This window comes from Gopherus evgoodei, chromosome 7 (assembly GCF_007399415.2).
Source record: "Gopherus evgoodei ecotype Sinaloan lineage chromosome 7, rGopEvg1_v1.p, whole genome shotgun sequence".
NCBI lineage: Eukaryota > Metazoa > Chordata > Testudines > Testudinidae > Gopherus > Gopherus evgoodei.
In genome coordinates, this window is record NC_044328.1 from 111,965,644 (window position 1) to 112,232,282 (window position 266,639).

The 266,639-nt window shown below is 43.2% G+C and overlaps 1 protein-coding gene and 1 long non-coding RNA gene across 8 annotated transcripts; one reads left to right on the plus strand and one right to left on the minus strand.

Annotated features, from left to right (window-relative positions):
* The first annotated feature begins 18,588 nt into the window (after positions 1-18,588).
* On the plus strand, positions 18,589-221,455 carry TMCC1 (transmembrane and coiled-coil domain family 1). Of its 7 annotated transcripts, XM_030568961.1 has the most exons (6): positions 18,589-18,661; positions 55,255-55,323; positions 57,400-57,457; positions 203,487-204,412; positions 213,503-213,638; positions 217,180-221,455. In XM_030568961.1, the coding sequence occupies exons 3-6, from the start codon at positions 57,452-57,454 to the stop codon at positions 217,492-217,494; spliced, it is 1,383 nt and encodes a 460-aa protein (XP_030424821.1). In that variant the 5' UTR covers positions 18,589-18,661; positions 55,255-55,323; positions 57,400-57,451; the 3' UTR covers positions 217,495-221,455. The 7 variants fall into 7 exon arrangements, with proteins under 7 accessions (XP_030424821.1, XP_030424820.1, XP_030424817.1 ...); XM_030568960.1 differs by lacking the exon at positions 55,255-55,323; XM_030568957.1 differs by lacking the exons at positions 18,589-18,661; positions 55,255-55,323; positions 57,400-57,457 and adding exons at positions 58,483-58,544; positions 60,594-61,298.
* Positions 47,752-67,690, minus strand: LOC115654566. The gene is made up of 3 exons (XR_004001207.1): positions 67,580-67,690; positions 62,143-62,146; positions 47,752-47,764 (listed from the first exon to the last, which is right to left on the minus strand). It is a non-coding gene; the product is annotated as an uncharacterized LOC115654566 (long non-coding RNA).
* Positions 221,456-266,639: the final 45,184 nt, after the last annotated feature.

A 266,639-nucleotide genomic window follows, 5' to 3' on the forward strand; every position in this document is an offset into this window, starting at 1 on the left:
GCAGCAAAGAATCAAGCCCAGGTGCTCTTAGCACAAAAGACATCTGTCAGAGCAAGTACAAAACTGACCAGGTGATGCCAGGCATCTGTAAGAACTATACTAGTTTTGTTGGGCACTAGTTGACTCTTGATATGTTCTCTGCTTCTTTAAGGTAGCTGAGTCAGAATCTCAGGTGTGAGGGGCTGCATAATAGTAGCACTAGCAATAGTAGTTAATAAACTGTAGCAGTAGGGCCCTATGAGTAAGACACAAATAACTCCTTGAAGTCAATAACACAGTAGGCTGTTCACTCGGTGCCTCAGGGTCCCCATCTGTAAAATGGGGCTAATCATCTTTTCCTCCCTTACGTGCATGCTATGAGCTTTACTTGTTAGGAGATCCTCAGATGGAAAGGGCTACATATTTAGTTAATTATATTAATTACTTTTATTTTATTAATTTTAATGGCAGGGCTGGAGCTCTCACAAGAGACTTTTAAAATAAAAGTGCATTATTTTTCAGCATACTATTGCATTATACCATTATCCAGGAAGTAAAGTGCATCCTTCAGGGTATTACAGGCTATAATTTCATTGAAGGCTTCCTAGGATTTCTGGACCACAAGAGCAAAGCTGCAGCAGTTTAGCCACAGGGGCCAGAAAATCAAATTACAGCTCCTCTAGTACCCAACTGGGGATACTCTGTTGCTCTGATATACCCCAGCTGGGATTAAGTGCTTTTAATACATTAATGCAGAATGAACTGTACATTTTTAAAGGCACTTCAAATCATAGTAGCTTCTCAGAGTCTCGCCAGGCACCAGGACACTTTCCTGGTCCTCTGACATCAAGGTCCGAGCTCAGAGACTATCTGGTAATGGAAGCTGGTTGGTTGTTCCTGCTTCTCAGGTCCTGTTCAACTATCCAAAGCATTAGGAATAACAAAGAGAAGAAGAGCTCAGAAGAAATGTTTTTCTGGAATGGAAGGCAGCTTCTGAATTCAAGAACAAATGGAAGCAAAGGTTGGCAGCATTTGGGGGAAGTCCGTTTGCATAAACCTCGTTGCAAAAGACTTCAACATGGGTAACATGTAGGGTTTCACTTTCTTTGGAGTGCACTGAAGTGCAGTAGTCTTTTGTTGCACATCAGGTGGGTCTAATTCATACTACAGTTTGGGGACAGCACATTGGTAGAGTAGGCATGAGAAGTAAAGTTCAGACCAAAGTTCAGGAGTATTGTCATAGCTAGAGTTTTGATTGAACCGATTATAGCAACAGAGGGCCAGCTACGAAGTCTGGCTCCAGATTTGTGTCTGAGCTTCCCCTAAATATGAGAACTTTCAGTTCTGGCATTTTTCTATCATTCCAGGCATTTACACCAGGCTCATCCATCACCCTGGTATCCAGGGATTATGTGAGCTGCTAAGGAGGCATTCTCAGAAGTCCGAGGCAACCAGTACCCAGGAAAGGACAGTTACAATTGGTGGAATTCTGAGTTATGAGCCAAGAATCCTCCCACTTTATCAGTCTGCTATTTCCCACCACTTTGCTCTGGGCTAGCTCTGGCTTCCGGCTACTCAATAGCTTCTCACTTCAGAATACCAAAAACCTTGCAGTTCTGGCTGTTGTAAACCCACCACTGTCCACTTCCTACCATTGACTTTTGAAAAGTCAGCTTCAAGATTACCCATGTTAACTAGCATTCAGAGATTTCCTGACTGACTAGAGCATTCTATGCTTCCTTTGGCTTTCATCTCTTTTCTTTGCAACCACATAAGTTTTGCTTTTTGATGAAAGAAAACATGATCTCACCACATTACTATGCTCTGGCTTGACTGACACCACCCAGGCCCTTTGTAGTGGCACTTAGTAACTTAGCAGGAGACCATTGCATGTCTCTCTGGATATTAAGCATTGGTGAGAGGATGAAGGAAATAGAATGATGCTTCTTTTAGCTATGTTTTTCCAGTAGAGACGCTCATAGATTACAAAAAGAACAGGAGTACTTATGGCACCTTAGACTAACAATTTATTTGAGCATAAGCTTTTGTGGATTCCCCATGTTTATTTCCCTCTCCCCTCCCCCCAGTTCCTCTCACTTCTTGTCAACTGCTGCAAATGGACCATTTTGATTACTACTGCAAAAAGTTTTTTTCTCTCCTGCTGGTAATAGCTCACCTTAACTAATCACTCTCGTTAGAGCGTGTATGGTAACACCTATTGTTTCATGTTCTCTGTGTGTGTATTTATATCTTCCTACTGTATTTTCCACTGCATGCATCGGATGAAATGGGCTGTAACCCACGAAAGCTTATGTTGAGATAAATTTGTTAGTCTCTAAGGTGCCACAGGTTTCCTGTTCTTTTTGTGGATACAGACTAACACGGCTGCTACTATGAAACCTGTCGTAGATTACAGATTCACTATAGAACTAATGGGCCACATTGACAGAACATTTCTGGAAAGTGTGGTGAATTTGCAGTTCCTACATTTAAAAAAAAAACTTCTTTAGCTTACATACTTCTCGACTGAGTGTCACAGCTCCAGGCAGGTTGGCCCTATTCAAAAAAAACACCACTTAGTGACAAAGCAGGACCCCAGCCTTCTCAGGCTATGCCTGGTGCGTAGACTGTGTCTTCCAGAATCAGTGATTGCAATGGGTACTGGATTCGTTTGCCAGCTTCCATGTTTAATAATCTGCAATTGGTACATAATACAGTAGCCAGGATCCTGAGTTACACTAGGGCAGATCCATCCCATTTTTGGCTCACTTGCATGTGTTACCAGCCAGGCTTTGCATCACTTATAACGTGCTTGTGTTGACTCATTGGCCCCAGTTTGTGCAGAGCCTAGTTACATCTCCAAGATCCGAAACTCAGTCCCCTGAACAAAGCTGGAGTAAATAGGTTTGGTGCAGGTGATCTGTGCAGTGGGAGTGGAAGGATTTGTGTAGAGCTTGTGAAACACCTTGAATGGATGCCTAGACAGGATGAGGCTCCATAAAAATTACAGAGACAGGGAAAATTGGGAAGGGTATGGGTGGGTTCTGTTTGATTCTGGAGGAAGATTTGGAAGAAGTGGAATTGAAACATGCATTTATGATTCCATCCTGTTTCATATGGTATGGGAGATATTTTGCTATGCTGCACCATTGTTACCCTATTGTTTTTTATTAGATGTTGCTCATTAAGAGTCTAGTTCAGGTCCCAGTGAGAGCTTTTCCATGGGACAGTCAATTCTTCAGAGTGAAATCCAATCCCTGGTTTAGTGCTTTACAGTTACATAAAACTGTTCACTGAAATTTTCTATCATTATCCACCAGAGGGAGCCCCTACAGCATGTCCTAACAATCATGTTGAGACTGACTGAGCATTTCAGAATGGTTTAGGGGTTACATAAGGTCCAATAGTATTCAAAGGAAATAAATGCCTCCCCCAATCCCTGCTCCTACTTTCCGGCATGCATGCAAAACTGCATGAAAATCAGATTTAATTTACCATATTTGCAATATGCTCTGGGCGTTCTGGATCATGAACAGAACTAAATACAGCACAGCCTGGTTTTTGTCTTGTTCTGTGGGGTTTTCTGCTTCATCAAGGAGAAGATTCAAAACAAACTGGAATGTTTCCTCTCTGGGCATGTGTTCTCCCCCTGTGCCTGCATAGTAACTCACATCACCATAGAGAGGAATTGCAGTGTAAGTACCAGTCCATCAGACACCAGGATCATCACCTAACTGCAGACTGCCAGCAACTTGCAAACCTCAGCTCCATAAGAAACCGCTCCCCCTGGTTAACAAAATGAACAATCCTGCTAAATGAGGTAGTAGGTGCTACAGAAAAGCACCCATTTCTGTGGGTCTGGCATCTCTCTTCTTGTGGAAGACAGGATGCACAGATATGTATATATACACCAACCTTGTTAAACCATGACTGTCTAACATGTTTTAAAACCCAACTTCCTTTCTCTATGCTGGTACTAAGTTGTGTTGAACAATGCATTAATTAGCTCACTTTCCCCCTGTAAGCAAAGCTCTGCTGAGAGAAGAATTAACCTCTTAGGCAAACCTGCCCTGGTGTCTCAATTGCTCTAAGTGTCCAGCCTGGATCATCTCAGTCGTGGTCTCAACCTTATTAAGCTAGGCGCAAGCTAGGCCACATGAATCACCCTCAGTGCATTTATTCTGGAAACCATTTTGTTAATCATTTCTAATCTTTTCGTCCCCCATAACATGATCTTCCTTGAAGAACAGAAATACATATCTGGTCTCCTTCAGTGAAGCAAGGGGAATAATATCAGGCAAATCTGAGAAGAATGATGGAAGTTACCAGGGAGGGGAAGGAGAAGGAAGCAAGAAAATGTGTCAAGATTGAGCACTTTCCTCTGAGCCTGGGGACTAGTCAGGCTAGCCTCCAGGTTGATTAACGAGGTCAGTTGCATTGTGGTAAGATCACCTGATTGGCCAAAGGGAGGCCTGCTTTTAAGCTCAACAGCTGCAGCCGCTCACTAGCTGCTCAATGCTTCTGCCTGCAGCTGTGATTGCTCTTGTCCCTGCCTTGTTCCTGTCCTGCTGCTCCAGCCTTATGTTCCCTTCCTGGTCCCAGCCTCTGGTTCCTGATTCTTGCAGTGACCCTTGGCTCTGGTTTCCAACTTCAACTCCAAACTTTGGCCCCCAGCTCCAGTTCTTAGCCCCACCCCCTCAGCCCAGTTCTAACCAGGGAGCTGTATTGCCAGCACCTGCCCCTGCCAAAATGTGTAGACTGATTAAATATATCCAACGCCAGGTTTTCACAGTTAGGACTGTGCAGGTTATATAAACAGAGAATCAGTCAGCGCACATAATCACATATTTTTGCACACACATTGGGCACAGGGCACTTGCACATGACAATAAGTCCTTCACAAATCTATGCATGCAACTGCACATGGCTGGCTTTGAAAATCTGGCTCTCAAAGCTTTGACTGGAAACTTTTAGAGCCTTTTAAATAGTGGCTGCAAAAGCTCCAAGGCCCCAATCAACCATCTTGTCTTCAGAGATCAGAGGGAATAGGTTGCTGGAGCTTGGTATTTGCAGGACAGGATTGGAGGGAGCACTGTTTGTATAATTCTACCTATGGAAATCCCTCCTTCCTAAAGCAGGGAGGTCTTGGAAGTGTAGGTAACCATACTTCCTGTTTTGGCCAGGACAGTCCCTTTTTTGAGCCCTGTCCCAGCCGTCCTGACTTTTTTTGATCAAGTTAAGAACAAATGGGACAAATACCCACTTTTGTCAAAAAAAGCAGGGGTGTGGAGGAATGTGCTGGAGGGGAGGGGAGCAAGCGGCGATGCCAGCTCTGCCGGGATGAAGGAGGGGAGGCAGGGCTCAGGCAAACAGTGATGCCAGCAAACAGAGCATAGAAGCTTTTCCTTTACAAGAGCTTATGAAAAGCCACAATAGCGATTTTAGTATTCTCTTGTACCTGCAACTGCTTTAAAAAACCAAACATACCATTATTTTAAAATAAGCCTTAGAGCAACAATAAATCCTAGAAAGTCCATGGCCAGTAGAAACCTTTAAAATAAATGTTATAAATCTAGCCTAAATGTTCAAAATTGTGTAGTGATTATAGGTGCCCCAACTTGAGACTCCAGAGAGGGGCCTGATTTTCAGAAAGGACTAAACACCCACCTTCTGAACCATTAGTAATTATATTTGAGAACTCAGAGGGCAGGTGAGGTCCTAGAAGACTGGAGAAAGCCAAACATAGTACCTATCTTTAAAGGGGAAAAGAAGAACACGGGGAATTATAGACCAGTCAGCTTAACTTTGACACATTGAAAGAGCAAATATGGTGCCCATCTTTAAAAAAGAGAAGAAGGAGAACCTGGGGAACTACAGACCGGTCAGCCTCACCTCAGTCCCTGGAAAAATCATGGAGCAGATCTTCAACGAAACTATTTTTGAAGCACTTGGAGGAGAGGAAGGTGATCAGGAATAGTCAGCATGGATTCCTCAAGGGCAAGTCATGCCTGACCAACCTGATTGCCTTCTATGATGAGATAACTGGCTCTGAGGAGATGGGGAAAGCAGTGGACGTGATATATCCTGACTTTAGCAAAGCTTTTGATATGGTCTCCCATAGTATTTTTGCCAGCAAGTTAAAAAAGTATGGATTGGATGAATGGAGTATAAGGTGGATAGAAAGCTGGCTAGATTGTTGGGCTCAACGGGTAGTGATCAATGGCTTGATGTCTAGTTGCCAGAGCTGGCTCCAGGCACCAGCGAAGGAAGCAGGTGCTTGGGGCAACCAATAGAAAGGGGTGGCAGTCCGTCCGTTGTTGGGGCGGCAAGTCCGGGTCAGTGGCATTTTGGTGACAGCTCAATCGTTCTGCTTCAGTCTTTGGCAGCAATTCGGCAGTGGGCCCTTCACTCCCTGTCTTCCTCTTCGGTAGCACTACAGTGGCAGCTCAATCGGGTTTTTCTTTTCTTTTTCTTCTTTTTTTTTTTCGCCGCTTGGGGCAGCAAAAAAACTGGAGCCGGCCCTGCTACAGTTGGCAGCTGGTATCAAGCAGACTGCCCCAGGAGTCAGTCCGTAGGGCACCAGGAAATTTGGGGCACCACATTTCCTGGTGCCCTGCGTAGCTGCGTGCTGCTCCAGCCCCTGCTCTGCCTCTTCCCCATGGCCCCCTGTCATAAACAGATAGCTAAGGGTTAATGTCTCTTTCACCTGAAACACCTGACCAGAGAACCAATCAGGAAACCGGATTTTTTCAACTTTGGGTGGAGGGAATTGTGTGTCTGGGGTCTTTGTTTTCTCTCTGCCTGCTGTCTCTGAGCTTTGGAGAAGTAGTTCTGCTTTCTAATCTTTTGTTTCTAAGTGTAAGGACAAAGAGATCAGATAGTAAGTTCTATGGTTTTCTTTTCTTTGGTATTTGCATGAATATAAGTGCTGGAGTGCTTTGATTTGTCTTCTTTTTGAATAAGGCTGTTTATTCAATATTCTTTTAAGCAATTGACCCTGTGTTGTATCATCTTAATACAGAGAGCACATTTGTATGTGTTTTTCTTTCTTTTTATATAAAACTTTCTTTTAAGACCTGTTGGAGTTTTTCTTTACTTCAGGGAAATTGAGTCTGTACTCACCAGGGAATCGGTGGGAGGAAGAGATCGGGGAGATCTGTGTGTGTGTTGAATTGGCTAGCCTGATTTTGCATTCCCTCTGGGTGAAGAGGAAAGTACTTTTTGTTCCAGAACTGGGAACAGAGAGGGGAATTCACTCTGTGTAGTTTCACAGAGCTTGTGTCTGGGTATCTCTCCAGGAGTACCTGGAGGGGGGAAGGGAAAAAGGATTATTTCCCTTTGTTGTGAGACTCAAGGGATTTGGGTCTTGGGGTCCCCAGGGAAGGTTCTTCAGGGGGACCAGAGTGCCCCAAAACACTCTAATTTTTTGGGTGGTGGCAGCAAGTACCAGGTCCAAGCTGGTAACTAAGCTTGGAGGTTTTCATGCTAACCCCCATATTTTGGACGCTAAGGTCCAGATCTGGGAATAAGGTTATGATACCCCCACCCCTGCTCCTCCCCGCCTCTTCCTGCCCCTGCTCTGCCCCATCCCCGCCCCCACTCCCCTGAGGACTGCTGCAGGGATCAGGCCTGTACGCACCACGTGGTAAGTTGAGCGACCCGGCCTCAGCCTTCTCCGCTCCCCTGGCTCCCAGCCACACCACCGGTGAGTGCTGAGGGGCAGTTCCCCCTCACCCCCCAAGGCTGGGAGCCAGGGGAGCGGACCAGAGCAGAGTGGGCTGGGGCCGTGGGGCAGTTTCCACCCAGTCCCCCAGCCCTCCCCTGCAGAGGCCTGGGGCCCCACACAGCCTTCCCGCAAGGGGGCTGTGTAGGACACCAAAATGGGTAGTTCAGCCCTGGGTCCTGTTTTGTTCAACATCTTTATTAACAATCTGGATGATGGGATGGACTGCACCCTCAGCAAGTTCGCAGATGACACTAAGCTGGGGAGAGAGGGAGATACACTGTAGGGTAGGGATAGGGTCCAGAGTGACCGTGACAAATTGGAGGATTGGGCCAAAAGAAATCTGATGAGGTTCAACAAGGACAAATGCAGAGTCCTGCACTTAGGACGGAAGAATCCCATGCACTGCTACAGACTGGGGATCGACTGGCTAAGCAGCAGTTCTGAAGAAAAGGACCTGGGGATTACAGTGGATGAGAAGCTGGATATGAGTCAGTAGTGTGCCGTTGTTGCCAAGAAGGCTAACAGCATATTGGGCTGTATTAGCAGGAGCACAGCCAGCAGATTGAGGGAAGTGATTGTTCCCCTCTATTCAGCACTGGTGAGGCCACATCTGGAGTATTGTGTCCAGTTTTGGGCCCCCCACTACAGAAAGGATGTGGACAAATTGGAGACAGTCCAGCAGAAGGCAACAAAAATTATCAGGGGGCTAGAGCACATGATTATGAGGAGAGTCTGAGGGAACTGGCTTGTTTAGTCTGCAGAAGAGAAGAGTGAGGAGGGATTTGATAGCTGCTTTCAACTACCTGAAGGTGGGTTCCAGAGGGGATGGAACTCGACTGTTCTCAGTGGTGGCAGATGACAGAACAAGGAGCAATGGTCTCAAGTTGCAGTGGGGGAGGTCTAGGCTGGATATTAGGAAACACTGTTTCACTAGGTAGGTGGTGAAGCACTGGAATGGGTTACCTAGGGAGATGGTGGAATCTCCTTCCTTAGAGATTTTTAAGGCCTAGCTTGACAAAGCCCTGGCTGGGATGATTTAGTTGGTGTTGGTCCTGCTTTGAGCAGGAGGTTGGACTAGATGACCTCCTGAGGTCTCTTCCAACCCTACTCTTCCATGATTCTATAGTGAAAAAAATTATTAAGCAATCAGTTTGAAAGCCCTTGGAGGATAATAAGGTGATAAGTAAAAACCAACATGGATTTGTCAAGAACAAATCATGCCAAACCAACCTAATTTCTTTCTTTGATAAGGTTACTGGCCTAGTGGATAGGAGCTAAATGTGACATACCTTGATTTTAGTAAGGCTTTTGACACAGTCCAACCTGATATTCTCATAAGCAAACTAGAAAATTGTGGTCCAGATTAATTTACTGTAAGGTGGGTGCATAACTGGTTGAACAAACGTACTCAGAGAATAGTTATTAAGGTTTGCTGTCAAATTGGGAGGGCATATCTAGCGGGGTCCTGCAGGGGTCAGTCCTGTATCTGGTATTAGTCAACATTTTCATTAATCAGAGGGGTAGCCGTGTTAGTCTGGATCTGTAAAAGTAGCAAAGAGTCCTGTGGCACCTTATAGACTAACTGACAAAGGTGCCACAGGACTCTTTGCTGCATTTTCATTAAAATTCAAAACAACCTTGATAAATTGGAGAATTGGTCTGAAATCAACAAAATGAAATTCAATAAAGACAAGTGCAAAATACTACACTTAGGAAGGAAAAATTCAAAGGTACAACTACAACACAGGGAATACCAGAGTAGGTGGTAGAACTATTAAAAATGTCCTGAGGGTTATAGTGGGATCACAAATTGAGTATGTCAACAATGTGATGCAGGTGCAAAAAAAATTAATATTCTGAGGTGTATTAACAGGATTGTCATGTGTAAGGGATGGGAGGTAATTTTCCACTCTACTCAGCACTGGTGAGGCCTCACCTGGAAAGATGGGGACAAACTGGAGAACGTCCAGAGGACTCCACACCTTGCTGAGCAAACAGGAAGGGGATTTTCAAAATTCCCAGATAATTTAAAGGGCGGGTCTGACGGTTGGTCACCTGAGAGCAGGGCAGTAGAGTTCAAAGTGTTGACCAGAGTGACTAGAACAGGAATTGTGGGACACTTTTGGAGGCCAGTCAGAGTGCATTAATAGACCAGGGCGTCCACATTGGCGCCACGGCACTCCAGTCAGGGCACAGCAAGCGTTATGCCTCTTGTGGAAGTGGATTACCGGGAGCACTACAGCCACAGAGTCCGGGAGCTCTTCGTGCCTTGCCAATGTGGACGCAGCATGAGTTAGGGCACCCAGGGCTGCTTAAATGCGCTCTAACTCGGAAGTGTAGCCAAGCCCTTAGGTTAGATATTAGGAAAAAACTTTCTAACTATAAGGATCGTTAGGTACTCAAATAGGTTACCAAGGGACATTGTGAAATCCATATAATTGGAGTTTTTTAAGAACAGATTTGACAAACACCTGTCAGGGATGATTTAGATTTACGTTGTCCTGCCTCAGTATGGGGGGCTGGACTAGATGACCTCCCTAGGTCATTTCCAGCCCTGCATTTCTATGATTCTGTAAACAGAAAGAGAAAGGCCAGCTGTAAAGTTCAGGTCCAGATCAATATGGTTCTGAGTATCCCCAAAGTTTGGGTGCATTTGGATTCTGGAGTTTTGAGCTAATCCATTAGAGGTTCAAAGTTCACATCTGGATCTGACTCCTACTTGCTTGGATCACCCTCTAGTTTAGGGGTGGGCAAACTTTTTAGCTCAAGGGCCACATCTGGGTGTGGAAGCTGTATGAAGGGCCATGAATGTAGGGCTAGGGCAGGGGATTGGAGTCTGGGAGGGAGTGTGGGGTGTGGCAGGATGCTCAGGGCAAGGGATTGGGGTGCAGGAGGCGTGTGGGGTGCAGCAGGGGGTTCAGGGCAGGGGGTTGGGGTGCAGGAGGGGTGGAGGGTGTGGCAGGGGGCTCAGGGCAGAGGGTTGGAGTGCAGGAGGGGGTGCGGAGTTCAGGAGAGGGCTCAGGCCAGGGGGTTGGGGTGTGGGCTCGAACCCGGCACTGCTTACCTCAAGCAACTCTGGGGTGGCAGCAGCGCACAGAATGGCTAAGGCAGGCTCCCTGCCTACCTTAGCCCCATGCTGCTCCCGGAGTGGCCCGCATGTCCAGCAGTGGCTCCTGGGGGTGGGGTGGGGCAGGTGGTTCACTGTGCACTGCCGTCGCCTGCAGGTACCACCCCCGAAGCTCCCACTGGCTGCGGTTCCCTGTTCCTGGCCAATGGGAGCTGCGGGGGAAGTGCTGACAGGCGAGTACAGTGCACGGAGCGCTCTGCCCTCCCACCCCCAAGGCCGCAGGGACGTGGTGCCAGCCGCTTCCAGGAGCGGTGCGGGGCCAGCCTTAGCCCTGCTGTGCCACGGGGCTGGCAAGCCTGCGGGCTGGATTGAAAGCCCGCATGGGCAGGATCCGGCCCGTGGGCTGTAGTTTGCCCTTTCCTGCTCTAGTTCAAACGTCTGTGATTATTGGGTCTATATTTTGAGTCCCTTTTGAAGTTGGCTCATCACTAGCTTATAGTGGAAAAGTCTCAAAAAAAACCTTGGCTCTCATATTATCTAGTCTCTCCAGATTTACCCAATTACCAGGTGTGGTTTTGCCATTAAAGTAAGATTATTGCATGCACATTTCTGAAAATCCTGTTAGTGAACTTCTGATCCCCCTCCTGCTTTTTATACTTTGCTGGCCCATTTTCAGTTAAACCCTGCAGGACGCATTTCTTTTTTTGTAATGGTAAGCTTTGCTGCACAGCACTTTTTGTTCCTGCCATGATAACAAAAGCAGCATTATTATGACTGCTGACATTTTTGCTGGAATGAGAGTGACGGAAGTAAAAAAAAAAATATGCTCAAGTGATCGGCATTGTGTTTGCTAACAAGGCTAACTGTGCTGGTTTATTTTTAATTTTAAAAGAACAGATACTGTCCCCGCCTACACTTGAGCAAATGCTGCTAAGGATGGAATCTATCAAGGGAGGGTGATAATGAAACACATTTTGCCTGACAAGCTTTACATGTGCAATTGTGCATCTAACATTAAAAAAAAATCAAAATGCAACTTCATGCCTAACTTTGTGCATGTATGTAACATATCTGTATAGACAAATTACCAGAACTGTCTATTTATATATGTCCAAATATTGGGTGGGACTTTGGGATAATTGGACGTGTAACCCACATGCTTGCATTGCAGAATTTAGTGGTGTAAATAAGGGAAGAAACAGTGGGAGAAGACACACACATGTATGAACCTCTGAAATGCAACCATCTCTGGGGTGGAAAGTAGTAGCTGTTTAATAGCACACAGCAAAACTATACAACATTCATGGACAAAAAGCGGAATCTAATTGAAACCACAGGGGGATGTACAGAGACCAAATGTACTAACTCAGCTGGATTTAAACCAAGGAACAAAAACTAATGGCCCAGTTCCCAGGGAATCTATATTATTTGCCAGCATCAAGACCTCTCTCTGTCTTTTGCATGAGAAATAAAACAACACCGCAAACAACACGGCACCCCCACGCACAAGGATTGGGCATTGATTCTGCCTTGACTCTGAAGGAAGAGTGCCATCTGCTGAGGCATCCGTATTACTTCCTGCAGCCTCTGTTTTACTTAGACGTCTCCCAGTTAAGTGCTGATGAAGTTCTTCCCCGAGTTTGGGAGATCTGATGAGATCACAGCCCAAGGTGGCGTGGCTGTAAGGATGAGACCAATGTGGGTGCTGGCAGGAGGTTGCTTTGTACCAGATATCTGTGTGTTTTTTCTCCAGGATTTTTCAACATGCTGCTGCCTGCTAAAGGAGTTGGGTGAGGGAGAAGTGGAGAGACTCTGAGGTGCCCAAATACTACTGAGCTAGCAAAGCAAGCTCCAGATTCAATAGGCTATGCTCCATCAGAGCACGCAGTAGGGTCAGTCCCCATCTCTACTGTTCTCTCGATATCCCTTGAAGGGAAGAGAAGGAAGAGGTGAACTGGGGTAAGAAGCCAAAGCGAAGATTTGAGAAGAATATACTGACAGAGACTATTTAAGCACTATTATCTGTTCCAGGTACATCTAAATGCAATCCAGAAGAGACTCCATTCACAGGCTCTGATAAATCCTGTTAGGTGATTTTGTATTTCCTTGGGTTGTACTATGCTGTGTGTATAGTTCTTATTAGGTCTCTTCCATGCAAAGTAAACACTGACTGAGCAGCTAAATAAAATGACTAATTGCCATTCATTAGTTGCCTGCTAAGGCAAAATTCAGGAACATATCTCCTGTATCCTTTATCAGACACACTTCAAAAGCATAGCCAAGAGAACAGACCAGACTTCAACAGGGCAAAGGAATTTCCCAATCCCCTAAGCATTAGTTCTGTTTTGATGAAGTTCTTGGGGCAGGTCTATACTTAAAACCCTGCAGCGGCACTTCAGTGAAGATACTACTACACTGATGGGAAAGCTTCTCCCATTGGCATAGTTAATCCACCTTCCCAAGAGATGGTAGCTATGTCAGCAGGAGAAGCTGTCTATACTGGGGGTCAGACTGGCATAACTGCATCGCTCAGGGGTGTGTGGATTTTTCACACTACCGAGCTATGTAGTTATACCAATGTAAATTTGTAGTGTAGACCTGGCCTTGGTATTTCTGTCAATGAGTCGTAATATAGATGAGTTACAGAGGGACCCAAGCTGGGAAGTCAGGGTCACCATCTTGATTTCAAACCCCTCTACTTCCAAAGTTTGGTAGAGTTCAGATCCCCAGGTTTGTGCAATGGATTTCATCTCAATCTCTGTTGCCGTTTCTGGCAATACAGCTGATGCACGTTGGAGCCTTCAAAACCATATAGTCATGTTATAATTACTTGCTTGAAAGCCTGATTTGTCATTTTTGCATAATAATTAAAACCACAGATGATTTGGGAGCTTTTGCATTTTTAACAGGGTTGTTAGTGATGTTGTTATTCTTATATAAAAAGCCAAACTAATGCCTACCTGGGGTCTGACATCAGTAAGCTATTGAATGGTTCATTTCTTATGAAATGATAAATACAACCAGAACGAAAAATCATATTTGCGTCTCACCACTTATGTTGTTTGTTTACTTCGTATATTCCTCTAGTTTTAGGCAATGAAACTGGACCCAACAGTTTCACTCTCTGGTTCTTATGCACAGACACAGGATCCTAGTGTTTGCAATTTCATTGCCAAAGAGAGATGTTTATAGCCCCATAAATAGTTTAAACAGATGTTTTAAAACATGATTAAAACATTCTTGTTTCTAAATTTGTAAAAACAATAAAGGAAAACAACAGAACAAAAAAAAACCTACCTTTTGTCCGTAAGTTACTTGACATTAGCTCTAGATCAGTGGCTCTCAACCTTTCCAGACTACTGTACCCTGTTAAGGAGTCTAATTTGTCTTGCATACTCCCAAGTTTCACCTCCCTTAAAAACTACTTGCTTACAGAATCAGACATAAAAATATAAAATTGTCACAGCACACTATTTCTTACTTTCTCATTTTTACCGTATAAATATAAATACTGTACTTACATTTCAGTGTATAGTATATAGAATAGTATAAACAAGCCATTATGTGAAATTTTAGTTTGTGCTGACTTCACTACTGCTTTTTAGGCAGCTTTTTGTAAAACTAGGCAAATAGTTAGTTGATGTACACCCTGGAAGACCTCTGCGTACCCCCATGGGTACACATACCCTGGCTGAGAACCACTTCTCTAGATCCTTGAAATCTTCATGCTGTACACAGCAGAGAACCTTAGAGGACTAATCATTTATGAAGAAGCATAAGATGTCCTTTGACTATTGAAACTGGCCACTCCATTTAATGGAGCATTAATGGGGTGCTATTAAAGGGTGAAACACCCACCATATAATTCTGCTTCCACAGCTCAGCAGTGCCATTGTCAATGGTGGTTATTAGCTTTAGCGTGAAAGGATCCTCAGATTTTTTTCTTTACTGCCTTTAGGTTCTTTTAGCATGTCAAGATCCATGTTCTTGCTGGTCCTCCTTTGACTATAAATTCAGCTGGCAGTGCTTAAATTCAAAATGCAGCTCATGCCACTCTCCACACCCTAACATAGCATAATCAGAGTTCTCTTTTTGCCTCCAGCTATACTGGCCTGCTGTGATTTGATGGGGGGAGGGAGGAGGGACAGAGGAAGACGAGTAGAGGGAGGAATATTGGCCAGCGTAGATTAATACATGTGATTTAAGAAGAAATATGAATGTTAACGTCAAAAGAGATGGGTATTATTTTTAATGAGTCATTGTATAAATTTCAGACTTTTCCACCATTACTACATTAATTGCATCAGACAAACACAGATCAAGGCCACTTTTTTCATCAAATCAGCTTCCACACAAAGGGCTACAACTTCTAAAAATACCCTGGCACAGTCACATTGGATAATGTCACAGATCAGCTGAATGTAATCTCTGTTGGGTTCTGATCTGTGGCATTGTCTTGAAACAAATCCACCATGTTGCTTCCGTCTTTTCTAAAAGGTACATTGTTTGATCCGTGTATCCTTCTAATCAGTACACCCTGCTGGTAGGGTCTATTGTACAGCATTAATAATGCTGTTCCCACCGCAGAAGGATCTCACATCACAAGAAGGGGAGTAGAAGCAAAGTATCAGAGCTAAAACAACTAGGGCAAGCTACCATAGGCCAAATTCATTCAGTAGGCCTGATTCTCTATTCCAGCTGAGGTGTACTCAACACAAAAATAAAGACACAGGGATAAGGCAAAGCTAGCACTAAGGTGTAGTCCTCTGGGCTAGGCTGTGTGGGGCCTGCTTGGCCCTGATGGAAATCAGACTACATAATTTATTTGCTCAGGCTCCCCATTTGCCTCCTAAGGACCTTAGGGTTGCTGGCTGCTCTGGTGGCAGCTGTCCCTTCCCCAGCTCCCGGCATTACCACCACTAACCATCCAGCCCTACTGCACACCCTTAGCACACCCATCAGCTTCAGACCTGTGATTAATAGCAGCCATTAACACCTTCCAGCATAACAATATGATCCAGGAAGCAGTAATGCAAGTGACTGGGCTACGTACAAGGATTTTGTGGGTCTTCTGCTTTCCAGCTTGATTAGTGCTTACATTGAGCAGTTACAGCCTTTCAGAAACCCACAAAATAGATGGGTTATGCACTACACCTTTGAGCACACTGTCCATTTACTGGAGAGTACAGTACTTGAAGTTACTTTCTCCTGTATCTGCTACCTCTTATTCTTCCTTCTCTTCCAAATATAACACCGGTCTCATCCAAAAGGAGGCTGTCCAGAGAGCAGATGGTTCACTGTATTTCAGAGACTGCCCTCAGCTGCCTAAATCAAGATTTTCAGCCTGGCTGGATGAGTGCAGCAGAGACAAGAGACAGCTATTGAACTGTTTCAATGTGTGTAGCGCACAGCACTGTATGTTCATTCTTGTAGTCAGGGATGGCTAAAGGTCTTCCAGGACTCCATATATACCCTCCTCCCCAAAGCATAAAAACCATGCTGGTAGGCACTTCGGGTTAACGCTGAAGATCTCATCCCCACCCCGCCCAAAAATAGTGCAGACTAACCCCTGTCACTTCTGGGTTATCTTGAATAAAGATTGAAATCGTATGTGCCTGTGTGTGTTTTCCCTGTTCCTGTCTGTGTCACCCCTCCAGAAAAGCTTCAACTGATTTAACCTTACTTCTGCTAAGGTGCCAGGGAGTATTGGGGTCATCTGCAGCTGCAGGAGTTGATGATGCTCTGGGTAGGGTTGACAAATGTCCAGTTTTCAACCAGAACATCTGGTTGTGATGTTCTGGTTGCGGGGCTGGCAGGCTCCCTACCTGGCTCTGTGCAGCTCCCTGGAAACGACCGGCAAGTTCCTACAGTCTCTTCAGTGGATGGACGGCAAGGGGGGCTCCACAAGCTGCCCGCAACGCCAGCTCCGCAGCTCCCATTGGGAGGTGGTGCCTGTGGGTGAAGGCAGCGCACAGAGCCACCTGGCTTCCCCTGCACCTAGGAGCAGAGGGACATGTTGCCACTTTCAGGGAGCCTACTGAGGTAAGCGCCACCCGGAGCCTGCACCCCTCACCATCTCCCGCCCCAGCCTGGAGCCACTTCCTGTATCCCAAACCCCTCATAGAATCGTAGAAGATTAGGGTTGGAAGAGACCTCAGGAGGTCATCTAGTCCAACCCCCTGCTCAAAGCAGGACCAACACCAACTATATCATCCCAGCCAGGGCTTTGTAAAGCCGGGCCTTAAAAACCCCTAAGGATGGAGATTCCACCATCTCCCTAGGTAATCCATTCCAGTGTTTCAACACACTTCTAGTGAAAGATTTTCTAATATCCAACCTAGACCTCCTCCACTGCAACTTGAGACCATTGCTTCTTTTTCTGTCATCTGCCACCACTGAGAACAGCCTAGGTCCATGCTCTTTGGAATCCCCCTACAGGTAGTTGAAGACTGCTATCAAATCTCCCACTCACTCTTCTGCAGACGTCTCTTCTCTCAGTCTCTCCCCCAGCTCCCTAATAATTTTTGTTGCCCTCCGCTGGACTCTTTCCAATTTGTCCACATCCTTTCCGTAGTGGGGGACCCAAAACTGGATGCAATACTCCAGATGTGGCCTCACCAGTGCCAAATAGAGGGGGATAATCACTTCTCTCAATCTACTGGCAATGCTCCTACTAATGAAGCCCAATATGCTGTTAGCCTTCTTGGCAACAAGGGCACACTGTTGACTCATAACCAGCTTCTCGAACACTGTAATCCCTAGGTCCTTTTCTGCAGAACTGCTGCTTAGCCAGTTGATCCCCAGCCTGTAGCAGTACATGGGATTCTTCCATCCCAAGTGCAGACTCTACACTTGTCTTTGCTGAATCTCATCAGATTTCTTTTGACCCAATCCTCCAATTTGTGTCAGTCACTCCAGACCCTATCCCTACCGTATAGTTTATCTACCTCTCCTTCCAGCTTAGTGTCATCTGCAAACTTGTTGAGGGTGCAATCCATCCCATCATCCAGATCATTAACGAAGATATTGAACAAAACCGGCCGCGGGACCAACCCCTTGGACACTCTGCTTGATACCGGCTGCCAATTAGACATCGAACCATTGAGCACTACTTGCTGAGCCCAATGATCTAGCCAGCTTTCTATCCACCTTATCATCCATTCATCCAATCAATACATTTTTAATTTGCTGGCAGGAATACTGTGGCCCCACAGTATCATCCCTGGCCTTACCACAGAGCCCACACCCGCAGCTGGATCCCTCCCTCCCTCCCACAACATAACTTCCTGCCCGAGCACGGTGAAAATGAGGGAATGAGGGTGAGGAAGAGCGAGTTACAGAGGGTGGGGGGCATGCAGTGAGCAGAGGGCATGGCCTTGGAGAAGGGGCGGGAAAAGGGTGTTTGGTTCTGTGCAATTAGACAGTGGGCAACCTTAGCTCTGGGTTTTCCTGTTGTAGGTTTTAGTCCTTCTGTGTGCAATGGCAAATGATGCCGCAAAACCTTTGACACTTGATCAGTGTGGACACTATGAAATGAATACCCCTCCTCACTCAGTCAGGTAGGGCCAAACTAGCACCCGGCAACTCCCCTAAACCCAAATCTCTGTTTCAGCTAAGGGGAGCGGAGGGGGGGAAAGGGGGGCCGGTTCCCACGAGGGGCGGGGCTTGCGCTGATGTAGGGAGAGGGCTCCGCCCACTACCGAGGGGCGTGTCCTGAGCTGGCTCAGCCCCCTGACATCACTGTGCATGACCTACCTCGTTGCCTGCGTGGTGACGTAGCGCGTTGCCGTGGGGCGGGACGGTTGGTGGGAGCATCGCCGGGAGCTGGGGATGGGGCAGCCGCAGCCAGAGCAGCCGGGGACCGGGTGCCGCTTCCCGCCCCTGAGCCGGTGAGTGGACCCGTCCCGCCTCCAGCTGTAGGGGCTTTGGCTTCACTTGCGGCCCCGGGGCCCTTCCACCTCTCCCGTCCCCCGGGGCCGAGCTCCCCTCCCGTCCCTCTCTGCTCTCCCGGGGCCCTTCCACCCCCCCGAGGCTCCTCTCCGTCCCCCCGCTCCCGCGGGGCCCTTCAACCCCTCCGAGGCCGAGCTCCCCTCCAGCCCCCCCTGCTCCCTCGGGGCCCCTCTCCGTCCCCACCCCTGCTCCCCCGGGGCCCTTTCACTTCTCTGGGGCCCCTCTCCGTCCCCCCTGCTCCTCCGGGGCCCTTCCACCCCCCCGAGGCTCCTCTCCGTCCCCCCTGCTCCCCCGGGGCCCTTTCACTTCTCTGGGGCCCCTCTCCGTCCCCCCTGCTCCTCCGGGGCCCTTCCACCCCCCCGAGGCTCCTCTCCGTCCCCGCTCCCGCGGGGCCCTTCAACCCCTCCGAGGCCGAGCTCCCCTCCAGTCCCCCCCTGCTCCCTCGGGGCCCCTCTCCGTCCCCACCCCTGCTCCCCCGGGGCCTTTCCACTCCTCTGGGGCTCCTCTCCGTCCCCCCTGCTCCTCCGGGGCCCTTCCACCCCCCCGAAGCTCCTCTCCGTCCCCCCGTTCCCGCGGGGCCCTTCAACCCCTCCGAGGCCGAGCTCCCCTCCAGTCCCCCCTGCTCCCTCGGGGCCCCTCTCCGTCCCCACCCCTGCTCCCCCGGGGCCCTTTCACTTCTCTGGGGCTCCTCGCTGTCCCCCCTGCTCCTCCGGGGCCCTTCCACCCCCCCGAGGCTCCTCTCCGTCCCCCCGTTCCCGCGGGGCCCTTCAACCCCTCCGAGGCCGAACTCCCCTCCAGTCCCCCCTGCTCCCTCGGGGCCCCTCTCCATCCCCACCCCTGCTCCCCCGGGGCCCTTCCACCCCCCCCCGAGGCTGCTCTCCGTCCCCCCGTTCCCGCGGGGCCCTTCAACCCCTCCGAGGCCGAGCTCCCCTCCAGTCCCCCCTGCTCCCTCGGGGCCCCTCTCCGTCCCCACCCCTGCTCCTCGGGGCCCTTCCACCCCCCCCCCCCGAGGCTGCTCTCCATCCCCCCGTTCCCGCGGGGCCCTTCAACTCCTCCGAGGCCGAGCTCCCCTCCCGTCCCTCTCTGCTCTCCCGGGGCCCTTCCACCCCCCCGAGGCTCCTCTCCGTCCCCCCGCTCCCGCGGGGCCCTTCAACCCCTCCGAGGCCGAGCTCCCCTCCAGTCCCCCCTGCTCCCTCGGGGCCCCTCTCCGTCCCCACCCCTGCTCCCCCGGGGCCCTTCCACTCCTCTGGGGCTCCTCTCCGTCCACTTCTTTCTCTTTTCGGGGTGTGTGTGGGTCCTTTCCTGGAGGTCTCTAATCCCCTTTTCAGCTGTTTGTGTTCCTAGCCTTCACCCTTGCTTGGCCCTGAGGGTCTCTGGTCTCATTGCCCCAAAATTGTCTGCTCTGGATTGGGGTTGGGGGCAGGGAGTGGGGGAGGAACAAGTCTCCCATCCAGTTGGAGAAAGGGGAGGATGTCTGGGGGGAAAAGTAGTGAGTCAAAGGGAGGAAGCAACCTCTCAGTTTTGGGGAGGGTGTGTGCCCCCTCAGCATTATTAATCAGTTCCTGGAATAGTTTAAAATCGCTGCCTTTTCTCCCTTAAATCTGTTGTTCACGCTGGCTCTTCTAATCCTAGCCCACTGTGTTTCCTGGCACTGGAAACAGCTTCTCTGCTTTTGCTTTCCAGGGTGGAATAACCATAGCAAGAATAGAACGTTTTAAATGAGCAGAGGGAAAAATGGGACTATGCAAGGTTGTTTTGTTGTTGAAACATCAGCTGAGACTGTTTGTATTATCAAATTTCAGCATAAACATGCTGGGCAGCGACTTTCTTGTTTGAGTCATCTCCTTTTTTGGGAGGGGTTGTTTAAAAAAATCTGTGCTTGACACCTTTATGTTTTGGAGCTGTCTTGATTTAGCAATGAACAGAGTGAATAAGGCTGGGGGAGTAGGAGAAGAACTGTGAGTCAGATGCTAGTGTAGGTGCATCTAAGGAAAAGCAAGGGCTCTTTATACTTTGCAGTGCATTATGGATGTGATTCAGAGAGTGGAAGTAACTGATGGGGGCAGAGTTTGTGAGCTCCAGCGGCTCTAGCTAATAGTTGAAAAGTAGTGACTTGTGTGTGTTGAACTGGGCTTTGCTATGCCATGCCTTTTTGAAAGATGCTGTTTAAATCTACAGGAAATTTGAATACTTACTAGGCGTTCAGTGCCAATGATGCTGCTGTGGTATCATCAGATACTGTAGCAGTGACACTTCTGCAATTGCCCAGGTAACATTTTAGTTATTTGGCTCTTTTCCAGCTTCATGACCATTTCTGATTTCACTGCGTTTAGTAAGGGCTAGTCTACAGTGGACAGCGCTTTAATGTGGTTTGTGTAGTCATGGCAGTCTCTCAGCGCTCTTTTAAAAAAAACAACAAAAAACACCTCCACGACTGTGCTCCCAGCGCTGGTGCACTGTCTACACTGGCGCTGAAACTTGCTGTGCTCGAGGATGTTTTTTCACACCTTTGAGCGAGAAAGTTGCAGCCCTGTAAAGTGACAGTCTAGACAACCCCTAATTAAATGCTACTTGCCAGGATGTCCATTCCTCCTCCCCCCCAATTTAACTATATTTTTTGTATAAGAAGTTGACTACTAAATGAAGTCTCACTTAATATATTGGCAGTCATTTAAAAAATGGGCTGTAACTGTTTTAAAAATCATTTTCAGGGAACGGATCAAGCATGAAAGGCAGTTGTTTCAGAACACTGAATGTATAAAGATGTTAGGGTTAGAATAGGCTGTGGACAGCTTTAACTGTTGTGTGTATGCAATAACTCATGTAACACCATAAACACATGATGTATCAAGTGTTTTCTGACAGATATGAAGACAAAGTTCCTGCTTTAGAGAGTTTATGGTTCCATATCCAAAACCAAACATGGGAGTAACAGCTCATATGTAGTAGGTTGAGGTATCATTGGCACTGACGTAGCAAAGGAAGGATTTGAACTTGGGGAGATTTGGAGTAGGAGGAGGCTGCATAGTGGACAGGAAGTAGAAGGCTGTTGCACATATAGAGTGACCGCATGAGTGAAGATGTGAAAACCAGAGTGGAAGCAAATGAAGGGGGAAGCAGAGAAGGTTAGGAGAAATGCAGGAGAGGAGAGTAACACTGTATCAGGAATTGAAATATCTGTTTGTTTTGGTAAGTGTGCTGCACATACAGAAGGTTAAACCAGCCATTTGAACAGAACGTAAGTTTTTAAAAACACATTTGTAGCTCTTTCAGTTTCTAGAACACTCTGAAAGGGAATGACTGTAAGATCTTCCTGAGTCTGCGAACAGATGGTAGTGACCTAATGCTGCCATTGCTGCTTATAGCTCTTTTGGAGCATGTCTACACTTACCTCCGGAGCGGTCAGTCCAGTGCGGGGTCTATTTATCGTGTCTGATTGTGATAAATTGACCGGAGCAGCTCTCCTGTTGACTCTGGTACTGCACTGGAGTGAGAGGCATAGGTGGAGTTGATAGAGGAGTGGCAGCAGTCAACTTACCGCGGTGAAGACACTGCAGTAGGTAGCTCTAAGTACGTAAACTTCAGCTACGCTATTTTTGTAGCTGAAGTTGCGTAAGTTAAACCGAATTTACCCGCCCCCCCCATGTAGACCAGGTCTCAAGCTGCTTTAGAGTGTATTAACAAGGTTCAAAGTGGCATCACAGTTGAGGAGACAGGGAAATTGATACTCATCTCTATCTTACTTTGAGTCAGCTTTGAATAGCAGTAAAGCTACTCATGTGGGAGAGGGACATAAAAGGATGTTAACATAGGTTATTTAATAGAGACCATCCGATCGCACAAAGCTGCGGTAGGGGCATAGAAGTGTCCACTTCTCCTTTGGAAAAGTTACGAGGGTGATGAAGGAGCAAATCAGCAGAAATCTTATACCTTTGCTGTAGCTACCCAACTGATGCTGAGTGATCCTCCTTTTTATTAGTCTAAGGATGGAGTAGAGGCTTCCAGTTTATATGGACACCTACTGACCAGTGGTTGATATGACCTGGTAGGAATCCCAGTGCCTCTTTTTTCTGTGGCATAGCCAAATGTAAATGTTTGTTCTCTTGCTGGGGTGTTTCTGTTGCTCCCCCGGGGTAGTAGGGTTAGTTCCCTAATGGACATCTTTTTATCTATCATACAGTTTTGTTTCTGAGCACCTCCTAATTTAATTACTGTAGTTCACTGAGCTAATATAATCTGAAAGTGACAAATACATGGAAACAGGTGGAAGATGACCCTTTTTGTCACTGGTGCTACCTGACTGTCTAGGCTTAGTGATGAGTCAAACAGGACTCCAAGGCTTCACACTACTTTAATAATAAGTAGGAGTGTAAAGTTTCCTGTTGCAGTGATGGCTGTACATTCTTCCGGCTATATGTTGTATGTTAATTGTAACTCTTTTCAGCTGGAAAAATAGACTCTCTCTCTATATATGTATGACACTCAAACATTAACTCGTTTTTAGCAAGTATGCTAAAGTCATACATATTTCAGTGCTTCATGTTTCAGATCTACAATAGGCATGAGTGAATCTCAGCGAAGTGTAGTACTTAATTGTTGGATCCTAAGTTACAACTTATGTAGGCTGTAGTAGTGCTGAAAATGTGCTGGAAGTTTTTGAAACAGTGGAAAACAAATTCTGAGAGAATTGTTGCACACTATGCAATGCTTTCAAATGGGTTAACTGTACTGCTTTGTCTGTTTCTGAAATTTACATTGTGACTGAGCTTCCTGTTGAAGTGTTCACACTTCAAGTAGTTGAACTTGGTGTTAGTATTTTGCTGTGATTACTTACAGAGATAGTGGTTGTTAGGTAATTCACTGATGAAAATTGAGTTGAAAAGTAAAACTGATCAGCATCCAAAGTTAAAATTCACTACTTAGATTTCTACACTACCTAGAGGTTTCTTCTGATTTCCTAAGGATCTTTTCCTTCTTCCCACTATTTTCTCTGTCTTGAATATACCCCCTCATTTAAGGTCCCATATCCTAGGGGAATTCTGCATGACTGTGCACATACAGAATTCATGTCCCCCGTAGATTTCTTTGCTTCCATGTAGAAAAATGACTTTCTGACAGGGAAGCCACAAGAGCAGTCATTCACCCTTCCCCAGCAGCGCAGGTGCATCATTTCAGGTGCCCAGAGCAGGCAGTGGAGAGGTAAATCACTGTGAGGTGGGGAGCCCTTGGCCGGCGGCTCTTACCCTGTGCCGGGCTTTGCTGCTAATCCCAGCTGAGCTGGTGGTGGGGGAGGATGGGACTTCCATTTCCCCTGCAAGGAGCAGCTGGACTGGGACCAGATTAACTTCCCCTCAAAAACCTCCCCCAGCTGCAAGAAGCTCTGCGTGCGCACACACACACTGCCCCATCACTCCTCAGCTGCGGGAGAAGAGGGGTCACTGTATAGGAAGCTGCTTCCCCGTCCACCCAACATCTGTGCATCTGGACCCCCCCTCACCCAGACCACCCCGCTGAGCCTCAGCCCTTACATCCAGAGCCCCCCTGCATCTGGACCTTCCTGCCAAGCCTCACTCTCCCTGCATCTCGACCCCTGCTGAGCCACTCCACTCTGCATCCGGACCCACACCCCTGCACCCAGACCACTCCCTGTTGAGCCCCCCTCACCCTCTGCATCCAGGACCTCCATGCACCCAGATCCCCCCGCAGAGCCACACCCCCTGCATCTGGACCTCCACCCCTGCACCCAGATTCTCTGCTGAGCTCCCCCAACTTGAACCCTCAACCCACTGAGCCACACCCTGTGCATCCAGAGCCCCACCCTTGCACCCAGACCACCCCCCTGTTCAGCCCCCTGCAATGGAACCTCCACCCGCTCCTGCAACTGGACCACCCCGATGAGCCCTTGAACTCCCACAGCACTGAGTCACAACCAGCCACACCTGGAACCCATCCCACCAAGGCCCACTCTCCAAGTACCCAGATCCCTTGCTTCATGAAACTAATTTTACCCCCATCCTCTAACTTCAACCTTTCCCTTATTCTTTACCACGGTGAAACTTGTTAGAAATGCCTTATTTCACATACCTTTGCAGATTCATGCACATCAGTTAAATGAGTATTTGTTAAAAACCCAAGATTTAGTGGCTGGTAAATCAACTATTAGTTTATAGTTGAAAGTTACTGTAAAAGTTGGCAGCCTGGGAACAGTGATTTACCAACATGATCCAAAATAAGCTGCTGCATCAAGTCTATGATCTAAATGCTAGTATTATTTTTCTTAATACTAAACAAACAGTTTAAAAAAAACTGGACATTGTCTCTGTACAACAAATCTGTTCAACAAAAAATTAAAAATTTTTAATCCTCAGACTTAATCCTCTGGTCAGATAGGTTAAAATGATAGATCAGTAACTTCTACAAAAAGCATACAGCCAAAGTCTTTCCTGCTTTATAAAGATATTTATGATATCACCAAGAAGTACATAACAGCTCTGTTGTATATTCTTAAGTTATTTTCCTTTAACATGCTGCTAGGAGAAATTAAACAAAACACAAGGAGGTACCTAGAGACAAATTTGTAAATTTATGGTTCAAAGCACATAAATTCTTGATTACTTGTGTTATATGGCATCATATGCTGAGTCTCAGATCATATCAATGCTGGGACTGACTTCCATTGTTTACCATTTCACTCAGCACTATGGGCAGTGATTATTTTATCATGTAGTAGGCTATTCCTTAGCATGTATTGAGGCTTTTTATAGTATGATTCTGAGGGATTGTATGGAATGTTTAGATGGCTGCCCAAAAACTGGATCCTTGGTTATCTGGGCGGAATCCTTAGACATGAAGGAGAATGCTTTTAAAACAGTTTTCAGAGTGTTAGCCGTGTTAGTCTATATCAGCAAAAACAACGAGGAGTCCTTGTAGCACCTTTGAGACTAACATTTATTTGGGCATAAGCTTTCGTGAGCTAGCACTCATTTCAAACAGTGCAGGAAGCTTATCAGTATGTCTGCTTAATGGAAATTATACAACTGAATCTCCCCCTTTCAGGATAACTTTACATTGTTTCAGGTAGATTGTAAATTAATTTTCTAAAGGAGATTAATATTTCCAGAGTAAAATATTTCATCCTATATCTGCTAAATCCTGTGGAATATGAACTAGAGCAGTGCTATTTGAGTTGGCACACAGTTCAGTGCCCAAATTGCTTGTTCATAGCTTTGTCAAGCCTCAGTGAAATTGACAAATCTCTGGTCATTTTCATGGCTGCTTTCCAGAACCCTAAGAGCAGCAGTGAAAAATAAGTCTACAGTTTCACTCTGCTGGTGTTTGGCAAAGCTGATCAGAAACAGATACTCAGTCTATTCATAGGGGCAGAGACTCCAAAAATGGAGATGGTGGGAGAAGGATAGGGTAGACACCTCATCAATTAGAAGCCACTGGTGTGGTGAGAGGGTGGGGTAAAAGATAGAATAGTCTTCGAACAGTGGTGTGAAGGGAGGTCTTGAAATTTATCAGACTGGAAAAGATTGAATCCTTGAGCGGAATTGAGGGCAGTATGCTAGTAGGAGTCCAGACAGCTTGGTTGGGGACTAAGGGTTGAGCTTTTCACCAGGGTCTCGGAAGCATGGATGAAAGATGAGACACTTTCTTTCTCCTTCTTGGGCTCTAACAGGTTTCTGGTAAAACTTCCAAATCTGTAAATGGAGGGAGGGAGAGGACATACAAGTTGTTCTTACAGGGAAGTCTGCTCTGATCTTTCACTTATAATTTACTATTTAGGACCAGATTTTTTTTAAAAAAAGGTGCACAAGCAGTTACCACAATTGCATTTGCAAACAGTGTAATTCTGTGTATTTATGCACATGCAATTATGAAAATTTTGGGCCTTGGATTCCTTGCAGCACTTTTTACGTGTCTGTGAAACAAGGTGCTCTGTGCTATGATGACAATACAGTTCGTAATAGTCACAGATTCTTGAGGTTTAAAAAACTTTTTGTTCTTCACCCCCTACTTCGCCATCTCTACATTGTTAGCTCAAAGTGGCTTGCTTGGGTGTTAATTTTAATGGTTCCTTTTCCTGCCTTTGATTTCAAATGTGTTGTTGCTTAAGGCATTGACTCTTATGTCAAAAGCTCAGGGCTTGGCTACACTGGAGAGTTGCAGCACTGATGGTGGGTTTACAGCGCTGCAACTTACTCACCGTCCACACTTGCAAGGCACATACAGTTCTGCATCTCCCTGGCTGCAGCGCTGGCTGTACTGCTCTGCCTGGAGTATAACGATTGCAGCGCTGGTGATGCAGCGCTCCTCTGCCAGTGTGGCCACCAAAAGCGCTGTAATTGGCCTCCAGATGTATTGGGAGGTATCCCAGAATGCCTGTTCAGCCACTCCCAACAGCGCTGCAAATGTGGCCACACTGCAGTGCTGGTAGCTGTCAGTGTGGCCCCACTGCAGCGCTTTCCCTACACAGCTGTACGAAGACAGCTGTAACTTCCAGCTCTGTACAGCTGCAAGTGTAGCCATACCCTCAGTGTTCCAAGTAATAGTGAATTCTTTTTCCTCTGCATCAGACTTTTGTTTGGCTTAGCAGAGCATGAGCATATGTCTGTGAAACAGCAGCAATCAGCTATTAATGATTTTTCTGTTTCTTGCTATGCTTGTTAATTCCATCAGATCTTATTCCTGTGCAAAGAAGCATTTTTGTCAAGGTTTGCTCTGAAACTGACCTACAGTACTAACTACAGCTGTCTACAAATCTAGAAGGCAAATTACACCCACACCTCAGACTGTATCCTATTTCCTATGGACTTTATCTCCAATTTCTTTTTAAAATGAAACTTTTTTTTGAAGATTTTTGGATTATAACTGCGAGCACTTCTATGCAAGAAAAGAAGAGCTAGTGTGGTTATTTGTTGGACGTATGCATGCTTCTTAGCATCATTTATTTAAAAAAAGAAAGAAGACAGCGTAAGTCCTAAATAATGCATGTTTTTTAAAATGGGAAATAAAACAATGGCACTTGGTTACTAGAGATAGGAACTGGTGGTGTTACCTTGCAGTGTAGGCAGTGAAACACAATTTCAGTTGCCCAGGAGTTTGAAAGTAAAGAAGCCCTATAGTAAATTGTTATGTAGCTGAACAGAAAGCAAACTCTTGAAACCTGGGCTCCCCCTTGCTGTAGTTAAGCAATATTTTTATTTGTGTAGTGAAGGAAAATCAAACTGGAAAGAAAATATGCTCTGACAGGTTCTTTTTCCTTCCTTGGGAAAAATAACCCTTGACATGCACTTCTTAAATACACACTGCTAAAATATAAAGAACTTTGTAGAATAAATTGATTGAATATGCACATGTGCACTGATGCATTACTGGCACCAGAATATCAGAATTGCATTATATGTAAGATGACCTCATTTGAACCTACTGTCGGATTCTTCTAAAGGTTCCTTTCAAAAAAGTGAGTTATTTATTTTGTAACTGGTGTCCTTTATCCACACACTTTCACTCCTTTTAAGTAACAGTGATTTAGAATGTTTATAGTGCTCTTAATTTTCAGTGTTTTATTAACATAGCTAATTTCTCGATGCTTCTCTGAGGCAGATGGTGTTTTCCCCATTTTATAGAGAAGACACAGGCATAGAGATGAAAAGTCTTGTCCAAAATCAGAAGATGTCTGTATTAATGGTGACTAGAACTGGGGCATACCTGATTCGTATTCCTTGTGCTAATGCCTTGTCTGCTTGTCAACCATAGAGTCAGAAACAAAATTAAAATACTTTCTATTTCATCCCAAGATCTCAAAAGTTCTTTACAAACATCAGTAATCTTCGCAGCACCCCTTTGAGAGGGAGGTTAAATATTTTCCTCATCTTGCAGAATTCAGCAGTCTCAGAGAAGTAGTAACTTGCCCATGGTCACAAGTCCACCACAGCCAGGACTCGCTATCGTGTGAGCTACAAGACCATCCTCCACATGTAACATAACGGGAATGGGAAAAGAGACTTGATTGTCCCATGAAAATGCCGCAGTGTATGGGGGCTAGAGAGCAGTCAATAGTGTACCTGACTCTTTTTTGCCTTCCAATTCTATTTAGCCGAGTCTTTTTCTTATATTAAGAAAAAAAAGAACCTGAAATATGTTAATTCCATCTGTTAGATTTGTATCTTCAGTCCTTTAGGAATCACTGCATGTACAGTGATACTATCTGAAATGATACCGTCTTTTCTCCTTATGAATCTTTATAAATACTGCCATCTTTTCTCTCCATTTTAGACTTCCATGGTGACATCCACTAGCAGTGACAGGCAGAAAATCTACTTCCACCTCACTATGGTGGAATGTAGCCAAGCAGGTCATTGTTCTAGAAGTGTGTGATGGTTCAGCCTCTTTTATTTGGAGGAGGGGAGGGTGAGAGGAAGAAAAGGAACGGCCTTTTGAAGGTTGGCGTGTAACTGAAATACACAACATGCTACATGACCTAGATCGTTTTTACACTAATTTAATACATATTACGGAGCATAGTTAACATACTGAAATTCAAATAGGGGCAGAGGCAGACTGAAGGCAGGAAATTTTAAAATGCTGTGGGGATTAATTTCTTTAGCATAGCAGCATTGCTTAGAATAGGGGACTGGTAGTCGGTAGGGAGACCTGACGTCTGTTCCCATTTCTGAGAGGTGAGTTTATGTAAGTGTGTAATTTGTGGCAGAAAAGCAAGAACTCATCATTGTGTGCAGATGAACATCGTTTTTAACTAGGAAAATAGCACACAACTATAGTAGTAACCAGACAAGTTTGTTAAAAGAAAGATACTGACATGGTATTAATGACCTGCAGAAATTACATGCATTATGAGCAGATTGCCTTAAAAGTTGGATAGTCTTTTCTAGTTCTTCAAAACTTTCATTCCAGTTATAGGGCACTGAAGTGTGGTGAAATGAGTGACGTATCGACACACTTTATAATCATGTGAATGGGTGTCACAAGAGGATAAACAGTCTGAATGTCTGTTGGCTTATGAAAACACTACTAGGATATAAATCCAACATTCACGGTTATGTGAACTAATTTGATCTTTCATTGTAGTCTATTAGTTTAAGTTTCTTTTCACTAGTTTAGTTGGCCGTGATCATTTTAAGAATACATCAAGAACAGCTGCTCCCATACATAGATTATATGTACAACTGGTGAGAGATTTTTGATCTCCTCTAGGTATGGTGGCTTCGAGTGCCCACAATAAGCATTTTAGACTTTTGGATTAATGGATAACTCCTGTCTGGAGTTACAAAGCACCTTACAAACATTAAGATGCAGCATCTTTGGAAATAGGTAAATATTTGTGTAAAAACAGGAAAAATGAGGGAAGAATGGTTGTGGCTGTCAGAGATTACACAGCAGAGTTAAGGTGGAAATGTGATTAAAACCCTGGTCCTGACTCTCAGATCTTTGTTTTCACAACTAGAGAACACTGTGTCAGACTGGCAGATTGGAGGGAGGAGGGGATATCCTTTTTTTTTTTTTTTTTTCAAAATACAAAGATGGTTTTCTTCCTAAACAACAAGTGCTTCTCTGGGAACATAGTATGTGTATTAAGTCAGTTAGCATGTTTTAGGACTCTTCTAGGGTTAACTGTTGTCTTTGAAAGATAAAATAACTACAGACATGCTAGATGAAGTGTGCATGTTTCAGTGAGGTGAAGATTCTCTCCAATTTTTTTCAGTTGGGTTTGCTGAAGGTACAAGCGCAGGTGCAAACTTTTCATCCAGAGGAAGAGTTCTGGGTGATGGATAGTTTAGTGAATGAGTTGCCACCTCAAATATTTCTCATGTTGATGACCTTTCATCGCTCTTGCCCCTCCTCTCCCTTGCAACCGCTCTGCTTCAGCTGCAGACTGACTTCATATGGGGATGCAAACACTGCATTGACTCTAGGTTAGCTTTGGCCAGTGTGGCTTACTGAAGTTTTACAGATGCTGGGAGAATACAACTGGCTGTGGCCTGTGGACTAGATCTGTACACCCTAGGCTTGTAGAATTTGAGAGGAAATAATCAATGCTCCTCTAAGGGAAGGGCTAGGTGCCAGAGTCTGTCAAATGAGTGGTTGTTAGGCCCTTGATCAAGAATCACCCGCCTAGATAGTGATCTTGCTAACTGTGTCCCTCTCCCAAGTTTCTCTTAGTCCTTATCTACACTGCTACTTTATAGCGCTGTGACTTTCTTGTTCAGGGGTGTGAAAAAGCACCCCCCTGAGCGCTGCAAGTTTCGGCACTGTAAAGTGGCAGTGTAGTCAGTACCCCAGTGCTGGTGGGGTGGTTTTGGTTTTTTTACAGTGCTCTCTCCCAGCCCTGGTGGTGCGAATAATACACAGCCATGTTAAAGCACTGCCATGGCCGCGCTTTAACATTGCTTGTGAAGACATACCCTTAGGATGATATTATTGGGAAGGTCAGGGATAGACTAGCACAATGGCTTTCAGCCTTTCCTTCCATGACCCTGACAGCAGAAACATTTTCAAACCCCGTCCTACCTAGTTGTAAAGAAAGGGAGAATGGCCAAATCACGACCCCCCAAAATGTGCCCAGTCCCATTGGGGATGGTGGATTACCCATGCTCTGGCAATATCTGAAATCCTCAGATTTCCTTCCTACTGTGCATTTCCATGTACAGTTTCAGGCCAGAACTTTATTGGTTTTGTTCATTAGTTTTCTGCTAGTGATGGACAAAGGACAATTGTCCAAACTAACTCTTAGATCAGTTGACAGCCTTCATTGTAGCTGTTTAATTTTCAGGCAGTGGAAGTGTAGACAGGATCGCTCAAGTGATTGTTCTTTGCTTTTTAGAGATACCATAGGCACAGATGTGTAACTCCTAACCCATGTAACTCATGATTTAGGGCTTCCCTTGCATTCCCATTTTCTCCTGGCAATGGCATTCCAGCTTGCTTCAGTGGCCAAAGTATTTTTCTATCTGTACGTAGTATGAGCATTGTGACCACTTCCCTCAAGTTTCAGAGTAGCAGCTGTGTTAGTCTGTATCTGCAAAAAGAACAGCAGTACTTGTGGCACCTTAGAGACTAACAGATGTATTTGAGCATAAGTGTTTGTGGGCTACAACCCACTTCATCAGAATCATAGAATGGAACGTATAGTTAGAAGAGATATACACACATACAGAGAACATGAAAAAGGGGAAGTAGCCAGTTATCCCTGGATTACAGTGGTGCTAAATGGGGCTACACAAGCAAGCTGTGACTATGTCATAGCTCACTGCTTAGCACGGCTGGCAGGAGGGACTCCATTCAAAACATCACACTAAATAGTGTGCTGTTGACATTTGATGTGTAATAGCTTACCAAGGCTCCATAGGCTGCGCTGGTTGCATGTTCACTTCCGGATGCAATTTAAGGTGTTGATCTATAAAGCCCTAGGAGGTGAAAGCTAATTGAGACTACCTTTCTCTGTGCCCTTCTTTGGCAGTTAAGGTCAACAGAGAGACTCTTGCTAATAGGCCTGTGATAGAAATAGCATATATGGGAACACAGACCTGATACAAACTCTATTTTTATTGTAAATAGGTTTTATCTAAAGATAAGCTATTTGATCTAACATCCAGTTCCTAAAAAAAGATGACTACATTATTTTTTTAAGACAATGGTATCTGGTCACATGTTCAAATGTGTTAATTTCGATCGATGAATCTTGAGTGGCTATTAGTTGCCAGGGTCCTTTACATTTTTTTTGGTAGGACTTTGTGCATAACTTTCAATACGCTGGTGACGGTCATCTCAAGACCTTTTCACTCAGAGGGAGGGTTGATAAAAATAGATTTTTTAAATTTAAATTAATAGTTTTTTTAAAAATCAGTTTAAAATATGAAGTTGACAACCTATGCTAAGGCCTAGATTTATAATATTTTTTGTATTAAATTAAAAGGACTGTAAAACTCAGCATCAGCTTAAAGGAACTTGATATCTAAGATTACAAGAGCTGAAGAGTTTTGAACCCCCTGTTGTCTTAGGCCATGTCTGCACTACAGAATTTTGTTGACCTCGCTTATGTCAGCGTAGAGCTACCGCAGTTATTAAATTGTTTGCGTGTGCACACTTGACTACTTGTGTCTGCATCGTGTGTTCTCACCAGGCACACATGTATCAATTTTCCTTGTGGGACTGCTCCTGAAAGCCAGTGACAGTTGATGTAAGCAACTCAGGCTATGTCTAAACTACCATGGTAAGTTGACATGTTATGCAACTCCAGCTACGTGAATAACATATCTGAAGTCGATGTACATTAGGTCGAGTTACCACGGGGTCTACTCCGCGGGGGGGTCGACGGGAGAGTTTTTCCTGTCAACTTGCCTTACTCTTCTCATCGGGGGTAGAATATAGGAGTCGACTGGAGAGCGATCTGCTATCGATTTGGGAGGTCTTCACTAGATCTCTAAATTGACCGCCGGTGGATTGATCTCAGAGCATTGATCTCGACTGTAGTGTAGATGTAGCCTGAGTTTCAACACTGACTTGTTGAACTAATTACATCAACTATGACCCTACAGCAGTGGTTTTCAGCCTGTGGTCCGTGGACCCCTGGCAGTCCACAGACTGATTTTGAAAGCCCTGCATTTGAAAAATTTTAGGGGTCTGCCAATGAAAAAAGTTTGAAAACCACTGCTCTACACCGCTCGTGGAGGTGGCCTTACTAAGTCGGCATACAGAGGCATCTAGGTCAGCGTGAGCCAAATTTAAGTGAAGACACTTGTACAACTAGGTTAATGCAAGGCAGCTTATGTCGACCTAATCGTGTATGGTAGACCTGGCCTTATTTTTCTATTTTTGTCCTTATTAGCTGAGAGGTGTCCCAGCCTTTTTATTCTTTAATTTTAGGGTGTGATGGTGTGAATGAGCACTTGTAAAGTCCACACAGGGAAGGCACCAGAAAATTACCTAAACTTAAATAGCCGGGAGCACAGTCTCATAAAGATAATTAGACTATGTGCTATCTTCTGAACCTGCTGAGAAACTTAAAACAGTCAGCTGTAAACTGCCAAACAGGTTGTCCCAGGAGGAAGTTTGTAACTGGTTCTGAGGTTGTGGTTCTGATATTAGATACTTTTTTATTTCAGTGTTAAAATATTTAACCAGCTCCAAGTTCTGATTTGATTCACTTTGGTAAAATGCTTTAGTTGTTTATAACAAATGGATGGCCACCTCCTTAGATGCTTTCTTTAGAATTTATAAGGATTATTTGTTGTATTATGCTGATAATTAGTCAAATGTAATGTAATTTCAATCCAATATTGATGCTGATTTCATCTTGATTAGGCAGTTGTATTTATTTTTTTTAGTTTAGCATTACAAACAGCCTAGTTTTAGTGATATGTGGTTTTATTTTTGTTTAATAAATTGTTTAAGACAACATTGAGTCACATTTCTTTCAATAAGAATCCTCGAGGACCTGGATATGTATATTAGCTGATCAGCCTACAAGCCTGACCAGTTTCCCCAATTAGTCTTTGATTCTGAAAGGCCTTAGATGTGCGCAGAGTGTTTTCTGTGGGCTGCCCTTAACTTTGGAGCTTGCTTCCCACATGAGTCAGTAGTCTGATTATTGATGCATAGTGAAAGCCTGTCTGTTTACTCAAGCCTTCAAATGAGTTTTGGCAGGTGAGGAAAGTTCTTTAGAGATGGTTCTAGTTATTGGTTTGAGACATTGCTTCTACATTAATCATTCCTGTTGTGGTAGCTGTAAGCTTGGAGTGTCCTTACAGCTAGTTTTTGGCATCATAACACTTACAACTATTTATTATTTGTATTACCATAGTGCAAACTGACTAGTTATAAATGCACCTAGATAGAGATTTATGCAATGGACGAATGACAGGCCCAAAGGAGTATATGTTAGTTCTTTTGTATAATCCTCTTTCAGTCTTTAGTTACTTTTATACAGAGGCCTTAAAAATTCATCTACTTTGTCCTTCTTTCAGGCACAAAATCTACGTGCCTGTCTTTACTTTGCTAAAATCCAAACTATTACTCATTAAAAATGTGCCCAAGTGAGTGGGTAAATAGATTTTTATAAGGGCAAGTAGTAGCTATGGGCTTTTTAAAAAATGCTTATAAAAGGGAATCAGGTGTACCTTTGGGAAAATAGTGAATTTGAACTCATACACTGTCTCTGGCTACATGAGCCGTTGCAACTTCATAGCAAAATGCCTAATCTAGTTATATAGACCTCCTATCTCTTCTTGTTCCACAGGCCATAGAATTGACTGTTTCTAAAGAATGAAGTTCAGTCTTAGCAATCACTGAATACTTTTTTGTAAATGTAATTGATTTGCATTTTGTAGTTCACACCTTGCCACTGAGATTGTCCAACATCCTTTTTTAATAACATCACTATAGACAATAGAAACAAAAGAAATAGAATAGAATTATATGTATGGTGGCAGGGAGAGAGTCTGAGATCCAGGCTTTTTTCTCTATCTAGTAATATTTAATTTACTACCAGTATATCGCTTTGTCTTCAAAATGCTATACAAATTAATTCAGTGTCAATAAAATGATGTAGGAATGTCTCAGTTTCTATAATACTAGTCTGTTTGTAGTAACTTACAGGGTAATTTTCCTTCTAGATTTAAGTGTTTCCAATCTCAAAGTATAGTATTTGGAGATGTAGTCATATCGTATAACACTCTTTCAATTCCACTAGAATCTCTGCAGGATGTTAAACAGCAGCTACTAAAGTTAGACATTTTAAAATCAATAGGTTTAGATAACTTGGATCCAGAAGTTTTTATAAAGACAGTTGTGGAGTGAGCTGTACTGCTAATGTTTGTTTTTCAAAAGAACGTTAAAGTTGTGCCAATATTTAAAAAGGGGAAACTGGATGATGTAGTAAATTATAGGCCTGTCGGTCTGACATAAATTTTGGGCAAGATAATGAAGCGGCTGATACACAACTAATTAATAAAGAATGAAAGCAGGGTAATATAATTAATGCCATTCAACATGGAATTATGGAAAATAGATCCCTGTCAAACTAAATTGATATACTTTTTATGAGATTATAAATAAGGTAATAGTATTGGTGTAATATATTTAGATTTCTGTGAGGATGTGACTTTGGTATCACATGACATCTTGACTGAAAAACTAGGAGGATATAAAATTAACATGACACATTAAATGGATTAAAAGCTGGCTGATAGGACTCACAGTGTAACTGTAAATGGTGAATCATTGAACAGGTGTATTCCTAGTGGAGATCCTGCTGGGATCGGTTCTTAGCCCTTTTCTATTTAACATTTTTATCAGTGACCTGGAAGAAAACAGTCATACCCGATAAAGCTAAAGATGATACAGAATTTGAGGGAGTGGTAAATAATGACGAGGAGAGGTCACTGATTCAGAGAACTAGGGATCACTTACAAAACTGAGCACAAGCAAACAATGTGTTTTTTAATACAAGTAAATATATAAATATAGGAACAAAGGATGTAGGCCATACTAATTGGACGGGGAACTCTATCCTGAAAAGCAGTGACTCTGAAAAAGATTTGGAGGTCATGGTGGATAATCAGCTGAACATGAGCTTTCAGTGTGACATTGTGGCCAAAAAAGCTAATGCAATCCTGGGAAGCATAAATGGGAATCTCAAGTAGGAGCAGAGGTTATTTTACCTCTGTATTTGGCACTGGTGCAGTCACTGGTGTTAAACTGTGTCTAGTTCTGATGCCCACAATTCAAGAAGGATGTTGATAAATGGGAGAGGGTTCAAAGAAGAGCCACGAATAATTAAAAATTATAAGACATTCTTTATAGTGATAGACTTAGCGCTCAATCTGATTAACTTAACAAAGAGAAGGTTAAAGGGAAGCCTTGATCGCAGTCTAGACGTATCTACTTGGGGAACAAATATCTTCTAATAGGCTCTTCAGTCTAGAAGAAGAAAGGTGTAATGTGATCCAAAAGCTGAAAGTTGAAGCTATACAAATTTAAATGGGAAATAAGGCCTGAAATTTTAACAGTTAAATTATTCTAGTGGTTAATAACTCTATCAAAGGTTGTGATGGATTCTCAAGCACACCATTTTTAGAAAAATATCCAGTCTTGACTTAAAGACTAGGAATTATTTTGGGGAAGTTCTGTGTCCGGTGTTACACAGGAGGCAGTCAGACTAGTAGGAGATTATAGTAATCCCTTCTGGCCTTGGAATCTATGAATTTAGTTCTAACCCCACGGGTGTTTTAATACTGGATAAAAAGAATAAAATGCTCCTAAATTGATCATGGAATGTATTTTTAATCACGTTATAGTTATTTTCATATGTCCAGACAGCCGACTGGATTGTCTCTTCTGAATGCTTTTTTCCTTGCTGCTAGCTGAAGAAATAAACCCAAGCGGGAGAGGGCAGACTCACTTATTAGATATTTGTGAACAAGTGACTTGAGGCATCTGCAGCTCTAGTGCCTTCAAACACTTCACAGAGGAAGGAACATAAACTAATACCACTATGTATGGTCCAAGACCTCTGAAAAAAGGAAATTGCTTTCAAGTCTCCTTGTTGTGCCTGCTGAAGTCTTCCACTCAGGGAGTTTAGAGCAGAATGTCGCTGATTCACATTAATGACTAAAGACCCTTTGGGAAATATTGAATTTTGCAAACCATTGAATAATAGAAATCAGATCTCTGAACTGAGGCGCAGGTTCAAGCATACTGTATGGTAGTGTTATCTCTCATGCTGAAATATTATAATGAAAATGAATGTGCCATGGTAAATTACCAGGTCCACAAAGATCATAGAGAAAATAAATGAGACTCTACTGTCAATTATTCCAGGCAGGGGTTTAGTTAGTAGTTTGCAGTTGTATTTGCTGGTCATTTTCCTCCACCTTACCCATACATCCCTACTGCTTACAACATATTTTGCATTTCCCACAGTAGATGTATTATCCAATATATAACCACAATCATATTGTATTAGTTAGCTGGTGAGTTGTTACTGTTCTTTCCTAGAATGTGTGAGGAATCAAACTGTGAGTTAACCATGGCAGATAGCACCAGATACTTACTTCCATGTGGTAATTGCTGATAAACATCAACTTTTTAATGATGACCACTGTGTATATCCGTAGGTTACACATGGTTTGTAGTTAATATGTGCATTCTTCAAAAACACATCAAGACTAGTCATAGGGAAAATTTAGGAAGCATAAACTCTGTTTAAAAAACAAAAAAATCAAACTAAACTATGATAGGCAGATTAAAATACTTAAACCGTAGTCAATTCAGAGGCAGTAGTGTCCTGAACAGGCAGCTGCGCAAAGCCTAGCTTTAGGTTTGCAAATGAAGTATTTGATATAGAAATAAAAAGACTGATCAATGATACATACTGTAATATCAGAGCTACAGGCATATGATGCTCCCTTAAGGAATCTGCTTTGATTCTAGCCAACTTTGGGTTGTAAACCTGAGCCTCTTTTCAGTTTTGGGTGAACTTGGGCTTCATTTAAAACAAATCCATTATCCCTCCCATTGCTTTTTTGGGAAGGTATTTATGGTTTAAACTGTGACCTGAAAGTGCGGCCACACTTTCAGGTCACACTTTTTTATGGTGGCTTTGCATAGAAATATTGGGTGCATGAACACTTGAATCAAAACATTTGCAAACATGTTGTCAGGCTCACCTTGTGCAAATCAAAATGGACAAGTTAAGCACTGTTCCAGTGTGGCTACTCTAACAAGTAAGTGGTCATTCAAAGAGCTAGTGTGTGGATGCATGTGAATTATTCTCAGTAGCCCTGTTTTGTCCAGGAAAATCAATGGCATCACCAGGAGGGGCTATAATTAGACTTGCAGGAAGAGACCATGGGCCAGAGACAACTGATATCACTTATCAGTATGTACTTAACATTCATTTTTGTAGCGTCTGAGCACCATAAACTCAAGATGTGTAGTCATTCATTGCTGTTACAAAACAACCTGTTGGGCTCAATCTACTAGATTGAGGAGTCTCTGACCTCGCAGTGAGTTATTTAAACCTTTCCAAGTGGAGATGCTGAAACCTTGCAAAGAAAGGTGACCTGATAAAGTGTGTGAACCCTGATCCAGATTTAGTACATCAATAACATGCACTTCTGTGTCACCTTCCACCTAAAGACCTCAGATCAGTTTGGAAAAAATTGAATAAACATCAGCAGTGTTGTGATACACGCGAGTATCCCCTTGGTTCAGATGGTGAAGCTCAGAGGTCAGTTGACTTTTCCTGATGCTACACCAATTCTGTGCTGTCATTGGGATAGAACCCATAATGCCAAACTCCTAATTTGTGCTGTAATCCTTATTGCCTCTCCACGTTCCTTGGAAAAGCTTTATGCACGAATAAATCTCTCTACTCCATGAAGCGCTGTATAGACTTCTCAAAGGTGTCTGTGTTGTGCTGCTCTTTCCTGACTTAAACTACTTTTTTGTATGCAGCACTAGTGGGAGGGATTCCTTCTTAGTAAACTTAGTAAAATCAGTGTAAAAAGTCCAACCCAAAATTAAGATCTCTTGAAATTAATTTTAAAAACCTTTTTTTTTTTTTTTTTTTTTGGGACTACACCTATTTTAAATGATACATTCCATCCCCATAATGAGCGAACAAGCTTCCTTGCTTGTTTTATTTGGGAAAATTTCAGTCAGGAAGGAAAGTTTCTTAGGGCTTGTCTACACTGGCACTTTACAGCGCTGCAACTTTCTTGCTTGGTTTTGAAAAAACAGCCCCCGCTGTAAAGTGCCAGTGTAGACAATGCACCTGTGCTGGGAGCCACGCCCCTTGTGGATGTGGTTTTTTTTTAGAGCGCTGGGAGAGCTCTATCCCAGCGCTCTGCTGCGACTACACAATCCATGTGCTTTAATGTAATCAGTGTAGACTAGCCCTAAGAGCAGGGGTTCTCAAACTGGGGGTTGGGACCCCTCGGGATTGTGCAGTTATTACATGAGGGCTCACGAGCTGTCAGCCTCCACCCCAAACCTTGCTTTGCATCCAGCATTTATAATGGTGTTAAACACATAAAAACATTTTTTTAATTTATAAGGAGAGTTGCACTTAAAGGCTTTCCATTTGAAAGGGATCACCAATACAAACGTTTGAGAATCACTGCCTTAGGGTATGGCTACACTTGAAATTTAGCTTTGAAGTGTGAGTGTGGTCAGAGCGCCAGCACTGGGAGAGAGCTCTCCCAGCGCTGCACGTAAACCACATCCCTTACGGGTGTAGCTTGCAGCACTGGGAGCCGCGCTCCCAGTGCTGCGGCACTGATTACACTGAGGCTTTACAGCGCTGTATCTTGCAGCGCTCGGGGGGGGTGTTTTTTCACACCCCTGAGCGTGAAAGTTGCAGCGCTGTAAAGTGCCAGTGTAGCCAAGCCCTAAGGGAGTGGCTGAGGAATTTAAAGTGGGGCATGAATAGCAGTGTTTCAGATTCAAAAGTCAGTAAAGCAGCATAAACCAGACTTCTGTTAGCCAACAGGTCTTGTTTACTTTTTGTTAACCGAATTTGTTTTCCATATTTTGCATCACGTCAGAAGAAATGCAAGTACTTTCAAGGCGGTTTTGCTGCCTGCCAACCGCTTTTCAAACGACAGCTATTTGTGTCTGTCATGGAAGAACTTTAAGGTCTCTGTCAACAGTTGCAGGAGAAGTAACTCTCATTTGGTAGATTCAGAATAATTCCTTTGTATATCTAGCAGGAGAGCCCTTTAGGTGCATATTTCAAAGATAATTCATAAAAGCAGGACCAGCTTAGAAAGTGGAGGGGTAAAATGAGTAATTTGGGTCTGCAGTGGATGTCTTTCCATTCTATGGCTGATTAAGAGTTTTTGGTTCACGTTCAGTCCTATAAGCTGTTTCATGTCAAAATGGAATGGTTCAATTTTTTTACTAAAGCTATGCATCAAAGTTTGTGTACATTTTATACTGACTGTGGTGAAGTCAGCAAGAAAGTTTTATGTTTCTGCTGAGTTGTGTGAAAACTATTCTTGGTCTGAAGTGTCTTCTGTTACTGCCACCATAGGTAAGTCAGCTATTGAGTACTGAAAGATCTAAGTGAATGTTGGACTTGATTCACTGGGGGAGGAATTTATTACTCCAGGCATGGATAGTGTGTGTGGTGGGGTTTTTTATTTGTTTATTTTTTAAATGTAATTTTGTAAATGTGCTTTCCAAAGTGAAGGAATAACAGTACTAGTTTAAATCATGCATCGTGTGTTTGGTGGTATTTGACTCTACGCAATTTCTTCCCTGGCAGACACCGATTTCTGTCATTTGAAAAGCATTAGGCATGCAGCAAAACCATCACCAAAGTGTTTGCATTTCTTCTGACCTGATGCAAAATATGCAAGGCACATTTTTGTTGATGAAAAGTAAACAAGACTTGTTACTTATGGCTCTTATAAAAGTCTGTCTTAATTGTTTTACTGACTTTTGAATCTAAAAAACTTTTATTCATACCCCACTTAAAATCCCTCAGCCATTTTCTGTAAGAAAGCAACTTTCTATAAGTTACACCGGCATACTATACAAGTCTGCCAATGAAACTCACTTTGAGTTTCTCTGATTTTCCTATTCCAGTCCTGGGTATCTTTAGAACTGAAGCAGCTAATTCATTCCAAATCATATACTGCCATTGTCACGTAGCAGATTCATCTAGGGATTAAAATTAGATTCCATCTGCACACTATCATGGGCAGTGCATTTGAGTATTTAACCAACCAATCCCAAAATCTACTTCTATTTTAGTCTGTAGCCTTTTGTCTTCCCGTGGGTAATGCAGTGCAATGCCCTTATTTCCACTATTTGTGCTTCATTTGTTCCTGACATTTGAGTCAGCTTTGACACATTGAAAGTGGCAGCGTTGCCTGGCAGAAAGGCAATGGGGATAAGAGCAGCTTTTCTCTTTGTACTTCTGAAAGGAGATCACCAGAATCCCTGACATGGCCCAAGGATGTTATGTTACTCCAATGCCCGGAGATTCTGCAGTCTATATCATGATCCAGAGGAAAGGAAAAGTTAATAGGAAAAGGAAACAATGGGAGCCCAGCAGATTGCAGCTGCAGAATTTGAGATGCTTGTAAGGAACCGATAAGGTCTGTTCAGGCAAACTTGTAGGTAGAAAGACTATGGAAAGGGAATGGGAAATACAAATTTCTACTGTTTGTGGGGGACAGACCTGAAGAAGGGGTGAGTTTTATCTGCTCACTTTGAATTGTGTGAATGTTTGCTGTCTCAAAGCAGATTTTTCTAATTTCTTCTGTACTGATGTTGGTTTGTAAGCAGGAGGGGAAATACTCTGATAGATATTCACTTTGGGGCTTGTCATAGCAAATAAGGCCTCTTCATCTACTGCAGCAGAGATCTGAGATCTTCTACTCTGACTGTCCTCTCCCTGCTTTGCCCCTTTGCCCTCCCAGCCCCACTCCTCCTCCTGGTGATCAGCTGTGACTTCACAGTGCTAAAGTCTGCTCCTGCCTAATGGAGATCTTGCTATCAGTCATTGAGGAGACAGTTTTTCCTATTATTCTCTATCCTGTTTTTGTTTCTTGCCCTATATATGAAAAGACATCTTAGTTCTTGGGGGAAGCCCTCTGTTCCTGTTTATGCATCCAGAGCCCACTGATGTTTCAGTTTGAATCAGTTCAGGCAACCTCCTCATTGGTTGATGTGAAAATGTTTTTGATATCACCCACTGTGATTTTAGCTCTGTGGGGAGGTTTTTCGCACTTTTGGAATACTTCTCACATTTAGATCTGTGCTTTTACAGAAGTAGGTAAGTATTGCGGTTTTGCAGAGGGGAAACTGAGTTGCAGAAGTCAAGTGAGTTGCCTGAGTTAGTCCTTGCCAGAGCTGGGATTAGAACTTAGCTTTTCGGACTGTGACTGGGAACTACTACTAGACCATACCAACTCTTGTCTGCAGAGATGTTCCTGGCAGATGCCCTGTGTAATAAAGAGTTAAACTCAGAACACATCTTGTATGGGTGGACTTTTTTCTAAACAGAATGGTCTGTAATATCTTCCTGTGAGCTGGCTTTTTTCATTTCATTTATATTTTCAAAAGATTTGGTACCAAAAGTTCTGATGAAAAGTCTTAGTTACACAAATAGTCTCAAGGAAGCAAAGAACAGAGCCACTTTTGAAAGGAAGTGCTGTAACTGGCTTGGCTGTCACCATTGTTTGGTTTTGAGGGAGGAAAGGGGAGAGGAAGTTGTGGTATATTTGAAAGCTAGTCACAAAATAGTGTGAATGTTACAAATGTCCACTGCCAGGTTTGTAGCTGAATCTGTACAGTTGCACAAGGAGGAAGTGAATCTACAGCAGCCTTGCAAGACTCATTGTGGGTAAATATTTCTGATGGACAAACATAAAATATCACTAATTTTCTACTCAATTGTCATGGCAAAAATTAGCAAGTAGAGTTCGTGCCAGGCCAGTGAACTTTTTTCCTTGTCTAGTTGTAAGGCTAATGCACATGCGCTGAATGCATCAAAAGTGTTTACAGCAGGGGTCGGCAACCTTTCAGAAGTAGTGTGCCTAGGCGTTACTGCATGCGGTTCCTCTGTGCCCACCCATTACTTGCTGCGGCCCTCCCCAGGGCCCCCTCACCTCAGCTCACCTCTGCTCCGCCTCCTCCCACAGGCACGCCGCAGCTCCGCTTCTCTTCCCTCCCAGGCTTACTGTGCCAATCAGCTGTTTGGTGTGGCAGGCCTGGGGGGGGAGGAGGGGTGGGGCTGGAGCGTGCTTGTGGGGGGAGGCAGAGGAGACGGAGCAGAGGTGGGCTGAGGCAGGGGGGCCGCAACGGGCGGGGAGGGTGCAGAGGATACTGCTACCTGCTCCAGCTCATCTCCACTATGCCTCCTTCTCCTCCCAGGAGCACGCCACTCAGCTCCGCTTCTCCTCCCTCCCAGGCTTGCCACACCAAACAGCTGATGAGGAAAGTCCTTTGTAGGGAAACAAACATCCAGACATGCCTCATATCAAACCCTGGAAACTAGTTAGAAACAATGCTGCTTTTGAATAAACATTAGGGGCATCCACATGCATTAATAAAGATTCTGTTTTAATTTCTTTATATAAGATTTTCAAAATATATTTTACAAATGTTAACTACGCTACATACTGATGTGAAGTAGGTAGGGCATATATGGAACACTTCAGCCACCTCTGTAGTGGAATGCAGCAGCTATTTAACATCATATATGCTACACAGCAATTTAGAAGAGGAATTTGAATACCTTGAAATTCCATAGGACATGTCAGTAGACTGATTCTGTGAGTTAGTTTGGACAGCACACTGGGATTTCTCATAAAGAACTCTTGAGTGTTTCAGTGACCACAAGTTCACTTTGTTTTACCTTTTTTTTTAAACGTTGAAAGACCTTTAATGTAAACTGGGAAAGCAGTGGGTGTGTTATTCCTTGACTTTAGCAAAGCTTTTGATACGGTCTCCCACAGTATTCTTGCCAGCAAGTTAAAGTAGTATGCGCTGGATGAATGGACTATAAGGTGGATAGAAAACTGGCTAGATCGTCGGGCTCAACAGGTAGTGATCAATGGTTCCATGTCTAGTTGGCAGCCGGTATCAAGTGCAGTGCCCCAAGGGTCAGTCCTGGGGCTGGTTTTGTTCAATATCTTCATTAATGACCTGGAGGATGGCGTGGACTGCACTCTCAACAAGTTTTCAGATGACACTAAGCTGGGAGGAGTGGTAGATATGCTGGAGGGTAGGGATAGGATACAGAGGGACCTAGACAAATAAGAGGATTGGGCCAAAAGAAACCTGATGAGGTTCAAGAAGGACAAGTGCGGAGTCCTGCACTTAGGACGGAAGAATCCCATTCACTGTTACAGACTAGGGACCGAATGGCTAGGCAGCAGTTCTGCAGAAAAGGACTTAGGGGTTACAGTGGACGAGAAGCTGGATATGAGTCAACAGTGTGCCCTTGTTGCCAAGAAGGCTAACGGCATTTTGGGCTGTATAAGAAGGGGCATTGCCAGCAGATCGAGGGATGTGATCATTCCCCTCTATTCGACATTGGTACGGCCTCATCTGGAGTACTGTGTCTGCTTTTGGGCCCCACACTGCAAGAAGGATGTGGAAAAATTGGAAAGAGTCCAGTGGAGGGCAACAAAAATGATTAGGGGACTTGAACACATGACTTAAGAGGAGAGGCTGAGGGAACGGATTGTTTAGTCTGCAGAAGAGAAGAATGAGGGGGGATTTGATAGCTGCTTTCAACTACCTGAAAGGGGGTTCCAAAGAAGATGGATCTAGACTGCTCTCAGAGGTACTAGATGACAGAACAAGGAGTAATGGTCTCAAGCTGCAGTAGGGGAGTGTAACAGGTGCTCTGCCCACCCCTCTTCCTGGGGCCCACTGGCAATCCCAATAAAACACAGAGGCGCCTCTAGTTCTTCAGCACCCGTAGCTTTATTTATACCAGATTCTCCCACCACCAGTGATATACTATATACAACTTGCAGGCCTTACAATATCCTCCTCCGTACAGAATCTGCCCTCAGCCTGGAGACTGACCTTCCCCTGGCCATTCCCCCTTCTTCTGGCTGCCAGCCAGCCTTTATAGCCCTTGAACTCTCAGGCCTGCAGGTGCAGCCAGTTCTAAAGGCCAGGTGCCAGACTTCTCCCCAGCCCCAGTCTGTTTCCCCTGATTGAGGCTGACTGAGCCCTGCTACAGGGAGGTCTAGGTTGGATATTAGTAAAAACTTTTTCACTTGGAGGGTGGTGAAGCACTGGAATGGGTTACCTATGGAGATGGTGGCATCTCCTTCCTTAAATGTTTTTAAGGTCAGGCTTGACTCATAGACTTTCAGGTCAGAAGGGACCATCATGATCGTCTAGTCTCAGCTCCTGCACAATGCAGGCCACAGAATCTCACCCCCACTCCTGTAAAAAAAACAAAAACAAAAACAAAAAAACAAACAAACAAAAAAAAAAAAACCCTAATCTGTGTCTGAGCTATTGGAAGTCCTCAAATCATAGTTTAAAGACTTCAAGGTGCAGAGAATCCTCCAGCAAGTGACCTCTGCCAATCTACCCTGGAGGAAAATTCCTTCCCAACCCCAATATGGTGATCAGCTAAACCCTGAGCAAGTGGGCAAGACTCACCAGCCAGCACCCAGGAAATAATTCTTGACAAAGCCCTGGCTGGGATGATTTAGTTGGGCATTGGTCCTGCTTTGAGCAGGAGGTTGGACTAGATGACTTCCTGAGGTCCCTTCCAACTCTGATATTCTGTGATTCTGTTAATTTAAGGCTTCATGTGCCAGTAATAAATGTTAATGTTTTTTAGAAGGTCTCTCTATAAGTCTGTATATTATATAACCAAACTACTGTTATATGTAAAGTAAATAAGGTTTTCCAAATGTTTCAGAAGCTTTATTTAAAATTAAATTAAAATGCAGATCTTATCAGTTTAGTGTGATCCTTGCTCTTGCTTTTCCTTGCTGAGTTTTCCAATGTCTGGCACGTATTTGGATACTTTAAGCTGCACACAGGTTTCTGAGTGATCAGTTGTTAACTGGCTGGCAGGAGGTCAGCAGCTGGAACCCCAGACTGACAACTGAGGTGAGTGGAGCTGGCAGCTGGTAGGGCTGAGCAGGGCTGAGGCCTGGACCCTGTCAGGCAGGGGGCCTGCGCTGGAACTCCAACCGGAAGCAAGGTGAGTGGGGCTGCGGCGGGGACCCCAGCTGGCAAGGGGCCAGCAGCCGGAACCCCAGAGCAGTGACTGAGCGGCTCAGCCCGCTGCTGCTCTGGTGTTCCGGCCAGCGGCTCCTGGCAGCTGGGTCTCAGCCCGGGGTTCCTTCACCCAGGCCAGCAGCAGGCGCTGAATGGGACCAGTGGCAGGACCCCGACTAGCAAGGGGTCAGCAGCGGGAACCCCAGAGTGGAGGTGGCAGGCTGAGCGGCTAAGCCCACCCCGCTTTGGGGTTTCGGCCGCTGGCTTCTGCCAGCCGGGGTCTCAGCCCGCTGCCAGCCTAGGGTTCCTTCACCCAGGCCAGCAGCGGGCGCTAAGTGGGACCGGTGGCGGGACACCAGCTGGCAAGGGGCCAGCAGTGGGAACCCCAGAGTGGCGGTGTGCTGAGCGTCTCAGCCCGCCCCTTCTCTGGGGTTTTTGGCTGCTGGCTCCTGCCAGTCTTAGCTCGCTACTGACCTGGGGTTCATTCAGGTTGCTGTAGGTTGGGGTTCATTCAGGTTGTTGTAGGTTATCAGCCCCTGGTTTACAGTATTAACAAGGGGCTTGTTCACATCTTGTGTCTTGTAAAATGTGGAAGGTTAAATTTATTTGTACTTAGGGATTTTCATAAAATCCCAGTGGTGCTAAAAAGTGGAGGTAACTATAGTTCCAGTACTGCTCTTGATGCTAGTAAGAGGATCCATGTTGATTCTTCAGGGGTTAAAGGAAACTATGGCTGGACCAGTCCTTTAAAAAACCAAACTACTCAACTGAAGGAATCAGTAACTTGCTCAAGATACAGTATCGTGTAGACTCTTGGAATGCCTGAAATCTTTTATTAGTACTTACTAGTCAACAAGTGTATATACCTTGAAATAATATCTTTTTGACTTTAATCTTGCTTCCCCCCTCTCCGCCCCTCTTTGATTTTGACTTGATTTTCATCACCAGTATTTTAATTGCTAGTGATTTATAGTTGGTATCATTGCATAGCTGTTAGAATGGCTGAAGTCTTGGTTTCTATTTTTAGCTATGCTGTAGATAGTGACCTCTAAAACCAGGTAGGATAGATAGACACATTTTAAAGGCCTGAATATCTTGTTTTTATCTACTGAAACAGGGTGCAAAACACTGCATATAAGGGTTTATCTATGCTTTGAGCTGGGATGAGACATATACTCATGCTAGCTGTGATTGAGTGTAGGTGCTGCAGCTCAAGTGTCAGGATAGGCTAATCACTCCAAATATGTGCGCCTCATCTTGGATGGGCATATGCTCAGGGCAGCTAGCCGCTCCTGGAGTTTGCACTGCTATGGCTACACTCTATTTTATGTGCACTAGTCCAATGAGAGCTTAGTGCAAGTACATTGTCTTGAACTGGGAATCACAACTCAAACGTAATGTAATCATGCCCTTGGTGCGCACACTTTAAGGACCAATCAGATCTTCAGTGCACTGACAGTGGATCAGTGATCAGAAAAACAACTTTGATCACTGGTATTTATGGCTATACTTGATCAGACCAATGGTCCATCTAGCCCAATACGCTGCATTCGGACAGTGACCGGTGCCAGATGCTTCAGAGCGAATGAACAAAACAGGGCAATTATCAAGGGATCCATCCCCTCTCGTCCAGTTCTAGCTTCTGGTAGTCAGATTTAAGGACACCCAGAGCATGGCCACTGATGAACCTATCCTCCACGAAGTTATCTAATTCTCTTTTGAACCCAGTTATACGTTTAACCTTCTCAGCATCCCCTGGCAACAGCTTTCGCAGATTGACTGTGTTGCATGAAGACATATTTCCTTATGTTTGTTTTAAATCTGCTGTCTATTTCATTTGTTGATACCTGGTTCTTGTGTTATGTGATGGGATAAATAACACTTTCTCCACACCACTTAGATTTTTATAGACCTATTTATGGTGCCCAGATGTCCTGTTTTTAAAGGAACAGTCTCATATTTAAGCCCTCCTGCAGGTGTCCTGACTTTTTCTTAAAAACAGGCAAATTGTCCCATATTTTCTCTCTCCTCGCTCCATGACTACTGGCAGGTCCTGCTGCTGGATGGATCTCTGCTCGCCAGCTGCCCACCCACCAGTGGTGACTGGGAGGGTCAAGTGGCCAACATGGGGGGGTGGGCGTGCAGAGCTGGTGATGGGGTGAAGATGCAGCGTATGGGGCCAGCCACTCTTCCTGCTGATCTACCAGTGCAGCCCCTGCTGCATGTCGGCTCTCAGCCAGCATGGCCCCGCCCCGTTTCTGGTGGGGGATGGTTACATGTTGCCTCTGTTGCCAAGCATTGGCATTGGCCCTTTACATTCTCACCCTCTCCCTGCTTTGCCCCTGTGCCCCACCAACCCCGCTACTTCTCTGTATTTCCCCCCAACAGAGTGCGTCCCACTCCCAGTGCTGTGCAGAGAACCAGCCCTGGTCAGAGCTCTCAGCTCACCAACAGCCTGGTCAGCAGTCTCCTTCCTTCCCCCACTGCCTCTGACTGGGCTGCTACCCCAGGAAAGCCCAAGACCCTCTGGTCCAGGGCGCTGGCCAGGAGGAGCCCTGCATGTGCCAAAGCCTCACACAGCACTGGCATTGGGGAAGCCTCTCCGCCCCTCAGCTAAGCTCTGGAGTGGCAGGGGGAAAGCGATTTCCAGCCTGTTCATGCCCCGAACCTCCACAGCAGCCTTTGTTGCTCTTCTCTGTATTTTTTCCAATTCTAACATACATAATTTTCAAATGGGGCAACTGGAATTGCATGCAATATTCAAGGTGTGGACATACCATAGATGTGTATAGTGCCATTATCATGTGTTCTGTCTTATTATCTATCCCTTTCCTAGGGGTTCCTAACATTCTGTAAGCTTTTTTAACAGCCGCTGCACATTGAACAGATGTTATCGGAGAGCTGTCTACGATGATGATATTTGTGTTTAAGATGTACTGTGCACATCTAACCTAATGATAGAATTGCTGTCCTCTATACCAGCAGCATAATGAAAGATACTTTTGTGTGGGAAACCATGGTTTTGAGGCTTTGATGCTATGTGTGGACAAAGATCCTTTTATTCTAGAAATAGTTTCTGAAACATTTCTGAAATAGTACAAGCAGTAAGGTGTCTTTCACTCCTGAACTATTGTGGCCAAAGAGATTGCATAGTAGCTAGTACTCTTCTACTTGCATAGTTTGTTATATTCAACTTTCTCTTCTCATCTATTTGCCTCGAGCTTTGAGCTTATTAGGCCTTATGGCTGTTTGCGCGGCATGTGTTGGTCAGCACTATTTTTAAACTAAAGTTATAGCCAGAAAATACTTATGCAGGTGTTTGCATCGGGTAAGGGTGGTGGTGAAAAATTAGCTAGACTGAGGCACTTTTTGATGAGTCTGTGAACATGTTGCCCCATATAAAGTAGAAGCATGTGAAGAATTAATGGTTACAAGAATAGAGCTGATGAATACATTTCCTGTGTATCAAAGCATAAAATGTTCTGCAGGTGAGCCTTTCTAAATACCATCTGTTAATGGGGGTGGTGGAGGCTTAAGGAGAGGTGGCTTCCTCTCCCCCCTCCCAGAAGGCTGAAGGCATGAAGATGGTTAATACCCTTCCAAATGACTTGAAGAATTGCCCTACCATAACTATAAGCATTCAGCAGATATGTCCAAAGAAAATTAGGGACAGGTCTTGGAAGATTTAGAAATCTAGTCACATGAATATAACGTAGGATTGTGAGCGTTCCAGAACATGGATTGTCTGCCTTATGTTTTTACAGGGCTAAGCACATCATTGAAACAATGTAACTTTATTTCTGGTTTCAGTAAAACCTAGTTATTATGCACTTTGCTAATTTATATACACAAGTGGCAATCTCTCCCAGCTAGATCAATAGCATGGTTATGTAGTCAGATTTTCTATTCCTGTGAAATCAATACTTTCACACAATAAACTAGACTACTTGTATACTATAAATATTCTTCTAATGTAACTTAAAATACATATTGAATTAGCAAAGTATATTTTGTGCTGCTTGTTTTTTATACTTTATTTATAAAATTCAGTACTGTCTCATCATAAATATGGCTTATTAACACAGTGAATGAGATTTTGTGTATATTTATATTGGGTTAAGTGGAAATACTAAATATTTGCTTGGTTACAGAATATTTTATTCAAGTATCTCTAACTTTAGCCTTAACACTCCTTCCTTTATTTGGAGACAGTTGACTTTTCTCATTTTACAGATGGGAAACCCTGAGGTACAGAGGTTGACTTACCCCAGGTCTCTTTGGAAGACTCTGGCATCATTGGTTCAGTCAGTCTTCCGTCTCTTACTCTAGTCACTAGGCAGTGTTCCTGCCAAATCTGTGGCTATCTACACTACTGCTGGATCGACACTCTGGCAGTGGATGCACCAGAGATTGATTTAGCTGATTTAGTGAAGACCCACTAAATTGACTGCAGAGCACTCTCCATTTGACCTCGGTACTCCACCTGGAATGAGAAGAGTAAAGTAAGTCAACGGGAGAGTGTCTCCTTTCAACCCAGTGCAGTGTAGACACCGCAGTAAGTTGACCTAAGCTACGTCGACTCCAGCTACGTTATTCACATAGCTGGAGTTGCGTAACTTAGGTCAACGTACCAGAGTGGTACAGTATAGACATAGCCGGTAACACAGCTCTTTTGTGGTAAGAGAAAAGGGTCTCTATTAATTCATATGCAGCACTTACCTGTTTTTCTTCTTACTATTTTGAATAATTTCAAGAATAAGTTACAAGAATTTAACAGTTTATGATGAAGATTATGGGAAAATAGTCTGGCATACTAAATGCTAATTTCTTCATGTATTCCAATATTTTTTACATTCACAATGTGCAGGTGGTCTGAAAATTATTTTTATTTGGATTTAGATCCCTTTGCTCTGCTTTCTCTTCTCTGTTCCCATTTAAGCTGTGGTTTCTGCTTTCACTATCTTTCACTATCTTGTTACATTGAATCAGGTATATAATGAGGGAAGGAGGGGCCCAGCCCTCTCAGCCCCTGACTGGAGCTGGAAATTTAGCCCAGTTGCTCCTCCATCCTGACAGAGGAGTAGTCAGGTCAAATTTGAGTGGTGCTGAGACTTTGTGTGCTAAGTTGCAATGCCCCTTAGTCATATTTGGACCGGCTGCCCCTCCTCTCAAAATGGAAGAGCAGCTGGACCAAATTTTTAGTAGTATTGCAACCTCATGCACCTGCTTGGCCCCCGCCTTTGCAGTACTTTTGGCACCCATGGGCACCAGGCAACGCCACCTCCCAGGGAAGAACTGGAGCAAGGGAGGACTAGGAACCTCAAGTCCCCAGGAGGATCGCAGAATTGGATCTTGGATTTTGGTTCTTCTGGGGAAGCAGGAAGAGGGTGGGGTTTGGTACTTCCAGAACTACCTGACCTCTAGTAGAGATGGTGCTCTTCAGGCTCATGGACCGCCTCTCTGGATAAGAGGTTGGGCTGGGCTTGGGGTGCAGAGATCATGGCACTAGGTGCAGAGGGGAGAGCTCAGAGCTTCAGTGTGGGGAAAAATGTGGAGCTGGTTGTGGGCAACAGGAAGGGAGTGTCTGGTTCTGAGTGCAGGAGGGGAAAGTGTAAGTCTGGGTACAGAGGCAAGGGGTGGGGTCAAGGAAGTGTGTGGGGCTGGGTGCAGGGGGAGAAAGCTTGCAGATAGGAGCAGTATGGAAGGGACTGCTCTGGGACCGGGATGGCACCTGAGCGTTAAATGGTATGAGCTCTCTACCCAAGCCACTGTGGATTAGTTCTCTTGATTCCTTGGTGCATACTGGCCTCCCCCTCTTTCTGTTTCATCAAATGTAGCCACTCATGAGATTTTTATCCACTTACATGGTATCTAAAAGGAGATTGAGCAATGTACGCCCTTGCTGCAGTCAATTTGTTACCTCTCACACCTGCAGTGGTTTGAGTTTGCTAAAGCTTTCTGCCTCCTTTCCTTTCATTTAATCCTTAATCCATTTTGGCAGCACTCCCTTTCAGTAACCTAATCTCAGGGTATGGCTACACTTGAAACTTCAAAGCGCTGCCGCGGCTCTCCCAGCACTGCATGTACTCCACATCCTCTACGGGTGTAGCTTGCAGCGCTGGGATCCGCGCTCCCACTGAAACTTTATAGTGCTGTATGTTGCAGCACTCAGGGGGGTGTTTTTTTCACACCCCTGAGTGCGAAAGTTGCAGCGCTGTAAAGCGCCAGTGTAGCCATGGCCTCAGGTATAGTGACAAAAGTTTATGTGCAGCCCAGATTGCTTTTGGACCCGGGCTTCCCCTTTGTGTCTCACTTTGGTAATTTAAACACTAGACTTCCAGCAAGTCTTATCTTTCATGAATCAACATGAGGGGTGGCACGTGTCATAGAGACTGTCCTCTGTTCAATATATTCTTTTTTTACTGATTTTTTTCCCCTCTTTTACCTGTCTTCCATTAACTGTCCCTCCTTCTTACATAGGTAGTAATAGTTTTATAATCCTTCTCCCACCCTGCTCAAATCCTCCCCTTTGCCCTTTCCCCATTTTATATAACTCTTCAATCTGGCTGCCTTCAAGTTGTTCTGTTGTAGCACTGTGACCAAATACACCTGTTTTGCCAGGTATGTAGTCATTTCACATTTATTTGTTCACACAGGTCAATTTACCCACAGTTATGCCCATTGCCAACTTCCTCTGAGTGTTCTCCAAACCACAGCCCTTTAGAACATTACACCTGTTCTGGTTTCTCCCAGATCCTCTTTCTGAAAGGATTACCAGTTTTGTACACACCCAAGGTTATGCCTCCTATATTCGTTTGCTGCTTGATTCTGCTTAACAATGAACCTTTTTGTCTTAATCCCTCTTATCAACTGAAGTTGTTTACCAGTGTTCCTATAATACTGTACTTTACCATATGTGCCTATGCCTTCATACTGCCTTCCCAGCCTCATTTTTTAAGCTTTATGCTTTGGTACAGAACCCCTTTTGGGCTAGCTTTTTGGAAATAGACTGGACTTTTTCTTATCCTTCCTTTCATTTCCTAATATTTTCTCTCCCTGGAAGCAACTGAAATACAGTGCACTATCTTCAGCCAGGAGAATGGTGAACTGACTTCATAAAGTTGCTGCCCATGTCCAGCAGTTTGCAGTAGTATCTACTGATTTAGAGTGAATATTTTATAGCATGTTAGAAGCAGAAATAATAATAGTGTCTTGGCTAATTGAGCTTGACTATCACACTATTGAGGGCCCTAATAATATCTAGCAGTTGTAACATATGTAACACTACTTCAAAATATTCTGCAAAAATCAGGCAGATTTTATTTTTTCATGTTGAAAATAAAGGAAATTATCTCTTCTCCCTCTCTTCTCTTTATCCTGTAGTTCTATAGTGGTCTTGCTCTTAAGCTATTGAGTTATTTGGAACCACTTTCAGCTTTTGCTTGCAAGTGTTTGTATTTGTGAGAGAGGAGAAATATATTGGAGTAAAACTTAGCAATGCAGTGATCTAACACAACTAAATCGAAATTTGTTGGACCAAGAAATTTGATCTCTGCAAAATATTTTGCTAATTTAGATCTCAGAAATCTGACTTTTGATATAGTGATGTCATTGAACACTCTTTTAAAAGCAAAGTGAGTAAAGAGTGGAATGTAACTCTTCCTCTCTGCAGCAACATGTTATGTTTTGGAATAATAACTACCAGTAATATTTGATCTGTTACAGAAAGAAAAAATTGCCTCTGATATGCATCTGTCTGTATGTTGCTCAGATTGAACTGGGACAGAGCATCTCCATTTGTACAAACCCCCCCACCCCCAAAAGAAAAAAAAGTAGGCTGAGGTTTTGGTGACTACTCATGAAAGAAACCATCTGTAAGCTGAAGCTTTTTATTAAACCAGTTCCTGTGAAGGTTTTTATTCATGGAAAATACATACATGAGAAAATTATGGTTTTTAATGGAAACTAGGAAATATCACTTTTCCCCTTCTTGACTCTGGTAAGGATAAGGCAAGCAACTGTCATGATATAAATCTCCAAATCAGTCTTTAGGAGCTGTGAAAAGTGGATTCTACAATGTGAAGGCTGTGCACTTTCACTAAGTTGAATCCTAAGGTTCTGTCTCCCCACTGAGTTCTATAATGCCTTAGCATAGCTGTCCAAAGTTTTAATTGCCAAGATCTTTACAGTTCTTATAAATTATGGTTTGACTTTAAAAAAAAACAACAAAAAACAAAAAACATAATGGAAGTTGAACTTCAGTGCAAACAAATAATTTGAAGTTAAAAGTAGTACATGAAAAATATTTAAGAAAGACCATATATTGGAATAGCAGGTCATAATTAATGTTGTTTGGTCAGAACTATGTGGGAAGTATAGACATTACTGTACTTTCAGGCACATCGTATTTACAAAATTAAATTAGTTTCATGACTGAAAAAAATAAGACAACTTTTTTTAAAATGTAATTTGCAGTTCAAGTTTTCAGGCTAAGATTCAGGGAAGGCTGGGTAGCAGTGTTAGATGAACATACTGACTTTTTTAATCTAAAAAATCAGTGAATCTTTCTCTGGAGAAATGTCCTGTACTGCAGGCAAAACATTACGTGTAAGACAATTAGTAACTGAAAAATCTAATGGCAAGAATGTATATTAGAACCACTTCACACTGGGGGCCTAATTCTCCACTCTGGAATACTGGTTTTATGCCAGTGTAATTCCTTTTAAGTCAAGATGTTTGCCCTGAACCATTTTATTTTTGAATTGTTCATATTTGTTCTCATTTTTTTTTTCAGGTTATCATCCTACTTCAGTGATCCTGGCAATTCTTTTCTTAATTGCCTCATTAGCAATGTGAATCTGAGGTGCGATACATTGGTGGAGTACCCCCAATTTTACTACACGTGCTGTGTGTCTTTGCAGCCTTCCACTTAGTGCTAGTGTATTCCTAGAGCTTGCATATTTTCCCCTCTAATTATAACACTTATGGAAAAGTGCATAATGGAGGGCACTGAGTATTGAAATCCTTAGCTGCAGAGTAGGTATAGCATAGGCAGCAGTGGTGCATGTTTCTCCACACTGCCATGGCAAACCTGTCCTGGAAGGGCTACAGGTGAGAAGATAATTCATTCTGAAGATAATTTAATCCTTGACCTCTTTGCCAAGACTGCCAGAAACAGGCTGGTTTTATTGGGATTGTTCATCTGAATTTCCTTCCCATTAGCAATCTAACTGAGGGCACCACTTTCAATTCACATAGGTCTCCAAAGAGCTTTAGGATTAGTAACAGCCTTTGGTAGTTACTGATCATGATTTGAACTAGTGACCTAGAAATGAAGGGACAGATTTTCAAAAGGCCTCAGGTTTGACTTAAATCCCAAAATAAAGTGGCCAGATTTTCAGAAGTGCACTGCATCCTGCCACTCTTGTTCATCTCTAGGTAACTAGTTAAAATGTAGCCCAGATAGGTGGCTACTATATATTTTTAATAATCCTAAAGCTCTTTGGTGACCTACATGAATTGTCGAGTGATGGTTGGTTAGGTTATTTTTTTATTTTATTTTTATTCTTTGGTCAGGTTCCTAATGGACAAGTAACTATACACAAAAAAATTCCACAATGATAAACATTTTTGGTAGCCTTGGAAAAGAAGCCAAGGATTGAATGGGCCATAGAGACTGAATTATCCATTCTCCACCTCATAGGGATGCTTGTGCCCTTGTTCTCAAGGGAGTTGCTGTACGATGATCACTTTCGAAAACCTTGTGTCATGTAGGGGTCTAGATAGAATCTGAGCTCTCTTGAAAATCTGCTCAGAAAAGCAGTGCCAGTTCTCTGAGCCACACAGTCTTCTTTGCAGCGCTGTTTTGGTAGCAAACATACATCCTCACATTGGGCTTGTCATTCTCTTTCACCTGAAAATGGTAAACAGATTATCAGTGTACTCTTTGAATTATTCAGATGTTTTAAATATATGATCCTTTCTTTCTGAAAGGAAAACAAGGCAGGATTGGCTGCTTGAGATGTAGCAAGTTCTGCTAAAGCCAGACCCAAAATCTCTTGCACCCATTCCATTTTAGGGCTGCCATTCAAGGCTCTATTGACAAGTCTTTGTAAAGAGGGCTCAAGCTTCATGGTTTAGGCCTTGTCTGCACTACCACTGTACAGCTGTGACTTTCTCTCTCAGGTGTGAACCTCTCCTCCCCTGAGCGCTGCAAGTTTCCGCGCTGTAAAGTGGCAGTGTAGATAGTGCACCAGCGCTGGGTACCATGCTGATAGCTACTCTCCTCATGGGGTAGTTTTTTTACAGCCCTGTATGCGTCCATCACCGGAAAAGGCGTAGGGGGTGCGGGGAGGAGAATGTAGTTGCTGTAGTGGACTTGAAGATTTCTGTACTGATTCATGGCAAAGCGTTGCCATTGGACTTAACAAAATATCAGTTCAGCCAAGGTGACAGGTGCACAAGCTTCACTGATAAATGAGCTCAAAAGTGGTCTTATTTCACAGGTGCCTACAGTTCTCATTTAATGGCAGGTGAGCCAAAAATAAACACAGAGCAAAGCTGGTTAACCTGTATCCAGGACATTTTAAAAATAAATAGAAGGGGAAGAAAAATGGCTGTAGACCAGTCTGTTCTTGCAGACTCTAGCCTGAAATCCAGCTATACTGTGTACACATATCAAAGACCATAAACTCTGAGAAATAGCAGTCCTTCACGTGAACTTCACAATTAATCTTGTAAGACTTAATTATAACTGAAGTTTAAACTCTCTCTCTTGGGCTACTTTGAAACAGTTTTAGAAAGCTCAACCTATTCCTGGTGCACTTTATCTATCCTTTAAATTTAGTTTTAGAACATGCTCAATTATATCACTTTCACACATGTATACATTTCTCTCTTCTGTCTGAGAGCTAGACTTGATGTCCAATTTCTTTTGCAGCTTCTGTTCAATGGAGGGGTTCCTACCAGTCAGCCATGCGTAAGGACAAGTAATGGAGGCAAGTGCTAAATGTTTTTTTACACTTCTGAGCTATTTTTGCCAACTGCTCTATTTGAGCAGCTTTACTTCCCAAAGCTATTATGAAATAACTGTCCAATTGAATGAATATTTGAACACGTTTTGAGATGTAATAAGGAAGGTGTTGTAAAGTGCTCAATCAAGTCTTTGACAACGGATATGGATTTATTACAAAATTAATTTGATGTGTTCCCACCTTTCTTCTCAAATTAACCAGATTTGCAGACTTTTGAGAGAGATACTGAAAGGGTTTGTACTTAATTTCTTCCCAAAGGGACAATGTGAAGGTTGTTAGGTGAAAAATTTGCCATACTTTAGATAACATCTATATTGTAGATCTTGTCTTAAGTGTTATGGATAGAAATGGGTGATCGCAGCAAACAACACTTGTGAATGTGCAGTCAAATAAAATGCAGAGATTAACCTTGCTGGTATTTACAGTCTCTTTCATTTGTGAGTGTTTGGGAGAGCAAGTTTTAATTTGTTCCTGGAACGTGAAGGCTAGTCACAAGTAAATGGTTGTAAGAACTCTAGTCACGCTTGAAGTGCGTGTCTTAACCATTTTTAAAAGGACTCTTTGCCCAACAGTATGTTCATTAAACAAAAATACAAAGTTAGGCAGATAATTTACAAACAAAAAAAGGGACTTACTTATGTTTGCCACTGAGTAACCAGGAACAAGTCAAGGCATTTTAGTAATCCAGTCATAAATGCACAAGAGAATACTTAGTGACCAGTTTGCAAACAGACTGTGTGCAAACAAGCTTTGTTCATCAAACTTTTTTCAAATATAAAAAGGTTAAAATCATCTATTTGTGGTAAGTTTGTAAACAGAAAAAGGGCTACATTAGTCAGATAAGTGATTTTCACCAAATAATTAATGCATCTCTAGTTACGGGTGTTTCAACTGATCAACAAAGCTACCAGCATAAGCTATTAAATGTGCAATAGCAGGAGACGATAATGTATTATTTAGCAAATAAGTTGGCCATTTTTGTTCTTAATTGCAGTTCAAGAAGGACTGCCTGAATAATGAATTTTGGGAATTCTTAAAGGTAAATATGGAGGTATGGGTCATATGTCAAGTTATACTTCTAGTATGTCAAAGAGTTTTGGGGGCTCTCTTGTTAACCACGAGATTTGTTCACTGAGCCGTTTTGCCTGTTGAATGAAATGGAAAATGTTTCCTAATTTTCCCTCTCCTTCCAAAATTCAGCCTGAATGGAGGCCTAGATTTGGACTGGGCCAGCTGCAGGAGGGTTCCCCCGCGGAGGCTGGGCTGCTGCAGGGGTCACCCGCTGCTGGCTTCAGCAGAGGTTACTAAGCATGCTGAGTTCGTGTGAGCATGCTCAGTATACCCTATGTAGCAAATTCAGTCAGATAGCGGTTTTTCACACTCCAGGGCGGCTGGTCAGCTGCAGGGGCCCCCAATGTCATGGAGGTCACTGGAAGTCATGGATTCTGTGACTTCCGCAACCTCCGTGACTTAATCATAGCTTTAGTCATAAAGACACAGGTCACTTGAGAAGGGTTGTGGTTAAGCAGTTAAAACTAAGCCAGTGGGAGTTGGGGCTCCTATATTTAATTACTAGCTCTGCCACTGAATTACTGTGTGAATTTGGTCAAGTCATTAACCTTTCTGTGCCTCAGTCTACCATTCTGTGTAAAATGGGGTTATAAACTCACCCCCAAAGTTTTTGAGGCCTATGCTTGCAATGTGCTTTGAAATCTTCAGAGGAAAAGTACAACACAAGAAAGTATTTGTTTCCTATTAAATATTGTAATTCATTTTGCCTCTATCTGCTAAGGCATCCAAGAGGACGAGCTTGATGTAGGTCATTTGGTTGGTCTTGCTGTGCTGCCTGCTATAATTGTACCTTGGAATGTCAATTTGACCCATTGTGTTATATTTAAAGTGCACAAAACGGAGGGAGATCTTGGATCATAATCGCTTCTCAATACCACTATGTTAAGATTAAAATGAATGCTCTAATAAATCCTAAACATATGTTGCATTTTTAATAAAACCATTTTTTTTCATGCTGTCTACTGCCAAGATTGAGAGCGGACTTCTGTGATTTGGTGTATGTTTATACAAGCGCAATCAAAATCTTCTCCTTCAACAACCTCCAATTTCTATGCATGTGATCTCATTAACCATGGCAATAATGTAAACCTTCCCATACTTACTCCAGCCCCCATTAAATATTCTGCTTTAATATTAAAAGAGCCTTTGTGCTCCCTTCCTCATTCCCTTGCTGCAGTCCCCCTGCAGTGTGCTACCATCTTGGCACTCAACTGCAGTAGCTGTTGTGTGGGCAACTCCCATCTGAAGCAAGGGGGGAGGTGGACTTGAGACTTGCTGGGAGAAGCTGAACACCTTCTCTTCTCAAATGACTGAGCTAGAAATGTCTGTGCTGCTTCCTTTGCCTGTCTAGTCACTTAGTAATCTGCTTTTAGAAAGGCATATTTTGTTTGCCCAGATACTCTTATAGAGAAAATTATACCAGTTACACCTACGTAGCTTCCCTGTCCCCACTTGAAGGCAAGCTTTAGCATCCAGTTACCAGTAGCCTTGATGGATACTAATAGTAGTGAGCCATTCCACAGTATTTGGAAATAAACAGCTGTGGTTGGTAATGAGCTGTGGACTCATTACTCTGTTTTCCAGTATATCTAAAATATGGTAGGTGTTAGATAGAACAGCTACTACATTTGAAGATCAGATCATTGATAAGGAAAACCATTAATCTTGCAGTGGGGATTAACCTATTATGGCATAACTGATGTAACTATGAATCCCAGTGGCTCAAGTTCTATCAGGTACTGTTCTGGGCTCTATTGCATGCACTCTGTTTTTCACGAGCAGCATTTTTAACTTTTTTTCTCACTTCCCCAGCTCCACCTCCTGTCTTGGACATTTTCTCATTGATAAAGAATGAGCAGTTCTTTCATAGCCTCTGTGTTCTGCATACAGCATAAATGTTTCTAATATAATGGCTGAAGGATGCTTGAATGAGAGAGAGACACTTTAACAGCATGTTTTCTGTATTGATTTTTTTAACCTGCTAGTTTCTGCATGGATGTGTAATATTGGCTCTTTTGTTTAACATTAGATAAGCATGAGACCTCCGTGGCACAACTGCATGTGTAGTCGCTCTTGAAGTAATTGCACACCTAATTGGCTGACAATCTTGGCATTTAAAAATATATATATAAAGACAGGGGACATCTGTATTTATGAGTTGTCAAATATACGTGTTGGGTGTCATCTAATGGAGCCTTCTGGCAGTGAACAGATCTATGATGACCCTGATCCTGGAGGCAAATCCCAAGATCAAGATACCAAAAAACAACATGAATCTGAGCAAAAGTTGTCCAAAATTACTCATAATGCTTTGGAGAACATTAATGTGATTGGCCAAGGCTTGAAGCAACTCTTCCAGCACCAGCGCAGGAGATCCTCAGTGTCTCCACATGATGTGCAACAAACTCAGGCTGATATGGAGCCCGAAATGGATTTGGAAAGCCAAAGCACCTGTACTGAAATTGATGGTGTCTCCACCCACCCCACAGCTCTGAATCGAGTGCTTCAGCAGATCAGAGTGCCGCCTAAGATGAAGAGAGGGACAAGCCTGCATAGCAGGCGGAGCAAGTTGGATGCCCCAAAGGGAAGCCCACAGATCAACAGAAGATCTTCCCAAGATATTCATTCAGGCCGGCCCAGGTCTTCCTCCACCACTGATGCTCCCACTAACCTGTCTGTGCTGGAGATGACTTCTGTTTGTGTAGCTGGTGAGGAGACCGCAGCAGCGGAACGGGTAAGTTACCCAGACTGATCTTTATTTATTATCAGTCTACTTGTAGGCTTTGTTAAACTGTTTTAATTCTGTTTTAACGCAAGTTTTTCTCTTGCCATAGACTAGAGCTACTGTGTAAAATAGCATCTTCACCAGTGGAGCAAGGAGCTTGAAAAGATTCCAATATTAGGTCTTTTCTCAAATAGTGTGTGGCTTATTTTGTGCGCATTTGATCTCCAGAACTGGAGAGCTACACTTAGTGCATTATATTGGTCATGTTGTGTTCCATAATCAAAGAAGAAATGATGGCGACCCCAACAGCTGTTCTGGTTCTACCTCTTGCTGGCATCTGTCGTTCTAGACTGCTACAGCAAATCTTTATTTAGTAAGTTGGGTAACTCTTTAGCCTTCTTTGTATTACAGGAAAATTGGCAGTTTTATTTGTGTGAATGGAACTATGGCTCCATTCAAGTAGACTGTGGATGCTGAGAGCCTATCCCAAAACCTGGGGTTTTTAGTGAACCCAGCATGGGACTGTATTTAAGATGTTTTCACACTGCCATGTGTACTGATTGATTAATCCTGTTTAGAGCAGCCAGGAAGCTGCATTTTAATAATAGCGTCTTACTTTACCTAATCTATGTGGAAAAATGTTTGCAAGTGATGTAGTCTCTGTCTAGTGGTATCTGTTCCAACATGTGCTTGCAAAGCTATTTCAGTTAGTGGATTTATGGGGGTAAGGTTGAGAAAAGTCTGTCTTGCACTCTCTTCTATTCTACATCGATTTACTTGGTACATTTAAAAGTGCTGACTGAGCAAAGCAAAGATTCGTCTTTGCCTGTTAAACGTCCTCCATTTGAAAAACTAGCCTTCGGATTTAACCAAGGCTATTTCCCAGAATATATGTGGTGCTATTAATAAAAAACCTTCATATGTCCAGTGTTGTAACGGTATACTTTTATTCACAGGAGAATAAATGTGGTGATGAAAGAACATGCTGTGCTGTTAAATATATTCTGGTTTTCATGTTCTTTATTAAAGTAACTCTTATAAGAGTATAGCTCAGAACAAATCAGATGCAGAACTGGTGCATTATAGGATTTCATGTTTGTACAATGTTGATAAAATTTTATAATTTTTATCAAGTATAGCTTTTGAAGGATGAGGACCCTTATAAATCCATGTGTTAGGGACAAGATCTTGGGATTAGAACTTATTGTTAAAGATATAAGGAATACCAACCACTGCATTACTACTTGTTTCATCATGCTTTGTCAAAGATGAAAAAATACTCTAATTAGGACCGTATTTTTCAAATACACAAAACTGATTTCCAAGTCTAATTTGTTTTAATATAAACTAGTATAATTAGCCAGATGGAGAATTAGATTTCTTTAAGAGCTTGAAGCCATTTTAGTAAATACAAAACCTCTCAAAAGTTAGTAGTAGTAGAGACTGAGATTCTTAAATTACAGAATGGATACAACAGTAATGGTTGAAAAGTTTGCTCCAGTGATGAGACTAAACCTTGTTTTGGAGAGGCCACCTGAGAAGTGAGAAAGTAGTCCATGAGTTTTCCCTTGAGACTTCCAAGAATGCTAGTAAATGGTACCACTTGTGTTAATTTTTGGATGGTGGTCACTGCTTACATCTGACTGTTATATGGTGGTAGTTGGCAATTGCTACCAGACTTCACAGGGTTTGAACTGTTGACCTATTAGTTTACTTTTAAATGTTCCAAATGACAGAAGTGCAACTACTTTCCTTGGACTATTCCAGAGTCTGATATGTCTTGCTGTCTTCTCTTTCCCTAGTATTTAACCAAAAATTAGCATATGATGATTTGTTTTATATATAGGCAGTAATTATAGTATTAGCTTTAATTACAATTTCATTCTAAGGCAGATTTATCAATAGAATAAAGATCTCACCTGAGATAGGCAGACTGCTTCAATGCCTGGAGCGGTGGTATCTGTGACTTTAATTTCATGACAGAAATTAATCGAATAGCAATAAATAGTAATGTAGAATGTACATCCTTACAAGAGTAGTTGGCTTCATACTTGAACTCTAGCAAAGATAGCACCTTTCTCTGGTTTTAAATGAGTTTACATAGTGGCTCACTTTTTGTCGAGAGAAGGCTCATATTTTGTGTGACTTTAGGGGGAGGTAATAGACATAAGAACTCCTAAGGATCTAATTACCCATAACCCAAAGCTGAAAACTGTAGTAGCACTGTTTGTTGTTCATTAAAGGTTAAGGTGACTGACAGCCTATCACTGGGGCTGAACTTAGATAACCATGACTTTAAACTTACTTATCTGCAGGAGACATTGCTTGTGCCTTAGAGCAGTGGTTCTCAAAGCTGGTCTGCCGCTTGTTCAGGGAAAGCCCCTGGCGGGCTGGTTTGTTTATCTGCCGCGTCTGCAGGTTTGGCTGATCGCAGCTCCCACTGGCCGCGGTTCGCTGCTCCAGGCCAATGGGGGCTGCGGGAAGGGCAGCCAGCACATCCCTCTGCCCGTGCCACTTCTCACAGCCCCCATTGGCCTGGTGCGGCAAGCTGTGGCCAGTGGGAGCCGCAATCAGCTGAACCTGCAGACGTAGCAGGTAAACAAACTGGCCCGGCCCGCCAGGGGCTTTCCCTGAACAAGCGATGGATCGGCTTTGAGAACCACTGCCTTAGAGCATACTTGCTGGGAAACTAATGTGATTGATGTTTTCACTGGAATGGTATGGCATTTGGGCTGAAACTTTCCTTGCTCAGTGTTTGTACCTAATACATAATAGATAGGATACATACCATGGTCACTGAATATTGATTTTGTATATGATTTGTTTGATCCCTAACTGTGCTGTAACCTGCTAACTTTTTTTGCTGCTACTGCTAGAATCAGTACCTAGTGTCCATGGTCTGTATCCTACCTATGTGTATTATGGTATCACTCAAAGTTTCTAATCAGTATCAGCACTGCACTGTGCTGGGTGCTGTCCAGATGTATAGTAAGAGACTGTCCTTGCCCTGAAAAGTTAATCTTCCAAAATACTTTTTGACTAGTAAGATATTGCGTATTTTAGCATGTTTTAAATGTTAACTTTTTCGTGGTTTTCACCCTAGTCTGGGAGCCCCTTTCCAAAACCACCTGGTTTACTGAGAATTCTTTTTCCCCAGTCTGGAATAGTGATTTGCTTGACTTCCACTGACACTGTCAGCTCACTGAGCCTGGTGACTGAAAGTAAGGATGAAAAGTCTCATTTTTATAAGATTTTTTTTTGCTGCTAGATTGTCATCTGCCTAACATGTTCACTCTCCTTTTTGAAGTACTATGATTATGCTGGAATGCTAATCTCTGTCTCTGCTGATTGCTCTGTTAGAAGATTATTATTATCATGGAAATACAGGCATTCCATTTACTAGTTTAGAGTGAGGAATCAATATAAGAATCAAGCCAGGTGTTGTGCTGGGTGTTTTTGTAGGCATGGGCTGCCTGTAGCAGAGAGACAGAACAGACAATGACAATGATACTGTGCAGTATGAACTGTGAGGAGTGTAGATTTTCCAGTTCCCCTGGGGTAGTAAAAAGTTGTCACTGCTACTTTATGTAAGGGAAAAAAAACTATAACTGCTTGGTGACCAGCGAACTATTGCAACAAACCCCACTGTAGTGAGATATGAGTCAGTTCATTCTTTTATGCAATTTAAAATAATATTGGGATTCATGCTTTCACTGTCAAACAGAATGTGAATAATAGAAGAAGGAAGGTTACATTTTTGCCTGTTGTAAAGTTCTCTGATAGTGAGTTATGTTGTGCCACATAAGAGTGTCTCCTGGGTCTAAACAATTCAGAGGCTTCAGTGACCAGGTGCCCCTCTTGTGCCTGGTTCTGGATTTTCTTGGATTGGTGCCATCTGCTTTTTTATATTTGCGTATTGCACCATTTTTCTGTCAAAGTGAGAAGGGTGTTCATTATCCCAATGTCTGAAGATATATAACTGGAGAAATTTTGCACAGGTCTGGGTCATGCTCTGTGGAAGCGTACAGCTTGTATACTTGGTTTTCTCTATCTATTTTGTATTTTACAATCTCTGTGTTATACAGACAGAACTACACAGGATCTTTTCAGGGGGCAAGACAAAGATGCCACATTTATTATGATAATTTGATTTATGACCAATAACTAATATCTTAATCCTTATACACAAACATTATACCTAATACACACACAACATCCATCCATCCATCAGATGTTCTGCAGCTGCTGCATAATTACCAGTCCTGAACATAGTTTGAGTTCATGGCTTGATTTTGCAGCTTGGGTTCGTAGCTTGTGGCAGCTAACTGGCCAGGAAAGCCGGGCACAAGGATGAGCTGGGTCTCTGTTGGCCATGCACCGATGCCCTTCCATGTTGGCAGCAGAATGTTACCCTCCAAAGTCTCCCATCTCACCCATCCTTTTTATAGGCTTTAGGGTATGACTACACTTGAAATTTCAAAGCGCTGCCGCGACAGCGCTGCGGGAGCGCTGCCGCAGCAGCACTTTGAAGTGTGAGTGTAGTCGGAGCACCAGCACTGGCAGAGAGCTCTCCCAGCGCTGCACGTAAACCACATCCCTTACGGGTGTAGCTTGCAGCGCTGGAAGCCGCGCTGCAGCGCTGATTACACTGAGGCTTTACAGCGCTGTATCTTGCAGCGCTCAGGGGGATGTTTTTTCACACCCCTGAGCGTGAAAGTTGCAGCGCTGTAAAGTGCCAGTGTAGCCATGGCCTCAGTTTGAATCCAGAGTCTATAGGTCTTGCTGTGTCACACTGCCTCTGGGTTTGGTGATTGATCACCCGTCAGTTGCAGGTATGACTTTCAGGCTGGGACCTGGCTTTGATCTTCCTTCGATTGTACCTTTTTCTTTTTAGTGTGGACTCTTCTTACTTTGTTAGGGCTCTTGTCTTCATCTTCAGACGGTGGGGTTTGAACTTTATTTCATCAGGACAGGCTGGGGCTGGAGGTTGATTCCATCATCCATACATACCTCAGTCACACATCTAACCTAAACTAATAAGATTACAGCAGGGTTTGCAAAAATGAAGGTTGGAGGAAATTTTTACAAAATGGAGTGAGCGTTTTAAAATGGGGTTTGAATTATAATATGGCAAACAGTGAACAGAAGTGTGACAGTGTACCCCATAAGGCTTTATGGGGGGTGCTTACAAAGGTATATATGATGTAACTGGATTAGAGTTTTGCTACATATGCCATGTAACATGTCTGTGTAAAGGTTATGATCTACTGGTTATGTTCATCCCAGCTGTATGCAGGCACCATTTGTGTGTTCAGAGTTATTAACATTGGCTGTGTAATTGCTTGATTTCTAAGTAGCCTTAGGCCATGGTGTTAGGTAAATAAAGCAAGTCCTCACTCACCTCTCCAGCACCCGAGTTCGTGCGGAGTTGGTATGGGGCACACAATTCTGTCAGAGACCAGACACCAATGCGTTGATCAACGGGCTCACACTATCCTTAGCTCTAAAAGCTTTAGATTAAGTGTGGCCCCTTTATTAGGGGTGAGCATCAATATTTATACACAGAAGTAAACAAAGTGATTAACAAAAGATAATGGTCATGCATAATCAATCAAGATTTTACAGGAAAAGCAAGTTAACAAGTAAATGCATAGAGATAAAGGCTAATGGCTACTTGAGAAAGGGGGTGTCATGAGTAGTTTGCAGGTCAGTGTTTTGTTCAAAAGGGTTCAGGAAGGATTATCCAGAGACAGCCAGTCTGGGTGTGTTTTGGCTCCCCAAAGTTCACCAAAAGTTTAGACCCAACAATGGCTACACTGGCGCTTTACAGCGCTGCAACTTTTGCGCTCAGGGGTGTGAAAAAAACACACCCCTGAGCACTGCAAGATACAGCACTGTAAAGCCTCAGTGTAAACAGCGCTGCAGCGCTGGGAGTGTGTCTCCCAGCGCTGCAAGCTGCACCCATAGAGGATGTGGAGTACATGCAGCGCTGGGAGAGCTCTCTCCTGGCGCTGCAACCACACTTGAAAATTCAAAGCGCTGCCATGTTCAAGTGTAGCCATACCTTCAGTTAGAACATTTGGTCACTTCTTGGGAAAGGAATGTGCTCAATCAGGAAGCATTTAACAGACAAAAGAGCTTGGAAGACTCCAATCCACATAAGAAGTCTACCTGAGGACATTCAAGGTAGCATGTGGGTAATGGCTGCTCCCTGCAAGTCCTGAGTCATGCATGGGCAGGTGACTTGCCCATGTGGTTCCAAATCTCCATTTTGTGACTGGATTCTACACAGGGGGAAGAAGGGGTCTCCATCCACAAGAGAGTCTATTTAAGTCCCTGGAAGACCCCTCCAGGTGGTTTTCAGATGGCTAAAGAAGGAGCCTCTCCACCCCCTCAGGATACTGAAAGGAAACTGAAACAAAGGACAGTGTGCAAGGGGTGTGAGTGATTGCTGGACCCAGGCTAAAAGGAGATTAGCCTGTGAAAGGGAGCATTCTGGAACTGGTGAGGAATTTATCTGTATTTAGTCTAATTAGACATAGATTTGCGCATTTTATTTTCTTTTGCTTGATGACTTACTTTGTTCTGTCTGTTACTACTTGGAACCACTTAAATTCTACTTTCTGTATTTAATAAAATCACTTTTTACTTTTTAATTAACTCAGAGTATGTATTAATACCTGGGGGAGCAAACAGCTGCGCATCTCTCTCTATCAGTGTTATAGAGGGCGAACAATTTATGAGTTTATCCTGCATAAGCTTTATGCCGGGTAAAACGGATTTATTTGGGTTTAGACTCCATTGGGAGTTGGGCATCTGAGTGCTAAAGACAAGCACGCTTCTGTTAGCTGCTTTTAGGTAAACCTGCAGCTTTGGGGCAGGTAATTCAGACCCTGGGTCTTTGTTGGAGCAGACAGGAGTGTCTGGCTCAGCAAAACGGGGTGCTAGAGTCCTGAGCTGGCAGGGAAAACAGGAATAGAAGTAGTCTTGGCACATCGGGTGGCAGCTCCCAAGGTGGTTTCTGTGATCCAACCCGTCACAAGAAGTTACAATATAGACAAGTGTAGTGGATGGCAAACAGTGAACAGAAGTTATATTGATAAAGTGAACAATTAAAAACAATTTCATTCCTCAGTTCTACATCTGTCAAAAGTCCTAGAGGACTTGTCTGAACTATTTCACTGATCATTCACAGAAATCAACTTTTTGTACCTTTGCTGAAAAGGTAACAGTGGAAAGGACAGACAACAGGACTATTACATTATACAGATTGTCATCTCTGATTTGCCCTTTGAGCCCAGGCCACTGATCTATGGCTTTAGATGGAATCTGTGCAACAAGGCGAATTTGAGTAGAAGCTACAGCTTCTCATGTGCATATGTAGAAATAATTTTAAAATCATTAGAATTTAGAAGTGGAAAAGATCCATTAGATCCACCAACCCATCCGTGGCAGTGAAGGATTGTTCCTACAGGACATTCTGTAGTATTTTTTGAGGCCTCTTCCGCTATATTGAATAAAATCTTCAGGAGCAAAACATTATTGGATATTGCTGTTGGTCCTTGGACACATTTACTCCAACTTCCTATTTTGTTTGTGGAATTCAATAGACTTTTTAAGAAACATTCAGATGAGTTAAAATAATGGAAATTAGAGATGGATAATAGTTGTATAAAACACCTGCTCAGTACATACCACAAGTCCCAGCAGATACCACAAGAGCAGTTCAGTTATCATTGTGCTAGTTAGGTTGTAGCTGTGGGTGGCAGAGGCATTTCCTTTCCTTTCTACTTCCCTGACTGCATGGGTGACTGGAGGATATGAGGATTGAAAAGTTTTGGAGAACATGATTGAGTCCCGTCTACACTAGTTCCAGTTAAGTTTGGGATGCAGTTACAACCTGTCTACCCTGATACATTTCCATACTGTTCCATTTTATTGTGTAGATAGCACCATAACCATGTTCTCTAATCAAGGGCCTGTGCAGGTGGAATGCACAGCATCACTAGAATGGTTCATAATTATTTATTTTGTATCATGTCCCTAATTAAAACTTCCAAGGGATGAGATAGCTTTGCAGGCTGAATAGATATTTTTTGAATCTTCAGATTACTTTCTTTCAAAGTGTCATCTAAACCTGTCATTAGACTTCTAGTTTCAAATGCCTTTACAGTTGTCTACAAGTGCATCATCAAAGACAATCAGATAATAAAATGGGAAAATGGCCAATGCACCAGATTACCCGAAACTATGGATTTCAAATGTGTTTGTTCTTAAGACATGTTTTAATTTTGCAGAAATAGCAAGTGAAGAGTGGATTATGGGGAGGAAAATAAACAAATGTAGGTATTGCAGTAACAGTTAATTCTTAGTTATTAATCTTTGATAACAATTTGTATACTAAAGAAACTCCAATCCTTTTTCACCAACCCAATCGAAAAAACTACTGTTGGGCAATACCGATTGAATTTGAGAGGTTTAGCAAATTAAGACTACTGCAGTGTTCTTCTGGACTCATGTAACAGGTCTGTGTTTTGCCACTCTTACTTTATTTGGGATATTTGGGAGCAGGATGCTACTCTGTGAATAAGGGTGACAGAATGTAGCTCTCAGACTCCATTCTGTGTTAAAGTGGCATAGCAGGTTGAAAGTCATGTTTCGTACCCAGTAAAATTATAAGTAACGTGTAAGAGGACTACAGCTGAGAAGTTAATAGGAGAAAAATTCTTATTTTTCAGTTCACTTTGTGCATTTACCAGCCTTTTACATTTTGTCAGTTTCACTGTTTTGCCTGCATAGTCAGCTTCTCCCGAGCTGAAAAGACAGTTAAAATTATGGGAGGCGGGGGGCAGAAAAGGTGCACTTTTTAAAAAGGTACTTTAAAAGGTGATGTATGAGAATCTGCTTTTATTTTAAATTAGTCAGTTTAAAAAAATATTCAAGTTGATATGTGCCTTGAATTTCTCATTTTATGAATGGGTATTTGTGATGGGTTGGACCTCCATTCTGGAGTGCCACCTGATGTACTGGGATTTCACTGAGCCTCTCTTGCTCAATCAGTCAGGGTTCCCGCTCCTGCTGTGCTAAATTAGGCTCTCCGGGCTCTTGCGGCGCACACACAGAGGGCCACATCCCGCTGCAGTCACAGACTGAAGTCAGCTCTGTGTGAGTGGCCTCCCCCAACACTCACATGCACACCCCTTTTGGGAGATAAACCCAGAATAATACTGTCTTGCACTGTATAGAAAAATCTGCACAGCGCAAGCTAGTACAGATCCGCCCTCTTTCTCAGTGTAAAGAGAGATGTGCATGACTTCTTCCCCCCCCAGTTAGAAATTACATAAACTGTTTTTTTAATAAACAAGAAATACATTTGTTTAACTACAGGAGGTGAATTTTAAGTTGTTAAAGGGATAGAAAACAGAACAAAGCAGATTACCTTAGTAAATAAACAAAAGCTGCAGACTGAGCTTCATACACTAGATAGGTAGGGTATAAATTAACAGATTATCACCCTGAGTGATAAACAGGCTGGCAGATTCTTAAGGCACAAATTGCCTTGACTTCCCTAGGTTTTCTTACACAGGCTAAAGATCTTAGCCTGGGACCATCGCTTCTCACAGTTCAGTCTTTGTTCCTCAGGTGTGGTGATGTAGGGAGAGTGAGGACCTCTTGTTGTCATTGTCCCTCTTTTATATCTTCCCCCTACTTGCTGGAAAGCTTTTTTTGCTGTGACCTGGGTCAAACAGTTCCCATTGTATAGCACTATCTCAGAGGTTTCTATTGCACAGTTCGTGGGGTAATCCTTATGCTCGTGTGCATTTTTTCAGTAAGCCACTAACATTGTTTGGCCTCATCCCGCGTAGCACGTTTGATATACAGAGACGTGGTCAATATTCAGAGTTTCAGATACAAAAATGATACATGCATACAAATTGGATAAACACATTTAGTAAATTATAACCTTCCCAATGATATCTTACAAGACCCATCTTGCATAAAATATGTCTGTTATACCATATTCATATCATAACCATATTTCCATAAAGAATATGGGGTGTAATGTTACAGTAACTTAACTTTATAAGTGTCAGCCCTTCCATAGTTTGCACAAATAACATTCTGCTCAAAGACCAAAGAATGTAGATTCATAAATTGTTGGGCTAAAATAAGTGTCTTCAGACTAGTCTTGATGTTTTAAGTTGGAGCGGAAGCCCTGATTGCCTCATCTGTCAACATACCTGGCTGATTAAACCAACTGAAGATACATTGCAACTGGAATTTCCCTATGTACTGTCAAGAAGAGCTCAAAAGACTTTGATTTTTCCGCCCTGCATCCCATCAACTTGGTTTGCAGCTCAGAGCACATGGAAGGAGAGGGATAAAAAAAAACCCAACAAAAAGAACTAGATATCTCTGCTGCTTGGACTCTGTGGAGGCAGTGTTTCTAGGCATAAGCAAAAAATCCCCAGCTGCTTAGAGTGGGTTAGCCCTAAGGGTTAAATAGAACTTGCTGATTATAGAAGCCTATATAACCTTTTTGAAACCTAAGACTGTAACTCATTCCTGTGTTGATTTGCTTGCTTTAACTTTGTAGATAACTCTCTAAATTCCTTTTCCTATGTAGTAAATCTTTATATAGTTTATTATAGGACTGGCTAGTAGCATTGTCTTTGGTGTGAGAATTAAGTTGCAATTGACCTGGGGTAGATGACTGGTTCTTTGGAACAAGGAGTAACCTGAATATTGCTGTGATTTTTGGTGGAAGGGATCATCTATTACAAAGGTATGCTCACCTGGGTGGTGAGATAGTCCCCTTGAGTACGCCAATATGTGTGTGATTCCATGTTAAGGCTATTATAGTGCCTGAAGAGTTTCCACTTGATGATTGGTTGGTAAAGTCTAAGACTAGAACTCACAACCAATTTGGGGTTTGTACCTTGAGGTTGGTACTCCATACTTTTGAGTGGCTGAAGGCAACATTACAGGGGGCAGTTGGCTTCTCACAATCCAGCAGTGGAGATAAGTAGTCTAGGTGAAATGCGGGAAAGATTAAGGGTTATGTAAAGGGAAATATGCATGTAGACATTTTTTTTTTAATCCTTTGCTCTGTGTGTTTTGTACTATTGGGTGAGTAAATAATGCTTTGTTTTGAATAAGCTGTTTTGGAGTTCTGTTAACCACCTTGCTGGTCATAGCTACCCATAGTGACAAGAGGTGTCAAAACAAAGTTGGCCCGTTTGTGTTAACATGGTCGGGAAATGGGGGCTGCAACCCAGAGGTTGTCTGAGAGTCATTGCATAGGATGGTTGCACCCAGAGTGAGGTGCAGGAAGCCAGGTCTGTCACCTATGAGGTGTGCTTGAAGGATTAAAAGGGGTCTAAGAATATGTGGTAATTTTCATTTTATATAAATGTCCATCAGAGTTCTCAAGCAAAATATAAACAGTTTTTGAATTGAAGTCTTATCCCACTACAAAAGCATGTTCCTTCGCTTTCCCTGCCAAAAAGTCACTTCTACACCAGCCAAACTCTCTGCAGAAGGTGGTAAACTCTGTGGTTTCAAAGGCTGCTTCAAGAACTTCAGTTCTTGTTATTCTGGCCAACTTACCATAACCTTAACTAAAAGAGGCAATTCTAAAATGGCAATAAATGGCAAAGTCATTAGTGTTGGTTGGTTTCTTGAATATGTGTTTAGTGACCCTTCTCTTTAGGAGAGCAGACACCCTGCCCTAAGGGTGTGTGATTTTCAATGACAGTCCCCAGTGGCTATCGTGAGAGCCTGGCATGTCACATGCTGAAGCTCTTCCGGTATCTGCGGAACATCAGTGAGACATGCATATGCTTCTATCTACTCTTAGTATCAGGGAGAGAAGACCTGGGCAGAAGAATAAAAGGAATGGAATGCTCTAATCAATCCTCTTCTGTACAGGGGAGAGAAGCAGAAAGTAGGTCACCTCTGTGTAGACCACTTGCAGGATTTTAAATACTTAAATATCACTGTGGTGGGGACACAATGTAAAAACCAAGAGAGGGAAGTCATTAGTATTTAGATGATGGGCAACTCCGTTTGTCCCTCCCCATCTTTCTATAAACTTTCAAATACTGTTAGGGTTAGACGTGAGAATGAATTTACTGATCCCATTTGATTTATTGGTGGATGATTATCCACATCATAAAACAAATCCACCCTTTGACCTAATTTGCCATGGCTGTTGAGAATGGGACCTTGACTTAAAATTACTGTGGGTCAGGACTGTGATTCATTGGCAGAAGATGCCATGGTACCTGTCTGTGCAGTTTCTGGCACTGCACATGGCTCTTTTAATGAACAGTAAACTAGTCCACGGGAATAAAATAGGTAAAGAGCTCTAGGAGGAGCAGCTTCTTTTCTAGACAAATTTTACATGTTACAGGTGAGAAGCCCCACTTGTTTCCCTAGAGCAGATACCAATGCTGTGTTGCAGACTGTCAGGCAGTGGAGATTGGAAGAGTATCCAGGTGCTTCATGCTACCTAAATCCAGAGTTTAAAATATCTCACAAAGGTAGGGTTGAAGGTGATCTCTGTATCCCACAGGACTCTAAAAGGTCTATTACAGTAATGCTATGAAATCTGAATAATTTTACTTTGAGGCCTTACTAGACATATGACCTGCCCTTGAAACTAATCTGCGTGATGGGGTGGGGTTGGGGGAAATAGCTTCTATTCCTTTGGAAGTAAAGCAGAAATGTTGCCCTATTGGTTGAATTTCTAAATGAAAAGCAAAAAAGTTTGCTAAAAACTAACAAGTGAGCAACATGCCTGGGATTTGCATAAATGGCTGTTTGCAGAAATTATGTAGGCATATCGGTTCTGCCTGAAATGAGAATTTTATTGTAATCTGTTCCATAGACTAAGCATTCAGTCTAAAATGTTAAAAAATTACTTAAAGCTGCAATATTTGGCTAATGTTACAGTATAAATATGGTGCATTTAAAAAAACACATAAGTGTACATTTCAAATCATTGATACATGTTTACTAGCAGAGTTCATTGCGTTATGATTCAGTACAAGCACAATAACCTCATTCAGCACATTTCAAATGTGGTGTTTTGCTCTTTTGAAAAACTAATTCAGCATTCAGTCTGCCACGCTGTGGCCATTTAGAAGGATTTTTCTGCAAGAGTCATGCATGATTTGTGTTGCCAAAATTTGGTGCTCACACTTCTTGCTAATATTTATACTGCAGAATTAGTGCAGTGTAATTCAAATGATAGCACTGGGAAGGGGTGAAAAGTGTATTTAATTGAGGAAAAAGTCAGAATTGAAATGAAGCTAAAAATAGTGAACCCAATAAATTCTGCAAGTCTGATTTTTTATGTGCAATTCATATTTTTAACCTTTAGTTTTTCTAACCCTCTTTGTCTAGTCTGACTTGAGACTTTAAAAGCTTTGCATCCGGAATCATGGTTGACTTTGTGTGAAGTACATAGGAAAGTTAAGGAGACATAAGTGATTCTTCTATAATAAGTGGAAGGCAGCGGTTAATGATCAGATTGGGGGCTCAGAGTTGAGACTCATGGGTCCTATTCCAGCCTATGTCAATTGAGTGTACTTTGAATCTTTTAAAATAATTGCAATCCAAATAAAAGATGCTAGGAGTTCTTGAACACTGTAGGTGAAGCTGTTGTGCTACTTTTAATTAAAAAAAAAAAAATCAGTAGCAAATTTCAGATGGAGCGTTTCAAGTGAAAAATACTCAGCAATCTTCTGTGGTTTTGCTTAGCTGACCATGTTAGCCCTTTGTGGCCTAAGCTTTTAAATCATTTTAAAAAAAGTATTAATAATCCTAGAAATAACACTAATAGTGTTTCATTTTCTTGATACTGATGACAGTTGAATGTCAATGTCTGAGGAAAGACTGTAACTTACGTTGTCACTGCTTGTACTTTCTTTAAGGGATAATTGGATGCAAATAGCAAGTGAAGCTGCCATATGGGGCCTGTAATTTAATACTGATGCAATTACATAATTAACAGGAATTTCAGTCAAAAACACTTTGTTTTTTTCCTTCTGGTTTTCCATATTTTCTCCTCAGTTGGGCTGCCAACCACTTTACAGCGGTCATGGGACAATACTTTTTGTTGTCGTTGCTTACAATAGAATGTCTGACATTGTGTAGCTCTTCTATTTCCATCAGGTATGTGACTGCAAGACTTGTTTGTATCAGAGTTATACAGTACTGCTTAGGGTTTGGGGGAGTGGAAGTGTTTTGGTTTGAGTTTTTTTTCTTGCCCAGATCCTTTATGTCCTTAGTGATTTTTTTTTTTCCAAACTAAACACATGTACTCCTTCCAATGGACATAGCCTCTCTGGACTCCACATCTTAGGGTATGGCTACACCACGGCAGCGCTTTGAAGTGTGATTGTGGTCGGAACGCCAGCGCTGGGGGAGAGCTCTCCCAGCGCTGCACGTAAACCACAGCCTCTACGGGTGTAGCTTGCAGCGCTGGGAGCCGCGCTCCCAGCGCTGTGGCACTGATTACACTGAGGCTTTACAGCGCTGTATCTTGCAGCGCTCAGGGGGGTGTTTTTTCACACCCCTGAGCGCAAAAGTTGCAGCGCTGTAAAGTGCCAGTGTAGCCAAGGCCTTAGATACTTTCTTCTAGTCTTCAGAACATTCCCTTTTTCATTTTGGAGGAGTAGTGCTGCTTCCTGTTTTTTGCCAAAGATTCTGTAATCACACCGTAACACGTTGAAATAAGTGGCAATTCACTCCTTTATTTACAGAAGTGCTAATGTTCAGTTAAATATTGCCACAAAGTCCTAATTCTGAGCTGTGAGTTGTAAACATTTTGTTGCACTTGAGCCATGTCTACACTACAAACACAAGTTACATGGGCATAGGGCTGCCTAAATTTGTATGTCACTCGAACGTGTGCACACTTGGCTGCTTGTATCAGTGTTGCACATATTTGCCAGGAGTGTTTGTATATCTGTAGAGTGCTGTGCAACATGGGAAGGTATCCCTGTATGCCTTGCGCTGCTGTCTGTTACAGTGCCTTTTGGGACACTTTTGCAATGTTTTGTGGGCTCATAATGATTCGTCCAGGGATTTCTGAGAGAGAAGGGTCAAGTTCCCAGCATTCGGAGTTCTCATACCAGAATACTGTCCACATCCTCTAATTTTTGTGCCTTTTAAAAACATCCAACAAACCTACACAGTGCTTTTCATTCTCTGACAGAAGTGTGGAGTCCACTGAACTCAGCACTGTTCTCATGAGCATTGTAAATACAGATCTCCAGATAGTACTGCAACAACTGGGATCACAATGAGGAAGATGAGAGTTTGTTGGACATGGGGGGCGGGAAATCCAGCTTGCTGGTAATATTCACAGAGCAGCTGCAGACAATGAAGCACCACTTTTGGGCCTGAGACAAGCACCGATTGGTGTGTCGGTCACATAGTAATCCAGGTTTGGGATGAAGAGTGGTGGCTATAGCACTTTTGGATGCAAAAAACCCATTCCTGCATCAAGCTTGCCCCAGCCCCAGCCCTGCAGTGCATGAACAGCATAATGGGAACTGTTTTGGCAGTGAAGAAGTGAGTTTTGATCATGCTTTGAAAGCTTGCTATACCAGATTGCTACCAGTGGGTGGTAAATAATTTTGAGATTGGAAAATCCACACTGGGGCTCTTGTCAGGCAAGTGTGTAGGGCCATTAATCATCTCACTGCTGGCAGTATGCAAGAAATAGTGGATGGATTTGCAGCAATGGGATTTCTGGATGCATATCCCTATTTTGGCACTAACCCATCTTGCTGCTGAGTACATCAACAGCAAGGGATAGTTTTTCATTGTTATGCCAGTACTAGTGGATCAGTGAGGACACTTTACTGATATCAGTGTGGATTGGACAGGGAAAGGTGCATGATGCTAGCATCTTTAGGAACATGGTTCACCATCCCAGGCCAATGGGGGCGGCGGGAAGCCATGGCCAGCACATCCCTCGCCCGCGCTGCTTTCCGCCGCCCCCATTGGCATGGGACGGTGAACTGCGGCAAGTGGGAGCTGCGGTCGGCTGAACCTGCTGGTGCAGCAAGTAAACAAATTGGCCCGGCCTGACAGGGTGCTTACCCTGGCGAGCTGCGTGCCAGAGGTTGCCGACCCCTGAACTAGAGTATTATTGAAAGCAACAAAATTATCTTGATATTGTGGTACAATGCACAAGATTCTTCTTACTGTACCAATTGAGGCATAACAAGATTCCTTCTCTGTATCTGTACAGTGCTATAATTTTTTAATTTGGGCCAGTGGAGCTTTACAGATTGTATCACAAGGACAGGGGGTTGGACATGCTGAGAAATAAGTCATAAGTTCCCTTCAAGATTTTCTTTGGAGAACTGCTTGTTATCTGCTTCTGATGTGTTTTTTAAGAATGGATGGGAGTTACAAGGGCTAGTTAATGTCAGCTCAACACTTCGAAGATGCAAAACACTAAATGGGGCCCAATTCTTTGTGGAATGGAGACCCTCAACTCCCATTGAGTACTTTGCAGTATAAGGCCCCGTAGGTTCTTAATATTCACTACCTGAAGTATTTTTTTATGGTCTCTGCTGTATTGTTCATTTTTCTGCTCTCTGTTTGCTATTGAAATAGAAGGGTAATATGTCATCACAAAACCACAAATTGCATTTGTTCTAACATCTCCTTTACATAATTTTGCATGTGTAATATTCCTGCTGCATGTTGTCAGGCTCCGTGAAGAAATTGACAAATGAGAGCATCGTAGCATGAAAGATGATATAATAAAGTCTTATGTTGAGATACTTCAGTTGGTTTGTATTTTAATCAGTGTGAATTTAAATACTTTTGCATAAAACTGTCCTCAGTCATCCTGCTGAGCTGAGAACTCAGAATGGTGGTGGCTTAAAAATGATTGGCATGACATACATGTCGCTGTATATGCACAGCTCCTATTAGGGATAGTGAGTGATTGGTGCACTGAAGTCTCTCCATCCCAAAACTACGGTATCCAAGTTCACAATCTGTAGAAACTTCTGTGGGCTCCATGACCAGAAGTATTCATTCTGAACTCTTAGGGCCATGAGGGCAGTGATAGTACCCATTGCACATCCTTCACCTGTGTGGTGCTTATTACCTTAAGGCAAAATTCTCTTCTCGTACACAGTGGCTCTTCATTGATATTCTGCTCTCTCCATACAAGCACAGATTTCCTGTTAGGAGAGTAATATAAATTAAAATCCACCATAGAGATCCAAAAGAGTTTTTTACCCGTGGGACCAGATCCTACAAGGAGCTGAGCAGTTCCTGAGGGCTTGTCTACACTTACATTTTACAGCGCTCTTATTAGCTGGCTATGGGGTGTGAAAATCACCCACCTCAGTGCACCCACCTCAATGCAGCAAGTCTGAGAGCTTAAAAGCACTAGTGTAGACAAGCTCCGCTCTCAGCACTCAGATCTAGTCCCCTTGTGGAGGTGGATTACCAGGAGCAGTGGGAGAGTTCTCTCCCAGTGCTCACACGTGACCACACTTGCACTTCAAAGCGCTGTCGCGGGAGCATTCCCGCAATAATGCTTTGAAGTTTCCGGTGTAGCCATGCCCTAAGATCTCCAGCCTTAGTTCCCATTAAATGAAATGGGAGTGGAAGGTGCCAGCTCCAGGCACTTCATGCAGCAAATGTACTCTCCCTGCCCCCTCCACTCCCCATTGAGTAAAGAGACTTGCCCTAGGTGCTGTTACATTTGCCAAATAGGACTTTCCTGGCAGGTACTGGAGTGGGATGCTTAATATCTGTTTTTTCTCCTCCCAGCATGAGGCTTGTTATCTCTGCCAAGCTGGTAGTGAATAGGAAAAAAGTAATATTTAACACAGTGTAGTTGAACACAAAATATTCTTGAAACTGGCCAGGCTCCTGAGATTTAGTGAGCAATGGACAAGCACTTGGATCACAAAGGAACCAGAAGTGAGGTGAGCAGAGTAAGGGTGGGTTACTTTGGTCAAAGTTTACTTTTTTTTTAACTATTTTTCAGTTAATTTGAAGGAGGGGCTAGAAAAACAGAGGTCAACAACTGTCTCTGGAATGACGAGACTTCTTACAGCAAATGCTAACGTTGGGTGGCTCCATCAGAAAATAGAGGAGAGGATGCTTATCAACTTCTGATAGTAGATTATCTTTTTTTTTTTCTGGTTTTCATTTATTGAGTAGAAATATTAAACAGATGGACATGAGGCCTACGGAAGAAAGAGTCTGTCTTCACAAAAGAAAAGATGACTGCAAAAGAGCAACAGCTGTTTCTTTCTGAATAAGATTCTTCCACCAAATTCTCATCTTTTCATCTTGCACACCAAGCTTCAGTCTTATGAAAAGGTGTTACTGGTGTGAATTCATTCATTCATTCATTCAGGAAGTAAACACTGCAATGGAAAGCATTGTCTGCCTCAGTCTTGGCAGACCAGTTGGTTGAAGCCCTTGGCTGATATCTTCTGGTATTGCTGAGAAGTTAGATTGATGTGAATTCACTGTAACACATTCCTCTGCATGACTGCAGCTACTCACAATTCTTTGGAGTTTTTGAATACACCCTAGCTCTTACACAGCTATTTCAAAACTGTCACTTGGTTGCCTTCCTGGTTAAGGAAGTGTGGGATTTAAACTAATTCTTAACTTTGCAGTGTTGGCAAAAGCCCTGCTCATTCTTCGCAAATTGAAATGTTAAGATTAATGAATATTTTGAAGATTTTTTTGCTTTTGTCAGAAGAGTTGCCATGGATATCTGATACAAATTCTGTAGACAGTATGACTTCAAAGCCTGTCACTGCAAGCAGAGTTTGGAGCGGAGCCCGGAGCTGAAGCGCAAAGCAGCTCCGGAGCAGTGGAGCTGCAGGTTTTTGCCTGGAGCTGGAGCGGAGCCGGAGCACAGCTCCAAAGCCTTGACAGCAAGTGTAGTTCAATGTACTTTCCTGTAGAGAGACCCTGATGTAGCATCTTTCTAAGGTACCATTCATTTCTCTTGCTTTCTGTTGGAATGTTTTTTATTTGGGGACTGTCCTAAAAGTTTTGATGGTCATTTATGTGAATGCTTGAACTAGCTTTGGATTTTTGGTTAGTAACTTCAGATTGAACTTCATTTATGTATCAAGTTTATTTACAGTCTGTGTTTATGTAGTCTTTCCAGAAATGCTCTCATATATGCTTCTAGAGTAGTGACTTTAAAAAAAAAAAAACGGTGCAGTCTCAGTATAATTTTGAGAGCTGGAGGTGAATAGCATAATTTGCCTACAACTTTAAACAAGCTGATTTCTAAAATGATTAGTATTTAACTTGATAAATGATTTAGTGCTCCATTTGACCTAACCTCCCTTTGACTTCCCTGGGAACAGGGCTGGTGCTTCCATTTGATAGCTGCTTTCAACTGCCTGAAAGGGGGTTCCAAAGAGGGTGTATCTAGACTGTTCTCAGTGGTAGCAGAAGACAGAGCAAGGAGCAATGGTCTCAAGTTGCAGTGGGAGAGGTTTAGGTTGGCTATTAGGAAAAACGTTTTCATTAAGAGGATGGTGAAGCACTGGAATGGGTTACCTAGGGAGATGGTGGAATCCCCTTCCTTAGAGGTTTTTAAGGTCAGGCTTGACAAAGCCCTGGGTGGGATGATTTAGTTGGGGATTGGTCCTGCTTTGAGCAGGGGGTTGGACTAGATGACCTCCTGAGGTCCCTTCCAACCCTGATATTCTATTACTCTAATATTACTCTATTTAGGCGACCTAGGCAATCGCCTAGGGTGCCAGGATTATTAGGGGGGCGGCATTTTGCCGGGGGGGCGGCAGGCAGCTCCGGTTGACCTGCCGCAGGTGTACCTGTGGAGGGTCTGCTTGTCCCGCGGCTCTGGTGCACCTGCCGCAGGTCTTCCTGCGGACGGTCCGCTGGTCCCGCGGCTCTGGTGGACTTCCCTCAGGGACACCTGCGGCAGCTCCACTGGAGCTGTGGGACCAGCGGACCCTCCGCAGGAACACTTGCAGCAGCTTCACGGGAGCAGCACGCGGGGCGGCGAAATGGCCATGCACCTAGGGCGCCAAAAACACTGGCGCCAGTCCTGCCTAGGAACACTGCCTTTCTAAGATTGTGAGTAGAAATGTGTATCTAGTATTGCTAAACTGATATTTAGAAAAGTTAGTGTGCACTATTAAATGTCTTAATACCAAACTACTATTTTTCAGGCTTAACCTGAATCTTGAGATAATGGACATGCTTAAGGTCCTTGCATCAAACTTTTGCAAGTTGAGTATCTATCCATCTTTCTGTCTAAAAATTTGTTTGTATATGCGCACACACTGCTTCCTGTATGCGGAATTGAGTTTCATTGAAACCAAAGTACTTGTCAGGGTTATAAGTGTAATGGAAAGAAGGCTTGTGTTCATTTGAAGACTTAAGTAACGTATTGAGAGGGGCAGAAACAAGTAGTTTTGTTTATATCCTCACAACAGTGCAGTATGGAAGCCTTTGATGGATAGACAGGGAGAATTTCAGGACAGTAGCAGGTAACTCTTACTCAAACTAAAGGTGTTAGCGCTTGGATTTATGATTCCAGCAAACCTAAGTAAACAATTGTGCATGTCTTAGCAAAAATCTGACTACCAGACCATGTAACAGTGAGTGTTGTTTTTTCTGAACAATTAAAAAGCCATAAGTTGTTGATGGGATGTAAAAAGATAAGATTGCATTGTGTGAGTCTGACAGTTTATCTTATCTTGATGTCAAATTGCAGCGAATGGCTTAATTGCAGATTTGATAGTCAAGAGCAGGTGGAAGATTGTTTTACAAGCTCAGAAATTAATCTCCCAGTTCCTGAATTGCAGTGAAAAACCATGGCTGTACCAGGCACTTCTGTTCTCTGCCTGAATACTGTAACCTTTGTAAAGCATAAGAGTGGGAGGTATAAAACTCTGAAATTTTGTTTGGCTGCTAATTGTCTGAAATACTGTTTATATGAGGAGAGAATAATGCCTATTAGAATATTTGTGTTTGCAAGACCCTGTTTTTATTTTCACTGTCTCTAACAATAAGTAAATTTCATCTACTCCCATACAGTTGACTCTCTGTATTGCTAAATAATTACTTTGGTATATGGTATCTTTTCATTGCATAAGATCCCAAAGATACAAAAGTCCAGATTTGTTATCCATCTGTAGAAATAAGATCTGCCCATCCTTCAAGAATGTGGCAGTTATTGTCACTAACTGCTTTTTTAATTGAACTTTTCTCCAGTTGAAGGATCGAGTTCTGCAATATAGAAATGTAAATCCTATGGGAGATTTAAAGATCCTTTTTAAACCTTCCCCTACTTGCTGGCAGTGATCTTTCCTTTTGAAACACTGACAACTCTGATCTTCTCCCTTTCTTCCATTCTCCTCATATGTCAATCACTCAAGGTTCCAAGCTGGCACTACACCTCTACCCGGATATAATGGGATCTGATACAACGCAAATTTGGATATAACGTGGTAAAGCAGTGCTCCAGGGGATGGGGCTGCTTTACCTCGTTATATCTGAATCCGTGTTACCGCAAGCAGTTTCTCTGCGCCTGCCCCTTACTTGCTGCAGCCCTCCCCGGGGCGACCCCCCTGCCCCAGCTCACCTCCGCTCCACCTCCTCCCATGAGCGCGCTGCAGCTCCGCTTCTCCTCCCTCCCAGGCTTGCTGCGCCAATCAGCTGTTTGGCACAACAAGCCTGGGAGAGAGCAGAAGCGGAGCTGCGGTGCGGGTGCGCTCGTGGGAGGAGGCAGAGCGGAGGTGAGCTGGGGCACGGGGGCTGCAGCAAGTAAGGGGGGATGTACAGAGGAACCGCTCCCTGCCCCAACTCACCTCCGTGCCAATGCCTCCTCCCACAAGCATGCTGCTCAGCTCCATTTCTCCTCCCTCCCAGGCTTGCCACGCCAATCAACTGATGAGGAAGGTCCTTTGTACGGAAACAAACATCCAGACATGCCTCATATCAAACCCTGGAAACCAGTTAGAAACAATGCTGCTTTTGAATAAACATTAGGGGCATCCACATGCATTAATGAAGATTCTGTTGTAATTTCTTTATATGAGGTTTTCAAAATATATTTTACAAATGTTAACTAAACTACACACAGATGTGAAGTAGATAGGGCATATATGGAACACTTCAGCCACCTGTGTAGTAGAATGCAGCAGCTATTTAACATATGCTTCACAGCAATTTAGAAGAGGAATTTGAATACCTTGAAATTCCATAGGCGATGTCAGTAAACTGATTCTGTGAGTTAGTTTGAACAGCACACTGGGATTTCTCATAAAGAACTCTGAGTGCTTCAGTGACCACAGGTTCTCAGTCTCAGTTTCACCTTTTTTTAAAAGATGAAAAACCCTTAGTGTAAACTGGGAAAGCAGTGGGTGTGTTGTTCCTTGACTTTAGCAAAGCTTTTGATACGGTCTCCCACAGTATTCTTGCCAGCAATTAAAGTAGTATGGGCTGGATGAATGGACTATAAGGTGCATAGAAAACTGGCTAGATTGTCAGGCTCAACAGGTAGTGATCAATGGCTCCATATCTAGTTGGCAGCCAGTATTAAGCGGAGTGCCCCAAGGGTTGGTACTGGGGCCAGTTTTGTTCAATATCTTCATTAATGATTAGGAGGATGGCATGGACTGCACTCTCAGTAAGTTTTCAGATGACACTAAACTGGGAGGAGTGGTAGATACGCTGGAGGGTAGGGATAGGGTGCAGAGGGACCTGACAAATTAGAGGATTGGACCAAAAGAAACCTGATGAGGTTCCGCAAGGACGAGTGCGGAGTCCTGCACTTAGGATGGAAGAATCACACATAGTGCTACAGACTAGGGACCGAATGGCTGGACAGCAGTTCTGCAGAAAAAGACCTAGAGGTTACAGTGGACGAGAAGCTGGATATGAGTCAACAGTGTCCCCTTGTTGCCAAGAAGGCTAACGGCATTTTAGGCTGTATAAGTAGGGGCATTGCCAGCAGATCAAGGGACGTGATCATTCCCCTCTATTCGACATTGGTGCGGCTTCATCTGGAGTACTGTGTCCAGTTTTGGGCCCCACACTACAAGAAGGATGTGGAAAAATGGGAAAGAGTCCAGCGAAGGGCAACAAAATGATTGGGGGCTGGAACGCATGATTTATGAGGAGAGGCTGAGGGAACTGGGATTGTTTAGTCTGCAGAAGAGAAGAGTGAGAGGGGATTTGATAGCTGCTTTCAACTGCCTGAAAGGGGGTTCCAAAGAGGATGGATCTAGACTGTTCTCAGATGACAGAACAAGGAGTAACGGTCTCAAATTGCAGTAGGGGAGGTTTAGATTGGATATTAGGAAAAACTTTTTCAGTAGAAGTGTGGTGAAGCACTGGAATGGTTTACCTAGGGAGTTGGTGGAATCTCCTTCCTCAGAGGTTTTTAAGGTCAGGCTTGACCAAGCCCTGGCTGGGATGATTTAGTTGGAAATTGATCCTGCTTTGAGCAGGGGGTTGGACTAGATGATCTCCTGAGGTCCCTTCCAACCCTTATAGTCTATGATTCCATGATATATAGAGTCTACTGACCCAGCCTCAGCCTACATTACCCTCAGTTTTCACAGAAACAAAACTTTCAGCAAGTCTTATGGCTTCAGGTGGGTAATATTTGACTGCATGCATGTCTGTCTTAATAAACAGAGAGAAGAAATACAGAAAATGAAAGAAGCCGAATGGTTTTCTGAATATATCCGTGAAGAATGAGCAACTCTTTAAAACTGTGTGTGCAAAGATTGGCCCCACAGAGATTTAGATAAGTGGTTCTAAAAATAAAATTGAGGTAATTGGGTAATGTGAAGAGTATTTAATGTTCTGTAAAGCCTCCAACACCAAGAAAATGTGATCAGGCAGGAATTTGCAGAAACTAACTTATCCCATTACCCCAGGCTTGCTGAGTAAGCAATACGACCTTTTTCTAAGTTGAAGCTAGAGTGCATTTGGTTGTAAAAATCTGTTTACAGCAGCAGGACTGATAATACAAGAGATTCCATAACCCATTGTACATGTGTATTAAAGTATTACTGCCATAAGAATTGGATCCCAACGGGCAGTGAAATCACGCTTCTGTTTTTCAGCATGGGTTTAGTTGGCAACAGCTACATGTAAATTATATGGAGAGGTTTGTGGGTTTACAATAAGGAAGAAAAATGCTTCATTAAAATTTGAATTTGTTAGTGCTTAATTCCATTCCAAAGTACTAGAGAGTCAGTTTTGAACTCCTTGACAGGAGGAGCAAATTTTTTTTATTGAATAAGGGCCTGGCAGAGTAACTCAATTAGATTTAACTCCATTAGATCCTTAGCACCATGTATCACATCTAGAATTACTTTACTGAGCTGCAGTAATGACATCTTGGAGGTTGAAAAACACCTGGTGATCAAAGCAATACCCAGTGTAAGGAGAGAAGGATTGATTGCCTGTACCCCTATGCCTCCCTTATTTCTACATTTAATAAGTAATTCACAGTTCTCAGAAAATGTTGTTAAATGTACTGTTTACAAACAATAATTTGTATCATTGTCATCTGTCTTCCATTAGTCTTTATCATTAAGAAACAAAAGCCCTGTTGTCAAAATATCATGGCTGGGAGGGACATGTATGCAATGTATTTGTAACCGTGTTGGTCCCAGGATATTGGAGAGACAAGATAGGTGAGGTAATATCTTCTATTGGACCAACTTCTGTTGGCGAGAGAGATGAGCTTTCGAGCCTCACACAGCTCTTCAGGTCTCTAGCTGGAAAGCTTGTCTTTCTCACCAGCAGAAGTCGGTCGAATAAAAGATATTACATCACTCACCGTGTGTCTCTAATTACTGGGACATGTCAGAATAGGCCTAAAGCTTAGCTTTTATCAAATTTAGGGTTTTATGAAATCTAAGATTGACATATTCAAAATTCCTTTTGTGTTTTTTGTGTTTTATTTGGAGTTGTGTGGAGTTTTTTTTTTTTGTTTGGTTGGTTGGTTGATTAGTTCAGAGCTAATATGTTGGTGCTTGAGAACCAGTGAGTGAAGCAGATTAGCTTTCTGTAAGAAGTTGGCTGATTTAACAAACCATTAACTGGCTCTTTTCTTGGACCAGTTTTTGTGCTTTGGTGGTCATCTTTCCTTACTCAATAACTAACCTGATCTCAATTTTCCAAGTGCTTTTCAGATTACAGCTAATTGTTGCTTTGTGAGAGAGGCTAAAGATAAGTTCAGTAAGGAGTTACTGCTCTTAGGATAGCATTAGTTTTTTGGGAAGATAAATAGATTCAGGGCAATAATGCTGTAGGTTGAAAGCATAACAGTGCAATTTAGGGGCTTTCAATGCGGCAAATTAATGTGTGGTGCATCTTTTCCTCATGTTTGGTATGTTGGTTTTTACATAAATTCCCTTCCCTTCCCTTCTCTACCTCCAAAAATAGAAAGATGCCATATAGTGTAGTTACCCAACGCTTTATAAGGATTTGTACAACACTGTTTATGTAATTATCTGCAAGTATTTAATACAATAAATAATAGTGCCACAGACTGAAAAGAAAAGGTCAGGGTGATCAAGGGAGCATCACTAGGAATAACAGAATAAAATTCAGACAAAGGAAATCCAGACTGAATAGCTGGAGTGGGAGTGCTTACTGACAGTGAGAACTGAAATGGACAAGGCACTAAATATGTACTGTAGGTAACAGTCCTCTATTGGTGAGAAAGTGGATTGAATGACCTAATAGGCCATTTCCATCTCAAACTTCTCTGTAATATAGTACTATGATTTTTAGCTCAGAGCATATGCTATTTGTGGTTATCACTTCCTCCAAAAATGTTGCATGATTGCTCAATTATGAAGCTGAGAACTCAATTTTCTATAGGCAGTGCTGTTAAAACCCAGCCGTACATCCTTAACTGAGGTATTTCGGATCCACAAGAAAGTAAATTGCAGACACACGTAATTGCTGGTAACAAGACAACTTTTTCGGATGTGTGGCATTATGGGCAGTGTTACTTTCACTTCAGAGAACAAAAGACCATCCAAAACCATTCAAGTCAAGAAATTTGCTCAAGAACTAAATTGTACTTAACTATTCAAACTACCTGAAATCTTAATTTCATTTAAGTGAGATTTTCTTCTTGTGGTGTGAACTGTGGTGGCAACAGATACTTCCGTTTCCCATTGTTTCCAGTGGCAGTACTAGTATATTGTAGCTAAGTCACTAACACACAAGCTTCTGCTTTACCATGAAATTTGATCTTCCATATAGTTCTTGGTGAAATGTGCCCACCATCTGATTGTGCGCTACTGCGTGTTTTTATACATATAGTTACTTCTGTAGCACTCATCACAGTCATATCTCAGTGTTTCTGAGGCACAGAAGTTTTGTAATGGTTGCAACCATTATATAGAGAACCCAGCCTGAATTTTGAAAAGCAGATGTACGTTAACACTGTGGTTAAAATACCAGTAGTCACTGGCACCTTGTTGGTGCTAATTTACCCACCATTACTACCCTTGATGGAGATACAACTGTGTGGGGTAGGGTGAGGAAATTCCACAGTTTTTTACCCTAGAAACCTAAGTCGATCGATATTGGGTCAACTTACAGCCACAGTGGTAATTACTGCAGTGATGCATGTCCACACTACCCTCCTTGAATCAGCAGTGCGCGTCCTCTTCAGGAGTGCTTCCACCAACCTAAGAGGGGCAGTGTGGGGCTCTCAGCTCCACGGTCAGTTCCCTGCTGGGAGCCTGGCCACCCCACAAGCTCTCAGGATCCCAGCCATCCTCCCCCCGGGTCCCCGTTCCAGCAGGGGAGGCTGCCTCTGGCTTCTTGGTTCCCCATTCTCCGCCAGGAGTAGGAGGAAGCTGCCTGAGGTTTCTTGCCCCTGGGGGGTGGGGTCCAGTTACCCCAGCTTCTTGATTCATCTGCTGGGAGCCAGGCAGCCTTGTCAATTACCCGTCTGAGCCCTTACATTGGCTGTTGGCTGTCATGTCAATTTAAGTGAGGGGGAGGAGGGATAGCTCAGTGGTTTGAGCATTGGCCTGCTAAACCCAGGGTTGTGAGTTCAGTCCTTGAGGGGGCCACTTAAGGATCTGGGGCAAAAATCAGTACCTGGTCCTGCTAGTGAAGGCAGGGGGCTGGACTCAATGACTTTTCAAGGTCCCTTCCAGTTCTAGGAGATAGGTATATCTCCAATTATTATTTTATGTATTATTTATTTAAATAAGCAGTGTCCGCACACACTGCGTTGCCTTAACTACACCAACGTAAGCCCTACATCTCTTGTAGAGGGGGAGTTATTGTGCTGGTGTAGTAGGGCACTTTAATCTGTGGCAAGGCTATAGTGTAGACACAGACTTTAATTAGATGGACGTGAATTGCCTTAGGTCAATCTAACAGTGTATTGAAGCCTAGTGGTGCTCAACCTTTCCAGACTACTGTTTGCAAGTCGAGTCTGATGTGTCTTGTGTACCCCAAGTTTCACCTCACTTAAAAACATACAAAATCAGACCTAAAAATACAAAAATGTCATAGCACACTATTACTGAAAAATTGCATACTTTCTCACTTTTTACCAAATAATGATAAAATAAATTGAAATATAAATATTGTACTTACATTTCAGTGTAGAGTATACGGAGCAGTATAAACAAATCGTTCTTAGAAATTTTATTTTATACTGACTTCACTAGTGCTTTTTATGTCACCTGTTGTAAAACTAGGCAAATATCTACATGAGCTGATGTACCCCCTGGAAGACCTCAAAGTATCCCTAGGGTACACATACCCCACTGGTTGAGCACCTCTTGTGTAGACGAGGACCAAGTGTAAACATAACATTGCTTCCCAGAGAGCTCAAGGCATGTACATTTGTAGCACAACCATGTGTTTCTTGTATATTGCTTGCAGCTAAGAGCCCTAAATGAAAAAAACAAATAATTTGGATCTAAAATGCAATAGAGAACAAATAATTTACTGGGACTCATGGTAATAGTGTGTATCAGTGTCTGTGCTGATAATGATGGGGCAGTGGGGGATGCTATGTTTAGAGATGAGTAAATTGAGAGATATAGTGATTTGTCTGTCAGTGGCTGGAATAGACCTGGTCTCTTGACTTCGGAAATGTCTACACTGCCCTGTAGTTCAGACTGGGGGGGTGTAAATAGCAGTGTGCACCAGAGGGCTGTGCTGTAACTCCCTCATGTGGATGCTTTGAGCACAAACTTTTAAGGACTGGGATTGCACTAATGCAGTCCTGTTTGAATAGGAGCTTGTTTGCAGTTGCAGCGTTCGCATGGGGGAGTTATAGCATGGCACTTTGGTACATGCTGTAATTCATCCCCCTCACTCCCCTGTAGTTCACAATGCAGGAGATTGTAGACATGCCCCAAGTCTATTAACGTAAATCCTCCCTCCCACCATTGCTAGTGACCTCTTAAAAAGCAAACAGTTCAGCAGCAATATGAAAATTCAGTGTTTGTATCCTGTGAACTGCGTTTTTATACAGTTTTATGTGTCCAGGGCAGACATGTTAAACAAAAAAACCCAACCCCTCTCCCCCCAAAACCATGCCACCTACGACAGAACAAAATACGGTGGGCAGAAAAATCTGAACATCCTAGAGGTGTTCATTTTTGTTTTGTTTGCATTCAGTTTCTAGTAAAGCAAATAAATGTTAATTTGAGGGAGCTGTGCCTATTGGTTAAAATTTGAGATGAAGAGGCAAGAGATCTTCATTTTTATTCTTAGATTTTTAATGTAAATTGGGGGGAAGTCCCTTTGGTACCTTTGTTTAACTGATATGGAACTAACACTACAACACAAAGCAGAAGTAGTGCTAGCTGGAAGGTGACTAGAACAGAAAGATTTTATAAATATTAGTTTTTGCCAGTAAGTAAATTTAATCTCTACAGCAACGACACTGTCAGTTGGATTTCTTTCTTTACTCAAAGTTAAAGTGTCCTGCAGGGTTTTTTAAACAAAATGGGTTTAAAAAAAAATTTTAATTGATGCTTCCAAAATCTGTTTTAAAATCAATTCCATGGCAGCCTTTATTTTGCCAAAAGAGGGAGCTGTAGACCTCTTCTGAAAATTCATGACACTATAAATGGTTCTCTTTACCATCATTCTAAAAATAAGTTGTTTTTAGCTAATTTGATATTCAGAGAGACTACTGTATGCTAAATGGTTATAGTATAAGTTACTTCAAAAATGTTTAGTTATCTCCCTACAGCAGGTATGGAAATTCATGCACATTTTCCAGAAAAACATAAATGACTAGTAATTATAAAAAGGATTTAATTTTAAAATGTTAAAGAAATTTGTGCAATTATGTTTTGAACAGAACAGTTTTCCTAAACAAAATGTAACAGTCTGATTTTAACAAATTTAAAATATACAAATTATTATAACTTTTTTTGTAATGTGTATGAGTCTTATGTTTCATTGAACTACAGAAAAGTAAGTTGTGTGGGTATATATTTGAGTACATTAAGAAATCTCTTATCTTTTTACAGTCTTTCTGCTTCTTACTCAAATAGAAAGTTACTGTAGCTCAAGATTAGCCAGATCTGTCATCCCACCACACCATTTTCTAACCCTTTTTTCCAATAAGACATGGAGCTGTTCATATGCGTGTTTAGAGATAGAGATGACTTCGCTTTCTTACCTAAACTACTTGCTACTCTTATTTTCTAAAGCTAAGAATTACTGCAATTACTGCTTAAAGTAGCTGAAATGTGAGGCCAGTGCCAATGCAAGTTCCCTGCAGGAGGCAGATTAAGACAGAAAATTCAAGTCTCATTAGAAACTGTTGCAACTGTAGTCTAAGGTAAGTTTGTTTTTAAATGACTATATATATATAATATAATCAGTGTATGTGTATATAAAAAGACCAGTGGCAGTTGAACCAAACTATTAATAGAAATATCAAATTTACCTTAAACTACTTTGAAAGCCACTTCCAATGGTTTCTAGCTAGATCTGAACTTTCTCCATCCTAACCTACCTCAGGAAACTAATATAAGGAAAGACAAACAGGAAGCTCCTTTTTTGACAATCTGCTTTAAAAAAAAAAGTGATTTTTACTCTCTTGGATGTATAGAAATTAGAATCTCGTACATTAAATTCCCATTTTCATTTAATGAAATAGTTGAGTGAATTTCTGGCATTGGTGGAGTATTCCTTTAAATTTTTCAACTAGTAGAGTTGCAATGTTCACCCTGAAGAGTACAAATTATGTGTATGGCAGAAAATATATGCTTCTGTTACAAGTCACTGATACATATCTGTAGTGAGTGTTAGAAACCAGGGTCAACATAGCTGAGGGTAGAGCCATAATGGACACTATATGCCTGAATCCTATAAACATATATGGTTTAATTTGTAAAGTTAAATATGTAAGTGTTGGCAAGATTGGAGACTCATTCTCACATGGAATACATTCAGACACTCCATGATGGTGGAGCAACATTTCCTTTGTAAATTCTCCTTTGTAAATTTCCTTAGTAAATTCTCCAATTTTAGGAGAAGGAGAGTGGAGGTTGCATTGTTAAAGAGCTGGATGGTTGTTTCATAGATGGGCTAGTGCACTCTTTGACTCAAATTGAACATTATGCATGACTTATATATAAAGTCTAATGTGGAATCCATAGGAAGGTGTCTTAGTGGGGAAAAGTCTGTGACAAAGGTGAAAGGAGAGACTCGCTTCTTACAGGTGGCAGCACATCTAGCCAAAATATTGCGGCTTGGGGATACTGGTTATTCTCCAGGGAGGCAGCTTGGTGGCTGATAGCTGTAGGTATTTGAGCTGTTTGAGAATGGTTCTTCAGCCAATACAAAAATGTAATCAACTTTTACAAAGTAACCAAAACCAAAACCCCAACCTAATAATCACCTAAAGCATACTAGGTAAGTAATGTGTGGTGCTTCAGGTTGTTGAAGGAACTTGGCCTTGCAGCACCATAAGGTAGTATTATCTGCTACAACCATATATTGTAGTAGGACAGGAGTTCTCAAACTGTGGGTTGGGACCCCAAAGTGGGTTGCTGGTGGTAGCCCTTGGGCACTGTCATAAACAGATAGCTAAGGGTTAATGTCTCTTTCACCTAAAAAAAAGTAACCTGAAGCACCTGACCAGAGGACCAATCAGGAAACCATACTTCTTCTTCGAGTGATTGCTCACATCCATTCCAGTTAGGTGTGCGCGCTCGTCGGAAACTTTTTACCCTAGCAACTCCAGTGGGCCGGCAGGTCGCCCTCTAGAGTGGCGCCGCCATGGCGCTCGATATATACCCCTGCCGGCCCACCTGCTCCTCAGTTCCTTCTTACCGCCGTGTCGGTCGTTGGAACTGTGGAGCGCGGCATTGCTGTCCTCCACGTCCCTAGCTCTCCTTGTTACTACCGTTGTTACTACCGTTGTTAGTTAGTGGTTAAGTATAGTTAGTTAATTAGTTGTAGTGTAAATAATATTGTACATAGTTGTTAGCCGGTCTGGGCTGTAGCCCTTCCCGGCACCTGGTTCGCCGGGCTTTAAGCAATGTGCGGCCTGTAAGAAGCCTATGCCAACCAGCGACCCTAACGACGCGTGTCTAAAGTGCCTGGGGGAATCGCACAGGTCGGACAAGTGCCGCATTTGCAAGGCTTTTAAGCCCAGAACAAAGAAGGAGAGAGACCAGAGACTCAGGACTCTCCTAATGGAAGCGGCACTGGACCCAGCAGCTTCACAGGCCGTGATCTCTACACCGGCACCGGATTGCACCGGCACCGGAAAGACTCCCTGGCACCGACCTTCCCCGGTACCGGGTGCAGAAACAAGACCATCGAAGTCTGCAACTCCAGCCAGGCAGACTCGAATGGAGCGCCCGGCATCGACATCTGCCGCGGCGCTACCGGCACTGTCGACTCCGGGCCCGGTGGGTCCGTCGAGTCCGGTACCGCCGAGCTCCCCCATAAGATCTGGGGTTGAGCTGTTGGTCCCATCTACTCCAGAGACCTTCGCCTCGGCACGGCACCTCATTGTCCTGACTGAGTCAACTCAGCCGCCACCCCCGGTACCTCCGCTGCGGGTAGCGTCCAGGGGCAAGCCCATGATGACGGCGCTGTCTCGGGACTCATGCTCGCGATCAAGGTCCCGACGCCACGGTCGCTCGAGATCCCGCCGCCGCTCGCAGTCCCGGCACCGCTCCCCTCGGCGGTACCGGTCGTACTCGCGGCACCGATCGACCTCCAGACGGTCACGGTCTGGTTCCAGCCGCCGATACCGACACCGTGACTCTAGGAGCCAGTCTCGCCGTCGTTCAGCACACCGGTCGACCTCCCGGCACCGAGCTGGTGGCAGGTCTCGGTCCCGGTCGACCTCCCGGCACCGCGTCGGTGGCAGGTCCCGGTCCTGATCCCAGCACCGAAGCAGCGGCTGGTACCAGTCCAGATCCCGGCACCGAGACAGAACTCGGTCCCGATCCCGGCGCCGGTATGACTCCCGGTACTGATCCCCGGCACCGAGAACATCTTCGGTGCCGGACCGCGGAGACTCTTACCAGCCGCGGTCGGCCCCGTCATGGCCTTCCAGACAGCCGTCGGTGTCATCACAGGCGGACAGCGTATATGCGCTGGGCACCGACAGACAAGCGGCTCTATTCCAGGACCCTCCGCAACAGGACCAGGGTCCGCAGCAGTGGGGGTTTTGGACACCCTGGGCGTACCATCAAGCCCAGGGCCCCCAACAGCTTCCTCCTAGGCCTGCAATGGCGGAGCACAGGGTGCCGGAGGCGTCGTTGTCTCACCCCCCTCCCTCCCCGGATGGAGAGGAAGGATCGAAGCAGCAAGACCCTGGTCTTGCTCCTGAGCCAGAGGCGAGGGCTGAGGCGGACCCCCCGCTGGACACTTTCTTGCCAGGAGTCTCCTCATCCTCCTCCCCTGACGAAGCGGTGGCTGGCACTTCCTCCAATAGCCCTCCTCCGCTAGATCTCAGGGCACATCAGGACCTCCTTAGGCGAGTAGCACAGAATCTGAGCCTGCAAGCCAAGGAGGTCTCTGAGATCGAGGACCCCGTCGTCAGCATCCTCTCCTCCGATGCTCCCACCAGGGTCGCCCTACCCTTCATTAGGACGATCCAGACCAACGCCAATACAATCTGGCAGTCACCGGCCTCCATCCCCCCTACGGCGAGGGGCGTCGAAAGGAAGTACATGGCCCCCTCCAAGGGCTATGAGTACCTCCACGTTCACCCGACACCATGTTCCCTGGTGGTGCAGTCGGTGAACGAGAGGGAGCGTCACGGACAGGAAGCCACAGCCCCCAAATCCAAGGAGGCCAGGCGTATGGACCTCCTCGGCCGCAAGGTCTATTCGGCTGGGGCCCTTCAGCTCAGGGTTTCAAATCAGCAAGCCCTTCTTAGCCGCTACGCTTTTAACTCATGGGTGGCAGCAGACAAGTTTAAAGAGCTGCTGCCACAAGAGGCTCGTCAGGAATTCGCGGCGATTCTTGACGAGGGCAAGAAGGTTGCACGAACCTCGTTACAGGCCTCTTTGGACACTGCAGACTCGGCTGCCCGTACCCTCGCCTCTGGGGTAACGATGCGCCGCATCTCCTGGCTTCAGGTTTCTGGCCTTCCACCGGAGCTCCAATACACCATCCAGGACCTCCCGTTCGAAGGCCAGGGCCTGTTCTCAGAAAAGACAGACCCCAGACTGAAAAGTCTTAAAGACAATTGGGTCATTATGCGCTCCCTCGGGATGCACATGCCGGGGACGCAGTGCAGACCCTTCCGGCCGCAACAACAGCAGCAGCGTCGGCCATACCCCCAGTTCCGCCAGAGGCAGGACCTTAATAGGCGCCGCGGCAGGAATGGAAGGCGTAGACAGTCGGGGAACCAAGGGGGACAGAATCAAAGCTCCTCCAAGCCCCCGCCTGGGCCCAAACCTTCGTTTTGAAGGTGCGCCCGAGGGCGCAGTACCAGTTTCCCCCACGGATCCTTCCCCCCCGTTTTCCAACTGCCTCTCGTTTTTCCTCCAGGCGTAGACCCAAATAACATCCGATCGCTGGGTCTTACGCACGGTGCAGACGGGATACCGTCTGCAGTTTGTATCATTTCCTCCCTCCCGCCCCCCTTCCTCGTCCCTCTTCAGGGACCCCTCTCACGAGCAATTCCTTCGGCAGGAGGTCCAGACGCTCCTCGACAAAGGAGCTATAGAGGCGGTTCCGGAAAACGAGAAAGGCAAGGGGTTTTATTCCCGCTTCTTTCTGATCCCCCAAGGCCAAGGGAGGCCTCAGGCCTATCCTCGACCTGCGAGAGCTCAACAAGTACCTAGCGAAGTTGAAGTTCCGCATGGTATCCCTGGGGACCATTATTCCATCCCTGGATCCGGGAGACTGGTATGCCGCCCTCGACATGCAGGACGCTTATTTTCATATTGCCATATGGCCACACCACAGACGATTCCTTAGATTTGTGGTAGGCTGCCTTCACTACCAATTTGCAGTCCTCCCATTTGGCCTTTCTACGGCTCCGAGAGTATTCACAAAATGCATGGCCGTCGTTGTGGCACATCTTCGGTGCAGTCGTATCCACGTGTTCCCTTACCTAGATGATTGGTTAATTCAGGGCACGTCGGAGCTACAAGTTTACAGCCACGTCCGCAGGATCACCGGCCTGTTTGCTACCTTGGGCCTCATGATCAACGTGGGCAAGTCCACCCTGCTCCCCTCGCAGAGGGTGGAGTTCATTGGGGCCGTCCTGGACTCCACCGTGGCCAGGGCCCTTCTGCCGTTGCCAAGGTTCCAGGCGTTGTCGGCGATCGTTCAGCGCTTGCGGGCAGCCCCCTTGACATCGATACGGACATGCCTAACCCTGTTAGGCCACATGGCAGCATGCACATTTGTGACCGGTTACGCTCGGCTCCGCATGAGGCCCCTCCAGTCGTGGCTCATTGCACGTTACCGGCCGGCAAGGCAACCACTAGACATGCTGATCACAATCCCCCAGGGGGTGTTGGATTCTCTCAGCTGGTGGCTAGACCAGTCCGTAGTGTGTGCGGGGCTCCCATTCCACTCGCCCCAGCCCTCGGCGTCCCTAACGACGGATGCCTCAGATCTCGGCTGGGGGGCCCACCTGGGAACCCTGAGAACACAGGGCCTGTGGTCCCCACAGGAGGTGAAGCTGCACATCAACATGCGGGAGTTGAGAGCGGTCCGCCTTGCTTGTCAAACGTTCTATCACCAGCTTCAGGGCCGTTGTGTCGCGGTATTTACCGACAACACGACGACCATGTACTATATCAACAAGCAGGGCGGCACCAGATCCTCTCCCCTATGTCACGAGGCGATGCGACTCTGGGACTTTTGTATAGCCCACTCCATTCACCTCACGGCTTCCTTCCTCCCCGGAGTGCGGAACACGCTGGCGGACCGCCTGAGCAGATCCTTCCTCTCACACGAGTGGTCCCTTCGCCCGGACGTCGCCCTCTCGATCTTCCAGAGGTGGGGTTGTCCCCGTGTGGACCTCTTTGCGTCCGGGGGGAACAGGAAATGCCAGGCGTTCTGCTCTTTTCAGGGCCGGGAACCCGGGTCTATAGCGGACGCCTTCCTTATTCCGTGGACGACCCACTTGTTCTACGTGTTCCCCCCGTTCCCACTGGTCCACAGGGTCCTTCTGAAGGTGCGCAGGGACAAGGCCCGCGTGATCATGGTAGCCCCAGCGTGGCCCAGACAGCATTGGTACCCCATGTTGCTGGACCTGGCCATAGCCGACCCAGTTCCCCTGCCCCTTCACCCGGACCTGATCACCCAGGAACACGGAACTCTCTGTCACCCGGACCTCCAGTCGCTGCACCTAGCAGCGTGGCTCCTGCGTGGCTGGCCAGTTCTGAGTTGCACTGCTCCACCCCGGTACGGGAGGTACTCTTGGGCAGCAGGAAGCCTTCCACTAGAGCGACATACTCGGCCAAGTGGAAGCGTTTCTCCTGTTGGTGCGTGGAGAAAGGTCTCCGCCCGATGGAAGTTTCGGTGGCCAATATTTTGGACTATATTTGGTCCCTCAAACAACAGGGCCTGGCGATATCGTCCCTGCGGGTCCACCTGGCGGCTATCTCCACCTTTCACCCGGGTGGGGATGGCCGCTCCGTTTTTTCTCACCCGACGGTGACTAGATTCCTGAAGGGGCTGGAACGTCTATACCCCAACGTCCGATTCCCTGCCCCGACCTGGGATCTTAACCTGGTGTTGTCTCGGCTCATGGGGCCCCCCTTCGAGCCGTTAGCTACTTGCTCCCTACTCTATCTTTCTTGGAAGACTGCCTTTCTAGTAGCTATCACCTCAGCTAGACAGGTGTCGGAACTCCGGGCTCTCACGGTAGACCCCCCGTATACAGTCTTCCATAAAGATAAGGTGCAGCTGAGGCCACACCCTGCCTTTCTCCCCAAGGTGGTCTCAGCCTTCCACGTCAACCAAGAGATATTCCTCCCGGTTTTTTTCCCGAAACCTCATTCTTCAGGCAGGGAGCAACAACTCCACTCGCTTGATGTCCGTAGGGCTCTCGCGTTCTATGTGGAGAGGACCAAACCGTTGCGCAAATCCCCCCAGCTTTTCGTGGCAGTAGCGGACCGCATGAAGGGGCTTCCCATTTCCTCGCAGAGGTTATCCTCATGGGTAACATCCTGTATCAGGACCTGCTATGAGCTGGCCCACGTTCCTACGGGCCGTGTGACTGCGCATTCTACCAGGGCGCAGGCGTCGTCGCTGGCTTTCCTCGCCTGTGTGCCCATCCAGGAAATCTGTCAGGCAGCGACCTGGTCATCGGTCCACACCTTTGCTTCCCACTACGCCCTGGTCCAGCAGTCAAGAGAGGACGCAGCCTTCGGATCTGCAGTGCTCCATGCCGCGACTTCTCACTCCGACCCCACCGCCTAGGTATGGCTTGGGATTCACCTAACTGGAATGGATGTGAGCAAGCACTCGAAGAAGAAAAGACGGTTACTCACCTTTGTAACTGTTGTTCTTCGAGATGTGTTGCTCACATCCATTCCACACCCGCCCTCCTTCCCCACTGTCGGAGTAGCCGGCAAGAAGGAACTGAGGAGCGGGTGGGCCGGCAGGGGTATATATCGAGCGCCATGGCGGCGCCACTCTAGGGGGCGACCTGCCGGCCCACTGGAGTTGCTAGGGTAAAAAGTTTCCGACGAGCGTGCACGTGCGGCGCGCACACCTAACTGGAATGGATGTGAGCAACACATCTCGAAGAACAACAGTTACAAAGGTGAGTAACCGTCTTTTTTTCAGATCTGGGTGAAGGGAAGTTTGTGTCTGAGTTCTTTGTCTTCTGCCTGTACTCTCTCGGCTATAAGAAGTGATTTTTTCTGTCTCCTGCCTTTCTAATCTTCTGTTTCCCAGTTGTAAGTACAAAAGATCAGATAGTGATTTATATGTTTTTTTGTATTTACATGTCTATAGTTGCTGGAGTGTTTTGAATTGTATTCTTTTTAAATAAGGCTGTTTATTCATATTCCTTTTAAGCAATTGACCCCGTATTTGTCACCTTAATACAGAGAGACCATTTTTATGTATTTTTCTTTCTTTTTATATAAAGCTTTCTTTTTAAGACCTGTTGGAGTTTTTCTTTAGTGGGCAACTCCAGGGAATTAAGTCTGTGCTCACCAGGGAATTGGTGGGAGGAAGAAGTCAGGGGGAAATCTGTGTGTGTTAGATTTACTAGCCTGACTTTGCATTCCCTCTGGGTGAGGGGGGAAGAGATTAGCTCTCGGTACTTCTGTTTTCCAAGGCTGGAAACGGGGGAGGGTGGAATCCCTCTGTTTAGATTCACGGAGCTTGCTTCTGTGTGTCTCTCCAGGAACACCTGGAGGGGGGAAGGGAAAAGGTTTATTTTCCTTTGTTGTTAGACTCAAGGGATTTGGGTCTTGGGGTCCCCAGGGAAGGTTTGGGGGGACCAGAGTGCCCCAAAACACTCTAATTTTTTGGGTGGTGGCAGCTTTACCAGGTCCAAGCTGGTAACTAAGCTTGGAGGTTTTCATACTAACCCCCATATTTTGGACGCTAAGGTCCAAATCTGGGACTAGGTTATGATAGGCACAAACAAGTGTGAAGCCCAAGCCCCACCACCTAGGGTTAAGGTTACATGCACCCCGCCCAGGGCAGAAGCCCTTGGGCTTCAGCTTTGGACTCCGCCTGGGGCAGCAGAGCTTGGGTAGGCTCGGTCTTTGGTCCCCCCTCCTGGGGTGGTATAGTAATTTTTGTTGCCAGAGGGGGGTCACGATACAATGAAGTTTGAGAACTGCTGTCATAGGATAAAGCTTATTTGCATGCAAAGGCCTTTTCAGGGGCCTCTTTGGGTATGTCTACCTGTGCCAGCTGCCTGGGGCTCTCACAGGGTTCAAGCGTCAGGGTAGTTTCATTGCAGTGTAGACTTGCAAGCCCAGGCTCTGGGACCCTCCTACCTCACAGGATCCTAGAGCCAATGTCTACAAAGCAGTGAAAGAAGCTCCGCAACCAGGTGTCATGGGCTAGCTGGGGTTTTTTCTTTGCTGTATAGAACATTCCCTAAAAGGATCTAGAGATGCAAGTTCTATGCACAATTGGTAGAGGGCCAACTTTCTAATTTGTGAAAACTGGATACTGAGCGCTGGAACCTCCCCCAGCCCCTGCGCCACCTCTTTTTCTCTCCCCACTGTTGCTTGCTGCTCTCTCCGCCTCCCTCCTCTCTCTCTCTGCCAGAGCCATTCCTGAGTGCTCCTCCAGCCTCCAACAGTAGCTGCTGCTTTCCCCACCTCCAGTGGCAGAGGCCGGTTATTGTGGGTAACCAGATTTTCTGGTCAATAACCAGATACCTGGCAACCCTAACAATGGGAATATTTTCTGACATTAACTACGTGTTTTAGATTCCTTTTCTTAATCTGAATGAAATCTCGTATCTTGGTTTACAACTTTATACTTCAGCACAAATGTTCTTAGTAAGATTATCCTAACCACTCCTTGTCACTACAGAGCACGTGGTGCATTTTGCAGGAGTTGTAGCATATTAGTCCTGGTGACCTGGTCAAAACTCTTTTGCTTTGCTATTTACATTCTGCTTCCCTATATTCCTCCTATAGTTTCAACTGACTGGGGCAACCTTCCCTTTTTGACCTAAACAGTTGTGTGGTGGTATAGTGCTAGATTAAACAGCTGCAGTTTTTCACTGCAAAGTGGCTCCATTTAAACAGTGTGAAGTAATTCATACACTATATTAATGGAAGGTATTTAATTAGCTCACACTAATTTCCTCTGTCATCTTATCATTTTTTAGAATTTGATGGTCATTGATTTAAGCTGTGGAAAAAATCTTGCTGTGTGGCTTGTGAGACCTGTAGTATGCTAAAAGATTTATGGTGTGATCATCCTAAACCAGTAATACCAAATGGTGTCTCCTTTTAATTGAAGGTTGTGCTGCAATCAGGATTCTTGTCTTTGTTTCTGCCAGGCTTGATTACACAGCACAGTTTTGCTATTTCTTTCCATTTGGCTGGCTTTGTTGGAAGAGCTCTTAATAAGGCCCTAAATTCTGCTGCAAGGGTTTTAGACCTGTGTAAACTGGAGGGAGGGGAAGAGAGAGCAAGAGCATACCCTCTTGTGTAAACCTTAATTGCCTAGGTTTTGCTAAATATAGCATTGCTTTGAAAGCTTTTTCCACCTATCTAAGATCTATGTCTGGTTCTGGAGCATTGATAGACTGTGAAGTGGGGTTTTTTGTTGGAGTTTTTTTGCCTATTCCCTCCTGGTGAGTCTATTTTCTTTTCCTGCCCCTTTTCTAATTCATTCACTACTGTTACCAAATCTGGGCGCCATGTGCATAGTGAAATAACATTAGTTGTCTTTGACAGAGACATTAACTCCAGTAAAGTGTTTCAGTTCCTATTAGCTAGCTGGTCGTCTCCCCACCCTACCCTTCTGTCACCTTGTGATTTGCCTCCATGGAGCCTGGGGGCATATTTATGGCATGTCCAACTTTCCTGGGTGCAGAAAAGTTAGGGTTCCATTATTTAATCTGTCAAGGTTAGGTAGTAAACTTTGTTTTACAGTGACAAGAGCATGTAATGAGAAGTACATTATTATTTCTTGTGATGGTTTTTGTGTTCTACCATCAAACACTGGAATAATTAATCTTGATCTGTATGAAACAATAGAGAAAAAGTAACTTCTAGCCAGTGCCAGGTTCTCTCCTGCTTGTAGCTATAACAAGGGGATGACTTGCCATTTACAAGTGTAACCAATGACAAATCACAAGTAACCCAGGAAATTTGGGGCTGTGGAGTAAAGAGCTGCCACAGAAAGTCTTGGTTTCATGCTAAAATGTACAGTTGAGTTTAACAATATCTACCAGTTTATAAAAAGGAAGATGAAACTTCATTCCTCCCAGAAGAGAACTCTTGATGTTTTGAGTCACAAAGACAATGTATTTTTAAACCCATTGCTAAGTTTGTTGAAGCTCATCTATGTTCTTAACGTGCATTTTTTTCATACTTTGAGAAATTGAAGACACTTTTAGTGACTTAAGCAAAATACATAACTGGTAGAGACACAAGTAAAATAACTAAAACTTCTTTCCGTATAATGCTGATAAATCAAAAGACCTATCACCCAACTCAGTTTCAATGAGAATGAAGCCAGTGTTTGAGCATTGATTATTCTCACTTTCCTTTCTTCATTCTGTAGAAGGTATGATGTAGGAGTTTGTATATATAAAATGTGTGAAAGTTATGATTTGACATGCATTAGAATGTGTTTGCACCCACCAACATAAATATTTTTAAAATTTTGATTCCGTTTGTAAAACATTTTTTGGGGGGTTGGGGGGGGGGAATGTTTCTTCACAGATGTGTTCTAGACTCTTGTAACAAAAGACCATGTCCTACTAGAAAAGGATTGACTTTTCTAAGTTTTGGGACCATGATGGGAGGGCGCTGGGCAGTGGTGGTGGTGTGCAGGGCGCTGGACAGTAATGGTGGAGGGTCTGTTTGGGTCCAGAGAGTGTTGGGCAGAGGGGCTGCGTGGAATGGCATGGACCTTCCCCCCGAGGGGAGGGGGCATACTGGCAGCACAGGGCTGGGCAGGCCAGTGTGTGTCTGGCGACTGCCAATTTGTAAATGGTGCCCTCGCACTAGGCGGAGTGGGGCTGCCATCTGAGGTTCCAGGCAGCCTCACTGCCCCTGGCCAGCCCTTCAGTCCAGGGACTGATCTCCCCGCACCACACTCCATTGCATGAGGGCCCACATGAGGTTAATCCGGCTCTGCTCTGAACACAGCAGGAACAGACAGGCAGTTTCCTTGCTTAGAGAAATCTAAACCTGCTTTCCAGCCAGTCTTGTGCCCAGAAGAAACATAGTTTCCTCCCAGAGCCACGTTCACCAGTGATTCTCTGGCTTTCTGCTTTTTCCTAGGTTTACTGCTGTTTTTCTCCTTGTTCTGACCCACAGACAGACACACGCAGCCAGTCAGTGCCCAGCCCCTGCATTTGCAATCTGCCCCCAGGAAAACCACTCTTTTTTTTTCTCTGAGTTGGTTTTTGCCCAGGCCTTCCGTGTGCATCCCAGAGCCTAGGACCATGGCTTCTATTGTTTCAGTATTTATTCCATAAAGGAGATTAATTTATTCTTCCATTTAGTTTGAATGAAAGGTGGCTAGCATGCAGTGGTGTTGTAGCCATGTGGGCCCAGGATATTAGAGAGACAAGGTAATCCTGAACATAGCCATTATATTAACTTCATACCCTCATATCTCAATGTCTGTATTTTGACCCATCAACCTTTTACCCCCAATCGGGGATATTGCAGATTATGTATTCCTTATGCCACCCGATCTTAAACTGAATTTTGCACTCCTCAATAATCTACGTTATTGCCTGATAACCAGAAATTTCTGGGCTTAAACTCTATATCATTCACTTCTTTTAAACATCTTTTACTGGACCAACTTCTGCTAGTGAGAGAGACCATCAGCTTTAAGGAACTGTAGTGATAGACTCAAGGAACCCAATCTATTAAGCTTAACAAAGAGAAGGCTAAGGGGTCTTGAGAACAAATATTTGATAATGGGCTCTTCTGTCTAGCAGTTGAAGGCATAAAAAGATCCACTGGTTGGAAGTCGAAGCTCGGCGTGTTCAGACTGGAAATAAGGCATCCATTTTGAACAGTAAGGGTTGTTAATTATTGGAACAATTTACCAAGGGTTGTATTGGATTCTTCATCACTGGTGATTTTTAAATCAAGATTAAATGGGTTTCTAAAATGTGCTCTAGTTCAAACAGGAATTGTTTCTGGGAAGTTCTATGACTGTAAATTATGGGAGGTCATATTAGGTGATCACAGTGGTCCCTTCTTGCCTGGGAATCTATCAGTCTATGAGGTTGTGATTTTCTATAGGTCAGACATGCCTGCTGGCAGCCACCAACACCTTCAAGCACAACAGTGTCATGAGGGAGGTAGCTGCTGTCAGAAGAAACAGCCAGCCAGCTCTTGTCCCATTGAAAGATTCATTAGATTCCAGCCATTGTTATGGTGATACTTACATGATGCTTTAAAACTTGATGACACTGTGCACATATTAACTTACTTCCCAGCACCTCTCTGAAGCCAGGAAAAAACTTCATTTTACAGTGACGAAAGCTGAGGTACAGAGTAGTTAAGTGAGTTGCTCAAGGTCACACAGCAAGTCTGTGGCAGAGCAAAGGAGGAATTTGAGTTCTTGATTCCAGCCAATTAGTACATACATGCTGCCTGCATTTGATAGTTAATGGCCTCTAATCTATGAATCTGAGTAGGTCAGACACTTCTAAAGATCCATTATTGTAGTTTTAACACTTCTTGTCGTATACCTTGACCAAGAAATCTGGACTATGACAAAAATGGTCCACTTAAGGAAAACTGGTTCAATTGCCCTTCCAAAAAGGATTGCACATGCAGAGGCGGGGGGCGGGGGGCAGTTAGCCATTACTGTTCCTTCTTTTGTTGAGATAGGGCTGAACACAGGAAAATATACATGCAAGAGTTAAGAGGGCAGTGACCCTAATGGATGTGCTGCTAGTACACTGTTAAGTTGGCTAATGTGAGACTATCTAACCACACTTTCTTCTCAAGCTTTGTTATTGGTAATCTGTTTCCACGTTTCAGTTGGAAGCTACCAGGTGTATTTCCAGCACAAATAAGAGCTCAATATACTATGGAGAGAGTTTGTCAGAGAAGTGATATTGCATCAAGAATGCTGAAAAGCCTACTGGTCTTAACAGCAATAACTTTGTGGCAATATTCCAAGTAAAGAGAGTAGCTAAAATATATCTATTTCCTGCAATAAGAATTGAATGGAACATACAAGAGCTTTGGAATGTAATCAAACTGCAGATCAAAAAGATCTGAACCCACTGCTAAAGGCAAAATGGTGCATCTATTCTATATGGAATCCAGTGAATGTCTGGTATGTTCCCCAAGAATCTCAGGATTTTCTAGAATTTCAGTTTTCTCATTTACAGGTAATTCCATCACTATGGACCCTTTGCATGACAATTGCAAAATGTAGTAGTAATTGGGTTGCATACTACTTCCTTTTGCTGTAGAAAAGAGAACATTTTGGAAAGGGACCTGGAAGGAATACCTTCTGTAGGTACTGTATTCAGGGAGGGGAGAGGAGAGGGGATGGAGGTTGTTTCCTGCATTCTGAAACATCATGGACTTGCCACTGCTAGAGGCAGGATGCCATTGAGCAGTGGTTTGAACTGGGATGTTGCAGCTGAAATTTAGATGTTGAAGTATGCATAGCATGAATTTTTAAATGTTAATCCTGGATGATAGATTACATAAACACCTGTATTTAATCACTTTACTCAATTTTCCCTTAAAGCACTCTAGGGAGAAGAATGTAATGACCTTCCCATAGCTCTTCCTAGCCCATCCAAGTGCCTTTTTGACTTGATCACACTGTTATTTGATGGCTTTAAGAGACTGGCACTGTAGCCTTACACCCATCTACATTCTTGCATATGACTTTATGCAAGCATATATGGGAATAAAGCATACCTCTCAAGTGTCCCTCATTTTGAGATATGAGGTCATTTGTTTTAGTTCCAGAGTTATCTGTGCCACACATTTGACATCCAGTCAATTTTATTGTTGACAGTTGTTTACATCAGAAATAAAGAATCTTGAAATGGTAGTGTTAGGAGTTACTTCGGCCTTGTTTACATGTCATAAATTATACCTCTACAGTTCCATATGTGGATGCTCTTCTGTTCTTTTTTTTTCTTCAATGTAATGTAAACCCTTTCGTAAGTGACACAAGCTATTCTGATGATTTGAAGTAAGGCACTCTTACTCTACAATAAAAGTATCTATGTGGAGTGTGTGTTGGGGGTGGGGGGTGGCTATAATGCTCTAGCTGTGTTGGTTTAAAGTCACATCTTAAGTTATACAGAGAACTTCCCTGTGTAGAAAGGCCTTATGCTAAAGGAAGAATTCTTGCAGGATTTAAAATGTCCTGTATGAATGTGCCCCTTATTTTGGGGTGGGGGGGTGTTACAGATGGTGTCCCTCATTTGGGTTTTGGCAAGTTGAGAGATATGGAACGTAGTGCCATCATCCATAGACAGTGCTTTGAAGAAAGTGGTGTATTTGTATAAAGTTGTATCTGATTCTTAAGTTCCCAGCAGGAACCATGAGGTTATAGGCCGTTGTTTCTCTGTCCTCCTGCTAGCCTAAATCACAGGTGATAGACGCAGCAGTAGGTGGAGACAGGAGAACACTGGGCATATGCTTATATCACAACCTCTATACGAAGCTTCTGGATTCTACTGAAGTTGCTCCTGACGCCAGCAGTTCGGAGAAGCTTCAATTGGACACTCAGAAGCATCCAGTATATCTTCACCACATAGTTAACTTGGGTTTCTAATTTAATCTTTTTACATTTCTTGCTGAAATTGTCAAGCAGTAAGTGATTCATTGTTTTTCTCTCCCTTTTCAGGGTAAAAGATAATCCAAAATCTTTCATGCTAAGGTAATTTCCATATGGGTGGAAGTTAGATGCCATCTGTGCACCATTGGACTTCAGATATGTGAAATACCAATATATTCAGTCAGGAAAGAGAAGTGTTGTACTTGCTAACCTCATGTAAATTTGAACAGCATTCAGATGGGCCCCCATGATGGTGGTGCAGCAGGTGTTTTTGTGGGTAAGGATGCTGAAAGGCAGTCATGAGTGCTTGTTTAATCTGCCCAGTAGCTCATGCACCTCAAGCAAACTTCATGACCTAGTTCCGAATGCTTGCTTCATGTTCCTTTTGAGCTGAATGAGAGCCTATTAAAGGTTTAAGTTTTATTGGCAAATCAGTATGTGTAGCTGGCACTGAATAACTGCTGCTATTGTGGATGATCGGAGAAAACTAGTTTGAACCTACAGAGGTGTTTCAACAATAAGCTTTGTTTAATTATATTTAGAGTAATGAATCTTTCGTGGTGTTTGGTAGCTTGCTCTTTGCTATCCTACTGCATCATCCAAACTGGTGATATGTCTTTCTTGGGTGACCTGAGATGTACAACATATATACACTGTGAGTTCAAAAATGTGGTGTGAGGAAATGGAAGTAGCCCAGAAGTCTGACAAAATAAATGGGTTACATCTGAGCTCTGATACCTGAGAACTTATATGTTCAAGTGTGTTCTATAGTGAAAATATTTGACTGTATTGTTTGGACAAAACGTTACTGCAACCTGTTTCCAACATCAAAAAAAAAAAATCTTTGAGTAGGTTTTTCAGATTCATCCAGATAGGATTTCTTTTCTTTTTCATTTTGGTAATCACATTTTAAAATTTTGAATTGAAATATCCAACCACCACACCAAAATATCAAAATAGCACTAAAGTAGGTGTATAATATTGGCCAATGATTTTGTAAGTATTGGGGCACGGGGAAGAAAGTAAGGGGTATGCTGTTTCGCATCCCAAACAGAAGGTGTACATGGGGCTCATCTCACCACAGGTAGTGTTTTGAACGCAAGCAGTGCATTTCTTACGCCAGCTTTTTATCATAAAGAGCTGTCAAGCAACACTGAAATAAGACTTTAAGGAAGCATGCACTATCTCTTTCATCTCTGCGAAAAAGACATTGAACTGAATTTCAGTGGAAAGCGAGTGAGGCTGAAAATAAAGCACAGATGTTTTATCTTTTAAAAGAAAGTGACTGTATCATCTGCAGAGATTTTAGTGTTCAGTATCCCTTCACATTACAAGGTACCAGCAGCATGAGTCAGAGAACTATCCATTAGAAATAAGAGCTCAATGCGTAGAAATGTCATTTTATCTCCCAGTGTCATGAATTTTGCCCATTTTCTGTGTTTTGGATTTCTGGTGGTGGTCAAATTTTAACACCTTGTTTTGTTCTATCCTCGTTAGAAATCTGCTCACTGCATTTTTAGCTAGCATGGGTTACCTCAGTCCTGAAGCGAAGGCCCGGTCTATGCTACATGGTTAGGTCGATGTAAGCTGCCTTGTGTTGACCTAATTATAGAAATGTCTTCATTTACATTTGGCTCCTGCCAACCTAAGTGCCTTTCTATGCCAATTTGGTAACACTACCTCCCAAAGTGGCAGAGTCAATCAACATAATTAGGTTGACACAGTGTTGGTGTAGAAACTGCATTGCTTACATAGATTGTTAGTGACTTACACAAGACATTCCACTATGCCCCACATTGACAATACAATCTATACAAGTGCTCCTGGTAAGAATGTGCACCACTGACACAAGGAGGCAAGTGTACACCCACAAGCAATTTAACTGTGGTGGCTGTATGCTGATGTAAGTTAGCTTGACATAATTTCGTAGTGTAGATATGGCCTAAAATTTGCCATTGTTTCCAATGAGGAGACATAGAGAAGATTAAGTGATATGTGCATAATTAATGTGAGTAACTGCATTACCTTATTAATATAACTTTTTTCCCCACTGTTTGCTGTGCTCCCTTGTTGCGATGTCTCATTTAGGTTGCACGCCCTTCATGATAGTGAATGACTATTGTTTGTTTGAAGTAACTAGTGGACATGTGGTCACTGATATAGTCAAAAACTATAAGTATGTATCCACTGACAAAGGTGATCTTAGTACAAGACCAAAAGCCAGGAATCCTTGTTTTCAAATCTTCTAAACTATTTATTGTAGATACAGAAGTATCTACTAATATACTTAAGTATGTTAGTCAGTTCTTCTGCCCATCAAATGTCGCATCTTTTTAGTTGCAATTCACCTTCCATCTAGTTTTATATCTCTTAAATGGAAAATTCTACCCATGTGTCTTTTAAAGCAATCTTTGAATGAATAAATGACAATGCAATATGAGTTTTCCAGTGTGGCTGGTAGTATGAGATGATCTGGATAGAAAGTGATGATATTTTTTTTGTCCATTTCCCCATTGTGCTTCGTGCTGTATGAGCATATAATAAATTACAGTTCCTGCCCCATGAATCTTTGTAGGCAGTTATAACTGTAGCATAACAGTAGGTAATTCATGGGCTAGACCAGGTGTGGGATTAAGAGGATGCTATTAGTAAACCCCTGTGCTTGTCATAGGAAAGATTTTTACCCAATGAATGAAAATGTTGAGATGGCTTGGCTACCTTACTGGTCATCACACTGATCAGCCCACATTGGGTTGTGGCCATGTTTCTAGCTGCCTCACGTGTGCTGTGATCAGTAGCATATGCTGCTTATTTCCAAAGGTTCAGTGCCTTGTGGCTGCCTTCCCTGAAACAACCTATGCGCCAGAAACGTGGGTTTTGTTGTTTTTTTTTAGTTTTTTAACTAGGCATGCAGATTGGCATTGCTCCACTCATGCCCCTTCATGGCTCACTCACCAAATGGTTTAGGGGTATGGGAGTGTATGCACAGCTAGTAGATTGAATAGAAATGAATTTTTAGCCTCCACCTTCATAGGAAGGTGGTTTATGCATCATCTAGAGTAACTCTGATGGGATTAAATCAATAAGGGGTTGAGGAGGAGGAGGGAGTTAAACTGATTAATTGTAGTAACACAGTTTATAACTTCAAGCCCTTTGTTGCCTTCACGATGGTGGTGGTTTGGCTCTCCTGTCACTGTGCTTAAACTGACATGTTTTGTATTAATCTTTCTCCTGGTTGCTAAACCTCCAGAACAAAGCAAACACCACTGGAGTCAGCTCTTAGGTTTGTTTAAGAAGTCAAAGTTGAAGTCACTGCTGTAATATGCATCCCTTCACCTGATATTCATTCCTGAAGGGCTGCCCCTCCCTATGAATAAGAGGAAATCTCTAGCCAGTTGTGTTACACAAAGCCTTGCAGCTGCTGAGCCCAAGGGTGGGAGTGAGTTGCTTCCTCTATCCATAGTAACCCTTTCTTCTCCCTGAGAGAGGTGAGCTGGTAAATTTGTAGGGGGGGGGTTTGTTGAGGAGGAAGCTGTTGCTTTTTGAAGCTGACAGCTCCTCTGTGGGGGTTGGGGGGCGGAATTAATCACTGGGAGAATTTTTTGGCTGCTGGTTAACCTCCTTATCAGCACTTCAGGCAGATGCTTTGCAAACCCCACTCTGCAATAACCAGAGCAGCCACTCAGTCCCTCAAAGGCTCAGGTGGCTCCACAGTAATGCTCAGCTAATGAATCTGGGGAGGGGGTGGTCCATCTGTCTGGACCCCTCACAGCTGACTCACAGGAAGTGCTACAAAAGCTTGGCACAGGGTGAGCAGCTCCAGGCTTCTGCCCCTCCCTCTTTCCCTGCTTGTAGGTTTCACAGGATCTCTTTGAAGAACAATGAAGTGGCTTTAAGTTTTAGGACTGCCAAGAAATTCACTTAGTTGTGTCCCTCTGACAGCTTGGAGGATGTGTTTCTTCTGACAATTATAGGTAGCTGTCAATCTTGCCCTCTTTTTTTCCCACCCCTTTTCCCCTCTTGTGGACTGCTTTGTCTGAAGACAGAGGGTGGCCATGGTTCAGCGCTTTCGCCTCAGGAGGCAGCTATCAAAGGTGGGTTGTATCTGTTGTTGTGATATGCATGACACTTCGTTTCCCTTTCTGATTACAGATCAGTAAAATCTCTGCTTATACAGAGGTGGGTGAGTCTGTGTGGTAGACGCAGCCCCTGCCTTTTGTTCTCTTCTCTTAGACAGACAAAGGTTTTTAAGGCGGACTGTCCATTGGTAGGCACAGGTTTTGTTCCCTTTAGGTTGGAACTGAAGCTGCAGATTTGTGAGAGGCTGCAGCTTCCTCTCAGAACTTGAATTTCTGATGTGTTTGGGGTAGAGGGGGGTGTGGGAAAGAGGGAATCTAATTAAGTTATACCAGCATGTGGAGATACACAAAATTAACATGGTCACTTCGACATGCTTTATGTAGCTTACAGTTTAAGTAGTAGGGGTAGCCAGTCAGAGAGACCACAGAGTGTCCCAGGCATCCACCTGAAAGCTTGTACTCCTCACTTTGAAGTATTAGGCAGGGCTTTCTGACTATAATATTAATTAAGAACAAAGGAGGCGTTAAGAGATTTTGCTGCTTAATAACTATATATGTGTGCCTCTTTGTTTTAAGAAGTGATTCTGGAGGAGTGTGTATTAATCCATGTTTTGTAGATTTGTCATAGAATAAATCCAATGTGTTTAATCTGAAAAAACACTTAAGCCTGCTTCAGGAAAATCAGCCCATGAATAAAATGAGGGTATGCAGTGCCCTTCAGGTAAGTATGCTGGTGCTACAAGCCAGACATAGCAACCCCATTCTTTTCTTTCTAATCATGTAGATTATGCAGACTTGTCTCTGAAAAGAGACATTACCGTAGTTAACCTTGTATTTAAAACATATTTGACATTTGAAGCTCTTTTCTAAAGTGTGTTTAAAGGGTTTTTAACTTAAAAAATGCTGTGATCAGCAGTTAAAATAGGTCAAAACTTGTTCCCTGCAGACGGTATGTTGGGAAAGGCTATGTTGCAATAAACTGTTATTCTTTGTCCCTTGGAGTTCATCAGCATCTATAAAATACTGAACCATGGGCATTCCAAGTGACCACGAAAAGGAGAAACCTATATCTTTTCCCTTTAATTGTTCACATTGTTGTTCCTTGCTAGAAACTGTGCCTTCAGACAAAGTAAATCTTCAAAGGCAGTACACAAATTTAATTCCCCATAAAAGATGACTGTGTGGTTAATAATGAGCCTAGCATTTTAGTTGCCCTAGTGTTACTTGAACCAGTCTGAACTCTGTTATAAAAGCCATTCTGGCTAACTGAGCCAAACAGAGTGAATGGGATCATACTCTTTAAACAGAGTTCAACTTCTAGCCTAGGAGAACTGTTCCTAGGGGTTTTAAACACATCTGGCCCTTTTCACACTGGCCAGCTTACTAGTGTTTTAAACTGAATTAGCCTGAATTGTACCCCACCGGTTTACAAAATGGTTCATGCAATGTTCCTTTAGCCCCAAGTGGGACCTGCTTACTCACATCATCAGCTTGTTAGGTTTGTTTGAAAGCATAGTTACATAAAGGAACAATCAAAATGTATCTCGCACTCTCATGTAGACTGGGACTCAGAGCTGGGTTCTGTTCCTGGTTCTGCCAATGGCCTGCTGGGTTGCCTTGGGCAAGTCACGTATCCTTTTTCTGTGCCTCAGTTTCTCAATCTGCAAGGATAGGGAAGATGATACCCTTTGTAATGCACTTTGAGATCTGCTAAGTGCTTTATAAAAGCTAGGTGTTATTTATTATGAGCAGGCTTGGCAGCGGAATGACTGAAGCTGGAATACATAGATCATATAAAACAATTTTACAATCCCTTCATACTAAGATCTCAAAGCTTTACATGGCAGTTTAACCTTAATGTGTGTAAAGTAGGCAAAGTGATATAGGTATTGACTCACCCATCATTGACAGGCAATCACCTCTTGGATTCAGTGTGACATGTTAAATGGGTGTATAATGATGTCATGAACTCTTAAGGTCAGGAAGTAAAGATAGTGGCTCGTACTGACCCACACATCATGAATGGCAGTGGAGTTTATTCCATAAACTACAAAGTCAAGAGGAGTGCAGTGTTGATCTCGCCATGCGTAGTAGCTACAGCACGAGATTGTTTGTAGCATTCACAGAGGTCCTGACCACAGTGAAATGCTGCTTTTGGGCTCTGGAAAGTGAGTGGGATCACATCATAATGCATGTCTGAGATGATAAGCAGTGGCTGCAGAACTTTTGCATGAGGAAAGCCACATTCATAGGACTGTGTGATGAGCTCACTCCAGCCCTGTCGCTCGGGGACACGAGAATGAGAGCTGCCCTGATATTGGAGAAGCGCATGGCATTTGCACTGTGGAAGCTGGCTACTCCAGACTGCTACTGAACAGTTGCTAACCAATTTGGAGTGTGAAAGTTGGAGTCGTGTTGATGGAAGTGTGCAGAGCCATTAATTGCATCCTTCTCCAAAATACCATGACTCTGGGCAACAGGCATGACATTGTGGATGGCTTTGCACAAATGGGCTTCCCTAACTGCAGAGGGGCAATTGATGGTGTGCATATTCCAATTTTGGCACCAGATTACCTAACCACTGAGTACATTAATAGCAAGGGTATTTCTCAGTGGTTCTCTAGGTTCTTGTGGATCACCATGGGCGTTTCACAGATATTAACGCAGGCTGGTCCAGGAACGTGCATGACACATGCATCTTTCAGATCACTGGCCTGTTCAACAAGCTGCAAGCAGGGACTTTCTTCCCTGACCAGAAGTTCATTGTAGGGGAAGTCAAAATGTCCATTGTGACCCTGGGGGACCCCACCTACCCCTTCACAAATATTATGGAGTGTACAGCACGCAGCTATAAGCATAGGAATATCATTGGCCATGTCCAATTTCCCATACAGGCATCGCCAGCGGGCTTTTAAATGGCCAAATGCACACTCCACAGTCATTCTGCACTTGCTCAGCCTGTTGTTGAACCACTTCTTGCTGCTGTCAAGTTGCCCCATGTATGCCACTCTCGACTGGCACGCAAGCCAACGAAGTATCCACAGCGTCCTTCACAGTGGAGGTAGGGTTGCCACCGAGTATCACATCCAGTTCTTTATAGAACTAGCAGCTCGTGGGCGCAGCACCAGAGAGGCCGTTTGCCTCCCACACCTTGTGGTAGGCATTCCACAGATCCTTCACTTTGACCCTGCACTGCAACGTGTCCCAATCATGGCATTTCTATCATGCATCTAGTAATCTGTCTGTAGGTATCATAATTCCTACAGCTGGAGCACAGCTGTGACTGCACAGCCTCCTCTCCCCAAACGCCGATGAGGTCCAGCAGCTCGGCATTGCTCCAAGCGGGGGATCACCTGGTGCATGGAGCAGGCATGGCCCCCTGGAAAGATGCGCTGAGACCACTGCACGCATCACTGAGCAAACAGGAAGTGGACTTTCAAATTTGCAAAGGAATGTATGGAGTGAAGCTGATAGTTGGTCACCTAAGGGCAGGTGGTAGAGTTCAAACCGATGGCCAGAGATGTGACAACAGGCATTGTGGGACACCTCCCGGAGGCGAATTGCAGCACAGTAATCACCACGGTGTCTACACTGGCAGCGCTGTAGCCCCAGCGCAGAAAACTCTACCCCTCTCAGGTGGTGGTTTTTAGAGCATTGCATCTGGGCGGTTTCTGTGCACTAAGTGGCTTGGCAGTGTGTACACCTTGGGGAGTTACAGCGCTCAAAGCTGCTTTACTGCGCAGAAACTTGCCAGTGTAGACAGAGCCTAAGGTTGACCAACAGCTACTGAAGTAATTCAATCAGCTGTTGGTGTCCACACTACCTCCCCCTCCCCCGTTTCTGCTGGTGGAGTGTGTGTTGTGCTGGGTAGCACTGGTGGCCTGTGATATACAGGAGGTTAGACTAGAAGATGATCTAGTGGTCCCTTCTGGTCTTAAACTCTGACAACTGCAAGCCTGAAATTGGAATCCCTGACGAAAATATGTACTAAGGTGGAGATGATGATTCTTAAAGATCCGGGAATTCTTTTGCCTAGAGGAAAAGGGAAATCACAGTCCTTTTTCAAATTGCCGGGCTTGAACTCTTCACGTCTGTGTCTGCCTGTGACTTGAAGAGTTTGTAGTGAGAAAATAAATCACTCACTCATTTTTCATTAATGGAATAGCCTCACGGTAAGTTAATGGTAGAGTGGCTGCATTCCCCAGGGTTCAGGAGCCAGGGCTCATGTGGCTGTCTCCCATCTGTCAGGGCTATATCATGACAGCAAGCTTTAATGTGATCTCTGTGATTTAAGAAATGCACTTAGTTATACAGAATCCATTTTTAAAATGTTTTGATACTGCTTGGCTTTTAAGATGAATCTGTTCCTGGATGAAGGAGGCTCATTTTTCTAGCAATGTGATTCATTGACAAGCCCCTCCACCCCCACCCACTGAAGCACATTGTAAAAAGCTGGCAGTGCCGTCTGGTCTGGCAAGGCAGAAACTCTGGTAGTATTAATACCTAAGCCATAAATTGCATTTGGGTGAGGTATGATCACAATCAATGTTTTCATGTGTCAAATGGCTGGAAGAGCGATACCTCTGTTTATTTTGACATGCTGGATTGTGTGTTATAGTATCAAACTTGAATATATATATTCCAAATGAAGCAGTATTTGGAAACTGTTTAAAATGTGGGGTTTATATCTCTCTCGCTGAGCTGATATCTAGTGTGATTTAGCTGATGGGGAGGTGGAGGCAAATGTTTTCAAGCTTGCAAATACAGAAACTCCTCACTCAGGGCTTGTCTACATCAGAAAGTTGCAGCGTTGGTGAGGGAGTTACAGCGCTGCAACTTAGGAGGTGTACACATCTGCAGGGCACCACCAGCGCTGCAACTCCCTGTTTGCAGCGCTGGCCGTACTCCCGTTTTGTCTCGGGTGTAGAGGATCCAGCGCTGGTGATCCAGCGCTAGTAATCAAGTATAGACACTTACCAGCGCTTTTCTTGACCTCCGTGGAATAAGCAGGTATCCCAGCATACCTGAGGAAGCCTCTGGTAATCAAACTGGTCTCCTTCCCCAGCTTGCTCTCGCGTTCCCCGAACCCTGAGCAAGCAGGTCTCCTTCCCTGAGGTTTGCTGGGTGGTTCCAGGAACGCGAGAGCAAACTGCGGCGAAGCTGGTCTCCTTTCCCGGTTTGCTCTCTCGTTCCCCGAACCCCCGAGCAAGCAGGTCTCCTTCCCTGCGGTTTGCAGGGTGGTTCGGGGAACGCGAGAGCAAACCGGGAAAGGAGACCAGCTTCGCCGCGGTTTGCTCTCGCGTTCCCCGAACCACCCTGCAAACCGCAGGGAAGGAGACCTGCTTGTTCGGGGAACGCGAGAGCAAACCGGGGAAGGAGACCAGCTTCGCCGCGGTTTGCTCTCGCGTTCCCCGAACCACCCTGCAAACCGCAGGGAAGGAGACCTGCTTGCTCGGGGGTTCGGGGAACGAGAGAGCAAACCGGGAAAGGAGACAAGCTTCGCCGCGGTTTGCTCTCGCGTTCCCCGAACCACCCAGCAAACCTCAGGGAAGGAGACCTGCTTGCTCGGGGGTTCGGGGAACGAGAGAGCAAACCGGGAAAGGAGACCAGCTTCGCCACGGTTTGCTCTCGCGTTCCCCGAACAAGCAGGTCTCCTTCCCTGCGGTTTGCAGGGTGGTTCGGGGAACGCGAGAGCAAACCGCGGCGAAGCTGGTCTCCTTCCCCGGTTTGCTCTCGTGTTCCCCGAACAAGCAGGTCTCCTTCCCTGTGGTTTGCAGGGTGGTTCGGGGAACGCGAGAGCAAACCGCGGCGAAGCTGGTCTCCTTTCCCGGTTTGCTCTCGCGTTCCCCGAACCCCCCTTGAAGCCACCCAACAGCGCTGCAGTGTGGCCACATCTAACACCACTTGCAGCGCTGGTTGCTGTAAGTGTGGCCACTCTACAGCGCTGGCCCTATACAGCTGTACTAATACAGCTGTAACAACCAGCGCTGCAAAATTTTAGATGTAGACATGGCCTTAGAGTCTTCCCACTTAATGTTGTTTCATGGTTACGTTGTTGATCAATTAGGGAACATGCTTGTTTAAAGCTGTTCAGTGCTCCCTTCTGATGTTGTTTGGCAACTGTCTGCTTTGTCCACTGCTTGCAGGAAGAACAGCCCGTTGCAGCTAGCTGGTGGGGGCTTGTAACCTGCTCCCCCTACCAATTACCGTCAGTTTAGCCATTCCTCCCCCACTGCCATGTGCTGCTCCTGCCCTCTGCCTTGGAGCTGCTCCCAGAGATTCCTGTTTGCTGTGCGGGGGTGGGGGGAGTGGAGGGGCTAATGTCAGAGTGTCCCCCTCCCTCCTGCTCCTGCACTCTGTTTACCCCTTCTCCATATAGAACAGAGAGGGGATACCCACGGGGAGAGACACGGAGAGCTTGGGGCTGCAGCTGCTGTCTCAACTTCCTGATTCACTTAAAAAGACAATGTACTTAAGAGTAGGTCTGCTTACTTAAAGGGACAGTGTGCATCTCTCTCTCCCACACACAAGGTGTGTGTCTGTCTGCTATGCTGTCTCCCCTCTCTCGTGTTCGTGCTGCCTTGTGTGAGAGGTTATATTAACAACAATGTGTTAACCCTTGAGGGCTCAACCAAGTGCTAATTCTTCATCTAGCAGCAAGGCATTCTCTGGGAAATATCCCTCCCTCTTCCACACTCTAACTTCACCATCTCAGCCAAGCTTCACAATCATCATAGCTGTGAACAGTATTAAACTGTTTGTTCAAAACATATACTGTGTGTATATCTATATAATACACAGTTTTTTGTTTGGTGGAAAAAATTGCCCTGGAACCTAACACCCCACCACCAACCCCATCCCCATTTACATTAATTCTTATGGGGAAGTTGTATTTGCTTAACATCATTTCACTTAAAGTCGCATTTTTCAGGAACATAACTACAATGTTAAGCGAGGAGTTACTGTATTGTATTTAATCCCTGTTCTGACACTTCTTGATCCTGTCTACATCATGTTAAATAGATCATTAGGAAGAATAGTTTTAACGTGGATGTTTTTTTCAAACATTGCTCCATTCTTTGTCTAAACGGTGGCAAGTAACTGCAGTCCTACATATTGCAGAATGTGGAGAAACTGGACAATCCAGACTAGCTGGAGCTTACTTAGTGATAGCCTGTTGCTATGCTTGCCCCATCTTCGCTAGGGGCAAGGATGGCAAAAAATTTCCCGTCATTTGTCCACTCACATTAAGAATGGTGGAAGCTGTAGTTGAGACAACTCCATCAGTTGCTACCAGCTTTTTCATGTCAGATAACGCTATTAAATTCATTAACACTATCTAATACTGTGTTGTGGACATCAGTTGATGACTGGACAAAACACTGATCTAAACAGTTTTGGCAGGTGGGATACAAATGCTGATGCTCACTCACAATGGTGGAGCTAAAGTAATGTAGTCATGGCTCTTGAGACGGGGAATAACTTCCATTGCATACCCTTGCTCCCAGGAATATCTAGTGTTAGTATCATGTTCAGCTCCTGAAAGGAAAGTAGTAACCCCTCCATCCAATTAAAGGAGCAGGATTGACAAGCTTTGAAAAGTTGAGACAGGACAGAACCCCAACACTATTGGCACAGTCTTGGATGGAATGATGGTGCAGAAATGAAATAGGCCCTGATGAACTCAGAGGAGCACTGCCTCCTCTGCTCCATGATGCAGGTATTTAGCTGTGCCTGGCGAAAATAAGTTTGTATCTAAAGAGAGGTTAGAGGCAGGAATATATCAGTCTCTGCATGTCTCTAAGAAAAACTTTAGATAATCCACAAAAACCCCATTACACATTTACATACCAGCTGGGGGTCTGGTAAATTGTATGCGATGATTCATTGCCAAATAGACTTATGACCTTAATAGATATAAACACATTCCATTTGTAGTCTGTTTTAATATAATGCATTCTTATAGTGATATTTTGCTGCTCATAGTTGTTTACTTTGTAGCATATAATCCTACATTATAAAAGATGCCTGGGGGGGTAGGGTGGATAGCAATAACAATTGGAATTTCCCCTCAACAGTGATCAAAGGAAGTATTAAAAAGGGGTGCTGGAACAGGTTTTTATAGTGGGGGTGCTGAGAGCCATTGAACCAACCTGTAAACCCTATATATTATGGAAACCACTTCAAGCCATTGCGTGCAGCAGCACCCCAAGTTCTAGCACCTTATGATATAACTGGTTTGCCTTTTTCCCCAGTTTGTTTCCAAACTCTGCAGACAGAAAAGATTTTGATCTTAGTTGGCTGTTACGGTTTCTTTTTGCAGGGGTACCTTTTCTTTTTGCGGGGTGGCTGTCCAGGATATATATATATATATAAAATCTCTCTCACACACACACCAGTTTCAGAAAGGATGGGAAAGGATAACAAAACACAATACTTGATCTTTTTTTTTAATGGAACAACTCATGGGGTACAAGGAAGAAAGGACTTGATTAAAATTTGTCTATAGCACTTATCTGACACCCAGTTTTAGTTAGCATTGACCAGTAGCTTGGAGAGGGGGCATGATTAGAATTGTGCGAATCTTCAAAATAATTCTGGTAACAGGTGTGTTTGTGCTTTTGTAAAAGGTGCTTGCTGGTTAGCAGACAAAGCACTTTCCAGAGCTTCAGCTGTGAGAAACGGTGTGGTTCAGGGAAATGGTGGTGGGATCCAGAAACTCTGACCCTCTACATCAGCAATTCAAATATGGCCCAGTTCTTTTTAAAGTTATTGTCTGAAGACTGGTGTTAATTCTTGAAATGCATTGATGGTCTCAGTCTTGTTCCTCATAGATAATGGTCATATCTTACAAACAAATTAAAAAAACCTACCATAATTGATGCCCCTCTAGCAGAGTGGTAAATTTCTGAATCGACTATAAAACCTTAAGTAATCCTTTCACACACACCGCAAAGCTTCTTCCTGCAGGTTATATTTAAGTCTGTTCGCAGGGCATTAGGGCCACTCCTGGACTGTGCCTTTGCCTTTTCTGTCTGTTAAATAGGATTTGTCTCCAGGATTGTCGATGGATGTCATCAGCACTAAATTCACTTACTTATTTTAAGACCAAGAAATATCCAGTATAGGCACTTTTACTGTGCAAATACTGCCATGTCTTGGCCTCAGGTCTCTTAATGCCTTTGGGGTTCTAGGAAAAATGTGCAGTCTGTGAACCTCTCTTTCATCCTCTTTATACATACTTCTGTTCTTAAACACCCAAAGGAAATCTCCAGTTTGTTTTCAGTAAGCAGATTCACCGATATGAACAATCATAAGTAGATTAGCATCCAGTAACTGCTTCTGGGAAAATAATGAATTAAAAAGTTTCCCTTGCGTAACCAAACATAGAATAAGTAATAAGGCAGCACATAAAACTGCCATGCATGTTGACAAACTAAAGGGTATCTTTAAAATGTTAGAAGATCCTCTGCAAATCTTTCTGCCAGATGACTTGAAGATACCATGTACACTGAGGAAGAGGATGTTCTTCTACTGCAAGTAACTACTAGGCTGTAGATTGCAAGGTACGCAACTGTCTGAGAAGACAGTAGCATAGCCCCAGAATTAGAGTTCTCCACAAATCTGCATCATAGAATCTTTCTTTGAATCAGTGTTTGGCTAAAAAGTGAAATTCTTATCCACAGCAATCTCTCTTCTCTGTCCCCTCCCTAAATAAAACCTAAACCTAAAACCTAAAGGAAATAAATCCAACAACGGGCAGACTGTGCACTAGGAGCTGAACTGAAAATCTAATCTGAGTAAGACAACTGTGTGCAATGGCACGCATTCTTCCTGGGTCCTTGCTGGGCCAGAATGTTTCTTGGCAAGTGCTTGTACTCTTCTGATTCATATATAATTTTTTAATTTGATTTGTTGGAATATTAACAGCAGCTATTTTCCTGACCACCAAAGCAGAGTAGCTGTCATTTGTCTCATCAACTTTTTGAAGTTTATAGAACATCTTTTCCATGTGCTGTAATTGTTAGTGACCAGCTATTTAAGTTTAAAACTATACAGCAATGTGTGTGGGGGGAGGGAGCATACACATGTGTCCCATGACAAACACATGAATTTGATGGAGCTCTGTTGGTTAAGTTACCTGAAAGATTACTTTATTCTAGTTTCCATCTTTTCTGTAGTTCCATAGCTTTTCTTTTGTGGTTATAAAAATGATTTCATCTGAACAGCTGGCTTAGCTTTACAATAAGTACAATGTTCAGACAGCACTGATACTTAATTGCTACAAAGCTTCCCCTCTTACCAATTTTAAGAGGGAGAAGCAGTCAGTTTCTGGGCTCCAAATTAAAGTTCCTGTAAATAAAGTTAATGGTAGGATACAGATTTGAAAGTAATCATTTCAGAATAATTTTGTTACCAAGATAATTAAAACAATGGGAGCTCTTGTTACTCTGAGGTAAATAAACTTGCATGCACAGTTTGAGGTAGACATTTCAATCATTTGGGAACTTGTTCTCTAAACTTGGACATTCATTTCACTGCAAGGCACAAACCAAGAAGTTAAACCATTTCTTATGCTAACGTGAAAACTATAGTAATAAAGGCCTTGGCTACACTGGCGCTTTACAGCGCTGCAACTTTCTCCCTCGGGGTGTGAAAAAACACCCCCCTGAGCGCAGCAAGTTACAGCGCTGTAAAGCGCCAGTTTAAACAGTGCCCCAGCGCTGGGAGTGCGGCTCCCAGCACTGTAAGCTAATTCCCATGGGGAGGTGGAGTACCTGCAGCGCTGGGAGAGCTCTCTCCCAGCGCTGGCGTCGCAACCACACTCGCGCTTCAAAGCGCTGCCACGGGAGCACTCCCGCGGCAGTGCTGTACAGCTGCAAATGTAGCCATACCCAAAGTTCCGTACAGTCATTTAAGGCCCAATCTAGAGCCCATTTAAATCAGTGGGAGGCTTTCTGATCATTTCAATGGCCATTGGATCAGGAATTCAGATTACAAACATTTTAGGTGTTTTTGCTATTTATTTGAATTGTGAGGCTTTGTGGATCTATAAAGTTAATGGAGAAATTTGATAAAGAAATGGAGCAAGATTTTAATCATTTGAGGTATTGCTACAAACAATAGCAAGTTTTAAAAAGAGGGAAAAATACATTATCTAAATTCAGTCTGCAGTTTTAAGTACCCTGTGCTGCTGTAATGGGTTAACTGCTAACATTTGAGATTCATAGTAAGGGTCATTAAGAATACAGAAGTGAGAAGTTATAAGGCTCAAGATCTAAAACTTCCCATTAATAAAAAAGCATTCAGTAATAGAAGAAAGTATGCTTCTTCCATATCATCTGCATATGCATTATTTAAATCACAAAAGGCAACCAGGGTTGTAGGAGTGGAAAATTCACAGCTTTTAACGCCTGTGCGGTGGTGGTAACTGTTGTTGAAAACAAAATTTGAAGAACTATCCTGTTTGAAGGTTAAACATGGCAAACCAGTTCTACAGTCAATATTGATTCTCGTGCATAGAAAGACTTGAATACCGATAGAAGAGTGAGGCCCTAAATGGGTTCCTAAAGAAGGGGCTGAAATATTTTTTGAGCCCAGGTTCAATGCCTTCTACAAAATAACAAAACTGCAGACTGCCTGTGTGTGAATATGGGCAGTATACAGATGTGCTGGAACCTACTACTTTTTATGTGGTTATAACTTGAAAAATGCCATTTCACTACACGTTGCTGGCATGTTTCTAAAGATTTTACCTGTTGGTTATGTTTGGGTCCAAAAGCACTTAAGTGATGTCAGCTCTCTCATTTGAAGCTCAATATTAAGGTAGTAATTATGATGCAACATCACATCATTACCCTCCTATAATACCTCTGGTACTTGTTATGGAAGGATTGGGCCATATGCACTTTGTGTACTTGAGTAACTTGTGCCTCTGTTATAGTGATGGAAATCTACTGGGCCACCCAGTCTCTCCCACTGCCAGTGTGGGATGGTTCTCTGCAGTATATCTGCACTTTGACCAGTCAGCAGAAGTGATAAGGCACCCCGGAAAACAACATTCTGTATTTTCATCACCATTGGGTAACTGCTGCTTAATCCTGGGTGATACGATCTCCTTACACACAACCTGTAAAGCACTTTGGAATCCTTCAAGAATGAAAGATGAACATTTAATGTATTGGCTTGTTTTTTTTTTGGCTGGCAAAATAAGGTAACATGAACTGAGCATATAGTGTGAGGAAATAAAAGTGGAAGTTTAATCCTGATTTTAAAAGTCTATTGTGAACTTGTCATCTGCCTTAAGTGTCCATTGTCAGCACATGGTTTAACACACTTAAGCATGTTGACTGTATGGATGGCTGATCACTACAGCTAAAAAATTATTTTTGAAAGAAGAGGAAAAAGGATTTGTAGTGGATATTCATGAAGTTGGATACCAGTGTACAATAGTTATAGAAGGGAACTTCAAAGCAGCTTAATGGCTGAAGTGGTTTATTGTGCCATTGTTTAGATACTGCTGATTTGGAAACAACCATGGGGAGAGACCCTATAGATAATGTGGCAATTTGTAGCTGTTACTGGTTTTTTAATGAAAATTTTCCCCGAGCAACCTCAAAACACTAAAATGTCTCCTCAAATTATAAATGCTTCTCAAAGGCCTAAAAAACAAATGTTTCTTTCTAATTGCAAAGACCCTGTGCTCAGAAGCCTGAATGTGCTTGGTCTCTCTTTTGGTTTTTGCAAAACTTCAGGTGGGAAAATGGTGTTAAATTTTTTTGCTTGCTTAAGTATGCATGCCTGCAAAGTGCACTGAAGCCTACTGCCTACGTCATGGATGTAAAAGAAGCAGGGCCATGTTGGCGGAGAACAGAGAAATCATGGGGAACAAAACCTTCTTTCAGCAGGAATAAATTGTTTTAGCCTGATCACATGGGCTATCACAGCCCAGCTGTGGAACAGTAGAAGCAAAGGAAATGAAAAGCTCCAAGTTGGTAAGGAGGAGGTAGTTCATTTGAGGTTGGATTGCAAAACATGAAATATGAGTCCAGAACTGTTGCCCATTGGTCTTCAGTGTTTGGTCTTAGTGTTCTGGAATGGGACTGAAACTTGCAAGCATTTCTCTTGTTTTAAAATGAGTTTTTCACAGGAATGTGCTTGTTCCAACAGAATTTAGATGATCTTAATGTAAAAAAAAATAGACAAAATCAAGACACGGTCTTCTCCTGTTTTGGATATCAGGTACAGCATTAACCGTAGTCAGGGTGTGGGAGCTTGACATCTCTCAGGATCAGGCTCATTAATATAAGAGAGAATATCTAGCATATAATAAGGGTGTCCTGGGCCCTGGAGAAGTACTCCCTACTGTAGGAAGTACATATTCGTAATCTACAGTTGTAGAATACTGACCTCTTCCAGGAAGGAGAAGCTATTGTAAGTTGAAGTATTTGTGAAATTAACAGCTCTTCTACACAGGTACAAGCTCAGACCTCTGAGTGTGAAGAGTCTGAACAGAAAAACAATTTGTTAGCAGATTTTAAAAATATTTCACTGATAATTTTGTCTGTGCTCTACTCTCCCTTCCGGTTTAAAAATGCAAGTCATGTTTGATATCACTAACCTAGAAGTGGCAACTCAGTTGCTGTGAGGGTGGTGGTGATGGTGTTTGTTGCTTGTTATCTACAGCAATTCAGATTGTGCTGTAGCCTGCCGTATGCATTCATTCTGTCATATAGTGTGTAAAAATGATCCTTCCATGGCAATATAGTACCGCTGAACCGAGAGGCGTGACTAGATGGTATAGTAAAAGCTGGGTCATCTCAAAGTAGCAGGTGAAGCTTATCCAAGCTTTGTAGATAATTGGGTGAGAAGATGTTTTGAGAAGGTGAAGGAGGCTTATCCACCGAACAAAGGAACGTCTTAAAAGCCCGTTTTCATATACTGTTATTTTTAGACATGAGAATTCCCCAGCTCATATTGTCAGTGCCATTCTAGAGAAAATCTAAACCACTTGACTCTCCTTTGCTAAGTGACGGCAGCCCTAGTTAAACAAGTTGCTAATTCTGAAAGAGAGGAGACTGTTCTCAAAATAATCCCTCAATTTCATACTGTCATGTCTCTCTCTAATTGTATGTGCTTCAGATACTATCTGTAGCCAACAAAGACGTATGTTACAGGTTTGAGCAACTGCTGCATCGCTCAACTGAACACTGTTTCAGCCTTTCACATAGCTTTTATCTTACCATACAGACTTGAATTACCAGAACTGATACCAGATGACAAATGAATCTCTTGCAGTGCTTCATAATTTAAGAACTTTTTTTTTAAATAGTTCAAAAAATCATCCTAGCTTTTTAATACTGTAGCGAGGGGGCCCCTCGCTCCTGAGGGACATAGGCCAGAGAAGGTGCGGCCACGGACAGAGGCCCCACCGCCTGTCCCCGCCCCCCGGAAGTCAAGGGGTGGGACTGGAAGTACAAAAGCCCGGGCCCAGCACCCAGTTGACAGGAGGCGGCCAGAGAAGGCAGACGCTGGGGCCTGAGCTCCCGCTGGACCTGGCCTACCCCGCGCCCGGTATCCGGAGAGGTACTGGCCGGACCTCCTCTGGGGTCAGTACCCACAGGAGCCGCCGGAGCTGCCCGACGCTCGACCGGTGGAGGAGTGGTCTGGCCCTCCCGGCACCCGATACTCCGAGGAGTGGACGGGACTGCCTGACACCCGGTACCCCGACGAGTGGCCTGGACCTCCGGACGCCCTGAGGAACCCATGGTCTGGGACCCCCCGGACGATGCTGGCCCAGAGCAGGTACCCAGTGAAGGGGAGGTTGGAAGTGGCCCGGGGGCAGCCGACTTCAATCAGGCTGCAGGCTCACCTGAGCCAACGTCAGTGTGTTTCGGTCAGGATCCCCCACTGACCGCTAGCGGTGCTGACCGCTACTAGGGCCCCGGGCTGGAACGCAGTGGAGTGGGAGGGCCTGCATTCCCCCTGCCACCCCTTCAAGGGTGGCAGACTCTCCCTCCCCTGACCTGTGGAGGCTATAGGCTGTTCCCCTGTGCTCAGCCCCGCTGACGAGGCGTGAGCCTAGACTGTGTGTTGTCCCGCCCTGCCCGAGGGCCTGGGCGTACTTATATACTGTTCCCCTGTGCTCAGCCCCGCTGACGAGGCCTGAGCCTAGACTATGTGTGTTGTCCCGCCCTGCCCGAGGGCCTGGGCGTACTTATATACTGTTCCCCTGTGCTCAGCCCCGCTGACGAGGCCTGAGCCTAGACTATGTGTGTTGCCCCGCCCTGCCTAAGGGCCTGGGCCACTTACTAACTGTTGTGGGTTCACTCCGCCCCGCAGCAAGGGACGGGCCCCAAGTTGACGGAGCGCGGTGGGCCGGCTTGGCTCCCCTCCGCCCGCAAGGAAGATTGAGCCCCGGCGCCGCTCTACTACAATACATTTAAACATTTACTATTTTCAGGATTTGAACAGTAGATACAGCGTTGCTGAAGGACCGTTGAACCATAATCTGCTGAACATGGGCCAACTTTTGCCTTCAGTCACATTACCATTGACTTCATAGCAATTGCATGGGTAGAATTTAGATTTGCCCATTAATCAGTCCAGAGGAAGGTTGGACAGAGAGGTCAGAATTAAGGTTGCAGGATGAGGTTCAAACATCTCAAAATCAGGAAATAAAGAGTTAAGTGTATACTTGACATTCTGGAAGAGTATAAAGTTTGTCATCAACTTTAACTTTGCCATAATAAAGGTTTTGAACAGTGAATATGGAGATCAGGTTCTGTGACAGTCATGGCTGTAAATAGAAGCTTCAGTTTCCAGGACTGTAATTCCAGTGCTTTTCATGAGTCCTAAGATTCAGTTAGGTGGGGTAGGGAAAAAAAAACAAATGACTGGCCATAGACCTCACTTATGGAATATTCCTTTCTGTGCATGTTACTGATATCACCACTATGAAGAGAGAGGCACAATATTTGGGGAAAGTGGCAAGGTTTGGTAATGAAGTGGATGGGTGTGTAAGAGAGAAGAGAATTGCCATAAAATTATGCTAGTCAACCTGGTGCCCAGACATTTGCCCTATTTTTATGTGTGAGAACCTTTGGCTAAGATGCAGTACAAATCCTCTGGAGGAAGGGACCTGAAATCTCCCAATTTTTTGCCTTTATATTGTCTTGCAAGTTTGAGAGACAGTTCTTCCCCGCCGCCCCTGTCAGAGAAAAATAAGACCATCACAAAAATTCGCAACCACAATGCAGCCTCCGGGCTGTCTTGTTAAGAGATGTTAAAGCTCTAGCATTCATTAGCATAGAAATCCAAGGCATTCCTTAGTAAAATTTTCAGATTAGAACAGGATTTTAAAAACTGTGGTGACGTGCAATATATTGCATGTAATAGATCGATACAATAATACCATGCATTTTTCTTCTAAATCTAGATGTAGTAATTATGCAGAATGGAGGAGGGAGACGCAGCTCTAATTTCATATCAGTAACAGAGGGCAACTTTTCTTAAATACCATTTTCTGGCAGAGGTATGTGCAAGCGGTTTGTCACATTGCAATCTGAGATGGAGAACTTACAAAGCTTAATTTGACAGCTTGAAGACTATCTGGAGAGATAACATTTTTATGCAAATAAAACTTCAAGATCAGAGAATAGAATCACTGCACAATTTATCACTTACATACCGACTTTGATGTGAAAAGTGAATCATGAACAGTGGTTATGGGGCAAAGTTGCAAGTGATTGTTTCCCCAAAATCAGCAACAGGTGGCAATGCAAACAAACAGCAGTGGTGGGAAGTGGAACATAGAGGAGGGGGAGCCATCCATTGCATGGAAAGTGGAAATATAGGATTTACAATGACGCATGAGGGCCACAAAGATCACTTTCAGTTCACCCAACTGACTGGGTTTGTTATCTGAATGTCAGATTTGAAACACCTGAACACCCTGGAACAGGTTTGTTTCAGCCCTTCAGTCTTCCAAGATAGATAAACTGAATTTCATGTAAGACTACTGAAAGACTTCATAAACACAGGTCCTATCTGCTGTGGATGGACACTAGAGATCACATGACATTCCCTGCTTCTGCCATCACACTTGTACAGTATCCTGTGGAGTGGTGTTGGACTGGCTGCTTCCCACGACCTCAAGAGTGTTCACACTTCAATGATGTGGTGGTGCTTGTTTGTATATAGTTCCTCAGATGCTTTGGGATTTTTGGGGGGATGTAAGATTCTGTGTAAATATAAAATGATTGTTAAAAACGTTGTAATATCCATTGCCAGGTTGTAAAATCACTGAGTATGTCTTTTAGATTTCCTTTTGACTATTATTTTTACTAGAATTAACAGTAGTGTTGCTTTAGTTAACAAAATAATCACATTCATATCACCTTCCTGGAAAACGTCTATAAAGCAACCAAAGAAATCATTATAGTGTCACTGCTTCTGTGTGTCTTTTTAAAAGTAAAAACAAAAGTGCAGGTGTTACAGAGTAAAGGAGCGCTGTCTAGAATATTTTATGCTAAAATGAGGGTGTGGTAGCATAGAAGAATTAGCACTGGCAATGGCGCTTCAGTGCTCTCTGGGGCCTTAGTTCTGGCATGTGTCTGGTTGTCGCTCAGTTATCCAAGAGGTCCTGTGAGCTGCAGCATACTATGTTCAGACTTTGAGGGAGGGGAAATGAGTGTATAGCTTGAAATTTCCACATAGCATCAACATCCATTTTTAGTTGAAAAAGCTGGATTTCATGGCTGTAGTAGCAACCTTAAGAGAGATCAGGAGCATAAAACTGTCCATTTGGGTGAATATTTAAAAAAAAATCAGTTACATTGTTTTAAGTGCTTGTTTATAAGGTGAATAATAAACCAAAAATACAGAAGCACTTTGTTTGTAGAACATAAAGGTCAAATAATGAATGGCAGCAAGTTGAGGCCAAATTTGCATCTTAAGGAGTGGTCACTAGCAATTCTTGGCTGTTGACTACAACTCTTAGGGACCCTTGCACAAGTACGTGGTTACTTTGGATTGAGTATTCTGTATGTTTCATATCTTGGGCCCTTGAGATTAGTGCTGGTTAATTAAATACTGTTTCCAGTTTGGACTATTGCACATTAATGCATGTTATTGTGTGGGCTCCCTCCGCTTCCCCCTCCTTACACCCCAACAAGCCAAGTTGCTTTCATTGAGTTTTTCCATTAGCACATTCTGATGATTTAGTGAGTTGATAATTAACTTGAAGGTTCATGCTTCAGCAGACAGGCCCATTCCTCATCTCTTTGTCTGAACTAGATTCAAGCAGAATATGTAAACTTGGGGGCCCTGTCCTTGCATCTATTTTGGGTGCATATAGAATATGCACCGAGAGGACAACCCCGGCTATTCTATCAAAGGTTGTATTCTGTTAACAACCAAACTGCTGTGTGAATCTTGAAATTATGTTGCAGTCTTAAAGGGTTAGCGAGACAGCTATGTTCAGTACACAATTTAAGAGAAGAATCTCTCTGTCTAGTTTGACAGTGGGAAATGAAATTGAGTGTCTCATGTTTGTTTCTCTGAGGAAAATCACAATCAAAGGATTTTCAACCCATAATAGAAGACTTAAACTGTATAACAATTGCAATAATCCCTCCTTTCCGTATGAGGGAGTAAGATGTGGCCATACTGTGCCATTTGGCATCTGCTACAGTCTATAAAAAGGCTACAAAAAAGAGAGATTATATATAGTGCATTATGCAGTTCTATTTCCATCATGAACGAAAAAATCAGGTTGTTTTAAGACTTGATTCTAGAGCCTTGTTCTTCGAGTGAAACTAAGAACCGCTGGTTTCGGTTTCTAGACCAGGGTGGGCAAACTACGGCCCACGGGCCGGATCTGGCCCATCAGGGCTTTGGATCTGGCCTGCGGGATTGCCACCCCCATGGTGACTCGGGCCCCACACCACTCCCAGAAGCAGCCGGCATCACCTCCCTGCGGCCCCTGGGGATGGGGTGGGGGGTAGAGGACTCTGTGTGCTGCCCTTGCCTCCGGGTATCTCCCCCACCGCTCCCATTGGCCAGAAACAGGGAACCACAGCCAATGAGAGCTTCGGGAAAGGTACCCACAGGCGAGGGCAGCGCATGGAACTCTCTGCCCCCACCCTGGAGCCTGCACCCCTCCTGCACCCCAACCCCCTGCCCTGAGCCCCCTCGTACTCCGTGCACCCCTCTTCTGCCCCAACTCCTTGTCCTGAGCCCCTTCCTGCACACTGCACACCTTCCCACACCTCTCACTCCCTCCGACACCCCAGGCCCAGCCCTGCATTCATGACCCTGCCTGCAATTTCCCCAGCCAGATGTGGCCCTTGGGCCAAAAAGTTTGCCCACCCCTGTTCTAGGCTCATAAACAATAGAAGGAAAGGAAAGTTAGGATCTAATCATTCAAGACTATTTTAAAAACACTAAATGTTGATTAGATCACTTTAGTGCTCAGTTTACATCTTGACAAGATTTATAGACATATACAGCCCTTGCATCTGAAAATCTGAGAACTGTAATGTTTTTGGAAGTTATGTGGTTTTATGTCTTAAATTTCAACTCTATTCCAGGAAACCTTTTACAACTTGAGTCCAATGCTGAAGAATTTACTTCAGTGTGACCCTCTACATACTAGAATATTTCAGTTTGGAACCCAATTCTTGAAAAAATTTTAGTCCTGGTTTCTCGCTAGATTAGCACCCCCTCATTTGATTGCAAAATGGATTAGCTTCTCTGTTTAGGAGGTGATGGGGGAACAGAGGTCTCTTGCTCTGTTAAATTTAGAGTTCATTCTATGCAGGTATTCCATTTGTGACGCCCTTTGGAATCCATGGGATGTAGTTTACTGTATGGTTTGGTGATTTATTTATTTAAATCTGAGATTTGTGTGACATCCATGACAACAGATTTTCATTCCAGTATTCTTTCAACAATATCATGTCCGTTGAGAGAGAATGTAAGACACTTCTCCCAGGTTTTCTTCAGGGGTAAGAATCTCCTCAAAGTGCCCCCTTTCTCTCCCATTGAAACAAATGAGCTAAAGTGTGGAGGAACAAAGGACTCCATTTGCAAAAGTGCGTGCTATTCGCTGACTTAAGGAATGAGTAACTGAACAGGACTAAAATATCAGCCTAGCCTGAACTAGTTTTACAAAGGAAGAAAACAAGATATAATTGGTATCAACAATTAAAAAAACTAGGTTAAAAATTCTGACACAAAGAAAACAGCATTCCATTTTCCCCTTGTCTGATCGAATCATAGTTTTTAATAATTCATAGCCTGCTCTAGTCAAGTTCCAAGGTAGGTGTTGGTGCTGCACACAGTCAGACCTCAGTTAAGTTACCTGTGATGTGCTCAGTGTGAATAAAAACTGTGCAACTCCAGTTTTTACATGTATTATTGATGCTTACACTAGATTCCAAAAAGACACACCCCTTTGAAAAGCTTGCATAGAGTGCATATATGATCATTTGGGTGAGGGGGAAGAGGGGAAGAGACTTAATTAAAACTAGGGCTATCGATTAATCGCAGTTAACTCACACGATTAACTCAAAATTTAATTGCGATTAATTGCAGTTTTAATCACACTGTTAAACAATAGGATACCAATTGAAATTTATTAAATGTTTTTCTACATTTTCAAATATATACTGATTTCAGTTACAACACAATACAAAGTGTACAGTACTCACTTTATATTACAAATATTTGCACTGTAAAAATTATAAACAGTATTTTTCAGTTCACCTCATACAAGTACTGTAGTGCAATCTCTTTATCGTGAAAGCACAACTTACAAAATGTAGATTTTGTTACATAACTGCACTCAAAAAACAAAACAATGTAAAACTTTAGAGCTTCAGATCCACTCAGTCCTACTTCTTGTTCGGCCAGTTACCAAGAGAAACAAGTTTGTTTACATTTGCAGGCGATAATGCTGCCCTCTTCTTATTTACAATGTCACTTGAAAGTGAGAACAGACATTCGCATGGCACTTTTGTAGCCGGCACTGAAAGGTATTTACGTGCCAGATATGCAAAACATTCATATGCTCCTTCATGCTTTGGCCACCATTCCAGCGGACATGCTTCCATGCTGATAACGCTCATTAAAAAAAAAAAAAATTTGTCACTGAACTCCTTGGGGGAGAATTGTACGTCTCCTGCTGTTTTACCCGCATTCTGCCATTTTTTTTCATGTTATAGCAGTCTTGGGTGATGACCCAGCATATTGTTAGTTTTAAGAACACTTTCACTACAGATTTGACAAAAGGCAGAGAAGGTACCAATGTGGGATTTCTAGAGATAGCTACAGCACTCGACCCAAAACTTAAGAATCTGAAGTGCCTTCCAAAATCTGATTGGGATGAGGTGTGGAGCGTGCTTTCAGAAGTCTTAAAAGAGCAACACTTCGATGGGGAAACTAAAGACCCCAAACCACCAAAAAAGAAAATCAACCTTCTGCTGGTGGCATCTGACTCAGATAATGAAAATAGACATGCGTTGGTCTGCACTGCTTTGGATTGTTATCAAGAACCCATCATCAGCATTGAAGCTGTCCTCTCAAATGGTAGTTGAAGCATGAGGGGACATATGAATCTTTAGCGTATCTGGCACATAACTTCTTGCAACGCTGGCTATAACAGTGCCATGTGAACGCCTATTCTCACTTTCAGGTGACATTGTAAACAAGGGCCTCGCTCCCGGCCCCTGCTGTGGTTCCCAGGGGTGACGTGAACAGGTTCCATTCTGTAAGGAGGTACATGACAGAAAAAGTTTGGGAACCACTGTGCTAAGCAAGCAACAACACGGTTTATTAGCACAACTTCCCTGACCAACACTGACAGAGTTTTCTTGCTGGGGGCAGTATTTACTACTACCCCTCTTTATTTTGATTTATGTATTGCCCAAAACGACTTCCCTTTGCTTGGAAAACTCTTAGTAAAGTCCCTGCCTGGAAATGAACACAGTCTAAATCATGGCTTCCAAATTTAGAAAATCTTGCTCAGTGACATGCACTGAAAAAGAAAACATCATTCTGGGGAACTCTGCTACAATGCAGGTCTTGGGAATGGTTCAAACTCTGGCAGCATAAGTTGGATCAAACCATGCATTAACTTTGGTCCCCAACCATCCTTTTGCCCTCTAAATGTCCACAACTATAGCACACGTCAGGAACCCATAAAATCATGATTAATTCCATCACATGCTGCAGAATTTGTATTTTTAGCCATGTCCAGGGCCAGGGGCGGCTCCAGGCACAAGTGCAGCAAGCGCGTGCCTGGGGCGGCAAGCTGCGGGGGTCAGCCTGCCGGTCGCTGTGAGGACGGCAGGCAGGTGGCTTTTGGTGGCACACCTGTGGGAGGTCTGCCGATCCCACGGCTTTGGCGGTGGGGACACTGATGGTGTGGCACCGGCAGACCTCCCACAGGCATGCCGTCGAATCCACGTGACCAGCGGACCGCCCACAGGCATGCCACTGAAAGCCGCCTGCCTGCCATGCTTGAGGCGGCAAAAAAACATAGAGCCATCCCTGTCTAGGGCTATGTTCTAGCAGATTTCCCTAGTATGACTGTATTGTTTTTTTCTATTGTAGATAGAACTTGAAGCATGGTGGTATCTGTTTAAAAAGCTGCCAGCACTGGTCAGGGAAACTGTACTAGCCACAGATGTATCTGAAATATCTCAGAGGAAGCCTGGCTTCATTGTTAAAGCATCAAACTGAGTTCAGAGACTTGGGTTGCATTCTCAGCTCTGTCATAGTATTTCTGTGTGACCTTGTGCTCCATTTTCCCCCTCTGCAAATAAGAGACTTAGCAAAGGCTTTGTATTCACGGAATTTCAGGTAACTGGTATTTCCAAGAAAAATAATTCAAGGATTTTGTCAAATTATTTGTCCAGTACACATTGGCTGTTAAATTCTCCTGTGTGTTTTTTGTGTGTTCCTTTACTCCGCCCTTGGCAGCGTAACTTCTAAAGCAGCTCAGCCCTCTTGAAGGGAGTATTTGTTAAAGGTCTCTCTTGAACAAATATCTCCTATAGTCCACAGATAAACAAGCAAATCCACTTCAGAACTGCTTCTTGCATAAATGCAGTCAATTTAAGCAGCACACTGCTCTCATGGAAAAGAGGCTGCGCAGAGATGCCCTTTCAGTGCCCAGAGGGAGTTCAGTAAAGTTCCTGTGTAGAACTTTTTCCTTCCTCTGATTTCCCCCTCCCCTTCCCCCTTGAAAGGAAAATAAAGGATGACTTTACACAGTAAAAGATGAGGCCAGTGCACCCAAACAATGACTGCTGCACCCAGTATTATTGCTTCAGGGAAAGGTCTGGTACCATTAGTATGCCTCATTTTATAACCAGCTGGAGTGGTTTTTCTTTTTCCTCTGCTCTGTGTATGAGTCTTGCTTAACCTGAAGCTCCCTGTAATTTGACTTGAAATATCCCATAAAAACCATTGGGAAGTGGGGGTTGAGAGGAATAATGGGATCAAAATCAAATAGCTCTTAAATCAAACCAAGTGCATAATTGTTTTGTCCTTCTTGTTTTATTACTTCTGGGGCGTCGGTGACAGATATTTTCCAGTGAGAATTCGAATTTCTGATCCTTTCTGTTCATCAGTCTTCAATATGACGCCCACACCTTTTACTTTATGTAGGTAAAGTGTTGATAAAATATTAATGAATGTATGTTACACTGCCTCTCCTTCCCCTCAAAGATCTCCATGTCTCTGTCCCTACCCACACCCGTTCTCATATTCCATCCAACCTTCCTTACCACTCTTCTCATCTCTCAACTCTGGATCTTGTTCCATACTATCCCACATGCTTGGAACAGCATTCAACCCAAACCTCCTTCCATCTCCTCGCTTCAGAATTTCCTGAAAACCCACCTACAAATATTCTCTGAAGAATTCAAGTTCTAATGGCCGCACTCCATTTTGTGTGTATTGAAATGGCAAATTCTTTCAGGGTAGGGTCTTTTCATGTGTTGTGGAGCACCATGTATGCTTAGGTGATAGGAGTCATCAATACCAATTCAAATCCTTTAAAAATACCTTCATCACAATCTAATGCAGTGGTCACAATTGAAAATAATGTGGCTCTGTGAATTTTACCCCATTTGTTCTGTGTTCTGGGATACTAAAATGCATGTTGTTGGCTCAAGCCATGGAGAAGATTGACATGCAGGGTATTTCATGTTTAATGTGCGAAACTACTGTGCAGTTGGTTAAGTTTGAAGAAAAGGCTGTCACTGTTACAAATACAATAAATATTTAACATCTTACCACCTTATGACGGCTATCTACTGAGAGTTGGGCTGCTCAGCAGTCTGCATAGAGTCCTTAGTTTGCATAGAACCAGTTGTAATTTGCTTGCGGGCATTAGTGAATAACTTTTTTCTTCAAAAATGAAGCTTATTTGTGTTTGATTTAAAAATGTTGTTGTTTGTTGATAATATTGAATAACCTGAGAGAGCTGAAATGAAGAGTATGGGAGCTGAATCTCTCACACTGGTAGAAATTGGAGCCAGTATTAAGAGTGCCCAACCTAATTAGTGTTTTCTAAATATGGTGCAAAATAATGTAAAAGTGCAAAAGCAATTGCACGTTGTTTTTAATAGCTCTAGTTTGTAATCAGGCACACACTGTGACCCAAATCTTACACACTGCTGAAGAAGCTGTTAGCAAGTAGAGGAGATGTTAATCAGTTTTTCCACCACAGAATTTTGTAATGGAGCCTTGTTAGAACCCTCCAAACCAAGCGGTATTTACCTTTAAATCCTTTTTCATGCCCAAGCACAGAAGCCATGGATTTAGTGTTTAGTTATCATGAGATATGAATGGTTCAGATTGCCTTCTATTTAATATCTTTGTGTCATTCAAGGCTGAAAATTAACATGCAGTTTGGGCTAAGGAGAAGGTAAGGGACTTGCATTGACAGTTGGAGTTCAAACACAGTTCATGTAATGTAATTTTATCTGCAGTTTATTCATAGGTAGATAAGGGGTCACTAAACATGGTCTTTCGCTTTTGCTATATAAACAGTAACACAGGTGTTTTTTTCTGATTAGGGGAGAAGTTAAATGTAACTGGACCTTTTGACTTTATATGTTGCTTACTTGAGTTTTTCTAAACAAAAATCTGCTGTAGTTTGCAGTAGAGGGTCTGACTATGGCTTAATAGGCTAAAATAGAAGGGGTATCGTTTTTCAGAACATTTGTCATTTAAATTGCTTTTTGATTATGCTTTTCTTTAAGCGAGTTTAGAATACATTCTTCCACTGAATTAATCAGCTTCCTAGCCCAGGAATAGTGTTGATGAATATATCCTGAAGTTTCTTGGGGAGATCCCTATTTCCGCCTGTATAAGTTCTTGAGATTTGTTGCTCTATCTTCAGTAAACATGTCTGATGTACAATCTCAAGTAGTGTAGTGGTATGTACGATATCATGTAGAGTTCTTTATTCAACTTGTTGCAGGAAGATGGTTAGAGACACTTCTGTGGTATTTAGGGGATACTTAGTTAGGCTTTTCAAATTTTACATCACCATTAATTGAAAGACAATAGAAAAAGAGAAGAATTGGGACCCAGGATAGTTGTAGAGATCCCACAAAGTGCCTTCCTAAATAGGCCTGGACCTAAGCATTTTGCTGGCTAATTAAAATTCTAGACTGTATCATATTTCTTGTATCTTATTTACAGGGCCATTAGTGGGCATGATATTTTACAGGTGTAGAGGAAGACAAGGTCCCTGAGGATCTTAAAATATTAGACACGTTCCTTAATACAATTGGTGGCTGAAGTAGGGAGGGGAGACAACAGTAACTGATGAGAAAAGAATGCAGCAGATCCTATACAGGATGTCTCCTTTCATTTCTGTATATCTGAAACCTTGTTACTTAGATTAAAGGAGAAGATCTGCTTATGTGCATGAAAGAGTACTTCACAGTGCCAGAGTGGTACTGGGTAGAGAAGGCTCAGTATTGGGAAAATGTTTTTTTCCCTAGAAATTGGTCAACTATAGGCTCTGAATATTTTCTCATTTCTTAAATTTTTGCTAGACTATTTTTGCCCTAGGACTTTCTAAATAAAAGTGCCTTAAATAGTTTAGGTCCTAAACTTAGGAATTGCTACAGTGGATTACACCAGTGGTGTATTTTAGGTCTACAGGAGGTAAACACTTGATGTTTGTTCAGTTTAAATGCCTGTTTAATCCTTTGTGGCCTCGCAGAATGGAACAGACTTCCAGGTGAAGGGTTGGAGCTACTGCCTTAAAAGCAGAGCTGTGTTTTCTGTGAGAAAACTAGAGCAGCTATTGTCAGGACCCAGTTTGGCGTTGCACTCCAGTGATAATCCTGCTATTACAAGTTAATCGTTTTTACAAATAGCTTTCCTTGTGGTGTTTAGTCCTTTGTGTCTGTTTCAAGATTCCTTCAGCCTGCATGAATTTGCACCTGTAAAATAGACTTTTTAACTCCTTAAATTAGCTGTGTGAAACATCTTCATGGAATAAGTCCTATTACTAAGGCTCCATGTTTGTCACGGAGGCCATGGAAGTCATGGATTCCATGACTTCCATGACTTCGGAGCCTGGGCCAGGCACACCAGCCACTGCTGGGACAGTCTCAGGGCCCCCATCCCCCTAGCAGCATGAGGTTGTGGGGGGGGGGCTCGGCTGCAGAGCAGGGGGTTCTGCTTACCTGGGGGAGCTCCCCAGAAGGGTGACAGCAACTCACCTCCCTCAGCTCTTAACTCCACACACTACCTCTGCCTGCAGGCACTGCCACGGCAGCACCCATTGACCACGGTTCCCACCCAATGGGAGCTGCAGAATCAGGGCTTGGGGCAGAACGGAGGCAGCATGTGGAGCTAGGAGCTGGGGTTGCCACGTCCCAGGAGCTGGGTAGGGAGCCTGCCCAAGCCCCACCAGCACCCACAACACCCCCTTGACCATGCCCCCTGCACTCCCAGGGCCACCCTCCTGAGCTGCATTCCCCTCCCCCCCCACACACAAGTTTTAGTCAGGGGTATATAGTTAAGTCATGGACCAGGTCACGGGCCATGAATTTTTGTTTACTGCCTGTGACCTGTCCATGACTCATACTAAAAATACGTGTGACTAAAACGTAGCCTTACCTATTACCACTGTTGCAGCAATAATTCGTAACTTTAGATCCTAAATTAAATGCTGAGAGCTTCTATAATACAATTTTCTTGTCAACAGCACTGAAAACAGCCTTCCTCCATGTTCTGATCCCTGAAGAAATATTGAAGGGGAGGCAAAGTAGAAGGGACACTTAAAATTGTCTCTAACTCCCCAGCACACTGAAGCATATTTTCTACACGGATTGTACAAAGATTTTTTACATTTTGTCACTTTATGTTGTAGCATACCTTCAGAAATTTAGATTGATCTTACCTACGCTCTTCTGCTTAGTTCTTGAGCTCTGCCGTTGTGTTGATGAATAGTTAAATAGTGTCTTAATATTTATTTTTACTTGGAGTGCACTATACTGTTTTGTAGGTACTTTTCATATTCTTCCTCCTATGCATCTCTCCACCCAAAAGAGAAACAAAGACATTTCTAAGCAGAGGAACCCTTTTCAGAATGGCTGTTGGACTTCAAGATGGTGATTTTTTTTAATCCACTCTAAAGATGGTTTAACAGAGTCTTGCACACATTATTTGTCTATATCAAAAATAAAAACCCTGTATCAGTTATCAAGTAAAAAGCAAGAGAGTAGATTATATGCTTTAGCCAGTAAATCTTCATACTGATTTTTTGTTTGGTAGTTTTTTGTTACATTGGTTGTCTTAAAATTTATATTTGTTTCCCAACTGTGGAGCATTTAGATTAGTAAAGAGACTAGATGTTTGTAATTGGTCTGTACATGGTGGATTGAAATCCAGCAATGTTTATAGTAATGACAGGTAAAGGAGTAATTGAAGGAGGGATTACCATATTTTTGAGAGGGTGGACGGTGTGGAATGGTTCACTAACCAGGAAACTAATTTGTAAAACTCTTAAATTAAATGCTAGGCTTGGTGGTGTCCTAAATTTATCTAGTGCCAATCTAGTTTATTCCCAGTTTCCCTTACACATCTTGCTTTCGTGTTTGGTAAATTAAGTCCATATTTTGAAGCCCTAGATGCTTTGAACACACAGCATTCCAAATAGCTGTATTTTATCCCTTTACACATCAAGAGAGTGAAAGATCATAGTTGTAGTGTTATTTTTGTTGACATCTGTGTTTACAGTGAACTTTATCCTAGATCATCTTAGAAGGGGAAAGTTACGTCACGCTGTTCAGACTTTGAAGGGAGGAAAAATTCTGCCTTGAATGCTGAGCTTGTTTTGGCAGTAAAATTTCAGTGTTGAAATCACTCTTGCTTTGAGTTAATAAAGCAGTTTTATTATGTGAAAAATTTTTCAAACTGGCCTCCAATGTTTTTTCCTTTAGGATGAGAACTTGTAAAGGGAGATGCTGCTTCATTTCTGTTGATATAATGTGAAAATTAAAAACTTGATTTTCTGAAAGATTACTAGCTGATAATTTGAAGTCTTAACATTTCTTTTAAATTGTCCTGCAAGTTTTAATTTTAAAAGCTTGGTTTTCTTATAACAAGTATATGTACAAAAAGCAATACCAGTGCATTTTAACAATGCAAAGTCTGAGAGCATTTCCCTCCATCAAAAACAGAAACCCTATCACAAGCAGAGTTTTTACCCCAAAAAGATGGAGGTGGCAGAAACTGCATGAAGTCAACTAAGGATTACACTACTGCTATCAGTTTTACATGTAGGCACTCAGATATTATCGTGATTCATTGCAGTACAAAACACTAAAGTAGACAAAATTCTTCTGTCCCTCATATGAACACTGATTTACTATATTCCACAGAGACCTGACATGCATCATTATCTGAGGGTTTGAATTTGAAACTGAGCTTATACACATCAGCTTTAAGGAACACCTATTAGAAAAAGTACATTTCCATACCTGTTTTTACCTCGCCATATATTATTAAAGATGAACATTTTTAAAATAAATTTACTAATCACTGTTTTCTTCTCCATTTCATGCTGTTTGGACACTGAAAATAAATATCAAGATTTTAGTTTTATTTCTAGTTAGTTTCACGGTCTATAACTCCTAGATTAGTATAGTGGTGTAGTGTTTGCATTGAAAACATTGCAAAGGATGATGAAATCTAGACCAGAAAGTGTTTTCATCAAACTAAAACAATAATCCCCTGTTCTTATATAGTGCTTTTCTTCAGTAGATCTCAAAGCATTTAATATTCTTAAATGTTTGTATTTTTCCTCCTAGGGTGTTGAGGATAAATACATTAATCTTAATACTAGGTTTAGTAATTGTGTATTTTGGGCCTAAATTGTTTTACAGTCTACTCTTCTTCTAAAATTTGTTCCACTTGTTGGGTCATTGTCTCACATTTAGCTTTAACAAGTTGGGCAGTACCGGTATGCCTGGAACAATGTAACACAATAACCCAATCCATAACTGTCAGTTAAAATTGAATTTTATTTTTTCAGTAAAGGATCTAAGGAGACAAAACTTAGGCCTGGTCTACACTACAGATCTTATATGAATATAAGTGTGTTGCTCAGGTCAGGACTGGCCCTAGACCAAATGGTGCCCCAAGCGAGGAGTGTCTTTGGATCCCACACTTCATTTGTTAAACTTTTGAATACCTTACTTTTTATTGCATTTGTAGTCCATTTCATGATTTTGATGCATGATTTGCATGCATGATTTACCCCGTCATATAAGATGCTAAATTTGCATTCTAGGATCTGTAAATCTGTATTTATTCATGCCATATATAGGCAAATAAATTGTTTTTGTTTCCTCTAAGCTTATAGGAACTATTTAAAAATAACTGAAATGTACTAACAAGAGATTGAACTGTGCACCAACATTGGGTGGACCAGTATTAAATAATGCTATGGCAGGTGGCAGCCCCCTAGAATGTTAACCTTAGTCCTTTAGTTCAAAGGGTCGCTTTTCTCACCTTTGCCCTCACAAACTAAAGAACAGCAACAGAGATATCCAAAGACTGGTCAATGACATTTTCAAGCGATAAAATAGCAAGCGATATCAGTTTCTTGTCAGCCATCATCAACTGAAGATATATTTTAATGAGCCTGAGCCTCGAAAAGCTGCACTCACCTCTAGCAACTGTGACCGGCAGCATGAGCAGAATCATCAGAACTATTCATACATTAGAACAGTGTCCTTTAGCTCTGCATCATGAATGAATTGGAGAACTTGGAATGGAGAGTGCTTTCCATGTTGCAAAGTGTGACTGATGTTGTCCAATTCGACATAAAGGTCTTTATCATTGAAGTCCGACTACTCCATGTGTTAGCGTCCAGTGAAGGTCCGTACAGTTGTTCAAGAGTGTCTTCATGTGTGCCGGCAGCTTACTAAGGTCATACAAAAAGAACCCAGGTGTCTTTCGTGGTGCTTAATTTGTCCAGACTTTCCTTTGATGGACACTCGAGCAGTGTCAATGAACAAGTTTAAAAGAGACAAAAACCCTCTTGAATTTTTCTTCCAAGCTTCTAATCACTTCACCTCTGTCCTCATAACCAAACTATCTCAGACAATATTAGGGTGAGCAAAAAGTCTATTCCTCAGTCATAAAAAGTCATCAAATGTTGCATGTTAAGCATGGGTAAAGTAATGGTATTTCTTTTATATTGTTGTGTAGATGAGGGTTTGCTATTTAATGAGATGCTGGAGATATCTCATTAAAATTAATGATATCTTGGCAAAAATTAACATGTCTGTACACTAATGCGAGGAGCCTAGGGAACAAAATGGAGGAACTAGAGCTACTGGTGCAGGAAGTGAAACCAGATATTATAGGGATAACAGAAACGTGGTAGAATAGTAGTCATGACTGGAGTACAGGTATTGAAGGCTATGTGCTGTTTAGGAAAGATAGAAATAAAGGCAAAGGTGGTGGAGTAGGATTGTACATCAATGAGGAGGTTAACTGTAAAGAAGTAAGAAGTGATGGAATGGACAAGACAGAGTCTGTCTGGGCAAAAATCACACTGGGAAAGAGAGTTACTAGAGCCTCCCCTGAGATAGTGCTTGGGGTGTGTTACAGACCGCCAGGATCTGATCTGGATATGGATAGAGACCTCTTTAATGTTTTTAAGGAAGTAAACACTAATGGGAAATGTGTGATCATGGGAGACTTTAACTTCCCAGATATAGACTGGAGTACAAGTGCTAGCAAGAATAGTAGGGCATCCGATTTTTCTGGATGTGATAGCTGATGGATTCGTTCACCAAGTAGATGAAGAACCGACAAGAGGGGATGCCATTTTAGATTTGGTTTTGGTGAGCAGTGAGGACCTCATAGAAGAAATGGTTGTAAGGGACAACCTTGGTTCAAGTGATCATGAGCTAATTCAGTTCAAACTAGATGGAAGGATAAACAAAAATAGATCTGGGACTAGGGTTTTTGATTTCAAAAGGGCTAACTTTAAAGAATTAAGGAAATTAGTTAGGGAAGTGGATTGGACTGAAGAACTTGTGGATCTAAATGCGGAAGAGGCCTGGAATTACTTTAAGTCACAGCTGCAGAAACTATCGGAAGCCTGCATGCCAAGAAAGGGCAAAAAAACCATAGGCAGGAGTTGTAGACCAAGCTGGATGAGCAAGCATCTCAGAGAGGTGATTAAGAAAAAGCAGAAAGCCTACAAGGAGTGGAAGAAGGGTGGGATTAGCAATGAAAGCTATCTTAGTGAGGTCAGAACGTGTAGGGATAAAGTGAGAAGAGCCTTGCAAAGGGAATTAAAACCAATAGTAAAAGGTTCTATAGCCATATAAATAAGAAGAAAAGAAAGAAAGAAAGAAAGAAAGAAGTGAGACCGCTACACACTGAGGATGGAAAGGAGGTTAAGGATAACCTAGGCATGGCCCAATATCGAAATAAGTACTTTGCCTCAGTCTTTAATAAGGCTAATGGGGAGCTTAGGGGTAATGGAAGGATGACAAACGGGAATGAGGATATGAAGGTGGATATTACCACATCTGAGGTAGAAGCCATACTTGAACAGCTTAATGGGACAAAATCAGAGGGCCCGGACAATCTTCATCCGAGAATATTAAAGGAACTGGCGCATGAAATTGCAAGTCCGTTAGCAAGAATTTTTAATGAATCAGTAAACTCAGGGGTTGTACCGTACGACTGGAGAATTGCTAACGTAGTTCCTATCTTTAAGAAAGGGAGAAAGAGTGATCCGAGTAACTATAGGCCTGTTTGACATCTGTAGTATGTAAGGTCTTGGAAAAAATTTTGAAGGAGAAAGTAGTTAAGGACATTGAGGTCAATGGTAATTGGGACAAAGTACAACATGGCTTTACTAAAGGTAGATCGTGCCAAACCAACCTGATCTCCTTCTTTGAGAAGGTGACAGACTATTTAGACAAAGAAAATGCAGTAGACCTAATTTACCTCGATTTCAGTAAGGCATTTGACACGGTTCCACATGCGGAATTATTAGTCAAATTGAAAAAGACGGGGATCAATATGAGAATTGAAAGGTGGATAAGGAACTGGTTAAAGGGGAGACTACAACGGGTCGTACTGAAGGGTGAACTGTCAGGCTGGAAGGAGGTTACTAGTGGAGTTCCTCAAGGATTGGTTCTGGGACCAATCTTATTTAACCTTTTTATTACTGACCTTGGCACAAAAAGCGGGAATGTGCTAATAAAGTTCGCGGATGACACAAAGCTAAGGGGGTATTGCTAACACAGAGAAGGACTGGGATATCATACAGGACGATCTGGACGACCTTGTAAACTGAAGTAATAGTAATAGGATGAAATTTAATAGTGAAAAGTGCAAGGTCATGCACTTAGGGATTAATAATAAGAACTTTAGATATAGATTGGGGACGCATCAGTTGGAAGCAACTGAGGAGGAGAAGGACCTTGGGGTATTGGTAGATCACAGGATGACTATGAGCCACCAATGTGATATGGCCGTTAAAAAAGTTAATGCGGTTTTAGGATGCATCAGGCGAGGTATTTCCAGCAAAGATAAGGAGGTATTAGTACCGTTATATAAGGCGCTGGTGAGACCCCACCTGGAATACTGTGTGCAGTTCTGGTCTCCCATGTTTAAGAAGGATGAATTCAAACTGGAACAGGTTCAAAGACGGGCTACTAGGATGATCCGAGGAATGGAAAACCTGTCATATGAAAGGAGACTCAAAGAGCTTGGCTTGTTTAGTCTAGCCAAAAGAAGGCTGAGGGGGGATATGCTTGCTCTTTATAAATATATTAGAGGGATTAATATTAGGGAGGGAGAGGAATTATTTAAGCTTAGTACCAATGTGATACAAGAACGACTGAGTATAAACTGGACACTAGGAAGTTTAGACTTGAAATTAGACGAAGGTTTCTAACCATTAGAGGAGTGAAGTTCTGGAACAGCCTTCCAAGGGGAGTAGTGGGGGCAAAAGACATATCTGGCTTTAAGATTAAGCTTGATAAATTTGTGGAAGGGATGGTATGATGAGAGAGCCTAATTTTGGCAATTGATCTTTGATGATTAGCAGGTAAATAGGCCCAATGATCTGTGATGGGACGTTAGATGGGGGTGGGATCTGAGTTGCAACAGAGAATTCTTTCCTGGATGCTGGCTGGTGAGTCTTGCCCACATGCTCAGGGTTTAGCTGATCGCCATATTTGGGGTCGGGAAGGAATTTTCCTCCAGGGCAGATTGGCAGAGGCCCTGGAGGTTTTTCGCCTTCCCCTGCAGCGTGAGGCACGGGTCACTTGCTGATGGATTCTCTGCAGCTTGAGGTCTTCAAACCACAATTTGAAGACTTCAATAACTCAGGGATAGGTTAGGGGTTTGTTATAGAACTGGATGGGTAGGGTTCTGTGGCCTGCTTTGTGCAGGGGGTCGGACTAGATTATCACATTGGTCCCTTCTGACCTTAGAATCTATGAATCTGTATCTATGTCCTTTATTTAGGGTTGCCAGGTGTCCGGTTTTTGCCCAGAACTGACCGGGCCTTTAAAAGTCCAGTCAGCAGTGCAGTGGGCCTAAGACAGGCTCCCTGCAGCTCCCTTGGGCTCCTAGACATAGGGTCAGCCAAGGGGCTCCACGCACTGTCCCCGCCCTCAGCGCTGGCTCTGCAGCTCTCATTGGCAGAACCTCAGCCAATGGGAGTGACACCTGCAGACAGGGCCGTGTGCAGAGCCGCCTGGCTGCACCTCCATATATGAGCCAGAGAGGGGACATGCCGCTGCTTCTGAGAGCTGATTGAGGTAAGTGCTGCCCACAGCCTGCACCCCACTCCTTCCCCCAGCCCTGGGTGCCCCCCGCACCAAAACTTCCTCCCACAGTCCGTGCCCCCTCCCACACTTCAACCCCCTACCCCAGCCCGGAGCCCACCCCCACCCCCATCAAGAGCCCTCATCCACTCCCATACCCCAATTGCTTGAGCCAGCCCGGTGAAAATGAGCAAGTGAGAGTGAGGGAAAGCGAGTGATGGAGAGAGGAGGAGTGAGTGGGGGTGGGGCGTTGGAGAAGGGGTGGGGAAAGGGTGTTCGGCTTTGTGCCAGTAGAAAGTTGGCAACCTTACCTCTTAGTCACTGCTTACACTCTTCTAGTCTTAAAACACAAGTCCATTTGGTGGGGAGGGATAGCTCAATGGTTTGAGCATTGGCCTGCTAAATCTAGGGTTGTGAGTTCAATCCTTGAGAGGGCCACTTAGGGATATGGGGCAAAATCAGTACTTGGTCCTGCTAGTGAAGGCAGGGGGCTGGACTCGATGACCTTTCAAGGTCCCTTCCAGTTCTAGGAGATAGGATATCTCCATTAATTTAATTACACAAATAAACAAGGTTCATGATATCACAGCTGGGCTCTCACTTCACTTCATTCTTATATCTCAGTGACTGGCGACACTCCACCTCTTGTATACCTGCAAAGGTGTGGCTGACAACTTTCTAAGAGATGCAAGGAAAATGTAGTTCTCAAAGTCTGGAAGGTTCCACAACATTCTACAAAGGTCCAAAACATTCTGGAAGGGGCTAGTGAAAAATGAATCCACGTAGAGAATACCTGAAATATGTTACTTCAAACATTCCATTTTCCCTTTTGTCGCTAACAACAAAATCAGCACCGCAATCCCAACACCCCCCCACCCCACCCCCAGCCTGGCACGCAGGCAGTCAGTCACCTGCCAGCCCTGGCTTGGGTGTGAAAAATCCACACCCCATAGCAATGTAGTTTTACCAGCTGAGCCCCCTGTGTAGATAATACTAAGTTGGTTGGAGAGCAGCTCCTGCTGATATAGCTACTGGCTCTTGAACAGGTGGATTAACTACGCTGATGGGAGAGCTCTTTCCCATTGGCTTAGAGCATCTTCATTAAAGCGCTACAGTAGCGCAGCTTTATTGGTGCAGCTGTGCTGATGCAGAGTTTTAAGTGTAGACTTGCGCGTAGTCCTCTATCCTCATCTCCCAGGAAAATGTGACTGGCTGTTCTTCTGAAAGTTACCTTTCTTTACTTACTTGCTTACAATGTTTTGGCTTTAATTAATTTTTTTCATTAAGACATTTGCATTCTGGTGTTTTTTTAAGTAGATTAGAGCTTGGATTTTTATAAAATGGACTGAAACAAAGCTTGCTGCACTGATGTTTCCAGATAGGTTCTTTGGAGTTTTAATACACTTTTAACCAAGAGATCTTTTCTAAATAAATTCATTTATTGGGAAGAACGCTATTTTAGTTGATAGTTTGATGTACTTCAGTTTCTTTGTACAAACAGCTTGTTGAAGTCCATATACAGTATATGCCTCATCGTATTGCAGAACTGCAGTTTGATGTATTGGTGAAAGTACAGTTATGGAGATGGAGGGGATAAAGTTCAACATTACATCATGTGTTAAGTGGAGGAAAAGCTTATAGTGGACAGACTAGGTTTGTAAACCTTACCCTCCACCCCCCAGGAAGACGGATTGTTTGATACTGTGTGCTGCATTATCTCTAGTTCAAAAAGTAGTCTCCATACTTATGGAGCTTGGATCAATTTCTTGCTGACAGCTGTATAGTGCTGGATTACCCAAGATATGATACACCCCTGTGGGGGTGGGAGAGCTTTTCTTTCCTTACCAGTACTGGAGTAGTATGCAGATATTCTAAATGGCCTATGTGGTAACTCTCTTACACAGGCTGTTTGGTTTCAGAATAAAGGAAGCCAAGTTCCACCTACTGGCACAATTTGGAAAAATTTAGATTTTTTGTTTGTTTGGTTTTATTTTTGGGGAAACTGGGAGAATCCCAGGTTGAAAAGTACATAAAGAAAATCTCCTGCCACACACAGATAATACCTTGGTGTAGAAATCAAGAGGAGACCTTGAGCCTTAAGCTTTCCTAAAGATGACTTAGCCATTAATACAAAGTACAGCTGATTATGTACTGACTCCTGTGTCATATCATGTTATAAAAGTTAACTCAGGTTGCAGAAGCTCTTTGAACTATCTCAAGTATGAAACAAGCATTTAGTAAGTTAAATGTATAATCACTTCTTGATATCAGGCAGCTTACATTACTGGTATTTTTGATGCGCTATCCTTTTGCTGAGCATGGTGCCTTAAACTGCTTGTTCCAAGCTATTGTGCAATTTCTAGATACAGTCTTTGAATTTTCTGTGTCTTGTCACATTTCACCCTGTGGGTGTTTTTTCATTCTGTTGTACCATTTCTCAGGAGCCACTCCTGTTATTACCTCACTTACACCTAAATTCTTCAGTATCAGATTGTATCAGTTGCATTTGTCAGGATAATGGTACTAGCCAACCTAAAATGTTACTTTTTTTGCTCTTTTTTTTACATTTTGTAATTTAATTTACATTTTGTTAAAGAGAAATTGTTGTAACTAGTTAGTTTTGCTCTTCAACACTTCACAGTTACATGCACCGCTTAACAAATCTTTATTTTCAGTATGTGTTTGGTATTTGGTGTCACTAAAGTTACTCTATATTATCAAAAAACTTAAGGGATACTGTGTGGCATTCGAAATCTTATTGCTGCTGTCTTTTCTAATCTGATGTTAGGTGGTATGAAATTTTCAGTTCCATAAAATCAGTTTCTTCACAATTAATGATGCTATGTAGCCATTAATTCAGTTAAAACAATATAATTGATAAATGCCCATATGATGCTTGAGTGAGCTTGGCATTAGAGCCTACATTACATATAGCGTAATTAAAATCATCCCCAAAGCCAGTAATTTTGAAGTAGACCCATTAACTTCTTTTTTCTTTTTTTTTCTTTTTTTTTTCTTTTTTTTTTTTTTGCTGGATTATGATGGATCAGTTGTTTCTACATGCCTTTCCCAAAGTTGCACTGTGTATTTGCCCTTTGTTGGCTTCTTATTAAATCCTCCTGATTAATTGGTCAACAGAACTCCAACAGTGTCCTGCTGAGCAAGCAGCAAAGAATCCTGTGGCACCTTATAGACTAACAGACATTTTGGAGCATGAGCTTTCGTGGGTGAATACCCACTTCGTCAGATGCATATATCTGTTAGTACATCTGTTAGTCTATAAGGTGCCACAGGATTCTTTGCTGCTTTTACAGATCCAGACTAACACGGCTACCCCTCTGATACCTGCTGAGCAATTTATTTCCTTCTTCTCCTTCACTTCCATGTATTTGGCATCTTCATACAAACTGTTTTGAGTATAGCATTCCTCTGCTGTTTTCTTTTGCAGACCTGTGAAAAAGCGTGTACGTTTTCAGTGCTGTATGCCTTCGTTGTGCTGGAGTTACCTCTGGGAGAGGCAACCCTTTGCTGCTAAAACCTCCCTGGAATACATACTCACATTACTTAGTCTGTTGCCTTGAGTTCGTAAAATACTTTGTGCTTAGTCACCTCATCACCATTCAAGTCATCTGTCTCTGTTCAGTGAAGCTCTGTGTAATATTTATACTATTTGTTTATTATGGTAACTCCTAAAGGCCGCATCTGCTCAGGCCTATCCCGTCTTTACTTTCTGAAGATTTTTGTGCAGGAGTGAATTGTTACTGAAAATGATGAAATTTCAATGAGAGCTGGACACCTAACTCCCTTAAATTCCTCAGTAATGCTACTTGAATAAAGTAGTTGCAGTAAACAGACAGATTATGCATTCCCTTTTTTTATTGTTTTTGTTGTTCGTGAACTAGAAAATCCTTTATAGATAGCTCTGGTGACCTTACTCAGCCCAGAATTTGGATGTAGCTATGCTGAGAATTTAGCATGATCTGAGGTTCAGTTAACTTAGCATTAGTGAGCACTATTTTAAAAAATAAAAATAAGCACCATAATATTTCCCCCCACCAATGTATTTTGAACACTAATCAAGGCCTGTTGAATTCTAAAATCCTATGATTTTCTTTCATACAACTGCATCAACATACTGCAGCAGGAAAGTAAAACAGTGAAAGATCACAAAGATAGCAACCTCCCTCCTCTCTTCTTTCCCCTCCCCCCACCTTCCCCTGGGAACCAGGATGTCTGGCAGCCCTGCACCTAGAGGCTGATCACTGTAGCTGTAGCTTTCTTTTCAGAGCCATTTGTACTGCTGAAAAGCTGAGCTGCGATGTATACTAAATCTTTATTGGTATAGGCTGGTCTTCACTATGAGGTCCCCTCCATTAGCACCAGAGCATGACACCCACCATAAAGCTGTTTGCACAGAGGTAAGGAGGTCAGGACCAAAGGAAGCTAGAGGGAGAAAATTGAGGGAAGCTGCAGTGAAATGCTATGCAATCCAAAACTGCCACGGGAGAGAGATGGTAAGTTGGAACCAGCTTCCCAAACACTTGAAATATCGCACTGAAATAATGCTGACTTGTCTCATATTTATCATTGATTGGTCTACAATTTCCTCAGACCAGCTTGTATTTCCTCTTCTGCAGTGGTGCTTTTGGACTGGATTTCCAACACTACCTTACATCTAAAGTGGGTTTGACATCTTACCATTGCTAGGTTGCTCTTCATTCCTCTGCTGCTAGAATAGGTTGGCTCTCTCTTGTCAGTGTGGTTTTAAACACTAACCCTAATAAATATATTATTTTTTTTAACATAGTTTCTTTTCCAGTTCCCAAGTACTATTAGATCAAGTCATTCCTCTTGAAGGGCAGGATGTAGGACCCCAATAGAGGAAGAATCTGATACTGGGATCAAATACAGTTCTCTTTTAAGAAAATGGTTCCACTTTTATCTCGGATTAACCCTTCCATACTGCTATCATAGAATGAGAGTATTTGAGGGTCCTGATGTCAGACTGGCCTGTTGGTCATCAGCAAGAGATCAGTTATATTTCTAGTCCGACTCCTCTCCCTCCCTCCTTCCTCCCCGACTCTTACACTGAGTGACTGTAGAGGCTCTTTGCCGCGGATACTGTGGTACATAGGGGAATAAACATCTTAGATTATCTGAACTTCAATGCCAAACAAGTTCTTTAATCAGGACTGCAAACTCATATTGTTAATTCATTGCACAATTTACAGATGAAAGTCCTATCTATGCCTAGTGGTGGGAAAATGCCTTGTATGGGAGATCTGATCTTGTAGGAGCTAGTTTGTGTGGCGCCTCAAATAATATTTGGTCAGTATGTGATCATTCTATGAATAAAACTTTTGCTAGGTTTGGGGCCTGGGTTTGAAAAATATTCCTTACAGCAGTGTTTCTCAAACTGGGGTCGCCACTTGTGTAGGGAAAACCCCAGGTGGGCTGGGCCGGTTTGTTTACCTGTCCTGTCCGTAGGTCCAGCCAATCACGGCTCCCACTGGCCATGGTTTGCTGCTCCAGGCCAATGGGACTACTGGAAGTGGCGCGGGCCAAGGGACTTATTGGCCGCTGCTTCCAGCAGCCCCCATTGGCCTGGAGCAGTGAACCACGGCCAGTGGGAGCTGCAGTCAGCCGGACCTGTGGATGGGGCAGGTAAACAAACCGGCCCGGCCTGCCAGGGGCTTTCTCTACACAAGTGGCAACCCCGGTTTGAGAAACACTGCCTTACAGCAAGAAAAAGTTGAAATTCCACTCCAATTATTTTCTGTCATTTATCTGCCAAGTCAGGATTCTGTTTCTCCAGTGATAACATCAGTAACTCCTAAAGCAGAGCAGGGAGTTCAGCTCCCTGCTCTGTTTTAGGTGTCAGTGATGTCAGATGTTTGTTACAAAATTATAAACACAGAACCTTGAACTCAGTTTTTGGCAAACTAATAATCTTTCAGTCCACTTTCAAGTCATTGTGACTTCACTTTAGCATATAGGTAAAGTTTGATAATCATATAAGTCCCTCAGCTTGTCCCTGAGAGTCCTGTTCTGAATTGTTAGGTTGATTATCCAGATAAAAGCAAAGTTTTGTTCTTGTTCAATAGCAATGTAGCAGAAGAAAAAAAGTCAGACCTTTAATGGTTGCTGTGTACTGCCTGCTACATCTTGTGCTTCATCCTCTACTTTTGCTGCAGCTCTTCCTAGTCTCTTTGCTCTATGATAGTTTTTCAGTTATTTAAACATACCTTTAATAAAATAAAAGTAATCACGTTGGTGGCTATCAGTAACAGAAATGAGAGGGGATTAAGGCAACTTTGTGAAAGTGGAAAAACTAATAACTGAAGTCAAAGGGGCTCTTAGTTTGTTTTGGCAATAATTCTACCCTGGCTTTTAAAGGAGCCACCTCAGAATGCAGTGAGTCTGGCATAGCTGCAAGGATTCAGAATCGAGAAAAATGTGTTTCAAAATATGTCCCCACCAAACTGAAAAAGTAGATACATGAGATCTAGATTTCTCTAGAGCAGAGATTTCTATGAATGTACTTTACAGACTGAAGTAGTAGCAAAAGGCATCCTCCCTAGAAGAGTTTGTGTTTGTCATGCTGCCTCTAATATGAATGAGAAGGGAAGTATAATTCCACTATCCACACTGGTGGGGGGTTTTCACAGAAGGAAAATCTACTGGTCCAAATTGCCATGCATGTAATTGCCTCTAGGCCCTGAACTTAGGGTATTGTATGCTTTGGAAATGTGGGTCGATAATTTTTTTTAAGTGTGGTTATACTTTTGGAAATGTTTCTTAAATGATATCATGGAGTTCCATTTTTTCCCCTTAGTGACTTCAGGATCGAATTTGCCAGTTTATAAGTGAAAATGTTTTTCTAACCATTGGCGTGAAAGCTCCCCCTGGGATCTGAAAGTCAAGCTGGATTTTTGATGGCGCACACATTACCAGCAAAGTTCCCTCTAAGCTGTGCTGCAATGTAGCAGGCTATCAAGGGCCGCGCAAGTGGGGAGAGGCGCCTCTCCCCCAGCCCTGGAGCTGCAGCAGCCACGGAGAGGCACCTCTCGCCCCAGCTGCTGTGGCAAGAGAGAGCTGGGGGGAGTCCTCTCTCCCTGTCGCAGCCCCTAGGTAGGCCTGCACCCCAAACCTCTCATCCCCAGCTCCATCCCAGAGGCCACAACCCCAGCTGGAACCCTGACCTTCTGCACCCCAACCCTCTGCCCCTGTCCCTCCTGCACCCCACCTTCATCCCTGGCCCCACCCCAGAGCCCACACCCCCCAGCTGGAATCCTCACCCCCGGCAGACCCAACCCTCTCCCACATGCCAAACCCCTCAGCCACACGTGACAAAATTCATTCCGCACATGGATGTAAAAAATTAGAGGGAACATTGATTACCAGTAATTCTGAAGTTGGAACTTTAATGATTATATGTGAAATAGAATAGAATCCAGCTCCCACATAGATGTACTGGCTTTGCAGTGCTATCAGGATTGAAAACCTGTATGAGTCATAAAGCTATGCCTCAAAATACCCACAGGGAGCGGATTTATTGATCTTTACTACATGAGTACTTTGCTGATCATACTGGCACTTCAAATATTATTAATTCTTTCCATACATCTTCTGTGACTGCACAGTGAACAGTTTAAATACAGGTGAAGCTTAAAGATGTTTAGTAATTCTCACATTCTGATTAGCGACATAAGCTAATAATGAATGGAATTCAAATGAGCTGGTGACCTTTGCTAACTAACCTGTGTGTATCTTTGTCACAGTACTATTGAGGTCATTATACCTCCATGAATTTCCTTTCATTTATTTTAGGTAATTTGTTACAGTAACACGGGAGGTTACAGGGAGGCCCACTACAGTGAAGGGTGAGGCTGGGTGCGCACTGTTTGTTGTTTTTTAATTCCTCATTCTCTCTATCCTTCACAAATGGACTGAAAAAGTGAATTTATGAACACTGGAAGGGAGGGGAAGGGGAGCAAAGAAAAATACATTGTTCTTGGATATAGGTCAAATGGAGCTGCATGTAATAGTACATAGCTGTTTATCTTAGATGCTGAAATGAAAAAAGGAAGGTGGTCGTTGCTATAATATTCCTCATGGAGATAGCCTCCGTTTACATACTGGCCTTTTGAAGCTTGCCCAAAGAGATGAATAGCTGAGAGGGACTGAAAAGGGAAACTTCACACAGTTCTCACAAATTCCACCAGTGATACAGAAGAGAGGGCAGGTCTGAGTTGTCATAAAAGCATTATATTTTATGTATTTCATATTTTAACTTATATAATTATGTATTTACTTTTTTCCCTCTGTTTATCATGATGGGGGAAATCCCATATTGTGTCAAGTACTACCTTGTCATGCTTTCTAGTCACATATTTCATGTTACTAAGGATTAACAGTCAAGAATTTCATCTGCTTCCTTTCTGAGCAAACCTGATTTCTAGATTAAATCACAGCTCTGTTCCAAGGGCTAATTAATTGAAAGATTAAATAGCCTGTTTGTAAACAATGGTGTTGATGTCTTGGCAACCTTGATGATATTTCAGCAGAGGCTTCTTATGCAGCAGAGGCTTCTTTAAGTGGTATAAACCTTTTCTTCCAATTAATGTCATTACTGAATAATTAGCAACCAATGTTTATATTACATTTATAAAAAGACAAGTAAATTATGCTAGATTTTATGCATTATGCCAAAGAAAAGTAGCTTTCAGTTATGTAAGTGGGATCAGTGGATATTTTGATTTGAAACTCTATCTGTCAATGTAGAAATTAGTTCTGTTTTTGACAGCATAAGAAAACCCCTGTGGAATTAGGCACCAGACTAACTTTTGAGAGTGCATTTTCATGCACCACTTATACCTCTCCTGGGTAAGGCTTAAGTGTGTAATTTTTCTTGTGTACTCTTAGTTGTTAAAGTTTATGATTAAGCTTTTCAACTAATCAAAGGAGCCATTTCCATTAATAGTTATGATGAAAACTCTCAAGGAGCAAGTACATATTTTAGACATAATATGTTCTTTGCTTTGAAAAATCAGTTTTTGAGCCAGGGAGAGTTATTAAGGAGTCAGAACAAGGACTGGAAGTCAGGACTCCTGGAGGCCATCCTTTAATATGCCACTGACTAGCACTATGACCTTGTGCAAGTCACAAACTGAATTTATCCCTCTAGAAAGTAGAATACTTTGGATGGAAATCACCATGTCACTCCAGTTACTGTTTTTTAAAGGTGTGTCTACACAGCAACTAAGAGATGTAATTCTGAGCACAAGAGCAAATGCCTAAAAATAGTGGTGTGGCCAGGCTGTGGTGGCTTAGGCTGACCATCCAAGTACAATCCTGTCTGACCACCTGGGTACCTACTTGAGCACTTAGACTGAGCTGCCACCTGTGCAACTGCACTGCTATGCAGGCACTAACTCAAGCAGAACTAGTGCATATATGTCTGTGTGTGCTGGGAATTACACTTCGCAGCTGCTGTGTAGGCATACCCTAAGAAGATTTGGCATATTTTAATCATCCACTGTCTAGACTATGCTCCTGAAGTTGACTGTCATTTTCATGGCAAACACTGATAGATAAATTAGCTGTTCAGAGCTAATCTCCATAGCCAGCAGATTCACTTTAGCTCTAGAACTAGGTCTTTCCTCCATTATGAGATATTGCCTTCTCAGACCCAGACTTGTGAGGCTGGTCATGCAGTCATGGAGCCTTCCTGAGTAGTGCATCCCATGCGAGGTTGTGTGCATATCCCTCAAATCTAATATTCCATTTTCCAAAAGTGTAAATATCCTGGCTTCCCCAATGGAGTTTAAGAAATCCTCTTGTCATGCAAAATGAGTCACTACAGGCATATAACTTTGCAGCACCTTTGCAAAGGACTTTCTTTCAAAGGTTTTGTAACAAGGTTAGGGGAACGTTGAGGCAATATTATGTATAACTTTATTATATTCCCTGTCTTCCTGCACCTCAGCTTAATTCTTTGCTGAAGCACAGACTAGGATTGTGTATTTTTTAAGTTTCCTGAAACCATTACACAAAATTAAACTTCAGGGCTGTTGTATGTAAAGCCATGATAAGTAAGTGTTGTTGATTCTCAGTAGACTTCAAAGGGACTGACACATAGTTTAGTAAATAAACTTTAAATACACACAGAAATTATTGTAAGTAGTATAAAGCATTGTAAATAGTATTTGGAATTCTGTGGCTAACTTTCAACAAAAACTGCTAGGCAGTAAGTCTACTAGTGTTCCTTGTACAGATTTCCCTACTTTTAGCATGCATGTACATATGCATAAACATTTCCCTTTGATCTTAGTTATTTCAGTCTTTATAGAGTGATCATACATAGTGTGTCACCTCAACTCTTAACAGCTTTAGAAGAATGGCAGCATCACAATCCTTTCAAACTCTTCAAAACCCTGTTGGCAAATAAACAGTTGGGATCTCCACAGCTTGCATCATTCCAGCCCTTGAGTTAATAGTTGACTGATCCTACATTGGTGGTGAAACAAATGGACAGCTTCTATCCAAAGTAATGGCCCATCCAGCCCTCACTTCAGACACATTTCTTGGTTTTACATCAGTCAGCCTCTGAGTCCGTAGGGCTGTCTTTAACTTCTGTATTTGAAATCTTACAGCCATCCCTCAAGATGCTCTGAGAGGGTAACTAGGTGTGTCACCTGTCTGGTGGCTTACTTCGAAAACTTGCTGTACAGCTTCAGAAACAGCTACTGAGCAGCATGGCTAGTAACTGCCAAATACTAATTTGCTGTGGTAGTATAACCAGGCTGGTCCCCAGGATATTAGAGAAACAAGGTGGGTGAGGCAATATCTTTTATTGGACCAACTTCTGATGGTGAAAGAGAGAAGCTTGTGAGCTACATGGAGCTCTTCTTCAGATCTAGTTCTGCATGTGTCTGGGCCCTTCTGAGTTACCCTGTCCTGCTCTCTGTATGTGAGCAGAGACACAGTATTTGAACTAATCCTTGTCTCTGCCCCACTGTTTCCTCTCCCTTTCTTTGCGCCAACAAATCAAGTGCTGCAGTACAAAGTCTCGCATGGTTTGCTGTTACGGTGAGCCAAGAAGAAGAGCTGAAGACTTGGGTGTTCCTTATTCAGGAGGCTGTGTTGGCTGATGGATCCTGATTAACCTCTGTGCTCTTGCAGCCCAGCTCCATCACCTAAGGCCTCTTCCGGTTCCAAGTAAGGATCTTTAAAATACGCACAGCAGCAGACTTCAACCCATCTACTGATCCAGGAATCAAAAACTTGCAGATTATATATTTCTACCAAAGAACATAAGGCTTCAGGTCAGTTTTGTTTTCTTGAAGATATAAGAGGACTGTAGATCTGTCAGCAAAGAAGACTAAATATTGTCATATACAGAAATACTCCAGGCTACTAGATCCAACAATCAGATCAAATCATGTATGGGGGGGCGTGGTTTGTAGAGAATGGAATTGAGGGCTGGTTACAATGGGTTGATGTTTATACCAACAGAACATAGGAATGTTTAGTTTAAGGGATATTCACTTGCCCTCTAGTTGTTCTCTGTCCCAAAAGCTTCTGTAGCCACCTGCTCAAACTCTAATCTTCTACAATGTACAGCACTAACTTCTGAGAACAGCTGCATCTTGGGAAAGTCACCACCTTACCAACACAGTCATTAAAACTGAACGGCTCCTCCTGATAGGCAAAGTGGGATGAGAGAAATAGTTACTTTAATTGGGGTGGATAATTAATTTTGTTAGACCATGGACATATACCCATGTAAGCTGTATCAACAGCATTTTTAATTTGCTGTAATTGCTCTTTATAACATGTTTTAAATACCCTTTAGTCATACAGCGATATTTAGAGCTTCCTGATATAAAACCACCAATGTTTACGTTTCCAGATGAGTAGAAATATTAAAACCTAGTCAACTGGGGACCGAGGTGAAAGGCATTTCAGCACATTGTAAAATGAAGAGCCTGCCCTGAAGGACTGGCCACACAGCATCTGGGCACTGAAACAGGATGAGGTTCCCTTCAAAGTTCAGCAACTTCATCTTTGATCATCCTGCAGAGGTTGCTATGGAATAGTGGAAGGTAGTTACCACTCTGACAGAGAAGTGAGGAATGACACCTAAAACTTGTAAAACCCAGAAGGTGAGTAGAAGGTGAGGCAAAAAATCAGGCTTGTGTTTTGACATGGGGAGAACCCATGTGCTTAATATTCCACACCCATGTTTTTTTGAGTCATCAGTTATGTCTGAAGGTTTTCTGATGGTGTTCCTGGGCTTGTCTTCACTGCAATGTTAGTGCAAGTTAGTACATGTCTGTTACTGCACTCACGCCAGCCTAGCTTCAGTGAGAGAGGCCACACTTCAGAACAACACTGGAGTTGCAATGAGAGTATGTCTACACTGCAGTTAGACAGCTGTGGCTGGCCCATGCCAGCTGGCTTGTGCTAAGGGGCTGTTTCATTGTGGTGTAGACTTCCAGGCTCAGGCTAGAGCCTGGGCTCCAAGATCCTGCGAAGTGGGAGCATCCCCAAGCCCAAACATCTTCACCACAATGAAACAGCCCCTTAGCCTGAGCCCTGCAAGCCCCAATCAGCTGTTATAGGCCAGCTACAGGTGCCTGAGGGCTTGTCTACACTGGCATTTTACAGTGCTGCAACTTTCTTGCTATGGGGTGTAAAAACACACCCCTGCATGCAGCAAGTTTCAGCACTGTAAGGCACCAATGTAAACAGTGCCCCAGTGCTGGAGCTACGCCCCTCATTGAGGTGGTATTTGTTAGAGCACTGAGAGAGCTCTTTCCCAGCACTGCGCCACAACCACACAAGGCACGTTAAAGCGCTGCCTCGGCAGTGATTTACTGTTGCTGGTGTAGATTAGCCCCGGCAGCGCTGCGAAGTGTGAATGTAGTCGGAGCGGCAGCGCTGGGAGACAGCTCTCCCAGCGCTGCATGTAAACCACATCCTTTACGGGTGTAGCATGCAGCACTGATTACACTGACGCTTTACAGCGCTGTATCTTGCAGCGCTCAGGGGGGTGTTTTTTCACACCCCTGAGTGCGAAAGTTGCAGCGCTGTGAAGTGTGGGTATAGCCATGGCCTCAATGATTGTATTAGCTGCTGACGAGTTTGTAACTTGAGATGTTGCATTACACCTGCATTACTAACTCGAGCATCAGCATCACTCGAGTTTCAATACCCAACCCCACCACCCTTACCCCGGCCAGTTAGCTCAAGCTTAAAGCTCCACTTAACTTGACCTAGATATTTGTGTGTGGACAGAGTCAAGTCAGGGTTAACACTCAAGTTTTATAGCTCAATCTAACTGTTCTGTGAAGATACTGCCTGTCTTCCAATATTTTTTTCTCTAAATCGGGGCAATAGCTCATGTTACTATTTGGCCAGTATGCTTACCAAATGTGGAAATTTTGATTGGTGGGAATAATTAGCTTGGCATCAGAGTGTACCGTGGAGTGGAGCTCTCCAAACCAGGAACTGAATTTGTGCATTTCAAAAGTTTATTGGAACCACTGCGAAGTAGATAATGGTTACAGGCCCTGAGATGAACAGTATATGACCTATCCACAGAGTTGGTGACATGCTCTTGAATGAGGGAAGTGTATCATGCACTATGTTCTCTTGGCACTGATCCCCACCTCCATCCTTTGATGTCATACATTACTGACAGCCAAGCTGATTAGCAATTAACTGAACACAGGTGCTGTCTTCTGGTACTGTCTGGACAATAAATTAACATGTCTTAAAATAACTTCCTCCTTTAGGGTGGGTCTGCCTTTCGTTGGGGTTATTTTGAAGGTCATTTATCATTAAGCAGCTGATCACGAGCCCCCCAAAATGATTTATAAGTCATTGCCTCACTTTCAACTAATGACCCCCTAAAACACATAAGGCACCCATTAGTCTACTAGTTAAGAGGATACAGTTCTTGTCTAAATCCTTTTCCTCTTGGAAGAGGTCTGTATCCATGTTAGAGCCCTCAGAATCTATTCTGTTCTGTCTTCCTAAGAATTAAGACTGGAAGCCGGTTCCAAGAGCTTGTTGTCGTGGTTTCTAGATTGCCCAGAAGAGGTCATGCAGAAGCACTTGCAGCCTCTGTCCACTTGGGTAGTGAATAAGACTGAGATTATAGCGCAGGGGTAGGCAACCTATGGCACGCGTGTGGAAGATGACACGTGAGCTGATTTTCAGTGGCACTCACACTGCCCGGGTCCTGGCCACCGGTCTGGGGGGCTCTGCATTTTTAATTTATTTTTTAAATGAAGCTTCTTAAACATTTTAAAAACCTTATTTACTTTTACATACAACCTTAGTCTAGTTATATATTAGAGACTTATGGAAAGAGACCTTCTAAAAATGTTAATGTTCTACTGGCACATGAAACCTTAAATTAGAATGAATAATTGAAGACTCGGCACACCACTTCTGAAGGGTTGCCGACCCTTGTTATAGCAGCTTTTCCACACTCAGTGACCCCATTTTCAGCCATTCAAAGCTTTCCATAAATGCTCTGATTAAAAATGGCGAAATATTTTTAGTTCTGGGAGAAGGGGCGATGATGACTTTGTTTGCCAAACTTGTCCACATAATTCACAACTTTCCACACTGTCCTTCACCTTATAGGTGCTTAAATCTACTTGATTACTCATTTCTGCATCTGTTGTTAAAGGGCCTGGGAAGTAAAGAATCTCTCGCTCTTCTTCCCCCCCACCGCCCTGTAGATGGAGAAACTAAGGCAGAAGATAGTTTACCCACATTTCCCAGACAAAATTGATGTAAAATGTGGGGTGAGGATTTAGGAGTTCTGGCTTTCAGTCCTCTGCTCTGATCATTTGACACTACCTATGTTTCAGCAAAACATTTTCTTCCCCATTTATAAAAACACTCTTTCATAGCTGCCCTGATCACTTTCAAGTTGACAAGAAGCACCTTCCCTCTTGCTTTATTAATTTTCAGAGACCAAGAGCCTAACTTCAAATCTCCTCCTGTCTGTGTCAGTGTCTAGAAGTATTTTTAGTGGGCTCAGAAATGTTTGTGATGCGTCCATGTGACGAGGGCAGTTCACTTGTTTGGAGTTGCTGTTGATTTCTAGAATATCCATTCAGGGCTTTTGCCAACATACACAGGGTACTCCTGTTTCATATTACAGTGACACTGCTTTGTCAGGGTAGAATTCAGCCCAGCATGGCTGGAGCCTGTCTCTGCTAACCTCATTCCGTAGTACAGCATGTTCAAGCTAAGGAGAGGCATTTGTGTAGACTGCAAATTCCTTCACTTACTTCAGAACCAGTATGGAAACCTCATTGACTTCTTCTGAAACAGTATGTTTTTTCTTTTCTCCTCAAATGTGGTGATAGAGTTGTAAATATGGCTAGTAAATATGGCTATGAATATCTAGGCTCAGTACTTCTGTCAGGCACAGCTTACAACTTTATTATTGCATGCTAAAATTCTGTATAATGGCTGCTGTTTACTACTACGAAAGAAACAACATTAAATATATATCATGTACTTTCTATTGTGTAACTGAATAACCACATTTCTTCATCTCTTTGGATTTGTGAGGAGAGAGACTTGACACTTGTATATTGCCTTATCTGTTGTTGCCCCAACTCTGAGTATTAAAAATTAGAAAACCAATTGTGCTCCTGATGGACTACTTGTTTTTAAAAGGTTTGTTCAGTTTTACTGTGTGAGTGGCTCTCGTGATGAGAGATGGCTTGTGTGCAAAATTAAAGCTGTTTTGGTTCGATGACTTACTAGAAATAATTTTTAATTCAAAAGGTCCTTGTCTTTTGGCTCCTTCTTAGGGCTGTTCCAGCTATGGTAAGTGACTTTTCTTTCCCCCTTGATAGCTGAGGCGAGACTTTTCTGCAGCAGTACGCAAAAGAGATGCTGAACTTGCATCTCAAGCAGCATAGAATGTTCAGAATTTGACAAAAAATGCAAAGCACAGTTTTGCCTGCCAGTAGGTCCAGAAGAAGCAAATATACTTACTTTAATATTAGGATTGTTTTTTTTAAATAGCATAAAATTTATTCTGATCCTAGTATGTAGACAGTTTATTCACGTAACTCCTTGCTCTTCAAGCCAAGAATCTACCTCTTCTGGCATCCCTCCACCTTTGTCTCCTGGTTTTACAAGCAGTCTTTATGGATGACTTTGAAACCAGGTGTTTGAACAATAAAACAGTGATGCTTCTCTGACTCCTGGCAAGTAATACTGTCTTCTTAAAACTAGGTGAAGATTGTTATTTTTGCAGTAACTACAATTGTGTGTTAATGCTACTGGTAGTGAAAATATGCGATGTTTATTAGTTTGTGGGATCCAAATAAAGATTTTTCCACACAGCGATTTTAAACTTAATTTATTTTCTGTCTTGATGGTTAATGTTTTCAATGTAGGCTTTGTTTGAAACCATTGGGTTTTTTAATGCTCCCTCTTTTGAGTCAGCAATGCTGACACATCTCCATTTGTTCAGAGGTTATAAAAGGTCAGCTTACTGTAGCTGCATCTAGTTTAACATCCAACTACAATTTGTATCAGGAAATATCAGAGGGTGGGGGTGGAGCAGTGGCTGCAAAATAAATGGAGATCCATAGGAATGAAAATGACATACTGTATTGGCCTCTGTGCTCTTGCTCGCAGAGCACAGAGCTGCTTTGTTGGGCCAGAACGTGAAAATAGCCAAAGCATTTAAACTATTTGCTTTTATTTGAATATGCTTTCTTTTCTATTGCTCTGATAAATCACCAGATTAGAATGTTGAGCCATTACAACTCCAAAGGTGACTTGCAAGGAAAGAAATTGGGCTTGTGCACATGTCAGTTTTTATGCTTTATCAAGAAGGCCTGAAATTTTTTAAAAAATAATTGTTTTGGTTTTTTGAATTAGAAATTCAGATGATGTCTAGGCTGGCAGGCTCTGACTGGAGAACTAGTGTGAGAGACTAATGAAAGCTGAGTTGTTTAGAGGGGAAGGACCTTTTAGTCCATCTGCTAAAATCTTTTTGGTGATACCTGTGTAGTTTAGTAAGTCATGTTTTGACTTAAGGAAGTTTTTGTTAAAGATTCAGCACCTTTTATTCCGTTCAGCTGAGATCTCTCAGTAAACAACCTGCAGGCCTACTTATAGTTCTCCCAACATGAAGAAAGATCATCCTTTGCAGTCCTCCTGTTTCTAAAGTTTATAAGAAAAGGGACGGGGTAGCACTTTGCAGGTCACCTTTAAAGGATAGAAAATATTTTTATTGCAGAATTGGGATCTGTGCATTAAGAAAATGTTTATCTTTGGTGTTGCAGTTCTGAGATTTTTATATTAGGTCACTAAGTCTCAGCACCAGGGGCAGCCCTAGACTAGCTGCCAGCAACTGGCACCCTAGGCAAGCCATGGAATCTTGAGGTTAATCTCAAAAAGGATATTAGACCTTAAAATGAGTGAAGTGTCACAGTTAGAGAATTCACATGGCAAGTCAGATTCTCCCAATGGCATGTTGAGCCTGAGATAAACACGTTGCACCAGGTCAAAGAACCTGCTTGCTTCCAAACAGCATCTAGCAGCATCACTGAGAACCAAATTCAGAGAATGTGCACTGCAAGGAACAAAAAATGCCCTATTCCATCATTCTCCTTTGCACACCATTGTCTTTACCCTTCATATTACTCCCATTATCATAGCCTTGGCCATGTAAGTTTTCAACAGATGATGACATTGTTTCAAGCTCTTGTAGAATAATTTCAGTCATAAATGCTCCAGTCAGCATCTTCAGTGGTACAAAACCCAAAAATGTTCCTTTCTGAGCACTTCAGCATTATCTTCATATGCAGATTTTTTCCATATCCACAAAACGAATGACCGCAGTCATTTGTTCAATATGACTCACATCTGGTATACAGCCCAGTATTATTGAAAAATATTTTGCAGAATGGGTAGCTTCTACAAATTTCTTTTTAATGGCATTTGCTAGGATTTGAATCAGTTCATTCTGCATATTTTTTCCTAAGTAACTGTTTCATGATCAGTTATTTTACATCGATGCTCCTTCATGACTGGATCAAATAAAGCTAGGTATTCAACACATTTTTAAAAGTTTCCATTACGTGGAATGCATAGTTTTTCATTTCTGCCATGGAATGCGAAATTTTGCTCACCGAGAACTCTCACTAAAGCAAACAGACGCTCAATATTCTTTTTTCCTTGATCTCTCACACTTTTTTTCATCGATAGTTTTTCCTTTTTTCAATCATAATTCAAGTTCTTTCCAATATTGAAGATATGTTTTTCCAGTCCTTTGAACCATTTTCAGTAAGTGATGTACCAATTGCTTGATTTCTAAACAATTGCATCAAAAGCAAAACAGTGTCCTTTGACACTGAATTTTGGAACCAGTTTCAATGAATTTCTTCCTCATGAATGAATTTCCTCTTGTAATGCTGAGCAGAGAATTTTATTTCCATCCTTAGGGAAGGAAAATTCATGAACGTGTTCGGGTCCATGTTCCACAAGAATTTGCCGCACACTGTCGTCACATCTGGCCCATGAAGCTTGGTCCCCATACTGTAATTTGTTTGTAATTTCCTCATCCTTTCTTCCTTCTACTTCATTTACTTCAATTTCTGCATGTCTCTCTGAAGGTGAATAAATTTTCTCCACTTCCATATCAGTCTGAGGCTGTGAGCTGCCTTCATCTAGAAGTAAGTTTCCAAACTGCTTTTTTTTGAATGTGAGCTACCCTCATCTCAAAGTAATATACCTTCGTCTTGATGTTCCAAACTGCTTCCATGCAGATATGAGCTAACCTCCTCTCCAAGTAAAATTCCTTCTTCTGGATGCTGTGAACTGCTTCCATCTTTATTTGGATTAAAGAGAAGATAGTTCATGAAGGATCCCTGCTGTTTTGCTTGGTCCTTTTCCTTCTCAGCCTTTTGTTTTATGATACTCAGCTTCTGAGAGGTTTTTTTTCCTCTTTCTGCCTTGGGGCATTTGAATATTATGTACTAACTGTACTCCTGACTGCAAGCATTATAGCATTAAGGATGGCTGACACACCACATGGTTGGCGATTTAAACCACGTTGCAGCCATCCCAACACATCTTTTCACTGCTTAAAGGTTCATTGATTAGTAACATACATTCACTTACCTATTAAAACTGATAGTGTTTACACGGAAACACAATGACCTTTTTCGACATTATAACCTGACACCGGTTGTTTGGAAGGTAATCCTCTTCCTCGTGGTTACCTGATTGGAATGTGACATCATCACTTTCATAGTCTATTAAGTGTTAACACTGTTACTCTTTTTTATGGACCTTATTTAGTACATGTCAACCAGTTAGAACAAAAAAAAGTTCATAATTATACAGCCCAATAATAACGCTAAGGTTGAATAATGCTGAAAGATACTCACATTTTGAATTTATAATGCTGAAAGACTTTATTCTGTGGCAGCAAGAAAAACAATTTTCCTCAGTATTCGCTTGATTCTTAACCATCTACCTGTGACGTGTTAAAATGACCGTTTGACATGTATCAACTCATGATATCGCTGCTCTACATGAATTTCCAGCTATGCAACCTTGATGTATATTTGAGTTAGGTGTCACTAGCATTGCAGCTTTTGGCGCTGGTGGATGTGTTTCTTTGTGGCTGAGTTATTGCTTATCAAAATTGCGGAGTGGGTCATCTTGATCCTACGTCGCAAATTGAAAAAATTGCTAAAATATTTATTTTTGTTGTAAATATTTGACATATTAATAAATTCTCAGAAATGTAGAGAAATGAATTATAATTCATATTCCCTTCGTACACGCATGGGAATTGAAATAATGACATTTTCGTTATTTTATTTGTATTTTTTCACCTTTTTTGGTTTTTTAATTTGATTTTTTTCCTTGAATTTGGCTCCCCATTTATCTTGCACCCTAGGCGACTGCCTAGTTTACCTATATGTATGGGCCACCCCTGCTCAGCACAGGACAAGGCCATGTGGTTTATTGCTATCTGCCGTTACAAAACAGGAATTTAGAGCTCCCTTATATTGGTGACACAAGCTATTCACTCTGGGGAGTAGTCTCAATTTGAAGCCATAGTACAGTAACTCCCCACTTAACGTCCTTGCACTTACGTTGTTTCGATCTTACATCCCTGCTCAATTACAGAACATGCTCCATTTGAAGTTGTGCAATGCTTTGCTATAACGTCATTTGGCTGCCTGCTTTGTCCACAGCTGGGAGCCCCCCTATCACCTCCCCTATGCGCGTCCCCCTCCCCGCCATGGCGCCTCCCGCCCGCTGGCAGACCCTGCGGATCAGCATCTCCTCCTCCTGCCTGTGGCAGTCAGCTGGCTTGCAGTGTTCAGGGGGGAGGAGTAAGGACTTGGCGCACAGGCTCCTGCTCCCTCCCCTGTCTCCCGAACCACTGCAAACCAGCTGATTGCCATGGGCAGGAGGGAGGGGGGAGGCTGTGCAGCAAGTCTTCGCTCCTTCCCTCTCCCTCCTGCCCCCTAAACAGGCCAGCTGATTGCTGTGGGCAGGAGGGAGGAGGGTGGAGTGAGGACATGGCATGCAGAGTAAAGGGGGAGGGGGAAAGAAAAGAGAAGTTCAGGGTGGGGGCTTCGGGAAAGGGGTCTAGTGGGGGGACCGAGGGTTGAGCCCCCTTCCTCCCCCCCGCCCTTAGTGCTTGCAGAGTAGGGGAAGCTGCCGCTGCGCAACGTGCTTCTCCTCGCCTACAGCACCTTCAGCCTCCTTGCCTGCCTCATGGTCTCAATTCCCTGGAGTCTAACCCCCCCCATTTACATTCATTCTTATGGGGAAGTTGGATTCGCTTAACATTGTTTCACTTAGTTGCATTTTTCAGGAACATAACTACAATGTTAAGAGAAGTTACTGTCTGTATTCTAATCCTGTGGATCTAGCTGATAACTCCGCCAAATAGTCAATGTGAATGGCAGTCTGGTTTTGAGAGAATGTAATATCCAGTGTGACTCACTATATGCTAGCTCACATTATCCTGTGCTTTTGTTCATGATACCATGAAACACTATGGAGAGATGATCATAAACTAAAATCGGAAGGAAATATTTGAACACCATATTTAAAATGAGAGATGAATTGATTGTTTGTAGGGCAGCAGGGGGAGAAGTTGTTCCAGGGATGTGGAAGCAGCTCTAGTAAGCGCACCCTTCTTGCATGTTTTGGAAAATTGTGGGAAGGGAACTGAACAGAGACCAAAATAGGAGAACCTGTTTGAGGGTGCAGGGAGCGTGTGGCTAACAGATCAAGACATAAAACGCATCCCAGCCTCATGAAGAGTGAAAGATCATTTAGAATGGGATTCAGAGCTAGACAGGAAACAATGACAAGTATTTGGACTCTATGGGTATGTCTACACAGCGAAGAAAAACCTGCAGCTGGTCTATGCCAGCCAAAGGGCTGAGGGGTGGTTTTGTTGCTGTGTAGACTTCCAGGCTCAGGCTGAGACCTGGGCTCTAGGATTCTCCTGCCTGGAAGGCTCCTAGAGCCCAGGTGCTGTCCGAAGCCCAGAAGGCTACGCAGTAATGAAACAGCCCTGCAGCCCAAGCCCCACAATCTTGAGTAGGCTGGCATAGGCCAGCTGTGAGTTTTTCTGGTCTGTGTAGATATACCCTAAAGGTGAGCTGCTGCTTCTATGACCACAGCACTGAAGATACTTTCTAGGGTCAGAACTGGGATGTAGGGCTTGCCTTCACATACAGGCGGCACGGCTGCACTGGTGTATTTGCACTGCCGTAGCACATTAGTGAAGACTCTACTGGGCTAACAGGAGAGCTTCTCTCATCACCATGGTTAACCCATCTCCCGAAGAAGTAGTAGCTTTATAAGACTGTACAATACAAGTCTGTAATGTAGACCTGGCCTTAGAAAATATGGAAGAACTTGAGGGGGAAGTGATGAATGGATGGTAAAGATTTCAGAAGAGGGGTAAGAAGTAGTTCTGGCAATTTTCCGGAGGCAAGATATCAGCAAGAAAGCTGAAGGAGAACAAGGCATTTCATGGTCAAAGATTTCTCCAAAGATTTCTGACCTTGAGAGTGGAGTTGAGAATGGCAGTCAGACCAAAGGATTGTTTACCTAAAGGAACACTTTGTCTCATGAAGCATGCAGGAAGTTGTGGTTATGGTACACTCCAAAGCTCACAAGCAGATGAGGGAACAGAACAGGTAACCAAGGCTGAAACTAGTTTGGAGATATCCCAGAGGGAGATGGTTAAGAGTGAAGCGCCAAGAACAGAACATTCATGCAATTTCATAAGAGAGGGGAAGAGTTAAAGCCTAACCTGGAAATGAGAGGGAAGCATTTGAAGAGGTGGGATTCAAACCAGTTGGAGACCATGAGTTCTTGTTCACTAATCCATAATATTGAAAAGTGTCCTGACATGGAGAGTGAGGAGAGAGAGGCAAAACCTGTCTCCTCCTTTATCAGCATCTTAATTCCACATCATTTTAGCAATCTCTTCTTCGTCACAAATGTGACTGGCTTGCATTTAACTTCATCTACGTTTTGCCGTATGGACCAACAGTTATGTGGGATGAAGGGGGTGTATATTTTAGGGAAAGACTGGTGGAGGCGGAAAGGGTTAAAGAAAAAAGGGAGAAGAAACATCAGGTAATCTGTCGGCCAGTCAACTTTAGAGCCAGTGAGAATGGGATGGAACCTCCTCTGTCAGCAAATTGAGTTTTAACAGATCGCTGGTAACAGCTGATCTTATTGTCCAGTTTTATCAGAGGCTTTTGTCCATGTCACTAGTTAGTCAGGTGCAACTTCATATGCTTCTGGGATAAGACCCTCACTTCATAGTGCCCACTTACACTGCTACGGTGGCACAGCTAGCTGTTCTCCTGTCGGCATAGGTGATCCATCTCCCGGGAAGGGTAGTTGTGTCTGCAGAAGAATTCTTTCACTAGCCTAGCGCTATCTACACCAGAGGTTAGGTTGGCATAGTTACATCTCTTGGGGGGTGTTGATTTTTTTCCATGCCTGCGAGATGTATCTATCCAATGTAAATTCCCAGTGTAGACCAGCCCTGAGTTTAGCAATTATGCCACAGTGGGGATTAATTCAGCAGTGATGTCTTGCAAATTATTCTTAATCTTTTTTTTAAAGAAAAATGTAAAGAGAAATTGCTATGTGCCAGTCATTGACTTTAACAACCTATTCCATAATCCAAACACTGGCATGTAAAGAAATTCTAATCAATGCTTAGCACTGAACACTATCTCTGAAGTTTTGCAACAGCAACAAAATTTTCTGATATTCTCTATGTAATCAGTGTCCTAGTTCATAGTTTACATTCACATGCTTGGTTTTTGTAATCTGAGGTAATAGAGTCTTTCTAGATGATTCATTCATGGCTAATTTACAGCAGATAGTAGATCCTTTTTAGAATGGCATGAAGTTATTAGCAACTAATAATCAAATGTTTAATTACAATGAGCAACTCTGGCAAATGGACTTGGTTAATGTGAAAATTACTTGCTGACATAAAGGTTTCATTAGTCTTTCTGCTAGTAGTATTTTTGTAGAGATTTACTCTGCAGGTACCAACATTATTCTGTATATCTGACAAAATTATCCATTGCTTCAGATTTTCATTTACACGGTGTTTTTAGCCCAGTCCATTGTTGATAAAACAAGTCGTGTGAACATTAACTAGTGCAGCAGAAAAAAATAAACTGTGTACTGATGCTTTGCATGGGAATTCTGGCTCCATAATCTTTGGCAGCGACTTGGAACTCCTTTAGAAATCATGAGACTTTCTGGGAGCGTCTTTTATTTTTACTTTAGTAGAAAATTCTCTAGTTATTACTTACTTTTAAGCAAGTCTGAGTAGTATTCATGAATGTAAGCTACACTGCACACAGCCCAGGAGCTTTAATTGATTGTAGGGTGATTTTTGCTTCTTTGTCTTAGAGAAGAGGTGGTCCACGAGCTCCATTCAGGTGGTCCACGGATAGTTCCCTCTAAGGTGCGCACCTCGCTGGCCACACACAAGAGAATGAAGGGCCACCCACCTAATTAGTGGAGCTGTGCAGGTGTAGCTCCCCTAATAAGGTGCCTGGACCCTGGAGAAGACGCAGATTTAAGGTGAGGTGGTTGCCTTGGGGGGGAATAGGGAGTAGGTGGGAGGGGGCAATGGGCTGAGAAGAGAGGTTAGGGGGAATTTGGGACATGCAGGGCTTAAGTGAGGTTTTTTACCCACGAAAGCTTATGCCCAAATAAAAATGTTAGTCTTTAAGGTGCCAGTGGACTCCTTGTTGTTTTTGTGGATACAGACTAACACGGCTACCTCCTGATACTAAAATGAGAAGGTTACACACTTCATTGCTTCTGCAGGCTGCGCTCATTGTGCACACCATGGGTTTTGTCTCCCTCTCCTTCCCCCGCCTTCTCCATTTCCCCTTCATCTCTTCTACCCCCTCCCCCCCACCCATTATTTCTTTTTTCTGACTTGAAGATAGGCTATTTAGGGATGTCAACATTTTAAAGGCTCTTGGGATGATGGGCAGAGCTGAGCTGGGGGATGTTATGGTGGAAGGTGTTAATGGTTTCATCAGCTGGGTCTTTGCTCTATATGCAGTTACAGACCTGGTTGAAGCTGCTGAGTCTGCTAACCAAAGGCTGGGACTCAGCATGTCTCTCCCTTCTAGTTTTCCTATTTTCAGCAAAATCAATATGATTCAGCAAAATCTATATGATGTCTAGACCAAGTCCCTAAAACTGTGGAGTTGATTGGATGCACTATTCAAACATTATATTACATGCAAAGAAATGTCATCAAGTTGAGTGTAGGGCCTCAATTCACTTGGCCAATTAGCCCACTTATGTAGTGTATGAAGAAACACATTGGAGGAAGCCTATGAGTATAGAGATTACAGTTCATTGATTAGAAATTCCTGGAGTGAACAGTCTCATCTTTTCTATGCAGTGTCTAATCTGAAATGATTAATGGGGCACTTTGTCGTTGAACTGGAGGGATTAATTAGCTATTAAGAAAGTAACAGTATAATGCATACAGAAGGAGGGGAGGGGATCAGACCCCAAATGTTAGATAAGTGACCTGTGATGATTGGCCATTATCCTGGTTAACAATAAAATTCAGTTATATATTGCTACACACCCACAGATTTCCATGCACTTTACAAAAGAGGATTTTATTATTTCCATTTTACAGACGAGTAAACTAAAACACAGGAAGGAGGGAGATGAAGTGATTTCCCAAATTCACAAAGCTAGTTAATTTTAGAGTGGGGAATAAAATCCAGATAATATCCAAAAAGGATAGAGATTTTTATGTTGCCAACAGACAGTTGTAAAAGATAAATGACATAAAAATTATTCATATTGAACTGGGATCTAGAAATTTGATAGTGATTCCATTATGAACTGCAGAATCCAGTTTGGGTATGGGAAGGGAACAAATTTGAACATTGCCTTTTCACGCTGGTCAGTAGAGAGCCATTTAGTCTTTCTTAGGAGATACCAGTTCACTCTGCAGGAGCTGTTTAGCTAGAAGGAAAGGGAAAGAACCCAGAAGGTTCCATGGCAGTTGAAAAGTTGATTGTGGTGACGGTGGACTCAGTCACCAGCAATGCACAGCCCAAGACAAACCCCGAGTACTGGCAGTGGGTATGAGGCCTCAAGTCTGGAGAAATATAAGGTAATTTTGAGATGCCTCTTTCCAGCTAATGAAATTTAGCCCATAAAATTATAGAAAGTGGGTGTATTGTAGGTACCAGCAGTAACGGACCAACCTGTCTGAAGAGAGAACCACTGTCTTCTTAGTATCAGCATTAAGATCATAGGAAAATAAAGGACAGCTATCTGGCTTGAAGGCATATAGCACTAGGCTATGTCTCCAAGGAAATTTCAGAATTATTTTCAGTCGTAACCTTCAGGTAGCTGGGAATTCAGCCCCTTTCTTGAAGCACTACCTTCTCTCCACCTGGCAATTGCTAAACTCTGCAGTTTGTGTTAAAGTAGCAGGCTCCGGAGATAACCAGCAGCAACTCTATAAAGTGGTCATTTTGCGGCCTCTTGCTGGAGTTGCAAATCTCTCTCTGAGAAAGGCATGATTTTAGCTCTATTCATGTTCTCTTGACTTTTTCATTGCTGTGGAGGTAGCAAGTTCAGTGCAGACTTTGAAAGAAGGTGAGCTGGTGGATCCCATTACTGCTGAAGGGGGATTTGGTTATAGTGAAGGAGAAGGGGTTTATCTTGCCAGCCCTCTCCAGGAAGAGAATGATGAGAATGAGACCACCTCTAAAAACACTGGTGGTAGTAGGGATTGCAGGTCACTGAATCCTCCTCCCTCTACCACTTACCCTGATCTTTTGTTGTCTATTTAGGCCTCTTGGGAATGTTTTGAGCAAAAGTTATTGAACAAACAGGCCCATTTCCAGCCCCAAATAGAGCAAGTATCCAAACCTCAGCTGCCTTTCGGTTTGGTATTGAACCCTGAAACTAGACCTGAAAGGTCACAGTGAAAGACTCCTTTGTACTGTAGCCAAATGCCATTCTGCATTATGCCTATATACATTACTTGTATGAAAATACTGTAATTGTGTGTCTGAAACAGAACTTCAGCAGCACTAGTGATGCATCTTCCACGTACTGTGTCGTAATCAGTACCTTCACAACCCCACCTCTGTCTATACTAGAGGAGTTTTTCAAAAATGTCTTGCCTTTGCTAATACTGGTTCAGCTCCACTGGCTATCTGCAACATTGGACATCCCTTATTTAAACTGGCTGCCAGCATTTTGAAGCACCATGGCATAACCAGGGGTGGGCAAACTGGGCCACGTCCCACCCATCAGACATTTTAATCGAACTCCTGCTGGGGAGAGGGGTCTGGGGCTTGCCCAGCACCAGCACTCCTGTCGGGGAGCGGGGTCAGGATCTTGCCCTGTTCCGCGCAGCTCCTGGAAGCAGCAGCATGTTCCCTCTCCAGCTCCTACATGTAGGGGCAGCCAGGGGGCTCTGCAGTCCGCACACTGCCCCCGCCCCAAGCGCCACCCCCTCAGCTTCCATTGCCTGGGAACAGCGGCCAATGGGAGCTGCAGGAGTGGTGCCTGCGGACAAGGCAGCATGCAGAGCCACCCGTCCAGTGCTGCACCTCCGTGTAGGAGCCAGAAGGGGGACATGCTGCTGCTTCTGGGAGCTGCTTGAGGTAAGCGCCACGCAGAGCCTGCATCCCTGACCACCTCCCGTGCCCCAACTCTGATCCTCATCCTGCACACTGGAGCACTCATCCCCAGCCCCACCCCAGAGCCCGCAACCCTGGCCAGAGCCCTCACTGCTTTCCACACCCCAACCCCCAATTTCATGAGCATTCGTGGCCCACCATATAATTTCTATACCCAGGTGTGGTCCTTGGGCCAAAAAATTTGCTCACCCTTGGTATAAACCCTGTTCAGAATATGTCTTAAAACATGATGGTGGTACTCCCAATTTTGCTAACACTGGAAAAGTAGAACTGTTAACAGTGATCAGGAATATTTGAAAAATTCCCTGGTATAGACAGGGCCTAAAATGATCTGCCTCTTTACATACATTTTATTCTCTTAACTTGGTACAGGGAGCCCTCTACTGGCTAATTATAACCATAACCACATTCTGTAGCTTGAAAGTGGGAAGTTGGGTATACCTAAAACATCTGGGACTGGAATTTGTTAATAAAGTATCCTCCTTCACTCCCTTGATATTCAGAATGCTGCACAGTGACTCAAGCTAAACTAATGATTAAAAACACTTTAAAATGCAATAGGAACACCTTGCTAAGATCACACAAACCAGATAAGAAAACCGTTTATGGGAGTCTGTACAGGAAGAAGGGACAGGTTCCATATATGTGAATAATCATAATTATAGTTAAAAAAAAAAGTTGAAGATTAGTGGAAAAGGGGTTTGATATGGAGTTTAATGGGGTGAAGAGACTGGGACAGATGAGTAGGAGAAGCAAACCCATGAAATCCTTAAAAGACAGTTGAAGTTGACTGAATGTCCATCTAGATAAAGTTCAAGGAGACAGTCTCTGATGTAGTGAGAACCCTAGATGTCTGAGCTTAGATTTGAAGGTAAATATTAAATAACGTGCATGTTTAATTTAAAGTTCTCCAGACCAAAACTCCACCATTTGAAAGTCTACGTTATAACTTGATTATTTCTTGCATGCTGTTTCCTAACTCACATATATGCCAATGGGAAGTTAAGGGGGCTTGTTTTTAAGCCTCTGCAGCCTTTCTGGGTTACAATAAGCATGGAAACAGATTGTCATCTTTGTATTTGGGGGGCTATGTGGGTCAAGACCAGATCTTGGTGATTAGTCCTCTTGTGACAGTGTAAAAGCTTGCTAATTACCACATGATTAAACAAAGCATTTTACAAGATGTCTGGTATCACTGAGATTATAGATGCTGTGATTAATTGGGTTTATGATTGTTAACCCTTTGTGGGCTATCAGCTGTAGTTACTGTAGGCATTCTTGTGGCTATTGAGCTCTCAGTAATCTGTGTTCATTGTTAAGTATGATAGTAACTGTCCATCAGATGTCCTGTCACTAGCACTAGTGGTTCAGCTTGTGCCCTGTGTATTTAAAAATTCATTTAAAAAAAAAACCCAATTGTGGCATTTTCAATAATTTTAATATTATCCCCTTCAGTTGTTTGTAAATAACATCTTAGAAGCTTAAACCTAAAATCTGGTTTTTAGCAAAATTGTGTTTCTCATCTTATACATGGGTTTGATGTTGAGTTGCAGTGGCTTTTAAATATTTATTTTGGAAGACAAACAACTTGACTTTGCAAATATTTCTGAGAAGCCAAGATGATCAGATCCTGGTCCTTCCAGTCTTCACAGAATCCCTTTAAAGATCACGTTGTTTGTGAGTTTTTAAAAATGTGCAAAATACTTCAAAAAAATTAAAAATAACCCTGGAGGGTTTTCTCCAGAAAACGTTTTACTTTTTAAACTAGAAATATCTCTTGTTTTCTCTTGAATTCTGTGACTAACTGAAGAACCAGTAGGGCTATGACATCAGAGATACTATGCAAATAAAAGTTAGTAATTTTTATTCAGATAGTTTAAAACTCTTCAGTTAGCTTCTATTTAGCTCAAGTACCATGTAGGAGAAAAGATTCAGCATCTCCATCTCTTCATTAGCTGTGGGCTGGGTAGGCTCATAATGCACATTCAGTCTTTGAATCTTCCAGCAAAACTGCAGGAGATCAGAAATGATATTCTTGATACTTCTAATGTTATGCCTTCTTTATATATCATACAGAAATAGAAAGGAGACAAACCTATTTATTCCTTTCAACTCCTTTGCCATTTGCAGTATTATGTACAATCTGGCAGCTACCTCAGGGCTTGTTGAAGTTTAAATTAAAAGACCTTTGGAGAGGAAAGCTTTGTTTGTTCTTATCTGTTCCCTGCAAAGTGAGATGTCAGATGGCGAGTGACTAATCTGTGATTGGTTTCAACAGGCACAGCAACAATTAGGTGCCTTTTTGGTTAATTTGTGTGCAACTTTTCTTTTTACAGTGTAAGATCTTCAAAATGGTTGTTCATGCATAGCACAGTGGGGCTAGTAAGGCCTTTAATCATTATTGTAATACAAGCAATTATAATGTATATAGAGTTGATGGTTGCTGCTGCTTGCTTACTTTTAGCAACCTCTGGCATACAGGCCCCTTCTGCTTCTTAGAAAAGAAAGGCAAGCAACTGTCCTGTTTGTATGATTTCCTGTGAATAACCCCAGTTTTGGAAAGCCAAGCTCATATAGTTTTGGTTGTTTTATATAAACCAATGCAAAATGTTGTGTGGATGCTCCTTATATAGGTTTAGCTTGCATCGGTAAATTAACATGTGCAAGCTAAATTGCTGTAAGTGTGTCCATACATGGTTTGTAGATGTTTAGCTAAATCTGTTTTCAAACCAATATTTAATATTCAGTATTGCGGAAACAGATTTACAGATTGCAAATACTGTACATTTTAAAACAAAACTCCATTTTCTCCTTCATTTACCTGCCAAGATCTGATCTCATGGTTCTTTGTCTGCCCTGAGACAGTGCAAGATATCAATGTCACTGAGGGAGATCAGAAACAAAACTCACTGGACTGTCAGTTGAGGTAGGGGACCACAGAACTCTTACTTCCTAGCTTGTCCTCTTCCTGGCTTTTCAGTTCATTATTAGGGACTTTAGTAATTCCTATACGTTTTACATGCACATATAGAAGTATTTCCAAGTGCATTAGACATCATGTTACAAGGATCATATCACATAAACTACTTCAGTGAGAAATAGTAGCATGTCCCTGTAAAAAAAAGTTGCATCATTTTTACTACAGTTATCCCTTTTATTGGTCCAATTAATAAGTTCCAAAGCATAAGGCTATGGAATGTGTATCCTTCTCCCCCCCCCCCGCACCCCAAATCCTTTTCTAGACAGTGACAGTTTATTTTAAACGAATAATGAGAGAGACTCCTGAAGTATGAAGAGAGGATATTTTTGGCCCCAAACCTCTGTGCATTAAAATATTAGCTCCAACAAATTAGATCCATTTATCTACCTGGTCACCTTCCTTCCTAGTATCAGAGCAGATATTTGTATCTCCTGCATGCAAATGGTACCAAAGGGCCCAACTGTCCATTAGACAAGGCCATAGATTTGAACTGCTGTTCCCAGTCTCCAACAGGAATGAGGGGGGATGCAAGTGCATGAGTTTTGTATATTGGGTTCCTGTCCCATGTGGCTCTCACTCATTGCTAACATAGCACAGATTTTGAAGGATGCTGCACTATTATAGATGCCATCCTTTGGATAAGAAAAACAAAATGCCTTTTTTCATCATTGGTGGTTGTCCCTGCTTAAACCTGTTTTTTGAAGCTCCGATTATCTTTGAGAGCACTCTAGTGTGGGTGGCTCTGGATGGACTCTTGTATAAAATATAGTAAAGTCTTGTCTTTATTGGGATTAAGTGACTGGGAGTGGGGGAATCCTTGTTTTAATCTGAAAACAGTTGAACTTTTTGACTTTTGAATTTATCAGTACTGCAATGCATTCTTGAGGATTTTAAAACAGTTTTCCTTTTGCATCCCTGAAAGTAAGTTGATTTTGTGTCAAGAATTTGGCAAACCCATCTGAAGACTAACAGGGTTCACTGAACTAGAATTGAGCTTTCTTTTAAGGCTTTGCACTCCATACACAGTAGCAGAGCTGGCCATCCTTTGTTGTATTCAGAGAAAAAGCAAATTCGATAAAACTGAAAATAATTTGATAGGAAAATTCATTTGAAAAACAAGAAACAAGGTTTGTGGTGATTGTGCTGTCTTTACACTGCAAGTGGATCAGATGAATGCTTATACTGCACAGTTCATGTATACACAAGTAGGTAATGAATAGTCATTGTTTCATTTGAGTATAATTTATTAAGCATGGACTTTAGCAATATACTCAATACTGTAAAGACACAAATTTAGACAGTCCCTGCTTGTGAGCATCACAAAAGAGCTAGGACCAAGATTTTCAAAAACACAAGCCTAACACACAAGTCCATAATTAGGCTCCTGTAGAAGTGACCTGTTTTTTAAAAATGTGAAGTATCTAGAAGGTTCCATTGACTTCTCAATCTGAGATTTATGGGGGGAATCTTTATCTATAAAGAATAAGGATTACGTTTTTTGTATTTCATCAGGAAACAAAGTGTAATTAATTTATACTTCCAGGGCATACTGTCATATTTAATATTATACATCTAACACTTTTTCTGTTACAAAGACCACTTTAAATGGTAAAAACAAGATAAAACATCTAATTTACTTTTCACTTTATATGTGGGTTTTTGCACTCTTTTAGTTTGAACAAACTAGTTTCTGGTGAATTTCACATTCAGGTTCTCATGCAGTAGAGCAGAAGCCACAATGTTTGAGTTACAGTGAGAGAAACATGTTTGTCTGAAGAAGAAAAAAAAACAAAAACCTTTCAGCTGGAATTAAGGTTTTGTTTGTTTGTTTTTTAAAGGAAGCCTCTTTGGGTTTAGTTCTTTTAAAACCTTATATTACATTTTGGCTCAAATTAGACCTCCAGTGTCACTTCCAACTATAGGGAAAGCCTCTCTTAAAAATTAGAGGAAAAAGTGGTATTAATGTGGCCAGATTATTTCCTTTCACCTCCCAAAATATTAACTCTTTGTATTACTTCTCTGTATGAAGGGAGTGGGATGGGATTTTCTTGAGTCTCAAATAACATCCTGTCTTAACTTTCGTTAAGCATGATCCGCTTTGAGTCTGAACAGATCTCGTGTTCAGGATCACTCTGACCTCTTGCTTCATTAATTCATTAACCTGCGCTATGACAAAGTGGGAATTTTCTGTAATATTTTTATGAATCCTGTGTGTGTCAGTTTCCCTCTGTACTTTACATTGCTACTCAGTGGTGCAAAAGGGTTAAACCTGCTCTTGGAGCAGAGCAGGAGACAGGAGGGGTGTCTCATCCAACCAACTGGAGTGGAATGAATGGATCATTTAAAGAACTGGTCAAAACTGACAAATCAACAGGGGCTCCAGAGAAACCATGAAAAGCCCAAGGATCGAACAATCAATAAAGGGGAAAGGTGGCAGATGGCAGACACAAGGGCAGCCCTTTGAAGAGACATAGGACCATCACCTTGAACTGACAAGGAGCTGGAAGGAGAGGGCCCACAAGTAGAGTGTGTATCAGCTTGGCTGGCTGGCTGGCTGCACTTAGGGGGGCCAGAATGGACTATCTCTAAAGGTTATGCTAAACTAAGGACTTTGCAAGGCTGTCCTTACAGTTGGCTAATAAATCCTACTGTTTTGAAAAGGCTGCTGGCATCATTGCAAATACTTGCTGTGGGGCATTGGTCCCTGAAGGGCATAAAAGCCTGACCAGGAGTCTGTCTCATTGGCCAAAGCTCCTTGCATGAAATCAGAGTGCTGGAGCCTAGAGTCTCAGTCTCGGAGGCATTAATGCCGTGGGGCCTACCCTTAAGGAAGATTGGGACCCCTTGGGGGGTCTCTCACACAGAAAGAGTTCCTCCAAGGGACATAGTACAGATCCTGTGGATCCATGACTCTCACACATTCTCTCTGTCTCAATCTTAACTCACTGGTGTCCCTTCAGCCTTTCACAGCTGCTGAATGTTGTTCATTTCCTGGAACTTTCTGTGCATAATAGGTAGTCGTGCATGTTTCCTCAAAGACCATGCTTCCTTTGGAGAGCGACTTTGCTCCATCCATCTGCATCTGTTCTTTCATCTTGTGCAGTTATAGAATACGTTTTTCGAGGGGTTGCACGTTCTGAAAGGTGTAGCACCCATATTTTGTGTGTATGTACAAAAATCTTAGGACGTAAATACTAATGTGTGGGATAAGTACCTCTATTTGAAGTAATACTGTTTGAGACTTTTAGAAACAGCTGCGTAAGGACAATTTGATCCCATAGTTAGACATCTGAATCTGCAAGCTGTGTTCATGTTACACTGCTGCTTTTCAGAATAATCACAGCTGGAGACTTTTTCTTGGTACACTTAACTTGATTCCCAGCTACCTCTTTTTTTAAAAATAAATTAGAGGTTCTTTTGCAAATTTATTTTGATGTGATAGACATAAACTATAATACAGGAATCCTCTTCCTCTACACTTGAAAATTTTTGGCTGTCTCTTATGGCTTACAGCAGTGGTTCCCGAACTTCTTACCAGTTGCGTTTTGTCCATTTTTTTTTGGCGATCCACCATTATATATGTACACCTCTACCACAGTACTACAGTCATAATCTTGACCCAGTGTGGAGGCAAATGGACTAAACCTGCATGGTGCTGCAACTGTGTACCAGGTCACGATGCCAAGATCAGAGAATCAGGCCCAACTTCGCAGGACTGGAGCTGCCACTGCAGGATGAGCATGGGGCAGCCTCACTCTTCAAAACAGACAGACACATGCTTGTGCTCTCTTCCCCCTCAACGTCCCTAGCCAGGGCTCAAGGATGGGTTAATCTGGCCAGGTTATGGCCATCCATCTAGAACTTTTGACCTACTGTTCAGGAAACACTGATTTATAGCAGTGCTTACATCTTGGTCTTCTGACCAGGCCTCAGACCTCAGCCTCCACTTGTGCACATACAGTTTTGCATGTGTTCACTTTCTTTGCATTGGTGTCTCGTATACAGTAAAAATTTCCTAACTGGGTGTCTGTGTTTAACAAAAAATTGATTTTGTTATAGCTTTCAATATTGGAGAAGAGTTACTGTGTGTATTTATTATGACATAGATCAGTAATTTGCAGTTTTCCATGGTTGGAATTCACCCAGCCTGTACTGCTCCCTTAACCAGATTCCCTTTCTCTTGTACCAGTATATAACTTTGAACTAAGTAGAGCAAACCAATTTCTCATGCACATGCTGGAGAGCTGTGGTGGTTTCTAAAAAGAATGCTGCTTTGGCATTGGGCCATGAGTTGGGTTTTTTCCATTTGTCTTTCCTTTTTTCATTTCATTCTTTTTTCCATTTGTCTCCTGCTGCTTGTAGATTGTATCTAGAGTCCCTATGTCTTTACACGCAGTTGTTTCAAATTCAAGTAGTGAAAGGCCTAATTAGGGAATCTTGATTAAACAAGCATTAAAAACAGCAGTATAAGTTGAAATTTAACTAGGACAAAGACTGTCAAATTAGTAAGTTCTGAATATAACTTTCTCTACAGAAATTTGCCTTAACTATTTCAGGATTTAACTTCTGGAGTGCTGTCTAGCTGACTAGGTACACAAGAGAAAGTCACCTGCAATGCTGACAAGTCACACACTACATCTGTACAGAGGTTGCGTTTGTGTTCAGTAATGAACCAGTTAATTCATCACTCTGAATAATTGATCATGTAACTGCAGCCACACCATCTCTGTTATAATCCCATAAGACCTCACAGGCCAAACAGGGTCAGTTCAGTACTTGAATGAGAGAACTCTAGCATGTGCTTAAGTACAGAAGTTGGTGGTGATGAGCATAATTCATTGTAGCATAAGTAACAATAGTAGTGAAGACAAAGCAACACGGGCTTCAGTGTGGGCTAGTTGCCCCCAATACAAGTCCTCCGGAGATTCTGGGTACATACTCAGGTTGCTGGCCTATGCTGGAGTCCATGCCACCGCATCTTCACTGTTATGTGCACTTGCTAGATTAAAGCTAGCATCCATATGTCTGCCCAGTGCTACAGTGACACCATAATTGGAAGTGTAGGCATACCCTAAAAGTTGGACTTCCCTTACTCCTGAATCAATGCCTCTGGGTGGTTTTAGCTGGTACGATGCCACTGGCTGGAGGTGCTGGTTTTCAAATGAGATGTAAACCTGAGCTCCTCATCACTTGTTCACTGAAGGCTTAGTGGCACTTGTAGCACGAATTAGGGATTTTCTGTCAATGCATGTGTTGGCCAGGTTCCATCACTGGTAATTATTCTCCCTAAATTCCTCTGCTGCTTCAGTGTGTTTTCCTGTAATGGTTGTCTTAACTTTCTGTTACTATTCCAACTTTATCTATGCATTGTGTGCTATTAAACTGTTACTGCACTTTGATGGCTGGTGATCCTGTTTCTAGTTTTTGTGTCACTGAGGCCATGTCTACACTATCACTTTTGTCTGTACAACTTCTGTCACTCAGGTGTGAAAAAACACATCCCTGAGTGACTTAGGTTACACCAATAGAAGTGCAATTATGTCAACAGGAGACCTCTTCTTGCCGACCTAGCTGCTGCCACTTGTGTAGGTGGTTGTATTATGTCAATGAGAGAGCTCTCTCCTGTCAGCATAGAGCAGCTACATGAGCAATCTTACAGCAGTGCAGCTGCATCGGTATAGTTGTGTTGCTGTAAGGTCAATAGTGTAGACATGCCCTGAAAGTATCAGAGCATCACCTGTAGTGCTATATACAAATACTTTTAATGTGCAAAATGCTTTGGATTCTTGAAAAATTGCTCTCTAAATAGGTCTTATTTCACATGTTAAGCGTCACTTTGGGGAAATGCACAATAAAGCTTAAGAATTTAACTCGGCTCTGAAGTGTTCCCTCGGCCTCTTGATGCTACTTGATTTTTACATTATTTAATTTTTGGCAACAGCCAACTTCCAGCACATGCAGTACTCTAGCCTCTATCCCGCTTTTCTAAACTAATTGGGGTCAAGCAGCCCTGGAAAGAGGCCTCCTCTTGTTACTGTAGTCATATGAGCATCTAATCTCAAAAGTTTTTAAGCCGCATCAAAATTCATGTGCTTTGTTTTCTCAGCTCTCCTCCCTCCACTTTCAGTTCCACTAAGTGACTTCAGCTCAGAGGAAATGCTGCAGGCAGACAAAGACAGCAACTCTTCTTTGGGCCTCCTGAGTCCCCAATTGAATTGAATTAGGGACTCACTAGCTGAAACAGGACTCTGAGAGGGAGGGGAAAGAAGACGCCTTTTGGAGTATACAAGAACTGCACTCAAGCTAGTGTACATTACACTTTTTAACCTAAGTGTTTCTGTCACATAAGACCTTCTGAATGATCTTCTCCATAGCATTGCAGAGGCTATGTATTGGTTGATTAGGCTTTTTCTGTTTTTGGCTGGGACGCATAAAACTTTCGTGTCCCTGACATTAGTTAAAGGCTTGATCAAGTCATCTGGCTTCTGCTGAAGTAGTTCATCTGCTGCAAGCAGTGTCTTCTGCTGTACATGGCTTCATATTGAGAACAAAGGCAAGAGAGAAGAGGTGGGGGGGGAACATGACAATTGGCAGTGAAGCGCTAGAGAATTCTTTGCAGATGTGAGGCTTTACATACGGACTGCCAGGTTACATCTTGTCAGTGAGTGGAAAGAACCTTTTCAATTTTGTTTATAACGAAGACTTGTTTCTTGGCCTTTTTATAAAGATGATGTTTCAGTACATTTCTGAAGGTAGAAATCCATTCTTAATGCCATTGAACCTCAACGTGGTGTGGCTGAGATGCGGACGCATAACTAACAAAACTTAAAGAAGAAACATTCCCTCACCTTGAATGGGGAATGTGACTGATTTTCTTAATGGAGGTGATACTGAGCCTGGTAGGTTGATTAATTTTGCAATAGTCTTATTGTTCTGTAAGGTTTAGGAAGACTCTGATACTATGATGATAGGGGCTATTGAAGAGAGGGTTTGAGGGTTGTGTTTGCACTTTTTGTTGCTTCATTATGGTGAGTCTACTCCATAGGGATTCCACTGCTATCTGAACTAGGATTTTACCCAGCAAGATTGATCTTTTTCTTATTGTTCCCCCTGTAAGGAAAAACTACTGATATAAACTGAGGTGCTACCAAGAGATTGAACAAGGAGAGGGTGAATCCTCTCACAGGTGTCATTTCATCACCCCTCTTTTATTTTTATATATATATATAATATAGTGTGTGTGTGTGTGTGTGTGTGTGTGTGTGTGTGTGTGTGTGTGTGTGTGTGTTTTAATGAAATCTCTTTTACTAGTCAAGTTCCATTTTTAAGAAATGTCTTTGCTGAAAGAATTTTATAACTTTTTCTAACCCAGGCATACTTTAACTTTTGAAATGAAAACAATATGTAACTTGTTGTTGTGTGATACTAAGTACACAACAGTGGTGATAGCATCTGCCCTTGTACCAGCTTTAAAACTGAGACTGGATGTCTTTTGAATTGATTCATATTCTCAGTTGTCCTGTAACACAGCTGAAGAGAGGAGGAATCCTAAATTTAGTCAAACTACTGGGAGAATACTGTGGATTGCAGCTTTGTAAAATTCTTCTCACATGCCTCAGATGAGCTTTTTTCGCAGATGAGAAAAATACAGTATCATAATCTGGTAAAGAGCAAGTGAGTAGATTTTGGGTTGGCTAGAGTACTAGCTTGTTTTCCCACAGCTTTCCTAGGATCCCTTCTCTAGGGGCTTGTTTACGTGGTGCAGAGGGTTTGATTCTTAATTTCTCTGCTGATGCCATGTGAACCCTGTGGGTGCTCACTAAAGGTACCTTGTTTGCAGTAACGTAGTCCTGTTTGAAACCTGTGCCAGCAGGGTCTACACAAGGGAATTAGAGGACAGCATGTTAGTGTGCCTTACAAATCGCACCCTCGAGTGAGTTTGCTGGCGCCATATAGGAAAGCCCTAGGTTAAATATTGTACTTCACTTCTTAGAGCAGTGCTTTCTAGTGATCAGTGTGTCTCAGCGTCTCATATCCCTGGTGATCTTTTATCATTTACAGTATTTTGAACAACCTGACTAAAGATATCAGAGCTTTTCCAAACTAAACAAGGAAACAGTAATAAGAACATCAGTTCCATGAAATTATTCTTGCATCTTCTATTCTTGAAACCATTTTGATGGCAACCTTTCTTATTACTGTTTTAACATTTTTATCATGGTCATGCCTAGACCCAGCAAGGTTGGTTCCTTATTCTGCCAGCTGCTGTATAAATGTGTGGTAAATGACACTGCTTTCAATTATTTGACTACTAAAGCTCCTCTGCACTGTTGCTGGGAGGAGGAGCTTTGTGGCAGTGCAGTGTAGAATGAGGTGAGAGCAACCAGCTGAAGTAGTGCAGCTTCAATAATTATTTCAACCTGTTCAGACTAGATGAAACCATTGTAGACTGTGCTGCACAACCAGACCTACAGTAGGGTTGCCAAGGACTGGCCTGGAGTCTCCAAGAATTTAAGATTAATCTTTAATTAAAGGTTATGTCATGATGAAATCTCCAGGAATACATCCAACCCAAACTGGCAGCTAATCTACGGTAAAGATCTGTTTCCTAGTTTTGCAATCAGCACTTTTAAAACACCCAAGACTGCAGCTGTATGTAGACACACAATGCTGTACAAGGGTTATGCACTCAGTGTTCCAACCAGTTGGTTTTTGCATGGTATAAACAACTTCTAGGAGTCAATGGCATTGTGTACAAAAGGGGTAGCTATTCCTCTAGAAAGGGGGAATAATAGCGATACCAGTATAAAGCAACTTTATACTGATATGAATGCATCCACAACTGGGCATTATATCAGTTTAACTGTTCAATAGAAAAATAACCCTCCCCCAACTTAAATAGTTAACCTAGAGTAAACACTTCAGGTAGACAAGGCCTAAGTCACATTTCTCTATTAATCATATTTACTCTAACTGGAGATCATGTTTATTTAGCCACATTTAAGGTGACTTGGTGGCACGGCAGAAGTAGAAATTTGAAGTTTTACATCTAAACTTTCTGAAAAGTGTTTGAGCAGCAGAGCTCATCTGTTGTCCAAGTACCTGCTATCGTGTATATCATTCTATATACGGAAATTCTTTCATTAAGTTCAATATACAGTAGCACAGCAGGACTTGGACACAGACACCATTGTTTGAAAGCTTGTTTGGAATTCTTTCTGAGGTTGTCATCTTGTGACAATCCCAATTAAAGGTTTGAACTTTCACCAAACAGAAATGTAATAATGAAGAGGCTTTTCATCCAGGAGTTTGCAAGAACCAGGTGTCCAGAAAGCCTCCAGTCTTGCATGCCTACCTTTGCACACACAAAGAGGTTTGTTTGGTGCTCAGCTGTGTTGAACCACCCATTCTGAGTCAGAGCTTGAAATAGGTGGCCCATAACATACTATTGCTTTGGATGCCTACTTATTTATTTTGCTCAGTGTCCCCATTTTTTCTGACTCAAAATGAGGAATACATGCTAGATAAGCTTTCAACCTGAGAACTTATTTTACATCAGCTTCTGTGAAGCTGAAGTACCTTTTAACTTCTTTATAACAGTACTGTCTATTTTCTCTGAATCTCAGCAAACTTCCTGCTGCTGCCACCCCAACCACTCTTTCGGTCTCTGTCCCCCTTCAGGCACTTGGTGCTCCTTCCCCGGAGAGCTGGTCTAGTAGTACCATCTCAGATAAAATAAACATGCATTAAGAGAACACGTCCAAACCTTTTTTTTTTAATTCCTCTTTCCCTCAGTTGAAAGCTGAAAGTGAATTTTTCCCCGTATGTTTTCCTTCTCGTTGCTCATATGCCAGGCTGTTCTAGAATTTACCCCTTATCTGGGTTGTTGAGTCTCATTTTTATAAACTAATTATAGATTTTCTTCACAGCACAAAGAATTGCATGGATTTTACAAAACAGCGTAAGGGGAAAAGCTCAAAGTTGTGTTTTAGCTTGGCTAATATATTCCACGCTTGTATAACGCATGAGGGTATCTGCAGCTCAGCAGAGTAGTCCAGAGAATAAGGAGTAGAAAAGAGAAGCAAAAGAGTTGGGAAAAGCTGTGTCTCGAATCCACTCTGATAGCAAATATGCTGCTGTGGCTAAAGCAGAGGCAATCTCTTGTAACCCACTTTCCCTAATACAGCTGGAGTCAGGAGCCATTAGCACATACAGGACCGTGGGCTCTTCAGCAGTTTACTGCCCACACTCGGTTAGTCTATCGCTGTACACAGCTCAGACTCAACAGCATGTCTCTCAACCTCATAGAGCCGCTAATATGAGCCTCCCGCTCCCAGCAGTAAGTAGCAGGCTGAGTAACAGACTGGGCTGGGGGGCAACCACGAAATGGAGATGCAAAGACCAAGAAGGGAAAAAGGATTTTTTTAAATAAAGATGAAGTTAGTGTGAGGTCTGGAGGAAGAAAATGGCGGGGGGTGGGGAAATACTATAACAGGAAACAGTGTGAGGGGGTGTGAAGCATCCCGTTTAGCAGACAGAGAAACTGAGGTGTACAGTGATTAAGTGACTTGACAAAGTTTGCTCTGCATCAATGACAGGGTCAGGATTAGAACTAAGTTCTTTCCTCGTGGTCTGTGCTTGGCCCACTAGACCAGTAGTTCTCAAACTGTGGGTCAAAGTGGGATCACCAGGGCTGGCATTAGACTTGCCAAAGCCCAAGCCCCACCACCCGGGGTCAAAGCCAAAGCCTGAGGGCTTCAGCCCTGCGTGGTGGGGCTCAGTTTACTGGCCCCCCACTTGGAACTGAAGCCCGTGGGCGTAGGCTTTGGCCACCCTCCCCAGGGTGGCTGGGCTTGGGCAGGCTCAGGCTTCATTTCCCCCCACTGGTTGTGTAGTAATTTTTGTTAGAAAGGGGTCACAGTGCAATGAAGTTTGAGAACCCCTGCACCAGACAATGTTACCTTCATACCAGAGTTTCTTTCTGATGTGCTGTCAAACTAATCTACTGAAAATTGTTTCAACTGAGATTTAATGGAGTGTGTCATTTATACCCTGCAGTGTGGGTGGGTATTTGGGGGTATTTTTTAATCCTATCTCAGAATTTTCTTGTAAGCCTAATATTTTGCACTCCGTCAGGGACACCAGTTATCTTGTCAGCTGATGTTTTTACTTTATTACACTGTCCGTTTGTTATCTTTCGCAATGTTTTTGAGAGTGCTGCAGAAACAAAATATAGTGTAGTGTAATTAATATAGAATTGAATGTCCTGTAGCTTTAAATCTAACAGTCCTGTTGCTTTTATATGTAAACAAAATGCTCCCAGTGGGGCTGGAGGAGAGAGGCATATACTGTGCGTGAGTGCTGAGTGTAACCGTTTGCATCAGCAGCACTGGAGGTCTGCACACAGTGATGCTTGTTTTGGCAAAGGCTTTCTGTTTATAAAGCAAGTGTCCAGAGCCCTCTGTCTCTCAGATGTAGGGAGCAGTGTAGTCAGTGTGGGAGACTGTCCAAGCAGTACCTAGCACTGAGGAGGACTTTGCAGATTGGCCATGCGGTGATGTTTATGTGGTGCTGCTGTACCTGTATATGCTGCGACAAGCACTTCTGTGAGCCCGTGAAGGTGAGAAGCTCATGGAACATCAGTGCATTCTATTTGGCTGTTTTATTTAAATCTCCAGTACAGTAGCACATGACCTCATTTATAGCATTATTCTTGGAAACCGTGTTTTCCTCCAGGCTTGACTGTTATATTTCTGTAGGCTCATTTTTATATATCTAGTTTTATTCATCTTGGAAGCTGGAAAGTATGGAAAAGGCCGCTGTCTGAGTGAGTGTTTCAATTTATAATCAAGATCAAATATGTGCTTGCATAGTACAACGAAGGATGAAACCTAGGGCTAGTAAAAGCAGCTCAGTATCACAGGGGGGGTATTTTGATCAGGCATATCTTTAAATATGAATGCATGCTTTGCTTTTTCAGCTGTGTAAAAGGATTTCCAGGAGGACATATTGCAGAATCATATCTGATACTAGCCAAAGAAATTGGCATCTGGCTTCTCAGAGTGCCTGGTGACCTTCACAAACAAATGGGTAATTCTTTGGCCTTTATTAACAGTGTAGCCAGGAATTGCATCCTCCACAAAATTATGTTACAGCAAGACTATTCCCCACTTACATTTATGAGAAACCTATAGCGGGGGTTGGGATTCTGATCTGCTATGAAAAATGTATACAAGTTCTTGCTGATGGTTCTCTGATCTGCTGTGACTCCAGTGTGCAGAGGGAGGGAGGAGAAACACAGGAGCCTGACATTTTGGTTTTACCATGCAGGGGAGAAGGGGATATTTTCCTTGGATTTATTACCAGTCCCTAAATACGTGATGCACATATTAAGCAGTGGCTAGTGTTGTGTTTTTTGAAGCATATATATCTCGTCCCACTTATTGCCTATACCCATCGTTTTTGTTAAGAGCAACCAGTTCTTGTGAGAGGCACATTTTCTTACTCTTGAATAAAAGTCATGTAGAGGTGGAAACTGCTAGTACCTGTTAAAACAAAAATTGAGAGCTGAAATTGTGCCAGGAAGTAGCTATGGGGGTGGATTGGAAGGGTTTTGTTTACCATTGACACTAGCATTTTATTTGTATTCAGGTTTCCAGGGGGCAGGGAGAAATACCTGCTGGACTACAGTTGGATACATCAGTGTTTGTTCTTAATGAATGCAACACTTGGATCTTACATAAGACTGAAGATTCACACCATATTGCCTTAAGTACAGTTTTAGAATCTGTTCCCATTACTGCTTCTGTTGCACAGTTCCTGCTTGTTCATAGGTCCTCTTCTAATATTAGCAACCGTACTTGTTCTTAGCAGGGCCCCGAGATGGAGTTCCAAATCTGCCTTCATTGCAGATAGTTTGCAGTAAATAAATTGAATAGTTTGTAGTAAATATGTTGATTTTATCTTTCAGTTAATATAGTATTTACTGTAGACTTTTTAAACAAGTTTCTCCTCTGCCTTCCTCTGCTGGAGACTCCTGCCTCTTGAATGAAACTTCCTCATTAAATATAGCTTGTGCCTTTCAGGTCTCCAAAGGCATATGTATGCATGTGGCAGCCCAGCAGGAGGAGCCATTGATAGGCAGGCTTTTTCTTTGTGCTGTAGTGGCATATATTAGCTCTCCGTTGTCTTTGACTTGCTGAGCTAGTCTTCTCTTTGCCATTTCATTATCTCATGATCTAGCATGAAGTTAGTGTGGCTCTCATACAGCATTTAGAGCTTGAACAACAAACGGCAGATTTTGGTAGTAAAGGAACCTCTGCAGTATCCAAACTATTGCGTAGCTTCCTGGCAAATAAGAAATTTGTTGATGTGTACTCTGTGTGTAATATAGAGGTTTAAAGGAAGGGTTAATGCATTGAGAAACTATAGATACAACTTCCAAATAATGCAGTGACAGGACACATGAATCTTGTTGCAGTTTCAAGACATATTTATCTTTTAAAGCAGCAAAGAGTCCTGTGGCACCTTATAGACTAACAGACACATTGGAGCATGAGCTTTCATGGGTGAATACCCACTTCGTCGGATGCATCCGACGAAGTGGGTATTCACCCACAAAAGCTCATGCTCCAATACATCTGATATTTATCTTTTAGTACAAGTTGTTGATTACATTAACCCAGAAATAAGGTTACGGAATGGCTTTTGGTTACTGTGGGGCTAAGTTAAATGACAGTTATATCTGCGAAAGAAACAACTTCTAAAATTAAGTTCTCCATGTATCAAACAAAAGTATGGAAATGTAGTTGAACCCTTCAAAATGACTACTTTATGTCTGAGATGAATTGCAACAGAAAAGATCTATTAAATGGTTACATAACAAGACAAATTAGATTTCAACAGAGAAGACTCCCTCTTAAAAGGGGGGCAAACCCTTGTTTTAAATGTGGTTATACTGTGTAAAATGATCCTGTAAAATGGCCTTGTGAAGTTGGATATTTATTCTCACTGATTCCATATCCAATTTGCTTACTCATTTTACAAGTCAAATTTAACTTGCAGCCTGCAATCTGAAAACCAAGCTCTGTTCTTTACTGTGCCTTACACATTCACCACTAATATTCCGCATTAGTTTTAGAAAGCAGGTTAATGTGTGAAACAAAATGGACTGTACTGGCTCTGCAAAGCTAACAGTAGTAAAAGCTTTGTCAGTAAATTAAGCGAATATGACTCAGATACACAGGGGAAACTGGAATGAGTGAAAAATGCCATTTTATATAGTCATTCCTATGATTATACCCTATATTTCAAATAAATAGACTTGTTTTCAAGATATCTATCCCTATAATTAAAATTCATCCACCTCCTCTCCTGTTTTCATTAGTGTCACCGCCTGCTCCCTGGACTTCCTGACACCCACATGGTTTCCCTTCAGTTGATTTAAAAAAAAAAAAAGGCAGCTGCTAAGATAATCTTCCTTGTCCATTGCTCTGGCAATGTCTATTACTATCTCTTCCTCTTAATTCTCAAAGATCAAGTTCCTTCAAGTTCCTGCACATAATTCTGTCCTCGTTTATCTACCTCTATATTCTTGTAATTTGTTGCCTATGATGCCAGTCTTAATGTCTCACTTGTCCGCCTATCACAAGTGATTTTCTTCCACACTCCTCTTCACTTATGGGAAGTCATTCCTGAATTGATCCACCAAATCATTACTCTGTGCATTCAAGACCTTCCTAAAGACCCACTTCTACTATGACACCTACAAGAAGTCAAACTGGCTGGTCATGCCTCGATGGTGGGTTATTTGGAGGTAGTTTTGATCATTTTAAAAAATGTTAAGTGTGAATAATCACCTGTTGAATACTTGTATGTTGTGCCCTTTCCTCTCTCTTTACAGTGGGGACCATATCTCATCCTATGTCTGTTTAGCACCTACATAATAAATACCCACCTTTGTCTCATCCCTTTCCACACACCCCACCTGCTTCTGCTTCATGGGCAGTGGTTGAACCATATATATTCCTCAGGGAGAAGGTGTTTCTTGTCATCAACTGTTACCTTTTAGCAACTAGTAGTGACTGATTCCTAAAAGAGTCCCTTCCAGTCTTAGACCAGAAGAATAGTGACCAAGATACAGGGCTTCAGCCAAGTGGGAAGCGAGAAAAATGTAGGATCTTCCAAGCGGTACCAGATTTGTAGACCTCAACAAGCCAGGAAATAACTAGGGTTACTGTGGGGTGTACTGGTTGGTTCATGGGGTGTGTTTGTGTGTTAGTGCACTAAGTAATGCTGCAGAAATGTGAAATGTGTGGGTTGTGTTGTAACTGACACCACAGGTAATTCTTTCTGATAAGACAGGTAGTGTCATGGCCGTAGCAACATTAAACATTTTTTTCCTTTCATTTCCTTACTAATGCTCAAATATTGGTCCCTTTCTGGAACTCTCGTACATTGCAAATATATGGAAAATAAAGCTGGTTGCTCTGTCACTTAAACCAGCAAGTTAGGGTACGTCTACATTACAAAATAGAACCACTTATTGACTGGGTCAGGACAGCTATATTGTAACTGGCTCCCGCAACAGTTAAAACTGTAGGGTGAAAATTTTCAAGGTTGCCTAAGTCCTATTTTCAAAGTGATTTAGGCACTTAAGAGCCTACATCTCATAGTTCATTAAAAACTTTGCCTCTAATGTAGATGGGCAAGTAGTCCTTATGCCCCTGGTTAGTTACGTACTTTGTCATTCCCCCTTCTGTAAATTGGTGGTGATAAATATTAACTCTGCAGAGATATTGAGGCGTGATTAATGTCTATATAGTGTTTTGAAGATGTAAAGCACCATATACAACTGCTTTAGTGGTCATTTAGCTTCTATGAATAAATTACAAAGCCATTTCCTCTTGGTGCTAAGTTGTTGGTCCCACATACTGTGTAGCTGGGGCAAGCAAATGAATCAAATTGGAAGCAATTTTTCTGATTTTTTCAAAGATAGGAAAGAACTTCATACCTCCTTGAGGGACAGTTGGGTGCAGGCAAAGAATGTTACTGCTTATGGGAGGTCCTGTTAATGCCAATTAGACCTGACTAGCCTGAGTATTAAAAATACTAGCAAGATTCCCATGTCTATGCTTCTGTTCACATGTCTGATTTAGCACGCTCTGTCTTCTAGATCTGAATATATTAAGAATTTGAATGTAAAGATCATAATGGGAGTTGCTCAAAACAATTCTTAGATGCTGACTTACCGAAGGCTCCTCTGTATAAGTGGAATGGAATATGTTATAGTGTGGAGCTGTAAAGAATGTGTAGGGTGCTGAAGACACAGCCTTTAGGAACTCCTGTTTCACAGCACATCTGTCAGCAGTTTGCCTTAAGATATGGTTGTGTATGATCCTTTGCATTGTGTGGAAAACCTTGTTAAAAGAATGTCTCTGTGAATCATTGACTTTATCGCTTTCTGGACCTTCAACTTGTTCTTGCAGTGATCCAGGCTTGCATGTTAACAGAAATTTCCTCATTCGTACCCACTATTTACATCTGTATTATAGGGCCCCTCCTTAATGTATATGGAGAATCTGAGAATGATTAAGTCTGGGTGTTTCATAAACAATGAACCGGAATGCTGGTGACTGAGAACATGTGCAGTTCTGCACTGGACAAACAAAGGCTTGTGATGGGGGGTCCTCTTACTTTTAGAGAGATTTTGTGCAGATTTAATAAGCAGCCTCCAAGAAGCAGATGTCGCATTAAAAAATTGAAATAAAATGTAGGACTTTGAATAGTTCCTTACACTAACAAAGCTGTTCTTCTGTAGATCATGTGAATATTGTTTCCATTAAAATCTAGAAAAGTCACACCTAGTGTGTTGTGCCTTCAGACCAGGGCTGTGTTCAGTTTTGATGTTTCACTGTTACACACATGAATACACCTTAATTGTACTATTCCATCTGAAGCCAGCCACCTCCATGACATTTTCTGATTATCCTTTTTTGATATCACTGAGCACCAACTCAATGCCTAGCCTGTAGGTTGTTGCAACCCTATCTGTCATGGATACCAACGGGGGTATCTTCCATCCTCTATCAAAAGGGTAAACGTTGAAGTAGCCAAAGAATTTCTCAAACCATTTCAGGTGAGCCATAATGTCCCCTCACAGACTATTTGCATTTCTGACTGAGAATCTGAGTAGATCGAGCACCAAAGCACAATCTCTCATTTTTTTTAAATGAGATTAATAATAATAATGCCAAGAAGGCTTCTCACAAAGTGAAATCTTGCAGGAAAAATGCTGCTGCTTCAAGTGATGGTCCCTATTGTATTCCACTGAGAGGGTTATGCCTGCACACTATGCTTCCAGAGTCAGAGAATTTGAAAGTAATGTCTGTTGGTCCGTGCATGCACCTGGCTCACCCTGCTTTCAAATTCTCCGACTTCAGACACAGTGGAATACAGATAGGGATCACACATTGAAGAAGCTCCAGTTACAGGTAAGTAACCTCCTCATTACTTCTCTGTGGAATGCAGTTGGGACTGAAGAGAAGGGTTTTATTACGCAAGTGAACTGACTTCAGCTAGGGTGGACAATGTACTAGCCTTAGTGCATATATCAAAGATTTCCTGGTGGCTTATAAAGTGTGTTTTACTTTTGCTTTTGAATGTGGTTATTTGTGCCAGCCTTGCAGAGCTGAGATGAACTGTTTACATAGATCAGAGATTTTCAGATTTTTTCAGATTAAGGACAACGCACACAGTGTGAACCACACGCTTTTCCTTTCACAAACTTATGGAGTACCTTTGCTACCATTCACAGTTGCGTAACATCCCCGTGGCATATACAGCAATTGCCTGCATGGAAAAGTAATATTAGGAAAGCATTTCGTATATTTGAGCCGTCTTTTAATTCAATTTAGCAGTGGCAAATGGGGAAGCACTAAGTGATCAGACAGCTCTCTTCAAACCACCTGTGGTCTGTAGACCACAATTTGAAAACTTCTGCAATGGAGGTTGACAGTTTCTTTCTCACATGTTGTTAATCTTAGAAATGTGATGTCTTTAGGGCTGGTACCATCTTAATCCAACTATTGCTCAGCTAAGGGAAGAACCACTTGCTCTGAGGTTTGTGATAGGTGACTATCTTCCTTCTGTTGATCACAAATTATATTTAATTGTGTGTTTTGAAGCTGACTTGTAGTAATCCCTGATATTTGCATATCTCCTCCATTCAGAAGGATTACTATGTGCTTTTGCATGCAGTATGTAATGGGATGATCAAATAGAGATGCACAGTCATATATGGGATAGATGCTGTCATTTCTGTCCTATGTTAGGAGTGCTACACAAACTAATTGGAATTTAGCACAGGGCATTGTGGTTAACTCTTGTTAATCTGCAACAAGTGTTTGCAACAAGTGTTATGGTATTTTCAGCAACCACAGGCTGTCAGGATTTCAGTCTTACACCTAGGGTGAGACTGCCCCTCCAGAAGCAAAGCACAGCACAGCACTCCCTAGAGCCATACTAGGGTATTGGTTTATTACTGCTTCAAAGGGAACAGTGACATCTTCAAAGAGATCAACACCATTTCATGCGGCACTTAAGGTTTGTTGAATGGATATCTAATGTTGCCTGTTTTTCATTAACTATTACTGTATGTAATTAGTAAGGTGTGAAAAATTCTCTTTTTAAGGAACATTGCTCATCAAAATAAGAAATACTGATATTAAAATGGAACAAAGTAACTAAAGCTATATCAGAGAACCATGCCTGGTATAGGTTTCATTTTAAATAAACATGAGACCCTTTATAAAGTGTCGGTTCCATGTCATTTCTCAAGCTCAGAGGGATTTTTCAAGCTCAGAAATGCCAGAAGAGTTGAGATACAGCTGTACCTGTTCTTTCTCTTTAACCTACCTTAGTATAAATAGCCCTGTTCTCGGTGTTCTTAAAGATTAAGATAATATATGGAACATCCAGGAGGTCAATGTGGCCTCATAGTTAGAGTACTTGTCTGGGATTCAGGAGACTGTTCTACTCCCAGCTGGGCCAGTGGGCTGCTGGGTGTCCTTGTGCAAGTCACTTTGCCCCTCTGTGCCTGAGTTTCCTCTTCTGTAAAATGGGATAATATTGACCTCATTTATAAAATATCTTGAGAGCTCCAGATAAGAGCTAAGCATTAACATTCTTGGGTCTGAATCCATTTGGAACCTTACAGTTTACCCATGTTCCTGCCAGCGGTTATTACACAGAAAAGCAGTAGGTAAACAATTTCCTTTTGCCTTGTTTCTACGTCTTGTAGCAGCTGCTTAGGACTGAGAGGAGGTTCAGTCCCATATAATGACTCATGCATAATACTGCAGACACATGCCTCACAGTAACCAGATCAGAATGCAAGAAGAAGTGCCTTATTCAGATGGTGGCAATGGTAATGACCCTGGCCACAATTGACTCCTGATCCTCTACAGCCCTAATAAAAAAACCACCACCACACATACACATTAATAGTGTGTCCCGCACTGGTCCTCTGAAAACACTCTGCCAGAAAATCAGAAAGCTGCTGCTGTTTATTTACAATGCCTGTCTCATGCAATCATTTCAGCTTTGCTGGAATTCAGGCAGTGCCACTTTCTTCTTGTCCAGGGTATTTTAAATCTTTAAGATGATGAAAGCACTCAGTCTATTGGACATCGGTGGGCTTTTGACTAATGTCAGATAACTGAATATTTGAGTATCATATCTTGGCATTTTTGTCTGTCTATCTATCCCAACACACCTCCTCTGTCTGTATGTCTGTCTATGCCACATTCCCAGGAATGGGATTGCAGCATAGCTTTTCCCCTTGTCGCTGTGAAAAGCTAATTAAAACTAGCTTAAAAACTGAGTTTTTATATACACAATCCTTACTGGTCCCTGGGGACACCAGCATTTCTAATGCATGTAGAAAATGGGCTATGTGATTTATCTTTCCACCTGTATAAATCTGTCTATTGTAATGAATAAAATATTTTCAAAGAAACAAGTTTCATCAGATTTTATGGTAATACTTTGTTCTCTGTAAAAGCAAGTAATCTCTTAAAAATAGAGTAGCTATTGGTTTTGTGTGTTTCCTACTCTCACAGGCTTTGTCTTCACGACTTAAAAACAATTTTGTTGGTTTTTGGGCTTTGTTGTCGTTTTTAAACCCCAGGGCAACAGGTTTTCGCTATCCCACTGTGCTTAAAAAATACACTATCTTTTTGGCAGTGAATATTTAGCCTAAAAGTGCATTTAAAAGAACGTGTTAACTCATAGCACAGTGCCACTATACAACAGTTGAAATTGCAGGGGAAATTCAGAGAGGCAGAATGTAATTACTCACACTGAACCTTTGGTTGACAGTTTTTAACTACTGCAGAACTTTACCATGGGAGCTCTAAAGACAAGTGGTCAGGGCCACATATTTACATCTCATCTGAAAGACAACTCCTCCAGGTGTCCCTACCATGACTCTGAGGCCCTGGTTAAGTAGTGCTAGCTACTGATCTGACACTGACCACCTTTGCTTTTGGGAATTGATGAGATGACATCTTGAGGGGGTGTGGCTGCAGACATGATTCTTTAAAGAGCTGTAGGCTGGCGATTCAGTCAAACATGAAAAAGGCTTGTCTTCACATACCGCAACACCACTTTAGTGAAGATGCTCCTGTGCAGATGGGAGAGCTTCTGCCATCAGTGTAGTTAATCCACCTAAAAGCGGAAGCTGTGTCATAGTGCTGTCTACATAGGCGGGGGTGGGAGGTGGTTAGGTCAGTATAACTACATCACTATGGATTGAGGATTTTTTACAGCCCTGAGCAATGTAGTTATACTGATACGGGTCTGTAGTGTAAACCTGACCAGAGGTGTTTTCTCCTCTTTAATTTTTGTTCGCCTAAAGGTGGTGATTACTGATCTCACTTTACTAATGGATTGACTGCCTTTTAACCATCAGTGGATCCCAAGAGTTTCTTCCCTCCTGTATGCTTTGAGGAAAGAAGTCAGTCTGTCTATTCCTTGTGAGTTTGTTACCTCTTGGCTACTAGGAATTTCAATACAAATCCTCCAGTTCTCTCTCCACCTACTGTGTATCCATTGTCTTAAATGCACTTTAGTGAATCTGTTCATTAGAGAGGGGAAGTTTCAGCAGGAAGTCAGACTCATGACTTCTGTTCTGATCCTGTGGTGTGGGTGGTGGTTGTTTTTTGGGGGGAGATTGTGGGGGGAGGTGGTACAGTGCAAACACTTCTTGAGTGTTTAGTTGTTAATGTTTATCATGTAAAGAGAGACCTTGATCATCAGGAGACATGACTAGTCCAGTCTGCTCAGAAACTAGCTATGCACCTTCCCAGAGCTGCTCCCAGCAGAGTCATCCTTCCCCTTGCAACAGCCAGATCCGCTCCCACCTTGCCCTAGTTTTTTATTCTAAGAAACACGACACTTCTCGGTCACGTTTTCAAAACTTCAAACAGAGAGGAGGGAATAGAAGCTGCAATAAATGGCTCCTAAAACCATGTGTTCCCGGAGCGCTGCTGTTACTGGCTTAAAGCCAGCTGCCCTACTTGGAAACAAAGTAAATCTGGATTTTCAGTGAGTCATCAGGTACCTTTGTGTGTGTGAAACGTTCCCACCAAGGTTTTTTAAGAAGACCCACTACACTGTAAATAAGACTTGGTGTATATATAATCTGTAGAAAGACTGCGAAGGAGGAGGGGGGGAAAAAGTTCTTCATAGGCTCTGCACTATGGAGTAGATATGTAGAAAAACTCTTGCAGGAGTAATCCTGGCAATTTGAACAATGAGGTATTAACAATGAATTAAACCCTTTAGCTAAGGCATCCAGAAGACAGTCTCCACCTGCCAGGAGGTAGGGAAAGAACTGAGGTCCTCACATGGCCCAATCCCCTTTAATAGTGGGGACAGAACAGCTTTCAGTACATCTCTTGTCATCTTATGCTGGTAGGAGGTCATACTAGCCTGTCTGGATGACTTATTAGGACAGTGGGGAAACACAGTTGAGATATGAGCAATTGAATGTTAACTCACTTTCAGGTGTTCACACTGAACATATTATATTCCATCCACCAGCATCTCCATAGCATCCAACCAGGGTAGATTTTTCAGTAATCCTAAATCATTAGTTTTGGACAACAGAACTCCCCAGTGTTCTGAAGGATACAGGTTTTGCCAAGTGTTGTGGGTTTCTTGACGAGACTAGCTATAGTACAATAAAAAATCAATTTCAGTCCAGAATAGTGTCCGCACAGGCAACTCTTCTGGAATATTTTATTCTGCTGTAGCTGTTGCAGTCAGTTTCCCCATGTAAACAAGACCTTAAAACCCTAAGGAATCTTGATCAGGCTGGTGAAAAGAAAACGACCCAACATTTCACTATGAAGTTCCACCACTGACTTCTCTCCCAGAAAGAAAAACAACTTGGAGTGTTAGAGGAAGAGGTTGGGGCATTAGAATGATTTAGAGCATCTCCTAGTGGAACCAGTTTACAGCGCACCAAAATCTAGTGAAATTATTTTTATAGTAAAATAGTGTTTAACATCCCATATTGTTTCATTGCATTGAAATGTGCAAATTGCTGCTATGGTTATAATAAAAACTCAGCTTGGGGAGAAGCTGATTTGTGAACAATAACATAATTGTGTTGCTCTGTACAGATTTGTGTCTCATGTCCTGGATAGATGCCACACCTGCTCACTTTTAGCACCTTATGCTCTTGAGAGACGGTCTTAATTTATGGAAGAAATTGATCTCTTTCAGAACCATTATTTTCTGAGAATTTTGCATTAGATTTCAGTTTTTCATTTTCAGTTTCCCTACACCAGCAATAAGGGTGAATCTTTGTGAGCAGTTTAATAAAGACTCCTCTCACTGGAGCTGCAAAGCCGCTGTTTTCTAAGGCACTTGACAGGAGTGATAAGATCGTATCAACACGCTGAGTAAGCTGGGCTATGTGTTGACATTCTAACAGAAGCACCAGAGTGAGAGAAATTGTAAACTGAACTACAACTGCACATAAAATATTTGTTGACTGTGTCGGGGATCCCGCACAAGGTCCATGTTCGATATATGGCTTGATCAGGTAATCAGATATCAGAGCTACAGTCCTAAGGAAAGATTGATGAAAATCACAGATTCCCACAAGAGAAACTAAATTATATACTCTTCCAAAATACATGTAAGCCTGTATCAGAGATTTAATATTCTCTGTGTAGTATTGCTAACCTGTGTGCCGTTAGCAGAACAGATTAATACTAACTCTTGGTGCTGCCTAGAAATCTTTATTTAAAAAAAAACAACCAAAAAACGCATCCCTTCTTGATTACCAAGCAATTTGCTATGACTAAGGGCTTGTCTACATCACAAAGTTGCAGCGCTGGTGAGGGGGTTACAGCGCTGCAACTTAGGAGGTGTACACATCTGCAGGGCATCACCAGCGCTGCAACTCCCTGTTTGCAGCGCTGGCCGTACTCCCGTTTTGTCTCGGGTGTAGAGGATCCAGCGCTGGTAATCAAGTGTAGACACTTACCAGCGCTTTTCTTGACCTCCGTGGAATAAGCAGGTATCCCAGCATACCTGAGGATACCTCTCTGGTAATCAAGCAGGTCTCCTTCCCCGCGGTTTGCTCCGGTGTTCTCCGAATCCCCCCCAAGCGGGTCTCCTTCCCCGCGGTTTGCAGGGGGGTTCGGGGAATGCGAGAGCAAACCGCGGGGAAGCAGGTCTCCTTCCCCGCGGTTTGCTCTCGCGTTCCCCGAACCCCCCTGCAAGCAGGTCTCCTTCCCCGCGGTTTGCTCTCGCGTTCCCCGAACCCCCCTTGAAGCCGCCCAACAGCGCTGCAGTGTGGCCACATCTAACACCACTTGCAGCGCTGGTTGCTGTAAGTGTGGCCACTCTGCAGCGCTGGCCCTATACAGCTGTACTAATACAGCTGTAACAACCAGCGCTGCAAAATTGTAGATGTAGACATACCCTATGGCTGCTTCAGTCAGTAGCTGATATTTCCACAGTCACCCCAGACTGAAGAAGAATAATCCTAGGTTTCCAGCAACCAGAATCCTTTAGAACATAAAATGAAACATCAAACACTTTAACTTCCAAATGTCAGACAAGATTTTGTGTAATAAACAGTGAACTTCAGTGCGAGGTTACTAGCTAGTGGCCCTGCTGACCCTGCCCAGCACTAATTTGTGTTATGACAGTGCAGTAGAGTGCTGCCTGTCTAAGGGAGGGTATTTATTACAACTTACTGTATGTATACTGCGTTGTTTCAAAGGTATATTCAACTTCATGGAGGAAGGAAATCTATCTAGTCTAACAGATTTTTTTTTTTGTGCTTGACAAAGTGCATGTTCTTAAAATGAATGCAGGAATGTTTCCTGTGGTGTTTACAGATTGAGATATAAATTGGATTAAAATAATTATCTAAATAGACTAGTGAGGAGTGCTGCCAAGTGTTTGACAGTCAGCAGGCTAGTCAGGGAGAAAAGAATGAGCACCATTATAGTGTTTGTGATCCATGCTTTGGAAATATAACAACCTATTTACTAGAGCTTTAAAGGTCACATGAAGCCCAAAATGCAGGTTTGTTTTTACATGCTTTAGTCCAGTAGAAATGTTTCACTGATTCTGTTTATTCCAGTGGAAGCAATTTATAAAACATTGTACCAAACACAGCCACAGTGTACTAGCGCATAAGGACCTGGTGGTGGAAGTCTAGAAACAAACGTGAAATGGGCTTTTCGTTATTTGCTTTTCCTGCAACTTGTACAACAAACAAAGTTTCAAGACTTAGATTGTTTTAAATTGATGAGTTACCACTGTCTGCCTCCTTTTATACAAATGCTGGACATGAAGGGAATAGCAGAAGGATGGTTTTGTTTCCCAGCTCTGAGCCCAAATTCCTGAGTCACGTAACCTCATCCTTAGTGTCCCCATCTCAAAAAAAGGAGGAAAAAAAACAAATTGCCTAGTCCAAGGGAAGTGCTCTTTACTTAATGTTATGTAGCACTTTTAATCTCCAGAATGTGTTACAAGTAGACGCTATTGGTTATTAATGACTGATAGGCCAGTTTGGGACTGCTGTATTAATAATGGCAACTCAGAGCAATTCACTCTTGCAAACATTTTGTCTGTCCTTTGTTTGAGCTTTCGTATTATTCATGATTATTTGTTCCTTTACATCCCACCATTTCCTTGTGTTCGGATGAGAGACTTCAATAGAAATAGGGGGCTAGTAAGTTGATACATTCTGGGCACAGAGCAGTGGACAGATTGCAATGAGAAAGAGAAAGCCCTCTGGCATAAAGAAAGCAATCAAGTCTAGGGGACAGAGCAGGAGTTACATTTTACCTAGTAACCAGGTTCCTGAAATACACAGCCCCAGGGACTTCTAAGGAAAAACGTTGGATTTCCAAAGAAAAGAGTTGTTAAAAGCTGCATTGTTTGAGTGTCATTCCCCTGTTTCTTCACTGTGACTGAGGAAATGTATTGAATGCTGCGCAGGAAAAGAACTGCGTCTGGAAAGCTGAGGCTTATAATTGCCCTGCTCATTGATAAATATTTCCTAGAGGGTGTAATGGGCTTTATAAAATAAACTTCCCTCCAGGAGTTTGGGCCAAGTGCTGTCATCAGAAGCAGCAAAAAATAGTAGCTCTAATTAAATTAAATGTGTTTTCCATTGTTTTCTTTGTCTAACTTGTTTTATGCCATGCTGGAATAAACAGTGCAGTGACCTTCCTTTCAGCAGTGCTGTATTAATATTGCTCTTATCAGAGTTAGGTAATTTGTTCTGTATGGCCATGACTGTATCATGCCCTTTGTCTTGTGTGGCGCCTGTTTTACAGCATAAACTGTGGGGAAGGAGCATGACTGTTAGAAAGAGAGCAAACTTTTGCATTGTCTACATCTTTAGCACTTTTTGCTCCATACAACCTAGCTCATAGCTGCTGCTTTGTATGTGAAAATGGGATTGCTCTTCTATAATTATACAACTGAGTCCAGTGGGTAAGATGGAAATTCATGCTTTCGGATATTGCCATCCATGTGCAGACTTGCATTAATGCTTTACTGTGAATGCTTTAAAAATGAGCTGTCCCTTTAATATTTTTTTCATGCCTTGGATGATGTCATGTTTTTATTTCTCACCCCCAAGCCTGATGCAGGGATAATGCCTTTCCTCTTGAAGGGGAGGAGTTACTGAGTAATTACATGATTCATGGTTTCAGGTAGTGACTAGTGAGCTACCTTCAGACAGTTGGTTAGTTTTGCTGGACTCATACCAGAACAAGAGCTTGGCTTTTAGTAGAGCGGTTGTAGGCATGTTAACTCTTCTTTGTGGAAGCCATGCACTGGGAAAATTTATTGCGGCTCAGAAAAGCCAAGGTAGGCTAGATGAGAGACAGCACATTCTGTACTTGCGGGGTGGAGGGCAGGGAGTGCAAAATCTAAAGGGATTTTCAACTCTAAGGGTTCAGTATTTTCCACTTTATTAGGAAGCTAAATTTAACAAACACTCTTCTTAATTCGCCTTTTGCACTTTGTTGCCAATGTAGATCGTCAGTATATGTCTGCTTTGTGAATTAACTTTTATTGCTTCCTCCTGAGGATAACTTCTATCTGCTTCTGTATATTGCCATCTCTGCAAATCTATGGGGTGTGAACATTTATGGTTTAAATCGAAACGCTTGTTCAAAGATGTTAAAGGAAACCTGCCTGTAGGGGTTGAAAGTCGTGTAGTCTCTCCTCGAAAAATCATGTGTACAGACATACTGTATACACTTGGTAGGCAATTTTAAGGATACCAAGTAGAATTTTGAAAAGTTACTAAGAGATTTAAGAGCCAGTCTCATTTTCAAAAGTGATTTAGGCACTTAGGAGCAAAACAGCATCTTAAATGCGTGTCACTTTTGCAAATGGGTCTAGACTCATAAATCTCTGACACTTCCACAAATGTTAGCCTACATTAAAAGCAGCTTCCACCTCCTTGAAGAGTTGTAACAGTGCATCAATTAGTTGTTGGTTTCTTTGGATTGACAACTCTTTGTAGTTAAATTCCTTTTCATCCAAGTTGAAAAGTCTTGGACAGACTAGTGGCTGGTGCTTTACACTTAGAGATGTGTTGTGATATCCCATTACAAAGTGCATACAAAGAGTAAGAATGTTGAAAGGCACCAGATAATGGAAACCAAGACTGAGGCAAGAAAAACACTGAGAACATGGGATGTTAGTATTGGAGATTCTGTAGTGAAAATAAATTTTATCCTTTTTATTTTTCTTCAACATTAAGACATTTTTTCAAAGGGGAATATGTTGGAGTTTCTGTTTCTGGTTACTAAGCAAATTGCCATTAATGTGTGTATATAAATGCTATTGGTACTGAGAAGGAATACTTTAGAAATTACCCATTCACTTTTATTGCTATTGGTATGTTGGATAGTTACCAATAGTGCTTTCTGCACATGGCAAACAGTCTGCCCCTGCTCGGTTTTTAACTTGCTTCATTTCACTGTATGCTCAGCATTGATCCAAACCAGTCTTAGTCTTGGCAGAATAAAAAATATATAGTAATAAAATCTGAATTCAGAAAGAAAAGTGTGATGCTTCAACTCAAGGGCACTGGTCCATTCCTGTTCTGAATGGAAACAAGGCTTGGCACTTCTTCTGTCCCATAATTGTTTAAAATTTATTTACTGCAAGGCATTAAGAGTTTTAAAGATTCCAAGTAGATTATATATTTGAAACGCTGGCATTTCAGGCCATGATCTGTTCCCCCTGCAGGAGAAGGAGGCTGTACACTCACTTTAGGACTTGATTTGAGCGCTTTATCGTTACAATAATAGCACGTTTCACAGGGCTGAGAACATGAAATATACGTGTGCATATTTTCAATGACCTACCTTAGTAGTTCTTATTTCTTGTCCTCTGAATTGCAGTGTTGTCACTTGCATTTATTGCAGCAATAAAAGTTGTTGTGTCAGGAATTGCCTCAGTTCAATATAATGTATTTGAAATACGTGGTTTTTGGTCTTCCATGGTTATCCTTTCTTTACATTTCTCCCCCAGTATTGATTCATTACATCCTATAGCTCAGTCCCTACTTCTACCTCCTCCTCCCTCCTCCCCAAAACCTTCCTTAAGCAGTTGGCGTTTTGAAGGTGCCATCATTTTTAGCACAACTGATTGAGGTGGCTTTTGAGCATCATCCCTTTAGATGGCCATGAACTACATAGGACTCACAAATGCTCTTCTCCCCATATTGTAGGATGGGAATTATAGAGAAATGGAAAAATGAGGTGTGGGCAACAAGATGGAAATGACTGATTTTTAAAAATCAAAGTTAGAGTAACTTTTTGTGTACTGTAGAGTTCTCTGTGCAGTATCAGTTACTCTATATAAAGTTTTTAGTTTTGAAGATCTTGGAATGCAGTTTATGATCATTGACTGTTACTGCCCAGCAAAATGGATGGTTTTTGAATTAGGAAAACCAGTGTTTAACCTTCATATTCTTTCCCCCCTTTGTCTAGATCGAACGGTCGGAAGTAAGCAGCCTAGCACAAACCCCTAATGCAGTGGCCTCAAGCACTGATGGCAGCATCAATGCAGACTCTGTTGATGGGACCCCGGATCCACAGCGGACAAAAGTGGCCATCACTCACTTGCAGCAGAAGATACTGAAGTTGACAGAGCAGATCAAAATTGAGCAAACAGCCCGGGATGACAATGTGGCAGAATACCTGAAACTAGCCAACAATGCTGACAAGCAGCAGAGCGCCCGCATCAAGCAAGTGTTTGAAAAGAAGAACCAGAAATCGGCCCAAACCATTCTGCAGCTGCAGAAGAAGCTAGAGCACTACCATCGGAAGCTTCGTGAGGTTGAACAAAATGGAATCCCTCGGCAGCCAAAGGATGTCTTCAGGGATATGCACCAGGGCTTGAAGGATGTGGGAGCAAAGGTCACTGGCTTTAGTGAAGGAGTTGTAGACAGTGTTAAAGGTGGGCTTTCCAGCTTCTCCCAAGCCACACATTCGGCAGCAGGGGCTGTGGTCTCCAAACCCCGGGAGATTGCCTCCCTAATAAGGAACAAATTTGGGAGTGCGGACAATATTGCTAATCTAAAGGACTCTTTGGAAGAGGGTCAGGAAGATGGGAAGACTCTAGGTGGTGTTCATAACTTTCAGTCAAGCCCAAAATATGGTAGTGAGGAGGACTGTTCAAGTGCCACATCTGGTTCAGTGGGAGCTAATAGCACCACAGGGGGTCCAGTGGGAGCTTCTAGCTCCAAAACAAACACTCTGGATATGCAGAGCTCAGGGTTTGATGCAATACTACATGAGATTCAAGAGATCCGAGAGACACAGGCAAGACTGGAAGAATCCTTTGAGAACCTTAAGGCTCACTATCAGAGGGATTATTCGTTAATAATGCAGACTCTGCAAGAGGAGCGGTACAGGTAGGCATTTTATTAATTAGTCCCCATATTAAATACTAAGGAGTTACAGAGCAGTAAAAATTTAAAGCACTCAGTGGACTATAAACAGCTTAGGGCAGGCAATGTATTGTGCCTTTCCCAGGACAGTGCTAACTGAGTATACTTGTGTAGTGGAAATTTCATCATTATGTTCCCAGTACAGAAATCAGGGTTAGAAATTGAGACAGTGGGAATGTTTTTGTGTGGTGCAGATCTGCGTTTATCTTTTTAGAATATTTTGGGTGGAAATATTTATCTCCAAGAAGCCACCCTGCAGTACTTGTTAGCTTCACCAAGGAAAACATTCTTTGTGATCTTCTGTACCAGTCTAAATGTTCCGATAGTAATTCTTCCCAGCCAGCAGACGGAGACAGACTAAGAAGTCTTTTATAACATATCCCCTTATAACAGGACCCCAACTCTGGCCTTGTCCTCTTCCCTTCAGAAACTTCACGGACTCCACTGGGTGTGCTCTCAGTGAAACTTTATTTCAAACCCCCTTTACCAAGATCACCACAATCGCCCACGCTACCACCTGTTTACTATATTGGCTGGTCTTAAGCCCTCTCAGCAGAACCTGAGGGAAACAGAAGTCTCCCCATTCTGAGGCCTCTGTATGACTCAACTCAGCTAGCCCTGTTCCTCCCTCTTTCCCCCTGTACTTCCTCCTTGTATATCTTTTATCAGCCCTGGTCTCGGGGCCAGTTAAGTTCTGCCTCACCCAGCCCACCAGCCTGATCAGTTAGTTGCCGCCAGTCAGCTTCTCCTGGGGCAGTACTAAGCATCTAAATAATCAGAGAGCAGGCTCACTCCCTACAGTGTGTGTCACCTCTATGTGTGGGTCTGGCCATCTCTTGAGCTTCATTTAGTTGCAAGACCTATATACATCAGGCAGACTGCTAAAAGTCAGAAAGCAGCCCCAGAGGTGTAGGGACCCTTTCACCATACATCTGTATATAAAGCTGCTACTATAGCCTGTGTGAGGAATCAGTGGCCTATACGACCTACATGCTCCAAGCTTCCTCTCTGATATCATGGCTGAACTGAACAAGGAAGCCAGGGCCTTCTCCAGCATGTGCATATGCTGCTAGGCCCAAACATAGCAAGCATTGCAGTATCCCTCCAGAGGCACTGGAACTAGAAGTGCTGGGGGTGCTGCACTATAAAAATTGTTCCAATGCCTCTGTATCCTTCCATACAAGCAGAGGATTTTGAGTTTTGAATCTGTCTCCTTTGTTCTTATGTTATGAGACAGGGAGAACAGAAACTCTCCATCTACAATATTTATACCATTTGTTATTTTATATACTTGGTCCCTTGTCATCTCCCTTCTCAGATAAACAATCTCTCATCAGGGAGTTTTTCCATGCCTCTAATTGTTCTGTGCCACACTCTGAATCGGTCTAACTCTGCAGTATACTTTTTGAAATAGGGTGACCAGATCCACACATGAAATTATAGGCAAAACCTCATGGTTGATTTATATAACATTTTCTCTGTTCTCCATCCCACTCTTGCGCATCTTGGTGTCTTGTTTGCCTTTTGATTGCAACTGCCCATTGAGCGGAAATCTCCACAGAGCTGTGTACGCTGATGCGTAGGTCCTTTTCATGAGTTGATGCAGTTAATTTAGAAGTAGTATGAGTAGTTCAGAATTTTCCCTCTAGTGTGCCTTACTTTGCCGTTTGTCAACATTGAACTTAATCTGCCATCATGTTTTCCATTCACCTCTGAAGTTCCTCATGGTCTTCTTGGACTTGACTGTCATAATAACTCCTATAAATTCTGCCCTCTCACTGCTCTGATCCTCTTTCCTGATCAAGAAGCGAATAGCAAGGAAGAGTCTCCCCTTACAGAGCCCCTCCAAGATAAGCAGTTAACTAAAGAGGGTTTGGGGGCAAATATACTTCAGGACTAGTGCTCCCTACCTCGGTTGTACCTGTCGAACCCCTGCTGTCCCCTGAAAAAACTGTAGCTGCTCCCAGGTAAGGTAGAAAAAACCCTGCCTCCTCCAACCATTCAGACGAAGACCTGCATCTGGCTAGGAAAATGGGAGCAGTGAAGCCCAAGCCCAACCCCAACCCCAACCCTTCCTCCCATATGTCCAACAGCTCACTCAGAAGGCATGCTATTGTCACTGTATCCAAAGACCAGGGTTCTGTGCCCCCCTGCTCCATGGTGGCAAAGGAAGGTTAAATAGAATGTATTGTCAACCATTACACACGACAGTTGCATTCCCAGTGCAGAGATCATATGGAAGCAGAGGGTATCCCAGTAGTTTACATATCCCATGTTCCCCACTTTGCAGGGGGCAGAAGGGAGGTGGAGCCATTCCAACAGCAGTGTCTCCTACCCTCCAGTGCGTTAAGCTCTACAGAGTTTCAGCCAAGGAGGAGGAGGTGAAGAAAGCCAGAGGGGAAGTAGTGGGTACCATGGCTGCACTCCAAAGGCCTCAGTGGAGCAACCAGGAGGGGTGGCAGCTATTGCAGCAGCACCTCCCTCAGCCAGTGCCACTGGTACAAAGAAAAGGGTGCCGAAAGGAACCCACCCCTCTCCATCAGTTACAGGCTCCACCTACCAAAGCCAAGGAGCCTCCCCATCAGAACACTTTGGATCTTACCCCTGACACTCCAGGACTCCTCCCCAGCAGCATCTTGCTATGGCTTTGTAGGCAGGTCCCCTGCCAGCTTCTCCAGGCACCAGAGCCCAGATCTGATGGAATTTTTGGGCTGTGATTTCTAGGGTCTCTGAGAAAAACAAGAAATGAAAGGGGACCCAACTCTTCACCCCAAAAGGGAGGACAGCAGCCAGGGATTAGTGTAGATTTGCATCATGTCTTCAGCATCACGTTCTTGCTCTGTTAGAGATGCTGGTGTCCTGGAAGCCATGTGAAAGGGTTTAGGCTACTGTAATCTTGAAGTGGCAGTGAGTTTTCTGCATGTTTTGCAAACCTGGATGGCCAAAGCCAGGCCAGTGTCATTTTTCAAATTCTCTTTTCTTGTGATCAGGTTTTTGATTGATACAAGAGCCCAGCACAGGAGCTTGTTTCCAGTGCTCATTATTAGGTCCCTACCAAATTCTTGGTCCATTTTGATCAATTTCACAGTCATAGGATTTTAAAAGTCTTAAATGTCATGATTTCAGCTATTGAAATCTGAAATTTCATGATGTTGTAATTTTAGGGGTCTTGACCCAAAAGGAGCTGTTGGGGGGGGGGGGTGTGCAAAACTGATTCCCTTACTTCTGCGCTGCGGCTGGTGGCGGCACTAGCTTCAGAGCTTGGCACCTGGAGAGCGGCAGCTGCTGGCAGGATGCCCATCTCTGAAGTCAGCCCCACTGCCAGCAGCCACACACAAGTAAGGATGGCATGGTATGGTATTGCTACCCTTACTTTTGCACTGCTACCTGCAGGGCTTGGCCCTCAGTTGGCAGCTGTCACTCTCCGGCCGCCTAGCTCTGATGGCAGCAGGACAGAAGTAAGGGTGGCATGGTATGGTATCGTATTGCCACCCTTACTTCTGTGCTCCTGCTGGTGAGGCGCTGCCTTCAGAGCTGGGCGCCTGGCCAATAGCCACTGCTCTAAGGCAATGCAGAAGTAAGGATGATAATACTGCAACCCCTCCTAAAATAAGCTTGTGACCCCTCCTGCAACTCCCTCAATTTGAGTTATGCTGGTCTCCCCTGCGAAATCGCTCTAGTATAGAGTAAAAGCGCACACAGGATGAGATTTCATGGTCCGTGATGCATTTTTCATGGCCAGAATTTGATAGGGCCCTACTTTTTATCCTACAGTACCTTAGCAAAGTGACGTGACATCTGATCTGCCAATCCATAATAAAGAAAGGTTCCTCTTGTTTGTTTCAATTTAGTATTTTGTTGGACACATGAAGCACTAGCCATCCATATTTAGGTAACAATGCTGCATACAAACTACAGCACAAGCAAAATAGCAGCTTGAACTAATACAGTATAGGCAGTTGGGCTTTAATTTGTTGGCTGCTGAGCTAGTTAGTCCTTCCCTGGAGGCATTTAGCAAAGTTTACTTGTAATTGGGGGTTGAGGGGGGAGACTCTTGCCCACTAACGTTCAGTAAGCACAAGAGATTATCCAAAGCCCCACACATCTTAGGAAACCAGCTTCCAGCAATGTCCATATTCTGCCTCTTTTTAAATACTCATTCAGATGAATGCAGGGGACAATAGGGTAGTGGGGAGACTCAGAGATGAAAAGTTAATAATTGCACAGGGAAGTGTCTGATCTGCAAAGATCTGAAAGACTAAATCATGGCAAACCAGACTAGTTCATTGTAGTAATTGACTGCTGAATTTGGTATTAAAACCTACCACTTAATTGGCCTTCTAAAGCATCCGGAAGATAGAAGCTAACACTTCTTTGAGAGGAGAAAACTGAAGCAGAGAGGCTAAATGCTTTGCTCAAGACTGTAGACAAAGCCACTGTCCTAGCTCAGATTAGAACTCTGGCATGCCTGACTCCTAGTCCTGTGTTTGGACTGTTAGTCCACTCTTTTTCCTTAAAATAAATCCTCCAGGGAAGATGGAGACACAGATTGTGGTTTTAATTTATCAGGCTGGGGATTTGTATTGCTCATACCTGGCCTTAAAAGCTATGAATAGCTAACAAGTGTGTGCTATTTCTGGGGAACCTTTCAGATACTAGCACAAAGCACAGATGTTCTAAAATAATTTTTAATTTAAAAGAGAGAGAGAGAGAGAACACCTCTTGCTGAGTGTTTACATCTGTCCTGGCAATTGGAAGAATACAAGTGCCATAATCTTTTTCCATCAAACTTCTGTATCCAGCCCAGTCATCTTAAATTTCTCCCCACCCCAACTTTTTTTGCAGGTGTATGTCCTTTGTTTTACGTTGCCTTAGTTTCTATTTACCAGCCAATACTTACTCTGCAGGTTTTCCATGACCTGCCTGATTCCCTCCCCTTTTCAGCTTTTGACTATCAGTATAGTCAAGGGTGGGGTGGTATTAGGGCAGTCTCTCCAGTTCTTCCTGTGTCTCTCTTTTTATTTCCCCTGCACTGCAGGTTGCTCTAGCTGTCCCAGTGTACACATTGCCAAGGCTATGTGAAAGACTGTGCTACCTGCCCATTGGCCAGCTGATATGGCCTCAGGCAGTTTAACCACTCCTCTTAGAACTGAATCATGGAGAGAGGAAGATCCTGGTCTGGTCCTCAGCAGTTGTTCTTTTTCAGCTGTAACAAACTCCAAAATAGCCTGTTGCTTATCTCATCCTTTGAAAGGTGGCAGTTGTTTACTGAAAGAAGCGGGGACTTTCCGTTCCGTAGAGAATCTGAAATAAAGCTGCTGCTGAGTTTTTTCATGGTTCCTGTCCCATTAGGGGAACCTGTTTGCACACAGCTAAATCATGAGCTCATATAGTTGGGATGTGTCCAGCTCACTTTGGGGGGGGGGGGTGAGTGTTTAAGCCAGCGTCACTGGAAAGTACAGTTAGCAGGATCCTGCAAGAGCTAAGAGAAACCCATCAGCCAAAATGCTACATTGTGCTTTAATTTTTGTATCTGATTTTTTTGTAGTTAGAACTGGTTGGATCTCATACTAATTATATTTGTTTAAAAGACTCCTGGTCTAGCCTTTGACTTCTAGACTACTGGGCTAGATTTTCAGTTTTATGGTTGGTGAGTAAAAAGAAATGGCAGCTCTTAGAATCTGCTCAGGGGCTAGGAATGTTAAATAGCCCATTGAGGATTCGCACAGATGAGGCAGCCAGATGAGTCTGATAATGAAAATGATCACGTGGCTGTTACCACCCTCACGTGTGTGTGTGTGTGTGTGTATGTATATCTGTGTATATATACATGTATATATTATACATATATATATACACACACACTCACACATATATATATTAGCCCCTCTTTACAGATGACTTTACAAGGGACGAAATGGGACATTTACTTTGTAATACCATCTAATCTAAACTTCTCTATCTTTTCTCAAATAAATTTTGGCTCCCAGTCCTGCGTTTTTGTCATAAGACCAACTTTTCATCTTTTCCAGTGTGATAGACCAAAAAAACCCCAGCTCTTAAACTCATATATGTTACAAACAAAACAGGAAATGAAAATCAAATAAACAGAGTAAGGTTAGTCCCAGTAAGTATATTGAAAATCTGTGTATTGGATAATTGTTGAATTGAAGTAAGGGAACAAATCAATCTGCAAAAGCTGTGGCTGGCTCCGTACTGTAAGTGGGGAAAGCACTGTTAAGGTAGCAAGCAGGAGTCGCATGAAGTTAATTTTGGTTTCAGAATAAGCCAGTAGCCCTGCATTGCAGGGTCCAGGAAGCACGATGTCACCTTCTTTGCTAATCGTGTTAGCCCAAATCCTGAGGTTTACAGATTTGCAGGGTTTCCTTATGTTTCCGTAAAGACACAATCACTGTATTTTTCGTAAAAGTTCAAGTCCCTTGTTTAACCAACCTTTTGGAAAAGCTTGACATTTAAAGTATTAACATGCAGAATACTTTTCCTCCTAATTTACGCTGCACTTAGGGGGTTGTGTTGATTTTGTTTTGGTGGAGGAGGGGGTGTTAATTTTGATCCTGAGTGCTTGGCTGGTGGCAGACTATTTTTTAATTCAGTATTTTGGGGAAAGGGAAGTGGGGTGGGAGCAAGCAGCTACATTATAAATAACTGGCCAAATTTTTCACCAGTCCATCTCTACATTGCAACTCACATTGTTTGATTCCCCGGTGCTGACAAGGTACTCTTGTTTTTCTTTTTTTTTTTCCAATGATGTATCTTAACAAAGATGCCTGGGAGCTCTTTTCAGAATGAGCAGCATCAGTCAGTGATGTGCTTTTGCATCCCAACTGGCTGACCATGTATGATTGTCATTGTTTGAGACTCTCCCGTGCCAAAGCTGTCTGTGGGCTTGTCTACATCACAAAGTTGCAGCGCTGGTGAGGGGGTTACAGCGCTGCAACTTAGGAGGTGTACACATCTGCAGGGCATCACCAGCGCTGCAACTCCCTGTTTGCAGCGCTGGCCGTACTCCCGTTTTGTCTCGGGTGTAGAGGATCCAGCGCTGGTAATCAAGTGTAGACACTTACCAGCGCTTTTCTTGACCTCCGTGGAATAAGCAGGTATCCCAGCATACCTGAGGATACCTCTCTGGTAATCAAGCAGGTCTCCTTCCCCGCGGTTTGCTCCGGTGTTCTCCGAATCCCCCCCCAAGCGGGTCTCCTTCCCCGCGGTTTGCAGGGGGGTTCGGGGAACGCGAGAGCAAACCGCGGGGAAGCAGGTCTCCTTCCCCGCGGTTTGCTCTCGTGTTCCCCGAACCCCCCTGCAAGCAGGTCTCCTTCCCCGCGGTTTGCTCTCGCGTTCCCCGAACCCCCTCCCCGCAAGCAGGTCTCCTTCCCCGCGGTGTGCTCTCGCGTTCCCCGAACCCCCGTGCAAGCAGGTCTCCTTCCCCGTGGTTTGCAGGGGGGTTCAGGGAACGCGATAGCAAACTGCGGGGAAGGAGACCTGCTTGCATGGGGGTTTGGGGAACGCGAGAGCAAACCGCAGGGAAGGAGACCTGCTTGCACGGGGGTTCGGGGAACACTGGAGCAACCCAGGGAAGGAGACCTGCTTCCCCGCGGTTTGCTCTCGCGTTCCCCGAACCCCCCTTGAAGCCGCCCAACAGCGCTGCAGTGTGGCCACATCTAACACCACTCGCAGCGCTGGTTGCTGTAAGTGTGGCCACTCTGCAGCGCTGGCCCTATACAGCTGTACTAATACAGCTGTAACAACCAGCGCTGCAAAATTGTAGATGTAGACATACCCTGTGTTTCAACTACAACTATCTTAAAAAGTCAGATCTTTAAGTAAAGCCCCACTATTTGAGGTAACAAGCATCAAGCATCTTCTGAGTTTTTTGTTCTTTTCATTGCAAAACATTAATGCTGAAGGTAGCTCAGGTCCATAGAGTCTGAAGCCCATGAGTCAGCCACTATTTGTTAGTGAACCATCAAATATTAACTCTAAAAGGCGAGTAGAAGAGTTCTGTTGCATTGTGAATGTTCTCACAATAGCTACCACTCATGCAGTTGAACCAGTGGTAGTAATGGAGGGAAATTTTAGAGGCGAGGGGGAAAGGGCCAGCCTAAATAGTGCCTATGACTTAGGATTTCTGGGTCCTTGTTATCTCTGTTTTTCAGTTTACTCTTCAGAAAATATGTGAATATTTTAACTAAATTCACAGAGGGTATTGAAAGCTAATTGCTCGTAAAGCACTTTGAAATCTTCAGATGAAAGGGCTATATATAAATGCAAAATACTTCACATTTGAAAGGTTACAATTGCATTGAGGGGTTAGTGCTGCACAATTACTGCATGTTTTGCTAATAGAAGAGACTTTCCACCCTTGGAATAACTCACATTTTAAACCTTGGCCCCCCTCAAATGGGAACCACATGCAATCCGCTTGCCACTGGAAATCTAAAAAATTAGCCTCCAGGCTAATGATTTACATGCTCTTCTCATAAATAATAGAACATGGTAATTTTGCCAATCAGACAGAATCACTCTCAGAAGCTAATGGGAAAAAATCCATCCATGTGACCTTACATGTAGTGATGTAATGCCAAACAAGACCATCACATTCTCTGACTTAGACATCAGTCTTATTAATTACTCACATTGCTTCACTAAGTATAACCTTGGGGGCGGGGGGCCTGTGTTAGTGTTATATGAAGGGTGATTGGTGATTTAAACACAAGACTCAGAATAGGGAATCTGTCCTTAACTTCCTTTGTAACGTCATTTAGCCTCTCTGTGCCTGTTTCTCCCTGTTGAAAATAGGGTTGTTTGCCTACCTCATGGGCAAGATTTACCTATCTCACAGTGAGGAGGCATAGTTTATTGTCCAAAATCACTCTGAGATCCTCAGAGTGAAGGGGCAAGGAAAACGTAAATAATTTAATATCAGCCATGCTGGTTTTCAAGGAAGATCTCCACGATTCATCTCTTGATTCTTGTTGATGTAATTTTACCATTGTGTTCTCACTAAAATAACTCCCCTACGTTTCTCACTTCTAGATGTGAACGACTAGAAGAGCAGCTAAATGACCTGACAGAGCTCCACCAGAATGAGATCCTTAATCTAAAGCAGGAGTTGGCCAGCATGGAAGAGAAAATAGCTTATCAGTCCTATGAGCGAGCTCGAGACATCCAGGTTGGTGAGAGGCTGGGTTTAGCAAGTTCCTGCTCCCACTTCAAAGCATGCAAGCACACAGTAGCAATGGCTATTTCCCTAGTTTTCCAAAATGTTCTTAGTTCCATATGTGTGTGTTTTACTAGCAATATAACAAAGACTAATGGGAGAGTTGTGCACCTTGAGCTTTCAAGAGCACCTTAATCTATCTTTAGCTCTCATAATTCTCTCTCTAACAGCCTTGATGCAGGGGAAGCCATTGTGTATTTGCCAACTATATATGCATGACTGTTCACGTATCCATGTTCAGAAGAACCTGCCACCTGTCCCATCATGGGATTTTTAGGTTAAGGCCCAGTGGGAACATGCCCCCCAACTTTGGTGGTGCCCATAATACAAGTATTTGCACATATTGGAAACAGTGGGCAGAGCCATGAGCAGGAAGTTTTTATGGTAGTGTTCCCAGTAGACGGCTCCAGAGTGTATCACTACTTTTAGAGCAATCAGCACAGATATTGAAGGGAAAACAGTAGCTGGCTTTATGCATCCATTGTGTTCAGTCAGGAAAAAAATCCATTCTGTTTTTCATGCCCAAATAAGGAGGTGTTTGCAAGAGAAGTTTCCTTCAGTATGTGATAGTATCTAGAGTCCAGTAGCCTGTGGAAACGGGGGTTTTACAGAGTTGGAGGAGCATCTGCAGGCTAAAGTCAAGTGATCTGGGAAAGTACCTGGGCTTTAGCTAAGGCTTATAAAGACCCATTTATAAACAAGCTCTAAGCGGTTTTAAATTCACATTGTTGGTTTAAACAGGCTCCTCAGATTTGGGGAGAAGACTTGGAATATTTTTAGTGGGAGGAGAATTTTAGATCAAAGCCTGCCCTTTGCACAGTTGAATCTTACAAGCTGGTTCCACCAGACAGAGGCAGTGATTTTCTTTGGGCTACATTTGTTGACCCAACTGCAGGATTGGTTGAATCAGTTTTGCCTATTGCTTTCAAACTATGTAACCTCTGGGAGGCCCTCGATAAATTGACTTCCACAGCATAATCAGCGTTTTACGCAATAGCGGAGAAATGTAACAAATAACAATGACTTTCTAGAGTAAAGCTAAAATAAATGTCTGGAGACCGTGGTACCATGGCCTTTACCCTATCAAATATCAAGATTTCACTTTTAAATGTGCTGCAGGGACCCAGCTGTACATCTCTCTCTCAAATTTACCCAGGCAGGAGAAAAGAGTAGGACAGGAAGCTTAAAATGAGGTGGGATTCATCAGTAGCCTTTTCCTTAACCTCAGTTTCATGACTCAGCATTTCTGATGTAAATTTTCCATGTTGATGAGGCACTTTGGAAACATGACTTAATCCTCAGCACTACTGAGAGAGAGGTAAATATTAGTCCTATTAGAACAGAGACTATAATTCAGGAAATCCTGGCTCTCAGTCTTGTGATCCATCCACCAGACAATGCTGCATTCTTCAGCACACCAGCTTTAGGTAGGATGGTGACATGACACAGCTGGGAGAGAGAGTTCATTTGGCTAAATGGGAGATCAATGTACAACTTCCGTAATAGGGTATTGAAATCACATTTTAAAAATAATGAAGTGGTAGATAGAACCTGTTTCTCCCTGGACTCTGGCCTAATGGTTGCTCTGTATTCTGCAGCACAGTGTAGGGTACCTGAGTTCAAATTTATCATAGTGGAAATAATACTGCTCAAAAGTGGCTCCCAAAGCCAATTAGGGATCATCTCTGAGGGCTGCTCAGTTCAAATGAGAGGTTCCTCAGGGTTGTGAGAATGATGGTCAACCGGGGAAAAGGAGGTAGAAAAGGAGCCGCTCAGCCCACTGCCAATCTGGGGTCCCAGTCGCCAGCCCTGTACAGCCCGCTGCCGGTCTGGGGTTCTGGCTGCAAGCCCCGCTCAGCCGGCTGCCGGCCTAGGTGAACAGAACCCCAGACCAGCAGCGGGTGAGCAGGCTGGCGGCGTAAGGTCAACATTTTAATTTAATTTTAAATGAAGCTTCTTAAACATTTTGAAAACCTTGTTTATTTTACAATACAACAATAGTTTAGTTATAGAATATATAGACTTATAGAGAGATGCTTCTAAAAAAACATTAAAATGTATTACCGGCACACACAACCTTAAATTAGAGTGAATAAATGAAGACTCGGCACACCACTTCTGAAAAGTTGCCGACCCCTGAGCTAGATTAACAACCCTGGACATTGAAGACCTCTTGCTCCAAAACAGGCAAAGTAATGCAAGAGTCCCTTACGTGAAGGGATTACCTCTAAGAACAAGAAGGGATAATTCAGTTTCCGTGGCCCATTCAGTCCTACGTATCTCTGAGATTGCCAAGCAAGATAACACAATGAGTGCCACATGCTCATTTTGCATGGGATGCTGTCAGTTGGTAACTACTGACCCAAATGGCATTAGAACAGAGGAATAAAAGGTTGAAAAGCTCCCATCTCTGATCCCTCCAGGTAGAATCTGGTTTTGTTTCTAAAATGTCTGATAGCACTGAAGAGATGAAAAATACTTTTGGCCTCTGTTACAGCCCTGGCTGAATTTCCCCTGGTGAGCAGTCACCAGGCTGGGGTATTAGACCCAACCCACACGGGTGCTCTGGTTCATAGTTTAGTTCATTGGGAACTAGGTGGCGGTTACAGGAAAAACCAGATGGGCTTTGCAAAGTAGCTTGTTAAACACCCACACACTTCACTGTTAGGAGGTACACGTGATTTACAGATCTATGGAAGAGTAACAAACACCTGAGCACAAGACCCTCCATCCAGTGTCCTTGCCATTCCTGAATATCATTTGGATTTTGATCAGTGTCCTGCAGGAGTCCAGATCTCTCCCAGCCAACCTTACTCATTCTGGCAGAGAGAGTCTCTTTCTGAAACCAGTTTCTAACACCTCGTGCTCCTTCTGGTGAGTTTTTCCATTCTCCCACCCTCTGTGGGATTGCTTACAGAGGTTCATTAACAGAACCTCCATCATCCTAATATGGGAAGATTATTCAGTCGTTGATGGTCTTCTCATTTAGGGTTAGACAGCTACGTGTCAGGCTCCTCCAACACAAGAGGGATGATGCAGTCTAATGAAACTGTTCCAGTGTACAGTGAAACACAAGTTAACACTCAAAAGGGAGCTGAAATAAAACATGATGGGTTTTTTCCACAAATCAGTTTGGAGAAACAGATATAACCCCCAGCCTGTCACACACCTGAAAACCGCAGTAAATCAAGAATTTAAAGTCAGTGGAGCAGTCAGTAGAGACACGCTTGTAAATGAGGTCAGAAATAGGTATTTTCCTGCAAACTGCAGTTCCTACTTAATAAGGGACTCATATAAATCACGAGAAATGGCACGGGGTTCCTCTGCTCCTGCTGCAGGATATGAAATCAACTTGAGTGACTCATATCCTGAAGCAGGTGAGCAGGACCCAAAGAATGTCGCCACATTACAGTAGGCACCAATTAGTCTTTAAGTACCACTGTGATTCACCATGCAAACACTGAAAACATAACCGTTCCATTCTTCCCAACAGGAGGCTCTGGAGGCCTGTCAGACCAGGATCTCCAAGATGGAGCTTCAGCAGCAACAGCAACAAGTGGTGCAGCTAGAGGGCCTGGAAAATGCCACTGCCAGAAACCTGCTGGGTAAATTCATCAACATCCTTCTGGCCGTCATGGCTGTTCTCCTAGTCTTCGTCTCTACCGTGGCCAACTGTGTTGTCCCCCTCATGAAAACTCGCAACAGGACGTTCAGCACTTTATTTGTGGTGGTTTTCATTGCCTTTATGTGGAAGCACTGGGACGCCATCGCTGGCTACTTGGAACGATTCTTGTCGCCCCCCAGATGATGGCACAAGGATTCAGCTGCATCGTCCCACTGACCCACTCACCCTGGCGCTCACGGGCAAGTGAGCGCAGCAAAGATTAGTCAGCAACTCTTCCGCTGAAATTTTAAAGTGTCCGAGTGAATTTGTTTACATTTAGAATAACATTTTTCTCTGCGAGATGCATTGCAATAGTATTTTTTAGATTTTATTCAAGAACTCTTTTTGGCAAGAATCCTGGATAATTTTTATGTAGCATGGTTCTCTTTGGATGCAAATCTTAAGATTCTTTAAGTGTACAAAAGAATAAAATAAAAATTTGGAGCACACCAATGGGCAATTTAAATTATGGCTTGAACTACAGTACTAAACCTGTTAGGAAGAGAACGTGGTTAGCTTAAAAATAGCAAAGATTAAGCTAGTGTGCACAGCCTTGTGCGATGGTACCACAGCGAATCTGTAACGCTAATGTTTACTGTGAAGCCTGCTCACATTCCATGTCCGAATGTATGGATTCAGGGTGGCTTGTTTTTTCCTTAATGAGAGAAAAAACAGCGCACGGCTCTCCCCCAACTCAGCTTCTGGGTCGGCCATTTGTGCTGACCTGACATACAATAATTTTCTAGAAGGTCTGTTAAGTCTTGCTAAGCATACAAAGTGGAAGCATCATGCTGTACACACAGTAACTGCACAGTCATACTACAGTATTTTGAAGTAGTCCTTTAAATACTTATCTTTAAGCAAAAGCCCTTGGTCGCACTTTTAAGGTTTTTTTTTATATATGTATATTCACAGATTTAAAAAAAATCCGAACAGCATACTTGAAGAGTGTAATACTCAAACTCTCAGTGCTTCCTTATTGTTTCTATAATAGGATTTTTTTTATTATTATTATTATTATTATTATTATTGGGGGTTTTTTGGAAGGGGATGGGAGGGTCATTATTTTCCTCTTTAATAAAGAAGTGATGTTTTTTAAATGAAGAATTGCGTGAATAATTAAGTGTGAGCAATCGTGTCCTGAAACAGTTTTGAGGAGGGCGGAAAGTAGTTTCTATTGACACCAGTCTGAGGAAGGCAGGTCTATTCCCGTGCCATTTAACTGTCCTCCTAGGCTTGCAGATGCAGCATCATGAATAACTTCCTCCTCCTCCACACATTTTTGTCATGCAGTTTTTTTCCTGTCCTTTTTGTCGGTGTGAGGGAGGCATGGGGTGTTAGATTTCTCATTCCTAAATCTGTCTACCTGGCCTCAGAATGTTTTCCTTAGAACAAGGAATTTCTCCTCATCCCTTTTTTGGAGAAAGAGATTCTTAAAGAGAGAATAACTATTAAAGGGATAGTTCGTTCAAACGACTGATCCTCTCATAAATATCCCCGATAATTTATTTTTAAATGCACCTCTGATAACTGAAACCAAAGTTGTCATCCCATCAGACTGTGGTAAGATCATTGTCTTTATGTTTAAAACTTCTTTGTATGCTGTGTATCCATGTAGCCTGCCACATAGAGCCCCCTTTCCTGCAGCCGGGAAGGCAGGGACGTAATACAGTTCCGTTGTCAAAGCACTAGAGGAAATGTCAGTTACAAGTATGACTTAAGTCGCAGCAACATCTTTTCCCAGTAATCTGTTGTTACTGGCAAGTTTTCATATTGAAGGAATTTAAAAAAAAAAAAAAAATCTGGCTCAGTATCTGTTTCCACTGGAGAAAAAGTAAAGTTTTTAGTTCCATTGAAAGTCTTTGTAGCACAAATAAGACTCGTGGATTCTCTTTCACATGATTTGCAGTATTTAATCAGACTTGTTCTCCTTCTCCCTTGGCCTAAATGCTATGTAGGAACCAAATTATGCCCAAGTGACTTAAAATGATATGTAATAGCAAGTATAGGAATTCATGCTATTGTGTCTACCCCCAGCCCCAGGAAATTCTCCAGATCTAGGTTAGCACCTCTCTCTCTGCTGAGAAGGTCTTAATACTCTGATCACTGCCAGCCAGGAGAGGAAAGTTCTCTGCCCAACCATCCTTGTTCCTCCTTCAGAGATTCAGCATGTCCCCTTCATAGCCACACTTCTGTCTTTAAACTCAGGTACCCTGTGACAATTCCAGCACACCTCACTTTGTCACTGTGCACTAATCCACTGCTGTCTTTGTTAAGAACAAGTTGCCAGTTGCAACTGACTCAAGCCAAAAATAAACATTTCTATTTCCACAAAAGTTTCAGATAGAGAACCTGTATGTATAAACAATTCCCTTAACAGATGACAGTTGCCAGCCATGGCAAAACTCAGTGGGGTTTAATGCCCTTGTGTAATTAAATTAGATCTATAATTTTCATCCACCTATATAAAAATACTCTGTTCCTGTTAGGTTTCCTCAGAAACAAAGGTAGGGAGATCAGAGTAATAAACCCTTGACACATGATCTGAGAGCTTTGTTGCCTCAATATTTCTGAAGCCCAATCTTTGCACCTCTTTATAGTTTAGGTCACAGTGTAAAAGTTTACAGTTGGTTTAGTGCATGAACAAACTTGGGAATGAATTAAAAGCCAACCGATTTTTTACACTCATTCTTCCCACATCATGGTAATGTCTGAAGGAAATATTTGCCTGTTTTCTGCGAGGTACCCTACCTTCAGTTACAGTCTTTGGATGTTGTTGTGTTTAATCTTCTTTAGTAAAGAAGTAATTTGCCGGAAGTAATGGACTTAATAGAAACATTCACCCCAAAACTGTTTTGTGAAGGCCATTTACTTGGTCCTGGACAATGTTGTCTGTGTCTCTCTCTCCAAAAGTTTTCCATTCCAAAAAGTAGTCTGCAGTTAATGCCATATATGATGCTGCATCCATTTTTTTTTTTAATATTCTAACAGGACTAGTGTGGGGTTTTTTGCCTTTCATTAGCAGAAAGTTTGGTTTATTTCCTCCCCCTTCAATCTGAAGTCCTGTGATGACTTCTAATAGTTGAACAATGATTATATTGTTGGAAATGTGATTCTAGCTTTAAAGCTCCTTTCCTTGCTGTGGGTTATGTTCATTCTCTTAAGGTGAAGCATTCCTGGGTGACTTGTGGGAGACAGTATCTGCCATGGGTGTGTGTGCATGTGAACCTTTTATTATCCTTCCCTATGTATGTAAAGTTGTGTGACCATCTCTTTGAGTTGCAAAACATTTCATGTTGGGAGTTGAAACAATTCTGAAATTGCTTAGATATGTTTAGCACATATCACGGGGGCATATAAGGAAGGAGAGAATATAATGAACTGCATTAGTTCAAAAAGAAGTGACTGTTAAATGATATTCCAGGGGTCAAATGAAGTTCACCTGCTCCCCCATCTCCTGTCTCATTGTGTTTAAAAAAAATTAAAAAATGCCATTTTTAGACAGGTTTACAAAATTCTCCTTCCCTTGAGCTTCATTAATTTAATTATGCTGAGCATGTTCACAGCAATTACTTTATTGGTTTATTCCAATCTAGTGAGTACTTAAGATCTGATCAGATTAAATGGTGAGTTCTGTACATTGTTGCACTGGGCCAGAAGAGAGACAGTCTTTCAACTTTGAAAAATATGCATTTTTAAAATATTAAACAAAAAGCAGCATTATAACAGACGAAGCCAAGCTATGAAGGGATCTGTGTTGAGATTGGATGGCTTGGCCAGTTTTAAGTGATTCTGAATGTGGCTAGAGTTAAAAACCCTACGTGTGTCTGTGTTGTGTGTGCCAGGTGGTATCGTAGTAGGCAATTGACTTAGCTGTAAGTGTGTTTTTTAAGTGTAAGAAAAAAAAAAATAAAGAAAAACAAAGACTCACTTGCACGGTCTGAAAAGTACAGAAATGACACTTGTGAACGTTAACACTGTAGTTTATAGGTCTTAAGCTGCTAATTGTTGAGAGAGATTTACATATGTCTTGTCTGATCGTCACAGATTCATCTGTGACACTTACTGTATATAAAAAAATTTAAATAAAGACCTCAGCTATTAACTGTGTGTGGTTTGGTTTTTTCCAAAGGTAGTGTGGGTGACTGAAGACAGGGAAATGGTGAGAGGGCCTATTGTAGTGCACTGAAACATTTCATAACCACACAGAATTCAAGTCAAGTTCTCTAGCAGTCCCCTAACGACACCACCCTGAGACATACTGGACTGTCACACAGGAAGAACCACCACCAATGTGTGTGGAGTCTTGGCCATTTCCCTCTGTCTAGCCATCTAAAGTATTTATCTGGCCCCCATTAGGATGCCCACAATCTTTACTATATTTATCCTCACAACACCCTTGTGAAGTAGGGAGGTACTATTATTATCCCCATTTTACAGCTGGGGAACTGGAGCAGAGAGGGTACGTCCACACTGCAGCTCAGAGTGTGCCCCCTAGCCTGGATGGACAGACTTGCGCTAGTGGGGATCATGCTAAAAATAGTTGTATCAATGATGTAGCTTGGGCTCTAAAGCCCATCCGACTCCGTAGGCTTGAGCGTCTGAGCTGCAACACTTGCACCGCTATTTAGTGCGCTAGCATGAGTCTGACTGCCAGGGCTGGGCAGCTCTCTCCCAGCTGCAATGTACACATACCCAGAGAGGCTAAGTTACTTCCCCTAAGTGTTACAGCCTATGGCAGAGCAAGGAATTGAACCCCGTCTCATAAGTCCCAAGCTAGCACTAATCACTCAACGTTCCTCTGAGTCTCTGGAACTCAGCGCCCGGAATCCCTTTGGGTACTTGCACACGTGGGAATGGACATGTGCACGAAGTTTGGCGTTACTGGAGGGGAGATTTGTACCCTTCTTGACTGTCAGCAGGCTGAGCAGTTTAAAAAAAAAAAAAAAAAGGCCTAGAGCAACTGTCTGCAAATCTAGGCACTAACATTAAATAGGGGGAATAGACTGACAGTTTACTGGGATTCTTCGAGAAACAGACACATGGCTCAGAATGAGTTAGAGGTTAGAAAGCAAAGGCGGCTGTTTGCCAGATGTTAACTCCCCACACACCTTCATGGGCCCATACTGTTAATTCAATCATCGTACTAGAGATTAAATATTCATTCCTTTTCTTCTGCTAGCGCCTTGGGCCGGCTGTAAAATGGGCATAATGCCTTACAGGGTTGGTGTGAGGCTCAATGTTCCTATATTACTCTGGAAGGTGCTACTTAAGAGCACAGTAGTCTTAGTGCTATTAGGTCAAGAGCAGTAAACAAGGGAGGGACTGGATGGCTCAGGGTGTTGCTGTGGCCCTTCAGGTCAATGGTTTTAAATCCAGCCTAGATGGCGAATTAGGAGTCATTATCGTCTGGATGATCTAGAACAGGGGCGGGCAAACTTTTTGGCCTGAGGGCCACATAGGGCTTTGTAAATTGTATGGAGGGCTGGTTAGAGGAGGGGGTCATGGCCCGGCCCCCACCTCCTATCTTCCTCTAATGGGACTCCTGCTCCATCCACCCCTCTGTTCCCTGATGGCCCCTCCAGGACTTCTGCCCCATGCACACACACCTGCTCCCTCTCCCCTGACTGCCCCTGGACCCCCGCTGCCCTACCCACCCTCTCTGCTCATTCCTGATGGCCCCCTCAGGACCCCTGCCCCATCCAACCACCCCTTCTCCCTGTACCCTGACTGCCTCCTGCCCCAGCTGCCCCCTGCTGCCCCATCCAACCCCCCCTCCTTCCTGACTGCCCCCTGGGACCCCTGCCCCCTGTTCCTCCCCTGACCATCCCCCAAACTTCCCTGTCCTCTATCCAACTCCCTGCCCCCTTACCGTGCTGCCTGGAGCACTGATGGCTGGTGGTGCTTTGTGGCAGTGTAGGTGTGGCCCAGCACCAGCCAGGTGATGCACCCACACAGCACAGAGCTCCGGGTCAGGTTGGTCTCTGCAGTGGCCACCCCAGGAGCTCACAGCCCCGCCACCCAGAGCATTGCGCCAGCGGCGGAGTGAGCAAGCTGAGGCTGCGGAGGAGGGGGAGGAGCCAGGCAAGACGGTCCAGGGGCTGGGTAGAACAGTCCTGTGGGCAGTAGTTTGCCCACCTCTGGTCTAGAAGAACATAAGGCCACCACATGAACAGCCATACCAAATCAGACCAAAGGTCCATCTAGCCCAGTATCCTGTCTTCCAACAGTGGCCAGTGCCACGTGCCCCAGAGGGAATGCACAGAAGAGGTAATCACCAAGTGATCCATCCCCTGTTGACCATTCCAAGCTTCTGGCAAACAGAGGCTCGGGATGTCATCCTGACTAATAGCCATTGATGGACCTATCCTCCATGAATTTGTCTAGTTCTTTTTTGAGCCCTGTTATAGTCTTTGCCAGAGGATGTTGTGAAGGCCAAGAGTTCCATAGTTGACTGTGTGTTGTGTGAAAAAATACTTCCTTTTGTTTGTTTTAAACCTGCTGCCTCTTAATTTCATTTGGTGACCCCTAGTTCTTGTGTTATGGGAAGGAGTAAATAACACTTCCTTATTTACTTTCTCCACACCAATCAGGATTTTATAAACCTCTATCATAGCCCCTTTTAGTTCTCTTTTCTGAACTGAAAAGTCCCAGTCTTATTAATCTCTCCTCATATGGCAGCCATTCCACGCCCTTAATCATTTTTGTTGCCCTTTTCTGAACCTTTTCCAATCCCAATATCTCTTTTTTGAGATGGGGCGACTACATCTGCACGCAGTATTCAAGATGTGGGCGTACGATTGATTTATATAGAGATAATCTGATTTTTTTTCTACCTTATTATCTATCCCTTTCTTAATGATTCCCAACATTCTGTTTACTTTTTTAACTGCCGCTGCACATGGAGTGGATGTTTTCAGAGAACTATCCACAGTGACTCCAAGATCTCTTTCTTGAGCCAGTTTAGACCCCATCATTTTATATGTATAGTTGGGATTATGTTTTCCAATATGCATTACTTTGCATTTATCAACATTGAATTTAATCTGCCATTTTGTTGCCCAGTCACCCAGTTTTGAGAGATCCTTTTGTAGCTCTTCACAGTCTGCCTGGGACTTAAGTATGTTAAGCAATTTTTTATCATCTGCAAATTTTGCCACCTCCCTGTTTATGCCTTTTTCCAGCTCATTTATGATTATGTTGAATAGGACTGGGCCCAGTACAGACCCCTGGAGGACACCACTATTTACCTCTCCATTCTGAAAACTGACCATTTTTTCCTACCCTTTGGTAACAGGTTAAAAGATAGGAAACAATCTATGAGAGGACCTTCCCTCTTATGCAGAGGTGGGCAAACTATGGCCCACAGGCCACATGCGGCCCGTGGGACTGTCCTGGATGGCCCTTGAGCTCTGTGACCCCAGCCCCTCCCCTGCTGTCCCTCCCACCCTCCCCCACAGCCTCAGCTTGCCATGCTGCCAGTGCTCTGGGCGGCGGGGCTGTGGGCTCCTGCTAGGTGGCGTGGCTGCCAGTTCTGGTGCTCTGAGCGGAATCATAAGGGGGTGGGGAGCAGGGGGCGTTGGATAAGGGGCAGGATGTCCCGGGGGTGGTTTGATGGGGCAGAGGTTCAGAGGGGGCTGTCAGGGAACAGAGGGGATTGAATAGGCATGGGAGTTCCGGGGGGGCCTGTCAGGGGATGGGGGTGTGAATAGGGGTCAGGGCAGTCAGAGGACAGGGTTTCGGAAGGAGGCAGTCAGGGGACAAGGGGCGGGGGAGCTGGATGGATCAGAGGCTCTGAGGGGGGCAGACGGGGCAAGAAGTGGGATGGGACAGAGGCCAGGCTGTTTAGGGAGGCACAACCTTCCCTACCTGGCTTTCCATTCAGTTTCAGAACCCCGATATGGCCCTAAGGCCAAAAAGTTTACCCCTCCTTGCTCTTATCACATGACAGCTTACTTTGCTTAAGAGCCTTTGGTGAGGGACCTTGTCAAAGGGTTTCTAAAAATCTAAGTACACTATATCCATGGGATCCCCTTTGTCCACATGTTTGTTGACCCCTTCAAAGAATTCTAGTAGCTTACTGAGGCCTGATTCCTCTTTACAAAAACCATGTTTACTCTTCCCCAAAAAATTTTGTTCATCTGTATGTCTGACAATTTTGTTCTTTACTATGGTTTCAACCAGTTTGCCCGGTACCGAAGTCAGGCTTATCAGCCTGTAATTGCCGGGATCACCTCAGGAGCCCTTTTTCAAAATTGGCATCACATTAGCTATCCTCCAGTCATTTGGTACAGAAACTGATTTAAGTGATAGGTTATATACTACAGTTAGTTCTTCAGCAATTTCACATTTGAGTTCCTTCAGAACTCTTGAGTGAATGCCATTTGGTCCTGCTGACTTACTACTATTAAATTTATCAATTTGTTCCAAAACCTCCTCTAATGACACCTCAATCTGGGACCGTTTCTCAGATTTGTCACCTAAAAAGAATGGCTCAGGTTTGGGAATCTTCCCATCCTCAGCTGTGAAGACCGATGCAAATAATTCATTTAATTTTGCTGCAATGGCCTTATCATCCTTGAATGCTCTTCTAGCATCTCAATCGCCCTGGTTGTTTAGCAGGCTTTCTGCTTCTGATGTACTTTAAAAAAAATTAAAAAAAAAAGCTATTAGTTTTTGAGTCTTTGGCTAGCTGATCTTCAAATTCTTTTTTGGCCTTCCTAATTATATTTTTACAATTCATTTGCCAGAGTTGATGCTCCGTTTTATTTTCCTCAGTAGGATTTAACTTCCACTTTTTAAAGGATGCCTTTTTGCCTTTCACTGCTGCTTTTACTTTGTTGTTTAGCCATGGTGGCACTTTTTTGTTCTCTTACTGTGTTTTTTTAAGTTGGGGTATACATTTAAGTTGAGTCTCTATTATGGTATCTTTAAAAAGTTTCCATCAGGGCCGCCCAGAGGATTCAGGGGGCCTGAGGTCTTCGGCGGTGGGGGGTCATTGCTTCGGTGGTGGATCTTGGGGTGGAAGGACCCCGCCCCGCAGGTCTTCTGGGCACTTCGGCAGCGGGTCCCGGAGTGGAAGGACCCCCCCGCCACCAAATTGCTGCCGAAGACCCAGCACTTTCTAGCACCAGAATCTTACCTCACGCTGTTAACATGAATATGAGCTATGAATTGAAGGAAGATCGTGTTTGCAAGTGGAAGTGTGTGGCAGAAAGGAGTCGCTGTTTCCTGATTCAGGTAACCACAGACCCCTTAAACGAGGGTGAAGAGCACTGAGGCAGTAAGTGAGAGGGATGTTAGCGGGAGAGAAGAGAGCACTTTGGGAAGAAATGTCACCAACCAAGAAACGTTTCTCTGAATCTTTCTAGGTTTGTTTCCTGGATGCCTCAAGTACTAAATGTGGCAATTTGGGGGTAAAGGATCCTGCTTAGCATGGAGCAGGAGAAGTAGGCTGAAGTAGAGGAAGAAAGGAAGGCTGGAACTGAGGTGGGGAGCAGAGATAGGCCAGCTGTCTAAACAAAAGTGCTCTCTAGATGTTCAAGTGCACAGAACAAAGAGTGGAATCGTTTTCAAGGACATGATATTTTACTGATTTTTTCCCTAATCATTCACAGTATTGTTTCAAGATTCCAATGTTAATGTGATGTGGGGGGGGAATCCTTTTTTTTTAATATGTGCCTGTAGCTCAATATTTGTGTCCAATATATTAGAACTCTGCAAGAATTCAAGCTAATGTGCTAATGGCACCGTTTAGACAGCTGCCTGCCATCTTTACAGGCAATTCTGATACTATATTGTGTATGTTCCTGTATTTTTCTTTCCTTCTTTGCAAACAATCTACTATAAATATTGATTTGAATGTCAAGTGTCCTTCCTACCCATTCATTTGGGGCCTCATCCACCTCCCTTAAAGTCAATGGAAAGATTCACTGAATTCACTGGGAGATAGACTGGATGTTTAACATTTACCTCCATAACATCTGGGAAATCTGAAAGCCTGCTCCAGAGAGGGCCTGGGCACATACTCTGAGTCTACACCACTCAGCTTCAAGCTCTTACAGTTGCAATCAAGATGAGTGATATTACAGTGAGAGAAGGGGAACTATTTCAGGTGCATAATAAATAAGTAGGAGTAAATGACTCTCCTAAACTATGAAGTTTTCATGCACGAGGCTCATATTTGGAAGAAGAATTAAAAAACAAAAAACAAAGTCTAGTTAAAGACAATCCTGTTGCTAGATACTTAAAGTGTGAGGGGTGTGTATATACTAGATGTAGATATACATTTGTTTGAGAGCTACTTTAGGGATCACAATAAGTAGAAGGTTCCCCAATAAACTATCCACCAGGGGATGAGCACAATTCCTTTACCAGAGAGTCTCAGTAAAATACATTTTAAAACTGCACAAATGAAAAACTCCCCTTTGTTTTATGGTGTGATACAAATTTACCTTGTGGTGAAGAGGATTTTTTTTTTAAAGTCTTTTAGTTTAACTCAAAAATGGCTTATAAAATACAATGAGGTAAGTCAGGTCAAAGGAAGGAGACCTGTTTGTCAACCTGCCCCCAAAGAACCAGCTGAGAGGCCATTGCTCCTGTTTTACAGGTAGGGCCTAGTGGCAAAGATGTTATACCGTACTTATATTCCAACGCTGGGATATGAGCAGGGAAGGCCACTGTGAGTGCTGACTGGGCTCGGGCAGGGGGAAGGCTGCCATTCCCCCGACAGTTTGAAGAGGTTGCTCTCAGGGGAAACAGCAACTACTTGAGTTCCCTGTGACTTGGCGGGAGGTGGAAGCAGAGTACTGGTAAAGCAGAGGCTGCTTCCATACATCCATAATCACTGCCCCCTGTCAAAAAGGTTGCACAGCACCCGTGTGAAAGGAACCACTGTCAAATTAAAATCATACTTAGCAATGTCCTCCTCTGTTCAGCTAGAGAGGGTTAAACTTGGACCTATTTCTTCATATCTAATTTTTCACCCTATGTGCCGGTTTACTCTGTCTACCCTTCATTCAGCTTGGACAGTGAAACTAGACTGGTCAGTGTCAAACTTGCTTAAGGTCGCTATCACTTTCTGGTACCCATGTGCTAGGTTTCATTCTATGGACTCGTTCCCTCTCCCACCATGTGCATACAGAATCTTAATTTGGGGGTTGAGTGAAGTTGTCCGTGTCCTTTTGCCAGCCAATCAAATGTGGGGTTTGATCATTTTCACGTATGGGTCTTTTGTGCCATCCAAAGGCAGAAAGCTGGTGTTGCCTATGCAATAATTTCAACATACTATGTATGAGTAACAAGTTCCCATCTCTCCCTCTCAGCCCTAACCTGGTCACAGTAGCAGACTTAGTGGCGGTGTACGTATTACAGTGGTCGAGCTGTGTCCTGTGGGCACTGCTGTTGCAAGCCCAGGTAAGTCATCGCTTCGGTGTGTAAGTATCTTGCCTGCATTTATAAAATGACCTTTTCCATGGAACTGAGTGTGACTCTGAGATTCTTCCTGGCCATGTGTATCTGCAGTGGAATTCCTTCCAGCACCCCTAGGCCGTGGATCTAAGCTCCCAAAGAAGCTAGAACAGCAGCAGCTTCTCAGAACCTAATCTGCAGTTTAATGGGCCCAGTTCTTACAAGACTAGGGTTCCTTTCTGTTCTCAATCCTGGCCTATGCTGCCATCTAGTGACCCATGGACAGAGAATCCTATTGTGCAACTATAAAGCAAAGTCTAACTGCTGCTGCTGCTGTTAACCCTCTGTGCGTTTCCCTCTGTTCTCCCCCAGGATCGTCTTTCAGGATTGGAATTTGAGGACTTGTTTTTCAGGCCTGGTGTTTAAAGCACCTGATTCTTAAACCTGGCAGACCCCTGCATGCTCTAGCAGCCACCCTGGTCCAACCGCTCTAACCATTGCAGGGGAACAAGTGTTAATTTTCTCCCTCCCTCCCCCCAGAATGTAGACTGTCTCCCACCTTTTCCATTGCTTTCACCGAATCAGAGACCGGCGGAAATTAGAGCTGACAATAAAGCCCTGTTAGGTCATCCAAGCTCAGGACAATGAGCAATTGGCTTAGTGCCTTGTCCAGGCTAGCTGTAAATTATACCCATGGCTGGGCTGCCATCATTTCCTTCCCCATGTGTCATAGCCGGTCCTGGCCAAGGACTAGCCTCCTGAATTGGCTGGCAGCGTCTAACCGTGTAGCATGAGGCACCCCCTACCCAAGGATCAAGTGCACTCACTGAAGGATGCAGCCATTGCTGGCCCACACGGGGCTGGGGGAGGCTAGATCACTTACATGGCAGGGTGGAGTATCACATTTTTAAGCCTGGTTTGTAGATGGGTAAGGTCTGCACAGAATAATGTAGCAAATGATCCAGCCAAATACATGGAGCTCAGACTACAGACAACAAATGTCTGTCTCTAACATCTACTCCCCCTCCCCACCCGCTGTACGTGCCTCTTGTCCCCAGTTAGGAGGAGCTGCCCCTGTGGTTTAACTGGCAAAACTTCACTTTGTGTAGGAATTTTCATCCACAGATCTCAAAGTTTTTCAAAGGAGGGTCTGTACGAATGTCCCCATTTCCAGATGGAGAAACTGAGGCATGGAGCGAAGAAGTGACTCGGCCAGGGCTATGCAATACGTCAGTGGCAGAGCTGGGACCAGAACACAAACCCAATGCCCTAGGCACTGGACTAGACCGTGTTCACTAGAATCTTTGACATTAGGGTTGCAAAGCACTTTACAGCCATAAATCAATCTAGCCTCCCATAGGGTGTTGTTATCTCATTTAACAGATATGGAAACTGAGCAACACAGAGATGAAGAGTTGTGTCCAAGGTCACCCAGAAAGTCACTGGGAGAGCTGGGAGGATAGTCTAACTCTCCTGACTCCCAGTCTTTTGCCTTTACCATTAGACCCCAGCCTTGTTTTACAAGGTTAACCAAAATAGCTGCTTGCATGTTTGTTTTCCTCACACTCTCATCTGGTCCAAAAATCTCAATGGTATTAAAAGCCTGGTGCCTATTTTCTACCTACGGTCTCTACCTGCCGCTCTCTTGCAGTGACAGATCTACTTTTTCCACGTCGCCCCAGCGCTATCCAGTAGCCAGTGCTCAGAGAGGGCTGGGACGTAGCCCTCAGCCGTACCTCTCCTTCAGTCAGATCATAGAACTGGCGCTGTAACTGGCCCTGGAACTAGCTTAGTGTTTTTATTTAGCAGTGAGTCAAGAAACCTACAGGCCTATATGCTTAAGCAGCTAGCATAAGGCCTTGAGGCTTGTGAACTGTATCTTAAATAAGAAGCCTAACAGTGACCCTGAGTTTTGGGGAACTGGGAACACAGTATTTAGGGGGAAATCTGTGGGGAGAGCCTGTACATAATGGTACAGGTAACCACAGGGCTGGCTTGGATATTTAGGACAGAAACGTTGGCAGACGCTTAACCATAAACTTGCTTCGTCAACTAATTGACATATATGATGATAAACTAAGATTATTAATATACTAAACTATAAGATAAGGACACCCAACGTTACTAGGGTGAGGAAGTTAGGTTTGGACAAGGCAGGCTGGGCATTTGTAGGAATATTAAGGATAGCCCCAGGCCCTGTAATAGGCCAGGCCACCATGTAAGGAGGGATGTGGCTCATCAGACTTGGTTGACATGCTAAGGACAGAACAGGGCCTCTGTCTGGTACTATCAGCTCCCCAAGAAAGGGTGTGAGTAGATGTGAGGAATGGTACAAGTGATTACCTTAGCATTTATTATTGTAATCTTTTTATGTGGTTTGGAGCATTTGTGCCTTTACTAATTGTGCTAATAACATTGCTTTATAGTTTGCTTTGCCCTCAGGGTGAGTCTCTTTGTTGTGCACATTGGCGTTCCCGACCCAATATTGAACTTGACAATCTTGATGCTGTTGTACCTGATTCTGGGATTAAACTCTACTATCCCCTGCTCTTCAATTATTAATTGTTAATCAGTAATAATCAATATTATCTAGTCCTGCCTTGAGTACAGGGGACTGGAATAGAAGACCTCTTGAGGTCCTTGCTAGTCCTACAGTTCTGTGATTCTATAACCACTAAAAATTTGGGTAACAGAGGGCAGAGATACCAGCTGGAAATTTGTCATAAAACTCTTTAGCTCTTGGAGACACGGAAGAAGCTGTGACCTCACTGAGGTGTGGCGGTTATTTGGTGCGGGGGGTGTTGCCTGTGGGAAAAACACCTTCAGTAAAATTACCCTAATGGTACAGGTTGGACCCAACATCAACACAGTCCTTGATGCTGCCAAGAGCCTTGCAGACAGGCAGGGAATGATCCCAAGGCAGCTGGGCTAAGCAGAGGGTTGTTTCCAAAGATAAGGCTGGAGTTTGGCTGGAACAGTGCTCAGGCCGTACAGCCACAGGCGAAGAGCCTCAAAGATAAAGGACATAAATAGGCACCAACTGAGCCCAGGCACCCCGGGTCTTGGCCAGAGCTTTAAGAACAGAGAGCAGCTGCGGTAACTGACCGAAAGGCACAGGGGTAGAGATGGGAAGGGAAGTAATGTGACATCCAGGTCACTTGGGAGCAGGAAGCTCCAACTCTTTCTACCACAAGGGCACGTAGTGAGGGGCCCAGTGTGAGAACCTGGTTGAATCACCCAGCTGGGAATAGGAGAAGGGTGGCTGCTAGATGGGGAGAGGAAGGGGCATCTTTTCCCTGTCAAATGGAGAGCGTTCTCCTTTCTTTTCAGTCTCTTCCTCTTCCCCATCCCTATCTCCCACTTTATTCCTCCCCCCTTCGGTCCCTATTCCCTTCCCCCCACCTCTTTCTCTCCATTTCTCCTCCATCCCTTTGTTCCCCTCACTTCTCTCCTCCTCTCGTCCCTTTTCCCTCCCCCCACCCCCCTTTGTCACTTGGTGTGGGAGTCACCGAGGGGTCAGGAACAGGATGACTCCCCAAGTCTACACCAGTTAATTAGCCCCCATCTCGCTCTCTGCTGAGTCTTGCCCGTGACTGCCCCTGGAAGGGGCAGGGAGGGGGCTGATTTGGATGACTGGAAGCTTGTGCTTCGGGCATGTCTGTCTCAGGCTGCCAGGGTTGAGAGGAGGAGGAGAATGAGCACAGCTAGTTACCAGGGCTGCTGCACCAGCTCACCAAGGTGTGATGCGGGTGTGTGGGGGGGGGCACCTCAGTGGGGCATTTTCACTGTCCTCCCCCAAGGTTGTGGAACTTGGACTTATCCTTAACCCAGTTCCCCCCGGATCAGATCTCTGACGGGAGCATGTGGGGCTGCTACCAGGCAGAGCTGCTGCCACTGCAGCCAAACCCCATGCAGGAACAAGGGAGAGAAAAGGTCCATATTTTCTTAGTTCCAGGAGACCCATGACAGATCCTATGGATTTGAGCCGGCCCCACATCCTTCCCTTTCCCTGCGCTGGGGCTGTCGCATCTCCCATCAGTTTTAGACAATGGGGGCCTGGTTCTGCCATCCTATTCTCAAACAGTAGAATAGGCCCCAACTCCGCAATTCCCTCCAGTGGCTGGTCTATGTAAGAGATTTGAGTCTGTTAATGCTTCCTGCCTACAAGATTTTGTTCTGCAGCTCAAGCAGTAGAGGGCTGTGATTTTCTCTCTGATGGTCCCAGGTTCAATTGTGATACGGTGGGGCTGGTTATGCAGACTCCCCCAACCCTTGGCCCTCCGTCAATGACGGCGTGTAGTTTGTCTGCAAGTGTCAGAGGTTTACCCAGCGCAGCCACAAACCTTGTGGCAAACCCTGAGCCATCCTCTTTACGCTACGAGTAAGTTTCCATCAGGTTCCCAGCAGCGTGTGGAGGCTCTTTATCTCAGAGGAAACATATAGGTAGAGTTTGGGAAGCAAGGAGCACAAACCTCCACAGCTGGGCCTTGGGAGTGGCTGATAATGGTAATAACAGTGATAAGGCAGCGTTCTGGGGCCTGAGATAGCAGGGGGCAGCCCAAGGGCTGTTTGTTTTCACACTAGCAGGGAGTGAGCAGAGCAGCAATCACTGTGGAGGCAGGATTAAAGGAAGGAAGGGGTCCAAGCTGGGCCCCACTCTGAGGCAAAGCACCACGTAGAGCCTGGCTCGCTGGCTTCCTTCTCAGCCTTCAACCTGGGAATTGGCTTGACAGGGCCTGTACCATGATCCCTACCTCAACCCCAGTCCCTACACAACCTACTTAGCTGGTTGAAAAATAAGGAGGGGGTGGCGGTGGGGGGAGGCAGGGAGGGAAAAATCTCTGAAAGGATAAAACTCAGATGGGCTTTTAAACTGGGGAGCTGGAGTATGCACTGGGGCTGTTAGCTCTGCTGGGGCAGAGCCATTGCCTCATCAGCACTTTGCTCATCCCACAACCCAGACATCCAAAGATCGCAAAGTGCTTTGCTTCACTCACCACACCCTTGCCAATCAATCTTTATGCCTGTTTTACAGATGGGGACACTGAGGCACAGTGATGTGTCATGACTTGCAGAGGTCACACAGCAAGTCAGGAGCAGAGGTAGGAACAGAGCCCAGAGGACTCCCAGTCCTCTTCTCTCGCTATGAGGCCACTCTCCCTCCATCCTGCTGGTCTGGCCAAGAGAGTGCACCAGGTGCAATGAGCGAGACACTCATGCTGGGTGTTTTCCTACATGATGCAGTGTGTCAGGCTGCTCATCATGGCTTCCAGGTTTGTAGAGATGGGACCAAATCAATGCCTTGGATCCACACTTTGGGGTGCTGGAAATCCAAACTCAGATCTGAATTTCACCAGTGATCCCTCTCCTTATAATAGGCCAATCCACAGCCCTGGATTCAACTGCCATTCACTCTGTGGGTTCAATATCTGGATGCCCAACCAGGAAAAATCCCACTGGGTCAAGGCAAACTCTGAGACTGAGGCACAGAGCACCGTGTGGGTTGCTTTGTGGGGCTCCAGATGAGACCTCGGAAATGAAGGTCTTGTCTATCTGAATGGTGCTGCTGATCCTGTAGAGGAGCACTCATTAGTTAGATGTGTGTTGGAGTTATTGTAATGTAAATGTGAGTATTTTTGTGTAAGAACTGGCTGGGAGGCCAGGGCTATACATTGTCTATATGCTGTCCCTTAAGGTTTTGAAATGTGCTGTTGCAGCCAGAGGGACGTAGCTGTGGGGAGCAGGAAGTGGTCAGGGAGAGTTTGTGTGCCTGGAAAACTCTGGAGCTGCAGGGCCTGTGCAACCTGTGTGTGTGTGCGGTCGGGGTTGGGGGGAGTTTGGATTATGGCTAACGTTGGAATAAAGTGCCCCACTTCAAAACAGCCCCCCGAGCTGTGTAGTAGCTCTTTAAGGACCACAAGATTGTTTCTATTGCCTAGAATTTCCTTTTCAAGCACGCAGCACACAGCACATGGTTCATAGCCTCACGCCACACCCAGGCAGCTGAATTTCAGGGCACCGTCAGCAGAAGGGGTTTTGGAATGGCTGTCACAGTTAAACCAATTATACTGGCCAGCGCTATATCCCCACTCCACTCTCATGTCTACCTCTGGGCAAATTGATCCTGCTTCTGAGCCTCAGCTCCAGAGGGAGCCCGTATCTAAAGTGGAGGAAGGGGGACTGAAACCATAGGACAGCCCTTGCCAGTTCCATCTGGCCACAGAGCGAACACACCCATGAGTGCAGTATTCCCCAGCAGAACCATTTCCCCTTGTTTATTATTCACTCTTCCTTCTGGTGCAGGAGCTCAGAGACACTGATTACATTGGAGCCTTGACCCGTTATGTTATCCAAACATCTTGCTGACGTTTCCACAAGCCCTGAAGCATCCTTGCCTGTACAAACATGCCTGGAACCTCTGCTTCCTGTCGGCAGGCCACGTGGGATTATACTGCGATTGCACATCGGAAGATAGGCTAGGCCATTTCCACAAGGCAGCCGGAACTTAGCGAGGTTCTTCCATGCCTGGGGTGTGTGGCTGTCTGTTTCAGGAGAAGGGTTATGTTCCTTTGTATGTTCCCCACATCCGTGGGAATGGCTTGTTTCCTGTGATTAAATTTAATGTGATGTTCTTGCTTTCTCTAGGAATAGACTGGTGGTACCACACCCCATACTCATCAATAAGGCATCAATGATTATGAATGGTTTTTGATAGCATCAAACCGGGCTTGACCCGCTGATGATTAAAGAGCGTCATATCAGCCACCAACTCTAACCTGCTGGAAACCTGCCCCCTTCTGTTACCAAACTCATCAGCTAAACACTTGCCAGTAGCTATTTAGCAGGATTTATAGGAGGCCCTAAGTTCAGCTGGCATCTTGTGCTCAGCTCATAGACTCATAGAATGTAGGGCTGGAAGGATTCTCAAGCAGTCATCAAGTCCAGCCCCCTGCACTGAGGCGGGACAAAGTAAACTAGACTATCCCTGAGAGGTGTTTGTCCAACCTGTGTTCAGAAACCTCCAATGAAGTGGATTCCACAGCCTCCCTCAGAAGCCTATTCCAGAGCTAAACTACCCCTATCGTTGGAAAGACTTTCCTAATATCCAGCCTAATTCTCCCTTGCTGCATATTAAGCCCATTGCTTTTTATCCTACCTTCACTGGACATAGACAACAATTGATCACTGTCCTCTTTATAGCAGCCCTTAACATCTTTGAGGACTGATATCCTGTGTTTCCCCCCTGCCACTGCCCAGTCTTTTTTTCTCAAGACTAAACATGCCTAGTTTTTTAACCTTTCCTCATAGCTCAGATTTTCTAAACCTTTTATCATTTTTGTTGCTCTTCTCTGAACGTTCTCCAGTTTGTTCACATCTTTCCTAAAGTGTGGTATCTGGAATTGGACACAGTACTCCAGCTGAGGCCTCACCAGTACTGAGCAGAGCAGGACAATTACCTCATGTGTCTTACATATGACCCTCTTGCTAACACATCTCTGAATGATACTCGCCTTTTTCGCAGCTGCATCGTAGTTTTGACTCATATTCAATTTGTAATTCACCATAACCCCCAGATCCTTTTCAGCAGTACCACCAACTAGCCAGTTAGTTCCCGTTTTGTAGGTGTGCATTTGATTTTTTCCTTCCCAAGTGAAGTACTTTGTACTTGTCTTTACTGAATTTTATCTTGTTGATTTCAGACCAATTTTCCTATTTATCAAGGTCCTTTTGAATTTTAATTCTGTCCTCAAAGTGCTTGCAACTCCTCCCAGGTTGGTGTCATCTGCAAATTTTATAAGCATGCAAGTCATTAACAAAAATACAGACTAGTACCAGACCCAAGACTGATTCCTGTGGGACCACACCAGCTACATCCCCCCTCCTACCCCACTTGACAGTGAACCACTGATAACTACTCTTTGAGTATAGTTTTTCAACCACTTGTGCATCCACTTTATAGTAATTTCACATTTTCCTAGTTTACTTATGAGAATGTCATGTGGGACTGTGTCAAAAGCCTTAGTAAAATCAAACTATCACACATCCAGTACTCCCCCTAGCCACTAGGCCAGTAACTCTGCCAGACAAGGAAATTTGGTCTGTTTGGCATGATTTGTTCTTGACAAACCCATGCTGGCTGTTCCTTAGAACACCGTTAGCCCTCCCGGTGCTTACAAGCTGATTATTTATCATTTGTTCCAATATCTTTCAGGTATTGAAGTCAGACTGACTGCCCTATAATTCATTCCAGTGCCAGCAGTGGTGTTGACCCCAGGGGATAATGGAATCCAGTGCTTCTACCCTTCCTTGTTGCCTGCCTCCTTCCCACCCAGCTCAGCAGCCCACTTGGCCCTCTACATGTGTCACTATCCCCACCAGAGGAGGTAGCCCACTTCTGCTCATTTATCTAGAGCAAGAGCTTTTAGTTCCCAAACTCCTCCCACATTGCTTTGCACTTGCTGCAGGATTGCTTCAGAGGACACAGAAACATAGGACTCACCACACTGGATCAGAGCCATGGTCCATCTAGTCCAATATGTTTCTAGCAGTTCATACACCTGCGTCAGAGGAAGGCGTCAGAACGGTGCAATAGGTGGATGTAGGGTAATCCAAACCAAAGTGCCAGGTACAGCTGTAAGGCTTACTATTGTATAATTCCTCAGAGCACCTCTAGAGCCTCGGTTAAATATAGCTACAATGCTTGCTACTGTCCAATCCTCTGGAACAGTGACTGTTTTTAATAAGAGCTTGCCTATCTTCACTAGCAACCCCGCTGTCCCTTGTATGGACCATCTGGATCTGGTTACTTATTCCTTTTAAAATTATCAGCTTGCTCCAGCCTCTTCTCTTCTGTCCCCTCAGTTCTCTGACAGCACCTCATCTTTATTACCAGGAAAGAGCAGCTCCAGGCTAGGAATTGGCCCAGCATTTTTAGTCCGAAGAATCTAGCTGATGCAAAGAAATCAGTTAGCTTCTCAGCACTGTCCTCCGTATGTTCCCCAATTGCTCTCTGAACTCCTGGATGATGATTCTTTCACAGGTTTGCTGCTTCTGATACACTTGACGAAGCTCGTTTGTTTTTACACCTTAAGCTCTTTGAAATCCATCTAGGCCCGTCTAGTTTCCCTCTTTCGTATTACGTGCTGTAATGTATGCTCCTGTTTATTGGCTTCACTAGGGTCAGATTTCCAGATTTTGAAAGATTTTTGCTCAACTCAAATCGCCTTTCAAACCTTGCCATTTAGCCATAATGGTTCTCTCCTTGCTTTCCTGGCTCCCGCTTTGTTCTGTAATATGCATGTCTTCTGTAACTCTAGTATTGTTTTTTTAAGTACAATCCATGTCATCTTTAAGGATTTAACATCTTTTACTTTTAGCTTTTGGATCTTTCAGATCAAGCATCTCGTTTTATTGAAACCTTCCTTTCTAAAGTTTAGCATCCCTGTGTCACTTCTGGTAGCTTCTCTGTCCCTAGGACGTTGAACCTAATTATACTGCAGTCACTATTACTTATTGGTTCCGCTACTCTCACTTCTTGGATTAGCTCTGGTGAGTTAGGATGAAGTCAAGAATAGCATCTCCTCATGTGGGCTCTAGAACTAGCTGTTCCAGGAAACATTCACTTAAAGTGTCAAGAAATTGTTTTTCTAAACTTTGACCTGTTGTGCCATATGACAGTTCATATGTGAGTAATTGAAGTCCCCATTGTTATCATTTTGTTAGCTTTCTCTGGCTCTTTGATCTCTCTCAACACTGTGCCCTCAATTTCCTTTTCTTGGTCCGGAGGCTAGCAGAGCAGCCCCACTAATATTTTTACATTCTGATAGTTGGGATTTGTATCTGTATAGTCTCTTTTCCACTCAGAATTTTTATCTGGCTAGATCCTATGGAATCTGTTAGATGCAGCACTACTGCTCCGTCTCTTCAGTCTCCTCTGTCTTTTCTGTACATTTGTAACCCACTGATGTTACACTAGTCCACTGGTTTCTGTCATTCCCTTAATTTCCATAATGCCTATTATATCAAGGGCCTCATCTATCACAAACCATTCTACTTCACCTGGTTATGCCTTTAACTTCTTGCATTTGTGTATAGACAGCTGTAGTTTTTAGTCTTGAATAGAGGCCTGTTTTTTACTTAACTCCTTTATCTGACACCAGGCTGGCTTTACAGCATATGCTTGTGTGTTCTCATCCTGTTCCTTAATGTAGGGGGCAAATTACCCCACATCTTCCTGCTGGAGGGTTTTTACACCTTCCTCTAGCAGATGCCAAGGCAATGGATGCTGAGAATGTATTTGAACCCATTGCACCTGACTGAATGGGAACAGGCCAGCCCGTGTGGAGGAGGGACCTAGGAAAGTCCAAACTCAGCCCCAAGAACAGAGAATTTGGAGGCTCGCCTACTGATGGAAAGTTCTACCAGCGCTGCCTCTAGGGGGTGCTTTAGGGGCTGCCTACCTAACCTAACCCCATGGCCACCTCTGGTTATGTCATGACTGTCCTGCTTCTAGGACTCCCAGGGCAGTTAAAAACTCTAGGCCAGACCCCACCATTCCTGTAGCACCAAACCAGCTTCCACAAACATGCAAAAGCCAGCTGGCAACCAGCCTCTGCGTTACAAAGCTGCCTGGAGAGACCTGCAGCAAACCAGCAACAGAGGAGCCTCAAAATATGGGGCACTTGGTGCAAAGAAGAAACCACTCATCTGGTCCCCAAGCTCCTAGGCTACCGTCTGACGATCTCATTAACAAAGAGAAAAAAAAATGCAAGAGAAAGCAATAGCCTTGCTCAGCACAATGCAGTCCTAGATGAATTTGGCTCTGGCTCATTAACCCCACATTCCCTTGTAGGGGGATGTGCATGTGGTACTGCTTCGATCCATCATGGGTTTGACGCTGCTCTGGCTCCTGGTCAGTTTGGTGTCATCCCTAATGACCTTCCCCAGAAGTGCCCAACTCCAGCAGAGGAGAACCAACCCTAACCCAGGATCCCAAAGAGCCATTCTAACCATGGCTCAGTCAGGGCCACAACTCAGACAGCGAGTCACAAACAAAGGAGGCTTTTCTCTGACTTGGGTCAGCATCTTAAAAATCATATGAGAGTGAAATGTTCTCTGGGGACAAAGCAAAAGAAACTGCAGAAACAATGGCCACATTGAGAAAGCGAAAGTCTCCTGGAGCCTGCTACAAGGGGAGGGGACCCTTCTAGAGGCAGAGCATTGGGTATCTGCAGTGGCTGAAGACAGCAGTGGTGTTATTTCCAGGGAGTCCATGTCTTTCTGCGATAGCAGATAAACACTTGCATGGCAATCGAGGCCTGCAGGAAGGGCAAGGAGACCATGTCAAAGCAGTGGTGGATTAATGATTGTGCCGCCCCTAGATCCTGAAATAATTGCCGCCCCTGGCCCCATATGAACTTGTTTTACTTTTTTACAAATTCGTTTGAACTAAAATGAATCTAAGTTCAGCGGACCGTGCATGGATCCAAAACTGAGAACCACTTAATTTATTCCTTCCGGTCATATTATTAGGATTCTCGGGAGTATGTTTACTAAATGGCGTTGCACCATCATTGGTGGTTTCAATATGCGCTATGATTGGTAGAATCACGGCATCACTGATGCCACAATTACAAAAATGCTGCTATTATAAATTTGCGGCCCATGCAAATTTGCCGCCCTAGGCCGAGGCCTTGTTGGCCTAGGTGATAATACGCTGCTGTGTCAAAGGTGGCTGTGGAGGCCTCTGATGGAATGACCAACTCACTGAGCTAGCATCAGGGCTTCACTCCACAGATGGGGCTGTGCCCTGATGGGACTAACCCAACCATTGGTCTATTTGGTCTATGCCACTAATCTGCATGCCAACATGTGGGGGCAGGGACACACCATTACTGCAAAGAGGCCAGACGAGTTCAGCCACAAGTTTTCCTTTTATCTTGGTATCCTTAGTGGAGCAGGAAGAGGAGGGAGCAGGTATGAAATGGAGCTGAGCTGGCTGTAGAACTGTGGAGTTATGTCCATTATGGTTATTCTGGGGTTCCCGTGACCTCATTCTCTCCCTTCCCCCTAGCAAATCCTTTATATGCTCTTTCATCCACTTTGGCTCTGCCACTGACTTGCTGGGTGACCCTGGGCAAGTCACTTCACCTCTCTGGGCCTCAGCTTCCCCAGCTGCAACATGGGGTTAATGACACACAGGCTGTAAAGTGCTTTCAGTGCTAAATCTCAGCAGTGCTAGATAAGAGCTCAGGGCAGTATCGCTATTGCATTGCTCTCGACCATCACGGTGGAGAGAGCAGCAGTTAGATTCCTACGTCTTTGTCTTTGCAGCTGGGAAGAGGGGCAAAGCTTGGCAGCATGGTCCCTTTCCAGAGTAGGGTCAGTGGGAACCACACGAGCACAGCTAGCAGAATGCAGAACTCAGCAGCATCCCTGTCTGCAGTTCGGCTCTGGCCTAGACAACTTTATCTGATGGGGGGGGCTCAGTCTCTAATACTGTAGCAAAGTATTTGTCATTTTTCTACTGTCCCCCTCCCTCCTCCAACGGATTTACAATCTGCATCCCTGTCCTTCTTCCCAACCATTCCTATTTATAGCTTTCACATGTCGACAGGTATACTCCATAACCACAGGGCACGTTAGAGTTTCACAGGAGTCTGGCCTGTGTCAGACCCTCAGGCTTTGCTCCAACGTGCAGTGCGTGTACAGGCCCAGTAACTAGATGTTGCACAGGGCAAGTGAAGGGGCATCGATTTGAAATGCTAAGCACCAATTTCTGGGCTGAGCCAGGCTCCAGGAGTCAGTCAGCACAGAAATATGTTTTAAACCACCTTCAGGGAATCTTCTTGGTACTTCCTGGCTGACAGAAAGATCTCAGCATCTGCCCCATGGTGCCGCTAATGCTTTGGGCATGACAGACACGTATCGACGTAAAAACGAACAGCTGAAGCTCTTCCCTCTTCCCCACAAATCATTCAGCTGTGATTAATGGGCTAGTTACAGGTAAATAAAATACCAAGGTATGGATATGAGTTTTATGTGTAGTATTATATATAGGTAAAAACAGAGACCTGAGGCCTGATCCAAAGTTCATTGACAAGAGTGAGAATCTTTCTAGCCACTTAAGTGGGCTTGGATCTGTCCAGTGGTGCAGGATTTTCCATATGGGAGTATACACTGCCATTTGGTGAACTATAGTTAGACACTGAGGGCATGTCTACACTGCAATTAAACACCTGCCGCTGGTCTGTGTCAGCTGACTCGGGCTTGTGGGGCTCAAGCTGTGGGGCCATAAAATTGCCGTGTAAATATTTGGCCTCTGGCTGGAGCTTGAGGTCTGGTACTGTCCCTCCTCGCAGGGCCCCAGAGACCAGGCTCCAGCCTGAATGTCTGCAGCACAATTAAACAGCCCTTGCGCCCGAGCCCTGCAAGCCTGAGTCAGTGGCCGCAGGTCAGCTGCAGGTGTTTATTTGCAGTGTAGACATACCCAGGGCTGGTGCAACCATTTAGGTGACCTAGGCGGTCTCCTAGGGGCTAGGATTTGGGTGGTGGCATTTTCTTCAGCAGTGACCACGGCGGCCGGATCTTCAGCCACCCTGGTCACTGCTGGCATTTAGGCAGAGGGAGCTGGGGCAGGGGAGCGCGGGAAGGGCCGCCTGCAGCAAGTAAGGGGGGGAGGGGACGCGGCATGCAGAGGAACTCCCCGCCTCAGCTCACCCCTGCCCCACCTCCTCCCCGAGCACGCCGTGGCTGCTTCACTTCTCCCGCCTCCCAGGCTTGTGGTGCCTAAGCTGATTGGTGCTGCAAGCCTGGGAGGTGGGAAAAGTGAAGCAGTGACGGCGTGCTCGGGGTGCTCATGCACTGAGCAGGGGTGAGCTGGGGCTGGGGAGTGCCTCAGGGCAGAGGGTGGGGGATGGGGAGCTGCCGCAGGGGAGGCGCCTCAGGGTGAAGGGAGGGAGCTGCTGTTGGGGGGGAGCACCTCAGGGCGGGGAATCGGCGACAGGAGAGGGCGCAAGGTGGAAGTTTCACCAAAGGCCCTGGACATACTCTAGGAAATTTACAAATAGTTTGTATATGCAGGTAGGTTCATGGATATTTGGTGCAGAATGGTGCACTCGGGGAACCTTCAGTATTTCTAACACTTTATCTATATTGAGTATACAACATGATTATGTGACCGAGAGGGAAATCTTACTCCTCTCTCTACCTAGCTATGCGAAGAGACATAGACGTAACTATATATCTAGCTGTGGAGAGAGAAGAATGTTCAGAGCAGAGGATAGATCCATAAGTGCGACCTAATTTTACAACAGCCATCTTCATATTTTTGTCTTTTTTTTAATATTTATTTTGTTTATGCCTCTGAATTCCTACAGTTCAAACTGGGTTCTAGGATCTAAATGCTGGTCTGTAAATCCAGAGTAATGCTACTGATGCTACCAAAGCAGAATTTTGGCCCCTTGCATTCACTCTGCACTGGTGTTAAATGATGACACACACTGCAGCGGAAAAGAGAATGAGGCTCACTGCATTCAGTAGAGTAACTCCAGATTTGCAGCAGGCTCTGGCTGCATATCTCTGTACATGTATCCATATTGTCTTGCATTGCATGTTATTTTTATTTATGCTGTAGCACCTGGCAGGACTGGCACGCACTCCTGCTCCTGCTATTTTTAAGATGTTCTCCCCCACTGTTTTCTTTAATTTCATGCTGTGTGTTTGCAGTGGATGGCTGAGCTCCTCGACAGCACTTTGCTATGTATCGTAAGGTGCTTTCCAACTAAAGAACAAGTACACGTTGCATGCACCTTTCACTGGGATGCTTAGAAAGGTGAATGTTCATAGGTTCAGAGATTGTAAGGCCAGAAGGGATCATGATGATCCTCTAGTCAGACCTCCTGTCTGAAACAGACTGTAGAATTTCACTCAGTAATTCCTCCATCAAGCCCATAACTTCTGGCTGAGCTAGAGCACATCTGTTAGAAACGCATCCAATCTTGATTTAAAGACTGCAAATGACAGAGAATGCACCACCTCCCTAGATAAATTTCACCAGTGGTTAATTACCCTCACTGTTAAAAATGTGCACTGTATTTCCCATATGAATTTGTTCAGCATCCAGCCACTGGATTTTGTTATATCACTCAACAGCAGACTCAACATAAGATTCTAGGCACCTGCTCCTATTGGGTGCTGAGCACTCTTAACTGCTAGACGCATCTAGCTGTCCCAAATCTTCTCCCCATGTAGCCACTTATAGATTAGGGCTAATTTATTATCCCTAATGGTGAAGTGACTTGCCTGAGGTATTATAGTGAGACAGTTGCAAAGCTTGAAAATAGAGCTCTATCCTCTTCACAGCTAATCTCCGGGCTAGGTAGACAGGAATGCAATTATGGGATCAAATCAGGAGTTTAACCCCAATCATGAAAGGCAACCCCATATTGCTGGGTTGGGATTTTATTTTAGGGTGGGGAGGAAAGGCTTGATGGCTGCCTCCTCACATTTTTTCCTTGGCAGACTTCCTGTTTCCTCCATCTGCAGCAGCCTTGTCCGCTGAAGTGCCAGAACAAACAGCATTTAAAGGTGTTTTCCCCTTTTTCTTAATGCGTTTTTAGCTCTGATTCACTTCCTTTCCCACTGTCAATCAATCTTTTGTGAATTCTAAAATAAGTCCCTTTGCAAAGCTCCCATCCAAGATTTTGGCAGATTAGCTACCGACTTGTCTTTCTTTGTTTCTCTTTTTACCAACAAACAGTTTAAGTCAGTCTTTAGGTTGCACATTTAAAGAGAGGCTCAGGATATACCCTGCATTCTATACACCTGGACTCCCAGGGTTCTAAAGAAGGACGATGCTGATGGTAATTAGTGCTTCAGTTTGTTCGTTTCCTTTTATTGTTGTCTTTGTTTTGGTTTATTGTGGACTCTGGCCCCGGATGTTTGACTTTTGTCTGGAGCATCTGGAAGTCCTGGGAATTTCAGACAACACAGACATTTATCATAACATATGTGCAATCCTTGCCCACCCTCTCCAAAAAAATAATTGAGAGCCTGATGTTAAGAAGTGCTGAGCTTATTTGAAATAGCAATCTATGTTCTAAATCACATCTTTAAAAAGACGCACTTAGCATGCTCAACACTCACTCTGTGGCTCAACTAGCTAATCTTCATGGCATCCGCGAAGAGATGGAAATTATTATCCCTATTTTAACAGTTGGGGAAACTGAGGCACAGAGAGGCAAAGTCACTTGTCCAAGGTGTGTCAGAGCTGGGAACAGAATTCTGAAGTTCCTTAGGTTTGAGGCCCGTGGTCAAAGTACTAGACTATGCTGCCACTACCTACTGCTGGATAGAAATACTGGACTAAAGTTCAATCTTAATGATGACAATGCACAGCTGGAGAAGTGTCTCAAGGCCTCATCTGCAGGGTGGGCAATGCCCTGTGATGCGTCTAGCAGTTAAGAGTGCTCAGCACCTAACAGGAGCAGGTGCTTAGAATCTTATGTTGAGTCTGTGTATTGTATTTGTACAGTTACAATCCACCAGGCCAGATCCTCTCAGATTGTGTAACTCAGTATCACTCCATTCAAATCAATGTAGTTACGCTAATTTACGGTAGCTGAGGATCTGGCCCACAGTAGCTGAGGATCTGTTTGTGGAGTCAGGGGAAAACTTTAATCAAACTCAATATCAAAGCACCTACCCCACGAGAGAAATAGGAAGATACAGAAGGTTTTTTATGCTGCCCTGGTCAGAGCAAACGGGAAGGTGACCACACAGTGCCAGGTTGCTTTTTCACCTTGATTTACAGTTGGCTTTGACAAGCTTTGTCTCTTGGCTCCTTGGATGCTGCCTGTCAGGTCTAATGCCATTGATTTGATAATATATCTAATCTGGCTTTCTTGAAAATGCTTTTTATCTTGGAGCTGCTGTTCTCCTACTTGAGCCATCTCTCTTCCTCTCATTCTTCTATCTTTCCCAGCTGGGGCCAATCTGTCCGGGAAATAGTCCAACTTGTTTCCATCTGATGGGAGCGGATCCCAGTTCAGTCTCCTTCATCTACTTCAGAGTCGGAATCAGTCCGGGTCATTATTTTGAACTCACTCGTTTTCCTTTTCTGTATTTTTGCTTCTGCCTTTCTTATTCTGTGCTGAATGCAGGCCCTAATGAAAGTGCTACCTCCCATAGGGCTTTCAGAAAGCAAACACCAAATTACTCTCATTCATGCATTATACCCAGGCGTTTACTTCTCCTTGCTCTATGTTGTTTCCTCTGACCAAGGCCCTCTCTTTCCTGTCCCAAGAACCTAGAGACAATAAATCTGCACACTCGCACCTCTCCCCTGTGCTTTCTGCCTTTCCAAACCTCTTTGCAGTGTGGCACAGTATAAGAACATAAGAACGGCCGTACTGGCTTAGACCAAAGGTCCATCTAGCCCAGTATCCTGTCTACCGACAGTGGCCAATGCCAGGTGCCCCAGAGGGACTGAACCTAACAGGTAATGATCAAGTGATCTCTCCTCTGCCATCCATCTCCATCCTCTGACAAACAGAGGCTAGGGACACCCTTCCTTACCCATCCTGTCTAATAGCCATTTATGGACTTAACCACCATGAATTTATCCAGTTCTCTTTTAAACGCTGTTATAGTCCTAGCCTTCACAACCTCCTCAGGTAAGGAGTTCCACTGTTGACTGTGTGCTGCGTGAAGAAGAACTTCCTTTTATTTGTTTTAAACCTACTGCCTATTAATTTCATTTGGTGACTCCTAGTTCTTGTATTAAAGTTCTTGCATTATTGTATCTTGGAAACAAGGTGAGTTATGTCCCATTCCTCAGGGTCTGGGAGGGTCACAAAGGCCAGAGAGAATCTGAAGTTAGAATGATCCAATTCTCCCATTAATCTATTTCCAGACTCCCCCAAAGTCCATGGAGGATCAACACATGAAGCAGCTGCAAAACTGAGTCCATTGCATCTGCCTCCTTTATGCATGCAGCTATTCCTGTCACTCCTGAGCAGTCCCGTGGCCATGGGTCACACTCTGAATGGCTGGCCAGGGCTATCAGTCACACACTGACATTTTGCCAGACGATCTCCTTGTCTGTTCTTCTGAACCATGGAAATGGATGCTGCTGTTCTTTCCATTCTGTAAAGTAAAATGCAGGTCATTTAATGTTAAAGATCCATGGGAATATTACAAAAAAATCAACTCTGACCCATGGGGCTGCTCATATAAGAAAGGGATGCAGAACCAGACCCCCAAAGAGGAAGAGTGGCACATTCCATGCCTCTATCCAAGTGACCCTTAAAAGGTTTGTGTGGTAGGTACAGATCAGATGTTTCAGCTGAAGCTCTGAAGTCTACAAACGAGGCCTGGAAATCTTGTGAGAAGAACCTTTCTTGGGAGATATCCAGCAGTTCTTCTTCCAGTGCTGACCAGAACTTATAAGCAGCAATGTCCCAGACCCTACCATTTGTATCAGAAATGATTCCCAAAGTTCAGGCACGATCAGAGCCTGGGTTTTGGATTCGGCCAGCATGGAAACAGAGATGCTCTGAGTGACGTTCAGACTTTGATCTGAAGGTCATTGGTTCAAATGCATCTTTATTCATATTGTATTCCCCCCGCCCACAAAAAAAAATGTCTCTCTAAACACCTTAGACCCTGAGGGAAGTGTCCCTTTGAGCTTGGCTCTAAACCTTGGTGAAGATTTGGCGGGGAGAGACGGAGACTAACTTTTTTCTGAACAAGTTTTCTCATTGCCACCTTCATCCATTCCTACAGGCTCATGAACATGGTAATTTTGACGCTGTTACTCCAAGCTTCTCCAGGATTGTAATTTAACCAGAACCTTTTGCTCCAGGCTGACATTCTGCATGCAGAGTCTTTGTCTGGGGGCAGGAGGATAATTTATTTATTATTTCTAGATGCAACGCCAGCTGGCCTCTCTCTTGGACACAGTTAGACAGCTCAGGAGGTTGATGTTGCTCGAAATATGAGCACTAGAAGCGATATCAATATTGGAAGCAACCTTATAAGAGGGAACAAAGATATGAGGCCACAATGGAACCCAGAAATAGCTGCAAGGTGTACAGTGGCCCATGCATAAGGGGTGAAAAGCTGTCCTGGAAGTGGAGCAGAGGATTCTTCTCCAAGTTTTCAGGGTTCTTATGCATCCATCATATACATTCTGTTGTTGTTTTTATTATCACCTCTGGAAATATTCAACTAAGTCCAGTAAAATGATGATGTTCTTCCATATTGTTATAAGCTAACAGCCAGGAAGATTAAGGTAGCGTCCACAGCTCTGGTGTTCAAAGTCTGAATTTCTGTGTCCACAGGGGCCCGACCAGAGAGACTGGGTAGAGGGGAACAGTATCAGGGCAAGGGACCATGAAAAACTATTCACCCCTGAACCACAGCGGTCTTGGGCATGAAATGTAGCATGTTCTTGAATGCAGAGAATCACTACACAATAGCCTAGGAGAGGAAGTGAAAAAGAATGCTGCGTCCACTGGAAACTATGAGGAGATTTAAGTAGACAGTATGTAGTTATCCAAGCAGGAGAGGAGAGCTAACGTCCCTGCTCTTGTGAAGCATGCCAGAGGATTTTCATCTGATGACATTCTCTGTTTTACATCCTATCACAAACATGGCATCTTCAATGACACAGTGCCTCCTATTACTATGCTGGGGCATTGAGGGTTAGTACTGACTCAGAGGAGTGTGCTCCTTGGGCTATGTCTGCACTGCAGCTAAGAGTGTCTTCCCCAGCTTGGGTAGACAGACTGTGTTGGCAGGGCTCACGCTAGTGCACTAAATACCACTGTGTGGATGTACGGCAGAAGTTGGGCTAGCCACCTGCACTCAGGCCTACCCTCTGTAGGTGTGGCAACACCCATACAGCTATATTTAGCATGCTAGCATGAGCCTCACCAGCACAAGCCTGTCCACCCAGGCTGGGCAGCTCATTGCCTGTGCAGGGTAGACATACCTTGACTAAGTCCCCCAAAGCATTCTCTGTAACGCAGCATTCCCTATCACGATGTTGGGCATTAGGTTTAGTAATGATTCAGAAGTAAAGTATCCTCTACTGAATCACATGGAAACACTGTAGTAGCTTGACCGCAGCCCAATCTGACTTGACTTGTGCCTTCTGACTGGAATCACATCATGAGGAATGATGGCTTCAGGAACTCCGATCCAGCTACTTTTATAAGATCATACAAGGGATATCATTGTGGGCTAAATTTTCCACTGCTTCTAGGCACAGAGTTGCACGTCTAATTTGTATGACACATTGGTGGAGATAATCAGTAACTGTGCACACAAATTAGGCCTTCAGCGGTGCGTACTTTGTGGGTGCATGTGCAAAGCCACATTTAAAACTGTTTGAAATCTGTCCCTCTCCTACCAATAAGCTATGACATGGCCCTAAAATGGGCGAGGCAGCCCTTACTAGGAAGGTACAAGGTGAGGACAGAAAGTAAGTACATGGACTGGAAACTTTTAATTGAATTTGTATGTTCATTACCATAGATTTTTGCAGAGAATAGGTTGTGTCATAAGGATCTTGCTCAGCATCCACAGCAATAAGTATCCAAACATGTAGCAAGTAGGTGGGAGCCAGTGTCTATTATTATATATTGCTTCCTACACTTTTACTTTAGTGACTACAAGAAAATAGATGGCATATTTTTAAAAAGCCACCTGCCCTTTGATTTGATGGTGATGAAAGCACAATTGCCACTGAAGTGGCTTGTAGGTAGACCCACCAGTTAATTAACAATGATTGACAAGAGGTTGTTAGAAGGAATCATGCTACTGGCTTATCCACATAATCTCTCCTGCTGTGTTTGAGGACTGATGTAGATTAAAAAATAAAACAGATTCTAGCTCCAGAATAAAAGATAAGACTGAAGATACAAGTAATGTATTGGGAATTTAATTTAACCACCAACATTTATTCTAAAAATCAATTATTAATCGCTGTCAGATGACTGCTATTTGGCTAGAACATGAGACATACAAAATGCTGCCAAGTGGTATCAGACCTCTCTCTCAAAAGAACAGTATATGCATAAACCTATTGTGGCTTCGGTTCTGCTTCCTGGGTGCATTAAATCTGCATGATTGTTTCGCAATGTGGATCATCGAAAAAGAAGAGTTAAGAATCACTTTAACTTGTCATCTGAGCAGGTTTCACACCCATATCTCTGGAGGCAAAAGGCCAGGGAATTTGAGTGGAGAGAGGCTGTCAGACTGTAGCACCACTGTCTAATTCTTCTGATACAGATTTTCCTTTCTTTTCAGTATTTAACAACTGGTTATAATTTAATAGAAGGGAAGTAACAGTGACCAACATAAAATACACATGTTTTGTTTTCACATTGAGTCTGTCATGGCCATGAGTCCATATTCTGAAATGATGGGAGGTTTTCTCAGTCACACACATACCAACTTTTTCCAAAAGGTCTCTGTTTTACGAACTGTGGAATTGAAGGATGGTGTTTCCTTCATTCTATAAGAAAAAATGTGGATTGCTTCATCTTAAGTGTCCATGAGAATGTTAGCAGAAAAAAAATCAATTTCTCTTCCTTCTAATCATTTCATGACACTGAACCTTTAGGTACTCCCAAAGAAAAACATTTAAGGAAGCATTTGCAAAATTGACATGGAAATTTTCTAACCCAGGCATAAAATCTTTTTATTCATACTTTACCCTGATGATCATAAAAAAGGTTAGTTATTTGATTTTGTATTAATTTCAGTTAACAATGATTACAGAATAAAAACAAAAGGACCCATCCAGACTCTGGGCACCCTGGACACACAGTTAAAATATATAGTTATGCAAAATAATCAGACTCCCATGTACATCATCCCAAGCAGCAAAAATTTAAACCAAACATGCAAGCCTTTCCATGGAGACATATTACTCACTCATCAACATATGTACTCACTATGACCAAGTGAGCTTTTGCAAGGTTGATGTAAGGGTGCAAACACATGGTACATCTGACTTGAATTCATCAGCCAATGAATTCATAGTAAAGGAAATTAGGAAAGATAATTTCAAAAATGACTTTTTTAAATGGAAAAGGTCACAAATTGTGTTTAAATATGAAATTTGCTGTTCACTTTCTTTCTCAGGCAAGTCCCTGACTTAGCAAAGTACCTAAGCATAGTGTCTAACTTTAATTACATGAGTAGCCTTAATGAAATTTATAAGACTACGTGTGTGCTTAAAGTTAGGCATATACATAAACGCTTTGCTTAGCAGAGCCTAAATGCATGCTTTCACAGGAAGGGGCAACAGAGAGTGAGCTAAAATACATTGCACTGTTGTGCATACACAGCCAGAGACCTGATGGGGCACATTAGGTCATTGTTCACCTAACTGCTGGATTTGCACAGGTAAATGTTGCCTTTTGCTGGTGCAACTGATCAATCTTCCATTGTAAATCATCCCAATAACCAATAACTCTATACACACCAAACAGTGGTCTGCAACAAGAAATCTGGCCCTACAACAATAAATCTCTACAACTATATACAACAAACTACTAATCTACCTTTGCACGCAGCAGCATCTCTCTTCTTGTAAACAACACATACAGATGATGAGTTGTTACAGTTACTATAAACATGTTTGTTGCTTTCAGAGTCCAGTTCGCACATCACAGAAAGCACCAAGTCAATAAGCCCTAATTTTCCTCTGATTGCCAGTATGAATGGGGAAGCTAAGGACTGAGTGGGAAGGCAACTGAGCAACACTTACAGCAATCCAGGTGGCCCCTCCAGGTGGAGATGCTCAGATACCACTGTCATAAGGGGACATATAAGTACCTCCTGTATCATTGGTTGAGGCAGTTTGTGATGTACCTACTCTGTGGCTAGCAGGCTTTATTCTCAAGGTCTGGCAGTCTGGAATCTTTCATGAGTACTACATAGATACAACAACACATGCAAACTACAACTGCATGAATACATTCTCCATGTTACTTCACGTTTCCTAATTCTATTCATTTTTCAGTTACTTCTTTCGGGGCTTCCCTCCTCCCTCTCCATCTGCCTGGGTTGCCCCCTGATTAATGTCCATGGCAGTCATGTATATGTAAGGCATGTAGAACTGATCCTTTAGGGAGGAAGTAGAGGTGCACTATTTGTGTGATTCTGGAATAAAAAACCCTAGTCAGTTGTTCTGATTATGCCTTAGTGTAAAACAGATGCAAAGTTTTATGCAACAAGTGAGGTGGGGTAGGGGAATTGGTATAATTTACATGCTTTCTACCACCATCCATTGCTCAGGATCACAGCTATTAGATCTGAAACCAATTAAGTGTGAGACCTCAGCATAATAATAAAAGCATTTGCCGCTAATTCCAGAATGCTCTTCTGGGAGCCAGAGTTTCGTATGCCTTTGAAATATAGTCCACAAAAGAGCTCTTACTTCTAGCTCATTTTTGTTCATGGTTTTATATTAAAAAATCCCCAAAACTCATCTGGTTTGCTCTTAATGCCAGATTTAGAGGCAAGATGCATATTTACATTCAATATCTGGTCTATCCCTCAAACTTCTGGAGTTCCCAAGTAGGGAAAGAGCTGGAGAGTGAGAGAACTCAGGACAACTACACTCATTTATCTGCCTTGTTTTTACTGAAATAATTCAGACAAGGCAAACTGCGTTACTTGGATTCTCTGAGGTATAATTTAGGCATGAGATGTTTACAATCCAGTCTGATTTGCATCTACCAGGAAGAAAACATGGGATGTATTGGATATTTCAGCTGGCAGGTTAATAACCAGTTTAGCTACTAATATTTACTTACCCTTCTGCCATTTAAACAGACAATGGGCCAAACCCTGGACCTTCCTGATGGGAATAGTGCCCAGAGACTTCACGCACAAGAGTCAGGATTGCAGAATTGGGCACAGTGTGTGCTGTTTTATTTTTTGTCTAAGAGGATTTAGTGCTGGAGGTAGGTGTTGGATTGACACCAAATCCTCTCTTTATCCATAGTTTAGGTCCAGCATGGGCACTAGCAGTATAAGCTTCACCAGGCAGTCCCAGGAAAGGGCCTAAACACTGACATGGAGTGAGCTTCTCTGAGGGAGGGATTTATTTGTTATTTAAGGGCCAGATTCAGCCATATTTACTCACATTGAATAGTACCTTGCTCCACAAGTAGTCCCATTAAAAGTAGGGAGAGAGCCACTTGACATGAGTAAGGGTATCAGAATCCGGTGCTAAAAGACTTAGCTCAGTAAGGGCTGCTCCACTCCACACACAAAGATAAACAAACATTGAAATGAAGGAGGCCAACTGAGCAACACCTAAGAAAATTAAGCCCAAAGAGGTGAGGTTTTTTTTTAAACCCAGGCTTAAGTCAACAAAGTTTAGAAGAAGAACATAGATCAAATGATAAAACAATTCCTTAGAGGCAGCCTGAAGGTGAAAAGCACTATTATGTAGGTCAAAAGAGTCTGCCCTGGTACGAGGATGACCAAGCATGTTCTGTGTAATGGAACATAAAGCACAAAAGGAGCAGAATGTGAGATAAGATCCTGAAGATGTATTGGGTTGGACTCCAGGTAATGGAGCAGTCCCCACTCTGTGGCTCACGCAATTCCTGGTCCTCGTTGCTACGGTTGCCAAGGTTCTAATTTATGCCAGCTGTGACGTTTTTGGTGCTGTTGACACCTCTCCACTGGGAACTATGGCCATCAACTAATTTCTCATAAGTCACTGAACTACAGCCGGGTGGTAATAAATTTTGGTCATTTAGCAGTCTGGGCTGAACTGTAATCACTGACGTAGAGAAGAAAGGTTCCATATCTCATTACATGCACTCTGAGCTGTCCAGTGAAAAGTGTGTTTTCATAATATAACCTCTGACATACACTTTTGCTCCCAGCTCTGTACTGTGTCTCGTGTGACCCAGGTATTAGGCATTAATTAATTAAGTAGTGATGGGTTAAAATTTAAAAGCACAGGACTGGATGGCTCTGTGGTCTGGCGATGAGATACAGAACGTTTCACCTCTATTGGCCTGATCCTGCTCCAACTAGAAGTTTTGCCACTTACTTTTGTGGGAGTTTGGGTAAGCCCTATGTCGTTGGTTCAAATCTGACCCAAACAGATGGTAACCAAAAGTTGTTACTAGCTGATGGTCATTTGGTGGTCTACCTGAAATGGGTTGGTCTTAGTCTACTTCCTCGTGAACAGGCCCTCGTATAACAGACCCCATTACTACAGTGGGTACAGTTCAGCACCCTTCTCATTAATCTCAGCAGAGCCACAGACTGAAGGGACTGAGACTGAGTTACCCTCTCAGCCCCTCCAGAACAGGGGTGAAGCACAATGGGGGAGTGTCACTGCCACTACTCATGCTGCGTGTGTTCTGTACCCAAGCAGAGGATTTGCCTCTATGGAGCAATTGATCTGGCACCTTTTATAAGTAATTACATTAACTTACAATTAGACGCAGGAGACAAGGTGGGTGAGGTAATATCTTTTACTGGACCAACGTCTATTGATGAAAGAGACAAGCTTTCAAGTGACACAGAGCTCTTCTTCCGTAGCAGTTAAAAAGCATTTGCAGTGTTGTTATTTTAAGTCAGCATTTGTAGGAGACCAGCTTGCAAGCCTCACAGATTTCTAAAAAAGAAAAACACAATTTAGAACTGGAGAAAAACAATGAGTAAATCCATAACCTTAGGATCACACACATGCAATGTTATACATAGGTGCCGTCTTCTGAAACATCACACTTGAGACATCAGAAAAAAGCCATGGCTCAGCTACAAAGATGGGGAACTAAAACATAAAGAGATAGCATAAAGTTAAAAAACAGATATTTTAAAAACCCAACAAATTCCTTTACCTGTACAGTCACCAGTACTTCGTATTTTAAAAATGGAAAGGTTTTTGACAGTCTAATTTCCTTTTCCACTACTTATGCTGTTTGTTCGCCTTTTGTATTTCACTCCCCTTAGAAACGAAATGTAGATTACTCAATTTCACTTTTGATTACAGTTAGTCCTGGTCAGCTTGATTACCAGGTTTTTATGGGCTGCAGAATTTAGGTTGCCAACACCACAAAGTAATATTTAAATCCAGAGGAAAATATCACTTATGTTTTTCCCCATTACTGTTAGGTTTTGTACACCTTTTATTATATGGATGAATGGTTTATTTTAGTTTTTTGTAGACACTGACATACTGCTCATTTCTGAACAGAATGTACACATAAACATACAACCTAAGCTACCTTTGCCTCATTAATTAACATGTTGGATGCACATGCACATGGAAACCTTAGTCTCAATAAATGATTCAAAACATTGTTTGTGTCACCAAGGCAATGTCAGGGAAAGGATCAAACTGCTATAATATGTCCAAAAACATGCAGCACCCAATGATACCCTACAAATGATATTAAATGCGAGACAGCTATTAGTGGAAATGTAAAACACATGCTGCTTGGACTAAAAGGTCACGGATTTATCTTGCAGTTGCAGATAGCAGAGTCTCTCAAGACTAGGAATGAAAACACTTTGTTTCCTACTAAAAATAATGTAGGCACCTACATTTATAACTAAAGCACAACAATAATATACTCTGAAAGGGGCTGATCTTGTCCCCTTTTCCAAACAACAGGACTTTTACCTGAATGAGGATTTCATGATTAGACCTATGTATAGCACAGTGAAGTTAGCGCATTTTCCCTGTAACAACCAAATTCTGCCTTCACTTGACTTCAGTGGAAGTGGCATACACATATCTGAGAGCAGAATTTGTCCCTAAGGCTAAGTTCTGCAAGGTACCTTCGATGGGAACACAAGTGCTTAAAGTTAGCTATGTGCTTTAGTGCCTTGTTGAATCAGGACCTAAATGAGGAATCTGTATTTTAAAAAGTTCTTTGACTTCTTGGATCAAAACACTTTTATGTTTGGAGTGAGAGGCCCAAAGCAAGTAGCACTAATTATAATTAAACACATTTAGCACCTTTACTTTCAAAGCACTTAACGAACATTAACTTATGAATCCTCACCAAACCCCTGTGTGATGTGGGTAAGTATAATGATAAAGAAACTCAGGTAAGTCAAATTAGTTTGAATTTACTTTACAGAAAAAGAAAAGCATCTATTGTAATAATAGCCACATTGAACGCTTGATTACGTTGGAGAGGGGACTGAATCTATGTCTAGTTTATGCTGCATTTAACAAAACTTATTTAAGTCAAAACCAGCTAAAATGTAAGCTATTAAAAACTGGTGACATATGTTGGCATTAGCTAATTGCTGTAATTAAAAGTATATAAAATGATTGCAGGTTAGTAAGTTTAAAACTGGTGCCTATTTGCTTTGACTAACTTTCACCAATTGACTGTTTCTTTAAGCATATATTGAGCAACTGCTAATTGTGAAATATGTGAGCATGATCCTATAGGATTTAATTAGGAAAACTTCCCTTCGGCGTTAGTGGAGAATGTCTGAACAAAAGCTGGCAGGATTAAGCCCACTTGATGTCATTTATGGGTTCTGTGGGTTTTGACAGCACTTAGAATGATCTATGAAGCCTCAGGAGAAATCAGACTTACTTGCAGTGTATCCATAGTTTGTTTCAGCTTGATTTGAATTCGTATAGCTTGGTTGTCTACTTAGACTGAAAGCTGGATCTAGAACATAAGAATGGCCCTACTTGGTCAGACCATCTAGCCCAGTATTCTGTCTTCTGACAGTGGCCAGAGCCAGGTGCCCCAAAGGGAATGAACAGAACAGGTAATCGTCAAGTGATCCATCCCGTCACTCATTCCCAGCACTATTCCTGCCCATCCTGGCTAATAGCCATTGATGGACCTATCCTCCATGAATTTATCTAGTTCTTTTTGAACCCAGTCATGATCTTGGCCTTCACAACATCCTCTGGCAAGGAGTTCCACAGGTTGACTGTGCACTGTGTGAAGAAATACTTCCTTTTATTTGTTTTAAACCTGCTGCCTATTAATTTCATTTGGTGACCCCTAGTTCTTGTGTTATGAGAAGTAGTAAACAATACTTCCTTATCTACTTTCTCTACACCAGTCATGATTTTATAGATCTCAATCATATCTCCCCTTAGCCGTTTCTTTTCGAACCTGAAAAGTCCCAGTCTTATTAATCTCTCCTAATACCCCTAATCATTTTTGTTGTCTTTTTCTGAACCTTTTCCAATTCCAGTATATCTTTTTTGAGATGGGGCACCCACATCTGTGCACAGTATTCAAGATGTGGATGTACCATGGCATTATATAGAGGCAACATGATATTTTCTATCCTATTTTCTATCCCCTTCTTAATTATTCCCAGCATTCTGTTTGCTTTTTTGACTGCCGCTGCACGTTGCGTGGATGTTTTCAGAGACCTATCCACAGTGACTCCAAGATCTCTTTCTTGAGTGGTACCAGCTAATTTAGACCTCATCATTTTATATGTATAGTTGGGATTATGCTTTCCAATGTGCATTAATTTACATTTATCAACATTAAATTTCATCTGCCATTTTGTTGCCCAGTCACCCAGTTTTGAGAGATCCCTTTGTAGCTCTTTGCAGTCTGCCTGGGTCTTAACTATCTTTAGTAATTTTGTATCATCTGCAAATTTTGCCACCTCACTGTTTACCCCCTTTTCCAGTTCATGAATAGGACTGGTCCCAGAACAGATCCCTGGGGGATACCACTATTTACCTCTCTCCATTCTGAAAACTGACCATTTATACTTACCCTTTGTTTACTATCTTTAATCAGTTACAGATCCAGGAGAGCACGTTCCCTCTTATCCCGTGGCAGCTTACTTTGTGAAAGAGCCTTTGGTGAGGGACCTTGTCAAAGGCTTTCTGAAAATCTAAGTACACTATATCCACTGGATCCCCTTGGTCCACATGCTTGTTGACCCCCTCAAAGAATTCTAGTAGATTGTTGAGGCATGATTTCCCCTTACTAAAACCATGTTGACTCTTCCTCAACAAATTATATTCATTTATATGTAAAAACTAGGTTAATCTGTGCTGTGAGTTTCCATTAGGAATGCCCTGGCATATGCTGGTTTTGTTTCCTATACAAAGGACTAACACTCGCAAAAGGACCAACACTCGAAGTCCTTTGTACCCAATGAAGCTAAAAGGTGCAGAGCCTAAATTAAGATGCAGGACTTGGTCCACAGAGATTGAGCCTGATTCTATTTTGCTCTGAACCCTGTATAGTCACGTACAGCTATGCAGAATGGGTGTAAAATGCTGTCAAATCAGAATAGGGTACTAGGGAATGTTTCCCACCACTATTGATGCTGATGCAGCGCCACAGGTGATGGAAATGTGAGGAGTGCTAGTGTGGTAAGGGTCTAGCAGCCACCAGCATTTTTAACTGATGCTTAGACCTGTGCTGAGAAAATTTAGACAATATGGCATTAAAAACGCCACTGGTACCAGATGCCCTATCTACACTAGCAGTTGCCACCATTGGAGCTCCTCTTACCAGTTACCAATGGAATGCCCCTGATGTTGGCAATGGGGAACTATGATGGGGTATGCACTCCACACAGGTGAACAATGGGTTAACAGGGGTCAGAGAGCTCAATTAGCCCACCTAGTTGCACATGGAGGGTGGGCCAGGCCTAATTAATGATGAAAAATAGCTGAGGAAGGGCTGGCTGGTGATATAAACAGAGGAAGTATAGTACAGCTGGGGGTTGCAAAGAGAAACTCTGTAGTTATTCCACTGATAGAAGAAGCAAAGAGACTCGTCAGTCAGAAGGCTCTGGCAGAGTAAGGAGAGAGGCTTGGTAGGAAGAAGTCCAGGGAGGTGGCAGCAAGGAGTAGGGTGCAGTTAATCTTGAGTACTTGTCCTAGGGTCCCTGGGCTGGGACCCAGTGTAGAAGATGCCCTGTGTTCCTCTACTGCAGGGGTGGGCAAACTACAGCCCATAGGCCACTTCCAGCCCATCAGACGTTTTTATCTGGCTCTTGAGCTCCCGCTGGGAAGCAGGGTCGGGGGCTTGTGCTGCTGCACCTGCTCAGTGCTCCCAAGCCCCTGACTCACAATTCACTTGATGAGCACCATCTTCTGCCACGCAGAGCCACACCACACAAGCATGACTTCACAGTGCTGTTTCTGGGATCAGAACCCTGCCCCTACGCGGCAGCCCCACCTCTCCCATGTGACAGCACACCCAATTCCCTCCCGGTTTCCTACGGCCTCACCCACGAGAGCCTCACAACCACCTAAGGGCTGCACCCGTCCCAGCTAGGGTGCCTCTGCCCGTGGCGGTGCCTGGTATGGCTGTCTTGGTGTCACTGCTGGCAGGACCCCTAGGAGTCCCCAGTACCTCCCCGTAGAGCCCCAGGCCACACCCCATGAGTCTCCCCCTTCACCTTGGTAACATCCCCTATGGAGCCCTCCCCATGCTACAGCCCACAGAGTCCCCCTCCCCCACCGGGCATTCATGGCCTGTCATAAAATTCCATACCCAGATGCGGCCCTCAGGCCAAGTTTGCCCACCCATGCCCTACTGGCTATTAGTATGAGTGTGTGAAGCCCCTGAGAAGGGATATGGGCCACTGGAAGCCCTGAGAAAACCTCTAGGCCCAGACTTGAGGGCAGCAGACTGGATACGGAGATTGGACATCTGGTTTGGGGTTTTTTTGCAGGAATTTATCCTAGAAATCTAGGGACTAAAGTGTGATGTAATTAGATGACTGGACCACAGAAGCTGATTGTTAGACTACTAGAGCAGCTGTTGGCAGGGGACACTAAACCACATCTGAGCAAATGCATGTGAATTGACTACAGTAGGTGTTTATATATACCTCTGGGGAATCTGGGCCTTAGCATCTCTATGCTTTAGCATCCCCAGAAGTCTGTATCAGAGCTTGGCTTAGAAGTCAGTGCTCCTGACACTCAGCACTTTTGGTAGTAATCATGTTGCACTTGTGCCCAGGGGCCCATTGCAAATGAGACCCCTTTAGGTTGTACATACACAGAGGAAGTCCCTGAATGGAAGAACTCAAAACCTAAATAGACAGGCCAAGGGAGTATCTTTACTGATGAAGAACTGAGGCAGAGAGATTGACTTGCCCAAGCTTATAGAGGAAGCTAGTGGAATTGAACCTAGCTCACCAGAGTCTTAGGCTGCTGCTTGAGCCACAAGACCATCTCTCTCTTCTCCCCAAAGAGCTGTGCTAAGTGATCTTATAACCTGTAAAGTTTTTCCATTGCATTATACTAGAATTTCGAAGATGTCAGGTCTGCCAAATCATGCCACCATTAATTGGGCGGCAAACTTTCACCACCACAGAATCCATTGTTAACACCGGAAATAGTTTCCTGGTAACAGCCTGTATTTAGGCAGCTCATCTCAGCAGCCAAAGCACTCTAAATGCTAGCCTGATGGGTGCTGGAGAGGTGGCTACAACTGACTCCCTGCATTACACGGTCTGTGATGCTCCGTACTGCATTGGGAAAGGCTCATCTTTGAACACTAGGAGGCTTGAGGAAAAAACATGATTCCACTCAGAAAACTTCTCAGGGTCCCAATAAATCACTATCTTGTTTGAGAAGCAGTGAGGTGCCATCAGAACCACACTGTTCAGCTGTGACTCCTCTGCATTCACAGCCACAGCTGCAAGGTATGTTTGCAGCAAACCTTAGCCCATTCTGCTTAGAGGGGAAGCTCTGTGGCAAAGGGATGCTGTCTTACTCTTTCTGCTAAGCAGCTAGCACACTGCTGGGGCTACATAAATCATCTATAATAACTATATGAAATCTGCCTGGCTGAACTGTAAACTGCTACTGCAATACAAATGAATAATAAACTAAAAGCTCAGTCCATGATTGTCCTAAGATTTGCTAAGGATTGCAAATCAATTGGTCTATTTACTGTCTCTCTGTTGTTTCTGAGTGCCTTGGAGTGGAATAGACCGGTCCTTCACAGATACAATATGTATGATAAGGCCAGTCTCAGCCCCAAAGAGCTTACAGTCTAACTGCACAAAGACAGGCAAAGGAGAGAGGGCCTGGGAGAAGCAGTTAAGCACAGTGACCAAAGCCATGTTAGAGAGAATTCCTGTTGGGTTCATTTTTTTCTTGTTCCATCCCCATTCTCCCGTGACCCACATTCGCCTCCCTACTCCTGCTCTTCTTCTATCAGTGATCTCCGTCTCCTATCATAACCTACAGAGCAAGGGTGTTCCAAGGCCAGAAGGGATGACTGTGATCATATAGTCTGCCCTCCTGTATCACGCAGATCACAGAACTTCCCCAAAATAATTCCAGGAGCAGAGCTTTTAGAAGAACACCCCATCTTGATTTAAAAATGGTCAGTGATGGGAATCCAGCATGATTCTTGGTAAATAGTTCCAGTGGATAATTACTCTATTGAAGAGGTATGCCTTGTTTCAATCTGAATTTGTCCAGCTACCTCAGCCAGTCCAAATTAGTCTGTGTGCACATTGGAGGGCTTGTGAGGGTTAGAGGCTTCAATTGTGGCCATCCTTCCCTCACTGATCAATATAGCTCCTACTGACACCCCCCCCACACACCCTGGGAGAGTGGAGTGGGGGGTTTACAGTGGTAGAATTGGACTAACAAATTCAAATGTTCACCTTCCTGTGTGAAGCTCATCAATTTTGAGTGAATGTTTTCTTTGAGCTTGTCTGAGCTTGTGAAACCAAAAGGAGAGGCTCATGTCAAGCTCAAAGGACAGATCAGCATAACACCCCACCCTGCCACCAAAATAAGGAGGAAAAAAAGAAGAAACTGCTGAGTTTTGCACAGATCTACTCACAACACCTCTATCTACCTCTCTCCTTCCCTCCCACACACACACCAGGCAACACTTAAATCAGGCTTGGGAAACTGCCAACCATTTCCAGATACTATTTGTATAATTAAAAAAAAAAAGATTTATTTTTCTGATTTCCAGGTGCTCAGAGTATTGAGCTAAGAGCCACTCTCTTAGAATTTCTATCCCTGACACAGTCCCCATGCTAGAGAAGACATGGTGTGAGAGACAGACGGACAACACAGGATGCTGGCAAACTCACTTGATTCTGGGCAGGGGGACACTGTCACATTCAACGACCTGTTATAAACTAGAAACCAGCCCTTTTCTTCCCTTCCAAATTGTCAGCTTGGTGGGTTATTTATTTGGGTCTGCTGAATCAAACCAGTCCATTTCCAACATGTGCTGGTGAACCGTCCTCCTGAAGCCAAGCTGTGCTCTGTTAACTCACTGCTAAAACCAGAGAATGAATAGATATTTGTACGCAGCATATTAAAGGGAATAGAGCCTGTTTTTTGACAATGGTGAGTCAATATAACCCAAGTAAGTGCATGAGTAACTCATGTTCCCTCTATAGAGCAACTGTTCCTGGGTAAAAATATTTTAAAAAATGTTGAGTTCTTACATCCACACCCCTTTTGCCCCCACCCGCGCTCCATGTCTAAAAAGCTGTTATAGTTAAACCTGCATAAGCGTCAAACAGGAAAGGATTCTGGCAAGGGGCAATTGTCCATAGTGGGAGGCATAGGCTGTTTTTGTTGTTTTTTTCAGACCTTCTTTCCTTTCTGGAACAAAGAAGAATAGTAAGAGCTGCATACTGGAGATTAAAACTCCTCTGTTAATAGCATTATCCAAACATATTCTCTAGGGATTCCAATTCCACTAGTAATAATGGGCGGAGGATGGATGGGAGGGTGAAGCATTTCTGGAAAAAATCATCCTCAAAGCAATTTATCAGAGGATTGTTTCCTGACAACAACAAAAATGAAATATTTACCAGGTAATCCTGCAAGACTGCCAATATTTTGGCTCAAGCCAGTGACTGTGTGCCTTTGGGCAAGTCACTTATTCACTTTGGCCTAAATTTTCAAACATGACTAATTATTTTGGGTGCCTCAAGTTTTAGGTGTCCAATATGAGGTGCTTTAAAAGGGTAATCTCACTTGGAAGGAGACCAGATACTGTGGTGATGAGTGGTGCTATAAAACCCTAAAACAGATAGATTATGGGGCAGGGCACCCAAAAATGGAGGAATTTTTGTCACTTTTGAAAATGTAGATCTCTATGCTTCCTAGTCTCCTTCTGTAAAATAGAGATAATGATACTTACCTGGCTCACACTTAAGGTTTAATTAACCAACAGTTGTAAAGTCCTTGATATTCTAGAATGGATGGTGCTAAATACAATGTGATGGTATATTTAGAACATGAGTTTATTTCTGGGCAGTTAAACTCACAATAGTATTTAAAAACTGAAAATAAGACCATCTTGGAATCCCATATTTTAAAAAGAACTAATATCTCTAATGGATAGTTATGATTAGCAAGGACAATGAGTTAATGAGAAACCATTGTATTTAATTCTATGCACATCTTCAGTGGACGTGGCATGGCCATTGCAGTTATGTATTAATTAGTGCTCTGAAATAGGAGAAAGGGACATGAAAGGGGTGAAGGGAGCTGGTAGGTGTAGAAATGAGATTAGACAACAACAGAGGACGTTTCTATCCAGACAACGAGTCATTCGGAATCCCCATCAGCCTCAATGATATGTTTTGTATAAGTGAAAATAACTCAAGTAACATTAGAACAGCCCAGGCACTGGGATGGCTCGGGGGATGAAAGTGGACCACAGAGCCTATCAATATGAGCTTGCCAGGAGACTATTGACCAATGTAGCCTGATTCAGGGTGTACTAATAATATTAATTTAATTTATGAATTTAATCTTATATTAATTTAAATGAATTAATGCTAATAATAATTAATTATTGATATTAATCAGTATGGGTTTTAGGCTTGCCAACATGTTTGATCAGAAGATAAAAGTTCTTGTCCCAAATCAGGCTTCACGGAATTTACTAAGGACCCTCGGGGGTATCACAGGAAGCTCCCACTGAGATAACAAAGCTTTGGTTAATATACTTACACCCTTCCTCGGCAACCTGGTGGTAAGAGAAATAGGACCAGCCTCACAGTTCAGGTTTCTTAATTCTTGAGTGTGAGATGCAGTGCTTAGAAGAAACTAATACTAAGAACTATCCAAACTAACTTAGGGTTTACTTGACTAACTTAAACTTAAAATCAAAACCTAATAAACAAACTAAGAATAAAAGCTTAGGGAACCCAAGCTTAGCCTCGTCCCTTTGGAATTTAAGGTTTCAAAGAACAAATATAGCCTACTAATAGCGGTAGTCATAGTAGATAGATAAAATAAAATAGAGTGAGAAAGTAAGTAAGATAGAATAAGTGAGAATACTCTAGCAAGGTAGGTCACCTCTTTTATAGGGCACAAGTGTCGGAAATTCTTCCTCCTATGCCCAAATTTCATTCCTCATCCACAAAATGTTAGGGTACACTTACCCCATAGGCTAGTATGTTTGTGCATATTGATGACATGTACATACACACATATGTTTCCTTGTGGTGTACCTGTTAAGTCTGTGGATACAACATTGAAAAAAAACCCATACCATTCTCCATTGTCTATTGGTCTAGATAAAGGGTCTTAGACATAGGCATGGGTAATCTATTTAGGTAACAAGATGTAGGTCAATTTTGCTTTCCGGGTAAAAAGGTCTTAATACAGATATGCTAACTTTGCCTTAGGTTAACATACAGGATATGGCCTGTAAGTCTCTTGCATTACAGCCAAACTTACTTTAATATAAATCTATAAACATATTACAATAACCCAAATACTTAAATGTTAAGAAAATATATATATACAAGCAAGCAAGTTAATCCTATAGGTTACACCAAACAGCAGACCTAACTGCCACCATGTGATCTACGCATGGGAAGGCCTCTCCATGCACAACTCACACCCTTCCCATTAGGTTGTGCTCAGGTCACATTTCAAGCTTTTCTTCAGAACCACGAGGGCTAGTAACTTTCTTTTTTTTTTTTTTGAAAACTAAGATTCTCAGACATTCACAGGACTCCGGGAACTGAGGCTTTAAGAAATACAGCAATCATTGTGAAATTATAAAACTATAACAGTGAGTGACACTGCAGCCCTTCCTCTGGCCCCAGAGAGGGTGCTCAGCAAGTCTGTGGATCCACAGTGGGGAGTGGGCAGACAAGAAGCAGGGCTTGGTGCTACCTTATTTCCCCACCAACCCAAGGATAACAGAATGAGAAGAAAACCCAATCCCAGGACAATCTTATCCTCCTTCTCCTGATGGAACAATTAGGGAGAAATCTTGCTGAGTTTTCCTCCCCATTATTGTCCTCCTGTCAGTTTTCCTGAGGAAGAAAACAATTAGCCCATAGCTAGCAATTAGTGGTTACATGAAATGAATTTGGTGTGGGTCTCAGTTTATTTCCCAGAGGACAGGTGCTCCTATCACATACACAAACCCTCTCTGTATTGGCAATCTCAGCAGAAAGGCCAACAAATGAAGTGGCAGAGAGACTGAATGCCAGGGCATAGATTCAGCCAATATAGCATACAAATATCTGTTTCTCCAGAATCTGTTCTAATTTAAAAATTAAGTCAGTCTGTCTCTAGCTGGTATGGGTGCACAGTAAACTTCGCAAATGTGCACTCGAAGTAACTGATGCAGAGACCTCTACCTGAATCTGCAGAAAGCCTGCAACACTAGTTCTACAAGGTATGAACCCTTCATCCTCGTGAGGGGTTAACTCAGATGCCTGGTGATAATAATTAGAGTCAAAATTGTTAACTATTTATTTTCACATGTAAGAGCTTGTCTCCATGGAAAAGTTTTACCAGTTATAGTGGTGTAAGTATATAGTTAAATCAATAGTTATACTGATTTAAACACTTAGTCCAGTATCAAGAGTTGCTTTTAGTTAGTTTATCTTAAACCTGTCCCCAAGCAACATAATCTACATTCTAAAAAGGCACTTGTACACTGAAATATGTGTCATAGAATCATAGAATATCAGGGTTGGAAGGGACCTCAGGAGGTCATCTAGTCCAAGCCCCTGCTCAAAGCAGGACCAATTCCCAACTAAATCATCCCAGCCAGGGCTTTGTCAAGCCTGACCTTAAAAACCTCTAAGGAAGGAGATTCCACCATCTCCCTCATTCCAGTGCTTCACCGCTCTCCTAGTGAAAAAGTTTTTCCTAATATCCAACCTAAACCTCTCCCACTGCAACTTGAGACCACTACTCCTTGTTCTGTCATCAGGTATCACTGAGAACTGTCTAGATCCATCCTCTCTGGAACCCCCTTTCAGGTAGATGAAAGCAGCTATCAAATCCCCCCTCATTCTTCTCTTATGCTGACTAAACAATCCCAGTTCCCTCAGCCTCTCCTCATAAGTCATGTACTCCAGCCCCTAATCATTTTTGTTGCCCTTCGCTGGACTCTTTCCCATTTTTCCACATCCTCCTTGTAGTGTGGGGCCCAAAACTGGACACAGTACTTCAGATGAGGCCTCACCAATGTCGAATAGGGGGGAATGATCACGTCCCTCGATCTGTTGGCAATGCCCCTACTTATACAGCCCAAAATGCCGTTAGCCTTCTTGGCAACAAGGGGACACTGTAGACTCATATCCAGCTTCTCGTCCACTGCAACCCCTAGGTCCTTTTCTGCAGAACTGCTTCCTAGCCATTCGGTCCTTAGTCTGTAACAGTGAATGGGATTCTTCCATTCTAAGTGCAGGACTCTGCACTTGTCCTTGTTGAACCTCATCAGGTTTCTTTTGGCCCAGTCCTCTAATTTGTCTAGGTCCCTCTGTATCCTATCCCTACCCTTCAGCATATCTACCACTCCTCTCAGTTTAGTATCATCTGCAAACTTGCTGAGAGCGCAGTCCAAGCCATCCGCCAGATCATTAATGAAGATATTGAACAAAACTGGCCC

What these genes read in the sequence shown, in the direction of transcription:
- TMCC1 (XM_030568957.1), top strand. Translation starts at nt 60,753, where the DNA reads ATGGAGCCTTCTGGCAGTGAACAGATCTATGATGACCCTGATCCTGGA. An exon ending in AGACCGCAGCAGCGGAACGG is followed by an intron (nt 61,299 to 203,486) that starts GTAAGTTACCCA and finishes CCCTTTGTCTAG; the next exon opens with ATCGAACGGTCGGAAGTAAG. An exon ending in AGCGAGCTCGAGACATCCAG is followed by an intron (nt 213,639 to 217,179) that starts GTTGGTGAGAGG and finishes TCTTCCCAACAG; the next exon opens with GAGGCTCTGGAGGCCTGTCA.